Source organism: Rattus norvegicus, chromosome X, assembly GCF_021556685.1.
Source record: "Rattus norvegicus strain SHRSP/BbbUtx chromosome X, alternate assembly SHRSP_T2T, whole genome shotgun sequence".
In the NCBI taxonomy this organism is placed as follows: Eukaryota; Metazoa; Chordata; class Mammalia; order Rodentia; family Muridae; genus Rattus; species Rattus norvegicus.
Genome location: NC_141554.1, coordinates 85718441 through 86006798, shown reverse-complemented (window position 1 = coordinate 86006798; position 288358 = coordinate 85718441). Strand labels below are relative to the sequence as shown.

Here is a 288358-nt window from a genome sequence, read left to right as displayed (position 1 = left end):
TTTTGAAAGAAAAAATAGCATAACAAATTTATTTATTTTATTTATTATGTATTAATTTATTATTCTTTAATCCTTTTTTACAGTCCAGTTGTTATCCCCCCTTCCTGTCCACCCTGTGACTATTCTTCATTCCATTCCACTTTTGCCATCTCCAAGGGGATGTCCCTACTTCCCTACATCCACCCCATCAAACCTCCCCACTCTCTAGGTCCTCAAGTCTATTGGGGGTTGGGTACACTTCTTTCACTGAGGCCAGACCAGGCAGTCCTCTGCTGTGTATGTGTTGGGGGCCTCATCTCAGCTGGTGTATGCTGTCTGGTTGGTGGCTCAGTGTCTGAGAGATCTCAAGGGTCCTGGTTAGTTGAGACGGCTGGTCCTCCTATAGGGTTGCCCTCCTCCTCAGCTTCCTCCAGCTTTTCCCTAATTCACCCATAGGGGTCCATGACTTCAGTCCATTGGTTGTGTGTGAGTATCTGCCTCTGTCTCAGTCAGCTGCTTGTTGGGCCTCTCAGAGGACAGCCATACTAGGCTCCTGTCTGTAAGCACACCACAGCATCAGTAATAGTTTTAGGCTTGGAGCCTCCCCTTGAGAAGGATTCCAATTTGGGCCAGTAACTGACCCTCCTTTCCCTCAGTCTCTTCTCCATGTTTGTTCCTGCAGTTCTTTTAGACAGGAAAATTCTGGGTCAGAGTTTTTGACTGTGGGATAGCAACCCCATCCCTCACTTGATGGCCTGTCTTTCTGTTGGAGGAGGACTCTACAAGTTCCCTCTTCTCACTGTAGGGCATTTCATCTATCCTCTCTTTGAATCCTGACAGTCTCTCCCCTCCCAGGTCTCTGGTACATCCTAGACCCTCCCCGCAACACACACACACACACACACACACACACACACACACACACACACACACACCTCCCAAGGTTGCCTGTTTCCATTTATTCTGATGGCCCTCAAGGCTTCACTCCTGCTTTCCACCCTCCAATACCTGATCATGTTCCCCCTTTCCTCTCCTCCCTACCTTCTCCTACCCAGATCCCTCCCTCTCTTTGCCCCCCCCCCGTGATTACTTTCTTCTCCTCCCAAGTGGAAGTGAGGCATCCTCACTTGGTCCCTTCAGCTTGTTAACCTTCTTAAGTTCTGTGCCTTGTATCCTGGGTATCCTGCGCCTTTTTTTTTTTTCTTTGCCAATATCCATTTATTAGTGAGTACATACCATGCATATCCTTTTGGGTCTGAATTACCTCAGCCAGGATGATATTGTCTAGTTCCCACCTGAGAGCTCTAAAACAAAAGGAAGCAAACACATCCAAGAGGAGTAGAAGGCAGGAAATAGTCAAACTCAGGGCCGAAATCAACTAAGTAGAAACAAAGATAACTAGACAGATATCAACAAAACAAAAAGCTGGCTCTTTGAGAAAATCAACAAGATAGATAAACCCCTAGCCAAATTAATTAAAGTGTCCAGAAACAGTATCAAAATTAACAAAATCAGAAATGAAAAGGAAGACATAAAAGAAGCTGAAGAAATTCAAAAAATCATCAGATTCTACTGCTAAAACATATATTCCACAAAACTGAATAATCCAGATGAAATGGATGATTTTTTAGACAGATACCATGTACCAAAGTCAAATCAAGAGCAGGTAAGCTACCTAAACAGGCCTATATCACTTAAGGAAATAAAAGAAGTCATTAAAACCCTCCCAATTAAAAAAAAAGCCCAAGGTCAGATGTCTTTAGTGAGGAATTCTACCAGACCAAAGATACTAATACCAACACTCTTCAAACTATTCCATAAAATAGAAACAGAGGGAACACTACCTAACTCATTCTCTGAAGCCACAATTACTCTGATACCTAAACCACACGAGAACCCAACAAAAAAAGAGTTCAGACTATAATAAATTTATAAAATTTAAAGTAAGCAGTCATTTCTCTAAATTTGAAGTTTAATCAAACAAATCCAAATATTGTAACTCATTTTTTTGGTAAGTAATGGTTCTTACAGCCTTTTCCCATGCATTAAAAGGAATCACAATGGCATAATTTGTTAGTGCACATGTAATAATGAGAGTCTATTTATTCTGACAAAGTGAAACAAATAAAATAACTAAATAGAAACAAACTAGTGGGGAGAGGGTCTTCAGTTTTTTTTTTCTTCCTAAACATTTTTGATTAGTTGCAAGAGACTGGAAGTTAATTTGCTGAGCCCATATGGAAAGTATTGTCTGTTTTTGAGGAATTACATATTGACCCATTCAGCTCACCATCACAGAAACCACCACTACTTTTTAAAATAGGTTTGTATTATTATTTTGTGTTCCTACAACTGCTTACAAGAAACCCATAATGTTTTATCTGAAATATCTTTAAAAGACAAAACATTTACTTAGTGAAATTTGGAAAACTTTTGATTGTGTTCAAAGTAATAAGGCCTTATTTAGTTTATATTGTTATCAATTCGTTTATTCTCTAAAACTCCACACTATAAAAGTTACCTAGGTGGAATGAGATTTGATCCAATTGCTGCTATGTGGCTCTGCTTTACTTTTTGCTCTTAGGTAGTCAGAGTTATAAAAATTTCTAGACCTTGGGATTAGTTAAAATGTTAAACATAATAATGGTAATAATTTGCATTCATGATCTTGTGTATTTTAAAGCAGGAAGCACTAGCAAAATTGCGTGTCATTATTTTTAATGAATGTCACCCAAGAAGCACAGTTTTATTCAATATTGTAATTACCATATTAATGTGCAAAATTGAACGAAATAAGACAGAATGAAGAAGAAAAAAGCAGATTTTTACTTTGACTCAGTGTGATAAGCCATTTCACTTAATATAGAACACTAGACTTCTTTCATGTCGCTTCACTTATACATACAATAATGGGCTCTTGTTTAAAGGGGAAGGGAAAGAACACAGCTATTTTGGGAACCTGCTGTTTTTCAGTCTCTTGGTGGGTGAGATTATTTATGTCTAATTCTAATGTGCTTGTGTTCACACATGTGTGTAGGCTAGTGTGTATGCGTGTATATGAGTAGTAGTAGTAGTAGAAGTAATAAGAAGAAAATTATCATTTGGGAGAGTATGAGAATGTTGGTTTTTACATTATTCTTTTAATCAAGACTATCAAATAATGACATTACATAAGAAAAATGTGATGCACATAAAATGAAAGTATCAAAGGTGCTGTGTGCTGTTTAAAATAGCTATAGTTTAGTTAGAAAATGACCTCCATAGTTACTAATGTATAATACACATGTCTGCCTTGTAAGTGTAACTTTCACTTGCTTAGGTCTATGAAGATTTTAAACTTGAAACATCTTCTTAGATAACAATATTTCACAGGAGTACCTGTCTTTTAAGGAAGGAAATTTTTGCAATCACCAATGTTATAATGGTAACAATGTAGCATATAGTCCTTTTTCTGAAATCCAAAGTTGTATACATTCATAATTTATACACTACAGTTCTTTTCTTCAACTGCCATTGAGGTGGACATAGTAAATGAAGGTGAAAATTTAGTAGGAATGACATTATACTATTCTCTTTTTGTTCTAAGGAGACATTTCATAGAAGGGTTATTTGATGCATTCATAAATTAAAAGCAAAATTCAGTAAGACTAGGTAAAACATGGCAGAATAAATTTCAAAATATTTTGTTCTTTTTTAAAAATACTTGGACATAGAGTATGACAAGGTATGGCACAGTCATTTTGTGGAATCATTAGGTATAAGTTCAGTGATGAAATTATGTCTCTTTCTTTTTTAACCACGAGTCAAGTCTTTTTATTAGATTAAAGTTAACACCATCATTGCCTCTCATATTGATATTTGAGTAACCAATGGAGAATATAAGGATTGAATGAGACCAGGATAGGATAGAGGGTTTTTTTTTTTTTTTTTTTTTTTTTTTAGAAAATCCATTGAAGGAATCAGAGAAAGGACTGGAAGAGCTTGAAGGGGCTCGAGACCCCTTATGAACAACAATGCCAACCAACCAGAGCTTCCAGGGACTAAGCTACTACCCAAAGACTATACCTGGACTGACCCTGGACTCTGACCTCATAGGTAGCAATGAATATCCTAGTAAGAGCACCAGAGGAAGGGGAAGCCCTTGGTCCTGCCAAGACTGAACCCCAAGTGAACGGGATTGTTGGGGGGAGGGCGGTTATGGGGGGAGGATGGGGAGGGGAACACCCATAGAAAAGGGGAGGGGGAGGGGCTAGGGGGATGTTGGCCCGGAAACTGGGAAAGGGAATAACATTCGAAATGTAAATAAGAAATACTCAAGTTAATAAAAAAAAAGAAAGAAAAGAAAATCCAGTGCTGATCTAGAATGTGCCAGCCATACAATGGACAAAGGCATGCGTAATACAGGATACCTTTGTCAGGAAATAGTATTATGAATAAATATTTGCAAAACACTCTTATCAGGTATGAATTCTTGGCTTTAATTTCTAGTAGGATGGGTGACACAATGTTATTCTACGACATGGTAGAGTAATGGCAGGTCAGAACAACTGGCTGAGACAGGATTCATTTCATAATTCTATGGGCTGTGCATTCCTCAAGGGTAAGGAAATTCTAATTTGCTCTCTATAAAGTCCCATTTTTGCTAAACAATATGATCTGCATTAAGTGCACATGCAATAGACCTATGTTGACGATAATAATACTGTTTATGAAGTAGTAAAGATGGCCTAAACACAAAGAAAAGCAATTAGACTATAACAAAGTTTGGAAGACTGGATAATAACCCTTTTCTTGAGTCATGTGATTTAATACATATTTAAGTGTTAGGTGTTGTTCAGGGCTGCTAACTTGCAGGAATCAGCCTGCTCAAATAATGACACACAATTATAAAAATAAACAGGAAATTTCCTTTAGCCCTATAAGCACACTGTGATTAGGCAGCATCTTAGGTTTAACATATCTCAAGTGAATTCTCAGAATAAAGGAAATTCATAGAAACTTCGAGGAAGCAAAAGTATACACACTGCTCCATTCAATTCTGGAAATATGCTATACTTGTTTTGTTAAATGGTATACATCCAAGCAAAAGAATGTGTTCTAGAAACGAATCCTCATACTTCACATACACACGTAAATGCACCAAATGATAAGGCAATGGACTCCATTTGTTCGTCTCACATGCTCCAACCAGCAGTCATCTGGTCATCTCTGGCCCTTGCGCAGAACTGTAGTGGTTGATCAGAGAAGCCTCTTCAGAAAACAAAACAAAGTGCAGCCTTTCTTTCCAAAATATAACTCCTTTCAAAGTTGGCTCATTCCCATTATAAAAATGACTTGCTCTGTGGTATGAAAATTGATATGCGATTAATCCAAAGACTCTCTTAATATAATAGCACAATAGCCTTTGGAGATCAAGGGAAGCACACATAGGCAAACTCTAATGGAAGTAAAACACAAAAAATATTTTAAGTGAAAAACAGCATCAGCATTGCACACCTTTCTGGGAAAGAGAGTAGATATAATGCATTCTGCCCATAATGGTGATAACTTTGTAAGGTAAGGTGTATGCAAACTAGCTAGATCTAGCCAGACCACAATGTTCCAAAGGTACATGTGCTTCAGACACTGTATCAAACATACTAAATACAATGCATCTGTTAATTTAAAAGAATCATGTACAATCTTTTCCCAAGTTTTATTACTAAGGCAATCTCATAGGGGTTTCTGAACAAAAGAAACTTCAGGAAAGGAAATGCTTCATTTTCCTAATTATTAATTAAACCATGCCCCTTTCTTTATTCCCTATATCACAGGAAGGGCTTGTCCTTCTTTCTGGGTTTTTCTTCATGCTTTTGATGCTGGCTTTACAACGCACCTTTCCTCTATCATTTGTCTCCTTTCTGTGTGTGCTTCCTCCATTTCCACCCTTTTACTTTTTCTTTTACTTTGCCTACCTGTATGTAATATTTTCTTTTACTTCAAGACATACAATCATTCTTCCCTTCTTGTTGTCCTTCCTCAATTGAGCTCAGCCTATGTTACATAATTTAACTTCTAAATATTTTATAGTCATCATTTTATATTTTGGCTACCATTTCAATTGATTTTTGCTCATTGTCTCACAAGAATTTATACTTCTCAGGATTGACTTCAAAGAAAAGTCAATGATTTCTTACCAACTTAAGTGAGCTTTTTCATGTTCTTCTATTATAATATACAATGTGCCAAAATAGCATTAGCAGTATATGTCACTATCGACAAAAGAAATATAGTGTTTTATATCATACCACATTACTATCCTTTGATAGTATCCATTTATAGTTATCATTGCTTTAGAATTATGATGCTTATTAGATGTTATGTGATTATAAACTTCCTGTCTAGACTCTCATGACATAGACATAGAGGGCCAGCCATTGGGTAGCTGTGCATTTACTTGTCTTTCATCTATAAACAATAAAGTAATATATTCTCATCTTGATTAGATAGGAATGTGTCTTGTTTCCTGATATTTCCAAGTATATAAATATTAATTGATCAATTGATAGTAGGAAATAAATCAAGATCACTCCAGTTTAGTGTCATGATTCAATTCATTCCTTTAAACAATAATAATAGTAATACTGATGTCTTAAAAAATTAAGCCTGGTGGCTACCCCCAGTTCCCCATCCCCCATTGCTACACACCTCTGTTCAATTTCCTGATGCTCTGTACTTATTCCCCATCTCCTCCCACACCTGATCCTGCCCCCCCTCCCCTTTTTTTCTCTCCCTGCCCGTCCTCTCTTCCTCCCATGATTGTTTTGTCCACACTTTGTTCTTCCTTCATCTTGAGCTTCATATGGTCTGTGAGTTGTATCATGGGGGTATTCTGAGCTTTTGGGCTAATATCCACCTATAGGACCCACAGGAATGACATCAGCTGAAATGCCCAACAAAGAAGAGATAGAACCTGTAGAGACCATATAAAGTGGATGGGCATGGCTCCTGGTTGAAGAATGGGGCTACCCACCCATCTCAAAAATTTTATCCCAGAATTGTTCCTGTCAAAGGAAATGCAGGGACAAAGAGTGGAACAGAGACTGAAGGAAAGGCCATAGAGAGACTGCCCCACCTAGGGATCCATCCCATCTGCTGACACCAAACCCAAATACTATTGCTGATGCCAAGAAGTGCTTACTGACAGGAGTCTGATATGGCTGACCCATAAGAGGCTCCGCCAGAGCATAACCAATACAGATGCAGATGCTCATAGCCAATCATCAGATTGAGTCTGGGGACCCCAATTGAAGAGTTAGGGGAAGGATTGAAGGAGATGAAGGGGATTGCATCACCATAGGAAGAACAATTTCAATTAACTGGATACACCCACTGCCCTAGAACTCCTAGGGACTAGACCACCCACCAATGAGTACACATGGAGGGACCCATGGCTCCAACTGCAAATGAAGCAGAGGATTTCTTTATCTGGCATCAATGGGAGGGGCAGGCAGAGGCCCTTGGTCCTCTGGTGACTGGATGCCTCAGCATAAGGGGATGCTAGGGCAGTGAGGCAGGACTGGGTGGGTAGCAGGGTAGGTAAGCAACCTTGAAGAGGCAGGAGGGATGGGGATGGATGGGGGGGGGTTGGAGAGGGGAAACCGGAAAGGGGGACAACATTTGAAATGTAAATAAATGAAATAACCAATTTAAAAGTCTAAAAAAAGATTAAGCATAATTTTAAATTTACTTTGTAGTTCTGTCAAAACTATTTTAGTATGACAGAGAGATGCAGTTCTGTTTATCACATAAAACATGAGACTTTGGACTCATGTTTGGTACATGGTGGGATGAATAAGTTTAAAAAATTAAAATATGAAGTACCTCATACAATTTTTATTTTAAGATTAAAAACATAGAGGATCAGGAAAGATCAGCAAAGTGGGGACAGGAAAATTTTAAGAATCAGAGAAGCAGGAAGTTTGCCATGAAAATGTGACATCCTAGAAATGTTAGAGAAGATACACCCATAATACCTCAATAGTATGGTTGCCTAAATAAACTCTGAACAATGGCAATATCAATAAGCAGAATAACATGGAAGGAGGAAATTTTGTGAAGTTTGCTTTTTTTTATACAATTGAATCATGTTTCAAGGTATATATTTTACTAGCTTACATTCTTTCTTTTTTGGGAAATTTTTATTGGATATTTACATTTCAAATATTTTCCCCTTTCCCAGTTTCCCCTCTGGAACACCCCTCACCCATCCTTCTCCCCCTGATTCTATGAAGGTGCTCCTTGTCCCACATACCCACTCCCACCTCCCTATTCTGGCATTCCCCTATACTAGGGAAATCCAGATTTCATAGGACCAAGGTCTTCTCTCTTATTTTTTCTTCCACTTTTATTAAATTGGGTATTTCTTACATTTCAAATGTTATTCCCTTTCCCGGTTTCCAGTCCATCAGCCCCCTAACCCCTACTCCTCCCCTTCTATATGGGTATTCCCCTCCCCACCCACCCCCCATTCCCCCCCAACAATCACATACATTGGGGGTCTGTTGATGCCAGACAATACCATCCTCTGCTACATATGCAGTTGGAGCCAAGGCTCCCTTCATGTATAATCTTTGGTTGGATTTTTAATCCCTGGGAGTATGTGGTTGGTTGATATTGTTGTTCTTCCTATGGGGTTGCAATCCCCCTCAGTTACCTCAGTTCTTTCTCTACCTCTTCCACTGGAGACCCCATTCTCAATCCAATGGTTGTCTGTGAGCATCCGCCTCTGTATTTGTCAGGCTCTAGCAGAGCCTCTCAGAAGACAGCTATATCAGGTTCCTGTCAGAATGCACTTTTGGCATCTGTAATAGTAACTGGGTTTGGTGGCTGCATATGGGATGGATCTCCAGGTGGGGCAGTCACTGGATGACCTTTTCTTCAGTCTCTGCTCTGCACTTTGTCTCCTTATTTCTATTTAGACAGGAGCCATTCTGTGTTAAAGGATTGGAGAGGAGTAGGCAGACACATGCCTCAAACAGGGGCCTTGCCTAACCTCTGGATATGGTCTCTCCAGGTTCTCCTTCCCTTTTGTTGGGGATTTCAGCTAATCTAATTCATGTTGGGTCCTGGGGTCCTTTGATTTCCTGGCATCTGAGACTTGCTGGTGGCTATCCCCAGTTCACCATCCCCCATTGCTATACATGTCTGACGTAATTCCTGACCTTCTGTGTATTATCCCAGTCTCCCCCCATACCTGATCCTTCTCCTTTTTCCCCCTCCCCTAGCTCTCTCCCCTCCAGGTCACTCCTCCCTCTACCTCCCTTGATTATTTTGTTCCCCCTTTTCAAGAAGGACTGAAGCATTCACATTTTGCTTTTCCATCTTCTTGAGCTTCATGTGGTCTGTGGATTGTATCTTGGGTATTCTGAGCATTTGAGCTAATATCCACTTATCAGTGAGTGCATACCATGTGTGATGTGTGTTCTTTTGTGATTGGGTTACCTGACTCAGGATGATATTTTCTAACTCCATCCATGTGCCTAAGAATTTCATAAAGTCATTGATTTTTATAACTGAAGAGTACTCCTTGTCTAAATGTACCATATTTTCTGTATCCATTCCTCTATTGAGGGACAGCTGGGGTTTTCCAGATGCTGGCTATTATAAATAAGGCTGTTATGAACTTACGGGAGTATGTGTCCCTGTTATGTGTTGGAGCATCTTTTGGGTGTATTCCTAATAGTGGTATAACTGGGTCCTCTGGTAGCATTATTTCCAATTTTCTGAGGAACCTCCAGACTGATTTCCAGAGTGGTTGTACCAGCTTGCAATCCCACCAACAGTGGCAGAGCATTCCTCTTTTTCCATATCTTCGCCAGCATCTGTTGTCGCCTGAGTTTTTGAACTTAGCCATTCAGACTGGTGTGAGGCAGAATCTCAGGATTGTTTGGATTTGCATTTCCTTGATGACTGAAGTTGTTGACCATTTCTTTAGATACTTTGTCGCCATTCGATATTCCTCAGTTGAGAATTATTTGTTTAGCACTGTACCCCATTTTTGAATAGGAATATTTGATTCTCTGTAGTCTAACTTCTTGAATTCTTTGTACATATTTGATATTAATCCTCTATCAGATGTAGGATTGGTAAATATCTTTTCCCAATCTATTGGTTGCCATTTTGTCCTACTAGCACTGTCCTTTGCTTTACAGAAGCTTTGCCATTTTATGAGGTCTCATTTCTTGATTTTTGATCTTAAAACATAAGCCATTGGTGTTCTGTTCAGGAAAATTTCCCCAGTGCCCATGTGTTCGAGACTCTTCCCTATTTTCTCATGTGTTAGTGTCAGTGTATCTGGTCTTATGTGGAGGTCCTTGATCCACCTGGACTTGAGCTTTGCACAAGGTGATGAGAGTAGATTGATTTACATTCTTCTACATGCTGACCTCCAGTTCAACCAGCATCATTTGTTAAAAATGCTTTTTTCCATTGGAAGATTTTAGCCCATTTGTCAAAGATAAGTGAGCATAGGTGTGCGGTTTCTTTACTGGGTCTTCAATTTTATTCCACTGATCTAACTGCATGTCTTTGTACAAAAACCACACAGGTTCGTCATTTATTGCTCTTTAATACAGCTTGAGGTCAGGAAAGGTGATTGCCCCAGGATAGTGAGAATATTTTTCACTATCTTGGATTCATCATTATACCAAATGAATTGGCAAATTGATTTTTCTTATACTTCAATGTGAAGAATTGAGTGGGAATTTTGATAGGGATTGCATTGAACCTATAGATTGCTTTTGGTAAGATGGCCATTTTTACTGTATCAATTCTGTCAATCCATGAGCATAGGAGACCTTTCCATCTTCTGAGGTCCTAAATTTCTTTCTTCAGAGATTTGAGGTTCTTGTCATACAGATCTTTCGCTTGCTTGGTTAGAGTCACACCGAGGTATTTTATATTATTTGTGACTATTGTTAAGGGTGTTGTTTCCCTAATTTCATTCTCAGTCTGTTTATCTTTTGAGTAGAGGAAGGCTATTGATTTGTTTGAGTTAATTTCATATCCAACCACTTTGCTCAAGTTGTTTATCAGGTTTAGGAGTTCCCTGGTGGAGTCTTTTTGGGTCACTTAAGTATACTTTTATACCATCTAAAATAGTGGTATTTTGACTTCTTCCTTTCAAATTTATATCCCATTGACCTCCTTTTCCTGTCTAATTGCTCAGGCTAAGAGTTCAAGTACTATACTAATTAGGCAGCGAGAGAGTGGACAGCCTTGTCTAGTCTCTAATTTTAGTAGGATTGCTTCAAGTTTCTCTCTGTTTAGTTTGATGTTGGCTACTGGTTTGCTGTATATTGCTTTTACTATGTTTAGGAATGGGCCTTGAATTCCTGATCTTTCCAAGACTTCTAACATGAAGGGGTGTTGAATTTTGTCAAATGCTTTCTCAGCATTTAATGAGATGATCATGTGGTTTTTTCCTTTTAGTTTGTTCATATAGTGGATTACATTGAAAAATTTCTCTATATTGAACCATACCTGCATCCCTGGGATGAGGCTTACCTACTTGATCATGATGGTTGATCGTTTTGATGTGTTCTTGAATTTTGTTTGTGACAAATTTATTGGGTATTTTGTGTCAATATTCATAAGGGAAATTGGTCTGAAGTTCTCTTGCTTTGCTGGGACTTTGTGTGGTTTAGGTATAAGAGTAATTGTGGCTTCATCGAAGGAATTGGGTAGTGTTTCTTCTGTTTTTATTTCCTGGAATAGTTTGATGAGTATTGGTATTAGTTCTTCTTCTCAGGTCTGATAGAATTCTGAACTAAAACCATTTGCTCCTGGGCTTTTTCTGGTTGGGAGACTTTTAATGACTGCTTCTATTTCTTTAGGAGTTATGGTACTGTTTAGATGATTTATCTCATCCTGATTTAACTTTGGTACCTGTTATCTATCTAGAAAATTGTCTATTTCCTCCAGATTTCCTGTTTTGTTAAATGAAGGCTTTTGTAGTAGGATCTGATGATTTTTTGAATTTCCTCAGATTCTGTTGTTATGTCTCCTTTTCATTTCTGACTTTGTTAATTTGGACACTGTCTCTGTGCTCTCTGGATAGTCTGGCTAAGGATTTATCTATAATTTTGATTTTCTCAAAGAACCAACTCCTTGTTTGTTTGTTTGTTTGTTTTTTGATTCATTGTATAGTCCTTTTTGTTTGTACTTGGTTGATTTCAGCTCTGAGTTTGATTATTTCCTGCTTCTTTTTGTTCTAGAGCTTTCAGGTGTTCTGTCAAGCCCTTTGTTGGGCTGGGTTTGTGGAAAGATCTTGTGCAAATTTGATTTTGTCATGGAATATTTTGTTTTCTCCACCTACATTAATTGAGAGTTTTGCTGCATACAGTAACCTGGGTTGGCATTTTTGTGTTCTATTAGGGTCTGCATGACCTCTGCCCAGGATCTTCTGGCTTTCATAGTCTCTGGTGAGAAGTCTGGTGTAATTCTGATAGATATGCCTTTTTATGTTACTTTATCTTTTTCCTTTACTGCTTTTAATATTCTTTCTTTGTTTTATACATTTGGTGTTTTGACTATTATGTGTCAGGAGGAATTTCTTTTCTGGTCCAATCTATTTGGAGTTCTTAGGCTTCTTGTATGTTTTGGAGCATCTCTTTCTTTAGTCTATGGAAGTTTTCTTCTATAATTTTGTTGAAGATATTTACTGGCCCTTTTTGTGTTTTGCATTTTCTTTAACAGTTGTGCCAATGTTTTCTGTGGTATTTTCTGCACCCTAGATTCTCTCTTCTATCTCTTGTATTCAGTTGGTGATGCTTGAATTTATAATTACTGATCTATTTCATATGTTTTCTATCTCCAGTTTTGTCTCCCTTTGTGATTTCTGTATTGGTTCTATTTCCTTTTTTAGATCCTGGATGTTTTTTCTTTCTATTCTTCCACCTGTTTGGATGTGGTTTCCTGTCTTTAAGAGATTTTTGTGTTTCCTTTTTAAGGGATTCTACCTGTGTTGTCCTGTATTTCTTTAAGGGACTTATTTATTTATTTACCTCTTCAAGTCCTCTATCATCATCATGAGATGTTATTTTAAATCAGAATCTTGTTTCTCTGGTGTGTTGATTTATCAAATGGGTTCTGATGATCCCAATTAGCCTTGTTTCTGTTGCTTAGGTTCCTATGCTTGCCTCTTGCCATCTGGTTATCTCTCGTGTTTGTTGGTCTTGTTATTTCTGACTGGAGCTTGTCTTTCCTTTAGGCCTGTGAGCCTGTAATCTTAGATATGTCAGCTTTCCTGGGAGACCAGCTCTCTCAGGATAGGATTTGGGTACGAAGGACAGTGGGACAGCCTTACATTAGGGGTGTAGATGGAGCCCAGTGGTTCTTGACCCTATTTGATTTTTGGTTCCTGTGCCCCGTGTGCTCATGGCAGGCCCCTTTTTGGACATTTATTGGATCTGATGTGGTTGTCTCCTCTGTGGGCTTAGAACTGACAACAATCTTTAGAGACCAGCTTTCTCCAGGTGGGATTTGGGTACATAGGACTGTGGGACAGCCTTAGATCCAGGGTGCAGATCACTAGCTAACTTCCTGTCAATTTGACATTAGATAGAGTCATCTGGTAAAAAAAAGAAAGGGGGGGGGCTTTTCAGCATTTTCTTGATTTTAGATTGATGTGGGAGTGCATAGTAAATTTTGGGTGGTGTTACTCTTGGGAAGGTGGTCTTATGGTACATAAGAAAGCAGGCTGAACAAGCCATGGGGAGCAAGCCAATAAACAGCACTCCTCAGGGGCCATAATTCAATTCTTGTATCCAGGTTCCTGATCTGATTTCCCTTTCTGGTGGGGTATAGCTTGTGAATTGTAAGATTAAATAAACTGTTCCAGTACCCCAGATAGTTTTGGTCATGGTGATATATATATATATATATATATACATATATATATATATATATGCATGCTTATGTGTGGGTATGTATGTATATGCGTATATGTACATATAAAATTTTATCAGCCATTCATGTATTGATGGACACTGTTTTAGTTTGGATTTTACTGCTATGAAGAGACACCATTATTAAGGCAACTCATATAAAGGACAATATTTAATTGGGAATGGCTTACAGTTTCAGAGGTTCAGTCCATTATCATTATCATCATGGCAGGAAGCATTATAGCATGCAGACATGATGCTAAAGGAGCTGAACGTTCTACGTTTTGATCCTATGGCAGCTAGGAGGAGGGGCTCTTCTGCCTTGGGTTGAACTTAAGCAAAGGACCGTAAGCTGACTCACATACTTCCTCCAATAATGCCACACCTACTCTAACACAGCCATACCTCCTAATACTGCAACTTCCCAGGAGCTAAGCACAGTCAAACCAACACACTCACCAAAATTGATAGCATTGCTTAGCTTTTGTGAATAAGGCTATAGTAAGCAAAATAACACAGATATCTCTTTCCTTGGGATATATAGCCCAACATCAGTTGCTGGATAATACTTTACTTTTTTATTTAATGTTTTGAGATCCTCTATACTGTTTCCATAATAAGTACACTAATTATATTCCCAGTAAACTGGAATAGGATTTTCTTTTTTCCACAGTCTTAATAAACACTAATTACTTCCTATATATGTGATAATAGCTATTCTAACAAGTGTGACATGACGTCTCACTATAGTTTAATTTTATGCTTTCTTTTAATGATTGTTGATGCTGAACTTTTTTTATTTAGTTTTGGCTGTATTAGTTCTTTTACCCCTTTTATTCAATAAATGGTTTTCTTACATAGTAAAACAGGATTATGGTTTTCCTTCCTTCTACTTCTACTGAATACTTCCCACCTCCCCTCCCATTTTCATCCAGTCCTTTTCTATCTCTTGTTAGAAAACAAAGAGACTTTTAGGGTACAATAATAAAATATAATATGATAAGTCAAAACATAAAATAACACATTGTGATTAGACAAAATCAACCAAAGATAAAACAGCCCACGAGAAGGCCCAAGAAACACAAACTTGCTCATTCACACAGTCAGAAACCTCATAAAAAGTCTAAACTGGAAGTCATAATATATAAACTAAATATAAATAAAGTTAAATTATAGTTAAAAATAGATAAATTTTTAAAAACCGAGATGCAACATTATGAAACCTGGAACTTCCTTCTCTGATGTTTCCAGTTTGTTTCTTGTTGGCCATGTGGTGCTGGGCACTGTCGTATACTCAAGAGGAATTCCTTGCCCCAGGGAGACTCTATTGGAGAAAAAAATGAATTTATATTGGAAATTGCTTTTGGAAAATTAGAGGTAAATTTTACGTTTCTGCATCTGTCATGCTCAATTACAATTTTCTGTTTTTAATTAATCACTTTGTTAACATTTCATTCATTGCCCCTGTCCCCCTCACAAAATCCCTCCTCTAACTCCTCTCCCCTTCTCCTGTGAGAGAGTGGTGCCCCTGTGAATATCCCCACCAGACCCTGGTTTACCAAGTCACTTCAGGGTTCAGCACATCCTCTCACACAGTGGTCACTTAGGGCAACCACGTTGGTGAAAGTATTCCAGAGATAGGCAACAGTTTTAGGGAAAGCCCACTCCAGTGGTTGGGGAACCCACATGGAAACTGAGCTGCACATCTGCTACATCTGTGCATCCGCAGGGCAGGGGTGGTTGGCTTGGTCCATCCCATGTATGCTCTTTGGTTGGTGGCTCAGTCTCCGAGAACTCCCAGAGGTCTAGGTTAGTTGACTCTGTTGGTCTTCCTGTGGAGTTCCTACCCCTTCAGGGATTTCAATCCTTCCTCCAACTCTTCCATAAGAGTCCCTGACCTCAGTCCAATGTTTGTGAATGGGTATCTGCATCTGTTTTCATTGACTGCTAGGTGGAGTCTCTCAGAGTTATGCTAGGCTACCTGCAAACAAAAAAGTATCATTAATAGTGTTATGGATTGGTGCTTGCCCATGGGATGGGATGGGTCTTAAGTCGGGCTGATTATTGGTTGGCCTCAGTCTCAGCTCCATCTTTGTCCATCTTTGTCCCTGTATTTCTTTTAGACAAGTCTACTGAGGTCTTGTTTAGGCAACCACGTTGTTGGAATCATGGAATCATGATAATAGTTTCTTTGCTCCTAGGACAAAAAAAAAAATGTCATAGGAGGTTTTCTTTTCTTTCCTTTCCCTTTCTTCCTTCCTTCCTTTCTTTCTTTCTTCCTTCCTTTCTTTCTTTCTTTCTTCCTTCCTTTCTTTCTTTCTTTCTTTCTTTCTTTCTTTCTTTCTTTCTTTCTTTCTTTCTTTCTTTTAACCATCTTGGCTCTTACAAGCTTTCCCCCTCCCCTGCTCCTTTTTACACAGGGAAGTTTTATTATCTGGTTATTGAGGTCTCTCAGTATGATATATCTTTATGTTAACATCTTATAGGATATATGATTTGTAAGTATTTCCTTCGTTATGCAATTTTTCTCTCCAAATGGCTGGTTTTTGGAAGATACACCAGAGTTTTTTTTAATTCCATAGAAAATCAATACCAAGACTAATGTGATGGATTGTGTCTCTTATTTGTTCTTCTAATTTAAGTTTTTAATCAATTTTATTTGATTTTCCTTATCATGTTAGGTAGGAACAATTTTATTCCTATACCAATATCATCTAATAAAAAGACTGTCCTTTTTCATCTTTGTATCCTTAGCATTTACTTTAGAAATCAAGTAGCTATGAATATAATATTCCCAGGCTGCCTGCTATTTGTCATGATATTTTGCCTTCTAGAAACTTTTAAAAATGTCCCTAGTTTGGCCCTTTTGTTTTTTAAGTTTATTTTTAACTATTTCTTTGGATATTTATTGTAGTTTAAGACTCCACACAAAGTTTTAAATTGTTTATTTGTCTAAATTTATAAGCAATGTTAAAGTATTTTGGTAAAGATTGCATGAATATGTATGTTTGTATACTGTGGATATTTTAATTGTATTAGGTTTTCCAATCTAGGAATATAGTAAAAATATAATAAATATATAAAAATATATTAAAAATATAAAAATTTAAAAATTAAAAAATATATTATTTTCCTCAATTATTTCCTTAATGTTTTATCATTATATATAAAGAGACTTTTCAAAACTTCTTGATTAACATAATTCTAAACCATATTCAAGAACATATAAAAATATCATTCAACATGATCACTCATAGATGCATGGGTGACATAAAATCAATAAATGCAATCCTACATGTTGGCAGATTGAAACGCAAAAAATACTATGATCCTCTTATTACATGCAGAAAAAGGTCTTAGGGTCTCTATTTCTGTGAAAAAGCCACCATAACTAAGACAACTTTCATAAGGACAAAATTTATTGGGGCTGTCTTATTGTTCAGAGGTTTAGCCCCTCATGACAGCAAGTGTGGTGGCAGGCCAGCAGGCATAGTGTTGGAAAGGAGCTGAGAGTTCTACATTCAGATTCTCAGGCAGCTGGAAGAATGTGAAACACTGGGCCTGGCTTGAGCTTCTAAGACCCGAAAGCCTGCTGCCAGTGACACACTTCCTCCAACAAGGCCACACCTACTCAACATGGCCACACCTCTTAGTAGTTCCCTATGTGCCTATAGGGGTCATTTTCATTCAAACTACCACATTCCCTTCCCTGACCCCTATAGGCTTGTAGCCATATCATAGTGCAAAATGCTTTTAGTTCAACTTCAAAAGTTTCAGTAGACTATTACAGTGTCAGCACTGTTTAAAAATCCAACAGAGACAGACACATTAATCAATGGAATAGAATTGAAGACCCAGAAATAAAACCACACACTTAAGCACACTTGATCTTTGACAAAGAAGCTAAAAATATACAATAGAAAAAAGAAATCATATTCAATAAATGGTGCTGGTCTAAATGGCTGTCTGTATGTAGAAAAATGAAAATAGACCCATATTAGTCACCTCACCTTGCACAAAGCTGAAGTCCAAGTGGATCAAGGACTTCAACATAAAACCGGATCAATGAACCTAATAGAAGAGAAAAGTGGGAAAGAGTCTTGAACTCATTGGCACAGGGGGAAATTTCCTAAACAGAACTCCAATGGCCCACACTCTAAGATCAAGAATTGATAAATGGGACCTCATGAAACTGGAAAGCTTCTGTAAAGCAAAGGACATAGTCAATGAGACAAATTGGCATCTTACAGATTGAGAGAAAAATTTCACTAACCCCACATCCAATAAATGGCTAATATCCAAAATATATAAAGAACTCAAAAAGCTAACCACTAAAAAACAAAACAAAACAAAACAAACAAACAAAAAACAAAAAAAACCAAACCAAAAGCAAAAACAAATAGCCCAATCAAAAAAAAAATGGGGTATAGAACTAAACCAAGAATTCACAGCAGAGGAATCTTGAATGGCTGAGAGGAACCTAAAGAAATCTTCAAAGTCCTCAGTGGTCAGAGAAATGGAAATCAAAATGGCCCTGAGATTCCACTTTATACCAGTCAGAATGGCTAAGATCAAAACCTCAGGGGACAGCACATGTTAACGAGGTTGCAGAGAAAGAGGAACACTCCACCATTGCTGGTGGGATTGCAAACTTGAACAACTACTCTGGAAATCCATCTGGAGATTCCTCAGAAAATTGGAAATAGTGCTGCCTGATGACCCAGCAATACCACTCATGGGAATATACCAAAAAGATGCCCCACCATGCCAGGGCATGCATTCTACTATGTTCATAGCGGTGTTGTTTGTGATAGCCAGAAACTGGAAATAACCCAGTTGTCCCATGATAGAAGAATGGATACAGAAAATGTGGTTCATTTACACAATGGAGTACTATTCAGGTATCAAGAATCAGGACATCCTGAGTTTTTCAAGCTAATTGATGGAACTAGAAAATATCTTGCTGAGTGAGATAACCCAGACCCAAAAGGACATGCATGGTATGCACTGATTAATAAGTGGATATTAGCCCAAAAATGTACAGAATACCCAAAATACAGTCCACAGAACTCAAAAAAAGTCAACAAGAGGAATGACCTAGGTGAGCACGACTCAATCCCACTTGGGAGGGAGAAGAAAGAAACCACAAGTGGGGAGGGAGGCACCTGGATGGGAAAGGAAGGGGTTGGGGGGAAGAGGGGAACATGATCTGGTATTGTGTGGGGGGAAAGGACTGAAGCTCTGAGGGCCAGGAGAAAGAACAGAAACAGGCAACCACAAAAGGTAGAATGTTGGGAGGACCCTCCAGAATGTACCAGAGAATTAGGAGGTAAGAGACTCTCAAGACTCAAAGGGAGGGACCCTAGATGAAATGCCCAACAGTGGGGAGAGGGAACGTTTTGAGCCCATCTCCAACAGAAAGATAGAATATCAAGTGAGGGATGGGGTTGCCATCCCACAGTCAAAACTTTAACCCATAATTGCTCTGGTCTGAAAGAAATGCAGGGATGGAAATGGAGAGAAGCTTGAGGAAAAAGAGGCTCAATGACAGACCCAAAGTGGGATCCAGCTCAAGGGGAGGCCCCAAGGCATGGCACTATTATTGAACTATTACTGAGGCTATGGAGTGCTCACAAAAAGGGACCTATCATGACTGCCCTCCAAATGACCCAACAAGCAGCTGAAAGTGTCAGATGCAGATAGGTGCACCCAACCAATGAACAGAAGCTGCTGACCCCTGTGTTTGACTTAGGGAAAAATTGGAAGAAGCTGAAGAGGAGGGCAACCCTGTAAGAAGACTGGCATTTTCTTTTCTTTCTTTATTTTATTGGATATATTTCTTCATTTACATTTCAAGTGTTATTCCCTTTCCTGATTTCCTGTCCATAAGTCCCCTATCCCATCCCCCTCCCACATTAGGCTCCTGGACCACTGAGATCTCTCAGACTCTGGATCACCAACCAGGCAGCATACACCAACTGAGATGAGGCCTCCAACACTTACAGAGCAGAGGACTGCCAGGTCTGGGTTCAGTCAGAGAAAATGCACCTAACCCTCAAGAGACTGAAGGCCCCAGGGTGTTTAGAGGTCTGCTAAGGTGGGGTGTGGGGGTGGGGACATCTTCATGGAGACAGGAAGGTGGGGAGAAGGTACAGGATGGGGAATAGTCAGAGGGTAGACTGGGAGGGGAATAAAATCTGGAGTGTAAAAAAATAAATAAATAAATTAGAAAAAACAAAGTTCAAAGGCTTTTCTGAGACTTATGCAACCTCTTAACTCTAATCCCTTGTAAAATCAAGATTAAAAAAAGCAAATAGCATACTTCCAACAGACCATGGCACAGACTATGCATTAACATTGCAAAACGGAGGAAATGGAGCATGGTGAGAAAATAGAAACAAAGCAGGACTAACTCCAATCTCTGCATCTCCATGTCAAATATGAAAATGCTCTCCAGATCTCCAATTCTTTTCAGCTTTGTTGACAGCAATACATTGCTCTCTCTTGGTCTGGTTCCACTCCGTGTTAGGCACTCTCCCTGGCAGGTAACTCATGGCTCTAGCATCTTCAATACTTTGGGCTCTCTAAGGCAATCCAGGCTTCACCTTCATAGTTTCACACAATGGACTCTTTGGGTCTCTATGCAGGAACACCCCGGATATATGCCTGGCCTCAGTGGTTTTCCTTAGCCATGGAGGGAGATGCTATAACCCATTTCTTTAATCCTCTACACTAAAACCAAAACCACATAGCCAAAGTTTTGAAGTTCTGCTCCTTGCTGGAGCTGGAACATAGCCTCTTATTTGATTTTTATCTCCACTAGCTTTATATTTTTGATGATATTCTTCACTGCCTAAGTTTAGCTGTCCTGGAACTTGCTCCATAGAAAAACCTGGTCTTGAACTCTGAAATCTAACTACCTCTGCCTGCCCAGTATAGGGATTAAAGGTATGTGCCACCATACTAGGCACTTAGCTGTTCTTTAACTCATTTTCACAATTTTGAACCTTGGCTGGTTGGGGTCTGGCCCTCGGGTCACTACTCTCTTTATTCTATCTAGAATTAGGCTTGTCTTTACTTTTTTCCCCATCTTCTTGAGCACGGAGTTTTTCTCAATTAAACTTCTCTGTTCCCCTTTCCTCCTCAAATTGTGCATTTTGTATTTTTCCTTGCCCAACTCCATCCTTCTCATTATAGATCTGTATAATACTGACCACTAATAACCAAACCACACAGTCAATACTAAGTTGTTTTGAAATGCCTTCTGCCAAGCTGTTAATCTATAACTCTTCAATTTAGCCTCGGGCAGAGTTCTTTGGACAAGGGCAGAAAGCAGCCTCATTCTTTGCCATAACATCACAAGAAAGATCTCTAGGCCACATACTATTATTATTCCCCTCTGAAACCTTTTGTCAGCAGGCCCACAGTTTAAATAACATTCCACACCACTATCTTCCCTGCTCCTACTAGTACGGCATATTAAGCCCTGCTTAAGGTGTGCAATTGCTTTTCTAGTCCCAAGTCCCAAAGTGTTCCCTGTTTCTCCAAACAAAAATATGGTCAGGCTTATCACAGCAATGTCCCCGTTCCTGGTATCAACTTCTATCTATGATAACCACTAAGTGCTTCTATCTTGGGACAAATATCTTTTAGGTAAGGAGGTCAGAGTAGCTGAAATTACATTAGCAAAATTATGTGGCATAAATTATGATGGGTTTGTCTATCATATATTCAAAAGAAACACTATTGCACAGTAAATCACTGTTGTTTAATAAGCACCAAATACATCTATTTGAATCAACATTTTGTTTCTCAAATCTACAATTTATTTTACTGTCATATAGATAAGTATAAGAATAAATTAAAGAATGTCAAAAACTATCTTTTTCATCCCCTCTAAGGCTCAGGAACATTTTGGAAGAATGGACAGAAACAATGTGAGAGCCACAGGTTAAGGGCAAGGACTGTGAAAGGTTTTCTTCTGGTCAAGATGCAATAGTTGCAATTACGGACTCTAGGCCTCCATAAGAATGGGTAGGGCTGTGTCTATACTGAGTCTCTTCTGCTCCAAAGCAAAATGCCTACTTTTGTTGGTGGTGGTTTTGGTTTTGCTTCTTTTTTTGTTTGTGTTTTTTTTGTCACTGATTGACTGATTGGTTGATTGATTGATTGATTGATTGATTGACAGGACTTTTCTGTGTAGCCTTGGCTGTCTTGGAACTTACTCCGTAGACCACGATAGTCTCAAAGATCAGAGACCTGCCTGCCTCTGCCTCCCAAGAGCTGGAATTAAAGACGTGCTACCACCACAGTATGCCATACTCTAATTGGAAGAGAAACTGAGGAGAGGTGGATCTGCATGAGAGAAATAGTTAGGACCCGGAAAGAATGGTAGAAGGGGAACTACAGTTGGGATATATTGTGTGAGAAAAGAATTTTAAAAACGACTGGCTACTTCAACCCTCAAGCATGTATATGGAAGGGACTTACAGTATTCTAAACTTCTGGACTGAACTATATAACTACTGATTTTTTCTGAATGAAATGGAGTTATTGTCCTTAATTTTCTACCCACTGGCAGACCTAAGATCCGGTGGATAATTCCAAACCCGTGGTCACACAGATGACCATGGTAAAACTCATGGCCACAAAACAAACACATGCAATTCTTGGGTGGGACTTGTAGGAAGAAAGGATTATAGGAAAGACATGACAAGATCTACTGAGAAAGTAATCAGAATGCATTTGTATGCATGTATGCAATTGTCAAAGAACAAGTTTATTTTTTTTAAATTATCTTCTATTCATTGAGAACCTAGATTCCTAAACTTGTGTTCTAAAGAATGTATTTAAAATCTTTTAAAATTTATTCATTTTTAGTTTAATTTAATTTTTTATTTATTCATTTTATATCCTACTCACTGTCCCCCTCCCGGCCACCTCCTTCCACAATCTTTCCCTCATCCCCTCTACCCTGCTTCTCTGATAGGGTGGGGCCCCCTTGGTATCTATCCCCTCAACCCTGGAGATCTTATAAGCAGTTGCAAGGACAATTAGTAGTGATGGACTGATAAGTTCAGATAAATATTCAGATAAATAAATAAATATTCACTGAAAATTTTGTACCTTTCAATTTTTCCCTTTTATTGAAAATAGATTCTTTTCTCATACAATATATCCTCATTATAGTTTTCCTTCATGCTTCTCCTCCCAGCTACTCCTCATCTCCCTACCCTCAGAATCCATTTCCTTTCCATCTCTCATTAGAGAGGCACAGGCTTTTAAGTTATAACAACCAAATATAATGAATTAAAATATAATAGAATGAAGCAAAAACTACCATATCAACATTGGACATGGCAAACCAACAAGAAAAAGAGTCCCAAGAGCAGGCAAAAAAGTCAGAGACCACTCACTCTCACAATCAGTAGTCCCATAAAAATAAAAGACTAATAGCTATGATATATATGTAGAGGACCTGGAGCAGACCCATGGAGGCCCTGTGCTTACTGCTTCAGTTTCTGAGTTCATCTGTGCCATGTTTAGTTGATTCATGCTCTCCTGCTCTCCTCTATGCCCTCTGGTTCTTATATATCTTATATCTTTGTGCTTCCACTGCCTTCTGATTCTCTGAATTCTAAGGGGAAGGATCTGATAAAGACCTCCCATTTAGAATCTCTCCACATAATGTCTGTCTGCCAGTCTCTGCATCTGTTCCCATCTGCTGCCTAGGAAAGACTCTCTGATGATGACTGGATATATCACTGATAAATGTGTATAGCAGAATATCATCGGGAGTCATTTTATTGATTTTTTTTTTGTTTATACCAGTAGTGTTTCATTTGAACTTAGGTCTTTGGGATATCTATTCTCTGGTTCTTGGTTACTCAATCAGTGTCCAGTATGGGTTCCTTCTTGTGGAGTAGGCCTTAATCTATCAGACATTTGATAGATGCTCCCTCGAGTTTTATGCCACTATAACCCTAGCATATGTTGCAAGAAGGACAGATTTTAGGTCAAGGTTTTATGGGTGGGTTGGTAACCATGTTTCTCTTTTGGTACCCTGCAGAGGACCTTCCCTTACCAAAGAGACTAGAACATAAAAAGGAAGGCTCTTTATGCACCACTTTGATTTCTCCATGTTTGTCAGTTGTGTAGATGTTGTCCTCGACAATGGGGCCTTGATGTCGCTTTCTAGGGAATAATCTGATGTCTTGGCATCAGTCTGGATTGTATGAGGATTTCATTTTTTTTTCTTTTTTTTTTTTCTTTTTTTTTTTCCGGAGCTGGGGACCGAACCCAGGGCCTTGCGCTTGCTAGGCAAGTGCTCTACCGCTGAGCTAAATCCCCAACCCCTGTATGAGGATTTCAATGTGACCCCTTGGGTAACAATATAAATGAATGTAATTTAGTCCAGTGGAAGCATTACATGGTGACAGGAGATGTCCAGTTGGGAATGCTATATCCCGCACTATTAGGAGTCCTCATTAGGATGACCTTCATATGTTCTAGGAAGTTTCCAATGCACTAGATATGTACATCATACCCAATGTGCCAACTAATTTCAGCTTTCAGTCATTTCACCCTTTCCTTCTATACCATTTCCCTCTGTAACTGACCCTACCTTTGTAACTGACTCCAGTCTTTATGCAATATCTATTCTATTTTTCCTCCCAGGGAGATCTGTTTCCCTGTTAGACCACTCTTTTTGCCTTAACCTTTCAGGTTTTACAGATTGTAGCTTGGTTATTATTTACTTAACAGCAAACATCCACTTATAAGTTGATAAATATATATTTATCTTTCTGGGTTTGGGTTAACTCACCCAGGATACTTTTTTTCCTAGTTCTACCCATTGGCCTTCAAGTTTCATGATATCATTCTTAATAGCTGAATAATACTCTATATGTGTAAATGTACTACATATCCTTGATCCATTCTTCTGTTGAGGAACAGCTAGGATGTTGACAGTTTCTGGCTATTATGGATAAAGCTGCAATGAATGTGGGTGAATAAGTATCCTTGTGGTGGGTTGGAGGATCCTTTGGGAATATGTCCAAGAGTGTTATATCTGGATCTTTGAGTAGATCAATTCTCAGTTTTCTGAGGAACCACCATGTTGATTTCCACAATAGTTGTACAAGTTTGCATTCCTACCAGGATTGGAGGATTCCTACTTGCTCCACATCATCACCAGCCTGAGCTGTAACTTGTGTTGTTGATCTTAGGCATTCTGACGGGTATAAGATGGAGTTTCAGTGTTGTTTTTATTTGCATTTCCCAGATGACTAAAGGCTCTTAAGCATTTAAGTGTTTCTCATCCACTTGAGATTTCTTTATTGAGAATTCTCTGATTAGATTTGCATCCCACTTTTAATAGGATTATTTGGGGTTCTGATATTTAGAGTTTTAATTCTTGATATATATTGCACTGGATGTGGAGTTGGTGAAAATCTTTTCTCTTCCTTTGGGCTACCATTTTGTTTCATGGATGGTGTCCTTTGCCTTATAAAAGCTTTTCAGCTTAAAAGGTCCAGTTTATTAATTGTTGAACTTTGTGCTTGTTCTAAAAGTGTTCTGTTTGGAAAGTTATCTACTATACCAATGCATTCAAAGCTACTGCCTACTTTCTTTCCTATCAGATTCAGTGTACCTGAGGTCTTTGGTCTAGTTGGACTTGAGTTTTGTGCAGGGTTTATTGTTTTACCATATCAAGATGAGTATAGTTTTTTAAAGTCTGTATTGTGCTGAAATTTGGTTGGAGAATGGATTGAATCTGTAGGTTTCTGTTAGTAGGATGACCATTTTTACCATTTTAATCCTACCAATCCATGAACATGGGAGATATTCCATTTTCTTATTTCTTCTTCAATGACTTTCACCAGACATTTGAAGTTATTGTCCTATAGATAGGTCTTTGTGTTTGGGGCATAGATGTTAAGGACTAAAATATCATTTTGATGGATTTTTCCTCTGATGAGTATGTAGTGTCCTTCCTTGTTTCTTTTGATTAATTTTGTTTTGAAGTCTATTTTGTTATATATTAGAATGGCCTGCTCCTTAGGTTTATTTGCTTGGACTATTTTTCCCACCTTTTATGCGTGCGTTTATACACGTGCATGTGAGTGCACCCAGGAACAAACATGTGATCATGCCTACTTCCCTTCTTTTGATTTTGCTGGTATTTGATTATTTATTTCCTGTGTTTTAATGGATGTATTTAACTTCCTTGGTTGTAATCTTCCTTCTAGCAACTTCTGAAAGGTATTGTTTAAAGGTATATCTTATTTTCTCCACCTATGATGATTTAAAGTTTTTCTGGATATTGTACTCTTGTCTGGCATTTGTGGTCTCTTAAGAGTCTGCAGGATATCTTTCCAGGTCCTTCTGGCCTTTAAAGTTTCCATTGAGAAACTATGGTAATTCTTCTAGGTCTGTCTTTATTTGTTACTTACTCTCTTTTCTTTTCAGATATTAATATTCTTCTTTGTATGATTAGTGTTTTGATTATTATGTGATGAGGGGACTTTCTTTTAGGGATTTATTCATTTCCTCTTTAGGGACCTCTATCATTTTTATAAATTTGCCTTTAAGGTCTTTTTCTTGTGCTTCAGCTATCTTAGACTATTCAGGGCTTACTGTGGTAGGATATCTGAGTTTTAGGGGAGATATATTGTTCTAGATGTTATGAATTGTACTTTTATGCTGGCATCTAGGTATCTGGGTGTGGGGTGATTATAGGTCTAGGTGCTGATTTCTGGCTTTGATTTTGTTGAGTGGGTATTTTGTTCCCTGGTTTCTGTTTCTTGCCTTAAATTTCAGAAAATGTGAGGGCCGTGTGTTGCCTGGTTTACTGGCCTTCTCAGTTGATAAGCCTTGGGGGATGGATCTCTGAAGCAGTAGGAGAGGTGTGTGTCTGCCTTAGGCCTAATTGTAGTCCCCTGAGGAGCTGCCTTGGAGCTAGCAGTGTGCACTTCCTGGATTGGGGGAAGGTATAAATGTATAAGTGTGGCAAGGGGGTTCGGTGGGAGTGGACTGTGAGATCCACAGGAGATGTAAACAGAAGGGAAGGAAGGGTGCAAATGGTGTTCTAATGGAACACTGTGAATGAGACAAGGGGATTGGATTTGGAAGAACAGAAAGAGAAACGAAACTCTGTGGAAAATCTACCTGATTTTCGAAAGGTGGAACTTTCAAATGTTGCTATTAATTTTTACCTTTCTTGCCCCATTTAAAGCTATCAATTAAAAAAGATCTCCCAAATAAATGTTTAAATCAACTCTGAAAAAAAGGTTAACACAATAATATTCATTTAGCTTCTAAAAAAAGTTTTTTCCTATGTGACCTAGAAAAAATTAGAGTCCTCAAGTACTGAAAAATTTTGCCCTTAGATACACGTTGTGGTGTGAAATTTAATAGCAATTATGACCAGTCAGAAAAGGCCAACTTCATGAAATTTATGTAGAAAATACCTCAACATAGAAATAAAATTTGCTATGCTTGGATTGGAAGTTCTATGTTTTTCTCACTATACCTTTTAAATTGTAAACAATCTTCAGTTTTTATTCTGATGCCTTAGAATTATCCTTGAATAAAGCAGTACCTAATAGACGGGAGTTTGCAGTTTAATTCAGTTGGCTATTATCAACATGAGGAAGAGGGAGGTTCCATCAGTCATAACAAGCATGATGCAGCAGCAGAAATAACACTCAAGCAAAGCTTTGGTAACTACGGTCATTCTCCTGAACCTCCCTAACTGGTTAGAGTCAGTTTCGGCTAAGGTGGAGCTGCTACTACCATTACATTGTTGTCATCACTGACAATTATTTTTATTGTGGTATATAATATATGCATGCCATTTTATAGCATCACACATAAGGACCAGGGAACAGGCCCCTCTTCTATACTTTTTGAAATATTATTTGAGAACTAGGAGGGCTTTTGAAAAGTAGGACTTAAATTTCAGTGCCCTATTAAATCTCATAAATATTCTTTTGTTGGTGGTTTTCTAAACAGACTGTATGATCTCATGAATACTAGATAAATTATTATTGCTTAGTCACACAAAAAAGCCATTTGAAATATTTTCATGCTTAACATGAAAGATGTGCCAAGATTTCCCATTAATTCTTTCAGTTGTTTTGAACATACATGTTCCTGGAGGAAGCAAGTCTTTCTTAATTCTATTAATTCATCTATCTTGCTTATTCATTCTTCATAATATTTTTGTTTTTCATCTCAGAGAAGACATCACACAAGTGCTGGATTTCACAGTACTGACTTAAACTAACTAGGGGGGAAATCAGTCACTTTTGGTGCTGCTAGTATAAATAGATAATTGGTATAAATTTAAAGTATTATTGTAATTTCCCTGAAGTCAGCATGATCCATGAGGCTTTATAAATATTTATGAAGGCAGATAGATTATTAAAACCAAAGTGCTCCCTGTTATTTGAGGCCAAATCAGTAATACTCCAAGTGAAGTTGAAGAACCAGTTAACAAATACTCCCCACAAACTATAACTTCATTCTATGAACATTACCAAAGCAGCAAAAAAATTTTACATATGAAATAATTTTAGAATACCTTGTTTAAAATATTCCCATTTCTGTGGATTCACATAGACATTCTTGGCACCAAAGGATAAAAAATTCCTTAGCTTTACATTATTCATTTTAACTTTCACAAATGTTAAGGTACATTTGTTTATCAACATGTACATATCTAAAGTTTAAAATAACAATTTTTCTAATTCTCTATGTATTTATTAATTAAGCATATACAATATATGAAATATACTAGTAAGTATATTCATTATTCTCAAGTTTTCTTCCATATATTATTTTCTAGAAACATTAAACTTTAGATTATATGAAAGTTGCATGGTTCTAGAAATTATTGCATTAGTATTTTTGGTCAAGAGAACAAGCTTGTCTAATAGGATTTGTATTTTTTGGTAGAATTTAATACATCTAAATTAAATATTCCAGAATTGTAGGGTATAGCAGTATATAATATAAAATTGTTCATTTATATTCATTATACATGGGATGTTTGTGATATATAATTCATCCTATATAAATTATATCTTTGACTCATTGTCATTGAATTCAGTATTAAAACATTTTAGCTTGGTTATTTGATTTATGATATCAACCCCCCATACCTGGTATTCTGATTTAACATTGTCATCTGTAGAAAGTCATGAATTCCAATATATTTTAGTAGATCTTGTATATTGTACTTTATAACATTGAAATTTAATAGCTCCTGAGATATTCCTTAAGAAGCTAAATCTACAGATATATTTTATTCAATTTACATTTAAATGAAAGTATGCATAAAAGAAGAAGCATTTGATTTGTAATGAAGATACTTTCCCAAAACAGAATTTCCAGTACAGTTTCTATCATAAGACATTTGAGCTAAAGATCATAACTTCATTGCTCAGCATGTGAGTATAAGTAAGTTTTCATGAATGTCAGACACACCCAACTGAACCAGTTTTAAATTTGAACAAACTTGCATTGCTCAGATTGGCAAATCTCAGCATGCTATAGTCCCTAGTACATTTATGAGTCATTAAAATATTTTTAAAAGACTTCTTGAAATCTACCTTTCCAACATTAATGATAATTAGAAGGGAAATATAATTGATTCTTTCTTCGCAAGTAGGACCACTTAAAATGGTATCTCATTTCCATCATTAGTTGTGCTATTTCAAGTATGATGGCCTGTAAAAAAAATTAAATGCTTTTTCTCTCCTGCCGTGCAAAATAGTTTTATCATGAAGTGAAATAATTGATTTCAATGATAGACTTAGTTGTATCTCTATTATCTACATTTTTCCATAGTCATAAAACTTCAAATCTTTTAAACCAATGAGTTTGAGTTATTTCTGCAAGACAAGATGCGTTCCAGATAACTAGATAGAATCAAAGATGATTCATTAGCACTTCTAAAGTTTTGGCTCGCACTGGCAGTTGGTTAATGAGAATGGACTGGTACACATCGAAATGATTAGCAATTAATTTTTTCCTTGAGGAAAAAGTACTGATAATAGGATAAGTCTTCTCAGATATTAGGGAACATGCCATTCATTCATCTGTTCATTCTTTTTCACATGTGCAATCATCTTTGTGGGTTCCTGTTTTAGGTCTAGGGAATACTGTGGTGAGAAAAAACTCAGTGCCATTTCAACATAGTATGATCATTGTTTTGATGAGTTTGTTTATAGGGTAAGGAGCTACCTTTTAAAGGATGTGACCACTAAAATTAAATGGGTGATTCAGATAACTCAAGCAGGCAATGTGTACAAAGGACTGCAAGAAATTATATTAAAGACTAGAATTAATTTTGGGAGATTTTGCTCACATAATTGAATACTTAATAAAGATTATTCTATCCTTCTCAAAGCAGAGCTTAGTTAGATAATTATTTAAGTTTCAAAGGTAACATGAAGTGTAATTAGAATACAATGTATTTCTATAAAAAATAGAGACTATGGTTTCATAAAAGTGAATCAGCAATAATGGAATGTTTATTGCTTTATAATGTTCCCCAATCCAGTTCATGGTGTAGCATACACATGAGCCCAAATTCAAGAAAATGTTTTTAAATCAGTGAAGCTTGTTTGTTAGCCTAGATATTAAATGTACATTTTAACAGTCTTGACTTCATTGTCCAATTCTCCTTCAAACATATTTGAAGGTATTAGGTATGTCTTCTCACTTGTCAAAGTCACAGAAGAATTTCCACTTTTAGCAGTATCATATAGTTCTAGAATGTCTTTAGACAAAATACTAAACAGAGAAGATACAGAAAGCATTTGACACAAATACATTCAGTCACCAGATCTGAGTCATTTTATAGACTGTATCTGTTGGACATCTGCAGATGTTTTATTGGAAAATGAAATATTAGTCCATGTATTATCTCCATAACAAAAATGGTCTCTGCTTTTATATGAATGATACTCATTATGCAGGGCCCAGGCTTAGCTTGAGTAATTTCACACTTAAAGACTGAACCTCTGTGCTACATAGTCTCTGTAACTCTGAGGGCCTAGAGTAAATGCTGCATAAATGACTTTATTGTCACAAAACAATCCTTTCTCTTGCAAACATTTTCTCATGAAACACCTCCTTATTCAGCAATAAAACACCAGCCACTTCATTTACTTGCTATTACACAATCTTGTTGGGAACAGATTGAAATCACACAGGAACGAAGTAGATGCTACAAATGGAATTCTTTTTGTCATAAAGTGGAGCCATCTGGGAAAGGCCTGCAGTTACTGTGAGGACGTTTTTATGGGATACAGGGTTTTATGTGAGCTCTTTTGCATTTTGGTCCACAGTTTTGTGTTTATATAATAGGTGTAAATTTCTCAAGTAGTTTTAACACACTACAAATGCTATGGCAAATTGAGGAAAATTCAACTTGTTTCGGATGGTTAGAGTAGAATGAACTTAATTAGATCACCCTTATCTATAAATCAGACAAGAGTATTCTTTTTCTTTATGAGAACTTTGATGATGAATTTAATAACGTGAACAAGTAATCATGTGGCTGTTTCTACACAAATTACCATAATAACACCTTATATCATAGTTGTGCGGAGACATTTTCCTAGACACTCAAACTATGCCCTCATTATCTAATTTAAAGTTGAACAACTCTGTGGACACATGAACACTTAGAAGTTAATGAATATTCTGCATGTGTTTGTGAAGATAGAGGCACAAAAGAGCATTCAGAAAAAACTAGAAATATAAAAAGTTGAGAGACATTTCGAACCTCCAATTTTAAATGGCTATGAGGCAACAAATTATGGTACAATGAACACTAAGTAGGAGCCAAGAAAGTCAGTTTCAAGTCCTGCTCCTTCAGTAATCACCTGAGTGAGCTGGAGTAAATCACTTCTGTTCTCTGTCCATTTATAAAATGGTAGGGTTGAAACCCATGATATCCTCAGTCTCTTCCAGGTATGAGCAAATCTTCCCATTACATTGCTCCAATTAAGTGTTCGAGCTGTACTACTTATTCTTGAAAAGTTATATAAAGAGGCTCTTCTTTAGAAAGCTAAACCCAATATTAATTTGTACATGCATAGTTCACATAAATTGAACAGGGTCACTCAATTATCCTCTGCCTATGTGTCCATCCTCAGGTCAGAAATATGTGGATCTTCTACATATTTTTTCTTATTCAAATCTCTTGTCATACTATCTGTAGTTTACAGGATTACTGGTGAAGAAAAATATATTCTTAGATTAAGCAAATATCTCTAATATATTCCTCCAGCAACCAGTAAGAAAGATCTAGTGAATGGAAATCAGATTTTAACACACACACACACACACACACACACACACACACACACACACAATTTGACACTCAGATATGAATAATAAAGTTTTCTCTCCTCTGCTATCTTTTTCATATAAGACAGCTGTGAGTGGGCAAGGGTAAAATCTCCATCAAAGCAGTCAAATGATGAAACAAGAAGGAGCAGTGTCTTCAGATTAGTCATACAGCTATCTGATTTGAGGGTGCCATTAAACATGTTTAAAACCTGACAGTAGAAGTCTCCATAGAAACAAAACCTGCCATTTCAGGGAACAAGCAGTAAAGGATAGAAAACAAAACATATTTAGTTCTTGAAAACAGGAATACGATAGCACAACTTGAAATAATCAGTTACTCTCAAAAGAATAAAAGAGTACTTCTAAAATAGCCTAACAACTGGAAATATTTTTCTCTTTGTTTATGTATAAATATGTGTTGAATGGCTTTTGACAATGGGGATTGAACAGTTTGCTACTAACCCACAGAAAATATTTTGCTGAATATGGTAATGAAGGTTTTTTAATTGAAATTTGTTCAAGAAGCTTGATTCCCCACTGTTTTGAGCAAATGTTTTAGGAAGTATTGAGAAAACTATTCATGAAAGTCAGAAAATGGCTAGAATGCAGGCTCTCAGATATGTGTTGCTTCATAGAGTGATTAAATTTTAGAAGCTTGGATGTTGGAAAATAATCAAAGAATATAGCATAGCTCAAATTTTCTTATTCTCAAAGTGAGAAAAGTGAGGTCCAGAGACTCGTGACCTGCCAAATTCTGTGTAGCTACAAATGTATTCAAGCATTGAATATCTTTTGTAAAATATATCAAAGACATTTTCCATCAATATCTGTTCTGGAAGATTATGTAATTAATAGGGACATGTTGTAATTAGGGGATGTTATAAAGAACCTCCTACAAAAAGAACCCACTAATGCAATTATATAATTATAGGGATAAGTGCTTTCTAGTGAGAGTTTCTTAAAGAGAAAATGAATGGACTTGGGGCCAGCAACAACTAGTTGGAAAGAAAATCTTTCTCTTACAATAAAAAATGGAAACAAAAATAAGGTTACGCTGCAAAATAGGAGTTTATCTTCCTGTTAAAAGATCAATAAAGTTTGACCAAATATTGTTTGTAACCTAAGTCTTTTTTTATTTTTCAGTAAAAAAAGGTTCTGGGAAAAATAAACTGCTTGCCTGACAAACATATAGGCTGTCGTTTAATCTCCAGTACTTATGCAACATAGCAGCTGTGGTGGCTCAAGCTTCCAACCCCAGAGCTGGAGAGGTAGAAACACGCTGACCTCTGACGCTTGTTGGCAAGTCAGTGAGCCGTAAGTCAAGAAGAGACCCTGTCTCAAAAAGCAACACCCTGGGGTGACTTCTGGCATACAGACACACACACACACACACACACACACACACACACACACACACACACATGCACGCACACACGCACGCATGCACGCACGCTGACCCTCACATAGGTATACCAACACACAATTTTTCAAGTTACATTACCTCTTGATCAAAGTGTCCTCAATTTTTCTGTTGCTTAGCTAATTATAGCAAACTACACACATCATTGTACCATGCATGTAATGCAATGGCAAGAGATAAGGTTTACCAAGTATTTCCTGAGAAACAGCGATAATTCTACATCTTTTGCTTGCATTAACTTGAATAATTATCACATTAATTTTATAAAGTCACATCATGTTACTATCAGCTTGTAATTATTGACAAAGAAATTGAGGCACAGAAAAGTACAACAAATAGTTTTTACAATGTTACAGACTTCATAAGAAGCTCATCATCAAACCTATACTATCTCCAGGACTCAATCTTTACCTGTGTAAATAAAGTTGAATGATCAGTGGATGCACTTCATTTTGTGTTCATTTCCTAGCATTCCGTATTTTCAATAATAAAAATAAATGTATTTGTCTGGAAATTTTCATTAATATTACAAATTGTAAAGACAAAATATTTATGATAAAAGTATTATCCCACACACAAATGATAGTTTTATTATAGAAAGAGTGAAATTGTACATTTTCAAAAACAAGACATTTGTCTCTTATTTTGGTTTTCATAATTGCTAAGAGAGGGCATTTTCCTTTCAAAATGTATTCATGCAAATGGGAAAAGAAGAAAGAATTTTGTGCCTAATATTAGTGAACATAGCAAAAGAAATGCATCAGGCATTTGTCAAGATCAACATAAGCAATATAGAGAATGTCAAGTTCAACAAATGTAGAGCTTATGATATTTTGCATTGTATGTAATTATAATATTAGAAAAATAGGGGGCTAAGAATTAACAAAGAATATGTTCCCCTTATAATCTTAATTATCCCAATTAAGAATATAAAATATTCAAGCATGTTCAAAGTATCCATACACTCATTTACATTTCAAAATTGTTCTAATTATAAATGTTCTCTTTTACTCATTTAATTTACATAAATGAATGAATGCATTGTGTACTGTGAAAATTAAACCACATAAAATATTTACAATTAAAAACTACAACCAGGTACTAGAAAACCTCTTCCTAGAAAACCCTTGCTGAAAAATATACTTATTTTCATGCCTAAAGTTGTAAGTGCTCATAAAGATAGACATTCCTGCTACCTCCTACATTCAGAGTCCAGGAAAGAAATTGTCCTCTTTGTAACCCCTTGGCATCCTAAATGTATGCCAAGGCTTTGTCCTGTCCTCTCAAGTTATTTCTTTTCTGTATGTACAGTTTTTCAATGCAGTGTTTCCTAAAATAGAGTGTGTTCTATAGCCCACAGAATCAGCTGACTGGTGCTCAAGCAGGCTCACAGAGATCAGAGGGGTTGTACATGTCGATGAAGGTCTTCTGCATATACATTATGGTTGTGTAGCTCAGTGTTCTTGTGGAACACCTAACGGTGTCTCTGTCTCTCTGTCTTGTCATAGTCTTTTCCTCCTAGTGGGTTATCTCATCCAGTCTTGATAAGAATATGTGCCTGGTCTTATGGCAGCTTGTTATACCGAATTTGGTTGGTGTCCCTGGAAGGCCTGATCTTCTATGAGGGGAGGTGAAGTATGGATGGATCTTAGGGAAAAGGAAGGTGGGAGAGAGGAACCAGAGGGAGGGGGGAGAGGAGAAACTGCAGCAGGAAATAATACATGAGAGAAGAATAAATGAAAATGGGAAATATAAAGTAAAAAGAAATAGAGTACATTCTCTTTAAGCCATTAAAAGTGCCTATGTGGACTTAAGGGAAGTCTCAGAAATTAAGAACACATCTTGTTCTTGTAGAGGATCCAAGTTCAGTTCCCAGTACCTATATAGAGCAGTTCACAACAACTTGTATTTCCAGCCATGTAATCTGACATCCTAGTCTACCCTCAGTGGGCACTTTCATGTGCCTCCACTCAATATACATATAATGTTAGAAATAAAAAACAATTTTAAATAGACCCTGAGTCTATCTTTCGGTGGCATTTACCTGTATACTGTAGTACTAAGTGTTTTCTTTTTCTTTTTTTCTTCCTATTTACTCTTATCTCTCAAGTAGTACGCAGACCTAAAGGGAGGCTGGAAAGCACAAGAAAGGTGTCATGAAGAACTAGGCCATCCAAGTCTTACTGCAGAAGCTTTAAACTAGCTTCACATAGCTTAACCAAGCTTCCATTTCCTTAGCTATGAGATAGAGATCTCGATAGAATTATTGTGAAGAGAAAATGTGATGATTAATGTAAGAACTTTGAGCCCCATGCCTGGCATATTTGTGAGCATGCAGCAAGTTTTCACTAAAAACTCTGTGCCAAGGAGTTCACTGTTAATAGGAGGACATTTGTAAAGGTTGTGTTTATAAGGCAGTAGGTTCTGAAGGGTCGGGAAGGCATAAATGAGAATTTTAAATGTAAACAACTAAGTTCTTGAAAGTATTAAAAATAAACTTAGTGAATTTTGTCCATTCTTTTTTTCTAGGCAATCTTTTCTTAATAAATAAAACTCAGGATAGCTTCCCCATGAGCTGATATACATTTTTACTTTGAGAAATATAAATAATATATGATTTTATTAAAATATGACAGCTTAGAATTGAATAAAATATTGCTTTTTAATCAATGTATCATTTCAAGATTCTTCTTATAGAGTGGTCTGAATATAATGTTAATACATACACAAAAATATTACTAATTGAGCAATCTTTTCATTTCCTTCCTTAAATACTTCTTCAAATAATATCATATTTAAACAAAATACACCAATACTTTTTTGTCCATTTAAACATCTGTATGATATTAGTTGAAACCCAGTATTGTGTTTGGTTTGCAACAGACATTTAAATACACATTTTCACAGGCATACACACCAATTTTTTCTGTACTCAACATGCTTTTGAACTGATGGTATTGATTCAGTGAAGAGGACTAAAGCAAACACATAAATACTTTAGCCATTTTCCTTACCTTGAACTAGAATTGTTGACTTCACTGTTTCATGAAAATGTGTCTTAGACAACTGTAGCAAGTAAAGATAATAGAATCTATATTCTACTTTATAACTTAAAATATGACATAGACAGAAGGCAAATACTTCAGTAGGTATTCACTAAGCTGAGGACAGGTTTCAATATCTAGGTACTTTACAGAAAAAAGAAAAAAGAAAGCCATGAGCCTATCCACCAAATACTTTGTTCCTTTAGGACTCAAGTTGACAGAAAAACTCTTGCTTAATAAATGTTTTTTTTTCTGCAGTAACAATGATTGGCATGTGTCTTGGACCATTAATCAATAAACTGTCTAATTGTTATGCTACAGTTATATCACTACGTGTACAACAACTGGCTTTACAGGGTTCATTCGTGACTATAATGTCATCATTTAGAATATTTTAACTTCGAACTAAAACTAACAGGGCTGAAATTTCAAGTCCAATGTTTATAATTTATTTAAAACCAAAAGTAATTAACAAAATTTTATATTTAATATTATTTCTAAAAAGCCACATATTCATAGAGTATCCACTCTAATATCAGGATACTCTATCATAAGAGTAATCTAAAATGATCTTTTATCTTACTAATGGTTAATAATTATGAGTGGGAAAGAGAAAAACTTACTGATAATAAATATCACTACCCCGGTCAATTTTTATGCATTTTTATATATAAGAAAAAAGGCTTCTCATAAAATAATTCATTTCTAATGACATTCACAAGTAACCAAAACACTAATAAATAACACTTTCCTACAGAAATATCACTCACTTCAACATCTGCTCACATCACATTATAGATTCAGTAGAATGGATTATTTTAAACGTTGTTCTGTAAAACTATATTCTATAAATTTTATTGCTAAACCATTTTTATTTATGTAAAATGCATAAAATAACTTACTTGGTTACCTGCTTTTTCTAATAACTGTTGTGTAAAAAAAGGAATCTATGTGCCTCCAGGACTTTAGCCTCATTTTAGCCCAGACCACAGGATATTACAGTAAGAATTTTAAGATGTAAGAACTTCCCTATTTTGCTAGTGTTTTATTCCATGACCCTAAAAACATCCAATTTATTTTAATAGCTTAAAATGAAATACCTCAAATCATATGCAATACTGCCACAATTAAATAGAAAGTGTTACAAAGATCTTTAGGAAAATTACACTATGAAAGCATAGAGTAAGTATTATTTCCCTCTTTCTATTAACTCCATTAGGCACAGACAGTTAATTCCCAGTTGCTATTAGTTAGTAAATGGCTAAGAGATTTTTTTATAGCTACCATTTACTGAGAACATACTCTTTGCCAAGCTCTGTGCTTGGTGTTTTACATGCATTATCTCACTTATTCCCACGATAGATGTATGAGATGGGTATTTAATTACAGGCCCATGGCAGCGAGCACGGAGGAAATGATTCCAAATTGCAACATATTGCAGAGTAAATTGTGAACAAGGATCTCTAATCTTTGATGAGGTTTTGCCTTTTTTTCTTATATATTAATATCTTTCCAGGTTCTAGTATCTGAAAGGATAAAAGGATAAAAGACAATCAACAATTTAAGACACTATTTCATCATTTCAAAGGCAATAAATTATAAACTAAAGAACTAACACTTTAACAATGGCATTTTCCAAAATCACATCGTGTGTAGAGTTCTTGGTCGATACCAGAAAATATTGGCATACCAGAAACTATGGGTTATAGTAAACGTTCACTAATATTATGGGTGATTGTGATACACAAATCTCTCTCTCTCTCTCTCTCTCTCTCTCTCTCTCTCTCTCTCTCTCTCTCTCTCTCTCTCTCTCTTTCTCTCTCTTTCTCTCCCTCTCTCTCTCTCTCCCTCCCTCTCTCTCTTTTCCACCCTGTTTGTCTCTCTACATTTTTGAGTACAGAATTTCTGTGTGTGAGGTTTTTGTTTTTTTGTTTTGTTTTGTTTTGTTTTGTTTTGTGGCCGATGTAGAGATAATTTTTTAAAGATTTCTTTACTCATTTATATGTCTATGTATGTATGTATGTATGTATGTATGTATGTATGTATGTGTGTTTGTATGTATGTGTATATGCACTTGTGAGGGTGTGCATGCACCTGTGTATTTGCAGAGGCTAGTACAGAGTGTTGTTTGTCTTCTATTTCTCTCTGCCTGTTTGTTTCAGGTAGGGTAACATCTTCAACCTTGAACATTAGATATCTGGACTTAGCAGGAAATTAGCAAGGCCCAACAATTCTCCTGTCTCTATTCCCTGAAAGGTTTAGATTACATATGTGTATAAGAACACACAGCTTGTTGCATGGATACTTAGATGGAGCATTCCTTTTTATTTGTTTTTTTTTCTTGGATATTTTATTTACATTTCAAATGTTATCCCCTTTCCCAGTTTCCCCTCAAGAACCTCCCCATTCTGATCACCCACACCCTGCCAACATGAGGGTGCTCCCCACTCCCACTTCATCCCACCACCCTGACTTGGTATTTCCCTACATTGGGGGCATCAAACCGTCACAGGACCAAGGGCCTCTCCTCCCACTGATGCCAGACAAGGCCCATCCTCTAATACATATGTGCCATGTGTACTATTTGGTTGGTGGTTTAGTCTTGGGAGCTCTGGAGTGTCTGGTTGGTTGATATTGTTGTTCTTCCTATGGGGTTGCAAACCCCTTCAGCTCCTTCAGTCCTTTCACCAACGCATCCATTGCGATCCCAATGCTCAGCCCAGTGGTTGGCTGTGCGGATCTGCTTCTGTATTTGTCAGGCTCAGGCAGAGCCTCTCAGGGGACAGCTATAACAGACTCCTGTCAGCATGCACTTTTTAGTATCAGCAAGAGTGATTAGGTTTGGTGACTGCATGTGGGATGGATCCACATGTGTAGCACTCTCTGGCCTTTCCTTCAGTCTCTGCTCCATACTTTGTCTCCTTATTACCTCCTGTGAGTATTTTGTTCCCCCTTCTAAAAAGGACTGAAGCACCCAGAGTTTTGTCTTTCTTCTTTTTGAGCTTCAAGTGGTCTGTAAATTGTGTCTTGGGTATTCTGAGGTTTTGGGCTAATATCCACTTATCAGTGAGTAAATATCATGTGTATACTTTTTGTGATTGGGTGACCTCACTCAAGATATTTCCTTGTTCCATCCATTTGCCTATGAATTTCATAAAGCTGTTGTTTTTGATAGCTGAGTAATATTCCATTGTGTAGATGTACCACATTTTCTGTATCCATTCCTCTGTTGAAGGGCATCTGGGTTCTTTCCAGCTTCTGGCTATTATAAATAAGGCTGCGATGAACATAGTGGAGCACATGTCTTTGTTATATGTTGGGGCATCTTTTGGGTATATGCCCAAGAGAGGTATAGCTGGATCCTCAGGCAATTCAATGTCCAATTTTCTGAGGAACCTCCAGACTGATTTCCAGAATGGTTGTACCAGTCTGCAATCCCACCAACAATGGAGGAGTGTTCCTATTTCTCCACATTCCCGCCAGCATCTGCTGTCACCTGAATTTTTGATCTTAGTCATTCTGATTGGTGTGAGGCAGACTATCAGGATTGTTTTGATTTGCATTTCCCTGATGACTAAGGATATTGGACATTTCTATAGGTACTTCTCAGCCATTCTATATTCCTCAGCTGTGAATTCTTTGTTTAGCTCTGTACCCCATTTTTAATAGGGTTATTTGGGTCTCTGAAGTCTAACTTCTTGAGTTCCTTGTATATATTGGATATTAGCCCTCTATTGGATGTAGATTTGGCAAAGATCTTTTCCCAATCTGTTGGTTGCAATTTTGTCCAATTGACAGTGTCCTTTGCCTTAATTTTATTAATTTTATTAAGTCCCATTTGTTGATTCTTGTTATTAGAGCATAATGTTCTGGTCAGGTAATTTCCCCCTGTGCCTATATGTTGGAGGCATTTCTTCACTTTCTCTTCTACTCCAGCATCATGATCAAATATGATTTTGAAACTAGATCTTGCTTTTCTGGTGTGTTTGGATATTCCATGTTTGTTTTGATGGGAGAATTGGGCTCCGATGGTGCCATGTAGTCTTGGTTTCTGTTGCTTGGGTTCCTGTGCTTGCCTCTCGCCATCAGATTATCTCTAGTGTTACTTTGTTCTGCTATTTCTGACAGTGGCTAGACTGTTCTATAAGCCTGTGTGTCAGGAGTGCTGTAGACCTGTTTTCCTGTTTTCTTTCAGCCTGTTATGGGGACAGAGTGTTCTGCTTTCGGGCGTGTAGTTTTTCCTCTCTACAGGTCTTCAGCTGTTCCTGTGGGCCTGTGTCTTGAGTTCACCAGGCAGGTCTCCTGCAGCAGAAAAGTTGGTCTTACCTGTGGTCCCGAGGCTCAAGTTTGCTCGCGGGGTGCTGCCCACTAGCTCTCTGAGGCGGCAGCAACCAGGAAGATCTGCGCCGCCGTTTCCGGGAGCTTCAGTGCACCAGGGTTCCAGATGGCGTTTTTGTTTTCCTCTGGCGTCCGAGATGTGTGCAGACTGCAGTCTCTTCTGGTTTCCCAGGTGTGTCTGCCTCTCTGAAGGTTTAGCTCTCCCTCCCACGGGATTTGGGTGCAGAGAACTTACTAGTTTCATTGTATCTGGTTTTACGTGGAGGTCCTTGATCCACTTGGACTTGAGCTTTGTACAGGGCTATAAGAATGGGTCTATTTGCATTCTTCTACATGTTGACCCTCAGGTGAACCAACACCATTTGTTGAAAATGCTCCATTTTTTCCCCACTGGATGGTTTTAGCTCCTTTGTCAAAGATCAAGTGACCGTAAGTGCGTGGGTTCATTCTGGGTCTTCAATTCTATTCCATTGATCTATCTGCCTGTCTCTCTACCAATACCGTACAGTTTTTTATCTCGATTGCTCTGTAATACTGCTTGAGGTCAGGGACGGGTGATTCCCCCAGAAGTTCTTTTACTGTTGAGAATAGTTTTAGCTGTCCTGGGTTTTTTGTTATTCCAAATGAATTTGCAAATTGCTCTTTCTAATTCTATGAAGAATTGAGTTGGAATTTTGATGGGGATTGGGTTGAATCTGTTGACTGCTTTCAGCAAGATGATAATCTTTACTGCATTAATCTTGCAAATTCATGAGCACTGGAGGACTTTCCATCTTCTGAGATTTTCTTCAATTTTTTCTTCAGGGACTTGAGTTTCTCCCCATACAGATCTTTCAATTGCTTGTTGAGAGTCACACCAAGGGATTTTATATTATTCATGACTATTGTAAAGGGTGTCATTTTCCTAATTTCTTTAAACTTATTTATCCTTTTGAATAGAGGAAGGACTTTGAGTTAATTTTATATCCAGCCACTTTGCTAAAGTTGTTTATTAGCTGTACGAGTTCTCTGGAATTTTGGGGAATCACTTAAGGGGACTATCATATCATCTGAAAATAGTGGTATTTTGACTTCTTCCTTTCCCATTTGTATCCCTTTGACCTCCTTTTATTGTCTAATTACTCTGACTAGGGCTTTAAGTGCTATATTGTGTAGGCAAGGAGAGAGGGCAGCCTTGTCTAGTCCCTGATTTTAGTGGGATTGCTTCAAGTTTCTCTCCATTTAGTTTGATGTTGGCTATTGGTTTGTTGTATATTGCTTTTACTATGTTTAGGTATGGGACTTGAATTCCTGATCTTTCCACTAATTTTTTCATGAAGGGGTGTTGAATTTTGTCAAATGCTTTCTCAGCATCTAATGAGATGATCACATGTTTTTTTCTTTGAGTTTATTCATATAGTGGATTACGTTGATGGATTTCCGTATATTGAACCATCCCTGTATCCCTGGGAAAAAGCCAACTTGATCATAATGGATGATTGCTTTGATGTGTTCCTGGATTCAGTTTGTGAGAATTTTATTGAGTATTTTTGCATCGATATTCATAAGGGAAATTGGTCTGACATTCTCTTTCCATGTTGGGCCTTTGTGTTGTTTTGGTATTAGTGTAATTGTGGCTTCATAGAATGTACTGGCTACTTTTGCCTCTGTTTCTGTTTTGTGGAATATATTGGACAGTATTGGTATGAAGTCGTCTATAAATGTCTGATAGAATTCTACACTAAACCTATCTGGTCCTGGTCTTTTTTTGCTTGGGAGACATTTAATGACAGCTTCTATTTCTTTAGGGGTTATGGAATTATTTAGATGGTTTATCTGATCCTAATTTCACTTTGTGACCTTGGTATCTGTCTAGAGAATTTTCCATTTCCTTCAGATTTTCCAGTTGTGTTGAGTATAAGTTTTTGTAGTAGGATCCGATAATTTTTGAATTTCCTTAATTCCTGTTTTTATGTCTACCTTTTCATTTCTGATTTTGTTGATTTGGACACACTCTCTGTGACCCATGGTTAGTCTGGCTAAATGTTTATCTATCTTGTTGATTTTCTCAAAGAGCCAGCTCCTGATTTTTTTGCTTCTTTGTATAGTTCTTTTTGTTTCTGCTTGGTTGATTTCAGCCCTGAGTTTGATTATTTACTACCATCTACTCTATTTGGGTGTATTTGCTTCTTTTTGTTCTAGAGCTTTCATATAGGCTGTCAAGCTGGTAATGTATGCTTTCTCCAAGTTCTTTTTGGAGCCACTCAAAGCTATGAGTTTTACTTTTAGCACTACTTCCATTCTGTCCTATAAGTTTTGGTATGTTGTGCCTTCATTTTCATTAAATTTTAAAAATTCTTTAATTTCTTTGTTTTTTTGTTTGACCAAATTATCATTGAGTAGAGTGTTGTTCAGCTTCCATGTGTATGGGGGCTTTCTGTTGTTTTTGTTTTTTTTGTAGACCAGCCTTAGTTAGTGGTGACCAGATAGCATACAAGGGGTTAATTGAATTTTCTTGTATCTGTTGAGGCTTGTTTTGTAAACAATTATCTGGTCAATTTTGGAGATGGGACCACGAGGTGCTGAGAAGGTATATTCTTTTGTTTTAAGATGAAATGTTCTATAGATACCTGTTAAATCCATTTGTTTCATAACTTTTGTTAGTTTCAATGGACCTCTGTTTAGCTTCTGTTTCCATGATCTGTCCATTGGTGGAAGTGGGGTGTTGAAGTCTCCCACTATTATTGTTTGAGGTGCAATGTGTGCTTTGAACTTTTAAAAAAAATTTATGAATGTGGGAATTCTTGCATTTGGAGTGTAGATATTCAGAATTGAAAGTTCACCTTGGCAGATTTCTCCTTTTATGAGTATAAAGTGTCCTTCTTTATCTTTTCTGACAGGAAGCTTTCGTTTGAAAGTTGATTTTATTAGATATTAGAATAGCTACTTCAGTTTGTTTCTTGGGACCATTTGCTTGGAAAATTTTTCCAGACTTTTACCCTGAGGTAGTTTCTGTCTTTTTCACTGAGGTGTGTTTCCAGTATGGAGCAAAATGCTGGGTCCTGTTTACATATCCAGTCAGTCTATACCTTTTTTGGGGGGAGGTGGTATTGAGGCCACTGATGCAAAGAGATATCAAGGAAAAATGATTGTTGTTTTCTATTATTTTTTGTTAGAGCTTTTCTATTATTTTTGTTGTTAGAGGTAGAATTATGTTAAAATAAGATAAAATAAGACTAGAAACAAACTTTTATATCAAGGCTAGGCAAGGCAACCTAGTAAGAGGAAATGGGTCTGAAGAGCATGAAGATAGTCAAAGACAGCCCCATTCTAACTCTTAGCAGTCCCACAAGAACACCTATGACCATGACATAATGCCAAGGACCTGGCAAAGACCCATGCAGGCTTTGTGGTTACTGCTCCAGTCTCTGTGAGTCCCTATGATTCTATGGGAAATGTTCTCCTAGTGACCATCACCCTCTGACTCCTATAACCCTTCTTCTGTGGGCTTCCAGGAGTTGCAAAGGGAGAGACCTGAGGAAGATCTCCAATTTGGGCATTCTCTCTGCCTAATGTTTGGCTGTGGGCCTCTGCATCTGCTGGAGGGAGCACTCTTAATGGTTAAGTCATATCTCTAGCACTGTGTTTTTAAACAAATATTTTTATTTATTTTATGATAATTTCATATATAAAATATATTTTGGTCATATAGACATTCACTGTCCACTATTACCACTCCCACTGAATCCACCCCCGATGTTAACTAGGTCTACATATTTATTCTCTTTCCCCTCTCCTCTCTCTCTCCCCCTTCTCTGTCAACTCCCCCCCCTCACACACACACACACACACCATGGACATCTGTTTCTTAACATAGTTATTAATGATGGAAGATCAGAATGATGCCTTGACAGTTAAGAGCAGTTGTGACTTCTGAAGAGGACAAGAATTGGATTTTTCGGTACCCACATGGTGGCTCAGAAGCATTGATAAATCCATTCTCAGGAGATCTAACGAAATCTTTTGATCTAGGCTAGTAGCAAGCATACAAGTGGTGTATGACAAACATGCAGCTAGAATAGTCATATGTATAAAATAAAATAAATAAACTTTTGAAAAGTAATTAATGATGAAAAATACCTAAAGCAACATTATTGTCTCTTTAGAAATCATATTCCAACGGGTTAATTATATCACTTTCATTAATCTTAAATTTATCAAAAATGTATGGGTTAGGGTGGGATTTTGTGTCTGCTTCTTTCAGTTCTGAGATTTTTGTCTGGTTTGAATGTGTACCAGTGTTTTGCATACTGTCAAAGTCTCTGTGAGTTCATACATGTTCCGAACCTGTTGTGTCGGGAAGAAACAGTATCTTTGGAGCCACCCATCACCTCTGGCTCTTACAGTCTTTCCACTTCTTCTATATAGATCCCTGAGCCTTGAGTGGGAGGAAGTTGGTAAAGTTATTTCATTTAATGCTGAGTGCTCCAATATATCTCACTTTGCACACTGTCCAGTGGGTCTCTGTGTTAAGTACCAGATACTGATTAAAGACAAAAGCTTCTCTGATGAGGACTGAATGATGTTCTTCTGTATGGTTATAACAATATGTAGCCATGTAGTACTCATTTTATTGCTATGTCCCTTTAGCAGAATAATAGTAGTAGGTTTTCCTATAGACCTATGGCCTATCTAGTCTCAAATTCTTTGCCAGTTTTGCAGTGTTATGTATGGGTTCAATTTTATGGAACGGACCTTAAATTCAATCAATAGGTTTTTGCCTATTCCTGTACCATTTGTACCACTATTAGTACCAGTATATTTTTCAGGCAGAGCTCTATTGTAGATCACAGATTTTGTAGCTGAATGATATTGATGGTATGTAAGCAGAGTATCTCCCAGTTCAGTGAATGCTCATCATTAAGTGTGGAGATTCTTGGACACCAGTTCTCTAGATCCATGTTCGATGGCATCATTAAGGGTTGTTCTGAACAATAGGGCTTTACCATCTGATTGCAGAGAGTAACCAATAACTTTGGCAATAAGCTTTGATACTTGGGAACTCTTTTAGCTAAAGACTTTACAAGCTGTAACCCATTCCTGGCATTGGACGTTTTATTTGGTACCATAAGATATCTAGTTGCGTCACTGTCTCACTGTTATATGGTGACTCAATTAAAATTCCTTTCATATAGGTATATACTTTAGAAAGCTTCTACAGTTGTAATTATCCACAGGAACTTGAATAGTGTTCTTCTAAAAAAGGAGGTGTCAGCCAAAATTCAAGTTACAAACAGGAAATCTGTGTCCTATAACTTCCTTTGCTAATAGAAGTATGTGTTCTTTTAGGATGTGTTCCATGTGTTGTGTCAATATTTCATGAATTCTTGTCTATATTTGAGAAAAATGGATTTTAGATGTTAGACAGTATCAATTCATTTGTTACAAAGTCATGCATGTATATATGCATCATTGGCTAGAAACATATCTAAGCAATCATCTAAAGTGATCGGGCCATTAATTTCTAATCTATGTTCCTTGAAAATTCATCCCAGCAGGAAGTTATAAGATTGCATACCATGAATTTGCAATTTTTATTCGAACAGCTGAGTGCAGCAGCCTGGAAGAGTTGGTGTGCCTGTTTGAGGGCATAACTGCAGCACAGTGTCTAGATTTGATATCACAATCTTCTAATTACGCAAATGTTGATTTGAACTCATATTAAAAAATCATAAGAGTAGATCAGATGATTTCATTCCTGTACTTTAGCTATTAACAATGACAATTGAAATATGTTAAAGGGAAAATCATTTATGCCAATTTCCAGTCAGTTGATATGTCTATAAAACTCACTTTTTGAGGACTGTCCTGAATCACTATTTGTATGTATGTGTATATGTGCATATCCACATGCAGGCATATGCATACATGCTTATATGCACACATGGTTATGTGTATGTATGTGGAGGTCAGACATTGACATTAGATGTCTTGCTCAGTCTCATCTCACCTTATATTTTGAGACAGGATCTCTAAGTCTTGAGCTCACAGATTTGACTAGACTGGGTGGTAGGCAAACCCCAGGGATACTCTTTTCTCTCGGTCACTCTTACAAGGATTATAGTCAAAACAGTCATGCTCCTACTCTTAATATAAGATTTAGTGATCTAACTCAGGTCCTCCGGCTTGTATGATAACACTTAGTGACTAAGCTTTCTCTCCAGCCCATGAATCTCTATCTTTGTAATAAAATCCATATAATTTAGTGATTAGCTTATAATAGAAACTGCCAAAGATGCCTGAGAAACAGTATGATGATGTGATGAACACTATGTCTTCATGAGTTCAGAGACAAACATAGCAAGACAGACAAGAAAATAGAAAAGATGGGTGTTCACATTATGATATACTCTTCTTCCCTGTAAACAGCGATTTGAGTTATTACAATCTTATGTTAAGGAAAATGAACAAATTCTTGTTTTACTTGACTTCAGGATCAAATTCACACAAATAACATCATCAAAATATCCATCAAAAGGTTGAAAATATTTGATGCAGTTTTCAGTTAAGAGTAAGGTCCTAACAATGTTACAGAAAATTTCAATGGTGAGGGAAGTATTTGTATACATCATTATTCTCTTACTCCTTTTACATTTATATAAAGTTAGATTTATTATTTTTCCTTTGTGGATAAAGAAACAAAGGGCCAAAGAAAATGGGGGAAATCGAACTTAGTTCTCCTGACAGCAAGCCTAAGATCCTTCCTTTATCAAACAACTCTGGCTTTGTTCCTCAGTGTTAATGTTAAGTTGTTAGAACTTTGTACCTTCTTCAATCTAATATGTATCATACATAAAATTAGGTTAGAGGATGGAAAGTCAGGATTATATTTTCATGGTTCAAATTCATAAACCTAGGGTTATTTGACGTAAGAGTAAGAGAAGGAATAAAAATATTATACAAGTACATCTGTTGAAATGGTCATGGAACACAGTTTATAGAATGTATAAATAGCATATATTGCATGAATATGCATGCACATTTTTGAGATTAGTAAAATACATTTTAATGTAAAACCAGCATTAAATCAAATTGTGACCTTTGTTATTATGTATTTCTTTAATTAACAGCTACTAAACGTACCATCATTATCTTAGAAAACCACACTTTAAATTTTCAAAAGAGAGGCAAAGGTTGAGCATCAATGAACTAAATTGTTTCCAAGACACTACGAGGTTAAAATTAGATGAAATTGTCATTCACACCAGGCTTTATTCAGTCATTATGACAGAAGAGGACTGATTACTTATGATCAAAGTGACTATGTAATGGTTGACCCATAGTACAATTGATCTGATTAATCATGTAAAACCAGCCTGAGTGTATGTTTATTGAAAAAACTAATCAGAAAAGAATAGTGAGGAATTTGAGTGAATAGTAGCTTTAAAAAAAGACTGCATCACTATCATAATTCTTGTCTTTATTATTTTATGATTCTGAATTTTTGTGGGGTGTGATTAGTTGAGCATATTAATAATAGTTTCTAAGCGCTTAATATACATTCATGAAACTTATCAGATATTTTAGTTTTTCATTTAGTGTCCTAAATAAACCAAATTTTGTTATTATCCTTTTTTCTATCATGTTTCTATCTCACTTATATCCTCCATTCTAGCCCTGTCTACCTCCATTTCTAGACATTCAAACACATAGCTGTTCTTTGAGTTAAAGGAGAAACCTTGGAGGTTCTGCTGTGTGCTGTAATAATTTGAAAATGAGGGTATTTAGCAAGAGCAGCAACTCATAGATAGTCAGGTCATTAAACCTTTGGTAAGAAAGCCCTATTAACCACAGTTCTACTAGAAGTAAATTTGGCTTCCTAGGCAACAAAATAGTGTTCAAATTAACAAGAATTCACCTATTTGTTTTATTTAGTATTTCTTTGACAATCTTACTCTTCTCAATTATTTTTGTGGGTTTTTATGTTGACATTGACTGATTTATGACATGAATACCACCATTACTCTTAAAAACAAGGAAATGTGATAGTTGAAATGCATTGCATAGCTCTCAGTCTTGTGCTTAGATATTGCACACTGTTCAAACTGACGTGTGTATAATAGTTATGAGCAAGTTACAACTTGCAGTTAATTATGTGTCATGCAAACACATTACCAGGGCAGTTTCTGTAGGCACAGATCCAGCAACAGTGTGGGTTCAGGTTAAATCATTCTTACTACCACACAATGAAGTGTGAGACTCTTAAATTCCCTGACAACGATTTTTATATTAAACACTTTGCTATTGTCATATTCTTAATAATAATAATAACAATAATAATACTAACTATCTAGTGATCAAATATCAAACTGAGTATTTCAAATAAGGTATTTCACAGATCATCTTCCAAAAACCAATCAACGGGATATATAATACAACATAAAAAAAGAACGAATTGAGGGTGTGGCTGAAAAACTCAAGAGCATATGCATAGACAGAATTTTGAAGAATTTGTTTTGACAAGAGATTTGATTTCAATCATCAAAGCTCTGATGTGTTTGGGGGGATGGTGGTAGCACGATGTTGAGAAAAGGCTTTGGTAGGAAGTGAACAAGCTTCCATCGTATAACTGCATTCCTGACATTCTTTATGTCCAAAAATGAATTCACTAGCTATAGATTCCTTTAAGCTATATTTTCCAAAATTTCCTCAGTTTCTCAAGCAGCAAAGAAAGGTAAATGGAATAATGGATGAAGAGAGGAAAGAGGGATAGAAAGAACGAAGTAGAGGGAAGAAAATGTTTATTGCTAAGCAATAGGTGTTTTACATACATGTAAGTACTCATAAAAGATTCAACAGAGACCTCCCTATCTTTTTACACATACAACTTCATCTTCTTTCTCTCTTTAAAATTCCCCAAGACAAAAAAAAATCAAAATAAACAAAACACAATTGGACAAACCGTTCAAAAGACAAACAGGGGCTTGAAAGAGGCCCCCAGCACATATGTAGCAGTCAGACAGCAGTCTCCATGTGGGTCCCCAAACAACTGGAGTGGGAGATATCCCAATCCCAAAAGCTGTTGCCTGTACATGGGATATGTTCTTCTAGCTAGGCTGCTTTGACTGGCTTCAGTGATAGTGGGTGTGCCTACCCTGAAAGAGATATGATGCGTCAGGGTGGGAGTATACCCACCCCAGAGACCCCACCATCTCAGAGGAGAAGGGAATGGGTGGAGGATCCCTGTGAGGGGGACCTGGAGAGGGCAGCATTTGATGAAAATGAATTAATTAATGTAAACACACACACACACACACACACACACATATATATATATATATATATATATGATAAAACAAAAAATATACACAAAATGTGGAATTTCTTGTGTTGGTCAACTCTTCCTGGACAATTTAAATGTGGTTGACATACTCAAGAATACTCCATTGTAGAAAACTGACTGCCCTTCCAGGCAGGTTTTGACTGAAATAGCTTCTTGGTTATGAGTGGGATGTCGTGTCCACTTCTCCATCCTGGGATTTTTGTCTGATTTGTATTTTTGCAGGTCTCATGCATAATGCCACAGTCTCTGTGAGTTCATAGCCTATTGTGTTTGGAAAATGCTGTTTCCTTATCTACCACCTTTGAATCTTACAATCGCTCCACCTCATCTTCCACATGGATCTCCAAGCCTTGAGGAGAAAGTTTTGACTCTGTTTTAGGTTTCAGTACTCCAAAGTCTCTCACTCTCTTTACATTTTCAAGTTGTGTGTCTCTGTGTTAATATACTATCTACTGCAAGCAGAAACTTCTCTGATAAGGTATAGCAATATGCCATGAAGTAATTTTACGCTATATTACATTAGAATGATGATGATGATGATGATGATGATGATGATGATGATGATGATGATGATGATATTTTCCACCAAGGACTAACTCTATCTAGTCTTATATTATTGGCCGTGTTAACAGTGTCGACAATGGGTTCCATCTCATGGAGTGATTATACCCAATATAGTATCGTTGGTTAGTTCCATAAACTTTTTCCACTATTGCACCAGTATATCTTATAGGCGGGTCTCTAGTGCAGGTCACAGGGTTTCTGTTATAGATAATTACATTTCTCTTTCAGTAACATGCAACTTACCTTTCCACATCATGATTGCTAGTCCAAAAGTCTTCTATGTGGCCTACATACTATCATTAATTAAGCAAACATAAACATAGCCTCATTAGTTTCTATTGTGTACTTAGGGTTTTTTTTCATAAAAATTCAGACATAATTTCATTATCATCTCACCAAAAGCAGAGCTGACTCTAAATCTGAAGAAATTTATTTGGACTTTATGTAAAAAGTCCGGAGCTAGTGAAATACATTGTTAAATCCTTGTCTCTCAATGAAGCAAATGAACTGTAAATATTTCAGAACAGCCTCACTTAGATAGGTGTTCTATAGGGATAAGGGCAAATGAAATACTAATCTGGTCATAAAGTTTTATTTTGTATGATAGCATTGTTTTAGACAAATTGTCACAGTTTATTTATTCTTAGAGTGGTGGGTATATTCTCCTGCACCATGTTTTGTTTTTCTATTCACACTTTTAAAAAGAAAAAAGAAAAAGTTAAAAATAAAAGTCCAAAATACAGCAGGTGATCTACTTTTATCAGGCATATTACTAATATTTCAGGTATAGAATGTAACAATGTTTGAACAAATCTATAAATTTATTAAAATTTGTTATATTGTATACATATATTTAGAGTACTTGATATATGAGCCATGCCTCAATGAACCTACATCGAATATATTGGGTGTAGAAACAAAGATTCTAAATTATACCAACATTTTCAGAATGAACATATAAGATACAATCTCCATTATACACTTGAGTAAAAATGATTTCATGTAACCAAGTTTAATGAAATTATTTTTTAAAAAGATTGGTAGATGTCTGCACATCAATGAAGCAATAAAAGGAGTTAGTGTATTATTAAAAATAAAAAAGATCAAGTTGAGAAGTGTTGGTGTGGAGGAAAATCTAGAAAAAATTAAAGGGCAAAATGGGAGTTGGATATATATGGATGGATGCACATGAAAGTCTCAAGAATAAAAGAATTAGATACTTGTACTAAATGAGAGCTTCAAAAAGAACAAACAAGAATACCCAGAAATTGCTCTTTCAAAATTTATACAGTGATAACCTAAATAGTATCAACATGCTTGCTAAATAACAATAGGTAAACATTAATTTGAACAACATCAGCTAATAAGCAATATATCTCAATTTATGTTCTCTCTCAACAGTCTTATTAAGTCATCAGTATTATTACTGTCTCAACTAATAATAGGAAGTAACTAAGATATCAGTATTATGTGCCCTTCTAGGTTACAGGCTTATCACATTTTGAAACCAGGGTTGCTGATTCAGGTAATTTGATTCCAAGAACCTTGCTCTAAAGATTGTTAACAAATTATGTTCTATCTAGTTTCAAGATATAGTTTGTATACTATTAAATTTTGGAAACCATCCCTAAATCCTTTTCTTCTAACTCTTTCACATTGATATTTAGTGGCACATGGTTTGATTGTACCTCTCCACACACACACACACACACACACACACACACACACACACACATATGTTTCTCTGCCAGCTTAGCATCATGACTCAAAACAAAGAGAATGTGAACAAATTTTTCTTCCATAGACTTGATAATGATTAGAACCTGATCTAACCAAAAGCATATGCTTATTATATATCTTATTATATATCCATATTTGTTGAATTCTTTAGTTTCCTTAACCTATAACTCATCTATTAACATTAAAAATTTAAACTCAGAATCAACCTTAATAATAATAATTTTAAAAATCATCAGACAACTAGGTTTTTGTACTCTCTGAGTAGACCTCCTGAGAATATAATTCTGTATCAACGAGAAGTATGTACTGAAGTAACCTGATTTTAGATGTGATAAAAGATCTAAAAAGGCATTTTCAGAATAATCATACAGATGAGCAATGAAAATCTATTCAAATGCTCAAGACTACCTCAAGAGGGAGGTGAAAGCCAAAAACATAAGGAGATATAACATCATTCCTGCTAGGTAACTTGTTATTAAAAGGACAAATGATATCAAGTATTGGTGAAGACATGAAGAAATAAGAATATACACTGTTGGTAGAAATGTCAATTAATAGACACCCTTAGGAAAATAATATGGATAATCCTCAAAAAACTAACACTAGGTGGGGTAGTGGTAGTGCACACCTTTAAAACAAGCACTTGTGGGGCAGAGGTAGGCAGATCTCTGTGACTTTGAGGTCAGCATGGCCTACAGAGCAAGTTTCAGGATAATGAGAGATATACTAAAAGGAACCCTGTCTCAACAACAACAGTAACAACAATAAAGAAACTGAAAATAGAATAACTATGTGAGACAAAGGATCTGATATTGGTATTTCAAATGTTTATTTCAGCATTACAATAACTAAACATTGTAAGTAATTTAAGTGTAAATCAGTGGATGAATAGATGATGAAAATATATACTATCATATAAACCATATAACATATTTTATGAATAGACCATAGAATTTTAAAAGGGAAATTCTATTATTTGTGACAATATGGATGGAGCTAGAAGATATCAGTCTAATGGAAGCCAAACATAGTATATTGAATACAACATGATTTTACAAATATGTTGAATATAGGCAAGTCAGTCTCCTAATCAGTTAAATGTGATCACCAAAAGTTATGAGAAAAGTAGACAAGATAGGGGGAAAGATCAAAGGATCCAGCATTTTAGTTACCTTGGAAGAAAGGTGTTCCTGAATTATTGTGCTACTTGATGAACACAGTTAATAATAATGTAATGTATTATATATAATATATATAATTCTCTTATTATAAAATATAAATTATTAGATTATAAATATTTTAATTAGCTTTATTGACTCTTGATAATGTATATACAGAACAAACTAATACATTGTACCCCCCCAAATTCCCTAATTTAATATTAACCAATTAAATATCTTTAAATCCATCTACGTATGGAAATTTGATGTGTGTGGAAGTGATATGTTATACTAGGGGAATAATAAGGGACTAATAAGTGAATTACCTGGTAAATTATTTCTAAAGTATACTATGCCCACTGCATACAGAATTATGTATAATGAGTCCCTTACTATCTCTCTGTTCTTCCAGATACAAATGAGGTAGTTTAATAATTGAACAACCTTCTATGGAAGCGCTTTTGGTACTTCATTACCTAAACAACTAAGATAAGCTTGTCTTTTGTAACTTTTTTCAAAGTAAAACAACAAGCATTAAGATGAGGTTATAGTTCAAATTTCCGTGTAAAAATTAAACTATATATATATGTACATACACACATACATACATACATACATACTTCTTTAGATGTATATTACTAACTTTTTAAAGTGGATGAGTGGATGAGAAGGGACACTGAACTACTTGTGATGGCTACTTCTATGGAGTGTTTATGTTGAGGGCATACATGGCCAGTGAGTCTGTCACTTTCTTCTGCACATAATTTTGCATTTGATTTTTCTACAATATGAATGTTCATGTATCATTCATCACTTCAAATTTTAAACAAGTTTATAGTTTTGTGATATTCTTAAATAGATTAATTTTGGGAAAAGGAAACATCAAATTTTAAAACAGATTATTTCGAGTTATGTATCTGACATCAAAGAAAGGTAAAGGAAAGGGAGTACACAAGGTGTCAAGTTGCTGTTGTTTTTATTTGAGGCACATGTTTATTTACAATTATTTATCTTTTCTATTTGAATTTTCCTTTTGTAAAAATATTTTTTTAAATTCACTTTACATCCTGACCACAGCCCCCTCCCTCCTCTCTTTCAAGTCCTACTTTTACAAATACCTCTTCCCATTGCCCCCCTTGTTTTCCACCCCATACTGAGACATCTAGTCCTAGCAAGACTAGGCATATCCTCTCTCACTGAGGCTCAATCAGGAGGTGCATGTATGGGGAGGGGGATCCAAAAGCATGGAGCAGAGACCCAAGACAGCCCCAAGTCTGCTTGTTAGGGGACCCACATGAAGACCAAGCTGCACATTTGTTATGAATATGTAGGAAGCCTAGGTCCAACTCCTGCATGCTCCCTGGTTGGTAGTGCAGTCTCTGTGAGTCCCCATGTTTCCCATGGTTAGTTGACTCAGTAGGTCTTCTTTTGATGTCCTTGACACCTCTGACTTGTCCACTTCTGTCCCCCATTCTTCTACTAGATTCCCCTAGCTCCACCTGATGTTCGGCTAATTATATTTGAAACCCAGTATGAATTTATAATGTCTTGATTGGCAAGGGTCTTTTTATGTGGCCTTGCAAAAAGTCCTCACATTAGGGCACAAAGCCAACTTACTACTCCAAGGTGAATTTTTTCAGATATTCCTTTGAAGGAAAATCATGTGGTCTAGAGCAACAAAAAGACAGAAAATAACAAGATGATTGTAGCAAAGCTATAGGATTCAAACTTCCCTTTCCTTAAGTAAGATAACAAGCAACTTTCTATTGTTTGTCATCAAGAGAAGTGTTAACACAGACATTTTTTATTCTTTGTTTCACACTTTGCCTATGGCCTACCACCAAAATGTGTTTTATTACAGAAGTGTTCTGTGAAGCTTTGAGTGTGGTCTTTAATCATATTTAATAAAAACATCAGCATTTCCAGAGTAGAAAATTTGCTTTAAATACTAGTTGTCACAATGTCAAAGTGCAAGAAGTTCCAATCATGGAAAAGTTGTCTACAAAAAAAAATTACACAACAAAGTGTAAGTATAGGTCATAGTAACCCACAAGAATCTTTCAATAATCTTTGAGAAGAATCATCATAATGGTATTCTAGATTATATAAGTGAGGAACTTAAGATGTTTTTAAGCCCCGCCGGCAGGAAAACAAAGAGCAGGCACACTCACCAGACCAAATTTATATGATTTCCATGGAATAGCTCACATTGCATGTTTGCTTATAATATACTAAGATCTTGCAGCTAGTCTTTGACCCAGTCCTGGAGTAAAATAAGAGAACAATGGTCAATAAAACTTGGATTAGGGATGTCAACCCCTTAGGAAGACCAACAGAGTCAATTAACCTGGATTCCCCAGAGCTCCCAGAGACTAAGCCACCAACCAAAAAGCAAACACAAGGTCCCTGGCATATATGTTGTAGAGAACTGAGTGCCTTGTCTGGCTTCAGTGGGAGAGGATGTACCTAATCCTATAAAAACTGGGGACACTCTTCTATAGGTTAAGGGTGGTTAAGATTATAGGAAAGGGGAGGGGTTGACCAGGAGGATGGACAACATCTGGGCTGTTAAAAATTAAAATAATTAATAAAGAAATCTTGAATCAAAGGCCAAACCTATACATTTCTTCAACTCACTAATATGCTTCTAACAACAGCACATGCACACGGCCATCCTGAAGCCATTGCCAGTTCACCAACTTGTTTTCCAATTCCTTACTCTAAATAAATCACACATTCTAAATATTGTCTAGAATCTATGTGCGTTAAATACTTTCTTTGTCTCTGCAGCTGTAAAAAAAGCTGTAAAACCTAGATGAATTTACATAATCAGTCTTTCTTCCCCCACCTTTCTCATTTCCTTTGTTTCTTTCTTTTCTTGTTCCCTTCCTTCTCTTTCTTTCTTTCTTACCTTCCCTCTCTTCTCTTTATCTCTTTTCTTTCACTTTCTTCCTTTCTTCTTCCATTCTTTCATCTAAAATTGATTGTTTATTGCTTATTATAGGTCAAGTACTGGCTGAATATTAAGGGCATGAAATCGACTTTACTCTCAACCCTCTAGGAGTTTAAAATCTATGTAAGTTTTCAGAGTAGTAAGCATATAATTGTTATGTGGTATGTATCAAGATGTAGTGTGGGATGATCTATGAACCTAAAAATGAACTTGTCTCTTTTCATAAAATAGAAATAAATATGAAAATTTTAGTACAAATATGAGTGCCTTTGTAGATAATACACAATTAAAATGTTTATAAGATATTAACTGTATACTTGTGTTTATCTACAGTGAAAAGTACATTTTTGAGGGGATAAAACTGTAGCAAAAGTGACTTGTCGATGGGTTGTTAAAGTAGTTCATGTAAAAATAGTGGTAACCTAGTCTAAAATGTGACAATGGATAAAAATTAATACTTTAAAGAGTTACAAAGATTATACTATCCAAAGTAATTCAGTAATAATCTAGCATACAAGATGAGGGGCAAGAAGGAAGATGACATCATATTCTGCATTGGACAATTGGATAAGTGGTGACAGCATGCATGGGTGCGTGGAACACAGAGAAGATATTTGGAACTGAAGATTGATTTGAGCTGAAGTGCATAAATATTGTTTTCAAAATAAATGAGAAGAATCTAGCTGGAGATGTTCAGTGAGCCACTGAACCCTAGACTCTATAAGGCATATATAAGATAGTGGTAGGAACTTCAGAATCACCAGCAGGGATGCTTAGTTACTAGAATCACAAGATTCTAGTGAGAGTATGTCCAGCAAGAAAATAAGATCCGGTACACCAACATAGAGCAAAGCACTAGAGCATTATATCCTCAGCTGTGAATGTTACCAGGTGCCAATTACGCACTGTACTTACACAGATGTTTACTTTTACTTACTGCCACTATTGAATTTTATAAGCATTATGAAGTTCCCTGTTCTCCTTGAGCAGGATTATTTGCAAAGTACCCTAAATAATATTTTTCCCAACAAAATATTTTTATTGATTATTTGGGAATTTCACACTATGCACCCAATCACACTCTCTTCTCAGTTCTCCCAAGTCTGCCTTAGAGGCGGAGGCAGAGGCAAAAGAAGAAGGAATAGGAATAAGTGCAAATGATTTTATCATACATATAATTTATATAAAAATATTTCATCTGTGGGATGATGTCACAGGTGAGGCAGGCACAAGATAAAAGGAGATCTGTCATTGGACAAGAAGGAAGGATGGGCGGGAGAGAAGTTTGAAGGAAGAGGAGGAGACCATGGCAGGTGACATTAAGATTCCGCTCTGTGTATTTACAAGTTGTTATTAATGTTCTTAAGGGATGGATGTGTATTGGGCTTTGTATTTTAGATGGGTAATTATATCTTATCAATTGGGCCAAAAAAAAAGGAAGAGTTCTATAGCATAAATATGAGATCTTTTGCAGATAAGTTATGGATAAAATGTTCATAAGATCCACTAACTGAGTATTTGTATTTACCTACACTGAAAAGTACACTTTGGAGGGTGGAGGGAAATTGTAACAATCTAGAAATCTGCATCAATTATAAACTCCTTAAGAGTTGAGAAAAATGTCATTTTTCAGATACTTGATACCAGTACTTGATATATAATAAGCAATAACGTTAAAATATGGCTGGTTACTTTGAGGGGGGAGGCAGGAGAAAATAGGAATTGTCCCAGAGGCCTTCCATGTTCCTCTTTCTCAATCATGGCATTGATACCACTGCAGAAGTAGTTTCCAAATAATACTTTTTAAAAGCAAATCAAATGTTTTAATACTAATCTTTTATCAAAATTTCAAAGGAAACTAAAAACATGGAGAAATAAATGAAATCATCTGACCTCCAGTGAAGTGTAAAGATGATATGGCATGCTCCATCGTAAAAGACAATAATCCACCTAGATCAGAACAAGTAGAAAAATCTGAAATGTAGCTTTTTTTTTAAACTAATGGCTCCATTAATTACATCCTTCAAGTAGGCATAAAGAGTGACTTCTTCATCTGAACTGACAAAGCATGATTTAAGAAGTTTCCTGGAACAATCCTACTCATTGATTGTAATACTGATAAACTAGCCTAAAACTGATGACATGCAAACTCAAGAGTAGTCAAGTCTCAGTACCCTTTTATAACAAGCTAAGCTTGCTTGGCAAAAAATTTATAGCTTAGAATAAATGTCAGAGCCAAGACATAAAAGACTAACCAATGACAAGTAATTTCCATTCTATGGTTTACCTTTGTACATCTATTGTACTAGTTCTAACCGTTTTAGCATAGATATGATATTGTAAGTTAAGTGCTATAATGTGTAAGAAATTAAAAGGTATAAATTTTATCCATGTATTTGCATTTTCAAAGGACCAAAGGACTATTTCCTAATAATTGCTAGTGATTGTTAGAAAATCTAGGAGAGCTCAACACAAATAATTATTATTACGAATACAACCAATAGATTGGGAAAAGGTCTTTACCAATCCTATATCTGATAGAGGGCTGATATCAAACTTATACTAAGAACTCAAGAAGTTAGACTCCAAAGAATCAAATAACCCTATTTTAAAAATGGGGCACAGAGGTAAACAAAGAATTCTCAGCTGAGGAATATCGAATGGCTGAGAAGCACTTAAAGCAATGTTCAACATCCTTAGTCATAAGGGAAATGCAAATCAAAACAACCCTGAGATTCCACCTCATACAAGTCAGAATGGCTAAGATTAAAACTCAGGTGACAACAGATGTTATTGAGGATGTATAGAAAGAGGAACACTTCTCTATTGTTGGTGGAATTGCAAACTGGTCCAATCACTCTGGAAATCAGTCTGGAGGTGCCTCAGAAAATTGGAGATGTACGACCTGAGGACCCAGCTATACCACTCCTGGGCACATACCCAAAAGATGCTCCAACATAACAAAGACACGTGCTCCACTATGTTCATAGCAGCCTTATTTATAATAGCCAGAAGCTGGAAAGAACCCATATGTCCTTCAACAGAGAAATGGATACACAAAATGTGGTATATTTATACAATGGAGCTATTAAAAACAACTCAGCTATTAAAAACAACGAATTCATGAAATTCTTAGGCAAATGGATGGAACTAGAAAATATCATCTTGAGTGAGGTAACCCAAACACAAAAGAGCAAACATAGTATGCACTCACTGGTAAATGGATATTATTAGCACAAAAGCTCAGAGTACCCAAGACACCATCCACAGACCACATGAAGCTTAAGAAGAAGAAAGACAAAAGTGTGGATGCTTCAGTCCTTCTTAGAAGGGAGAACAAAATATTCACAGGAGGAAATACAGAGACAAAGTGTGGAGCACAGACTGAGATAAAGGTCATCCAGAGACAGTCCCACATAGAGATCCATCCCATATACTTTCGTCAAATCCAGACAATATTGTGGATGCCAAGAAGTACATGCTGACAGGAGCCTGATATAGCTGTCTCCTGAAAGGCACTGCCAGTGCATGACAAATACAGAGGTGAATGCTCACAGTCAACCATTGAACTGAGAATGGGGTCCCCACTGGAAGAGTTAGAGAATGGTTTGAAGGAGCTGAAAGGGTTTACAACACCCTAAGAACAACAATACCAACCAACCAGAGCTCCCAGGGACTAAACCACCATTTTATTATTTTGTCCTTAACTTTATCAGGAAAAGCAGTCTCACTGGTTTTCCAAAGAGTACTCATGGACAGACCCATGGCTCCAGCTGCATATGTAGCAGAGGATGGTATTGTTGGGTACCAATGGGAAGAGAAACCATTGGCATTGCCAAGGGTACACCCCTCAATGTAGGGGAATGTCAGGGTGGGGAGGCCTGAAGTGGTGGGTGGGTGGAGGAACACCCTCATAAAAGAAGGGTGAGAGAGAATGGGACAGGGAATTTATGGACGGGAATCCAGGAAAGTGGATAACATCTGAAATGTAAATTTAAAATTATCCAATAAAAAAGTACAAGTATAAACAGATCCTGTTTAATACTACATTGAAAAAGAAATATATGTGAAATCATAGTCTAACAATGGGTTATGCTATTGATTTAGAATTTTTATTGTAAAAATTGGGGCATTAGTTTTTCTTATTATTTTGTCCTTAACTTTATCAGGAAAAGCGGTCTCGCTGGTTTTCCAAAGTGCTCTTATACTTGTGAGCCCAAAGTAATACCTCAGCTTCCCTAGTAACTAGAAATCCAACCATGCATCACCATACAAAATGATTTTTTTCCTGGTTGAAACCCTCACTCACTTTTATTTTTTATTGGATATTTTCATTTACATTTCAAATGTTATTACCCTTCCCAGTTTTCCCAGCCATAAGCCCCCTATCCCATCCCCCTCACCCTTCTTAAAATTTTTATTTCAAAAGGGTGGATTGTATATGGAAAAGACACATTTCTGCAATGATGCTTTTATAAAATTTCAGTATGGTTATTTATAAGAGAAGCAAGAATATTTATGAATTAGGTTACAATTTTCTTACCTAGTGTTCTAAAACTATAGCTGTCATTCATAGAATCTGAATGGTCAGTCTGGGTTAAGATTTCTATTGCTCTACAATTTAACAACTTGTTGTAGCTGGAATGTGAAGATTGTATCTTTGAGATCCATTTATAGTAGTTCCATACACAGGCACTAAAATTCAATTGAAATGTTTTGTCTTATGTTATCTGCTTTTTATTTCAGTATTATTCCATGCATAAAATCAGTTTCAGTTTGAATTCAACCTCAGCCAGTTAAAAGTGTATGCCCCTTGTAAAATAAATTTAATCTTGCTTAGTCTCAATTTCCTTATCTGGAAATGCAAATGAATATAATTCTTTATTTCATATAAATGTTTTGAGATGAAATTAGATAATATTTGTCAAGGTCATATCAGAGAGCTTAGAATATAATAAACAAACAACTCAAATTAACTTCTACATAATCTTCATCTCTGTGATTTTTATCAGCTCTGATTTTAACAAAGATTTCTGATTCAGCAAAGTTTCAATCAGTCCATTTCCTGCATCTGTAAGTCAGAGACTTTATTTAAATCAAATAACACCCTACAGTATTGTAAAATCAAGCAGCTTAACACAGAAAATTAAATGGATACATTGGTTTGATGTTTTCTGATTTTGATATAAGTATCTAGACTTACATTAATAGTAAAAATATGACCCATTTTCAGTCTTTCAAATCATTGCCACTGCTCAATAAATTATGTATACTCTCAAATTTAAATATTTTGGAGAAATGGATAGGTTCATAAAATTCAATATGAAAACCTATTGGTGAGTAAGTGACCATCTAAGAGAGTCTGTACATTTCCAAGAAAGTATTCTGTAGTGTTTTGCAATTTCATTTTTGTGATTGGAGTAATAGTCCCGAGGATAGGTAATAGCTCAGATATTCTAAATTTCACAACCTAAGTTTTAATGGGCTGGCAGGAGAGTCACCTGGAATTCTCATGATCACAGAAGAGCAGTAATTAATTGTTTCATAATGCTTGATGCAAACACACCCTTATTGTCCTTGTTTTTTCTACTGCATCTCATTTCCTAATGAAGTCTAAACAGGAAATTCTGGATATGGCTTTCCATTGGCTGATAGTTGAGGGAAGTTCAGATCTGTCTGAAGAAAATTACAACACATAGCTTTTATGTGAGAATTTGTAGAAACCATATTCCTTATTGGAAACTTCCTCTCAAGTGTTTTATGTACCCGCTTACCTCTCTTACCTCATTAGGGTCCTAGTAGGAAAATTGAAATACATAATCTCTGATTACTAATGACTGATAATGAAGTGTTCTTCAAATATTAGCCACAAATCATGGGAAGCTTTGAATGTAAATAGATTCTAGGACCTCATAGCTGACCTACTGTATAAAAATCATTTAAGGAAGGGTCCAGAACCTACTAGATTAAACAACTGTCCCTAATGCTTATGATTTATTGTTCTGTCTGGAAAGATCTGTGAAAATATTTAATGAAATAATGATGTATCATATGATAATTCTACCAAAAATAATAGCATAATCCAAAGGAGCAAATCTTCTTGTTATTGAGCTGTTAGAGAAATCTAGTGAAGCTATCATTGAATCACTCATAGTTTGCATTACAGATGGTACAGCCTATTGTCATCATTAGAGTATTTCATTCTGCTCATTCCCTGGCCTTCTGAGTACCACTCAAGTGGCTTAAGTATTTATTTTCTTGAGTTACTATATCCTAATAATACAGTTTATGATGTTTGCCTTTGTCCTATGTAGCCTTAGTTCTACCAGCCACCTTACCACTAGCAACTAAAGAATCCTTTATGTTCATAGTGTAGTCCTCAACAAAATATACACTATATTAATGATATCATTTTGGTTTTTGTTTTCCCACTCACTCCTGTGACACAATTACTGTGTGGTAACATTCATTGTCATGGTAATTCTGATGACAGAAATTCAAATTAAAAAAAAAACCGTATATTCAATATGAATGTCAAGGAGAAAACACAAAAAATAGGGGTGTTTTGTGTTAATTATATATCCCATACTAAATTTTTGTTTTTAGAATCAATACAATTTCTCAGCTTGAGTCAAGGGGATGTAATTATTATACTTTTATCTTTTATATTGTTAAGTCCATTTTTTTAAAGTTGGACTATTTTTAAAATTGTACTAGTTTTAGTGGATTAATTGGAGTTTCTGACCTTGAAAGCAAACCTGACACATTTGGAGAGGAATAGAATGGTTGAGTTGGTGTTGTTTAAAACCATTCCAATTCCAGGTTTATTTAATAACTGGGAAATTTTTGTTCACAGGTAAGAGTAAACAGCACAAGTACCAGTGTGAAAGAAAATTCTCAGTGTCTTTTAAAAAGAATCTAATTGAATATAATTAAATAATTTGTTGAGTCTGTGCCTCAATTTTCAGATTTGGTCATGTTTCTGAGATTTCCATTATTGTTTAGATTATTAATGAGTTTACTTCAAGCAGTGTAAGATTTAGAATTTTTATTATCAACATAAGTGACCCAAGGAAAGGACTCTTCTGGTTGAAGAGTTTATTTTAAATAATCTTGCTATTGAGTCAGAATCTACCTATATACTGAGCCTTTTCAAAACTACATTACTTCAGTAACTGTAGTAACAAATTGATCCCAATGTGAAATAAACTCAGCACAAACTGTAAGTGTCAATTCTATGATGTTCTTTGAATACAAGTATACTAAGATTCAAGTATTTCATACTTTGTTTTTCCTAATGTGCCTCTAATAATGTAAATACAGGATTAAAATTTTATAATAATAGTAAATGTGTTAAGTTATGAGTCATCATGTGAGTGATTTTAATGACTTAAACTACTTTTGGAGAGAATGCCTCTAATAGGCATCTGCAATGAGCTTCTGTAGGTTTTATTTTGTGTGACTTGTTTTTAATAATACAGGGATTTGAAATAGATTTTATCAAATAAATTGCTTCAGTATAATATATATATATATATATATATATATATCACAGTTACAATATAGCTTCAATAATTACATCAAATAATACCAAACCTAAGTCAAACTAGTAGATCACCCAAGTTGTCAACATAATTATTGATAGATAACCAGAAATTAAGGCTTGGAAAAACCTACCTTCGCACTGTAAAATAGAAGTTTTTTTCAAGGAATTATTATGCCCAACTCTTTTCCAGACAAATACAAAATAATAGAATAAATCTCAACTAGTGTTTAAAATTAAATTCTTTAAAACAACTTTTATTTTCTGTCAGAAAAAACAAAGAGTCCTCCATATTTGCCTGCTCTCCCAATGATACCATTATGCCGCAATCAAAGCTTCAATACATGAAAAGAATATTTTCATCTCAACCTCATCCATAAAATGTCTATTCGATTTTTCACTGCCTCCTTGCAAAGTAGTCATAACACAATCCATCCTAACACAATATCAGTAACCATTATCAGTCTTTGGGGAAGCAATTAAAATGTATAAACAAGCAGGCTGAGATTTTGGCAATATTATATTTTTCAAACCTGTAAACATCTGGCTGTGGTGGTACAAGTCTTTAATCCCATCATTCAGAAGGCAGAAGCAGCTGGAGGAGCACTCTGAGTTTAAAGACAGCTTAATCTACATAAAAGAACCTGTCTCTAAAATACAAACTGTAAACAAACTAACATCAGAAATAACAACTTTGTTTCTAAATATAACACACAGAGGATGGGAGAGAGAGAGATGAGAGAGATGAGAGAGAGAGAGAGAGAGAGAGAGAGAGAGAGAGAGAGAGAGAGAGAGAGACTGTAGTCATAATATTCTTATTTTTAATTTTAATTTTCTTGGATATTTTATATATTTGCATTTCAAATGTTATCTCCTTTCTCCCCCTCTTCCATACCCCCTCCCCATCTCCCTGCTACTATGAGGATGCGCCCACTCCCACCCACCCACTCCCACCTCAATGCCCTGGCATTACCCCACACTGGGGAAAAGAGTTTTCGCAGGACCAAGGGCTTCTCCTCCTATTGATGCTGGACAATGACATCCTTTGCTACATATGTGGCTGGACCCATGGGTCCCTCCATGTGTTGTTGGTTTAGTCCCTGGAAGTCTGGTTAGTTGATTAATATTTTGTTCTTCCTATGGTGTTACAAACTCCTTCAGTTTCTTCAGTCTTTAACTGCTCCACTGGGGTCCCCTTGTTCAGTTCAATGATTAACTGCAAGCATCCTCATCTGTATCAGTAGGGCTCTGGCAGAGCCTCTCAGGGGACACCCGTTTGTGGCTCTTGTCAGCAAGCACTTCTTGGCATCAGCAGTAATGACTGTTTTTGGTGGCTGCATATGGGATGGATCTCCAGGTGGCGCAGTCTCCTCTATTCATTTTTATTTCTTTTTTGCTTTTTATACTTTCTTCTTTCTTTCTTTCTTTCTTTCTTTCTTTCTTTCTTTCTTTCTTTCTTTCTTCCTTCCTTCCTTCCTTCCTTCCTTCCTCCCTCCCCCCTCCCTCCCTCCCCACCTCTTTCTTTCTTTTTACACTCCAGATTTTATTACCCTTCTGGTCCACCCTCCAACAGTTCCACATCCCATATTTCTTCCCTACCCACCACCCCACCCCCTTGACTCTCCTACCCTGGTCTCCAGTCTCTTGAGGGTTAGGTGCATGTTCTCTGACTAATCCAGATCTGGCAATCCTCTGCTGTATATGCATTGGGGGCCTCATATCAGCTGATCCAGTGTTCCAGAGATCTCAGTGGTCCAAGTTAATTGAGACTGCTGATCCTCCCACAGGGTCTCCCTCCTCCTCAGCTTCTTCCAGCTTTTTGCTAATTAATTCAACCACAGGGGTCAGCATCTTCTGTTCATTGGTTGGGTACACACACCTGCACCAGACTCTTTTAGCTGCTTGTTTGGTCTTTCAGAGGACAGTCATGATAGGCCCTTTTTTGTGAGCACCCTATAGCGTTAGTAATGGTGTCAGGTCTTGGGCCCTCCCCTTGAACTGGATCCCATTTTGGGCCTGTCGCTGGACCTCCTTTTCCTCAGGCTCTTCTCCATTTCCATACATGCAGTTCTGTCAGACGGAAAATTATAGGTCAGCGTTTTGACTGTGGAATGGCAACCCCATCCCTCACTTGATGTCCTGTCTTTCCGCTGGATATGGGTTCAACATGTTCCCTCTCCCCACTGAAGGGCATTTCATCAAGGTTCCCCCACTTTGAGTCCTGAGAATCTCTTACCTCCCAGGTCTCTGGTACATTCTGGAGGGTCCCCCAACCTCCTTCCTCCCGAGGTTGCCTGTTTCCATTCTTTCTCCTGGCCTTTGGTGTTTCAGTGCTTTTCCCCCACCTAATACCAGATCATGTTCCCCTTTCCCCATCCCCTCATCCTTTTTCCCTCATAGGTCTCTTCCTCTTCTGCCCTTAATATTCCCCAGCTTCAGGAAACACATATCAAAATCTGAAAGTGTGATAAAAAATTACCCAACATTGATAGATTGCTTAATTTACTTTGAAAACGTATTTAATCGTGTCCTGAGTAAAATTATAAGTTTACAAGCTACTAAGCTGCCATTCTCTCCAGTCTCCAAATTAAACAAACCCAAAACAGTTGCTGACAATACACAGTATGTATGTCTTCTATCTCTGCTCCTATTTTGCCACCTTATTGTTTGTTTCACTCATTTCTTTTTATACCTGAAATGGTCCAAAATGTTCTCAATGAATAATCTGTAGTCCTTGTTATTGCTCTATTCCATTTCTTTGTGTAGAGTGGTCAGGTATGAAGAAGAATATTATATTAGATATTAAAAAGCCTGCATTAGATACCCTGTTTGATTAAAAAAGAACTTTTTTATTTTTCTATAGCCCCACTCATGTGTGTAGCTAAATGCTTTTATCCAATCACTTTTCAGTCATCTTGCAAGCGTGTGATGGTTTCACATTGCCTACTGTTATTTTACCTCTGGTTTTCACCTTTTATTCATCTCATAAACAGCTACATTAAACAACAGGATGTCACCAGTTGAATGATTAAAGTGTTGCTTAATTCTGAAGAAAGCAGGGTATCCATCATGAATAATTGAATTTGCAAAGCAGCTATTACACAGAGTTGAATATCATTGCCTCAGAAAATGTAAAAATAATGGCCTTTGATTCATAGAGGTTCTTGATTAAGTGGTTCACAAAAACAATACACTAAAACCTTCATACATATGAATCACTGAAAAATATAGTGTGAAATAACTTTTAAAAACAAAATAATAAGCATTTGAGAACTGGGATACACAAAACCTGATCTAGTGCTCCAATGAATATTTTATTTATTATTAGATAGGAAAAGTGCTTTGTGTATAGAACGTTGGGCAGCAGTTGCAAAATTCCAGGTATCCTAGTGATGATAATCATAGTGGTTATGATGGTAATCGCTAATAATACCTTACTAGAGTTTATGTGTTAGGAATATGCAAGCCTATCACCATATGGTAACATCCTAATTTTACAGATAAGAAAAACCAATGCTTAGAATACTGAATGAATTTATTCAAGGCCATAACAAGAAGGAAAATGTTCTGTTGTTATATGTTCTGGGGAACACAGAGTCATACATCTAATCCATTTTAAAGACTCAGAGTGGAGATTCCAAAGGAATACAAAACACCTTCCCTCAGAAATCTTCCTCAATGCACCGTATTTTAACTCCCTCAATTCTTTTATGTTAGGAATTTCATCGTTTTTCTTGAGAGTTTAGGCTTAATCTCCTTTTCTCTGTCATCATTCTTTCTGTCTCACTGATTCTCTATCATCTGGCACTAGATGTTTCTGAGTGTCCCCTGACATCTATGTTTACCACCAGATCTTCTTTAATGAAAGATAAAACATAAAGTTATTAACCTGAAAAGACAATTAAATAAATGTGAAATCAAGCATAGCAACAGCTTCTAAACTCATTGGGAAATATTGGTTGATATACAGTCAGCCATGTACAACTTGCTTTGCATTGTCTCTTTAAAACCTCAGGCCAAAGAACAAGTTTCATTCCTTGTATTACCAGCTTTTATATGTCGATGGGGGAATTTTTGGTGTGTGTGTGTGTGTGTGTGTGTGTGTTTGTACTTCTGTGTTGTTAGGAAGGACACTCACACTTATAATACCCATACACTCAACATTCCATTAAACGTTTTTTAAATTTTTATTTCATAATTTTTTCCACTCCAAATTTTATCCCCCTCCCAATCCATCCTCTGAATGTTCCACAACCCAACACCCAGGCACCCCTGGTCCCTACCCCCCATCCCCACCCCACCAGACATCCCCTCCAGTCTCTTGAGGGTTAGGTGCATCTTCTCTGACTGAACACAGACTTGGCAGTCCTTGGCTCTATATGTGATGGAGGCCTCATCTCAGCTGGTGTATACTGCCTGGGAGGTTATCCAGTGTCTAAGAGATCCCAGGGGTCCAGGTTAATTGAAACTGCTGGTCCTCCTACACGGTTGCCCTCCTCCTCAGCTTCTTCCAGCTTTCCACTAATTCAACCACGGGGGTCAGCAGCTTCTGTCCATTGTTTGGGTTCACATATCTGTATCTGACTCTTTCAGCTGCTTGTTGGGTCTTTTGAAGGACAGTCATGATAGACCTCTTTTTGTGGATGCCCCATAGCCTCAATAATGGTGTCAGGCCTTTGGACCTCGCCTTGAGCTGGATCCCATTTTGGGCCTGTCACTGAACTTCCTTTTCCTCAGGCTCTTCTCCATTTCCATCCCTGCAGTTCTTTTGGACAGAAACAATTATGGGTCAGTTTTTGTCTGTGGGATGGCAACCCCCTCCCTCCCCTAAACTCTTTAACATCACCTGCCAGCCTCAGAAGGTCAACTCTAATTGGCTGCTTAAGATGTTTCTGTGGTTGATGTGGGCCTAGTGAATGCCACAGATACTACTGATATTTTTCTCCTGTGGAAAATAGTGATGCACTTACCACACACATATATATTTATCATCATGACTCTTCATAGCAAAAATGTGGTTAAGTCTATGAGTTCAGAGTTTAGCAAACTGAATCTTCTAAGTTTAGGGCTCTCTTCCCCTCTGGTCCTTTTAAAACTCACAGCAGCCTGATCATTGACAGATTATTTTGAAGTGATTTTTAAATGTATATAGCATTGCAGATTTATTTTTAACTTTTGAGACTGATTCCCAAAGGGTCTGCACCAGTGTGTAATCCCCACAGCAGTGAATGGCAGGCGGTTTCTTTTTCCCTCATGTTTCCCAGCATTTGCCTTCAATTGTTTCCTTTCTGCTTTGTTTTGTTTATCTTTAGATTTAATTTTCACATATGAAAATTTTGCGTGCTTATACACATAAATGTCACCAGGCACACATATAGTTTATGTGTGCCTGGTGACAATAGATTTCAGAAAAGGGCATCAGTTGCTATGGAACTTGAGTTACAGACCGTTATGAGTCACTATGCAACGTTGGGAAACAAACTTTCTTTTTCTGTAAGAGTAACAAGTGCTCTCAACCCAGCCATCTCTCTAGCCCAATGATTTTTTTCTCTTGACCTTAGTTTAAACCAGTTTAAATTCTAACTTATCTTTTATACCTACAGATAAGTGGGGTTGTCACCCTTCACCAAGGAGCTTCTTTTCAGCAAATAGATACCATTATAGAAAGTCACAATTGGTCAAAATGCAGAGAACAATGGACCATGGGGCTGCTCAGCCCCAGTTGATGCATCTGCAACACTGCCCCTACTAGTAAAGCTCAGGAAATGTGGTGGAAAGGGTGGTGGAAAAACTGTAAGAGTCGGGGTACTAAGATGCCTGCTGCAAGAGAGTGTTTTCTTATAAACAAAACAGACACGGAGTGGAAGGGTAAGTAAGTGGGACAATGGTGAGGTAAATATGAACTATTATTAAATTATGACATAAATTTCTTTAAAAATTGACAAAGCATTACATTTTAAATGTATATCACAATGTGGAAAATGCACATTGAGCACAGGAAATATTGTAAATTAACATCACTGTTTTGAAGTTCTATCGAGTATTCTGTATTAAAAGCTTTAATCATGTGTACCATCGGTTCTTCTTATGGGACACGATTACGGGGCAGGATTCAGTACATAGCTACAGGCTATGTTTTCCCCACTTCCTATTTGGAAATAAATTTTACTGGGTCACAGCCACATTAATCAACTTATATATTGTTCGTGGTTGCTTCCAAAATGTAACAGCAAAGCTGAGTAGTAGTGATACTGCATTATCAGCATCCCAAAATGTTAAATATATTTTACATGACTCTATAGGATTGTAAATTCTTGATATAGTGAGGTTAATAAACATATGCATGGTGGTATCAATAATATTCTTTTTATTATATTTTTAACATCTTTATCCAATGATTTTATTTATTTACATTCCAAAAGTTGCCCCCCTCCCCAGTCCTCTCTGTGCAAGTTCTTTACCCCATCCCTCCACCTCTGAGATGGTTCTCCTCCTCCAACCCACCCACCTCTAGCTCACCCCCCACCAGCATCCCTTTTCTCTAAAAAGTGATTTATAATGAGAAAAATAGGTGAATGACCTAAATCTCCAATAATGCAGGACTGGTTAAAAAAAAAACTAAACTAATTTCTACAATAACACTAGAGACATATGTATTTACAAGTGAAAAATGTATGAATCATTTTAAAAACAAACCACATAGAATTCCATCATTAAAAATGACTTATAAATCCACAAACACTCACTGACTCACAGAGGGAGAAGATGGAGAGATGGAGGGAATATGTCCAGGAACTATAAAGCATGTTTTTTTTTCATTTATATTTCAACAGTTTATTATGGGAATATGCTATTTATATATAATTAAAATAAAAGGTTAAAATGTCTTTTAATAGTTTATTTGAAAATAATTAGGGAGTAACAACTAGGGGATATTTAGATATATTTCTCTCTGTGTGATTTTCAATTCAGATGTTATCTTATTAAGTAATGAATAATAGAACATTCCTAATATTGCCACACTATACAGTTTTCCATGTAGAAGTTTAATTTCTAGAATGCTAATGAAAATCTAGTGTGAATGGAGATTTAGTTGAAACAATATGGGATAATTGCAATGTCTCCCCAAGATACTGGGATGGTATATTTCTAGAAATGAAATCTCTACAAGGAAACTGCGCTGTCATTTCAAAGAGCTATCTTGCTTTGAGTTTGTTGTTTGCCTGTCCTTTTCACTGTCATTGGAGCTAAAGAAAATAATTAGCAACCAGGTAGCTCTCAGAATCTTATTGCAATTATCTAGATTCACAATAAGCTAGCACGAGATACAGGAACAATAAAGCTTGTCACTCATTCAGTGTAGCACATGAGATCATGGAGAAAAAAAAATCAGAAGAAGTAGCACAGCCCAGCTTGAGCAAGAGGATGGGAACTACACCAATTAGATAGAGCAAGCTTCACTTTAAGCACTGTTCCACAGATTTAAGAGTGACTTCATCTGAAACTTAGCTAACTACTTTCCTATGGGAAATAAATTTGCTCTTTTACTGTGGCCTCTATTCTCCCTCAGGTTATAGTGAGGACAAGGATGGGAATACACAAATACATCACTAGAACCTGTAACTAACACTTTAAAATAAAGTCCAACACAGAGGGAAACAAACAAACAAAAGCCAATGTGGTTCGTTGATAGTTTGCTATAGGATTCTGAAATACTGTCACACTGCACGCACCACTGTTAAGTCTTGGAGGCTCGGGTAGCTGGGGTACATATTAAAATTAGAGGCTTGAAAAACTCCAGTACAATACTGGTTTTCTTCCCAATCGCAATGCAGCAGCTGTGACTTGATCTCTAGTTATTATTTTCAGTGACAAGATTTTGAAGCCTTAGGCAAAACTTGGGAGATAAAGGAAAGTAAACTAAAATGGAAAACGTCTTTGGATGTCTGAAAATATGAACAATTAACTCTAGAGATTTCTTTTTTATTGCAAAGTGAGTTCAGATTAAAGGAGGGTAAGAACGTGGATATATTGCTCAGGGCAGACATTTTGTAAAGGTTAAATTGTTCTAGTGGTAGGATTAAAGAAATCCCTTAAAAGGACTATTTGATATGTTTGAAGAACATTGCTTTGTAGCTGTAACTCTTTCAGAAAATTCTATATTTAAATAAAATTGAAACCCATAGATATTTCTTTGCTACTGCTTTCCAATATTTGTAAATATTTCCCCAGTGATTTCTTACCTGTTTTGCTGGTATTATTGAGCAGCAAGAGAATTTGTCAAACTAGAGCTGAGAATTTTACACGTTTTCTAAGATCCACCAATGGTGCTTTTGAGTAATCAGGGTCCCCAATGTTGGTGTTCAGAGCAGAAGCAGAAGCAAAAGGAAGACTGAAGCAGTTAGGCTTCCACAGTCCACTTCTTAAGCATGTTATCTATCTCTGCTCTTAATTTTAGATAATGCTGTTACTCATGCAACACAGTTATCAACTTGGGCACTTTGCAACAGAGTTTAGCTTTGCACCCGGCATTTTTCAGAGGTCAAATAGAGGACAGAACATATATGTCATAACTATGTTGAGGGTACATTACAATTAACAAACCAAATAAATAATAGTATATTCTTACCTGGAGCACTGCTAGAGTCCATGAACTTGGGAAGCTGAGACTGGAGTGTTATTATAAGGACGATACCAGCTAGGACTAGATATAGTTACTACCAGCCCAACCCAGAGTATAGCTGGATGCTCTGACACAGAAAACCCCTAACAACAACAGCAGCAATAGCAGCAGCAAACATAAAATCCCTGAATCAGTTTAGAAATAATGCTTAAAAATCTAAATATTTTAGATTTCTCTTGTCCTTCCTTTTGCTGTATTAATAGTTCATCTGACAGGTATTTCTGTTTCTTTCATTTCCAGGTGGTTTTCTGTTAGGCATTTTGTCTTCCCTTCGTCCATCTCACATGCTGATTCAGTCACCATCATCAAATGCTATCCTTCCATAAGATTGTTTGTTCTGACTCTAAGCCACTTTTAAACTTCTTAGTTCTAGTGAGGTAACCTCCTACCTCCAAAGCTATCATGCTGTAATGTATGCACATATTCTATCCCTGTAAACATATTTATACATAACCATTTTCTTTTAGTCACTGTCTATCCCTACTGGAAACTTCTATGTACCTTGTGACTTCTATCTCAAGACAATTCAAATAAGACAACTAAATGAAACCTTCACAGAACCTTCTTCACTACTATGACACTTTGCACATTTTTATATATTTTATTATGTGTTTAAGCTGGAAGCAATATCCATTTGATTCATTCCTTACCTCTGTTTTCTGGGGTGATTAAGTTACATCCTTAATATACATTTGCTAAGTATTTATTTATGACTCATTTTCAAGTGCTTCATGTTTTTAAAATAATTCAACTATAAAAGTTCCCAAAATATTTCTCATTTTCTTTGATGTTTTAAATCAAAGTCTGTTTTGTAAAACCTTATCAGGCATCATTTGAAAAGTCTTCAGTTAATCTTCCAGTCTCCGTTGTGGAAGAATGCACACTGAATGATCTCATGTGAAATCTTACCACCCTTTAAAACATTGGCCTTTCAGATGAGTTGATACTTGATTATGCTCCTTTCTGTATGTATGCTTAGGGTTTCCTCAGAAAAGTAATATTAGTCATGCCACCACTAATAAAAGACAACATTATTATACTATCCCAATGTTACTCCTCAAACCAGACCATGGTTTCATTCACCCTTCACTCAGGAGATGATGTAGAACAGTATTAAGGCATTCATTTTAGGTATTAGGAAATTCTGCCCTTAAGCTCACCTAAATGGATAATTGACCCCAGGGATGATTCTTGAAAATCCTGGTGTCACAGTTACTACTAAATGGGTATGAACGTATTTCCCATTTAAAACGTATTTGGAAAATATTGTAAGTGATCCCTTAACCAGGAGAAGAGACACCGTTTGCCTAGCATGTGGAAAGAATGACCATTGCACTACGTCACTACTTGCATGTGTGCTATGTAGAATATAAATGGGGTGAAATGAGAAGGAAAGCATGAACTACTACTCATAGCTTATTTCAATGATTTATATTTATCCTATTTTTGAGAAGATATTTTTATTTCAAATATCTCATCCTTTTTAAAAACTGTTCTGCCATTTCCACTACCTCCCACTCTTTGCCTCCCTGGGAAAAAAAGTCAATTCTTGTTTTTATGGCTCCATACAATTTGCAGTTTGTCACAAGCATCTCACCTTCGTTCTCGCTTCTGGTATGAAGGCGCGCTTTAAAGCAATGTTTAAGTTGCTTGTACTGATCATCCAGTGCCTCCCATTCTCTAATGTGTTGTTTTTTTTTTCTCACTGTATTTTGTTTTGTTGGCTACGAAGTCTTAGACAAGTACATCTGTCAAGTACTTTGCTCTTCCAGAACAGCAAGTTGCTTTTGTGATGTAATTATGAATCAAGCATGCTTTTCTTGACGAGCAGAGGCTGGCGAGATGTGGCATGGGTGATTATGTTGTTTATCCACTCAAGGTCAAGGTAAAGCAGTTAGTGGATTTGGCAGGAAATGTTGCTGACAGAGGGAGGAGAGTACCTCCTCTGGAGGACAGGGTGTGAATAAAATTCGTTCCAATGCCTAGTTAACCCTTCTTTTACAGGGAAATGTTGTTTTCATTTAAACACTTTCTCCAAAAAGGATTTTACCAAGCAGCTTAGGAATTCTTCTTCTTGCACTGAATATGCTTGCACCACTTGTAAAAATGTCTACATTAAACAGAAACATTATTTCAACAGGAAACATTGTACAGAGTAGCAAGAAAGCCTCAACTCCTGACTTCTCTATCCCTGATCCTCTGCCTTCATAACTGAGTTGAGAAAAAATAGTCCCGTAATTCCAATAATAAAGTCTTTAATTCACTGTAATTTACGAAGCTGGCTATCTATGAGAGAGCATAGAATTGGATGGCAAGTATTTTTTTTACAAGTCACCAGCGTTGAGACTACAGGGAGTAGAAAAGAAAAATGAATTTTCAGAGAAGTAAATCTTCATGGAGCTTAGAATACAAATTTCTTCAAAGACATAGTTTTTGACTTAGAAACAGTCTCGGGTATTTAGTAAATTTTATCAAAATGTTAATAACCCATAGTAGGTTTTACTCAATTATTTGTCTCATGGCAATCCTGACAGAAAAATGAGTGCATAAATAACACTCCAGTTTTGAATACTTTGTACACAGAGTCCTTCCACATGATCAGCTAGCCTTAGGCCAAATACATAAGCTGGCAAGAAACCTGCCTCCTCCTGCATATTTCTCTTTTGATCTTGAAGATTTGGTTAGAAAGTTTGCCTTGTAATTATGCAACTTAAATTTGCCTTCTTGTTGTTTTCACCTATTTCTGTCACTAATTCTTGGATTCATAAGAGGTAAATTTGGTTATTCCATTTTCCTCCTCAATATTTTGAAAGAATATGATTATATGGATTTTGTCCCTGCCCCAAGTTTTTTCTATTCCTCATATTGTACTGCTCATCATATTGGTTCTGACATTTCTAACACTCAAGGATTTGTCCACACAGAGATACTCTTCAAGATGGGATTTGACACACTCAAAATAAATCATTTTTAGTATTCAGAACTAACTCACTAAATGCTTAACTGAGTGTTTAGCATTCCACATACATTCATTCACTGCACCTTTGCAACAACCCCAGGTGTAATGCTTTGTTCCACTTTTACAGAATCAAATGCTAGAATTTCACTAGTGCCATATAAGATTGCAGTACCTTTTCCCCACTTGTTTAATTTTGTCAAAATGTTGGTTTAAATGTGTTGTTTTAAATATTTTATATGGTTAGTGAAATTTCTAGATCATTTCTCTATAAATTGCTGTCAAGGTTTTCTTTTGGGTCTTTGACTTTCAAACCCAAATGTAGTACTTTATATGTATGCCTTTCAATATTTTATTGAATGCCTACTTTTATTTACCTCTAGTGTTACAAAAAAGTTCTTGTGTTTTTTAGCACTTCAACACGATTAAGTTTTATATTAAAGAAACATCCAAGCACCTTTAAATATTAAGTTAATACTCAAAATGTGAATTGCCTCCTCTAGTTTTGTTATGTTTTATGTATGATTAAATTGTCTTTTGCATCTTTATCAAAATAACACAAATGCTAAAGACAAAAGAGCTTTGTAGTGCTCAATATTCAGTAAATTATCATTTATTTCTAAAACAATAATATAAATCAACACTGATTCAGTGATTAATTCTACTTAATTTTAGTACTTTTCTTTTTTTTATTTCTATATTTTTTTATTAACTTGAGTATTTCTTATATACATTTCAAGTGTTATTCCCTTTCCCGGTATCCGGGCAAACATCCCCCTCCCCCCTCCCCTTCCTTATGGGTGTTCCCCTCCCAACCCTCCCCCCATTGCCGCCCTCCCCCCAACAGTCTAGTTCACTAGGGGTTCAGTCTTAGCAGGACCCAGGGCTTCCCCTTCCACTGGTGCTCTTACTAGGATATTCATTGCTACCTATGGGGTCAGAGTCCAGGGTCAGTCCATATATAGTCTTTAGGTAGTGGCTTAGTCCCTGGAAGCTCTGGTTGCTTGGCATTGTTGTACATATGGGGTCTCGAGCCCCTTCAAGCTCTTCCAGTTCTTTCTCTGATTCCTTCAACGGGGGTCCTATTCTCAGTTCAGTGGTTTGCTGCTGGCATTCGCCTTCATTTTGATTTCAATGAATAGGACATTGTAAGACGCTATTCAAATGAACTGTTAGAAGTTAGACAGTTGAAATCTGGGTCATTTATTTTTCTATCTGCCTATTAACTATATTTCAGTGGTCCCATTCTTGGGCATATACCCTACATCATACAGAATACAAGGACAGGAAATTAGAAAGGGGAATACTAGGGATAAAATGGTACAAATTTGTGGAAGGTGGATGGGAGAGAACACAGGAGAGGACACTCAATGTAAACAAAGTATGTATAAACATCATAATGAAACATATCTCACTGTATACCAACTATAAATTATACAAATTTGGAATTTTGAATACTACCCATATGAGGTCAGGAAATAAGGGCCATGGAAGGAAGGTTTCAAGGTAGGAAGATTTAACATAGCGGTATAAAGGTTCGAAGGGTTATAAAGATCTGGAAAAGTACAACTTTGGTTGGGGAAGAAGAGCAATGTAAGAGGAAGTACCAGGAGGGATAACTAACACTAAAGAGCTCTTGGCAAAATTTATATAGAAACTACTACAGAAGAGTCCCTATATATGGAATAATACCCCTATTAGATACAACAAGCTAACAAATAAATCATTACATCACTGATCCCTCATCATAGAAGCTTTTTTTTTTTTTTACAATAAATACAAGTTAACACAGAGACAACTGGTCAAGGTACCAAGTATAGCCAAATTCAGGAAGCACATATCAAAACATATAATGTCCTCTCCAAAACTACTTTAATAATATAGTCCCTTGGGCTGGAGAGATGGTTCAGCTGCTAAGAACATGTGTTCTTGCAAAAGATCAGGGTTCAACTCTCAGCACTCACGTGGCAGCTGGCAACCATCCATAACTCCAGTTCCAGAGGATCTAATGGCCTCTTCTGACCTCTGTACATGTATGAAGTTAAGAAAGAATACGTAAGTATTCTGCATGGTTTGTTCTCAGTGGACCCTTGCTGTTCTCCATATCTACTGCAAGAAGGAATAGATTGTGCACATTCTTATATTCTTTATGTTTTTTTTACATTTTTGAAAAGTAAATGTTTTTATTTAGTAAATAGTTTATCTTTACTAAACAATGTTTACAAACTTGAAAATATTGTAGAAAGAATAGTGCTACCTCTTGTCATTAGGTTGCTGAGTGCTTTTCCACTTCGGGGAAGTATGCCAGATATTTTACAATTTTTTTTCAAATGGAAGCAAGGTAGCATGGATTAAAATCCCAGGTGTCAGTCATTAGTAGTGTAACATTTGGTCTTCATCGTACTTTATGCACATTTCTGTCTTACAGTTTCTCATCTACCAAGGAACAGATCGTGACTATCAAGGTCATCCCTAAGGACTCCTTAAGCATAATGATAGTCACTGTCAAGATCCTAAGAACTCCTTGAGGACAGTGTTGATCTGTCCTAGGGGGTGACCAGTACATATTTGATAATTCCTGAGTAAACACTGCCTGTTAAACTGCCTATGGGATTTTATGTCCCATTCTACAGATGGGAATCAGCAGTAGAGCTGGATTACAGGGTGGGCAATTCCATCTTTTTCGATCGTAAGTATTCAATCTTAATAATTTCCATCACACAGATCTTCGAATTTCTGTCATCTTCACACATTTTGTATTTGCCCTGCAATCAAATCAGAAAATTCTTTAGTTTTAACTTGTCCAAACTGAAGACTTACATCTACACATGAGAACTTGGTAACACATTATTGTTAACTCTCTTCGTGCTTTTCATATTCACCTTGCTTTCAGTGAATGACATGAATTTGTGTTATTGATCTTTGGATTCCTGAAAGTTTTGTCTGTGTCTCACTAGGAAAGGCAAAAAAATATGCCATTGAAAGTTAAAATTTGCTTCGGTCTCCATCTGCACCCAGAGCTGGGGCTGTTCCACAGCCTTCAGACACAAAACCTGCCTGCAGAGGGTTGAGCTGCCAGGAGTGCTCTCCCTCCTCAGACAACAACACACAAGTAGGACCCCACTTTCTCCCTACTGACTGTCCAAATAGAGATCTTTCAGGAGAGCACAGTGCTCAAGAGCTGTAGGGCAGCCTGGGAAAGGACCCTTCTGGATTCCATCTGTGCCCACAGCAGGGACTGGCCCACAGCCCTCAGTCACAAAACCTGCCCTCAGAGAGCTGGTCTGTCAGAAGTGCTCTTACTCCAAAGATCACAGGCTCACTCACAGGCTGATAGGCCCACAAGAGGGACAAACTCCAGTCAAAGACAGGAAGACTAACTGAAATCAGAGATAACCAGATGGCAAGAGGCAAGCACAAGAACCTGATCAACAGAAACCAAGACTACATAGCATCATCAGAACCCAGTTCTCCCACCAAAGAAAACACTGGACATCCCAACACACCACAAAAGCAAGATTTGGATTTAAAATCACATCTCATGATGATGATAGAGGACTTTAAGAAGGACTTAAAGAAATACAGAATAAACAAGTAGAAGCCTTTGAAGAGGAAACACAAAAATTCCTTAAAGAATTACAGGAAAACACAACCAAACAGGCGAAGAAATTGAACAAAATCATCCAGGATCATAAAATGGAAATAGAAACAATAAAGAAATCAGACAAAGAGTGGAGCAGAGACTAAAATAAAGGCCATCCAGAGACTGTCTCACCTGTGGATCCATCCCACATGCAACCACCAATTACAGTCACTATTGCTGATGCCATTGAGTGTGTTTCCTTTATGCAGCAAAATGATCAGTCCTTCTTAAGTATCCTGTCTTTGTCTTTTTATTGGGGAATTGAGTCCATTGAAGTTAACAGATATTAAGAATAGTGATTGTTGTTTCCTGTTACTTTTGTTGTTAGAGGTGGAATTATGTTTGTGTGGCTATTTTCTTTTTGGTTAGTTGTAAGATTACTTCCTTGCTTTTTCTAGGGTATAGTTTCCCTCCTTGTGTTGGAGTTTTCCATCTATTATCATTTGTAGGACTGGATATGTAGAAAGATAATGTGTAAATTTGCTTTTGTCATGGAATATCTTGATTTCTCCATCTATGTTAATTGAGAGTTTTGCTGGATATAGTAGCCTGGGCTGGCCTTTGTGTATGACATCTGCCCAGGATCTTCTGGCTTTCATAGTCTCTGGTAAAAAGTCAGGTGTAATTCTTATAAGTCTGCCTTTATACGTTTACTTGACCTATTTCTCTTACTTCTTTTAACATTCTTTCTTTGTTTTTGTTTTTGATTTTTGTTGTTGTTGTTGTTCTATTATGTGACAGGAGGAATTTCTTTTCTGTTCCAATCTATTTGGAGTTCTTTAGGCTTCTTGTATGTTCGTGCTCATCTCTTTCTCTAGGTTAGGGAAGTTTTCTTCTATAATTTTGTTAAAGACATTTACTGGCCCTTTAAGTTGGGAATCTTTGCTCTCTTCTATGCCTATTATCCTTAGGTTTGGTCTTCTCATTGTGTCCTGGATTTCATGAATGTTTTTGGTTTGGAACTTTTTGCATTTTACATTATCTTTGACTGTTGTGTCAGTGTTTTCTATGGTATCTTCTGCCCCTGAGATTCCCTCTTCTATCGCTTGTATTCTGTTGGTGATGCTTGCATCTATGACTCCTGATCTCTTTCCTAGGTTTTCTATCTCCAAGGTTGTCTCCCTTTGTGATTTCTTTATTATTTTATTTCCATTTTAAGATCCTGGATGGTTTTGTTCAATTCCTTCACCTATTTGGTTGATTTTTGTGTTTCCTCTTTAAAGGTAACTATCTGTTTATCTGGGTTGTCCTGTATTTCTTTAAGGGGGTTATTTATGGCTTTCTTAACATCATCTAACATCATTATGAGTTGCGGTTTTAAATCAGTATCTTGCTTTTCCAGTATGTGGGTGACCCAAGGCTTGCTGTGGTGGGAGAGCTGGGTTCTGATGTTGCCACATGGCCTTGGTTTCTGTTGCTTAGGTTCTTGACCTTGCTATCCGCCATCTGCTTATCTCTGGTGTTAGCTGGTCTTGCTGTCTCTGACAGTGACTTGACCCTCCTGTAATCCTGTGTGTTAGCACTCTTGGAGACAGGCTTTCTCCCAGAGGGATCTTGGTACAGAGAACTGTGTCACAGAGTAAGCTCTGGACACAGGTCAATGTCTCTTATTTTTAACATTTAAAAAAATTAGTGAGTGTGTGTGCATGTGTATGCATGCACACGAGTGTGTGTGTGTGTGTGTGTGTGTGTGTGTGTGTGTGTGTGCGCGCGTGTGCACAGATAGGTGCATATATGTGAAGGTGTCCATGGAGGACAGAGGAGGGTTTTGAATTTTTTGGAGCTGGAGTTATGAGCCTGATGTTGACACTGGAAACCAAATTCTGGTCCACTGCAAGAGCAGCAAGCATTCTGAATTATTGAGCTATCTCTCAAGGCCTATGTCAAACTAACACAAAACTAATTTTATCTAATCACATACACACACTGAACAAATTACATTCTTTATGTGATTGTAAATTAAAATCATCGATTTCATAGGACCTAAAAACTTTGGAGAGAGGAAAAAACTCCAAAGTAAAAAATAAGCATGCAAAATATGTGAAGAAAGTCCAATAAAATAACACAGGGGGTATAAATGCAAGCATGAGAAAATGGGGGAGGGATATATTGAAGATGAGTATCCTCTAGTCGATGATTGAGAGTATAAATCTAGTTTTAGATTATTTATGGAATTTTGAATAAAAAGTAACTGTAATTAAAGTATTAGGTATTTTCATATGCAAATGATAGATGCAAGTACAATGGAGGAAATTTTTTAATGCAAACTGGGAAGGGGGGCATCTTCAGGTGCATTTTTCATCTCTTTTTTTATTCTCTTATTGAAATTCTGAAGTAGTATATAATATGCTGTATCAGCATAAAATCTTGTTATCTTTTATTTAACTCACTTGCAAATGATTTCCAGTAAAACATGAACATAGCCACAACACAGTGTTGGATCCTATAAGAATATACTATGGTATCAATGTACTATAAACACTATAAAAACTAATGTTGCCCACATGCAAATATATATAAGAAAATTATTCAAAGCTGCATAGCATATGGTAGTATTTTATGCCCCTAGACAATGATCACTCAAAACATAATGTCTTAATTCTTTCAACACTGCACATAGGCACATGCATACAACACCCACATATTACCTAGCTCTCCCTGAATTCAGTTCCCATTAATGTTGAATGTAGGGTTCTAAATCCAATGAACCACACTTAAACTACTCACCAGTTTCTAAGACCTGTCATATTCCAAGCTTTTCAACCATGTAGAGAAACATTGTCCTCTCTTTGTAATCTGCACAATATTTCTACCATAAGCATGGACCAGTTAAATTCAGCACAGCATTGTCTCCTCCCTTCCAGTGCTCCACTTTCACAAGGCTTCTTTGCTGAGGTCTGAGATCTGATAATATTGAAAAAGAGACTCTTGGCATGACCTTTTGTGAAACACATGATGATGTTTATATCTATGTGAGATAAATGTCTGACGTGTATCTGTTAGCAGGAACCTTGGGGGTGGGGAAACTGGCTGAGAACAAGCTTGGGTGTGGTACATCAGCATCTAATTGCTAAAGCTGTGTCTGGAAATTTTCCCTGCTCTAGTAAAACAAAGTATTAAGAAACAAATCTCTACAGAGGCGTTTGGTCATTTTAAACCTTGAAGCTCAGTGTTCCTCTTACTTGCATTCTAAAAGATCTATTTGCTAGTCTGTGTACAAGCTACGTGTGGTTAATATTTTGATTACAAAAATATGTCAAAATCTTGAAACTGGAAATTCTTTCCAATAGGAGTCATTGAGAACATTGAAGACATACTGTCTGTGTCTTCTTACAAAATTTAGGAAAATGAGATAATGCCTCAGTGGTTTTTTTTTCAATAATATCTGAGTCAAAGATAATTCTTAGCTTATGATTTTTGAGTACACTTGTCGGCAACCATTCTATTCACCCATGGCATGGCAAAAGAAGGTTATTCAAAAATAGCTTTCAGTCAGTTTCACTTCTCAAACAAAACAGAAACACTAATTAAAAAGTAAACATCTTTCACCCATCTGTGAGGTTGGACTTTATTTTCAGAATAGATTTTTTTCAAGCTCTTTCTGACTAAGCACAACATTTGATTACATTTGTACCTTTAATCTGTGTGTCAGAACAGAAATGAGTCAAATGAGCCTTTGACCTCGTGCAAAATAATTGCCTGTGCAGTGATTTCTAGAAACTAATAAAAACCATGGTAGAGATAAGGCACAAGGCAAAAAGGAAACGGTAGATAAATACTATCTTTAGAATTGAATTCCTTTGGCAGAACCTAGAAACAGCAAGTGCTGTGATGAGAAAAAATAATAGGTAGTCATTCATTCCCTTTCTCATTAAGTGAAATCCATGAAGTATTTAATTCAATGGCATGTTCGTGGTGGCTACTTAGGTAATGATGATAAAAAATAATGACTAGTATTTATGCATTATGCTTTCCCTGCTGTATCTTTCAAACTCAACTTTTATTTTAAGCCATTTTTTCTAGTCAGCTCATATAATGAGCATAAATTACTGTACATGTTTTCCTTTTCACATCAGCACAAACTCAAACCTCATTCATCTGTTTCCACTTTCTAAGTTTGTAAAAACACCTGAGAAAGATATATTTTATATGAAATGCTTCCAACAACTGGAAATTATCAGTTGTGTTTATGCTTGGCAGATTATTGTCTAAATCAATTAGCTTATTGTCAAAAATAAAATCTCTGTTTCTCTTCCTTAGTAAAATGTACAATTCTTTAAAATTTTGAGCAATAAATAAAATATTTTAAAGTAAAATTAACATCTACTCTGCTTACAGAATTTTTTCTAATAGCATAATTATTAAAATAGAGTTTTCCTTTTGGGAGGTAGTAACAAGCTCCATATTAGGTTATCTAATCCCAAGCACTCAGACCTAAACACATAGCATATAAACAACACTAAATGAACTAAGAAGATATATATATATATATATATATATATATATATATATGAAAGAAGACATGAATTTGAGAGGGACTAGGAGGGCATAGGAGGAGTTGAGGGAGAGAGGGAACAGTGAAAATGATGTAATGCAGAACCTATGCATGCATGACTTTCTAAAAATACATTTAAAAGTCATGCATGTCTACAATGTTAGAGATGTACAATTCCAAAGAACAAATAAATTATTAGGTCAAATTGGCCTTGGGCCCACTTTACTGAATTTGCTTTAAGAGCATGACATAGAATTCTTCTATATCTTTTGAGGCAGGCTGTCATTCTAACCCAGACTGGCCCATAACTGATTATGTAGCATAGGCGAGCATCAAACTCAGTAGTCCTCTTGTGTCAGTTTCAGTAGTACTGCTATTACAAACATAAACTACTACAACCAAGTTAACAAACTCCACAGCAGAAACAATGACCAAAGCTTTAATGTATAGTAGGGACCAATTCTTGAACAATAAATCTGTTTACTAAGGCATTGCTTAAGTTTTCTAAGGTTTTTTTTTAAATTTTCACTCTTGCTTCTGTGTTTAATAAAGGAGACAGGATGTTATAAACCAAATATATAAACCTATTACTAAAATTTCCCAGGATAAAACCCACATAAATGTTAGAAATGTGATGTGATGCACAATTCTGTTTTTCTTGTGATATGAAACTGCTTATGACATGCTCAGGAAAGGAATAGTGACAGTTTTAATAAGACAGAAGATGAAAACTTGACATCTATGCAATATCAAAGATAAAGCTGGACACTAGAGCAAAAGCACACAAACAGATTTTAATCAGGCATAAATATTGTAGAAGGAAAATGATTCAGTGTGACAGGAACTAAACTTTCATTCATACAGGGGTGACTGGATTCATTTTTAAATGAAAATGAGGGAATATGGGTGGGGTATGTACAGGAGTCAGTTGAGTTAGGAAAGGTAAACACTACAAAAAGAAAGTCCATGAAAGTATGCCGAGACCACATAGCTTGCTGGAAACTATCAGCTAGAATTTTTTCTTCATACTGAGACTGGGAGAGAGACCCTTATTCTCAGGACTTAGCTGGAATTAATGGTACATTTTTCTAGTAGCCTTGATTTCTTCCTGGCAGGAACTTTCAATGTAGGTAGAGTTATTTGAGGAAGGTAACTCAGAGATACTAGAAACTCTGTTAGTGTTTTCTTCAAGTTTTCATAGGCTCAAACTGAGACTTAGATAAAAGTATCTGGAGGACTCCATATGTATTTGTCCAAAGAGAAAAATTGTTGCTGGTAACCAATGAACCTGATCATTTTATTACAGGACACATTTCTCCCCCACAAAAAAGCTATCATAAAATGTACTAACCTAAAAAGAAGTTGATTATCAAAATCAGGGAATGTCTATTAATCTCTCTGATGTTTAAAACATATTATTCATCTCTTGCTCCTTTGGTAAGAGAATTTTAATCTAAAAATGTGCTCTTTCCTCATATTCTGCATTTTACTTTTTATTTTTTATGATTTTCTCTATTATTTGTTATGTGCATTGGTGTTTTGCCTGCATGTATGTCTGTATGAGGGTGTGAGATCTCTTGGAACTGGTGTTACAGACAGGTGTGAGCCGCCATGTGGGTGCTGGGAATTGAACCTCCATTCTCCGGAAGAGCAGCCAGTGCCCTTAACTACTGAGCCATCTCTCCAGCCCTACAGTCTGTATTTTCTTAGGAATTTTTAAAATTTATTTGAAAATTACATTTTCTCTTCAGTATTAATTTTATAAGCGGTCATTTATACAAAAGATACTCAGTTTCTTCACCAATTCGGAATTAGCGACTGCATCACAGGTGTATAAAGGCTTATCAATTACAGGCGTTCATCTGCATCATCTGCATTTAACCACTTCAGCCCGTTTTTTCTGTAATAATGGACTTCAGAGAGTTTTTTATTTTCTATAACCACATAATGAAGCTGATTGACAAACTGAGTAACTGAGTGTCCTGATTTATTAGATCCTTTACCACAGCTTCTAGTTTGTCAAAAGAGCCACCGTGACATGAGATAAATAGTCTATCAATGGCTGTAGCTGGTATTACTCCAGCAATGTCTGTGTTCACATCTTCTATGATTTCCTTCTCTACTTGTAAGTCCAGTAGCACTTTGAAGAAATGTTATGGCTTTCCATAAATCTGTTCTGATATTTTAACAAGATAAGCTAGTCCCTCATTGCCAATTTTGACACTTTCCTTCTCTGCAATAGCCAGTAATCACTGTTGCTGAATTTTATCTGACAGGATCTTGAAGCAAAATTTTGAACATCTAGAAGTGAGGGGTTCAATTATTCACCTGGCAAAGTTACATATGAGGCAGAATTTGGTTGTTTTGGACTCTTTTTCCCATGATATCTCTTAAAGCTGCATGAGCAGCTGATGCCATAACACAGAATCTGCTTCTCTGCTTCATCCAGAATCACAATCTTAAAGGAAGGACATGGTTCCCCATTTGAACAACTTCCTGACACAGCTAAGTGAGCAAAAATTTTCACTTTTCACGGACTACTTGTATTCCATGCTCATCAGATGCATGTTAATTTAAAGTGTTTGAGCCAGCAGAGTTCTCGAGGTACTGCCAAAATGATGGGTATTTTGCCAGTTCCAGGTGCCCATAGAACAGAAGATTAGGAAGATCAGCTCCTTTGAAAGACTTTTTCAGCACTGTGATCACTTCTTCCCGGAAAGCAACTTTGGGCTCTCAAAGGAACTGGTCTGACTTTCTTGGTTTCTCTACTGCTTCTTGCAGTGGCAGGTACCTATGGTCCTTGGTTCATTGTGGTTGAATGCTGACAGAAGTGACTGCATGGTTTCTTCTCAGTCACTGCCGTCTCTTGGGTGCCTCTTTTTTTTTTTCTTTTTCTTCTTCTTTTTTTTTCTTTTTTTCGGAGCTGAGGACCGAACCCAGGGCCTTGCGATTACTAGGCAAGTGCTCTACCACTGAGCTAAATCCCCAACCATGGGTGCCTCTTTTTAATCCTATCCTCCACCTATGACTTTTCCCAACATTTTTAGTAGTTTTCTTAGATTAAGTTTGAACACACTATTTCTGTTATTAAATTTTTGTACTAGGAAATATTGATGCTATTATTATGATTATTCTATGAACATTTGTAATGATTTTAATATCTCTATAATGAAATGTAATTATTCATCAGTTTATTAATTTTTTATTTTATTTAAAATAGATTTAAAAAATAATATATCCTGATTCCAGTTTCCCTTCACTCTACTGCTCACACCTTCTTACCACTTCCTCTCCCATCCAGATCTACTCACTTTTTTTCCTCTTATCAGAAAATGAACAGGCTTCTAAGGGATAAATACAAACTAAAAAGCAACAAGATAAAACAAAACTAACACATCGCAGTTGGACAAGATGACAGAAGGAAAAGTGTCCAAGAGAAGGCACAGGAATCAGGGACTTTGCATACTCAGGAATCCCATAAAACATTAAACTGGAATCCATAATATATATGCAGAGGACAAAGTGAACACATTTGCCAGCCCTGTTCATGCTGCCTCTGTTGCTAGAGTTCATACAATGTTTGACCATACTTACTTAGAGTTCTTTGGTTTCTAACTGTTCTCGATCCCCTCTGGCTCTGACACTTCCCATGTCCTCATCAGTAGGGTTCCTGAGGGGAGGGATTTGATGGAGATATCCCTTTAGGGCTTTCTGTTCCAAGGTCACTCACTCTTTGTACAATGGCTAGTTGTGAGTCTCTGTATTTGTTCTTATCTACTGCAGGCAAAAGCTTCTCTGATGACGGCTGAGTTAGGCACTGGCCTATGAGTATATCAGAATGTCATATATGTATGTCGCAGTCATTTTATCATTACATTTTTTAGAACAGTAGTATTTGGTATTATTCTAGGTCCCTGGTTATCTAGTCTCAGGGTATTGCTTATATATGCACTGTGGGTTTATCTCATAGAGTAAGCCCTTAAGTCGAATCCGATATTATTTGTTTATTCCCACAAGCTTTTTGTCACAATTGCTCTATCTTTCAGGCAGGACACTATTGTAGTTCAAGGGGTTTGTAACTGGCTGGGTGTTTACTTTTCTCTTTTTGGTACAATACTGAATACTTTCCTGTACCAAAACCTATAGAATGTAAGACTAAAGGTTCTATACAGGCACCAACTCAACTTCTCTTTTTTCAATGAGTTGTGTAAGTGTTGTCTGCAGCAATAGGGCCTTGATGTCAGTTGGTGGAGAACAACTTATAGTCATTCCTTTAGTTTCCTATAGTTTATCCTTTCAAGGTGTATGAAGAATTGTCTTGGAATTTTGAGGGAAATTGCATTGAGTCTGTAGATTGCTTTTTGTAAGATGGCTCTTTTTAACTATGCTAATCTTACCAGTCCATGAGCATGAAAGATATTTTGATCTCCTGATATTTTCTTAAATTTCTTTCTTCAGTGTCTTAGTGTTTTTGTCATAAAAGTCATTTGCTTTCCTGTTTAGAGTTAGCCCAGAATATTTTGTAATTTTTAAGATGATTGTGAAAGATGCTGTTTCCTTGATTTCCTTTAAAGTGTTTGTAATTTGCATATTAAAAGTCTACTGATTTTTTTAGTTAATTTTTTATTTACCTGCATTGCTGAATATATGTTTATCAGCTATAAGAGTTTCCCAGTGGGATTTTTAGGGTCACTTACATATAACATCATATCATCTGTAAGTAAAGATTCATTTACTCCTTCCTTTCCAATTTGTAACCTCTTAATGTCTTTCAGTTGTCTTATTGCTCTAGCTAAGACTTCAAGGATTATATTGAATAGGTTCTAAGTGTTCTAAGGGAATGGGCAGCCTTGTCTTGTTTCCTGATTTTTTTTCCAGAGGAAAATAAAATTTATTTTATATGCACATGTTTCTCATAAAAATAATTATTCTCTGATATTTTTTTATGTGTAGAGGATGTCCTTTGCATATGATTATGCCATAAAATTCAAATTATTACAAGGAAAGATTTTGTATTGTTAGGGAAGCATTTCTTCATCTTTGTCCAACTTTTGTTTCTTTGGTAAAGTCTTTGAGACATTTCGACAAACTGTATCCTTTTTCTGAAAGGTCATCAGTCATATAGTATAATGCGTATTTTTATTAGCACAAAGCAGAGTGTTTGTGGAGGAAAAATGTGGCTCAAACAGACCCCAAAAGCGCTGCATATTTCTTTTTTTAAAATCTTTATTAACTTGAGTATTTCTTATTTACATTTCAATTGTTAGTCCCTTTCCTGGTATCCAGGCCAACTTCCCCCTAACCCCTCCCACTCCCCCTCTCTATGGGTGTTCCCTTCCCCATCCTCCCTCCATTACCACCCTCCCCACAACAATCATGTTCACTGGGGGTTCAGTCTTGGCAGGACCAAGGGTTTCCCCTTCCACTGGTGCTCTTACTAGGATATTCATTGCTACCTATGAGGTTGGAGCCCAGGGTCAGTCCATGTATAGTCTTTGGGTAGTGGCTTACTCCCTGGAAGCTCTGGTTGCTTGGAATTGTTGTTCTATGGGGTCTCAGAGCCCCTTCAAGCTCTTCCAGTCCTTTCTAAGATTCCTTCAACGGGGATCCTGTTCTCAGTTTGTGGTCTGCTGATGGCATTCGCCTATGTATTTGCTTTATTCTGGGTGTGTCTCTCAGGAGAGATCTACATGCGGTTCCCGTCGGCCTGTACTTCTTTGCTTCATCCATCTTATCTAGTTTGGTGGCTGTATATGTATGGGCCACATGTGGGGCAGGCTCTGAATGGGCATTCCTTCTGCCTCTCTTCTAAAATTTGCCTCCCTATTCCCTCCCAAGGGTATTCTTGTTCCCCTTTTAAAGAAGGAGTGAAGCATTCATATTTTGGTCATCCTTCTTGAGTTTCATGTGTTCTGTGCATCTAGGGTAATTCAAGCATTTGGGCTAGTAGCCACTTATCAATGAGTGCATACCATGTGTGTTTTTCTGTTATTGGGTTAGCTCACTCAGGATGATATTTTCCAGTTCCATCCATTTGCCTATGAATTTCGTACAGTCATTGTTTTTGATAGTTGACTAATATTCCATTGTATAGATGTACCACACTTTCTGTATCCGTTCCTCTGTTGAAGGGCATCTGGGTTTTTTCCAGCTTCTGGCTATTATAAATAAGGTTGCTATGAACATAGTGGAGCATGTGCCTTTGTTATATGTTGGGACATCTTTTGGGTATATGCCCAAGAGAGGTATAGCTGGGTCCTCAGGTAGTTCAATGTCCAATTTTCTGAGGAACCTCCAGACTGATTTCCAGAATGGTTGTATCAGTCTGCAATCCCACCAACAATGAAGGAGTGTTCCTCTTTCTCCACATCCTTGCCAGCATCTGCTGTCACCTGAGTTTTTTATCTTAGCCATTCTGACTGGTGTGAGGTGGGATCTCGGGGTTGTTTTGATTAGCATTTCCCTTATGACTAAAGATGTTGAACATTTCTTTAGGTGTTTCTCAGCCATTCGGCATTCCTCAGCTGTGAATTCTTTGTTTAACTCTGAACCCCATTTTTTAAGAGGGTTATTTGTCTCCATGCCGTCTAACTTCTTGAGTTCTTTGTATATTTTGGATATAAGGCCTCTATCAGTTGTAGGATTGGTAAAGATCTTTTCCCAATCTGTTGGTTGCCGTTTTGTCCTAACCACAGTGTCCTTTGCCTTACAGAAGCTTTGCAGTTTTATGAGATCCCATTTGTTGATTCTTGATCTTAGAGCATAAGCCATTGGTGTTTTGTTCAGGAAATTTTCTCCAGTGCCCATGTGTTCGAGATGCTTCCCCGCTTTTCTTCTATTAGTTTGAGTGTATTTGGTTTGATGTGGAGGTCCTTGATCCACTTGGACTTAAGCTTTGTACAGAGTGATAAACATGGATCGATCTGCATTCTTCTACACGCGGACCTCCAGTTGAACCAGCACCATTTGCTAAAAATGCTATCTTTTTTCCATTGGATGGTTTTGGCTCCTTTGTCAAAAATCAAGTGAATGGAATTTCTTTACGTTCCTTTTTACTTAAATGCATCTTGGCTATGGGTTTGCTGTAAACTGCCTTTATTATGTTGAGGTATGTCTCATGTATCCCTAATTTCTGCAGTACTTTTATAATTAAGGAGTATTGGATATTGCAAAAAGTCTTTTCTCCAATTAGTGAGATGATCAGGTGGTTTTTATCTTTCAGATTGGATGAAGCCTACTTGATCACAGTAGATAATCATTTTATGTGTTCTTGAATTCAATTTGTAAATATTTTATTAAGATTTTTGCATCTATGTTCATAAGGGAAATTAGCCAATAATTCTCTTTTGTTGTTGGGTCTTTATGTAGTTTTGATAATTGGTGTTTAACTGTTGCCTTGTAAAATGAACACAACAATATTCCTTATCTTTCTAGGTTGTGGAATAACTTGAGGAGTATCAATACTAAATCTCCTTTGAAAGTCTTGTAAAATTCTGTACTAAAACCACCTGGTTTTGTGTTGTTTTGTTTTGTTTTAGTTTTGACAGGGAGACTTGTAATCAAAGTTTCTATTTCATCGGGGGTTATAGATGTGTTTAAATTGCTTACATAATCTTGATTTAACCTTGTAAGTGAAAAGTATAAAAATTACTCATTTCGGAATGCCGAATGGCTGAGAAACACCTAAAGAAATGTTCAACATCTTTAGTCATAAGGGAAATGCAAATCAAAACAACCCTGAGATTTCACCTCACACCAGTGAGAATGGCTAAGATCAAAAACTCAGGTGACAGCAGATGCTGGCTAGGATGCGGAGAAAGAGGAACACTCCTCCATTGTTGGTGGGATTGCAAACTGGTACAACCATTCTGGAAATCAGTCTGGAGGTTGCTCAGAAAATTGGACATTGAACTGCCTGAGGATCCCGCTATACCTCTCTTGGGCATATACCCAAAAGATGCCCCAACATATAAAAAAGACACGTGCTCCACTATGTTCATCGCAGCCTTATTTATAATAGCCAGAAGCTGAAAAGAACCCAGATGCCCTTCAACAGAGGAATGGATACAGAAAATGTGGTATATCTACACAATGGAATATTACTCAGCTATCAAAAACAACGGCTTTATGAAATTCGTAGGCAAATGGTTGGAACTGGAAAATATCATCCTGAGTGAGCTAACCCAATCACAGAAAGACATACATGGTATGCACTCACTGATAAGTGGCTATTAGCCCAAATGCTTGAATTACCCAAATGCCTAGAAGAAATGAAACTCAAGACGGATGATCAAAATGTGAATGCTTCACTCCTTCTCTAAAAGGGGAACAAGAATACCCTTGGCAGGGAAGGGAGAGGCAAAGATTAAAACAGAGACTGAAGGAACACCCATTCAAAGCCTGCCCCACATGTGGCCCATACATATACAGCCACCCAATTAGACAAGATGGATGAAGCAAAGAAGTGCAGGCCGACAGGAGCTGGATGTAGATCGCTCCTGAGAGACACAGCCAGAATACAGCAAATACAGAGGCGAATGCCAGCAGCAAACCACTGAACTGAGAATAGGACCCCCGTTGAAGGAATCAGAGAAAGAACTGGAAGAGCTTGAAGGGGCTCGAGACCCCATATGTACAACAATGCCAAGCAACCAGATCTTCCAGGGACTAAGCCACTACCTAAAGACTATACATGGACTGACCCTGGACTCTGACCTCATAGGTAGCAATGAATATCCTAGTAAGAGCACCAGTGGAAGGGGAAGCCCTGGGTCCTGCTAAGACTGAACCCCCAGTGAACTAGACTGTTGGGGGGAGGGCGGCAATGGGGGGAGGGTTGGGAGGGGAACACCCATAAGGAAGGGGAGGGGGGAGGGGGATGTTTGCCCGGAAACCAAAGAATTGTTATTAAGTATTAAATAAATTTAAAAAAGAGTTAAAAAAATAAAAAAAAGATTAAAACAAGAAAATGTTAAAAAAAATTACTCATTTCTCTAAAATTTTCCAATTTGTTGAAATACATATTTTTAAAATATGTCCTTATGACTCTCAGGATTTCCTCAGTATACGTTTTTTATGTTCCCCTTTTCATTTATAATTTTGTTAATTTGGATATTTTCCATCCACCTTTTCATTAATTTAGGTAATGACTTGTCAATCCTATTGATTTTCTCAAAAAGCCAATTTTTTGTTTCTTTGATTTTTTTGTGTATTTTCTTGTTTGTTTGTTTGAAGTTACTTGATTTTAGCCCTGAGTTTATTTCTTGCCGTCTAACTCTTTTGAGGTATGATTTTTTTTCTTTTTATTCTAGAGCTCTCAGGTGAGCCAAGTTAGTACTATGAAATATTCCCTTAAAGCAAATGGAGACCATCACATAAAATCACACCTGGACACAATGCAGATATTAGTGGACAATGTGGAGCTCAGCTTCAGTCAATACATCCTTATCACAGCTTTTGCATCTCAAGTTCATGGAACACTCTGGAAGAGGGGACCGAAAGCATTTAAGCAACAGAATAGCAGAAAGTCTTCTGTGAAACAGTCTTTCCTACAGATGGCTTCATAAAGAAGACTGGGATGGTAACAATATCAATGGCCATGTTAACATAGAAGGGAAATATCTCATGAGAAACCATTCCTTGACAAAGGACTACAGATAGCTATTGGGAGAAAGATGGAGTTAGCCTCTTCTGGGATGAGCCTCCCTATTAGTTGGCTAATATAGAGTAGTCAGACTTGAGACCATACCAACACAAATAAGACATCTGTGTGTATGTATATGTGTGTACACACACATGTAAATGTATGTAATAAATATAACAAAAAAAAACACTGTCAATTTGCAAATGGGACACATGGAAGAGGTTTGATGGTGGTTACCTGGGAAGTTCTTTGTGGAGTAGAAGAGTTTGAAAAGGCTCTCATTATATTTCTATTAAAATATTTTTAATAAAGTAAAAGAGTTCGTACAAAATATGACATAATTCAGCAAAAATTCAGAAATGTAATCAAAACCACACATGGACAGAAAAACAAGGAAGAAACTTTGAAGTTTTTAATTGCCAAGAAGTATTATAAAAGTAACACAAACATGGGACAATCAGCTACTGTACCACTCCACATCTACATAAGACTATGTATACCTTAAACATTCCTTAAGCCAACCTAAGTAGAATTTTAAATTAGTGGACTTGAATCAACTAGAGAAACAGTAATCCTCATCTGATATGTTATCCTTTGTATTTGAATACATTTCTGATTAAGAGGAGGGGGAGGGGTTAGGGGCCTGATGGACAGGAAAACAAGAAAGGGAATAACATTTGAAATGTAAATAAGAAATATCCAATTTAATAAAAATGGAAGGAAAAAAAAAGAGTCGAGTGATCTTCAGCCTAGAAACATATACATGCAGGCTGCACAACTCATCTTGTATTTATATGCTAATTTGTTTGTATGCATATGTAACAACAACAGTTTGAAATGACAAAGCTGTGAATTTGAGAGGGGGTTTAGGGCACTGGATGGATAAAAGGGAGGTGAGGGAGTGGGGAATGATGTGTGTTTTCTTTTAAAGTTGTGTCTTGTTTACTTCTTACATCCCTATATTAGTATCAGCCAAGAACAGTCTTAATTGTGCTCTTTTCAACTTAGCAGTGCACCTTTCTTAAGAGTGGCACAAATGCTGTCAAGATGCTAAGGCTAGAGTGTGAAAGCCAGTTTCATGCATTGTGTGAATTAAACTGAAGGATATTGGTAATATATTCTTTTAAAATGGCAAGAAAGGATACTCAAGGAATGGTTTGGAAAGGACAGTGAAAACTAGAACAAAATTTTAAACAAATCAAGAATTAACCAAAGCAGCTATCTGGAGTGGTTTACATCCCTAAAACTTACTTCAGAGGAACCAGGAAAATAAAGGCTGTAGAACATAAACAGATGTAGATTAACTTCTATCTAGGTAGGCAGATGGTCAGTCATCTCATCTTCTCCAGAGTCTAAAGCAAGACGATCTTTCAAGCTTTTGGGTTTGAAACTAGTCGGGGAAATATAGCAAGAAACTAACTCTCTCTCTCTCTCTCTCTCTCTCTCTCTCTCTCTCTCTCTCTCTCTCTCTCTCATACACACACACACACACACACACACACACACACACACAAGTCTATCTCTATATGGCTAATAGAAAAAAAATAGGGAGCAGAAGAAAAAATAGCTAAAATAGCTCTTAATAAGTGCCAAGTGAGAAAACAAGTTATTTCCTCTCCTTGGTGACTTGCAGTATGACACACTAATGATGATGACTTCAGGTGGCATCAGAGTAAGAGGAAATGTGAGTGTCTCTGTAGTGAAATAGACTTTGGTTTATTCACTAAAATTCTGGACCTGACAGTGTCTTCTTTATAATGCAAGGGAGAAAGGGGTTTTTTATATTTATTCACAAGTAATAAATGTTCCTTTCTATAGCTTCTTACTACCCACTTCTGTTTGCTTTTCCTACCTTGGCATCTTAGCCACTTGATACTTGCAAGGCACCTCAATAAAATCACCCCTTCATATGCTATGCTACTTCTAGTGCCCCATTTAGCTGAATAAACAGGATTTTGTTACCTTGGGAAATGTGGACTTGCCAAAATAACGTTTATTTATTTTTGTAAATTTATAAAGCTCTTGGCTCTTTTTACTTAAAAAATACGGAGTGTCAAATATTTACATTAGAACAAAGACTTAATTTCCAAGCATAAACCAAAACAAAAAAAAATCACTGATTAGGTGATGACATATCACCCAGAAGTTGCTTTGGTTGCTCCATGAAAACACCAGACTAGATCCAAGGACTTCCTCAAACACTCAAATGGGGCTATGCCAAGGAGCTGGGAGTGGTGTGTCAGCTCACACTCCTATATGCAGCCAGACAGGGATGCTGTCTATTGGCAGCCTAATGAATTGCCTCTTACCGAATTGTACCTCTCTTTGCCTTCTCAGGTAGCCTGGAAGAAGCCTCTGGGGCAGTTATTCTCTCTACAGTAAAACTCTCCCTTGCCTTTGTGGAGCCCCTCTTCACAGCCTCCCTTCAAAGGACCACAGTGAAAAGCTTCCTGCTTTCTCCTTTTCTATCATTTCCATCCAAAGCTGTGTTTTAATTGTGTGGTATCATTACCATTGCTCCATTTGACTGAACTCTGAAGCATCTTTAATTTCCTCTCTTGTGGTCAGACCAGCTCTTTGGTCTCACTGTCTAGTTTCCTTCTTGTCTTGTAAAAGCTAACACACACACACACACATACACACACACAAACACACACACATACACAAACACACTCACACACACACACAAACACACACACAAACACAAACACACACACATACACACACAAACACAAACACACACACATACACACACACACAAACACAAACACACACACACACACACACACACACACACACACACACACACACACATTGAATCCTGACACTGATATGAAAGAGAAAGCTATCCCTTACCAATCATCTGTTCTAATGTGGATTTACAACCGATGTTTTCCCAAATATTTCTAAAGATTAATGCTTTTCTTTTATCTCATTCAACCCTTCAGCTAGTCAATAGGCTCCTTTCCCTAAATCTCTGTCCCAGTTTTTGATGACAAGATAAGAAATCACCATCAGGTGGTCCTCACTGGCAACCACACCACTTGCCAGCTCTCTCCATTAGGCTTGTTTACCAAGTTTGAACATTTGGCTTATCATTTCTCTCAGATTAAATAATAGTGTTAACCATCAAGTCAAAGGTCAATGAAGTACACTTATTCCTTTATAAGTGGGGTGCTGCTAGTCTAAGAATGTGTTGTTGGTCTAGAAAGGCATCTATTAGCCACAGAGGATCCCACTATTGCCATGCATGAAGCTTCTTGGCATTGAGGACCAAGGTAGCTCATACAGATTTTTCTCAAGACCCTCAAATCAAGTTTTCAAACATAAAAGTAAATTTTCCTTCTGTTTGGAGAGAAGACAGATTTGTGAATTGTTAAAAGTCGTGAAAAAGTTTAGAAAATAATAAACATGCTGAGAAAAATGGGTCTCCACATGCAGAAGAATAGAACTACATCATTACTGTCTCTCACTCTGTACAAAAATCAATTCAAATGAAGAAGCAACCTAAAAATGTAGTCTCAAATTTTGAAAGTATTAGAGGAAACCATAAGGAAAAGCTTCAAAATATAGACATGGCAAGAACTTTCTTATAATGATTCCAATATCTCAGAAAATAATACCAAAATGATAAACTGGATTCCATGAACTTAAATGTTTCTATGCAGAAAAGAAACTGTCCCCATTGGCCTTTGACTCAATGGTTAAGACCATGATTTAATCTGAGGCAAATGATAAGCCAGAAACTGAAACTATGTCCTACTGGTGGGAACATAAAATGGTACATCTCTATTGAAGACAGTTTTGTAAAATTTAAAATAGATAATTATAGATCAAGGCATGTAGCTGTTAGCACAATGCTTGATTAGCATGTCTTAGGGTCTGGGTTTGATCTCCAGTACTGAAAACAAACAGAATTTCCACATAACACCGCAAGTTCATTCTAAAGACAGTACCCAAAAAAAATTAAAATCACATACATTCATACAAAAATGTTCCTACAAACATTCATATTAGCAATATTCATGAAGACCCGAAAGAGGAAATAATCTGTCTCTTATTTGTTTAATGATTAAATTAGATGTATTATTTAAACAATGGAAAATTATTCAAACATGGATGTGAATGATACACAGATACATGCTACAGTGTATGAACATCAAAATATTATGCTTAATGAAAGAAACAAAACAAAACACCTGTAAGATTCCATAGGCGTGAAATGTAATGAAGAGGCAAATTTATATCAACAGAAAGTAGATTAGTGGTTGCCACAGGTTGTGGGGACAATAAGAGATGACCACTTATAGGTGAGATATTGTGTTTTGCTGAAAATGTTCTGACCATCACCCTGAAAATACTAAAGTAAAAAAATGAGAACCATATATTACAAAATGCCATACATTGTAATTGTATGTTGTTTGAAGTAATCTACACCATAATATAATAATAAATCTATATAATTAAAGAAGAATAAAAGATATTTGGTACTGGAAATAGGATAAGCAATTGGTTGTAAATAAAAGCTTTGGGGAGGTCAATGGCATACTTATAAATTAGACTTGTGATGACAGCTGAACAGCAGCAAGTTTATTGAAGAGTACTGAATTATGCAATTCAAATATATGAGTCTTATGATGTATAAAACGTGCATTAAAACTGATTTTTGTAAGATATGGATGACTGACTTCTTCCTAGACTGATTCAGTAAGAATACCTCAGGGTTATTTATAGGCACCACTAGTTTGGGAAGGCTTAGGAACTGAACATGGTGAGGCATGGCTGTACCCTCAGTTGGTTGGAAAGCTGATGCAGAAGGATCAGTTGAGTCCAAAAGCTAATGAGAAACCTACAAGACATGGCAATGTTCAGATAGAAAATAAATATATAAATGAGTGTGCTCTGAGCATGTAAAAGTCCAATAGATAATTGGAGCATGCTACCTTTGTTGTTGGAAGGGTCGTTCTTAAGGCTGATAGGATATTGGGCATGGTCTTCGGTTTTACCTCCTCAGCTCACCTCATCTGATGTTTCTGTGGGATTCATTCATGCCTTGGATGAGGATTTATTAAGTTTACATAATGTGTTAAGTATTGTTCTTGTCATTGAATAAACAGTAAAATACTTTTTTGGAGAATAAAATAGTCAAACAAAAAATATCCATGTAATGCAATAGGGATGTAATTGTGATGTGTTCTTGATCTGTAAGTCCAGGAGAGGGATGTGACTAGCTTTATCCAGGTACTTATAAAAACTTATAGCAAATTAGAAAACATATATTAAAATAATAATTACAAACATACAGTCATAGATATGTTGTCTATCTTAATTACACACAAAAAGCAGTGAAAACACTAAACTTATTTGGCACTTGAAGGAGGACTTTGTAAAAGATATTGAAAATGATGTTAACTTTGAAAGGAATGAGGGTTTGCCAAGAGATAGTAGTGACAGAACAGGTGGAGTCCACAGCAACCAAAACAAACACAAAGTAGAAACCCCACAAACTCACGAATCAATATGTTTCACAATCTTTGAGATATAACAACTAGAACATACTACTGAATTACCTTGCAGTACGTATATTTAAATGGTTTCTGTCTTAAAAATAGTATTTAATGAGTATTCACTATGAAACAATTAGTGTTCCAAAAATTTATTTGTTAATTAAATTCTTAGTGAGTTCAAAAATTTTTGTTCAGTGTTATACAATTAGGAAGATGTAAGACCAAAGCTTTTCCTAAGTAGTGTGAATGTAGATTCAAAAATCATAACCACTACATTATTGTAAGCTGGGAGTCCAGTAGCATGCCATCACCACAGAAAGGCAGAGTATGAATAACTTAAGTACATTTCCAAATATCCATTTAGGATGTGGACACACCCAAATTTTCGGAGCTACTGATTCATAATTGAAGAGAAAATTTACTTTTACAGGATTTGATGAACTTAGTTTTCCATTAAAATTTATAATGTATAATAGAGTTACTAAGAAAGCTTCTTTTATGAGCATTTTTTAAAGTGTTTCGTTGGACCAGTGAGATGCTTCAGTATGTAGAAGCATTTCCCCTGCAAGCCTCAAGACAAGATTTTGATCTTCCAAACCCATAGTAAAGTGTGGAAACTGACTCCATACAGTTGTTCATTGGCCTTCACAAACACAGAAGTAGCAAGCATACCTACATCCATACAACATACACACACAATAAAATACTATTATTAATAAATAATTTATATTTTAATAAGAGACTACAGATATTTGAGATTACAATATAGCCTGTAAACTATAGATAAATAACTAACTTTGAGTCAAATATTGTAAGGAGTATTAAGGATAAGTCAAGAGAAAACAATGATTTGATCTCTCCCGTGAGAGGTGGGCATGAAGAGCCATTCTCTCCATAGCTGAGGAGCTGCTGTGATTTGATTTCCTCTGGGATAGGAAGAGTCGGTTCCAGTTTCCTTTAGTGGTGTGGCAACTGGAATATCATACATACTCCAGGATGCCCGCCCCCCAATCTAGGAACACAAGCAACTCGGCAGTGGTTTTCGGGGGAGACAGAGTTGAGTGGGTAGGGAGGTGGAGATGGGAGACGATAAAGGAGGAGCTGGAGGACGAGATGAATGTAATCAAATATATTGTTTGAAATTATGAAAGAATTAATAAAAGCATTATTGTTTAAAAAATGTTAAATACCTTACTTAGGCAAAAGAGTCACACATTTCAGAATTATTGATTAACCATACATAATCATGTATAAAATTAAACCTCACAAGATAAACATTCTGGGTATCATTAAGAGTTCCAAATACTAAGAACATTTTTTCAGTAAATGGCATATTGAATCATTCATGTCATAAATGAACACTAGAACTCACATGCTCACATGAACATTTAAATCAGATGTTCCCAACCTGGGGTCATAACCCCTTTGGGAAAGCTCTATCTCCAAAAATATTTACATTATGAGTCATAACAATAGCAAAATTAAAGTTATGATGTAGCAACAAAAATTTCATGGTTGGGGATCAACATGACACAAGAAACTGTATTCAAGGGCAACAGCATTAGGAAGCTTGAGAACCACTGGTTTAAAACTCACTATTTGACAATCATAAACATGGTTTGGGTCTTATTTTAAGGTCTATAATAAACCAAGTCTTCCCAGGACTACTTACTAGCATAAAAATGAGTATAGATCATTTAAAAAGAAATGTAGTTTCATGATGTGCCATTTTATACCTATTAAATTAAGCTGCAAGTTGTAAAGGACTTCAGACAGGTTTTCCTTTGGTGAATAGACCATTACAACAGAATTTGAAATTAACAGAGCAAATGTCATAAAGATAGTTGGGGCTTTCCATTTCAATTTGCTCTATGCAGTTAGTTTATTTCCCAAATGAATGTAGATACATTATTTGCATAGCAAAACACTTCCTCCAGTGATATTAAGATAAACATCATCAAAAGCTCGATACCAAATGGAAAATTTTCTAAATTGTGGTAACTTGAATAATTCATGATTTCAATAGACATTTAATAGAGACCCTAACAGGTACTATGCCATAGTTCAGGTACTTAGGATTCATCAAGAACAAAGAGACAGAAGTGTGAATTCTCTTGAAATGATATTCCAATTTAAGATTTTAACTGTGCTTGAATGGAGTGAGATGAGAAGCATACTAGCTCAAAAGCAAAAGCCATTTAAATGTTGATTTCTGAAAATCAGTTATATGTTCTAATTCTTACATCTGAAAGGATTGTGAAACACATTCATTCTTGGATTTTTGCATTTGGGACTCATCTGTGTTTGTTTCTGATGCCAGGGATTCAAACTAAGACCTAGAGTTGTGTCAAACATGCTGAGCCATGTTTCCCATGAGCCAACCCACCCAAGCCCTACCATCCCATCAGTTTTGAGTCTGCATGACTTTACTCTGGTCTTCCTGTCTCTCTACCCTTTCGCTCAGTGCTGGAGATCTAATCCAGTATGGTGCATACTACATATGCATATGTGCATTTGATCACCAAGTCACATGCTCAGAAGTTTTGTGGGTTTTTATTTTATTTTGTTTTTGGTGAACATTTGAGACAGGACTCCCCTACAGATCTCAGTCTGTCCTCCAATTGTCTGTATAGCCAGGATTGCCCTCCCACATACATGCATTACAAGTATGAGTCACCATGCCCAGCCAAACCACATCATCTTTTTTGTTGTTAATCCTTTGTGCTTCTACCTTTAAATTATCAAAATCTTCACCCCTTCTCCTGTTGTTTTGTAATTGTCTGTGTGTATTTGTGGGTGTTTTCAGACCCACAGAGATGGAGAAAGAATCTTTTACAATTACATTCTCTTGCCTTTTTTTCTTTGTATCTATTTTTATCTGCTTCTGCTTATCTGTCAGTATTTGTTTATGCTCTGCTTTTCAGTGTAGCTTCTGTTTAGTTCATTCATCTCCTTTAGTCTCCAAATATCTATTTGAGATAGTCATTTTGTTATTTCTCTTTTGTCAATGAGAAAGTAAGACAGGGAAAAATGCTACTTTATCAAAGTTGCCCATTTAAAAGTATTTTGACTCTAGATCATAGAATAATTTTATTCCTAACTTAGTTTTACATTTATTTCTTTAAAAACAGATAATAGACCCAGTTCTGAGAAAGCTGAAGTAAACACACATACCCTACTTCTCTCAGAAAATGTAACTAAAACCTGTACATAAAGTTATTCAAAATGACATGGGCTCTCTTGGTGAGATTCTGCAGAAAGATCAGAAGACAGTACTTGGATTAAATGTATCACTGAACTGGGTGTGAGCTTTTTCCTTTCCTATTGTCCTTAGCCTGATATCAATATAACCATCAAAGTGAATTGGGAATGGTTGATGTGAGGGAAAGAAAGGAAAATAACAGGGATGGAGGGATTTGGGCAGAAGCAGAATAAAAGAGGGAGGGAGAGAGGATCCAGGAGAAAATGATTTATTGTACTCCTGAAGTGCAAACAATGTAGGAAAAAATCACCCATCATAGCATCCTTGTTTGTGAAAGCCTGAAACAACCTAAATTCACAATAGAAGAATGGATACAGAAAATGTGGTTCATTTACACAATGGAATACCACTCAGTTATTAAGAACCAGGACATCGTGAGTTTTGCAGGCTAATGGATGGAACTAGATATCATCCTGAGTAAGGTAACTTAGACCCAAAAGGACCTGCATGGTATATAATAATAAGTGGATATTAGCCAAAAAAGCATACAGAATAGCCAGAATACAGTTCACCAAACTCAAAAAGTTTAGCAGGCCGATGGGCCCAAGTGAGCACACCTCTCTGGACTCAAAGGGAAGGACCTTAGATGATATGCCCTACAGCAGGGAGAGGGAACTTGTAGAGCTCACCTCCAGCAGAAACATGGGGCATTAAGTAAGAGATAGGGCTACAGTCAAAAACTTTGACACGTAATTGTTCCTGTCTGAAAGAACTGTAGGGACAAAATGGAGAAGAGTCTAAGGAAAAGGAAGTCCAGCTACAGGCCCAAAGTGGGATCCAGCTCAAGGGGAGGCCCCAAGGCCTGACACTATAACTGAGGTTATGGAGTGCTCACATAAAGGGGTCTATCATGACTGCCCTCCAAAAGATCCAACAAACAGCTGAAAGAGTCAGATGCAGATGTGTGCAACTAATCAATGAGCAGAAGATGCTAACCCCTGTGGTTGAATTGGGGGAAAGTTGGAAGAAGCTGAGGAGGAGGGCAACCCTGTAGGAAAACCAGCAGTCTCAATTAACCTGGACCCCAGCGATCTCTCAAACACTAGATCACCAACCAGGCAGCATATTGATATGAGGCCCCCAACACATATACAGCAGAGGACTGCCAGATCCGGGGTTTAGTCAGAGAAGATGCACCTAACCCTCAAGGGACTAGAGGCCCCAGGGAGTCTAGAGGTCTGGTGGGGTGGGGCGTGGAGGGGTGGGGACATCCTCGTGGATACTGGGGGTGAGGTGCAAGAGTTAGGGATGTAGGCCAGTCAGAGGGTGGACTGGGAGAAGGAATAAAATCTGGAGTGTAAAAAGCAGATTAAATAAAATGTAAAAAAAAAAATGAAAACACTAAGAGTTGGCAGATAATTTCAAAGAAACAGTGTTTTCTAGACACAACAGGCCATCTACACATATGCATTTACATTATTTTGTGATAACATGCACAAACCAGATGTAAGCTCAAGCCAGATAAAATCCCAGATTGAAGGAGGGGAAGTGGGCATGAAATCCAACCCCTAGTTGATTTGATTTCTGTTCAGAGAGGGAACATCAGTTTTCTTTGATGATGTAACACGTAGTATATCGACCACACTGCAGGGTAAGCCCCATACCTGGGAGAAACTGGCCAACACAAACTGGAACCGACAGGTTAAGAAAGAAAGGAAGGAAAGAGGGAGGAAGGGAAGAAACCATAAAGTTAGGTGATGGGAGAAAATCTACTATGAGTTAGAAGAGTGTGAATATGATAAAATGATATTATATAAAATTTGTGAAGATTTAGTAAAGACATTGTTAAAATTTTTAACAATAAACTTGTGAACTATACTCAATGTAATGAATTTCTTTTTTTATATATTTTATTGTTTTCAACAATCTTTACATTTAAGTAGATATTTGATCATATTCTTCTCTTTCCCACAATCTCATCCAGATCCCCTCCTCCTTCCTAACCACCAAAATTTGTTCTTTTTCACAAATGACAAACCAAAAATACAATATGATGAGGAACGATCCCAAACCTTGAAAACAAATTTCACCACCTCAAAAGTTAAAAAAAAAAACATGCAGAAACAACAACCCCCTCAAACTTTCCCAAGTGTAACTAAATAAAAAGACATTTCCAAAAATCCCATGAGGTCAATTATTTATTGGTCAACTACTTCTGAATATAAGGCCTGCCCTGGAGTGGTTGATATAGACAGTGTCATTTCATTAGAGTAAACTGGTTCTTCCTCACCCAGCAGGTCTAAATGACAGTTCCATTGCTAACCTTTACCAGAATGTCCAAACTATCACATCAAGTTTGGACAAAACAAATGAATAAAAGGAATAGAGCCCAAAAGAAGCAAACAAACAAAAAAAACAAAAACAAAAACAAAACAAAACAAAACAAAAAACCCCACTTACTTGTTCACACATTAAGGAATTCCATAAAATAATAGGAAATTTACACTTAAAAATTTTTAGCAGTATCATGTATTGAATGGATCAAAAAAAGACAAGAAATAAAAATATGTGGTAGGCCAAATTTTAAGCAGTCTCCTACAATTTTGGCCTCTAGTGCAGGTGCATTTATCAATCTGAGTTAATTCAACCAAACCTTAATTTAGGTAACACTGAAACAATTTTACAAATGAAGCCATCTCTCCTAAACAGCTGACCTTAAAATAGAAAAGGTATCTGGGTGATTCTGATGCAATCAGATGAGTCTGGAGAGAGGAATTTTAATCCAGCAACATGGATGCTCTGGCAAGGGATCACATCCAAAGTCTTTCTAGGTTTGTGTGATCTGGCTTCAGTATAGACACACCCTTAGTACATAACTTTAATGCCTAACAATAATATCTAATTGCTGCGCAGACAAAGTGACAAATCAGGAAAAGATTTGACTGCTTGAGTTAAGTGGAAATAGTATACACCCAACTCTCAAGAGAACAGCATAGGGGGAAAATGCTATTTAAGGGAGAGAGTCAGTCTGTCAGTTGAATTCAGTTGAGTTCATGTGGTTCCTTTCAATTCTCTTCAGTACATGCAATCAGTACAAGGAGTTGGGAGTCAATGCAGTGACAGTCAGTGTAATTCAGAGACAGTTTTTCCAAGCAGAGAAATTCAGTGAGAAGCTGAGATAAGCTAGTTTGAATCAGTCAGCTTGGAGAGGAATTTGAGCCAGAACAGCTGAGTTGAACGAGCCAGCCAGAGTTCAGAAAGAATTAGAAAGGGTGAGCTTACTCAGTCATAAGCCTCGTAGAGAACAACTATATCTAGTGAATAAAAGTTATTGTTACATGATTCGTTTAATACAAAAGGGAAGAGGAAAGTATTAAGAGTAGTTTGGTTTTTGGGTCAGTGCTGGCCTGAACATGGAAAAGCCACCAAGCAAAGAGTAAAATGTCCTCAGAACCAGCAAGAGTAAAAAGACCTCAAGAGTAAAAAGTGTCACAACCAAAAGTAATTGAATTCTACCAAAAATTAAGCTTGAAATCGAATTTTCCTCAGACATTCTAGATTAAAACCCATTACAGTGAAGACCTAGATTTCATTCCTTGTGATACTCTGAGAAGACAGTCCATTTATACCAGTCCAGAGACTCCTGACCCACAGGCCTGTGAACTAATGAACAGTTTTTGAAGTTACTACACTTACAAAAATCCATCACACAGCAGCAGCAACAGTAAGAGCAAAGAAGACAGTATAACATTTTGCTAGGGCTGTTATAACAAAGTGTCACAGAGTGTAATAAACAACAGGGATTTATTTTCTCACAATTCTGGAGGTTAGTTATCTGAGGTAGGACTTTCAGTAATGATGGTTTCTTCTAATATCCCTTTTCTCGGCTTGTAAGTGGATGCAGTCTGTCTGTTTTCATGTGATCTTCTAGGGGAGTGGTCACAGCACACAGTGTATTTAGAAGACGTTTCTTGTAGTCCAGATGAAAAATGACAGAACTGAAGCAAATAAAAAAGGAAATGAATTCAATATGCAAGTACTACCAAAATGTTGACAGACTTGCTGACAGATCTTATGTGAAGGAACAAGTGAAAATCTGAACAAATAAATAAAATTATTGAGAAAAATTTAATAAAGATAGTAGTAGTCTTGGTAAAATGAAGGATTGGAGCAGGTACTTTTCTCCCTCCAGGGAAATCATAGCTTGGTTTGGGGTATGTTCAGATGTCAAGCAGCCATAAATCCACAACTAGGAAAGACAGTTTGGAGATATAAAGTAAAGCACATCAACACTTAAATGGTACTAATCCCATAAGAATAGAAAAAAATTTTCTTGCAAATATTTAAAATGAAGCTTAGAAAGCTATTACAAAATGTGTGATATGAGGATATCATAATCCTCTTTGATCGGCATGCTATTTCTTTCAAAGACATACGGTTAATTATTATCCTGTGTTAACAGTAAGTGTTTTGATTTCCTTATAGCATTCAATAGCCATAATCCGTCACTTACAGGATGGAAAGTTCAGAGAATGTTTGTCTGGAGGGAGGAGAGGGGAACATGCATACAGAAAAGAGAAACACTGATTTCGAATGACAAGGTATTTAAAAGTAATATGGAAGTGCTGACTTTGTTATTCAGAATAGTGGTAAAATACTGAAGTTTTTGAAGAAGTAGTATAGCTAAAAACAGAGTATTAATAAAATTAATTTTGTGCTAGTAAAATAAACAAGCTGGGGAAAGTAAGATAGGGTGGAGAATAATTGCGTTTAGAATTCCAACATGGACAGATTTGATGCTACTAAATCATGTTGAAGAATCTCAGAGCAAGGCTTTATAGTGATTCAAAAATGCTAGTATATATTTCTTGGTAGAAAGAAGTTATAGTTTGACACATAATACATGCATAAAAGAATGACAATTTCTTCCCCTCACTGTAGGCTTTATTTCCAATTATTGAGCTCATGAGACACAAATTAAATACTTCACTTGCTAGTGGAGCAGTATAAGAAAATTGAATCTCCATCAGTCTCTCCTGTGTTCCAGGGTTTTATGTGAAACAAGCAATTAGCAGTTTTGAACTATGTCCTAGTAAGACATCCTGAAACAATTTCCTTGTGGCCCATGTACCTCCTTAAGTAAATGTTACTTCATAATTTCATTTTCTTTATTTGATCACCATCCTTTCTAGGAAGTTAATTAATGCTACTACAGCCTTTAGATTTGAAACATTACCAGGGCAGTTTTTTTTTCACCTGAGTTTGAATTTAAAGCATGGGTGATAAATTTAGAAAAAGAAGTTTGTGCCTGCTCTCTATATTTAAAAGGTTACAAGGATAAGTTCATGGTGGTAGCTATGCCTGCTATCATTTGACTATTCTCATTAAAAGTCAGTAAGTCAATTTCCTCATTGATGCTTTAAATGTGAGGGTCTGAAACAACAGACTTGAATGTAGTGTGGCAGCCACTGCATCTCTAGTAAAGGGTTTTATTCATACATTAATTGGTGTGAAATGACTCAATTGCTGTGGAAATTCTTAAGTCATAAGATCAATTATCATGATAGGATATTCTATATCTAACTGGAATGGTTAGAACTATAAATAACAGTTCCAGATTTGACTTTTTCTACATTCATGGGTTCTAGGGATAATCACAGGTAACTATTTATGATTGCTTGTAATTTACACTTACCTTGTGACTACATATATTCTTTAGGAGGCTTTATTCATTTCAAGCAACATTACTAGAGTTACAAATGTAATTAATTACAATTTCTGTGTTTCAGTAGTTCACTCCAGACCAAACACATCAACCTCAAATTGTTAAAATTGCTGAATTATTTTTAAAGAGCCCTTAGGAGAGAATTCATATCTGTAACATGGATGTCCCTAGTACCGTATTTTCTTTGGGACAACACATAGCACATTATGATTTAATGAATGAGCAACTTCATTGCCTTAAAAAGTCAAGATTCATGTCAAACTCCTACTTCTTCAAAATTGTACTAGCTAACCTTCGCTGCCAATTGGACTGGATTTAATATTATCCAGGAGACAAACCTCTCAATGTGACTTTGAAGGTATTTCTTGAAGGGTTTAAATAAGGAGGGAATACCTCCTTCCAGTGTTGGTAGTACAATTCCTTAGACTGAGCCTACAAGTAAATATCAGGTACAAAATGAGAAGCCAACTTTAGGACTGACATTTATTACTCTCTGCTTCCGGGTTGAGGCTACTGCTACCACAGTTAGACCAGTTGTCAGCACCATGAATGATTCTCTCATGACAGAGTGCAGTCTGTAACTATGAGACAGACTACACCCACACTTCCTTCAACTTGTTTTTATCGAGGTTTTGGTCATAGCAACAAGGACAATAATGAATATAGACCCTACACTCCTTGGCAAGACAGAGTAATTCCACATGGAAATCATCCAATAACATCTCAAGATGTGACTATAAAACTACTAACAGAAAACCAAGGGTGTGGCAGTATACTCCTATAAACCCAGCTCTGAGACAGGGCAAAGAGGCAAAGAAGTATGAAGCTACTCTGAATAATACTGAGATTCCAGTCTCAAAATAGACAAAACAAAAATGAATTCTATCAAACCTTCATAGAAGACCTCATACCAATATTATCCAAACTATTCCACAAAATTGAAACAGATGGATCACTACCAAAGACCTTCTACGAAGCCACAATTACTCTTATACCTAAACCACACAAAGACACAACAAAGAAAGAGAACTTCAGACCAATTTCCCTTATGAATATCGACGCAAAAATACTCAACAAAATTCTGGCAAACCGAATTCAAGAGCACATCAAAACAATCATCCACCATGATCAAGTAGGCTTCATCCCAGGCATGCAGGGATGGTTTAATATACGGAAAACCATCAACGTGATCCATTATATAAACAAACTGAAAGAACAGAACCACATGATCATTTCATTAGATGCTGAGAAAGCATTTGACAAAAATCAATACCCCTTCATGATAAAAGTCCTGGAAAGAATAGGAATTCAAGGCCCATACCTAAACATAGTAAAAGCCATATACAGCAAACCAGTTGCTAACATTAAACTAAATGGAGAGAAACTTGAAGCAATCCCACTAAAATCAGGGACTAGACAAGGCTGCCCACTCTCTCCCTACTTATTCAATATAGTTCTTGAAGTTCTAGCCAGAGCAATCAGACAACAAAAGGAGATCAAGGGGATACAGATCAGAAAAGAAGAGGTCAAAATATCACTATTTGCAGATGACATGATAGTATATTTAAGTGATCCCAACAGTTCCACCAGAGAACTACTAAAGCTGATAAACAACTTCAGCAAAGTGGCTGGGTATAAAATTAACTCAAATAAATCAGTTGCCTTCCTCTATACAAAAGAGAAACAAGCCGAGAAAGAAATTAGGGAAACGACACCCTTCATAATAGACCCAAATAATATAAAGTACCTCGGTGTGACTTTAACCAAGCAAGTAAAAGATCTGTACAATAAGAACTTCAAGACACTGAGGAAAGAAATTGAAGAAGACCTCAGAAGATGGAAAGATCTCCCATGCTCATGGATTGGCAGGATTAATATAGTAAAAATGGCCATTTTACCAAAAGCAATCTACAGATTCAATGCAATCCCCATCAAAATACCAATCCAATTCTTCAAAGAGTTAGACAGAACAATTTGCAAATTCATCTGGAATAACAAAAAACCCAGGATAGCTAAAGCTATCCTCAACAATAAAAGGACTTCAGGGGGAATCACTATCCCTGAACTCAAGCAGTATTACAGAGCAATAGTGATAAAAACTGCATGGTATTGGTACAGAGACAGACAGATAGACCAATGGAATAGAATTGAAGACCCAGAAATGAACCCACACACCTATGGTCACTTGATTTTTGACAAAGGAGCCAAAACCATCCAATGGAAAAAAGATAGCATTTTCAGCAAATGGTGCTGGTTCAACTGGAGGGCAACATGTAGAAGAATGCAGATCGATCCATGCTTATCACCCTGTACAAAGCTTAAGTCCAAGTGGATCAAGGACCTCCACATCAAACCAGACACACTCAAACTAATAGAAGAAAAACTAGGGAAACATCTGGAACACATGGGCACTGGAAAAAATTTCCTGAACAAAACACCAATGGCTTATGCTCTAAGATCAAGAATCGACAAATGGGATCTCATAAAACTGCAAAGCTTCTGTAAGGCAAAGGACACTGTGGTTAGGACAAAACGGCAACCAACAGATTGGGAAAAGATCTTTACCAATCCTACAACAGATAGAGGCCTTATATCCAAAATATACAAAGAACTCAAGAAGTTAGACCGCAGGGAAACAAATAACCCTATTAAAAAATGGGGTTCAGAGCTAAACAAAGAATTCACAGCTGAGGAATGCCGAATGGCTGAGAAACACCTAAAGAAATGTTCAACATCTTTAGTCATAAGGGAAATGCAAATCAAAACAACCCTGAGATTTCACCTCACACCAGTGAGAATGGCTAAGATCAAAAACTCAGGTGATAGCAGATGCTGGCGAGGATGTGGAGAAAGAGGAACACCCCTCCATTGTTGGTGGGATTGCAGACTGGTAAAACCATTCTGGAAATCAGTCTGGAGGTTCCTCAGAAAATTGGACATTGAACTGCCTGAGGATCCAGCTATACCTCTCTTGGGCATATACCCAAAAGATGCCTCAACATATAAAAGAGACACGTGCTCCACTATGTTCATCGCAGCCTTATTTATAATAGCCAGAAAATGGAAAGAACCCAGATGCCCTTCAACAGAGGAATGGATACAGAAAATGTGGTACATCTACACAATGGAATATTACTCAGCTATCAAAAACAACGACTTTATGAAATTCGTAGGCAAATGGTTGGAACTGGAAAATATCATCCTGAGTGAGCTAACCCAATCACAGAAAGACATACATGGTATGCACTCATTGATAAGTGGCTATTAGCCCAAATGCTTGAATTACCCTAGATGCCTAGAACAAACGAAACTCAAGACGGATGATCAAAATGTGAATGCTTCACTCCTTCTTTAAATGAGGAAAAAGAATACCCTTGGCAGGGAAGGGAGAGGCAAAGATTAAAACAGAGACTGAAGGAACACCCATTCAAAGCCTGCCCCACATGTGGCCCATACATATACAGCCACCCAATTAGACAAGATGGATGAAGCAAAGAAGTGCAGACCGACAGGAGCTGGATGTAGATCGCTCCTGAGAGACACAGCCAGAATATAGCAAATACAGAGGCGAATGCCAGCAGCAAACCACTGAACTGAGAATAGGTCCCCCGTTGAAGGAATCAGAGAAAGAACTGGAAGAGCTTGAAGGTGCTCGAGACCCCATATGTACAACAATGTCAAGCATCCAGAGCTTCCAGGGACTAAGCCACTACCTAAAGACTATACATGGACTGACCCTGGACTCTGACCCCATAGGTAGCAATGAATATCCTAGTAAGAGCACCAGTTGAAAGGGAAGCCCTGGGTCCTGCTAAGACTGAACCCCCAGTGAACTAGACTATGGGGGGAGGGTGGCAATGGGGGGAGGTTTGGGAGGGGAACACCCATAAGGAAGGGGAGGGGGGAGGGGGATGTTTGCCCGGAAACCGGGAAAAGGAATAACATTCGAAATGTATATAAGAAATACTCAAGTTAATAAAAAAAAAAATGAAAACCAAGACTATTATTAGGAAAAAAGTGTAAAAGTCTTATGATATGGCATCTAAAGCATAGAAACAGATACAACATGAATTTCTGTAAAATTTTTCAGTGTAACAAAGAAAATAATTCACAAACTGAAGAGGCAACCTAAGGAATTAGAGAATATTTGGGTAAATTAATTCCCTAATATGATATTAACTAACCCAATTTTGAGAAATGGACAAAGGATCTGAACAGTTATTTTTGAAAAGATACAAAAATGACCAAGTATTTGAAAAAGGAAACGCAACATCACCCATCACCAGAGATATTTTGAAACCTCAGTGAAGGTTGGGAGATGTGTGAATCAGTGAAGTTCTCACTATGTTTCCATGGAGACCTGAATTCAGCATAGCCATGCTGTGAGAGACAGCCAAGAAGATCTCTGGGGCTTGTAGGTCAGCTACTCTAAACAGTAAGTGAGCTCTAGGTTAGTAAGAGACTTTCAATAAGACATTACTTGAGGCTAACCTTTGGACTCCCACACAACTTCACACATATGCATAATGCTTTCCCCTCCCATGAGTAGATGCAAGCATACAAGCACATACACCAGAACACAAACACACATGCACACACAATTCCCAATGAAACAGCACCTCACATCTGTTAGAATATCTGTTTTAAAATGGTAAAAAGATAATGAGTATTAGTGACAATGTTAAGAAAATAGACAGCTGTCCTCTGAAAGGTTCTACCACCAGCTGACTGAGACAGATACAGATACCCACAGCCAAACCTTAGACAGAGGTCAAAAACCCCTAGGGAAGAGTTAGGGGAAGAAGCTGAAGGGGATGGAAACCAAACCAACAAGAAGACCAACAGTGTCAACTCACCTGGACCTTTAGGAACTCAGAGAGACTAAGCCACCAACCAAAGAACATATACAGGCTGGTCTGAGCCCCCTGGTATATATGTAACATAAGGTTTCTTTGTCTGGCCTCAGTGGGAGAGGATGTGCCTGATCCTTTAGAGATTTGATGTGCTAGGGAAGAAGGATGTAGGGGTGAAGGCTGGTACCTTCTCAAGGATCAGACAGAAGGGGATAGGGAAATAACTCTGTGAGGGGGGACTGGGGGACAGCATTTGTGATGTAAATAAATAAAATAATTAATAAAAGTAAAGGTTCTGCATACTGGTAGTTGAAATATAAATTAGTAATCTTATGTAAACTACAAGTTCAATATTATATTCACAAGACATTGTCTATATAATGAGTTATAATAGAGCATTATTTTCACCTCAGGAAAATGAATGCTTTATTTGTCAATTTGCTCTCTCTATATATACCTAATTATTTGACCTTCACCTAATTAATAATATTCAAATTTACAGCACAAATAAATGTTAAGTAATAAAAACTAACAATCGCATTGTCAAGTAATAAATAAATGTCAAGTAATAAATAATAACAATTATTTTATGCTATACTCATTTCCCCCTTTTAATTTATTCTCTGAGAATTTCATACTTTTTGTCAAGTTCTTTCCTGTCAGATCTTACCCTGCTCCCTATCCACTTAACCTAATTTCTTTCTCTCAACTTAAAAAGAATAAAAAAAAATGACCACTAAATACTTGGAGTCTGATTTGTATTGGCCAACTACTCTTAAACATAAAAAAAAAATTGTGGATGCCAAGAATTGCATGCTGTTGGGAGCCTGATATAGCTGTCTCCTAAGAGGCTCTGCCAGAGCCTGACCAATATAGAGGGGATGCTCATACCTAAACATTGGACTGAGAACAGGGTCCCTGATGGAGGAATTAGAGAAAGGACTAAAGGAGCTGAAGGGGTTTGCAATCCCATAGGAAGAACAACAATATCAACCAAGCAAACACCCCAGAGCTCCAGGGGCTAAAACCACCAACCAAAGAGTACACAGGGAAGGATCCATGGCTCCAGCCACATATGTAACAGAGGATGGCCTTGTTGGGCATCAATAGGAGAAGAAGCCCTTGGTCCTATCAAGGCTTTATGCCCCAGTGTAGGGGAATGTCAAGGTGAGGAAGGTAGAAAGGAGTAGGTGGGTGGGGGAGCACCCTCATAGAAGCAGGGGAAAGGGGATGGGATAGGAGGTTTCCAGAGGAGAAACTGGGAAAGGCTATAACATTTGAAATGTAAATAAAGAAAATATTCAATAGAAGAAAAGAAAAAAGAATGAGGTCTGCCCTGGAGTAAGGTTGATATATCCAAGTCACTCCACTGAACAATTTTTTTTCCTTCTTCCACAAGCTATTATTAGGAATGGCTTCTTGGCTAGGAGTGGTACTTCAGGTCTTATGAATGCTATAACAGTCTCTGTGAGTTGATATGCACTACTGTGTCTATGACTAGTGGGTCATCACATGTATAACTTTACAATCTTTGCACTTTCATAGACCTCTTACCCTTGGGAGCAGATGTGGGATCAGATCTCCATTCAGAACTGATCACTCCAAAGTCTCTCACTCTCTAAATATTATCCAGTTGTGGGTCTCTGTTTTGCTTGCTGCCTACTGGAAGAAAGTTCTCTCATTAAGGTTAAGCAATTAACTTACATATATAGCAAAATGTCAATAGTATTTGTTTTATTTCTTCATTTATTGAGAAGAATAATAGTAGTGAGTTTTCCTCAGAGCCCATGACCTATTCAATCTCAAGGTCTTGGCCTAGTTAACAATATGAGATAAGGGTTCCATCTTAAGTAGTGGGCCTTAAATACAGTAAAAATAGTGTGGTTGGTTATTCCCCTAACATCCACATCAGTGTTGTACCAGTATCTTACAAGTGAGACATTATTGTAGGTCACAGGGCTTTTCGCTGTGTGAGAGTGATGATGACTTTACTCCTCCAGTAACACATAGAGCACCTTCTAACACTAGCCAGTAAGGGTAAAACTTCCAGTGGGCAGCAGCTAGATCTCTCCATATTCTGTTCCATAAGTATGAGCTGTCTTCAACAATAGGGTCTTTCCATCACGTTATGTAAAGTACACAATCATATTGACAATTGTCTGTAGTTTTTGAAAGGTTCACAGGATTCCTTTGGCCAATGACTCAAGAAGATAGAACCCATTCCTAGTAGTGCGGGTTTTAATTGGTAGCCTCACACATTATAGACTAAATTGATTTAAATTCCATATATCTCATATAAGAGAAGATGTGAAATGTTTGCCTTCCTATGTCTCGGTTACCTCACTTCTAATGATTCTGTCTAGCTCTATCCACTTACCTGCAAATTTAAAATTTTCATTTTTATTAACAGATGAATAGTAATCTGCTGTGTAAATGTACCACATCTTCATTATCCATTCACTAATTGATAGACATCTAGGCTCTTTCTGATTTCTGGCTATTATGAACAGAGCAACAGTGAATGTGGATGGGCAATTATCTCTGTACCAAGATGCGGAGTCCTTGGCATATGTGCCCAGTAGCTGTCTAGCTGGTATCATAGTAGACTAACGTCATCTTTCTGGAGACCCTTCACAGTGGTTTCCTTATTCGCTGTACCAGTTTACATTTCCACTAGCAATAAGTGCTTCCGTTTTCTGGCACCCTTGCCAGCATGAGCTGTGATTTGTTTCATTGATCTTGGCTATTCTGACTATTGAAAGATGAAATCTCGAAGTAGTTTTAATTTGCATTTCCTTGATGGAAAAGGGGATTGAACTTTAAAAAAATATGTTTCTCAGCCCTTTGTGTTTCATCTTTTGAGAACGTTGTTTCTGTACCTCGTTTTTAATTGGATTATTTGTTTTCTTGATGGTAAGCTTTTTAAAAGTTATTTGTACATTCTCAGTACTAACTCTGTTAGATGTATAAATGGTAATGTTGTTTTTCTGCTCTGCAGGTTGCTTCTTTACTTGAGTGCTTTGAATCTGTGGTGTTCTTTACTGTACAGAAGCCTTTTAGATTCATAAGGTCATATTTATTAATTGTTGATCTTAATGCCTGAAATACCCATCTTATTAAAAAAAAGTCCTTTCCTATGCCAATGAGGTCAAGTGTATTCACTACTTTCTCTTCTATCAGGTTCAATATATTAGGCCTTTTTTTGGATTTTTTTTATTTACATTTCAAATATTATTCCCTTTCCCTGTTTCCTTTCCATAAGCCCCCATTCCCTCTCCCTCCCCTTCTTCTATAAGGGTGTTCCCCTTTCCAACTACCCCCTTTTCTGCTCACCCCGACATTCCCTTACACTGGGGCTTAAACCTTGGCAGGACCAAGGGCTTCTCCTTTCCTTGGTGCCCAAAAAGGCCATCCTCTGCTACATAAGCAACTGGAGCCATGGGTCAGTCCATGTATAGTCTTTGGGTAGTGGATTAGTCCCTGGGAGCTCTGGTTGGTTGGCATTGTTGTTCCTATGGGGTCTCGAGCCTCTTCAAGCTTTCCATCCTTTTTCTAATTCCTCCAATGGGGGTCCTGTTCTCAGTTCAGTGGTTTGCTGCTATTATTGGCCTCTGTATTTGACATGCTCTGGCTGTGTCTCTTAGGAGACATCTATATCCAGTTCCTGTCAGCATGCACTTCTTAGCGTCCTCAATCTTATCTCGTTTTGGTGACTGTACATATAGTCTTATTTTGCAGTCTTTGATCTATCTGAAGTTAAGTTTTGAACAGAATCATAGATATTTGTCTCTTTTTATTCTTCATTATATTTTCTTGATTCTATTGAAAAATAGATATCTTTAGATGGCTCAGGAATCAAGAGCATTACTGGCTGCTTTTTCAGAGGACCAGGTTTCAATTTTTAGCACCCACATGGAGGCTCATACATGTGAGTATTCACACTGTCCTATAGGCAGATAACCACTTTGAACAACACAATTTGTTGACAGTCCTTTTTTTTCCTCTGGTTTAGTTTTTTTTTCAAAAAGTCAAGTGTCATTATGTATGGAGTTATGTTCAGGTCTTCAAGATTATTCCATTGATTAATGTGCCTGTTTTTATGCCAAAGTCATGCCTTTATTTTTTTTACTGTGACTCTGTAGCACAAATTTGGAATGATAATACCTACTGAAATTCTTTTATTATTTAAGATTAATTTATCTCTCCTGTTTTTTTTGTTTTGTTTTGTTTTATGTTTTTGCAGAGGATTTCCATATTAAAAAATGTTTGGATTTTCAATTTCCATGAAGATTTGTGTTGTTATTTTGATGGGGATTGCATTGAGTCTGTAATCACTTAAAAAGGGACGTGGGTCTAAGGTGGTCAATTATTTCAAATATCAAGTATTGAAAACTCCATCTTCCCTCCGACAGATCTGATAATCTATTTTATTCTTAATTTTACAAAATTTTTGCAGTTTAAGGGTGTCTTCAGTATTCTTAGATCTTCATACTTTTATACTTTTATAAATAGCTTAATATTTTTAAAAATGCATTATTTTTTAGGTCACCAAATTTTATACAATCTTGAACTTCCCATCACTTGAGAAACTCTATTCTCTTAATACATGTATTGTTAATCACCTTTCAATACACATGGAAGTTGGACTTGCAGGAGTTTTAAATCTTGCTATATTTATTTATAGATATATATTGAATATTTTCTTTGAAAATTTTATTTTATTCCTATTTCCTACTATAAGGGAAATTATTTTTTACATTGATATTATATGTACAAACTTTTCCAATTTAAAAAATTAATTCTAATTACATATTTGAATATTCTACTGAATTTTCTATTATAGCAGTATGTCACACACTCAAAAAGTATATTTGATTATTTTTATCTCTAATATTTATGGTTTTGAGATGTAGTTTTAACATGCTGCCAAGGTTGAGCTTAAAGTTATGAAAGTTCCAATGTCATCTTTTGACAGCCTCCTGAATATGTTGTACAATAGGGATGCAGTGTAACTTTTATTCAATAATCATATTTTTAAATGTTGTTCTTATTATCCACAATTCCCAGGAAAATTAATAATGATTACAACAGACTGATATCCCTGTGTTTATTCTAATCATTGAAAATGGTTTTTAACATTTCACCTTTGTATGTTGTTTATTTTGTTGTTTACATATGCACTAAAAGTGATTTAAAAATGGTATATCTCTATTTTCATTTCTAATTTTGTTAATTTGGATACTAGCTCTAGTCTTTCAAGAAAGATACTGAAGAAGACCTCAGAAAATGGAGAGAACTCCCATGCTCATGGATTGGTAGGATTAATATAGTAAAAGTGGCCATCCTACCAAAAGCAATCTACAGATTCAACACAATCCCCACTAAAATCCCAACTCAATTCTTCATAGACTTAGAAAGAGCAATTTGCAAATTCATTTGGAATAACAAAAAACTCAGGATAGCAAAAACCATTCTCAACAATAAAAGACCTTCTGGGGGAATCACCATCCCTGACCTCCAGCTGTACTACAGAGAGCAATTGTGATAAAAACTGCATGGTATTTGTACAGAGACAGGCAGGTAGATCAGTGGAATAGAAATGAAGACCCATAAATAAAGTCACACACATATGGACACTTGATCTTTGAGAAAAACGTCAAAAAATATAAAATGGAAAAAGAAAGCATTTGCAATGAATGGTGCTGGTCTAATTGGCATTCAGTATGTTGAAAAATGAAAAGAGGGTTAGATCCATATTTGTCATCTTGAACGAAGCTCAAGTCAAAGTGGATCAAGGACCTCAACATAAAACCACATACACTGCATCAAATAGAAAGGAAAGGGGAAAAGAGCCTGGAACTCATTGACAAGGGGGTGAGGGGGATTTCCTAAACAAAACTCCAATGGCTCACACTCTAAGATCAAGAATTGATAAATGGGACCTGATGAAAGTGAAAAACCTCTGAAAGGCAAAGGACATAGTCAATAGGACAAATCATCAACCTACAGATTGTGGAAAAGATCTTCACTAACCCCACATCCAATAGAGGGATAATATCCAAAGTATATAAAAAAAACTCGAGAAACTAACCTCCAAAAAACCAAGCAGCCCAATCAAAAAATGAGGCATGTAGCTAGACAGAGAATTTTCAACAGAGAAATCTCAAATGACCAAGAAGCACTTAAAGAACCAGCTGCATATGTAGCAAAGGATGGCCTTGTTGGGCACCAATGGGAGGAGAAGTCCTTGGTCCTGCCAAGGCTTAACACCCCAGTGTAGGAGAATGTCAGGGCAGGGAGGCAGGAAGGGGTGGGTGGATGGGTGGGGGAACACCCTTATAGACAAAAGAGGAGGGGGAGGGGGTAGGAGGTTTATGGATGGGAAACTGGGAAAGGGAATAATATTTGAAATGTAAATAAAATTTTAAAAATCCAATAAACAAATAAATAATAAAAAAAGAAATGTTCAAAGTCCTTAGACATCAGGAAAGTGCAAATAAAAATAACCCTGAGATTCTACTTCACAACAATTAGAATGGATAAAATCAAAAGCTCAGGTGACAAAACATGTTGGCAAGGATGTAGTAGAAGTGGAACACTCCTCCATTGCTGAAGGGATTGCAAACTTGTACAACCACTCTGGAAATCAATCTACAGGTTCCTAAGAAAATTAGAAATAGATTTACTTGAAGTCCCAGCCACACCACTGTTGGGCATTATATACCCAAAAGATGCCCCACCCTGCCACAGCAGCACATGCTCCACTATGTTCATAGTTGCCTTACCTGTGATAGCTAGAAGCTGGAAACAACCCAGATGTCCCACAACTGAAGAGTGTATACACAAAATGTAGAATACTACACAGCTATTAAGATCAAGGACATCATGAGTTTTACACACAAATGTAGGGAACTAGCAAACATCCTTAGTGAAGTAACTCAGAAGTATAAGGACATGCATGGTAGAGACTCACTGATAAGTGGATATTAGTCAAATGATTACAGAATACCCAGGATACAGCACAGATCAGAAGAGGTTTAACAAGAAGAAAGGCCCAAATGAGGATCCTTCTATCCCACTTGGAAAGGAGATGAAAGCAATCAAGGCAGGCAGAGGAAGGAAGAGCCCTGAATGGGAGACAAGAGGGAAATGGGGAATATGATCAGGTATTGGGGGGAGAGGCAGAAAGAAACCATGAGGGCCAAGAGAATGAATTGAAGTACCCAAACGCAGGGATTGGATGTGGGGGAACCCTCTAGAATGTATCAGAGGCCTCTGTGGTAAGATACTCTCAGGACTCAAAGGGAGGGACCTTGGATGAAATGCCTTACAGTAGGGAGAGGGAACTTGTAGAGTCCATCTGCAGTAGAAAGACAGGGCATCAAGTGGAGGGGATGGAGTTGCCATCCCACAGTCTAAAATTCTAACCCAGAATTGTTCCTGTCTGAAAGAACTGCAGGACAAAATGGAGAAAAGATTGAGAAAAAGGAGATCTTGTGACAGGCCCAACTTTGGATCCATTTCATGGGAGGCTCTAAGGCCTGACACTATTACTGATGCTATGATGTGCTTATAGACAGGAGCTTAGCATGACTGTCTTCTGAGAGGCCCAACAAGCAGCTGACTGAGACAGAAGCAGATACAGACACCCAACCACAGACTGAAGTTGGGGACCCCTATGATTGAATTCGAGAAAGGCTGGAAGAAACTGAGGAGAAAGGCAACCCCACAGGAAGACTAGCAGTCTCGACTATCCTGGACCAATGAGCTTTCTCAGACACCAAGCTATCAACCAGGCAGCATGTAATAGCTGGTCGGATGCCACTGACACATATACAGCAGAGGACTGCCTGTTCTGGCCTTAGAGGGAGGAGAGGTACCTAACCCTCAAGAGACTTGAGGCCCCATGAAGTGGGGAGGTCTGGTGGGGTAGGGAGTGGGTACATCTTCTTGGAGACAGGAGGGAGGAGGACTGGGATGAGGAATAGTCACAAGCTGGACCAGGAAGGGGCAACAACTGGAAGGTAAAATTAATTAATTAATTAATTACGAATAAAATAGTACATTAATAGAAATTAAATGAGTACAACAAAAAGGGTAAAACTGTCTGAAGAGGAGTACTCATTATTCTCTTCTTAACGACTATGGATAATACATAATTAGCTCCCTCAATGTCTTGCCATCAGGACTTTCTCTTCACATGAGAAAATATACTCAAACTGTGACCAAAACCAAGGCTCTCTCCCAGAAGCTGATTCTATTGGGACATTTTTGTCACAGTAATGAAAATGTTACTAAAGATAGTGGTTTGAAGGAAAAAGGCATACATAGGCTCCTATTTGAATACTTAGTCCCAGTTAATGGAACAGTTTGGAAAGAGTTTATATCAACAGGTGTTCTCTTTGTGCAGGTATTGTTTATGCAACCAGGTTGTTAAGATTTCATGGGTACAACTCTATCACATAGACAACACTGTCTTGAAACAGACATTCTTTCTGATGTCTCTTAAAGTCTTTCTTTCTCCATTTCTGTGATGTTTCCTGATCACCTGTTCAATTTCAGGTGCTCAGTGCTCAGCTCATGTGTGTGTGTATGTATGTATGTATGTATGTATGTATGTGTGTATGTATGTATGTATGTATGAATGTATATATATATATATCAATAATAATTAAGGATTATAAATTTGAGAATTTGTATAAGACATTGGAGGAATTTGGAGGGATAGTAGGAGGTCAGGTAGAAATGATGTTAATATAGGATTTCTGTATGATACTTTCAAGAAATAAAATATAATTTTAAAATAATGTATACTGTGGTTGCATTATCACTAAAAGTCTATTACTTGTGCTTGGCTTCACTTTTGGTCTACATTATATGGGTTTGGACAAATATATGTCAACATTGTATATCATACAGAGAGTATTTGATTTTTGCTCCCAAACATCTACTTTGTCCCTTCTATTAAATGCCTTCTCCCTTCCAACCCCCAGACAATATGATGTTCTAATAACTGACAGCTTTTTCTTAGTTCTATCCTTTTATGTATATCAGAGTTGGGATCATACATAAGGCAACCTTTCATATTGGTTCTTTGTTTTGATTTTGAAATAAGGATTTACAATCCCTTTATGTCTTCCTGTGGGCCAGTAGCTTCTTTCTACTTAGTGCTGAGCAGTATTCCATTATATGAAAATCACACTTCATTTTATTCCATGGTTTATTAGTGACTTTACTTACTGAAAGACACCATGGTTGCTTCACTTTTAATAATTTTATAGAACAAAGCTTTTTGATTTTAGTGAAATCTAGTCTATCAATTCTCTCTATAGTGGATTCTACCTGATACTGTATCTAAAAACCTATCACCAAACCCAAGATCAACTACATTTTTTTACTTTGCTACATTATAGAAGTGTTATAGCTTTGTATTATGCACTTAGGTGCATAATATCTTTTAAAATATACTTCTGGTATATGTAAAACCTTGTGCACATATTTGAATATCAAGTTTCAGTACCATTTATTGAATATGTAATTTTTGCTACAAATCACTCCTTTGTTATGATTTGAGAATGGGATACACCCTGTAGGCAACTGTGCTGAAGTTTGGTCTCCAGATAGCAGTGACATTTTGAGAGTTGGTAGAAATTTTAGCTGACAGGACCTACTTAGAAGAAGTAGGTTATGTAAGGGCATGACACATCTTTGATTCTTGGTCACCATGAAGAAATAATTTTCCTTATTCATATGTTTCTTTCTCCACCACTATGCTTTCTCTCACTATATAACCACACAATGAAACATGCCAAACATCCACTTAAAGCTCTGAAACCCTGACCCAAAGTGTTTATGTCAAGATGGGGTTTTTGTTGTTTTGACTTTTTTGTTATATCATAAAAGGTAACAAAGTCACATCTACACCTGTGTCAAAATTCAGTTGGTTATATTTTATATTGTCCACTTCTGACCTCTTACTTATGTCCATTAGTCTATCTATCTGTACTCTGACCAATGGCCCATTGTCCAGATTAATGTGTGTTTATACTAGGTCTAAATGCTAGGTAGTATAGCGTTCCAGATTTGTTCAACCCTTTTAAAATTATACTAGCTAGTCTTCTGCATTTTCGTGTAAATGTTGATTAATTTTGATAGCCAAAAATAACTTTTTAGGATTTTTGACTAGGATTTTAATGATGTTATACACCAAATTGGGAGATGCTGACATCTTGAAAACATTCATCCCCCTATCCATGAGGATGAAACTTCTCTTCATTTCTTTAGTTATTGTAATTTATTTCATAATAAGTTTGTGGGTTTTTTCATAAAGTTTTAATGTATTTTAACAATACCTAATTAATTCATCTTAGTGGTAATAAAGTAAATGATAATTTTAATTTCAAATTCCACTATTAATTTCTTTTTATAGTAAAGTGTTAACACCAAGACACACATAGACACAGACAAACACACACATACATACGCGCATATTCACATGCATACTTTCCTATAATCATTTATTAATGTATAAATATTTTTTATTTCTTAAGAAGCATATCCATCGATGCCTCATATTCTTCCTGTATCTCCTTCTAGTTATCCAATTCCCAACCTCTATTAAGTCAATTTAGTATTGCCCAGCAACTACCCCTGCACTCTGCACCAGCTTTCAAATGCCAATATCTCCTCAATTAGGACTGGAGCCTGTAAATCGTCTATCTCATCTATGTTGAAACATTTTGTCTTTATCCTGTGCAGATAACAGCTGTTGTGAGTTCACTGGTACAATAACAATGTACAGAATACAGCATTTCATACCACTTCTCCCCATTCTTTGGTTCTTAAGTTATTCTGCATCCTTTCCTGCAATGTCACTGGGCCTTGTAAGTAGTGACTGGATTCAGAGATAATAAAGATGTCCTGATTCAGGTTTATCACTCAGCACTAATTCTCACCACTTTGACCAGTTATGAGTCTTTGCAAAAAGAAGCTTCTCTGACCAAGGTTGAGAACAAGGCACTCAGAAAACATAACCAGTTAGAAAAGTAACAATAGAAGGGCCAGTTATTCTGCTGCCATGGACATTTGACTATGTTTACAGTATGAGGCATGAATTCCTTCCCGTGAAGCAGGCCTCAAATATAACCATAAATCAGTTCACCCTATAACAGTTATAATGTTTTTGTACCAATACTAATCTACCAGGGAGGAACCTTATCATTTCTTCTCTTTTTTCCCCCTTTGTCCTACGTTTTCTTCTTTTTTCCTTCTTATCCTATTGGAATAAGTAGAACCTTCAGTAAACTATTGAAAAGCAAGTATGAGATGTGACATTGTGACATCCCTGTGCTGTTCCTGGTCTCTCTCTCTCTCTCTCTCTCTCTCTCTCTCTCTCTCTCTCTCTCTCACACACACACACACACACACACACACACACACACGTATGACATGTATGTATATATGATAGAGTCATATATGATATATCTGAATTCATTGCTTTTATATACATTATATTTGTTATTACACCATGGAAGTTTGTTTTTTTTTGTTTTGTTTTGTTTTTTGGTTCTTTTTTTTGGAGCTGGGGACCGAACCCAGGGCCTTGTGCTTCCTAGGTAAGCGCTCTACCACTGAGCTAAATCCCCAGCCCCGGAAGTTTTTTAAAATAGATGTTGGTCTATGATTTTCTTATAATACCCTTGTCGACTTTGGATATTAAAGTAATTTTGACCCCATAATTTTGACCTCATATAAATATAAATCAAGTATTTATAATAAGATAATTCATTAAGACTAAGTTTTCCCTCTTTCCCCTCCCTGTCTCTACTGTAAAAAAGATTAAAGGAGAGAGAGAGAGAGAGAGAGAGAGAGAGAGAGAGAGAGAGAGAGATTTCCAAAAATAGTTTAAGTTTGACTTTAACTTCAATGTCTTCAACTTTAATTTAATATTTACAGGGCAAGAATAGTAGCTCAGAAGATATCTCAACTGCATAACATGGGAACGTAAGTTCAAACCCTGCACTCACATTAAAAGTTGTGCATAGTGACAAGGGTGTGAAATCCCAGTGCTGCAGAACTAGAGATAGGCATATCCATAAGTCCATCCATATGTCCGTCTAGCCTTAAATAATTAGCCGGACACAGACCATTGAGTGTTACTTTTATAGAAAGATAGATGCTACTTGGAGAACAATACCAAAGGTTGACTTTTGGCTTCTACATGTACCTATTCACATATAGAACATACACATTCACATGTAGAATACAAATCAAGTACTATAATTCATAAACTGGTAAATTAAACCAGGATTTGGCAAACCACATTTTACCAGGAAAACCTGGACTACTACATAATTTTACAATCTTTTATGCTTGTAGTGATGGTACACAGACAATGCTAAGCATGCACTTAGCCTTCTCCATCTCTAGCTTAATTTTAATAAAATATTATTAGACCAGTACTACGGCCTGTTTCTTTTTAATGTATTACTCTGTAACAGAGTTGTAGATAAACATTGACTCTAATCTTGACTCTTCACATAACAATAAATGTTGGACAAAAATTATGTAATATTATCAAATTTCCAGGTTTAGGCCTTGCATGTAATCAGCTTGACAATTGCCATGCTAAGTAGCAAAAACCTAAAACAAAACAAAACCAAACCTAAAAATTCAGAAATTCTTCATATATTAGTGAAATGAGGTTATATGTGTAAGCACTATACCCAAAACTTGTGAGACAGATAGGTAGATGCAGAAAATGGCAACTTACAGAGCATAAATATATAAGTAGAAGAATTCATCAGAATCCTTGTCAAAGTGAAAAATACACTATAACTAACGAGGTCATATAGGCTAGTTTTATAAGTCTGAGAAATAAAACCTCCAAGAAGAATCAATTATAAATGGCACTGACAATAGTGTGAGTTTTGCTACATGCTGTGGTTAGGGTGTTACTGCTGTGAACAGACACCATGACCAAGGCAACTCTTATAACAACATTTAATTGGGGCTGGCTTACAGGTTCAGAGGTTTAGTCCATTATCATCAAGGTGGGAGCATGTTAGTGTCCAGGCAAGCATGGTGCCAGCAGAGCTGAGAGTTCTACATCTTTATCTGAAGGCTGCTAATTTAAGACTGACTTCCAGGCAGCTGGGATGAGGGTCTTAAAGTCCACACTTACAGTGACACACCTACTTCAACAAGGCCACACTTCTAATAGTGCTACTCCCTAGGCCAAGCATATTCAAATCTTGATACTACCTGAATGCTCACCAAATTCTCATACTGAATTCCAGGGAATTTGGGGGGATAGGGCATTATCAAATTGTAAAAGAATTTAACAGAGAATACAAAGTTGGGCCTTCTAGTGAAACTATTTGACTGACCACAACTTAATCTGCTGTAGTTAAAATTAAATTCTAATATTCATATGATGGGAAATAATCAAATCCAGATCACTAGACAGTATTAAAAGTATTAATAGCAGATTGTGCAGAACATAAGAAAACACTGAAGTGAAAATTTGAAAATTTTTATCTTTTTTCAATCCTTACTCTTTCTGTGTGTGTGTGTGTGCAATCGTGCACGCGTGCGCACGCGCACATGCATGTATACGCACATACATGCACTCATGTGTGCCTACATGTGTGCACACAGGTGAGAGCTCACATGTGTGCAGGTGCATGTGTTCCATGATGTGTGTAAGTCAGACTATATCGCTTATGAGATTGTTCTCTCCTGTTATCTTTTGCGGATCAAACTCCAATTGACAGATTTGCTTGCAAGCTTCCTTAGCCCCTAAGCCATTTTTGCCATCCCTACTGTGAGAATTTTTATTCAATACCTATTCTGAATCACAAAAAAAATCAAAGGAAGAATGGAGCAGCAACAACATTTGAAAGATAATAAAAACATTTCTGAAGATGAATGAAGAGCCTAGATCTACTAAATTAATGCTCCCACTGAGTTTAGTGAGGTGAAAATTTAAAAACCTCAATGAGTTCTAGTTCAGTGGTAGAATGTTGGTATAGCACGTATAAGGTCCTGTCTTTGATTCTCTGCATTGCAAAATTACAAGAATAAATTACATTTAAATTAATAAATACTGAATTGTAGTACAGTGAAAGTACAGAGAGCTGACAAAACAGAAAAAATCAAACACTTAAGAAAAAACAATTACCTAAAACAGCATAATGGAAGGAGAAACCCTTAGTCCTGCCAAGGATGGATCCCCAGTGTAGGGGACTGTCAGTGTAAGGAGGGGTGGGGAGGGGAACACCCCTGAAAAGGGGGAGGGGAGGGGTTAGGGAGCTTATGTACAGGAAACCAGGAAAGGGAATGACATTTGAAAAGTAAATAAGAAATACCCAATTAAAAGAGAGAGAGAGAGAGAGAGAGAGAGAGAGAGAGAGAGAGAGAGAGAATGGCAACTTATTATCTCTATAACCAAACGACAAAAAGAAAAAGGCAATTATATCTTCAATAAACTTTAAGAGTGAGGATGTGGAAAAAGAGGAACACTCATCCATTGCTGGTGGGATTGTAAACTGGTACAACCACTCTGGAAATCAATCTGGAGGTTACTCAAAAAAATTGGAAATAGATATACCTGAAGACCCAGAAATACCACTCTTAGGAAAATACCAAAAAGATGCCCCACCACAAAACAGGGGCACATGTTCTACTATATTCATAGAGGCCTTGTTTGTGATAGCCAGGTGCTGGAAATAATCCAGATGTTTCATGGCAGAAGAATGGATACAGAAAATGTGGTTCATGTATACAACGAAATACTACTCAGCTATTAAGAAGGAGGACATCCTGAGTTTGCAAGCAAATGGATGGAACTAGAAAATGCTGAGTGAGATAACTCAGACCCCAAAAGGCATGCATGGTATTATCCAAAGAAAAAAGTATGGAATACCCAAGATAAAATCCACAGAACTCCCCCAAAAGTACAACAATGCCAAGCAACCAGAGCTTCCAGGGACTAAGCCACTACCTAAAGACTACACATGGACTGACCCTGGACTCTGACCTCATAGGTAGCAATGAATATCCTAGTAAGAGCACCAGTGGAAGGGGAAGCCCTAGGTCCTGCTAAGACTGAACCCCCAGTGAACTAGACTATGGGGGGAGGGCAGCAATGGGGGGAGGGTTGGGAGGGGAACACCCATAAGGAAGGGGAGGGGGGAGGGGGATGTTTGCCCGGAAACCGGGAAAGGGAATAACACTCGAAATGTATATAAGAAATACTCAAGTTAATAAAAAAAAATGAAAAAAAAAATCCACAGAACTCAAAAAGTTCAATAAGCTAAAGGGCTCAAGTGAGGACACCTCAGTCACACTTGGGAGGCAGAAGAAAACAACCACAAGGAAGAAAGGAAGGGAGGGATCTGGAAGGAAAAGGAGACAGGGTATAAGGGAAAAGGGGAACATGATTTGGCATTGGGTGGGGGAAAAGGACTGAAGCCCTCAGGGTCAGCAGAAAGAATGAAAACAGGCAACCTCAAGAGGTAGGAGGTTGGGAGGGACCTCCAGAATGCCACAGAGACCTGAGAAGAGACTCTCAGGACTCAAAGGGGGGTACCCTAGATAAAATACCCTACAGTGGGGAGAGGGAACTTGCTGAGCCCATCTCCATCAGAAAGACAGGGCATCAAGTGAGGAATGGGGTTGCTATCCCACAGTCAAAACTATGACCCATAATTGTTCTTGTCTGAACAAACTGTAGGGATGGAAGTGGAGAAGAGCCTGAGGAAAAGAAGGTCCAGTGACAGGCCCAAAGTGGGATCCAGCTCACGGGAAGACTTCAAGGCCTGACGCCATTACTGAGGCTATCTATGGAGCACTCACAAAAAGGGACCTATCATGACTGCCCTCCAAAAGACCCAACAACCAGCTGAAAGAGTCAGATGCAGATATGTGCACCCAACCAGTGGACAGAAACTGCTGACTCCTGTGGTTAAACTACGGAAAAGCTGGAGGAAGCTGAGGAGGAGGGAGACCCTGTAGGAGGCAGCCTCAATTAACCTGGACCCCCAAGACCACTCAGACACTAGACTACCAACCAGGCAACATACATCAGCTGATATGATTCCCCCAACACATATACAGTAGAGGACTGCCCGGTCTGGGTTCAGTCAGAGAAGATGCACCTAACCCTCAAGAGACTGGAGGCCCCAGTAAGTTCAGAGGTCTGGTGGGGTAAGGGGATGAGGACATCCTCATAGAGACAGGGGAGCAGAGAGGAGGTATTCCAGGATGTTGAACAGTCGGGGACGGACCAGAAGGGGAACAAAATCTGGAGTGTAAACAACAAAAAAAGAAATTTACTGTCCACATGAACTTCTATTACCAGTGAAAATGCCTTTCAAAGATGTGGGAGAGTTGTTTCAATACAATTGTGTATATATATATTAAAAAAAACAAAAGTTGGAAAATAAATAATTAATATATTTTCGTATCTCTTATAGTTTCTGTGTGATATCTAATCATGGAAAGCTAGTACTGTGCTGATATTACTACTGTAGTTGTAAATCAAAAGAACAACAGGAGCTGGAGTATTAGGGGGGAAGAGCAGGGTAGAGCTATTTCGATGGAAAAAATGAAATAAGAAATAGTCATTTTGGTGGTTCGAATATGCTTGGCCCATGGGGAATTGAACTTAAAGGAGGTGTGATCCTGTTGGAGTAGGCGTGGTCTTGTTGGAGGAAGTGTGTTACTATGTAGGGAGACTTTGAGGTCCTATGCTTGAGCTCTACTCAGTGCATAGGAGAGCCTCTCCTGGCTACCTGCAGAAGAGAGTCCTCTCCTGGTTACCTTTGGATCAAGATGTAGAACTCTCAGCAATTCCTCCAGTACCATGTCTGCCTGCCTGCTGTCATACTTCCTGCCATGTTAATAATGGACTGAACCTCTGAAAGTGTAAGCCGGCTAAATCCCCAGTTAAATGTTTGCCTTCATAAGAGCTGCCTTGGTCATAGTGTCTATTCTTGGCAATGAAATATGAGACTAAAAGAAAGGTCACTTTCAGAGACTACCCCACCTGGGGATCCATCTCATATACATACAGCCACCAAACCCAGATGATATTGCTGATGCCAAGAAGTGCTTCCTGACAGGAGCCTGATATAGCTGTCTCCTGAGAGACTCTCCCAGAGCATGACAAATACAGATGCAGATGCTCACAGCCAACTATCAGACTGAGCACAGAGATCCCAATGCAGGAGTTAAGGGAAGGACTGTAGGAGCTGAAGGGGATGGCAACCCCATAGTAAGAACAATATCAACTAACTGGACCACCCAGAGCTCCCAGAGTCTAAACCACCAACCAAAGATTACACATGGATGGGTCCATGGCTCCAACTACATATGGAGCAGAGGATGGCCTTGTCGGGCACCAATGGGAGGGGAGTCCCTTTGTCCTGTGAAAGCTAGATGTCCTAAAGTACGGGAATGCCAGGGCAGTGAGGTTGGTGAGTCAGTGGGTTGGTAGAAGAGCAGCCTCATAGAAGTAGGGGTGAGGGGTGTATGGTAGGAGGTTTGCAGAGGGAAATCAGGAAGGGGGAATAACACTTGAAATGTGAATAAATAAAATAACCAACTGGCAAAGGAAAAAAAAGGAAAAAGAAACTATGAACTATTTGAAAATTGTGAAAAGAATTGGTACAATTAAACACAAACTATGGCAATAAGTAAATGCACATATACTAAAATTCCAGTTACAAAGTCAGATTGCCTGAACTATTTAATAATCTAAGGAAATGTTGTTTATATAAGTACAAGCTAAGTATGAGGAACAAGCATTTGAAGGAAAATTTTCAGTACACAGCTTAATAGAATAAAAGCTAAAAGTGTTAGGTAGAGTGACCTTAGTGTTAATAGAGTCCTGATTTCAATCTGCAGCATGACAAAATGAGATAGGTGAAACAAATGAAGTTTTATGAATGAAATTATACATGTTAGTATAGGACAGAATAATTTGAACATAGAAAGTATTATTGGAGAGGCTGGTCATTCAGTTATCCCTCAGAATCCAGGTTTGAACAGAAGCTAGGCATACTGGGGAGGTGAACATAAGAGGACACTTGCCCACTGGACAGATAGTCCAGCTTATTTGGCAAGTTTCAGCTTAATGCCAGGCTCTACCTTAATCAAATTAAATGCAATTAAAGTAAATGATAGATCTCACACTCAAAGAATGACTTCAAAACCGTTCTATGGAGTATCTTTGCTCTTATAGGTCATTGCAGACACCAGCCAACCTTCTGGGTTTCACCACGCAGCCTGGTGGGTGAAATCATCAAGTACTTCCTGTGGAAGGTAGGTGTTCCTCCTGGTGGCCATTGAAGTTCCTTCAGGATTCTGAAGAACACCTGAAGCAGCACTACATAGACCTGAAAGACTGTCCTTTCTTCCCCGGGCTGGTGAAGTACATGAAGTCAGGGCCCACGGAGGCCATGGTCTGGGAGGGGCTCAACCAGGTGAAAACAGGTCAAGTAATGTTGGGAGAGACCAGTCCAGCTGATTCCAAACCAAGCACCATTCATGGGGATTTCTGTGTATAAGTGGCTGGAACATCATTCATGACAGCAATTCAGTAGAGAGTGCTGAGAAAGGGATCATTCTATGGCTTAAGTCTGAAGAACTGATTGATTGACTACAAGTCTTGTGCCCATGCCTGGGTATATGAGCTGCCATGGATAAACCAGTCATTTTCTGCAGTACTGATGGGTTCTTGGTCACAGCTCTTCATCCCATTGAGTGGATCGACCATCTTTTCTAAAACAAAGACTGTGGAACTGGGAGGGGGTATGGGTTAATGTTCTCTGGTTTCTACATGACAGCACACATATATGGAAGAACATCCTCTGCCAAATGTACCTTGTCTTAGTTAAGGTTTTCCATTGTTGCAATGAAGCACCGTGACAAAAAGGCAAGTTGAATAAGTGTTTATTTATTTTATACTTCCATACCACTGTTTATCATTGAAAGAAGAAATCAGAACAGGAACTCGAGCAGAGCAGAACGTATTGGCAGGAGCTGATGCAGAGGCCATGGGGAGGTGCTGCATACTGGCTTGCTCCTCATGACTTGCTCAATGTGGAATCTTATAGAATTCATGACCACCAGCCTAGGAATGGACCCACCCCAATGAGCTGGGTCCTCCCCCATCAATCACTAATAAAGAAAATGCCCTAGAGCCTGATCTTATTGGAAGCAGCTTTTTTTTTTCAACTGAGGTTTCCTAATTTCAGATAATTGCAGCTTGCATCAAGTTTACATAAGTTTAGCCAGTATATACCTCTACTGACAGACAGACAGACAGACACACACACACACACGCGCGCGCGCGCGCGCACACACACACACACACACACACACACACACACACACACACACACATTAGTGGAGACCTAGAAGTAACACTACCAAAACTTTAAATTCATAGGGAAAGTAATATAAAATTTGGATGTACTTAAGGTGCTGGATAGATTTCATAGTGCTGGAAACTGCTATGTAGGCTGTGCTAAGAGAAAAGACACCAGCAGTCTTACCCAAAATTCCATTAAATAATGACCTGATTGGCAATATGTGCTCAGTAGTATAATAATTGCAGGATTATTTTGGGGGTGGTGATCATTTGATTGGATTTAAGACTTGGATTTGAAGCTTGCTCCACAGGAGGGAATTCATGTTTGGTACTGAAAGCATAGCCAAATCCATGGCTAAGGAATCCATAGGCTACAGGGGAGAATCTAGTGATATTGTTTTGCTAAATGATTGTGTTTCCAAACCACCTTCTAAATATTTGTGTTTATATCTATATTATTTCTGCTTAGTATCAACCTTAGTTAGGGAAACTTCTTATTGCAGAATGCAGTGGCTAGTGAAAAATCCTAAGTGTTCTAAGTGATGAGAGTAAGAGACTCTGTGCTCAGCTATGAATGGAGAACCTATATTAACCTCATCCCATGGTTTAGGAGACACTGAACAAGACAGGACAGAAGGACTGCAAGAGCAGGGACACAAGGAGGAGGAATGCTACAAAATGCTGTTTTCTGGGCATAACATAGCTGTTACACAAATGAACTCCACAATACTTCTTTCCAATCAAGAGAGTTAAAAACCAGCATGGAGTGATTCCTAATACCCCACACATAACTGAAGAACTAATGGAAGTTGATGGCTGCTGACAGAGGGGTAGCCATTTTTCTTTATTGAGGGTAGGCATTGGTATGCTGCTTGTACCTCAGTGGATGACCTCACATATGTGAGCACATGTGTGTTATAATTCTTTTTTAAAAATTTATAAATATAGGAGGTAGCTAGGAGATATTTGGGTGGGGTGGAGGGAGATGGAAGGAAAAAGTGGAGGACAGATGCGACCAAAATGAAGTGTGTGTGTGTGTGTGTGTGTGTGTGTAAATATATTAAACTATAAAGTATACTGCAAAAAATAAATAAAATACATGAATCAAAAACTTCTTAAGTACTAAGTAAAACTGGAACAATTTTAATATCCCTCACTCTCCTAATTTTTAAATAATTGGTTATTTTATTTACATTTCAAATGTTGCCTCCCTTCCTGGTCTCCCCTCCACAAATCCCCCATCCCATCCTCCTCCCCATTTGCACCTAAGAGTGTGCTTCCCCCACCAACCCAAGCACCCACTCCTGCCTCACCCCTCACCTGTGCTGGGACAAAAAGCCTGCACAGGACCAATGGCCTCCTTTCCCATTGATGACAGATAGAGCAAACCTCTGCTACATATGTAGCTGGATGTATACTCATGTATACTCTTTTGTTTGTAGTTTAGTCCCTGGGAGCTCTGGAATAACCTTCTCTTTATAACAGATGTGTGAGGAAGAAAAGAGCCCAGATACATACTATTTGAATAATGCAAATAACAAAATGGCTAATACACACATAAAATAGCATATTCCTCAAGAGTCACATATGCATTTCCCTAGTACACATATAATTCTAAAGATTGGCTTTATATTAGGTTGTAAAGAAAGTTTCAAGTTTTTAAAAATTAAAATCATTTACATCATGTTCTGTAACCACAATACTTTTAAGCTAGAAATCAATAGTAAAAGTTAAACAAAACTCCATATATTCTTGGAAATCAATAATCGCATCTATAAATAACATGATATCAGAGAAAAGAGCATTTAAGAAGCAGACAATTTGGGATGTGTATGTAATTTAATGGTAGAGTACCTGGAATGTCCAAGGTCCTGAGTGATATCCATCTTCCCCAAAATGGAAATGAGATCTTAAATAAATATTAAAAATATAGTTCTCTATATATCACATCTTGGTTTACACCTCATGTATTACTTTAAGGGAATTTCATGAGTCTTTAAGTATTAAAACATAGTTCTCAGTAGAGGAAAACTCATCATTTACAGTGTGCAGTTCCACAGGTTTTGACAAAATTTTTATATCTACTATCAAAGTTGATACTGAAAATTTTTCATACTGACATTTTATAATTGCCATTCCTCTCAAATGTAACCCTTACAAACATTAATCTTGTCTCTAACTTTCTGATTTTTTTTATTTTCAAAATGTCATATAAATAAAATCACATATTACATTGCTTTTTGAGTCTGACTTCTTTTATTTAGTGAAGCAAATTTAAGGTTCCATTTATGCATTTAGTATACAAATAATCATTCCTCTTCTTTTAACTGCTAAATAGAATTGTATTTAACAAATGTCCCAAAGTAGAAGGTCATCTGGACTATTTAAAGAGTTTAGTAAATATGAGTACAGCTCCAGTGAATATTTAATCACAGGCATTTGAGTGAACATAGTCTAATACACCTAAGTATGGTTGGTGGATCAAGTATTAAATATGTTCTATTCTGAGACTGCCTGTCTTCAGAAGTGGATATATATCCCAGTTTGCATTTCTGCCAGCAAATGGTACTGAGTTCCAGGTGCTCTTTATCCTTGCCTATACTTGGTAAAGATTTTGCAATTATTTATTTCCATCTTAATAGCTATTAGTGGTACAGATTTGTAGCTTTAATTGTAATTTCCCTAATGACTCAAGATGCACAGCATCTTTCATCTTGCCACGCCCCCATATTTTGTGAATGGTCTATTGAAATACTTTATTGTTAAGATTTGAGTGTTCTTAAGGTTTATTTTATTTTGATTTATGTGTATTTGTGCTGTGTCAGTCGTTCATGTGAGGCCATGAAATCCAAAAAGGGCATTGAATCCTGTGGAGTTACAGCCAGCTGTGATCCACCAGGTCTGTGTCCTGGGAACACCGTTCTGATGCTTTGGAAGAGCAACTCATTGCTCTTAGCAGCTGAGCCACCTTTCCAGCCCCTCGTGAGTTTTAAATACTGTGTTTTCAATACAAAAACTGCAATCTGATAATCAGATATGCGGTCTGAAAACAATTCCCAGTCTTTGGCTTATATTTTTATTTTCTTCACTGTGTCTTTCAAAGATTTTTGATATTGAAAAAAATCCACCTGACTGTTTAAACTAACTTTGTTTTGGGGTCTTATACAACAAAGTCTTTGCTTAACTCAATATTATAAAAGTTTGTTCCTATGTATCAAACCCTGAGTTATATACTTTAGGTAATTAAATTTATACTGATAATTCATTTTGAAGTAATCTTTGTATAAGGTAAGATGTTTGGGTTTAAATTTATCATTTATTGTCCAGGAAAATGAAGTTATTATTGCTTACATGTGGAAAGGACTTGCCTTTCCCCATTGAATTATATTTGCAACTATTTGTTTATTATATATATATATATATATATATATATATATATATATATATATGAGCATTTCCTCTTCCAATTCCAGTGATCTGTATGTTTAACATGACTATTTAACTTTACAGTTAATATCATTATTAAATTTCAGGTTACTAGAACTTTTGAGGGAGGGCTCTGGGTGTTTAACCAAGGACTTTGAGCTTGCTAACCATTCACTATTGACTCTGAGGTACATCCTCAACTCCCTTGTCCTCCACTCTTGTGATTTTTAACTTTTTTTTTTTCAAATTGGTATGGCTACTCTTAATCCATTATTGTTCACACAATATTTCAGAGTGAACTTTCAAATAATCTTGTTTTGAATTACACCAGAATTGATTTAAATTTCTTATAATATAAATATTAAACAAAGACCAATTTGAAGAAATTGTCATTTTAATTAATCCGAATCTTCTAATTTACACTAGGACCTCTTTCCATCTAACTGTATCATTTTTATTTCTCTTATTAGAATTTTATAGATTTTAGTATACATATTTTACACATATTTTGTTGGCATACATATTAATATTTTACTGACACAGTATTATAAATGTTATTGTTGAATGATTTATATATCCAGTTGTTCAGTTATGATTATTTCTTGTTTTCCATCTACTCTCACATTACAATCAGCACAGGCAAATTTTGTGAGATCAAAGGTGTAAAGATTTCATCCAACTAGCAATCAGGCAATCAATTTTGTAGTGGACACCAGCTGGGTGTTCTCTAATCCAATTTAATTCTCACACTGACTGGAGATGGTGTCAAATCTCATTGGTTGAGGACTCAATTGTTAAGACTTTTCTTCCCATGTTTGATGTCAGTTACAAGCCCCAGGCTATTTTTACCTGTGCCTATGACAGACTTGATATACAATTGGGATTTCCACAACACAAACTTTGTGCTCAATTAATTTTCTAAAGTAGCTCACATAACAGAGAAACACGTGTCTATTATAAAGAATATTCTAAAATATACTGACAGAGATATGAAATAGGGCTAGGACTGGAACAAAGATCATGGTGTGCCATCCCCCAGAAATCTCCCCATGTTCCACTTGAAGGAAACTCACAAAAAATTGCACTTTGGGGTTTTGTGGACAGTACAGAGATGTGATTGCTAAGAGACTGGTTAAGTGAATACATGAAAATGTGTCTACTCCTACTTGTCTTGGTTTCTCTGTGTAGTATTAATCTGTTCAGTTTAGGTCAGCTAAATTATTTCCGGTCAGCTCAAAGAGTAAAAAAAAATGGAGAAAATATTGCAGCTTCTATGATCTACTTAGGGAAGATGCTACAGGCCAATAAGTTTGTTCAAAATATGTCTTATGTCACAATGATATATAGACTAACTACTGACATCTGCAACTTCATTTTCTATCCTGAAGTCCTTCAAATCAATTTATTATTTATTAGAAGGCTTAGTTGCATCCCTGGGATTTGTGCCTGGACAATAATTTTATGTGTAAATAAGTGTAGTTGAAATCATGTCATTTTCATTTACTTTGTCAATCTATAGATTTTCAAGTATGATATTAAATAGTAGTCAGAATAGATATCTTGTTCATTCTTTAATGTAAAATAAAGCATTCAACCTTTCATCATTAGGTAAGTAGGATGTCCACTCTAGGGTGTGTGTGTGTGTGTGTGTGTGTGTGTGTGTGTGTGTGTGTGTGTGTGTGTGTGTGGTATGTGTGTGTGTGTGGTATGTGTGTGTTTGTGTGTGTGTGTGTGTGTGTGTGTCTATGTGAGAGAGAGACGATAATTTATCAGAATGAGGAGGCTCATTTGTTTTCTTAGTTTAAAGAATGTTTTATTAGACAAGGACATACAATTTGGACAAATATGCTAGTTTTCACTTAATAAGAAGACTACAGATTTATTTATTTTCGATGACTGATTTATATTAAATTTTGAATGTTCATTTCACTGTTTCTTTTTTCCTTTTATTCCCCATCTTTATTAAATTGGGTATTTCTTATTTACATTTCAAATGTTATTCCCTTTCCCAGTTTCCATGCCAACATTTCCCTAACCCTTCTCCCTTCCCATTCTATATGGGCATTCCCCTCCCAATCTTCACCCCATTACCACCCTTCCCCGAAGAATCCCGTTCACTGGGGGTTCAGTCTTGGCAGGACCAAGGGCTTCCCCTTCCACTGGTGCCCTTACTAGGCTATTTATTGCTACCTATGCAATTGGAGCCCAGGGTCAGTCCATTTCTTAGTGAATTAGTTACTTATCTAATGCTTTGAACAGACATCATGTAAAGGCAACTTATTCAAAAACACAATTATTTTCATTGCCTATGTTATTTATTTACTATTCAAATATCCCACTACCTGGTCTCCACACCACAACCCTCCCATACCATCCCCCTCCCCTTTGATTCTAAGAGGGTGCTCCTCACTCACCTACCCATTCTAGCCTCACCCCTCTAGCATCCTCTTACTCTGGGACATCAAGACTTCATAGGATCAAGGGCCTCTCCTCCTACTGATGCCAGTTAAGGCTACCTTCTGCTACATGTGCAGCTAGGGTCATGGGCCCCACCATCTGTATTCTTTGGTTGGTGGTTTAGTCCTTGGGAGCTCTGGTTTGTTGGTGTTGTTGTTGTTCTGGGGTGGCAAACCCCTTCAGCTCCTTCAATCCTTTCTCAAACTCCTCCAATAGTGACCCCATTCTCAGTTCAATGGTTTACTAGCTTTCACCTATGTATTTATCATGCACTGGAAGAACGATATCAGGCTTCTGTCAACATTCACTTCTTGGCTTCATCAATATTGTGTGGGTTTGGTGGCTGTATGTATATGGGCTGGATCCCCAGGTAGGGCAGGCTCTCAATGGCCATTCCTTCAGTCTCTACTTCAAACTTTGTCTCCATATCTCCTCCTATGAATAGTTGTGTTCCCCCTTCTAAGAAGGACTGAAGGATCCACAATTTGGTCTTCCTTCTTCTTGAGCTTCATGTGGTCTGTGGATTGTATCATGGGTAATCCAAACTTTTGGTCTAATATACACTTATCAGTGAGTGCATACCATGTGTGTATTTTGTGATTGGGTTATCTCACTCAGGAATGATATTTTCTAGTTCCATCCACTTAGCTATGAATTTCATGAAGTCAATGTTTTTAATAGCTGTGTAGTACTCCATTGTGTAGATGTACCACATTTTCTGTATCCATTCCTCTGTTCAAGGGCATCTGGGTTCTTTCCAGCTTCTGGCTATTATAAATAAGGCAGATATGAACATAGTGGAGCATGTGTTCTTGGTCTATGTTGGAGCACCATTGGGTATATGCCCAGGAGTGGTATAGCTGGGTCCTTAGGTAGTATTATATCTAATTTCTGAGGAATCTACAGAGTGATTTCTAGAGTGGTTGTACCAGCTTGCAATCTCACCAAGAATGGAGGAGTGTTTCTCTGTACATCCTTGCCAGCATCTTTTATCACCTGAGTTTTTTTTTAATCTTTATTAACTTGAGTATTTCTTATTTACATTTCGATTGTTATTCCGTTTCCCGGTTTCCGGGCCAACATCCCCCTAACCCCTCCCCTTCTCTATCGGTGTTCCCCTCCCCATCCTCCCCCCATTACCGCCCTCCCCACAACAATCACGTTCACTGGGGGTTCAGTCTTGGCAGGACCAAGGGCTTCCCCTTCCACTGGTGCTCTTACTAGGCTATTCATTGCTACCTATGAGGTTGGAGCCCAGGGTCAGTCCATGTATACTTTGGATAGTGGCTTAGTCCCTGGAAGCTCTGGTTGCTTGGCATTATTGTTCATATGGGGTCTCAAGCCCCTTCAAGCTCTTCCAGTCCTTTCTCTGATTCCTTCAATGGGGATCCTGTTCTCAGTTCAGTGGTTTGCTGCTGGCATTCGCCTATGTATTTGCTGTATTCTGGCTGTGTCTGTCAGGAGAGATCTACATCCGGTTCCTGTCAGCCTGCACTTCTTTGCTTCATCCATCTTATCTAGTTTGGTGGCTGTATATGTATATCACCTGAGTTTTTGATCTTAGACATTCTGACTGTTGTGAGGTGGAATCTCATGGTTGTTTTGATTTGCATTTCTTTGATAACTAAGGGTGTTTAACATTTCTTTAGGTACTTCTAGTCCATTTGATATTCCTCAGCTGAGAAATCTTTGTTTATCTCTGTACCCCATTTTTAATAGGGCTATTTGGCTCTCTGAAGTTTAACTTCTTGAGTTTTTTTGTATATATTGGATATTAGACCTCTACCAGATGTAGGATTGGTAAAGTTCTTTTTCCAATCTGTTTGTTGCTGTTTTGTCCTAATGACAGTGTCCTTTGCCTTACAGAAGCTTTACAGTTTTATGAGCATAAGCCATTGGTGTTTTGTTCAGGAAGTTTCCCCAGTGCCCATGTGTTTGAGGCTGTTTCCCACTTATTCTTCTATTAATTTGAGTGTATATGGTTTTACATAGAGGTCCTTGATCCACTTGGTCTTAAGTTTTGTACAGGGTGATAAGAATGGATTGATCTGCATTCTTCTACATGCTGACCTCCAGTTGAACCAGCACCATTCCTTGAAAATGCTATCCTTTTTTTCACTGGATGGTTTTAGCTCCTTTGTCAAAGATCAAGTGACCATAGGTGTGTGGGTTCATTTCTGGGTCTTCAATTCTATCCCACTGATCTACCTACCTGCCTGTCTCTGTATAAATACCATGAAGATTTTAACACTTGTTGCTTTTTAATATAGCTTGAGGTCAGGAAGGGTGATTGCTTCAGAAGTTCTTACATTGTTGAGAATAGTTTTCACTATCATGGGTTTTTTGTTATACCAAATGAATTTGCAAATTGCTTTTCCTAACTCTGTGAAGAATTGAGTGGGGATTTTGATAGAGATTGCATTGAATCTGTAGATTGCTTTAAGCAAGATAGTCATTTTTACTATACTATTCCTGCCAATTCACGAGCATGGTAGGTCTTTCTATCTTCTGAGATCTTCAGTTTTTTCTTCAGACACTTGAAGTTCTTGTCATACAGATTTTTCACTTGCTTGGTTAGAGTCACACTGAGGTATTTTATGTTATTTGTGACTATTTTGAATGGTGTAATTTCTCTAATTTCTTTCTCAGCCTGTTTATCCTTTGAGTAGAGGAAGGACACTGATTTGTTTTAGTTAATTTTATACCCGGACACTTTGGTGAAGTGGTTTATCAGGTTAAGTAGTTCTATGGTGGAACTTTTAGGATCACTTAAGTATACTATCATATCATCTGCAAATAGTGATATTTTGACTTCTTCCTTTCTTTGTATCCCCTTGACCTTCTTTTGTTGTCTGGTTTCTCTGGCTACAACTTCGAGTACTATATTGAATAGGTAGGGAGAGAGTGGACAGCCTTGTGTACTCCCTGATTTTTGTGTGATTGCTTCAAGTCTCTCTCCATTTAGTTTGATGTTGGCTACTGGTTTGCTGTATATGGCTTTTACTATGTTTAGGTATGGGCCTTCAATTCCTAATTTTTCCAAGACTTTTAACATGAAGTGGTGTTGAATTTTGTCAAATCCTTTCTCAGCATCTAAAGAAATGATCATATGGGTTTTTTTCCTTTGAGTTTGTTTATATAGTGGATTACTTTGATGGGTTTCCATATATTGAACCATCCCTGCATCCCTGGGAAGAAGCCCACTTGATCATGATGGATGATAGTTTTGATGTGTTCTTGGATTCAGTTTGCGAGAGTTTTATTGAGTATTTTTGCATCAATTTTCATAAGGGAAATTGGTCTGAAGTTCTCTTTCTTTGTTGGGTCTTTGTGCGATTTAGGTATAAGCATAATTGTGGCTTCATAGAAGGAATTGTGTAGTGTTCCTTCTCTTTGTACTTTGTGATATAAATTGGACAGTATTGGTATTGGTTCTTCTATTAATGTCTAATAGAGTTTTGCACTAAATCCATCTTGTCCTGGGCTTTTATTTTATTTCATTTTATTCTGTTTGGAAGACTTTTAACAACTGCTTCTATTTCTTTAAGAGTTATGGAGCTGTTTAGATGGTTTATCTGATCCTGATTCAACTTTGGTACATGGTATATGTCTAGAAAATTGTCAATTTCATCCACACTTCCCAGTTTTGTTGAATATAGGCTTTTGTAGAAGTGTCTGATGAATTTTTGAATTTCCTCAGATTCTTTTGTTATACCTCCCTTTTCATTTCTGAGTTTGTTAATTTGGATATGCTCTCTGTGCCCTCTGGTTACTCTGGCTAAAGGTTTATCTATCTTGTTAATTTTCTCAAAGAACCAGCTCCTGGTTTTGTTGATTCTTTGTATAGTTCTTTTTTATTTCTACTTGGTTGATTTCAGTCCTGAGTTTGATTATTTCCTGCCATCTACTCCTCCTGGGTAAATTTCCTTCTTTTTATTTCAGAGCTTTTAGGTGTGCTGTCAAGCTGCTAATGTTTGCTCTCTCCAGTTTCTTTTAGGTGGCACTCACGGTTATGAGTTTTCCTCCTAGCACAGCTTTCATTGTGTCCCATAAGGTTGGGTATGTTGTGTTTTCATGGTCATTAAATTCTAAGAAGTCTTTAATTTCTGTCTTTCTTTCTTCCTTGTCCAAGTTATTATTGAGTAGAGGACTATTCAGCTTCCATGTGTACGTGGGCTTTCTGTCGTTTTTGTTGTTACTGAAGACCAGCCTTAGTCTCTGGTGATCGGATAGGATGCATGAGATTATTTCAGTCTTCTTGTGTTTGTTGAGGCCTGTTTTGTGACCAATTATATGGTCAGTTTTGGAGAAGGTACCATGAGGTGCTGAGAAAAAGTTACATCCTTTTGTTTTAGGATGAAATGTTCTATAGATATCTGTTAAATCCATTTGGTTCTTAACTTCTGTTAGTTTCGCTGTGTCTCTGTTTAATTTCTGTTTCCATGATCTGTCCATTGGTCAAAGTGGGGTGTTGAAATATCCCACTATTATTTTGTGAGGTGCAATGTGTGTTTTGAGCTTTAGTAAGATTTCTTTTACGTATGTAGGTGCCTTTGCATTTGGAGCATAGATATTCAGAATTGAGATTTCATCTTGGTGGATTTTTCCTTTGATGAATATGAAGTCTCCTTCTTTATCTCTTTTGATTAGTTTTGGTTGAAATTTGATTTTATTCAGAATAATGTATTTAAAAGGAAATATAAAGTTCTGTGTTCAACTGAGGGAAAAAAGAAAGAGAAGAAAAAAGAAAGGGAGGAGAAAAGAGGGGAAAGAAGAAAGAGACACAGAGAGACAGAGTCAGAAATAGATTTTTCTTGAATCTTTAATATTCTCAGGTGTTTTCGCTGTGCAAAGGTAATAGCTGTGATTTCAAACTGTTTTCCTATATTTCATTTTGTCTAATTTGTGCTACTAGGTGATTTCCAAAGAATTGTTCCTTTCCTGAATTACACAATGTATATGAATAGAGTTGTTCATAGAATACCTAATTATCCTTTTAATTTCTGTAAGGTCAGTAGTTATATGCCTAATTTCAGTGTGTGTGTGTGTGTGTGTGTGTGTGTGTGTGTGTGTGTCATCTGTGTGTTTGTGTGTGTGTGTGTGAATCTCACCAGAAGTGTTTAATTATTAAAAAGGCTTATTAAAACCAATGTTTATACCATAGCTCTGGAGTCCAGAGAAACTGGCTTGAGGATAAAGCATTAAAAGTTCTCCAGTGAGATTGATGTTTTTGGCCCCAAAAGATCTCTCTTTAAGTATGACAGATATGCTTATATAGATGATCAAATATTCTTTGATATGCTTTCATGATATGGTTAGAATTAAAAATCAAATATAGATTCTCATTTACTTTCTGAATCCATTAAAATATATCCAGAATAAAAAGTCATACAGAAATGAACACATACTATCCCATAAATAATATATTAGAGATATATTATACATAAAACATGTTTCATTATCAACAAAAGTTTGATAAACACCATACACTGTGGATCCATTTGAAGATACTATAGCAATAAACCTATTCTACAAATTATATTTAACCAGATACATATTAAACTTAGTAGGTTATGAAGCACTTCTTTGTACAGCTGGTATTGTTTTTGACACACACTGAGAAATGTGCATCAATAAAAATGTTCCAGAATCATAAAGCCTATACCACTGCATTTGCACACACAAAAAGTTGGATAATCTGTCCAGAACCCAGGTCTTATTTTCTTTAACAAGGCAATTAATTTTAGATAGAAATGTATCACTAGTACAATGTATTTTAGGAAGAGAAATTGATACTCTGATGCAGTGATTCTACAAGTTTTATAAGGGAGTATCTATTTTCTTTTTGTTTATAAGTATTTGTTAGACAACTGGGACTTTGATATAGAATTTAACTTGAACACACTTCAGATTAAACTTGTTTTAACAGATTTAATCCATGTCTAAATGCTGCCTTTAATTTTTGTTCAAATTAAAACAAATATCTTTTTCATACCTCATATCCTGAAACATTGCCCAGGCAAAAATTTCCCAACAGCAGTTAAACAAGATCCGTGTTAAGTCCTGTCAGAAGGCTGGAATGGAGTTCTGCCAGATCAAATGAATTGGGCTTAGTTCATAACACACACCTGCTTTCATAGAATCATACAATGGTCTCACCTACTTTGGGATTTACCTCCTTCAGACTCATTCTTGTTGACCCTTTATAGCATGAACATTCTTCTCTTGGTCATAGAGAAGACAGAAGCAACATGGCTTAAGTAACTTTGTGTTAAACCTGTCTGTTGTTCTTGTATCATTAGCCCGAAGCTATGAGCCTGGGCTAGAGATAGATCTAAGCATCATTCTCATAAAACAGAAGGTGGAGTAAAGGATTAGTAATACATATAAAAACTGCTGATGCCGATGAAATGTATTTGGTGACAAATTTATAATTACTTTTGCTATTTAATTGTTTAATATAGCTCTATATGTCAATTTTGATAAATTAATTGTTGCTTTGTTTCATCTTAATGATTTCAGGTAGCTAAAGTCTCCAAAAATTAAGACCATACCTCACTGGAACATCTAATTTTATTTCCAAATTGACTAATTTACAAAAACTACACAAGGGGTTGGGGATTTAGCTCAGTGGTAGAGCGCTTGCCTAGCAAGCGCAAGGCCCTGGGTTCGGTCCCCAGCTCCGAAAAAAAGAAAAAAAGAAGAAGAAGAAGAAGAAAAAAAAAACTACACTAAACTCTATGAACAATGTGTTTTAAAATTCTATGCCTGGGCAGTATATTGCAAACATTTATAGTATATATAGCAAGCATTTTCATATTTGAGCCTAACAAGTTTATGAGATAAATAAGATAATGTCTAGCACACATATATCCACATTTCTTCCTCTTTTCCTAGCAATAATTCCTAAAACAATCTTTGTTTTTGAAATGCTGAAATGCTAATTCATTGATAAATCACTGGCATCCCTTAGGCACCTACATGAAGATTGTTGGCTTCAGGAAACAATGAAATATAGAGAATAAAGGCTTTCAGACAATCTTGTAGGATTGAGCTTCCAATGTCAAAATTGATTAAATTAGAGGGCTCCCAGGTGATATCCATGGAAGAAACTGCTTGCTTAACATGCAGGAGAAATCCCTACCCACCAACACACACACACACACACACACACACACACACACATATACACACACACACACCGGTGGTGACATGAGTGTTCTGCATTGTGACTGTAAAAGACTGAGTTTTCTGAATTTGTTTATCTCATATCCTCTATAGAGCAATATATTTAGCTGATGTTTCAATCCTTATGTTTGCCATTAATATTGGAGTTTCAGTTTCTACTTTGTACATGTACTCTCTTGAATTTTTAACTTTTTTCTCTTTTATAAGTTTTAAACCATTTTATTTAGTATGTCTGAGTCTTTTCCCTGAATGTATATATGTGTACAATGTACATAGTTGGTGTCCTCAGAGGTTAGAAGAGGGCATCAATAACCCTGTACTTGTAGTTATAGATGGTTGTGAGCCACAGTGTGGGTGCTGGGAATTGAACCCAGTCTTACTGCAAGGACAGTAAGTGCTGTTAACTGCTGACCCATCAGCCCAACTCCTTCAGTTGCATGCTTAACGAATGAAATGTTTTTATAGCTAGGAACAGTGAATAAAAATTTTAGCTCTATTGTAATTAAATTATCTTCTAAGGGAATATCTGTTCTATTCCCCCAAATCAAACATTCTAAATTAGTTTTTTGGTGCCAAATATAAAATATCGATATTACAGAGAAAAGAAAAAAAACTGCTGGAAATATAATCAAGAATTCTCTGAACAAGTCTAGTGATAAAAATAAGTAATGAACTCTTACTACCCCATATACCATAGGAAAAAGAAGTACAATCATGAAGCTTGTAGAATACATTGTCAAAATCCATTGGATTTTCAATTGTGACATGGTGCACGTACTATTGTTACATAGATAAGTGCATATATATTTATTTATCAATACAAATATTTGGCTGTGCAGATCATGACTTCACAAGAGAGTTCTCAGAGAAGAAATTGAATCTTTCTTGAGAATGATTGATTAAATTCTTGGACTTGAACAAGGATGCTCAGTGTCTGCTTTGTAGTCAGTTGTGATCTGTCTGTCAGGTAGTGCTTAAGTTTATTTTGTTCTTCTCTTCTGCTTCAAGCTGTATTCCTTATACCCAGGGATGGGAAGCAGTGATGTACGACAAAGATTGAAAGAACATATCTATTTCACACATTAATTGGAGCCCAACTACACCAAAGTTGATAGCCTGCATTCCTAAGAAATGGAAAGGGCAGATACAGTCAGCATTTTGTTGGAACAATACTTTTCACTTTCCCCTCAACTTTACACAAGTTACATATTGACTGGCAGCAGACACTAACAACAGTCTCTCTCTCTCTCTCTCTCTCTCTCTCTCTCTCTCTCTTTCTGTGCGGGTGTGTGTGAGTGTGTGTGTGTGTGTGTGTGTGTGTGTGTGTGTGTGTGTGTGTGTTAAATTCAGATTTCAATCAGTGTTAACTAGATAACACTATTTATACCCAGTCCTCATTCAAACAAAGCTTTGGCTAGCAATGAGTTATGGATCTAATATCATACTTGGTTACTTGGTAGGCTATGTATTTCTAATTTATCATTAATTGTTTTTTTTTTATTTTTGGCTTTTTGAGACAAGGTTTTAAGCTGTAGCCCAGATTGGACTAGAATTCATTGTTTAGCTGGTACTGACTTCAAACTCATGGCAACCCTTCTGTCTCAGCCTCACAAGTACTGGAATTACATACTACTAGGTCAATCTAATTACATTGATTTTTGTACAACAACGTCTAAATGGACAAGCAATGTGCATGATGAATACAAGATGTGTAATAAGAACAAGTTATTTTAAAGTGTTTTTAAAGGTTAATTTTCAGGTGTTTTGCATATACCTTCCATCCATAACAATTCAGCCTACTTTTAAAGTCAGTTGTAACTTTTCATTTCTAGTATGTTTTTTTCTTGTCACCTAAGAGACTTCTTAGATGGATATGTGCTCAAACACTAAAACTTTATTTATCAGTATTACATAGTTCATAAAAGCTTACATTCTGATGTGAATCTCCCTATATTCAGATCCCAGATCCATGCCCCAACATATAACAAAGACACGTGCTCCACTATGTTCATAGCCACCTTATTTATAATAGCCAGAAGCTGGAAAGAACCCAGATGCCCTTCAACAGAGGAATGGATGCAGAAAATGTGGTACATCTACACAATGGAATATTACTCAGCTATCAAAAACAATGACTTTATGAAATTCATAGGTAAATGGATGGAACTGGAAAATATCATCCTGAGTGAGGTAATGCAATCACAAAAAAAAAACCACACATGGTATGCACTCATTGATTAGTGGATATTAGCCCAAATGCTTAAATTACCCTAGATGCACAGAACACATGAAACTCAAGAAGGATGACCAAAATGCGAATGCTTCACTCCTTCTTTAAAAGGAGAACAAGAATACCCTTGGCAGGGAATAGGGATGCAAAGTTTAGAACAGACACAGAAGGAACACCCATTCAGAGCCTGCCTCACATGTGGCCCATGCATATACAGCCATCCAATTAGACAAGATGGATGAAGCAAAGAAGTGCAGGCCGACAGGAGCGGGATGTAGATGTCTCCTGAGAGACACAGCCAGAATACAGCAAATACAGAGGCGAATGCCAGTAGCAAACCACTGAACTGAGAACGGGACCCCCATTGAAGGAATCAGAGAAAGGACTGAAAGAGCTGAAGGGGCTGGAGACCCCATATGAACAACAATGCCAAGCAACCAGAGCTTCCAGGGACTAAGCCACTACCCAAAGACTATACATGGACTGACCCTGGGCTCCAACCTCATAGGTAGCAATGAATAGCCTAGTAAGAGCACCAGTGCAAGGGGAAGCCCTTGGTCCTGCCAAGACTGAACTCCCAGTGAATGTGATTGTTGGGGGAAGGGCGGTAATGGGGGGAGGATGGGGAGGGGAACACCTATAAGGAGGGGGAGGGGGAGGGATTAGGGGAATGTTGACCCAGAAACCAGGAAAGGGAATAACAATTGAAATGTAAATAAATACCCAAGTTAATAAAGATTAAAAAAAAAGACTTATCTAATTGTGGGAAGATTTTCAACTTCTTTATACCTGTGCCTCACTCAGCTTTTCACCCAGGAAACCCTTACAAAGTTGTGAACAGTGTAAAGCTTCCTCCAAAGTTTCTTGAATGTGCCCTGGCACATAGTAAGTGACTAGTAAATTATTACCCTTTGTTTACTTACCACAAAAAGATGGCTACCCAGATGAAAGGCATCACATTCTTTCTGAAGTAGTGGGTCCTAAAATCCATACACAGATAAGGAAGACACCCCTCCCCCTTAATTTTAAAGAAGCATCAGGTAGGATTTTGTAGTTCAGTTTCTTGCTTGAGTTTCTTGCCAGGCATTACCTTGTGGGTAAATACCATTTTGATTGGATTTTCAAGTAGTTGTAAATAAGTGCTGAACACATTTAGATCTCATTTTGTCTCAAAAGGCACCATAAAGGTTTACAGTGCCTTTAACAACTGGAGATTAAAGAAGAAATGGAACTTCAAGTTTCCTGAGGCAGAAAAAAGTCAGGGCAAATTCCTTTCTAAAACTGCAAGCTATTAAAAGCAAAAACCAACCAAAGGACTTGTGGAATGGTACCATTTTCCTCAGCCGTTCTTCTGGATACATCTCTGTCAATGTCTTTCAAAACACATACTATGACTGGAGCCAGATAAACAGGTTCACAAATTAGAGAAAATTTCTTGGAGTCCCCGTGGCAATCTGCTTTGTCTGCATTATCACCAGGGGTTTGTGAAGAATGCAAATTTATCTTTGAAACTGAGTTTGTCCCTAGGCTTTAATTTGGTCTGAGATTCTGGAATGAGTACTTAGGCTTGAAACCACCTTTGCTAAATTTACAAGCCATGGGAAAGTTGTTTGCTCTAACAGGTTTTGAACACTGGTATCTTTGTCTTGAAATTTCCAGTCCTAGGAGCTGGCTCCTGCCCTGAACTTCTGTCTCTGCTTTTTCTTGACTGCTTTACCTACTGGGAAGTCCTGTTGCTATCTCTGTGGCAAGGCAGGGCCTCTCCTGGCACGCAAACCTGCCAGGTGAATCCGCCCCTGAGGGGCGTGTCGGTACCATTTCCTGGAGCAATCTCCCAGGGTGGCTCCTCTTTTCCTTTGAGCTCAAATACTTTGCTGTGTACTCGCAGCTGCCAGACCTGCTCCTGCTGCTGCTCCGGTAACTCATCTTTAAGCACCACCAGGGATAAAAGGTGGTTGATAAAGGCCTTCTTTGCATGTCCCTGCGTGCCTGCCTTCGCTGTTATCACCTTTTCAACGATTTTTTTTTCCTTAGGGAGAGCACCTGGGGAAACTCTGGGGAAACTGTTTCTGACCACCGAGAAGATGATGAGCTCAAGTTATTGGAGTGAGACCAGCAGCAGCAGTTGTGGGACCCAGCAGCCCACGGAGGTCCTGCAGTGCCAGCCTCAGCATTACCACTGCTACCATCAGTCAAGTCAAGCCCAGCAGCCTCCAGAAAAAAATGTAGTGTATGAGCGAGTGAGGACCTACAGTGGGCCTATGAACAAGGTGGTGCAGGCCTTGGACCCCCTCGGCTCACGGGAAGTGCTCTCCCCTCTCAAACCAGCCTCCTCCTACCAAAATTTGGTTTGGAGCGACCATTCTCAGGTAACAAAAGACAGCTATTTCAGATTATCATGAAAAAGGAAAGCAAATCTTAAATCTCACTTCTCTTCTTTTCTGCTTCTTTTGCTGTAATCTACAAGGATAGCTGTTGGTTGGTTTTGGTTATGTATGTGTTAGACAGTCTTCAAATTCTGTCTCTCAGCTCTTTTATTTTTTGTTTACTACGGCCTGTGGTTGGTTGGTTGCCATCCCGATGATTTACATAACCTGACCAGAGTATAGGAAGGCACATTTTAAAAATTGAAATTGATTGAAAGATGTGTTCTAAATGGCAAGCCATTTTTGCCTTTAACGACAAAAGTAGTCATCAAGTTGAATGCAATAGGTTTATTTTTAGAACAGTTCCCCACTAATTCACATCATATCACTAGCAAACAGGTGTTTCGTGGCAAATAGAGTGATACAGAGACAATAGCACATATGGAGTGATGTGTAGTTATTTGCGCTCAGCTAATAGTATGCTGATCCCAGATAAGTGACAGGTGCACATGTCTTAGAATTATTTTACGTGTCAAAATGACACATTGATTCTTATACATACTAGCTGAATAATTTATGAAATGTTTGGGAGAAGAAAGGTTGAAAAGCAAGAAAGGCAAGCAGGCAAATGAAAGTTACAAAGGAAGAATCTTTAAGAAACACTTAGAAATGAGATAAATTGTTTTTTTTTTCTTACCACCAATATCTGTGCTAATAGTCTTTCAAGAACATGAAAAGTAATGTGGAGAGATAGTATAAAATGACAGCTTAATGTCTGTTTTGATTCTCTAACTCCCTTTATATTAAGTGTACATACCGTTAAGCTTTCTGTGAGCTTCTATCCAAACTGAAATTGTATTTTCATGATATTTGTACTGTGCAAACCTCATAAAGGAATGACTGGGTCTTATCCTATCTTATATTATTATACCAACTGGAAACAGGACATGGCTTTCATTCTAAAACCCACAATTCGAGTAGAATATAAAGCAGCATCCTTAAAATGTGCAGTGAAACTTTACAAATATTTCCTCAAAGATAGAAGTGGTTTCCAAACTATAAGCACAATTATTTTACTATTGTCTTATTTAACAGTTTAAAAGCAGGGTAAATACAAAACATTTAATACCAGTAATTTTCTGATTTTTCCTTTAACCCCTCCCCCCACCCCCAACTCCTCCCAACCAAATCCAGACCTTCTGTAGGTAGGAAAAACCTTCACCTGTATTGTGTTCAAAGGGTAGAAAACTATAAAGGTTAAAAAAAAATCCCAGGTTTTATAAGTTATCATTCCAGACGAGATCGGGCGCGTTCAGGGTGGTATGGCCGTAGACATAAGTTATCATTCCAATATTCCAATTTACATTCCAATATTGCACATTAGCATGTCAACGAACAACAAACCAGAGACCATCTTAGATCCTTGATACCTCCAAAACAATGGTTAAAAACGGCAATTACAATCATCATAGCAATGCTGAAGCCATCCTACTTTTCAGTTATTTCAACCCACAGCCTTCTTGTTTCATGTGAACATGCTAGTAAAAGAATGATAGGTACACACTTAAGAGCAAACTTCTTTTTAAAAAGTAATACAAAATATAGGACAATTTTGAGAATTGTGTTTTATTTCTTTTCCCTTGGTTCAACTTTCATTCTTAATAATAATGTAAGGCTCAAACTAAGATGGTTACGCTTTTTAAAAAAAACTTTCCTTCTTTTATACAGAATTTGCCAAATTGATCTCTTTAAGACTCTTTCCATCCTGAAACTTAGTTCCTTGTAGCAAAGCCACATATACCCTTATGGCCTAAAAGTGTGACTTTAAAAGTAGTTGAGATAAGAGACTAGAATGGAGTTCATTCTGAGGAATGGGGTTATTTATGACTAGAGAGAAATAAAAGTAATGAATGAATGGACATGAGAGAGGTGAAATTCAAGTTATATTATAGAGGGGAAGAATGAACTTTATTTCCTTGGTAGCAAACATAAAAAGAAACTTTGACTATAAAATTTCAAATGGATTTGGAGATGAATTACACTAAAAGGGACCACAACCAAACAGCTTTTAAAGACAGTGACCACAATGACGATGAATAGCAAGCTCATCTATTTTGTTTTCTACCTTCCTCTTATTGTTAGGTTGATATTACGGTAGTCACATAAACTAGTCCTAGATGTGATTAAAATGATATCCCTGCTTACAAAGTGACTCCATTGGGATGGTACCTTTCCTACATACCCAGGCACAAGGCAATAGAGATTACTCAAAACTCCTTTTACAGTTTCAATAAATTTTTTCTTAATATGTTGTGTTTTAGATGAGTTGATATGTGGCAATTATGCTAATTTCAGCATTTACTACAGGAGAAGGCAAGACGATGAGGATTAGCATTCAATTTCTGGCCACAATGGATTCAATGAAACCTTTTACTTTGTTTGGGTGAATGTATGATACTTAGAGAACTCAGATTTTAAAATAAATCTTGCCAGTTATAAAATATATTTCCTTTGGAAAACAATTCATGCTACTCTACTTTGTTTCCCAAATCTTATGATTATTTAGTATTTTCTATCTCTGGTGTTTTACAATATGTTTTCTACTACTCTTCTCTTGTGTACTAAGATTCTGTTGATAGATGTAAACATATTTATATATCTATATGATATATAATGTTTTCATTTTCACTTATAATTGATGAAACATACTTATGGTTTTCTTGGTTATTATTTTTGCCTGATTAATAGGGTATTTCTCAAATAAAATTAAATGTAGATACCAGTTTTACCCACCTTATCTGGATTAATAGTAGAATTTAAATTATTAGGTTTACCCACAAGAAGAAGTATAGTCATACAAAGCCAGAAACACTTTTAAGCCCAGTGTGGTTTTACAAATAAATGAATAATGTTCTCAAAGCTACTTAAAGCCAAAGAAAAACAATAACAACAAAACCCTTTAGAATTCAATCCTTAACGCTTAAATATTAAACCACCATAATTAACTCAAAATGGCATACTGCCTTAAATGAACAACACGGGTGTGAATTATTCATTGGACTTATATTTTTTCCTTTGGCTAATTTAAGTATTCATGAAGGTCAAGATATTTTCCATGAACACTGAGTTTTGAGAAAGGAAAATAGATCAAAATTAAATATGTTAAATTCCAGTCATTCAGTGAACAGATGCTTCTTAAGTGCCGGTTTTACAGGAAATGCTATGATCTGGATAAATACCATTTGCTTATCCAAGGAAAGTCCACTTGGAGGATAAACACACAGAGCCTGGATGTCAATGCCTATCTTTATAAAAATATTAGTTTATATATTGTCACAAGGAATTTCTTAAATAAAATATTGGGTTTTAATGTATGACTTTTAAGGTTTGCCATTATTTTTAATTTGAAAACTTGCAACAAAAAAGTCTAACCTCAGAGAGTAGCCTAGAGTTAAATGTGAATTTGTAAATGAACTTCATGACTGATAATTATTCACTCAGTGTATAGTTTTGTTTACATTTTATTTTCCATTGTCTTTGGTTGCAAAGACTGAGAATGACTTCCCTACTGTGGTAAAGTTTCTATTTACTAGTAGAAAATTTTCCTGTTCTGTGTAAAGAGGTGTGTTGCTTTGAGAAATTGTTGTTCAAGGGTGTGGTCAGTAAAGGAATGCTTGTTCAGGGAAGTAGGTTGCCTGAATAAAGAATGAGGTCATGGGATAAAGGGGCTGGTGTTTTCAGAGTTGGTCATCCCCTTTGTGCTTACAATTAAACGAAGCTTTAGAAATTGTTAGTGCACCTAATTGCTGGGTGAAAATGTTCATGGCACTTGTCTCTTGTTAAGGCAGGTCTGATAAATATCTGGGCCAGTTTCAGGCTGCTGTGACACTCACAAGTTGTCTTTGTGATGTGGTATTGGGCAGGGAATATAGCCAGTGGAAGGAGAGAAGACATTGTGTCAACTGTTCTTTCTTCACAATTCCTGGTGAAACTACTGAGATATTTGTCATGCTTTGAAGCTTCATTTAAGAGTTGAAGCCTTATAAATATATATATATATATATATATATATATATATATATATATATATATATATATATATATTTAAACTGACTTTTCACATCATCAGCTATTCCAGCAGAAGCTCTTTTTTTGCTTTTCTGGAGCATATATCCTAGTAAAAACTAAAGACAGAAAAGATAGAGAGCATACACTGAAAGAGAACTGTATATTTTGTTCCCTCTCCATTTTATAGCTTTCTTTAAAAAGAAAATGAGTGAGCAATGGAGAGAGAGACAAAGAAGAGACTGAGAGACAGAGAGACACAGAAAGAGACAGAGAGAATGACAATCAGAAATAAGAATCTTAAGTGAGAGATTTGGGTTTGAGAGAAGAAAGGAATGGAACCACTTTTTGTTTTCCTTTTATGAAAACACAATAATAGTCTTCTATTTTAATTGAATGAAGTGTTTGTCTCCTCTTTTAAAAAGATGCTGTTAATTTACATGTTTCTTATTTTATAAAGTATTGAAAAATATCTCAACAACAACTTAAGGCAGGTGTTTGATGATGTTACTGAGTTTGAAATGTTCTAACAAGTGTTCTCCACACTATTCAGGGACTTTATTCAAATAATAGTTTACCTTGTGAAATTCCATCAGAATAAATGTCAGGTAGTTTTACATATATTATGTTTTCAGACTTTGTGTTTTTGTGCTGTGTGTGTGTTCCTAATCTTCTTATTTTGTTTTTGTACTTTAGTTTGTTGTTTTTAAATTATTTTTTGGCTGTTTTTCCAAAGGGAGAAAAAGAAAACCTGGAATTGGGTAGATTGGGAGTTGGGGAGGATCTGGGAGTGGATGGTGGAAGGGAAACTGTGATCCAAATATATTGTGCAAAAGAAATTATTTTCTATAAAAAAAGAACTATAAACATAAAAAATACCTCCTTTGAAACTATTGTTCCTATACCTATTCTAACTCAATATTATTACTTTCAGTGATTCTTGTAAGTATTGGGACTAGCAAGAGGACCCATAACACTCTCTTAATCTTGGATGGGAAATATCATATATTAGTCTTTAAGAAAAAAATTAAAATTAAAATTATGAAGCAGTTCCATGTTCATTACAGTATACTTCCAAACATATAAAGAAAAAAATCCATCCACTGTGCATATAATATTCTCTACTACCCAATTCACTTATTTCTTCTCTGTTGATTGAATATTTTGAGCTCTACAAATGGAGTCACCAAGAGATAAGTGAAAACCAGATATAGATCCTTGGAAAGGTTCATATTTGACAGTCTAAGCAGCTGTTACAGAGAAAATCCTATAAAATTGCTCTCTGTGGGGTGTCTTAGACAGAGCCATACGTACTGAATGTTCAGGTGGACTGTGGTAGAATGGAACTCTGAAACAGTGTAGCTTAGATTTTAAGCTTGAGTTTAATACCTGGTATAGGAACTCATCAGCTGTATATGTCATTCTTCTCGTCTATAAAGTGGGACAACAATAAAAAGGAACTTACAGGTTTTTGCTACAGTTATAGGATTACATATAGTGGGAAACACATAGTTCAATGCCTGACATATAAATGTTAAGTACTGTATTACATTGAATAAGTCACTGGACTTGTTAGAACTATTAAGTACTGTATTACATTGAATAAGTCACTGGACTTGTTAGAACTATTAAGTACTGTATTACATTGAATAAGTCACTGGACTTGTTAGAACCACTGATCATTTATTTAGAAAGAAAAACTAAATGGCTTTCAGATTTTAGTGATTACTAAATGAGGTAAATGTAAAGGTATCCAGTAAATGAAGTTCTATGTCATTTCCATTTTTTACAGCTCAGGTCCATGAAGTGCAGAAATGTAATATAACCTTTGGAATACAGCTAGTGTATACTAAAATTGGGATTTAAACCTAGCAGTTAGTTGCAAGTCTACATGTGTATGCAATATGCAATATTCTTGGTGTGTACACTTGACTCATTAACATTACAAAGTTTGTGCTAACTGATTAATGAATCACCATTATTATTATCACAATTATTTCATCACCATTTTCTGTATGTACCCATTTTAAACCACCTAAGATAATGCACATGAACATTAAAAAATATGGACTTGGTATAGTGTCCTCATTCAGGAGGCTGAGGTAGGAGGATCACAATGAATTTGTGTTCAGTCTTACCTACATAGTGACTTTGAGGCCATCATAGGCTTTGTAAGAAAATATATTCTAAGAAAATATAGCATGAATGTCATTTCAGTTTGAAATATGTTATTTCTCGGAAACAAAAATTTTGTTGTTATTAGGAATTAATTTTTAAAATATTCTTCATTAATTTTGCTGATTTTTATCAAAATATATGATGATGCAAGAAATTAATTTTTATTTATTTCAAAGGTCCAATTGCCCTGGGATAACTTTGATGGAAATACTGAACCTTTACCTTCATGTGAAATTTATCCAAATGACAGAAAATGTCTTTAATAATGTCAAAGGACCATCTAGGTACCTCCCATTCTGCTCTTTAGTCTATCTCCCATTTGCTCCACCTTTGCATTCAGTTGCAGATACCCATATGACTGTTTTCTAAGCAAACTCACTTTGCTGTCCTTCCAACTTCCACCAATGTTTCTACTCCAGGTTCTGAAAATAATTCATCATGATTCAGATCTTACTTATCCCAGAAACTGCACCCCCAAAGTCATTGTTAGGGTTTTTTTCTTACCCTGCCTCCTTTCACCGACAGCCACTCCAGCTATAGACTACTTTTACACCTGATATTAATTTGCATTAGCTAGAGGGTGATACATGTGTTTTGCGTACTGTATCACTTCTTTACTCTCTTATTCCACCCAGGTTTTACACTTCTTAAAGGTTTACCCATTATTTCGAAAATCAAGACTCAATGACAAATGGAAATGGATGTTCTGAAAAATAGAATGTGTACACTTTTTTCTCTTTATCCTGCTTTATTGCTCCCTCCTTTCCTACCTTTCTCTTCCATCCCTCTGGTTTTTCTTCCTTTAATATGATTATGGCTTCCCTAAATTCCTGAATATGTTTTTTTTTTTTTTGTAAAGACACAGTTCTTAACTGGAACTGTTTCAGACTGTCACTCTTGCGCAGGCTCTCTTTGGAATTAAACTAGAAAAATCACATATTTTCTTTAAAAAAAGATAAACTAAACATAATAAACATTCGAAGTTATTCGATGAGTCAATTAGTTTTGTTTTCCAAGTCTTAGGTCTTATGAAGCATCTGAAATCAACTTGCTTATATTTGGCTTATGGTTTTGATGGATAAATACTTGTCACAATTGTAATGGCCTGTGATGTTAAACGACAGGTACTTCGACTGGTCATCACATCAGTTCCCTGAGACATTGTTGCTTGAAGACATTAATTAGGTTGCTTTTAGATATATTCCATGTACTTGTTCTGATAATGAAATTCTATCGAGGTGAAATGGTTTCATTTATTAAATTTTATTCCATAATCCTCTAATGGTTTGACATATTAGTTATGTGCCCAAAGTTTCTCTTATAAAAACTATTATAACTATTCATCCACACACACTCCAAACTATATTTGTAATTTTCTAATGAAAGCTTTCTGCTTCAAATGGAGCACTTAATTACCCATTTATCTTCTTCCACAAACTTTAGCTTGGATATTATTGTGGCTTGATTCTGAAATAGCAGCCACAAGTTCATGTTGGAAACATCTATTCCTGCATTGGTAGCACTGTTTTTGAAGATTCTAGAAACTTTAAAGGAAACGTGGCCTGCCTAAAGAATAAGGTCCTTTTGGATAGGTTCTTCAGTGTATATTATTCCTAGTCAGTTTCTGAATCAATCTCTCTCTCCCTTCCCACTCCCCCTCCATCCCTCCATCCCTCCCTCAATTCTCACTCCTCCCTGCCCCCCTCTTTCCATCTACCATAGTGTGATCAACTTTCCTCCACCACAGGTTTTTCCACCTCATTCTTCTTAATTACACACAACCAAGCATTTGTTAGTTTTCTGAAACTGCGAGCCAAAATAAACAATTTTTACTTTAGCCTATGTTTGTACTTGACCAAAATTATACAAAAGTGGCTATATCAAGTGTAAAACTTACAGCCTAAAGTTGTTTCAAATTCATCATAAATCAAATTATACCAAAAAATGTCTTTTCTAGAAAATTTCCTCAGGTTTTCTACAAATACCTCATCTCAAGCTTCTCTCTATTAAACTCTTGGTGATATTCAGTCTGTAAATTTCTTTGTTTGAGTTTCAGATCTGCTCCTTATGGACCCATTTTGTTGAAATCCTATTCTACTGCCCTGTGCTACAGACCATTCTCTAAATAAGGCCTCAGTTACCATACTTCTCACCAATACATGACAAAGCTCTAGAGACATTTGTTATGTTCCTCATATGTTTCTGTGTGAGCCAACCTTTAATTATCCAAGGTTTACTTTACCTCTTAACTCTTGAAGCTCCTGTAGTAACTCCTTATACTTCTTACTTCACTGTAATTTGCAAATTTTTATCAGCTACCCAATTATAAGTTTGACAAGAATAGAGAATAGACTCTGTTAATTCTTATACCTCTCTGTTACTTAACAGGGACTGTACTTTGCATGTATATAAAGGGGACTGGAGATATCGCTCAGGTGGTATAGAGTGCTTGCCTAGCATGCATGAGTCCCTGTGTGTGATACCCAAATAAACTGTGTGTGGTCCATGTGTACATTGGGGATTAGAAGTTCTAAGTTATTCTTGGCTCAGTAGGAAGTTCAAGACCAGCTGGGGTAACAAGATACACTGCTTCCTGAAAAAAATTCAAATTAAAAAATCCAGTATTCCAACAGTCCAAGACAATTTTGTCCAAGTTAGCACAGATCTTTTAAGAAATCATGAATCATTGAATTTAGAAACTTACTTTTGGGATTTTCATTATATCAATTGTCTATTTTAGTTCATTTTAATTATATAATAAAATGTTTCACTTTAAACATGTTTCTATTTTTATTATAAGTCATTCGTTGACTATTCTATCTTTATCAACCTAGAACAGTACAAAAAGATATTAGAGGTCAAAAACCTATCTATTCTGATTTTTTATTTCATTTCTCAACTAATCCTTAAGTTGAGAATAGAGCCTATGTTTGTAGGTTTCCTATGTGTCTAGAGGGAAATAACAGCTCGCTAGCTTCTGATTTTCTTCCTTTTTCCATTGCACTCTGATGCTGAAAAGCACTGTGATTAGAGTAAATAACTGAGAAGCTTGGACCATTTATACTTCAACTATGTAACTCTGAAAACCACATATCTATTTTAACAGTTGAAAATGGATACATTTTTGTGAATAGTGAATTCTCTACTGGAAACCAAAGCTCTTGGCTCTGATATAGCATGTACTAAGATGCAGAAAATTGTCTTGAGTGATGTGGTGAAATTCTCTCAGAAAGCCAACTGATTTTAACCCATTTTGATTTTAAAATTGCCAATGCCATGCCTCCTTCATAAAAAGTAAATGAGGAAGAGAAGGAGGAACACGGGTACAACTTCGTAAACAGCAAAAAAGCATTACTTGAGGCAGCACAGGACAAACAGACCCGGGTTTCATACCAGATCTAGCCTGCGTAATGATGAACATTGATTTTTACCAGACTTCTGTGTAAGTTAAGTTGAAAGCAAAGTAATGCTTATCATTTCTGAGGCAGAAGACTAGATGACTCAATAATATAGTGTATATTTTATATGAAAGAGTACAACCATCCTGAAATATTAAGGGAATTAACTGACATAAGTGCTAAAGAGAACCGGAGTGTGTTACTTGATTTAGGGCCCTGTGGCTATACTCTGCAAATACATCATGGAGCCTACAGATGTCCTTTGTTGAATTTAGAGCAGTTTAAATCATTTAATCAGGGTTGTCTCCTCATGTGATCACGTTTAAATAGATGAGATGTTTTCAAAAGTTGCTTTCGAACCAGACACCTATCCAGCATGCTGTAATTAAAGCAGGGGGATCATGAGGCCAGCCTGGCATGCATACTAAACTTCTACCACAGAACACAACAGCCAGGATATAGCTTAGTGGTAGAGCACTTTTTCCAGCATGGACAAAGACTCCTACTTATTCTCCAGTAGCCCAAATTCTAAGTGTTACTTTTCACAAGGACTAATTTGAAAGAGAGAAATAAAAATATATTTAGGCTCCTCATATAAGACCTAATCACAATTTATCTTATAAGTAGATCCTACAATTTGTCAACTGAAAATATAATCAAGCAAGTTATAAATGTGGCAAAATATAGAGTGATTACAAGCATGATTTCTGGAGTAATTGCTATTTTTGTTGAATTCTAGCATGTAATAATACCTCTATAATTATCATCTATTAAATTAGGCTGTTTTGTGTAAAATTACTTATAATGTCTGGTAGAGTTATACTGGTACCTTCTTTATGAGGTTGTTTTAGGTATTGAATTTCAAGGCTCTATTAAAGATGTTTGCTGTAGGAAAGTCTTAATATTTGTTTGTACCGTCATCGGCATTAGTAACATTCTCATCATCAAAGGAAAACAAGGTTGACAAGCCTAAAGAATTTAAAATTATTTTCTCAATATAGAACCAAAATGCAAAAATAAGTTAAAAATTATCTCCTTTGTTTGTATAATACCAGAAATAGAACAGAGAATAAGGGCTGTCTAAACCACACTTACACACAACCATATGTAATTTCCTGCACGAAGAAACTGAAGCTCGTGGAAGAGACATGAGATAACCAATATTACAAACTGAGCGGTACTATAACTAGGTTCCAATCCAAGGAACCTGACTCCTAGCCCAGGCATTAGTTCTACCGTGATAACCAAGCACCTCACCTGTGCCTTACACTACTTATCAGGAATGAAAGGCTATTGAATTTAATGATTCTAATATGAATGCTCTATGTGATGTGTGTGTGTGTGTGTGTGTGTGTGTGTGTGTGTGTGTGTGTGTGTGTGTTGGAGAAACAGAGAGAGAGAGAGAGAGAGAGAGAGAGAGAGAGAGAGAGAGAGAGATGAAAAGCTAAACACTTAGAAAGTCTACTAAAAAGAAATCCTTATTCTTGGTATGACCTTAAAATTATGACATGTTCTTCTTTGATTCTTTCATAAACATTTTCACTTTTTATGGAACAGGAAATGACTGCTTCCAGGATTAATAAAGGGGATAAATATATCTAAGTGCACTCTAGGCATGTGACTATCATGATGACATCACTTACTTTGTATAGTTAATATGCTAGTAAACATCTCAGTAATCTTAAAAAGACAAAATTATATTCATGTAGAACAAAGCAAAAAACCAAAAACCTCACGTTCTCTTCATGATCTGTGGGCCTGATCCATTAGCACATGGTTGTATTTGGAATCATTTTTTCTGAAGTGAAGGATATGTGCCTGTTTGCCTTACAGTCTGTAATTGTCTGTAATTATCTGAAGAGTTTTTAGCTTCTAGCAGGAAATCCAGGAACCTATTTAGAGGCATCCAGAAAATACCAGATCTATACTATTCGAAGTTAAAAAAGGGGAAGATGACAAAAATAGTGCCCAAGTGTCCAGAACATTCTACAGTTTGAGCAACTATCTTGGTTTCTTATAAACCTGCCAGTGTTAACCTTGTATACCTGTGATTCTGATTTTAAGTATCCCTTTCTTAAAAAATTTTTTTCAGTTTGTGGGAAAATATCCTGGAGGCGTGTCAATCCTTTATAAATTATAGGAATGTGTGAAGAGCTTGAGTAATACTATCAACTCTATGCAGTCTAGAGTTGGGGAAGTTGCTCAATGGTAAGCACCTGAGTAACATATGACATCTTGGATTTGATCCCCAGTACCATAAAAAAAAAATCTCTGTACACACTAATGAGGCAGTACATCTTTCCTAACTTGGGAAGAAATATAAACAATGATAGCATTGTAATCATTTTGTCTAATTGTCGTGAATATCACCTTTATTCACTTTTGTGAATGATTTTTAAAACAGTCCTGCTGGCTCCAGAATTAAGCTGGTAGCAGGGAATGTAAAGTATAAAGGAGTCAGCTTTAAGGAAACTAAGAGTAATCGTCAACTTTGCAAAGGTAGCTTCATCTGTTAGTTTCATAATATTTTCTTTGCTTTTGCTCTACAAAATTTTCATTTGCTTCACAACAGACATATAATACTATTGTGGTATATATTAGCACACTTGTCAAAGAAGAAAAAAAAAGAAAACTTCATAATACAAGATGGTGTGGCTATACAAATGCCCTAGAAGTTATTTTATTATTAGGTTACTTTAAAAGTTGTCCAAGTAATTCAGTAAATGTGTCCTTTGGATAGACATCAAAGAAAGCCTATGAACAATGTTCTTATTTGTGACTAATAAGATTATTATAAAAATAAAGGGCACCTCATCCATTCAACTGAATGGGCTAGTAATCCCAGTAACTGAAGACTTTCAAAGTGCAGTGGTCAGAAACAGTTTCTGAATGTTTTGTTTTTCTCAACAGGAGCTCCATTCTCCAACTCTGAAAATATCTACTTGTGCACCAAGCACTCTCCATATAACACAAAATGCTGAACAGGTAAACAAAGATGTGTGTTACATTAGACTTAGTTTTCTTCTTTTTACATTAGTCTTGTTCATATGTATGGACAATCTTTAAGTCTTTATCGAACTACACTGCTATGAAATGTCAGTGCTCACAAACAAAGAGGGCATTCTCATCTGTGAATATAAATCCTGCCTATCGAAAGGTTGTACAGCAGTGCCATGAATTACATTCTGATATCCATTATTCTCTCACTTATAATGATTTTAGTTTAAGTGGAGTTTAATTTTAGCTGACAATCTTCTAGTGAATGCAGATATTTTAAGGGTCCTTGCTTTTAATACCAATAAAATACGTGAAATTGGATTGACAGAGGAACTGACTTTGTGAGTGATAGTACTTTAAAATTTATACTTAGGGGGCAAGTAGTCTTATTGTGAGTTTATGGTTTCAATGACACACAGACACTTATTTCCTTTCAACTTTATGGCTTAATAATCCTAGTTATTTTATTAGGTTTCAATGTAAGTATTGTATATACAAATGTGAGTTGTAATAATAATTACTACTTTAATAAAATATGTTTAGTTAATTGGCATGTGTAAAAAATTAAATTCCAAGGGAACAAAATATAAAGCATATTAAATTTGTAGTTACATGGGAGAGGAGCATACAATTTAGGGTATTGACAACAGTGAAGTTTATGGAAAACACAAAGTATTTTGTAGTTGTTAAACTCTAATTCCTACTTTGCTTGAATAATTCGAGATTTATTAACCATTTCCTTTAGCCTCTTTTTTTTTCTTTTTTTTCTTTTTTTATTAACTTGAGTGTTTCTTATTTACATTTCGAGTGTTATTCCCTTTCCCGGTTTCCAGGCAAACATCCCCCTAATCCCTCCCCCTCCCCTTCTTTATGGGTGTTCCCCTCCCCATCCTCCCCCCATTGCCGCCCTCCCCCCAACAATCACGTTCACTGGGGGTTCAGTCTTAGCAGGACCAAGGGCTTCCCCTTCTACTGGTGATCTTACTAGAATATTCATTGCTACCTATGAAGTCAGACTCCAGGGTCAGTCCATGTATAGTCCTTAGGTAGTGGCTTAATCCCTGGAAGCTCTGGTTGCTTGGCATTGTTGTTCATAAGGGGTCTCAAGCTCCTTCAAGCTCTTCGAGTTCTTTCTCTGATTCCTTCAAAGGGGGTCCCGTTCTCAGTTCAGTGGTTTGCTGCTGGCATTCGCCTATGTATTTGCTGTATTCTGGCTGTGTCTCTCAGGAGCGAGCTACATCCGGCTCCTGTCGGCCTGCACTTCTTTGCTTCATCCATCTTGTCTAATTGGATGACTGTATATGTATGGGCCACATGTGGGGCAGGCTCTGAATGGGTGTTCCTTCCGTGTCTGTTTTAATCTTTGCCTCTCTCTTCCCTGCCAAGGGTATTCTTGTTCCCCTTTTATAGAAGGAGTGAAGCATTCACATTTTGATCATCCGTCTTGAGTTTCATTTGTTCTAGGCATCTAGGGTAATTCAAGCATTTGGGCTAATAGCCACTTATCAATGAGTGCATACCATGTATGTTTTTCTGTGATTGGGTTAGCTCACTCAGGATGATATTTTCCAGTTCCAACCATTTGCCTACGAATTTCATAAACTCGTTGTTTTTGATAGCTGAGTAATATTCCATTGTGTAGATGTACCACATTTTCTGTATCCATTCCTCTGTTGAAGGGCATCTGGGTTCTTTCCAGCTTCTGGCTATTATAAATAAGGCTGCAATGAACATAGTGGAGCACGTGTCTTTTTTATATGTTGGGGCATCTTTTGGGTATATGCCCAAGAGAGGTATAGCTGGATCCTCAGGCAGTTCAATGTCCAATTGTCTGAGGAACCTCCAGACTGATTTCCAGAATGGTTGTACCAGTCTGCAATCCCACCAACAATGGAGGAGTGTTCCTCTTTCTCCGAATCCTCGCCAGCATTTGCTGTCACCTGAGTTTTTGATCTTAGCCATTCTCACTGGGGTGAGGTGAATCTCAGGGTTGTTTTGATTTGCATTTCCCTATGACTAAAGGTGTTGAACATTTCTTTAGGTGTTTCTCAGCCATTTGGCATTCAAGAATTCCATACTGCGTATAATGTGTTTTGACTGAATCAGCTACCTATTCCTTCCCCTTTCCTCGAAACACCCCTTCCTCCCACCTTCATATACTTTTATTATTCTTTTACACGGAGACCTCTAGGTGTTTTCTGTATAAGCATGGGTATTGGGCCCTCTGCTAGAGGGCCTCATCCATGACAAAAACAGTCTGCATCCCTAAGCATTATTCAGTTCCCGGTAGATCCTTAGATACGGGAGGGACATCATGATTCCAACCATGTTGGTGTTTTGGCCAGTTTGATTTTGGACAGATCTTATACATGCAGTCAAAGCCACTTTGAATTCATGTGTCCAATGATTTTGTCATGTCCAGCAAATAATGTTCTGCGGCAGGTACCCATGATTTTTGGTTCTTATGATCTAACCACACTCCTACCCCTTCTTTCAAAATCTATGGCCCTTACTTTATTAAATTATGCATATATCTGATCATCCTCCTAGGAATTTATAGATCTTTTCTCATTGATGTATAACAACACATATTAACAATGTTGACTTTTTTCATTAAAAGTTCACAAATGACATTGGTCTAATGTTTTCTCTTTCTCTTTTCTTTTCTTTTCTTTCTCACTTTCTTTCCTTCTTGATAGGACAAAGTCTTGTTTTATTCATATATATATATATGTATATATATATGTATATATATGTATATATATATATATATATATATATATATATATATATATATATATATATATCAAGCTAACCTGGAAAACTACATCCTCTTGCTTCAGTCTCCTAAGTACTATAATTACAGGCCTGCCTCACCACATACAGATTTTCTGTTTCTTTTAATGTCTATGGCTCTCCACCCTCCAACCCAAGGAATATTTAAAGGTGTATGCTACTATGCCCAGATACAGTTTAAAAAGTATGGAGAGGCACCTAGTCACCAAACTGTTGCTGTTGCTTTTGGAGTTACTCTTGATCACACTGTGTGACCTCCAATGTGCCTGATGTTGCCACATCGGATATCTTTAGCTGAAGAATATCCTTATTCTGAAAGTGACTCCACATCAGAAAAGGCTTTCACCCTCCCCAAAGAAGCGCCAGAGGACCATGTGACCACTGGGCAGTCACCATCATCCCTTCTCTAGAAAGCAAATCAGACAAGAGACTGGGCACTCTCCTTGATTTATGAAACTTTCTAGATTTTTGAAAAGCTGCTATCAGTGGGAAGAGTACAACTATGCAAGTCATTGTAAAGATTTCAAAGTCCTTCCTTGAAAACCTTTAAATATCCCTATCTGGGACCTAAGATAGCCAGTCTCATTCTTTGAGTGGCTGTGGGAGTCTCTACAAACACCAGAGCCAGCAGGATGTCCCTGTGAGAAATTCTGGTTAAACATGACTCAGTAGCTCATTAAGGTTCAAGCTTTTAGAATCTGACAATGGACAGTTTATTTTAGACATATTTAAGCACAGCACAGTTTGAAAAATATTTCCTGGTGATAATTAAACCCAAGCCCATGTGTCCAGCAAAGCTTAAAACATGATTACATTGAAACTCTTGTAAACTACAAGTGACATCTGCCATAAAGATGGATTCTATAAATTAGCTAAGGAAGAGGGCTCAAGGTAAACAATGCTCGTGATAAGGGTCTCTGGGAAGATAGCATCATAGATGGACTGAGATAAACATAAGTCTGTGGGAGCCAGTGTTGCCTGGCCATACAGATAAAGCAGATATCGTCAGGCTATTAACCACATCCGTTCCCAGCCTTCTGGCCTAAAAAAAAAAAAAAGGTTATACATCTCTCCTTTTGAAAAAAACAACTCTGCATTTTTAACTGACATTCCTGGTTCCTCTAGTGCTTATCTGTGAGCACAAGTACCTAGTGCTTCCTACAACTTGCAAGTCTGCTGGCAGAAGCCCTTTTCCTTGGTGAGGGAAAACAGTGGGGGCTGGGACTGTAAGGAGGAATGATAATTGTTTACATACCATATATTAGTGTTATTTATCTGTAACTATGAAAAAACAGGCTAACCAAAAGTGATTTAGAAAAGTGTCTTAATCAATATTACTATTGCTATGATCAAATACCATGACCAAAAGTAATTTGGGGAGCAAAGAGTTTATTTGGCTTATGCTTCCTCATCACTGTTCAACATCAAAGGAAGTCAGGGTGGGAAACCAAACAGGGCAGGAAGCTGGAAGCAGGAGCTGATGCAGAAACCAAACTGTGGAGGAGTGCTGTTTACCCTCTTGCTGCACTGGCCTGGTGAGCCTGTTTTCTTATATAACCCAGGACCACCAGCCCGAGGGTGGTCCCACATGAGTCAGTAGTTAAGAACATGTCCTACAGCCTTATTTACAGCCCAATGTTATGGATGAATTTTCTCAATTGAGTCTCCTTTCTCTCTAATGAATCTAACTTATACCAAATTGGCATTAAACTAGCCAGCACAATGGACCTCTTGTCAACTTGAAACATAAATAACTGTTAAGCCACAACCTTCCTTTTCTTGTCCATCCCCAAGACCACACATTAATTTGATATTATAGTATTAAACATTTTACATACTTAAAAATTCCTACAGTCTTTAAAAATTCAAACCCTTAAACAGTCAATTTAAAATACCCAATCTCTTTTAAAAATCAAAAGTCTTTTAACAGCAAATGTCTCTCAATTGCAGGCTCCTAAAAAATAATAAAACAATATGTTAAGTACTTCCTTACCTCAAATGAGTATAACCAAGGCATATAATGACTATCTAAACCATACAAAAACAGCCTCCAAATATAAATAACTTGGTCTTCGATGTCTGGGGTCCACACATCATCTTCAGGGCTTCTCCAAAGGGCTTAGGTCTCTTCTCTGGCTCCCCTGTCTGCACCACACATAGCTGGAACATAGGTTCCAGCTGGCTCAACTCCACTGCTGCCTCTGTTCTTGGTGGTTATCCTACAGCACTGGCAACTCTAAAATGCTGGGGTCTCTTGCTGCAACTAGGTAGTATTTTCACCAATAGCCTTTTTGAGGCTCCTTTCACAGTGCCAAGCCTCAGCGTCTTTTTATGGCCACTGAAACTCTGTGGCTCCAACTGTTACTAAGGCTGCACCTTCACCAATGGACACTCCTGGATTCTCACAGTGACAAGCCTCAGCTGTTTTCTGTGACCCCCCCTCCATGCCTTGAAAACCAGTGCTACCCTGGAAAGTCTTGTACCATACTGTCAACCTAGGCCACATCTAAAGCACAGCTTCTCTGTGCTGCCTGTTAGGGAAACACTTCCTAGAAGACTTCATATCAAAGGTGCTGGTCTGTTCTTGATCACAGCTGATTCTTCAGATCCAGCTGACCAGCATCCATTGTCACAACAAGGTAAAGGTTTTACCATAGTATTTCTGGTCTCTTGTTTAGTCACAGTTGATTAGTAAGCTCCATCTGACCAGATACCCCAGATCCATCTCACATATGACCTGATAGAAGCTTTGCTTTTCTCTGAAGCCAGGCTTTCATCATATGCACTGCTCTCAACATTCTTATCATTTAAGTTCTAGCAGAAGAGCTCACTGAGCTCTCAACATCCAATGACATTTCTAGCCCAAATTTCCAAAGTCCTTCCACAATCCTCCTCAAAACAATACAGTTAGTTCTTTTGCAGTAATAATCCACTATCCTGGTACCAACTGCTGTTTGATTTTTAGGGTTACAATAACTGTGATAAAACACCATGACCAAAAGGAATGGATTTATTTGGTTTACATTTTCACATCACTGTTGATTATTGAAGTATGTCCAGGCAAGGACTCACACGGGACAGGAAACTGGAGGCAGGAGCTGACACAGAGGCCATAGAGTAGTGTTGATTATGGGCTTGCTTCCCATGGATTGCTCAGTTTGCTTTTTTTTTCTTGTTGTTTTTTCTTTTCTTTAAAGACCTATTTATTTAGTATCCTGTGTTCTGCATGTATATATGCTTACATACCACAAGAGGGCACCAGATTTCATTATAGATGGTTATGAGCCACCATGTGGTTGCTGGGAATTGAACTCAAGACCTCTGTAAGAGCAGCCAATGCTCTTAACTCCTGAGCCATCTCACTAGCCCCTTAGTTTGCTTTCTTATATAGAACCCAGGACCACCAACCCAGGGGTGATTGTCTTAGTTAGGGTTTTATTGCTGTGAACAGACACCATGATCAATGCAAGTTTTATAAAGGACATCATTTAATTGGGGCTGGCTTACAGGTTCAGAGATTCAATCCATTATATCAAGGTGGGAGCATGGCAGCACTCAGGCAGCCATGGTGCAGGAGGAGCTGAGTTCTACATCTTTACCTGAAAAAAAGCCAGGAACAACAGAGTGAGCATCCTAGGAGGAGATAGGAGGAGGGTTTCCAAGCCCACCCCACAGTGACTCACTTCCTCCAACAAAGTCACACCTTCTAATAGTACCATTCCCTGGGCCAAGCATATGCAAACCATCACAATGATGGTCTCTCCTGTAATATACTGGGTCCTTGCACATCGATCACTAAGAAAATATCCTAAAGGCTTACCTACAGCCTGATCTTAAGGAGGCATTTTCTCAGTTGAGGCTCTAATGACTCTAACTTGTGTCAAGTTACAGAAAGAGTTCATTTGGCTTATAGTTTCAGAGGGAGAGTTTATAATTTTAAGAGAGCCATGACAGCAAGTTGCTGAAGGAGGAAGCTGAAAGATCACATCTAACCACAAACATGTAACATACAATTTCCTAGAAGTACAGTGAGGCTATAAACATTCAAAGCCCATCTCCTATGAAGTACTTCCTGCAGTATGATTCTTCTATCTAAAGATCGTGTAACCTATCCAAACTGTACCATCAATTAGGCACAAAGAATTCAAACACCTGACTCCATAGGGGAAATTTCTCATTTAAATCACCAACAACTCCCCAAGATTGAGTCATCTACAATCAGGCCAACAGATCTTTGAAAGCAAAGAGCATCCAGAATATGATCCCACAGGCAACCAACAAGTGTGAATGCAGTTTTTGGTCTGTCTGTAGTATCACCTACAATAGTTGCAACCAAAGACATCTCACGTCTGATGTGCAATGAAGACATTGCAATGAAATCTAGAATTTTGCTGATCTAGCTTGTTCATGAAATGAAGGCATTTTGAAAAGAAATGGATCCCCAAAGTGTTAGATTTGGGAATTCACTAACATTTTGACAAAGAACACAGCTGTAAGTGATAGGTGACTTGAAAAATTCAGTTCTTTTTTTTTTTTCTTTTTTTTTCGGAGCTGGGGACCAAACCCAGGGCCTTGAGCTTGCTAGGCAAGCGCTCTACCACTGAGCCAAATCCCCAACCCCGAAGAATTCAGTTCTTAAAGAAGTATGAATATATAAGTCTAAGCATATAAAGTAATCAATGAGCTCCCAGTTGCCCCTGATCCTTTCCAAGCAAGTGGCCAGCATGGGTCTATTGGTATCTTTGACCATATCAAGCCTGAAGACCTCCTCTGAAGGATGCTGTGAGGGACAGTAAACACAATGGAGATATTCATGTCCATGGGCCAAGACTGCATCTGCTTCACTTTGTTCAGAGAGAGTGTCAGAGTGGCTGCCTAGTGCTGTTTCTGTGGTGGCAACATGCAACTCACAATCACAAAGCAAGTAGGTGAGAATTCCTAACCTCTTCAGCACCGAGTTCTCCACTGAACTCTCATACACAGTAAAGATTCAGGTATGAATTATCTGGAAGTAAACCAAAGCATGTATGTACAAGCAGGTTTGATTTCTAACATTAGACAGAAACATAAAGAGACTTCTTTAGATGATGACTACATTGAACAGTTCCAAGAAGCCAGCAAGTAATAAGGAGTCTGACTTTTGGACATAAGCACACTGTGCTATTCTGATGATTAGCCCCACTTACATTTTTGTGTATATTTGCATATAGTGCATACGTTAACTTTTATGATTACATTATGGGTATGTACTAGGCCATAGGGTTTGCCACATGGTGCTATCCTTGTGATGTATGAAGACTGTCTATATCCTTGGAAATACTCATAGTAGCCAGATGGGCGGTGCATGGAAACAACAATAAAACAAAACAAAGTAAAACAAAGCAAACAACAACAGCAAAACAACCTTCTGAAGATCCTGAAGCCATAGCTGTTTGATTCATACTGAGATCCCACATCTCCAAGAGAAAAGCAATTGAAGTCATAAGAATTGAGTAGTTTTTATATAGAACTTATTAATTCTTATTAGGCAATTTATTTAAGCTTAACTTTTTATGTAAACATGTCAATGTAACACTAATCACTCTGAGAAAGTATAGAAAGAAAGGGGTTACTAAAATAAAGGAAAGGAAATTACATAACAAATTCCTTAAAAATAAGTATGCCCAGGGAGAAAACCATGTGAAACAAAATATCATGTAGATTCAAGGCATCTTGGTGGATTTTTTAATTTTCCAAATTCTCTTACCCCAGCGTGGGTAGGAGGGAAGGATGCAATTGAGGCCATTTTAGGGCAATTCTGATGGTCTTCTGTATAAACAGGCTTTGAAAGAAAACAGAAATAATCTAGTGCTATGATTCTATTCAATTTTCATGACCAGGAGTATTTTTGCTTGTGTATCAGATGGTTCAGAAGACTTTGGAAAACTCCAAACTTATACATAAAAACAAAGGGCAACAGTGTTCCCGAATGGGGAGCGAGAAGCACAATACAAGGGAAACTGCTGTATTTCATTTAATCTGCTTTAGCACAATTTAAGCAATTTTTCTCTACTCCAATATATTCTCAGTATGAAAATATAAAAATGAGTTAAGAACTTGAATCTTGGATATATTAACTTTTGATTATTTATGAAAGAAAAATAGTTACATAATTTTTGTATTTACTGAGTAAATGAATCTAGAGAACTAATCAGACTCAAGAGGTAGAATAGAACTTGAAAACAAATAAACTCTGTCCTTATAGAGTTTTTACTTACCAAACTTTGTTAGGCACGAATAGATAATAAAACCATAATAAAATGTGGAAAAGTGGTGAAAGTAGAAATTAGTATAATACAATTACTTACAATAGAGCTGAGCAAATTCTGCTTTGCAAAAGTACTTTCAATACTAACATTAAATGAATTATAAAGTCATATATCATTGTTCACAAAAATGACTTTATAATATTAATGATGAAAAATGTTCCTTATTTTTATTTTTGATAACTCCAAGCTACCAAGTAATGATAGTTTTATGTAGTTATATGGATTTAATTTTTCTTCACAGGAACTCCATTCTCCAACAGTGAAAGTTACTACATACCCACAAACCACCATTAGAAGATACATAGTACAAAATCCTGACCAGGTAAGGTATCACATGATCTTTTTTTCCAGTAGATAAAGTAAGTTAGTTATCAGATCCTTAAATGCAGATCACTGGCCTATCTTCCAGTTGGAAAGTGCATCTCTAACCATTAATATAAAACTCTATTTTTAATTTCAAGGAGCCATATACCCATACAGTCTGACAAAGAGACCGAAAGTTCCAAGCGGCTTGGCTGTTATAAAACTTTCATTTCTATAGCCCCACCCTGTGCACTGTAAGGGACTTTTGTGCACTTTGAAGCAGAGCAAAAAGGGACAAAGGTTTCACCGGCTTCCCATAAAATCTACCAGCCATCGCATCAGGAGTCGGAAGATTTAGATTATTTGGATTTGCCTTTCAGATGTGGACTAGGAAGAAGAAAATTAAAAGTTAAAAGTTCAAAAGAGTTTCATTTGCTTGTAGCTAGTGAGGTATGAATTACATACCTAGAAATAAGCTTTTAAAAATTTTACATTGTTATATTTTCACAAAGATAAATAACTATATGTTTTTTATAAAGTATGTATTCTTGTCTATCTAATTTGAGAAGATTATTAAGAAAACATTTTCTATAATAATAAACCTTCTTGAATGTACACACATACATGTGCATGCACACATATATCTATAGTGGCAACAGAACGGGTTTGTTTTGTTGTTGTTTGTTTTGAGGAATCAATCTCACACAAAAAAGCACTGTGGTGTGGATAAAGATGTGACATTTTTTCCCTTTACCCTTTATTGCTCCATTACAACAGGAAACAATCTTTCTGCTGAAAGATTCTGTACTCCAGCTGCAGAAAGAAAACAATTAATCCGAAGCCTTTCTCATTTGCCACTAATCTAGGTGGTGTGGGGGATCTACTTCTACTACTACCTTTTCCACCACTTATTTTTTAATTTACTTATTAAAATCATGTTCCCAGGTCCCCTTAGCTGGGGAAGCTGCTAGTTGCGAATGCATGTCTGTGTGAATCTGTGTACACAGAGGATCTGAGTAAGGGGATGATTGCTTTGGATATTTGCTTGAGTTTTCATAAATTTGTGTAAACATTGAAAGAGGATGTGATTATAGCTAAAGCAGTTGCCTGCTCCTTCTTTTACATAATCAAATATTTAAGCAGTAAGGCTGAAAACAGTGGCAAGGTGGCTGGACCAGGAGCAGTGAGGAGAACCGTAGTAGGGAACATATATTTCCCTACCTTTGTCCTCTACCACTCCCTGTCTCAATATCACATGTGATGGGACTTGGATGCCTTCTATCTGAATCCTGTAATATTGACTTCTTACAAAGGCAGCATTTCTTGTATGTTTTTTTACTTACACACATTTTATCTTCTGTTTTTTTTAATCCACATAGTTCTCCTTATATTTATATAAGTACATATCCTTGTACAGGTGTGTTTATGGGTATGCATGTATGCAAGTACATGGGGAGGTCAGAAGTTAACATCAGGTGTCTTCTTTAACCACCATTTGCCTGTCTTTTTGAGACAGTCTCTTACTGAACTTGGAGCGCATATTCAAGACTAGTCGGCCTGGTCAGTGAGCTGTGGAGCCTGCCTGCTTAGTGAGCTCTGGGAATCTGTTTGTCTTTACTTCCTCAGGGTTAAGATAAAGGATAAGATAACAGAGCCAGAGCCGCAGTGAATGTTGGGCGTCCATACTCTGGTTTTTATGTTTACACAACAAGTGCTTTATCAACTGAGCCATCTCCCCCAGTCTGGAACGCACATTCTTTAAAACATATTTTCTTAAGTCTTGAGAAAACTTAAATTCTTAAGTGCTGTAGGAACACAGAGCTACAAAGTGACAGTGTTGGAAATGGATTTGAATAATGCAGTATAAGAAATAGCAAATTAAGGGCAATGCACAATGGACCTTAAATGATTACCAGATTAAATTATGCAGCTACATATTGACTTATACACTGTGTTGTGTACCAAGGCAGCAAAATTAGAAGTGTGTGTATAAGTAAGTACATGTTAATAACACCAGGCCTGCTCCTCTAAGAACTCATTATCTCAGGCTATTTTGAACTTCAAACATTTTCTCAGGAAGTTCTAACAGAAGAATGAAGAAAAATAGTCATTTAAGGATTTGAACTCTGTCCTTTATTGAGCAAGTTTCAAGCCACACACTTTGTAAACAAAAATAACCTAACTGGTTTTGCAAACTATCTTCATATAAATATATTCATATAATATATGTGTGTGTGTGTGTGTACATATATATATATATGTATATATATATATATATATATATATATATATATTCCTGTTTTCTTTTTAAGTGTATTTCTTTTGTATTTTGTACTTTTAAATCTCTCAGGGAGAACTCTCAGTTTAATTGCAATGTTTACAATAAGTTGAACCTCTTAAATTGTAACCTTGCCCTCTTTTACTTCCTAGCTAGCTTTTCTAAGCTTTACTTCTAGGAATTAAACTGAACTCAAGCCACATCTCTAATTATGATTTCTTCTATCAGTATTCAGTCTTTTTATTTGAAGTTGCTGCTAATTTTCTTTATTCTCAATCTGTCGTTGTAGTCATAGGTTTTATGAATGCTGATTTACTTTTTTATCCAAAATGAAGAAAATACACTCATTTCATTAGTGGATGAAATCCAGCTGATATTTATCACTATCATTAAGTTTCTCATTGTAATATTTCTGATGTGGAGAAGATACTCAGTAGCAGTGGTTCTTAACCGTCTTACTTCTATAACCTTTAACATAGTTCTGGGTACCAGTATGTGAGTGTATTTGCATGCGGGCAGTCCCACCTGGAGATTGATGGAGGAGCAGTGTCTCAGTTCCCAATACATTGGAAATACATGTTTTCTGTTGTTCTCAGGTGACCCCTGTACAGGCCTACAGTAGTAATTTTATGGGGGGGTTGCTACACCCCTTTTTGGTCATATATCTTCCAAATTAAAAAAAATGACATAGAAACCTGCTATTTTTATTAACACACTACAAAACTAAACTGGGTAGATCTGAGCTATTCTAACCTACATCCCAGCCATAGACCCCATGAAACTTGCCAACTGAGTTTTGCTCTGTTCCATGTGTGTCCTCAGGGAGAGCTTCTCTCATGTCAAAATTATTCTCCTCCTTTGCCCTTTCTTCTCCTGGTCCCTACCTGAGACCCCTTCTATTGGATCTAAAGTTCTAACTTCCTCTCTCCCCTGCCCAATCACAGGCTCTAACTTTTTATTTGCCAGCCAGAGATTATTGGGGAACATTTTTACAGCAATTAGTCAATACAATGTTCATATTTAGACTGTAACCTGATGTTGGGTTATAGAACTAAGCATCTGAATACACAGCACACAAGACCAGCAGGGGTCATAACCCGCAGGTTGTGTCAAACCACTGCTTTATAGCCTTAAAATAGGAATAGGGAAATAAGGCATTTTTTCTAAAGCAAAGGTGCTTTCATTTTTCTTTTGAGAGTGTGAGTGAAGTAAGATATGATCATAATTAGCTGTGTAAAATATATTGCAAAATACATGGTTGGGTGGGTGATAGATACTAGTTGAGAAATATGAATTGTCTTAGTTTACTATTGTGACAAAATACCTTAACCAAGGGAACTTATAAAAGAAAACATTTAATTGGTGGCTTTAATATAGTTTCAGAATTTGATTCCATGACCATCTTGGTAGGAAGCATGGCAAACAGCAGGCAGGCATGGTGTTGGAAAGCTTATAACTTGCTGGGGTCTTACCCTGAGGGTATCTACCTACTTTTATTGAATTTCTCCATATCTCCCTGACATCAACTCCTGTTTTTGTTACTTTTCCATTGTAATGATAAGACATTATTACCAAAGCAATGGTAAGACAAAGAGATTAGTTTGGTGGCTTATAGTTCCAGAGGGTGAGTCCATACCCATCAAGTCAGGAAGTTGGCAATAGATAAGAAGTTATGGCAGTGGAATAATAGCCGAGAACTTACAACTTATCCACAAGCACTAGGCAGAGGGAGGGAGAGAGGAGAAGAGTAGAGAGGAGAGGAGAGGAGAGGAGAGGAGAGGAGAGGAGAGGAGAGGAGAGGAGAGGAGACAGAGAGGAAAGGGAGAAAGAGAGGAGGGAAGGAGGGAGGGAGAGGGAAAAGAAAGGAAAGGGAGAAGAAGAGGGGAGCAGAGGAACAGGGGCCAGGAGACAAGGAGAGACAGAGACAGAGAGACAAAGAGACAGGGAGAGATAGACAGAGAGAGGCAGGGAGACAGAGACACTAACAGGGAATGGTGTAGCCTTTTGAAAGCTCAAGGCTCATCCCCAGTGACATACCTCCTCTAACAAGGTCACATCTCCTAATCATTCTCAAATAGTGCCACTGACTGGGTACCAAGTATTAAAACATATGAACCTAGGGAACCATTCACATTAAAACCACCACACTACAGTTTGACTATAGATAACACATTTGCTGTGTGTGGAAAATCAAGGAAAGATTTGTTTTGACATATAATGTATTCGTACAATTAACATGTTAAAATCATTATACTTATAAGGAAATTAAAATTCAAATAAGCGTGCTTTGTTCAAATCTTCACAAATTATTTTCTTTTCTGACAACTAACCTGGGAATAGTTTTAACAAGATTTAAAAACTTACTGGCTAAGGAGGCTGGCAGAAGAAAAGTTAAATGGGGGCCTAAAGGCTTGATAGGCAGGGTTATGGTGGCTTGAAGGAAAAGATTAAGAAGAGATGTGGACTAGTTGGTTTATTAAAGAGAAATAGTGTGAAATTGGCTTGAGCTAGTGGGATCTGAGATACATAATGGAGTACTAGTAGATATTTAAAGTGACACCACCAAAGGACACATTTGAGTTAGAAGTAAGAGGGTTGATATCTAAATTTTATCACCAAGGATAAAGGCAGGAGTAGGATTGCTGTGGGGTAATGGAGAGAGTTAAGGTCAGAACCTTGAGAAATGTGTTTCAAGTGAACAGAAAGATGGACCCACTGCAAGAAAATGTCTTCTCAGAGAAGGTTCTAAAAACAGAATAACTGAAGCAAATAGATGGAAGTATGACTAACCATATGAAATTAACATAAAACCAAGGAGAACAGGTATAAGAGAGCTTTGACAGTTAAGAAAGTGACAGTGGTATTTAAAACAACAGATTTTTTAAATTTTTTCTTGATTATTTTATTTATTTACATTTCAAATGTTATTTCCCTTCCAAGTTTTCCCATCCCCCTGCTCTATGAGAGTGCTCCCTCCCACCCACTTCTGCCTCATCACCCTAGCATTTCCATATGCTGGGGCATCCAGCCTCTACAAGATAAAGACCCTCCCCTCCCATTGATGCCAGATAAGCTGGAGCCATGGGTCCCCTCATGTGTATTCTTTGTTTGGTGGTTTAGTCCCTAGAAGCTCTGGGCAGGGATGGAGGTAGTCTGGTTGGTTGATATTGTTTTTCTTATGGGGTTGCAAACTCCTTCAGCTCCTTCAGTATTTCCCCTATCTCCTTCACTGAGGTCCCCTTGCTCAATCTGGTGTTTGATGGTTGTCTGTGAGCATCTGCCTCTGTATTTGTTAGGCTCTGGCAGAGCCTCTCAGAAGACAGCTATATCAGGCTCCTGTCAGCAAGTGCTTCTTGGCATCGTAATATTGTGTAGCTTTGCTGACTGCATATGGATGGATCCCTAGGTGGGGCAGGCTATGGATGGCCTTTCCTTCAGTCTCTGCTCCACTCTGTCTCTACATTTCCTTTAAACAGGAGCAATTCTGGGTTAAAAATTTGAAGATGGGTGGTTGGTCCCATCCCTCAACTGAGGGCTCTGCCTAACCTCCGGATATGGTCTCTACAGGTTCTCTCTCCTCTTTGTTATTTCAGCTAGTGTGATCCCTGTTGATTCCTGGGAGCCTCTTGCTTTCCTTGTATCTGGGACTTTCTGGTTTGAATATGCTTGTGGGAGCAAAATCCAGCTGCAGGAATTTTATTGGTAGACTTCTTAAAAGGAAGTAGAGGAAATAAGTAAGGGATGCTTTTCTGGAAAGCATAGTGGTCAAAGGCAAGAAGGAAGATATCACTAGAGGAGAAAGCTGGATCTTAAAGACCCTGGATGATTTGTAGATAGAATGAATCAGTATTGGGGAGGGAAAGAGACAAATGAGATAACATTCTAAAAGAGAAAAGAGGGGATAAAATTCAGGTACATATAGAAACACAACTTTAGGAACTTAAGGTATGAATTCCTCTTTGAGGAGCTAGAAGGAACAGAAACTAAGGAGTAGATTTTGCAGTGTAGTGAGATCACATAACTAGGTTTTCTTGATTTCCTCTGGAAGGAGAGGAGAGGAGGGAGCAAGCATGAGGACAGGGATTGTGGAAAATAAAAGGCTTCAGAACCACAGTTATGGAACTTGAGTAATCCAGGTATGATCACAAAGTATGGAGGTGATGCTTGAAACTGAATAATTTGAGCTCGTAATCAACAAATTTTTATTTTGGTTTCAAAAAAAGTTTCTCTATTATAGCTTTGTGGCCTGGGAACATTGCAATAGATGTTGTGAATTACATACTTTGTTAAATGTGAGAACTACTGCCAGGGGTTTTGAAAGTAACAATTAAAGTTATAACATCAACCGTTTGGAAAACACCTGCTAATTTTTAGGGTGGATTTGGCAGCAAATCAAATGTAGAGACTGAAGAAAAGATACCAAAGCAGGAACACTGTTGAGCTCCTCAGATGCTAAGAACTCTAAAATGCTTGATCAAAGTTATTTAGCTGTTTTTTTCAACAGTAATTATTCATGTGAATATTTTTACCTTATAAATTTGGTAATGTAATAATCCAAATTTAGTTGAGTTCTTATTGTCGTTTTAAGTCTTGAAAACACTTATAATAGACAGATTTAAAATGAATTGCATTTCACAGAGAAAAAATCTTATATTTTCATAAACTCATTTTTATGTTTTAGAAAATTCTAAATCACCAAGATCAGAGTAACTACCAGACCTTTTCACTCAATAATCTGTTCGTCTACTATGAAATATTTAGGATTAATAATTTCTTTGCCTTTAAAACAGTCTATATTGTATAATTTAAATTGATATCCTAGAAATATTACAATGAGTTTTCCAGAAAGCATTTTAATGTATTAAAATATTGTGATACTACATATTAAAAAATCAATGTACAAAAATTGTTGGTACCTTAAAATTATTTCACTTGATCCAGGATACTGTGTATATTATCCTTGTACACTTAGCTTCAGAGACTGTTAATGCCTTACATGAATCCACTGCATCTAGATGGAGAAAGAACTGTAACTTTTGTTTTATGACATCATACCTTCCTTTTCTAATTGGCCTGCTTCCACTGATCTTTTTTGATGGCAGAGTCAACGGATTCATAGCAACTAAAATCAAATCTGCTTTGTAGTTCTTATCCACTGATGTTTGAAGTATTTTATGTTCAATCTCTTACTAACTTGCTGAAAATTTCTCTCTCTGATTTTTATGGCATTTTTTCTGTCTTGATTCTAAAACTTCAAAAGATTTCCCTAGTTATTGGTATTTTTTCTTTTTTTATTCCCTCATATTCCGAGCAGTTGTAGTTCTTGGTATTTTTTCTTTTTTTATTCCCTCATATTCCGAGCAGTTGTATGATTACTAACCAGAACTTCTAATCTGTTCATTGAGAAATCTGGGTCTGCAGACTTGAGCTGCAGAATTTCTTCCCTTCATAACAGACTTTTAGGTCAGTTACTTTAAGAACTGAGAGTAATTGCAATATTTTCCAACAAACAATATTTGTCATATATTAGCAGTTTTATCTACTATAGATACATTAAAAATAAATTCATACATTTTGTTTTGTATCAAATCAATGAACAAAACAACCTCGTGACTCAAATGAAAATCAGAAGAAAGGAAAAAAATGGGAATGGTCACACCTTAAATTCCCTGGTACTTGGAAGCAGAGATAGGCAGACAATCTGAATGGGAGGCCAGGAAGATCTAATGAGTTCTGGGGCAACCAGGGAGGGCTATAGTGAAACCCTTTATCAAAATGAAAAAAAAGAAGGAGGAAAAAAAGAACGTGATGTACATTACATTTATGTTAGACTCCTTGTCTGATTTTTCATTAGTCTTTCAATCTAAGACACATCACAGGCCTTTATTTCATTGACTGACATCTTCTAAGCACTTGCTTAATACTATAGCAATTTAGTTGATTATATGGAGATACGGTGGCTCTTAAAGCTTCTGCCCTGTTCTCAGTACTCAAAACATATGTTGTACTGAGAATCTTAGTCTTGATTAACATCACAAATAGGGATTGTACACTTCAATGACATGCAAATTGAGTCCTAGAAAAAGTAGTTTAATGTAGTTCTACCCACTTTATGGTTTAGTAAATTCTATGGTTTAGACTGAAATCTATTTATTCTAAATTTCTCCAATTTCTTTACATAGAAAGATACCTCCTGCCTGTGACCCCAGTTTAAATGTTGTCAACTTCATGCTAGACTACCTTAGAAAATAGATATTTTTCTCGTGTCCTGCTTTAGAGACAATAGGGTTACAGCACCTCAAGCCCAATCTAATTTCTACTTCTCACCTGTTTCCTACCCAGAAAAATGAAAGTTATCTTTCCTACTTCCTTCAGATCTCCTCTGGAGAATCAATAAAAATAGGAGGAATTCAAATTGTTCTCACAGATGGACTATTTTTAAAATTCTTTCTTTCTCCTTGAAGAAACTTATTGATGAATCCTTCCATTATGTTCCTAAAATATGTTACTACCTCAGAGTCTAGTAGATACCATGTTTTTGTTGGAGTGCCTATGGAAACCACACCTTTCAAATTAAAACATATTATTTAATCTCTTTTTAGGAACCATTGTCCCCTTTCCTAAGAGGAGGTCAATTCTTCCCAGGAAACAATGTCATTTATGAAAAAACAATAAGAAAAGTGGAGAAACTAAACACAGATCAGGTGAGTAATATTTATTTTAAAACTTTAATTTATAAAATTTGAATTATGAATATTTTAATAGAATTGAAATGATACTTAATTATCAAGTATCAGGCAAAACTACTATGAGTTATAGTATGTCATCTTGTCTATGGTCCTTCATTCTATCCTTAATAAGTTTATGTTTTATTATGAAGCTCATTGTACTGAAAGGGAATCTGAAGTCTCATAAAAAGTTAATAGTAGAAACTGAACCTAATATATAGTATATATTTTCTAATATATATGATATACATGACATATGTCATATACATAATAAAACTTTAAAACTAGTTTACAAAAAAGGCTATAATGGGGGCTGGAGAGATGGCACACTGACTGCTCTTCCAGAGGTCCTGAGTTCAAATCCCAGCAACCAACCATCTGTAATGGAATCTGATGCCCTCTTCTGGTGTAGCTAAAGACAGTGAGAGTGTGCTCACCTAGATACATATAATAAATAAATAAATAAATAAATAAATAACATATTTTTTTAAAGGCTATAACATTCTCTACATTATTTTAATATGTTCAGATTTAAATTAATAGTATATATTACCAGGTATGTAAAATATTCTGAAACATGTAGAAACCTGAAGCTCTAAGTCGTATTTGGATTAGTTGGTTTAAGGTTAATGAATTGTGTTGTCTTGCAATTCTAAAAAGCAGAAATCAAAAACTACTGTGTGGGGCAGGACCATCATCATCCTTCTGGAACTGTCAGAAAAGAAACCCTTTATTTCTTGGTTTATTTAGCTTGTGGCACCCTCAGGCATTCTTTTGACTGCATACTAACATTCCAAACCCCTTCTTATCACATAGTGCTCTACACGAGCATCTTCACTTCAGCATCTCTCTCTGTATGGCTGTTTCTGTGTAAAATCTCCCATTTTTAAGGGACATTGCTCATATTGAATTGGATCTCATCCTAGTAGCCTTACTCTAAATGGATTCTATCTGAAAAGACCATATTTTAAAGAAAAGTAAATGCTATATTTCTGGGACTTAGAATACCATAAATTTGGAGTATGGGTAAAAATTTAGGGTATAATGAGTAGTGAAATATTATAAAATCAGTCTGGAAAACAAAATTATCTTTCTCATATGTAAATAAAACACACTGAAGATATGTTGGATTTTGCTTTAAAACTTCTTGGCATGAAAACATGCTCTATTTTTATAAGCACTTATTGGCAATTGTTAGTAGACTTGTAGGAAATAACTTGTTATATATCGAGTATTCCACATTTGATGCCTAGTAAAGATGAAATGACATAAATTTTCAGAATGATAACACCAAAATATTTTCCTTTTGTTTTGTCTGTTATGCTGAATAGTGTCTAAAGACCTGATAAATTAAACAAAAGTGTTTTTGAAGAACAACCCAACATTACTCTATCAAATAGAAAAAAATCACTGGTTGCTTTTGATCTTCCAAATAATAGTTTCTAAAGCTATTCATTTACATTTACATTTATTTAACCAGGCTATCAAAAATGATGTTTTGTACTTTTAAGTAGTATGGGAAATTTTGAGGTATATGCTGCTTTCAAGTTTCTGTTTTAATGATAATGAATAGTTTTTCTACTTTATAGCCTCTAGAATATAATATTCACTACAATATAGATTGTGTTACTATCCACACACTATAATATAGATTGTCTTACTACCCACACAGCTTAAAAAATTAAGGAAGAGATCTTATTAAGAACACTGCTTTTGCTTACTGTTGACACTAGTATTTATTTGTGCTAATGTTTTTTCACTAATGATTTTAATCACTTGGGAGTTTTCTAACTACCATGTATGTTGTGGAACAAAGCACACATTTTGTTTTGTTATTTCCTCAGTGATAGGGGCTATACCAAGCATGCTAGATGAAGCCAAGGTCCATACAAACCAATGTACTGACACTTGTCCAAGAATAAAGAGGCCTCTGTAGTAAAGTTAGTAAGGTAGTTCTAGTAACAAGTTAATTATCCTTTCAAACTATTTATATTTTATATTTTTCTTTTTCTTCATTTATCTAAAGGAATAACACATGAGACATCATAACTGTTTGATATTCTGTACTTTTAAATTTAAATTATGATATGCTTCAAAATATGATCACAATATGAATATTTTCCTTTAAAACAACGACTTCAACACTTGAGTATAAGCTCAAAAGTGGGCACTTGCGTGGATGAAGCTCTGGGTTCTACCTTAACATCAATACTAACAGTAAATACAATTCTTTTTTAATGTCCCAACACTACATAATGACATTTTATAACATAAAAGAAGAGATAATATATTTATCTGTTAATTTGTAGTAAAGTTGATTAAGGCATATGGTTAGTTTTCTGAATTTTAAAGATCTCAGTGCTATCACACTGGTAAAATGAGTCATACTTAGTCTAGAGAAAGGAATGCCAAGAACTGATTCTATGGCCTTTATATATCTACAGAGGGAGTTTCTAGTCATGCTATATGCCTCTTCATATATTTTTCTTTATTCCAAAATACTTCATGCACATAAGATGCAATTCATATAGGGTAAGAAGTTTCAGACTACAAAAAGAATATTTAAAACAATACAAATAATATTAATGGTAATTGGCTTCTTGATTTGGGCCTTCATGTCTCTAGTTTCTTTTTGCAGATAACCACTCTTAGAAGGTTATCTCTCTATTTATATAAAAGGATATATATATATATATATATACATACATATATGTGTGTGTGTGTATTATACTTGTTATATATACATGTAGATTATTTTACATGTTAAACCAAAGGGGGGATACTGTATTCATTGTTCTGCAGTTTGGTATTGTTTTCATCTGACATAGTTTGAAAAATGTTGCATCTAAGAGACTAAACTGTTGAATTACATTACTTTTCAATAAGAGTCACTTTTTTACAGTCAAAAAAGAAAATTTACACTCAATTTATACTTTCAAACTTGACTATATGTAAGCGAATGTAACATTATGACTAAAACTTAAGTGTTTTCTCTTTGAGAGCAGGCTTTTATTAGCTGTCTCTTTTCAAAGCAGAATAATAACAACATACTATAGAAACATTCAAGCATGCCTGAAGCCCTCCTAATGGATATATGCAAATGTTAGTTCCTCCCTGACATAAACAGGCAGGTAAAATAGATTGGGTTTAAAGGAAAGTTCCAGTTTTTCCTGCAGTTAATATAAATGACCCCTATACCCTTAGATTCCAAGGAACAAATTATGAATTCCAGTCACAATTTTGTCATTATTAATTTTTTCATTACAAGTACATAATCTGACTTTTGTCATCTTTGAGAGAGTACTAGTTTTATGTTCAAATTTAGTGAGATAAATGACAATAAAATTAAAGTTTATTGTGACAGCAATGTTATAATAATACTAATACACATTTCTTACAGACAGTTCATTTACTCCACATAAAAACTCTATAAAAGCAGTATTTGAATAAAAGTATCTGGTAGAATTAGAGTAAGGGTTTACATTTCCTGGATCAAAAGCACCAGTCAATGATTCCCAACGTTTTTTAAAAAGCCTTTTCTCAAGTTTCATAGGCATGAGTTCTTTGCCTCCCCAACAGGAATACAAACCTGTTTCCTGATATTGAAAATCACTGTATTATATTTTTCCTAATGTTGAATTCTTTTTCACCTTCAGCATCATAGAATTTTTAGGTAATTAGGTAGTACCTATTGAGCTATAAAAGAAAGCTTAAAATATTCATAATAATTTTAGATTAATTACAACTAAAATATCAATTTAATTAGAACATGACATTTTATGGCTTATTTGGGTAAGTATTTTGATGGCTTAGCTACTGATCAAATAAAAACAAATTCTAATAAAGTTTTCTTAATGTATAGATTAAAAATATCACTAGTTAAAATTACAAATTATACACCTAATTATTTGTTGTGGTTTTCAAATCTGTTTCCAATCTTGTCTTGATTTGTAGTAGTTCTGATTTTAGATGGCTTTTTTTGACAAGTATATTTGTTTTAGGAATGCTGTCCTCAAATTCAGTGCCATCATCATGTCATCCAGCAACCCCAGATCATCCACTCACCACATTGTCAGCAGTCCCATTCTAGCCATCAGATCCAATGTATAACAGAAAATGATTCAAATGTTGGGCATGAACTCTGTCATGGTGGGCCAAGCCAAATACATGAACAGGTAAGGTCAATCAGTTCAATACGTACTGAATTAAGTTCTTAAACATGTCTTACTCCACTAATCTAACATTCACATTCAATTTTAATCCGAACATTGGAGAATTATACCAGTGATATTTGTGTTTTTACAACATTTGGAAAACAACTATCCAGACTCCTTTCAAAAGATAAAAATCGTGCAGGTTCATTAATTAAATGGATGAAGTTATGAGTCAATTCATGAATATTTAATTGTGACTGATAACTGATCCTTATAAATGAGTCCAAAGGTTGTTCAGCGTTACACATTTTCATGAGATATAATATTCAAATGAACAACAAATTAGAAATGCTGTCATCTGAGATGATTGTTAATGATAGCATTTCACCAGCTTGTAATTAGTTGCTGTATATATTCTTTGAGAATATATTATACTAATTCAAGTCAGACTATACTTATACTTTATTGTGCATTATAGCAAAATAGAAAGCAAAACATAGTTGCTAAGGAGAAACCTCCCTGGATACAATCTTGAGTGATTAATTTATGTTGTGAAGACATAGGAGTCTTGTAAACATCTGCTACACAAGTGGTAATAGGAAAAACACGATTTTCTTCAATCTGGTAAAAGCTAACAATAATGACTGAAATAATGGAGAGTCAAACATCATTTGTACTTACTCCAATTTCAAATTGACCTCTCTCGTAGACTTTTGTTAAAAGATAAAAGAATAAGGAAAAAGAAAGTAACTTCTAATACAGGAATTTGTATTGTTTTATATTAAATATCCATGGTATTATTTCTCAGGACTGATGCTTAGAAATACATATGTTGGTCATATTATTTTCTTTTGGTTCCCATGAGGAAACTAAAATTTAAAGAGGTTACGTTACTTAGAGTCTTATATAGCTAGAATGTTTTAGATCTAAAGTTCATACAAAAAGTAAGAACATTCTGACGCATGAGATATATTGGTGATATAATTGACTGGATTCCTTCTCCAGCACTTTATCTCCTAAGTTATTTATCTTCCTAAAATCAAATATTCTGCAGCATTCTCTTTAATTAAATTTTATTAGTTATATATACCTCACAGAATTGACAGAAAGACTAAAAGAAATATATGAGGAAACATTTTCATAGAGATGAAGACATATGGGGAGGGGAACACCCATATAGAAGGGGAGGGGGATGGGTTAGGGGGATGTCCGCCCGGAAGCCAGGAAGGGGAATAACAATCAAAATGTAAATAAGAAATACTCAAGTTAATAAAGATAGGGAAAAAAGAAAATGAAAATAAAACTCTTACTAACTCTAAAAAAATGAAGACATATAAAAAGATCATAAAGGAAATTTTTGAAAAGATAAAACCTACATTAGATTATTGATGATACAACTACTGGAAGAGACAATTTTCAAAGATAGAAGCAGCATTATAAGATTCAGGATTTTGGCTATGAACAACAGTATTGCATTGATATTCATTCACTCACCATTTAACAAATAATATATATGACCAGCTGCTATTATTATCTACTTAGAAAATAGTCATCATATTTAGGTAACTAATATATCTCCTTCAGCTTCATTAATTACACCATAGTTTACAATTTCAGTATACCCTTGTGAAGATATCGAGTACATTTTATAAATAGCTTTTCTGTCTGATCACAACTTTATGAGGATAACCATGAGATAAAGGAAAAAGGAAGGTCTTGATACTCACATGTCCTCTGTAGGTGTGATATATATTTGGAAAGATCTCCTGAGAGCTTGTGTTTGGAATCCCAGCTCTCGGGAGGCAAAGATAAGAAGATATATAGGGCTTTCTGACTAGTATTCTAGCCAAATTAGTGGGCTATGGACTCATTGAGAAACTCTGTTTCCAAAATTGAGGTGCAGAGTAATTAAGGAAAACATCTAATATTGATTTCTGGCCTCCATATACACATGCTCACCCCCACATACCTATATGCCTGAACATACACATGCACACAAGCATAAATAGAAAATTTCCTACAAATGGGAAATTGGAATCATGAGGAATTGAACTCTTTTCTGTTTACCTTGAGCCTTCTGAAAAACATTTTTGGAGTCATGGCAGGTTGTAAAAGGAACAGGCCCATTCACTTGGACAGAACTTTTATTAAAGGAAAGTTACTCTATCTAGGAATGCATTGCCTTTAAAACTTCAACTTTGCTTAACATCAATTATAGCATGTCTTAGTGTTATATCCTTTGTCTGAAATGTCTTGAGGAAGCTTTTATATTTTTATATAGAGTATTATCTACATAGATCCAGGTATATAATTTGTATATTCTATGACATATAAGCATACTGTGCTATATTAACATTACCTATTAACTTATGCCCATTATGACTTAATATAAAAACTTTACACTGTTAAACAACTTTTACTTCTCTAGGGAAGCAACTCAATAATGTATATTATAATCAAAATAACTAACAAAATAACTAATATTGTGGATTATTCATCCAGACTTTTTTGAGCATGTATTCATTTATTTACTTATATGTAGAGGAGGGCATACACATGTCCCTGGAACATATCTAGAGGTCAGAGTGCAATGTATAGAAGCCCACTCTTCTTCTACCATGTGGCTCCTGGGGATTGAACTCAGACCATTGGGCTTATAGGCAAGTGCCTTTAACATTGAATCTTCTCAGTGGCTCTGATTTCTTTCTTTTATAAGAGTCTTGCTGATTTCGAACTTGAGACACCTGAGTCACTTGCCAACCCCCCACAAGCGGACTTTTCAAAATAGGAATGTATATTCCTTTTAAGGAAATCCTGTTAAGGAAAAACGAGAGGTCATATGAGTAGGAGAAACTCCAAAGAAGAGCTATGGATCATTAGTATATATTATTTATAAAAGTATATAAAAATATACTATGATTGATATCCAGAATTTAATTTTTGCTGATCGATGTACCATAAACAGATTTTCACTGTATAGGTGTAGTTCTGTATACCCATTCTTACTTGCTTTCTAGTCCTTGCACTCATTTCATAAGCGTAGACCTTTAGTGTATTCTGCAGAGGTTGAGAAGAAAGTATCAGTCAAATCTGATCCATTTATCGCTTTAATCCATGTTCAATATTAAAACAGTATAGAGTATGACCTAAGCTATTGCTCTCTCGGCAGTGAGTCTTTGGATAATAGACAAGATAGTCAACAGTATTAGAAAGATAAATGTCAAAGAAATGAAGACAATGAAGTATGTTTGAGTTAGGACAGTAGTCATAATAAATTGTGTCAAAGAGTTTAAATGTCTTTTAGGTGTATAATTTTTTTCAGTTGGCCCTGAGCTACTTTTTTCAATGTCTGGTTGACTAGATATTCAATCCAAACAAAAAGCAAAGAATTGGACCAAAAATACATAAATGACATTATATTGAATAGTTTTCTTCATCCAACCTTAGTATACACTAACAAATCAAGTGGGCATTCATCAAAGTGATAGTGATTTTTCTATAGTCAGCATAATTAAAGTAATTCACATTATATTTACCCACAGCAGGCGTATAGCAAAGAAATGTTGTGCTGTTCTTGTAGAAGGCCTGAGTTTGATTCCCATTACCCATATTAGGTATACCACAACTGCCTGAAATTCCAGCTCAAGAGATGTGACAACGTCTTCTGCCTCCAAAGGCCATGCACCACCTTTCCCCAACACACACACAGATAAATTATAAAATTAAGAAAAAGAAATTGAGTAATAATTGGAAACTCAGGTTTGTTTGTTTGTTTTCCTGTATCATGTAAGCAACTATATTCAAGACTTTACTCCAGAGGGGTTGGATTGCACTAAGGAAACAAGTCCTTCTAAATACAGTAGTACTGGCATACACATGAGCAGAGAATGTAGCAGCATGCACATGGCCTGCATAGGTCTACACCAGATGGGATGCCGGTGCTGAGAGAAGACATGGATACAAACCCCCATCCTTAGCCCAGAAGCTATGTCCAATTGATAATAACTCACAAATGAAAATAAATCAGTTTTCTCCAAGGGAGTCTCAACAGTGATACAAAACACTCTTAGGGCCAGGATCCATGCCTAGCAGTAGATGGCCAACACAAAATGAACTCAGTAGCATTTTTGAAGGTTCTTTGTAACATAAGATATATATATATATATATATATATATATATATATATATCTTATGTGCATTCATATATATATATATACACAATGTATACATATATGTAATCACATATATTATAGTTTTAGGGGATTCCTATGTGTCCACACAAATGTTTCTCTGGATGTACATATACTCATGTTTTCCTTTGACTGTTTTTATTCTGTTTTGTCCTACTCCAGTTGGTTAGTTTTTAAAAATTATTATTTATTTTATTAAATTATTATTCTTAAGATAGATGTTTGTTTTCTAAGGAGAGACAGAAAACATGTAGATTCTAATGGGAGGGAAGGTGGAAGGAATTTCAGAGGAGTTGGGAAAGGGATAGCCATGGTCAGAATATATTGTATGAAAAATACCTATTTGCAGTAAAAGAAAGAAAAATGTTTTCGAAGTTTTGCATTCATTATATCATTTAAACTTGAGTGAAATTAAATTGAAAATATTTCAATGTTGATGTTTCCCTTAAATTCCTCACTTGTTGAAAATATGCACATCTAATGCATAAAAAATTTGGTGACTTGATTCAAGGGATGATTTCAATAGTTTTTTATTCTTTAAAATTTCAAGCTTCAGTGAGAGAAGATACACCCAACTCTCGAGAGACATGAGGCTCGAGGGAGTGGGGACATCCTCTTGGAAATGGGGGGGAGCAGATGTGGGAAGGGGAGCAGTTGGGGGGGCAGACCGGGAGAGGTATGAAGTCTGGACTATAAAAAAGGATTAGAGAATAAAAATAAATTAAAAATTGTTTCATATAAATATATCTATGAACTTAGAAAATCAATATTGCTTATAATTGTATTTCATATTTGCTTCAGTTGATAATTCAGGATGATGGCCCTGAAAAATTGGATCCCAAATATTTTGGAGAGTTGCTTGCTGACCTGAGCCGCAAGAATACAGACCTATATCACTGCTTGTTAGAACATTTGGAGAGAATTGGAGGAAGGTACTACAAATGGATTTTTTTGTGTTGATGTTGCAGTTCTCAAATATTTGAGTTCAATTTTGTAATTTTACGAATAGACATTTAAAGATTTATGTGCATATGTATGTGCCTCCATGAGTTTATGTGCACCACGTGTGTTTGGGTGCCCACACAGGCTAGAGGAAGTTAAAACCTAGAACCATGGAACTTGAATTACACATAGTGGTGGGCTTCCCAGTATCATTTTGAGAATAAAACTTGGGTCCTCTCAAAGAGCAGGATGTGGTCCTAACCACTGCCACTGGGAAATCTCTCTAGCTCTTAAGAATGTCATTTTGAAAGAGTACATTCAGGTACACAGCAGAACACCAGTACTCTTAATGAGCAAATAATGTGATTATATGAGAAAACTGAGCAAATGTTTCTATAAATATTATATTTTATACATCATTCTCAGTATACTAATTTATATAGTATATTATATATAACATACATTCTGGAGGATTATGTAGTTGAAAATAGGAAACTGGGGTTGGGGATTTAGCTCAGTGGTAGAGCGCTTGCCTAGGAAGCGCAAGGCCCTGGGTTCGGTCCCCAGCTCTGAAAAAAAGAACCAAAAAAAAAAAAAGAAAAGAAGAAAATAGGAAACTTTGCATATGTATATATTTATATATATATTTACCTTTTTATTTGTACATGTGTATATGTACTGCATGACTACAGGTGTCTACACAGACCAGTAGCATACTGATTCCCTGGAAATCGAGGCTATTGTTTATTTGTAGATGACAGCACATCCTATTAAATTAGTTACTTGACGCTATATAGTCAAAGCATGGACATGACAACAAATTCAAAGTAATCTAGAAGCTAAAGGAATGTCAATAGAGTTTCTTTTAATTCAAAATTCTCACTGACTACATTCTTTGGCTTCTAGATAAATATTTTTATTATAGAGCTTATATAGTATATAAATATGGAGTGTATGACACAATATATACATTTTTGTATTTTTTTAAGTTAAAGAAGTCATATGTTTTCCAAATCAATATTTATGTTTAGTGCCTTTAATATATTCTTTTCATCTCATAGCTATCTCTTTTCTTTAAATTTTATTATCTTCTTACAACCATTCTCTTACCATTTTCCTCAACTATTTTCTGTTCTTATCTAATTGTCCATCCTACTTGGCAAAATGCTAACTTGAGAAGTAGAGTCCTCTCACTTGGCTCTCCATTCCCGATCTCTACTGCCATCTCTGCTATCCACCTTCCACTGTGTACTAGCCATAGAATTTACAGTTACACAAGGGCCATTTTATGTACTTCGGAATTCATGTTACTTAAAACAGGACTCAATATCTGTTGACTAAATGTATGCCTTCCATACTGTTAATTCACTCAAGATACATCAGAGTAAAATACAGCTAATTACTTAAGTCTATTCCATTATAAATATGTGTGTTTTCTCTTTTGCTATGTTTTGATCATTATAACTAATCAACATCTTCTTGCATTACTTGAAAAACTCTTCTCTCCTATGACCCCAAAAAATACTTCATGCATTCAATTATTTTTACACAAGTCTGCTATCTTAATATATTTCTCTTCCCCTCAATAGCCTATTGAGTGACCATAATGTGCCAGAAACTGTATGCTTATCTGTATTATAAACTTTGAAAACTAACCTCAGAAAATTTCAGATAAAGTAATTAATTAAGAACACATAACTACCAAAGACTAGAGAGGTATTCAAACAGTTTTGGGTATTCTTTTACATATACATAAACTATCATTCGGCTTTTCTACAATAACATTCTTCTTTTGTTTTAGTTATACTTTGTGGATATTTCATTTCCTCCCTAGGTCTGTCCCAAGATATCTATTTGGCACAACACAACAAATACCACATACATACATTCAAACTCTTTTACATGTATTAATCATGCCTTAGGAATGGGACCTGGAGTTCTTTTTCCATAGTAGCATGCACATTTCTATAAATGTATGTAAGTGGCTTTTCACAATGACCCATTTATCTCTATAAGCAAAATTTTGCTCATAAGCAATTACATAATGGTTAAACGTAGGGACTAATGTACTAAAACTAATAACTTAAAATACTATTTCTGCCTTCCTGTCAAAACATGTACATTTCTATTTGTTTGACATGTCCACCATACATGTTCATATCTCATTCTTCTACTGTGTGGAGAGTAAGTAATTAGACAAAAATAAAGGTTGGTCTGTTGCCCTTGACAACACAGTAACTGTATTTTCTCAGTGTGCACAATTCTTACAGCAGCATATTTCAGACTTGTATCACCACTGACAATCCCATAAGATTTGCCTTCTTAATTTGGCTCTACAAATACTCACTCAACCTCTCTGTCCAAATACTCATCTTGCTGCTAAAAAGTCTATTATGAAACTAAAATTTTGACTGTATTGCTTTGTTCGGTGTAGATTCAAACCCATTCTCCTAGCTTACATAGATTAAGTGAGTTGACCTCTTTTTAAAAGCTTTTCTTTTGATAAAATGAAATAAATACCATGAAAATAGTAATAGAGAGAAACTAGCTCCAAACTGAAAGTGAGACCCAGAGAGGGAATACGGAGGAAGAAGGAGAGAAAACCTGTAATTGTGGTTTGGTTCACCAAACACCGCTTGCTGTCAATCATTTTTACATCTACCCTCAGATGGACTGGTGAAAATGGATGATGTACTATTTCTGCATATATTATTAATTTTTATCTAGATATTACTCATTTTACTATATCAACTAATTCCAGAAAAATTATTTTAGTCAAACTAAGTGAAATTTCCATTTTTGATATTTAAATTACTTTATTTGTGATTCCAATTTTCATCAGCACTATTATGATATGCAAAGTCTAAAATAAGTAGAACAAGAATGTTTGTATGTGGTTACTGAGTACATTTTTTCTAAAACTGTTTTGTTGTCATTTTTGCAGCAAACAAGATTTTGAGACTGCAGATACAGTAAGTCCAAAAGTCATTCAATTAGAGAACAATGTACAGTTTGATTGTGGTACTAATACTATCCCTTTATTTCGTTTATTTATCAGACTGGAAGCAGAAATTAGTGAAAAAGCTAATGTTTATATCATTGTAATGACCCTAAAAGTAATAATCACAAAGAACATTTTATGACTATAGCTAGGATTTACATTGTAGTTGTTTAAAATACATTTAAAATTTACCTGATAACAAACTGTCTTAAAAGACAGAAATTTATACAATAAAAATAAATGTTATCTAATGTTTCAAAACCATGTGCAACCCTAACTTGGAGTTAAAAAATCTTTAAGTATCAATTCCATTACATTTGTAATTTTGAAAAACAATTTTAATTCAATAAGCAATCATAATTTTAGCACATAAAAGGAATCAAATCTTGTTTATTAATTCTACCATTATTTCCTGTGTATTGCTATTATATATTCACTAAAGTAGTTTGTAAGTTCTAAATTGCCTACGAAAAGCACTTATTTTGGCTTCTCTCTTACATTTAGTTGCTGTGGTAACATATAATCTCTCAAAAGTCACAATAGCCTCAAGAAAAATTTATTTAAGTCCATAATACCTATAATTTTATTTCACAGCTTTCACTATTTAAAAATTAAGCTTCTCAAACATATCTACCATCCAATGAAATTTAATTTTGAAGGATACAATGATGCTATTTCAAGTAAAATTTGAATCCCATATTATTTTTTCTCCATCATCATTATTACTTGTTCTTATGAGGCAGGAGGTGGCTATATATCATGTCCTAGTCTTGAACTTATGTGGCACATGCTAGCTTTAATCCCCTTACTGTAGACACTTAGGTACTGCGAATATAGGCATGTATTACTACATCCAGGTAAGTAATCACTTTGTTTAAAATTGCTATTGCACCCACCGCCTTGATTCTGGAGTTCAGACAGGATGTAGAATGCTATGTAAGCATTGTGCCTCTCAGCCTTAGCCCTAAACTGTTCTTCTAAAACAAGTGGAATGTTTGACTGGTTGCCCAACTCTTTTCTCTAACAATCTCTGGAATTTAGTATTATTTCCAAGTCTATGTATTGTAAGTGAGTATTTAAAGGTGGAAACTATTCTTTGAAAGGTGATTTAATCTGATGTCCTCCCAAAATACGTTATCTGTGCACAAACGTCTATGAAGTGCAGCCCATAAGATTAAAGTGCTGATGTTATAAATTCCATTTGCTTACAGTCAGAAGACATTGAGTCATTGATTCCCAAAGGACTGTCAGAGTTTACAAAACAGCAAATTCGTTATATTCTGCAGGTAAGATGGGATCAGTGTCCAATTTCGATATAATAGTTTTTGTTTCATCGTATTATATTTCATTTTGTCATGTTTGGTCGTTATCTCTTAGAAGCCTGCTGTTTTATAATGAGAGAATGGAAGGAAGCAAATGGAGAGAGAAGGGAAGGGAAGGAGGAGCTAGGAGGAGTAGAGGGAGAGGAAACTAGAAACAGGATGCATTGTATGACAAAAGAATCTATTTTCAATTAAAAAAATTTAAAAGTAGTAACACTACATTTCAGATAATGTTGTTACATGTATTGATTTTAAATATTTCATAATAATCGTAAAATGTGTTTTTTAAAAGTAATCAATCCTAGGAAACTGCTACTTAGCATGATTCTCGAAGAATGGATAGCTTCAAATAAAAGCCATGGTCCACAGGAGTTGATTATATTTTAATTAGATAGGATCACATTTTAGCTCAGTCAGACCACCAAGACTTGAGTGTCTAGCATTCAGAAAATCGACCTTGAAGTGTTGCCTGCTGTGAATTGTTCTTATCGACTCTTCCGCACTTTAGTAGAACCTGATTCTAAATCAGTCTTTCTCTTCTCTTCCTCATGCACATTTCATACTCTACTTCTCCCTGTTCCAAGTTCAGGTGTTGCCTTCTCTTTCCAGCGTTGTGCAAGGATAGAATCCAGAGGAATAGGAAATTTTCCTGTAATAAGGAAGCCAAGGAAATATGACCGAAAGTAGTATGTATATATCTAGAAAAAAAAACAAAACAAATGCTAGCCAGGATGCAGAGGAAAAGGAACCCTTATATATGGTCTATGGAAATGCAAAGTATCCAGACACTATGGAAATCACTAGGAAGGTTCCTCAAAAACTAAAATAAAACTACTCGCAGTTTATTTTGCTGTGATGAGGCTGAATTACACTTTGCACTTCCAAGTAACAATCCATCTTTGTAGGAAGTCAGGGCAGGAACTCAAGCAGAAGACATGAACAAATACAGCTACTGGCTTACTGCCCCTGGCTTACTCAATCTGCTTCTATTTCTTATTTATTTACATCTCAAATGTTATCCCCTTTCCCAGTTTCCACTCCACAAACCCCCTATTCTATCCCCCTGCCCCTGCTTCTATGAGGGTGCTCCCCCACCCACCCACTCCCTCCCACCTCACTGCCCTAGCATTCCCCTGTACTGGGGCACAGAGCCTTAAATCTGCTTTCTTTTTTTAAAATTTAATTTAATCTTTTTTTGTACAATCCAGATATTATCCCCTCCCAGGCCACATCCCATGCCTCCTCCCCCACCCCATCTCGAGGAGGATGCCCCCATCCCTCCATTCCCTACTCTACCAGACCAGCCCTCTCCCTGGGGCTTCCAGCCCCTTGAGGGTTGTTAGATGCATCATCTGTGACTTTTGCAGTCTTCTGCTGTCTATGTGTTGGGGGCCTCATCTCAGCTCCTGTATGCTGCATGGTTGGTGACTCAGTGTCTGAGAGATCTTGGAAGTCCAGGTTAGTTGAGACTTCTGGTCTTCCCTACAGGGTCAGCCTCTTTCTCATTCTCTTCCAACTTTTCCCTAATCAACCAGAGGGGTCAGCAGCTTCTGTCCATTGGTTGGGTTTAAATATCTGCATCGGATTCTTTCAGCTGCTTGTTGGGTTTTTTGGACGGCAGTCATGATAGGCCTGTTTTTCTGAACACTCCATGGCCTCAGTAAGTGTCAGGCCTGGGGCCGTCCCTTGAACTGCATCCCAATTTGGCCTGTGGCTGGACCTCCTTTTCCTCAAACTCCTCTCCAATTTTGTCCCTGCAGTTCTTTCAGACAGGAACAATTCTGCGTCTGAGTTTTTGATTCTGGGATGGCAACCCCATCCCTGTACCTGATGCTCTATCTTTCTACTGGAGGTTCCCCACTGTAGGGCATTTCATCTAAGGTTCCTCCCTTTGAGTTCTGAGACTCTTTCACCTCCCAGGCCTCTGGTATATTCTAGAGGGTCCCACAACCTTCTACCTCCCAAGGTTGCCTGTTTCTATTCTTTCTGCTGGCCCTCAGGGCTTCAGTCCTGTTCTCCCACCCAATACCTGATTATGTTCCCCTCCCTGTCCCCTTTCGCATCCAGGTTCCTCCCTCTCTCTCTCCCCATCCGGTGAGTGATTGATTTCTCCTCCCTCCCAAGTAGGATTGAGGTGTCCTCACTTGGGCCCTTTAGCTTGTTAACCTTCTTGAGTTCTATGGATTGTATCCTGGGTAATCTGTAATTTTTAGCATCAATATCCACTTATTAGTGACTACATACCATGCATGTCCTTTTGGGTCTGGGTTATCTCAATCTTCTTTCTTACATAACTCAATATCACCATCTCAAGGGTGGCACTTTCCACAGAGATCTAGGCCCTCCTAACTCAACCATTAATTAATATACCACAGACTTCTCTTCTTTTTATTCTTTGTTCTGCTTATTTATGAAATACATGGCATTACAGAATTCCATTTAGATTTGTTATTATTATTTTCAGGTACATCGTTTTAGTAGTTTCTTTAGCTATCAGATTATATATCTATTATTTAATTCCATGTGTAGATCTGAGCACATTTTACCAGTTTCAGAAGCTGTAGAAAGCTTTGAGGGTTTTATGTCTCTTTACCATTATATTTATATTATTCTGAAACATTTCTTCTCTGATCATAAACAACATATTTGTACCATAAATTTTATTTCATCTATCAAATATAAATAAAAAGTTCAACAAAATTATAGCCTGTTGTATTTACCCATATAACTTTTTTCCTTCTTAATACCCAATTGCTTTAGAATTTTATTCTATTTAGAGAAATTCCTTTAGCTAGTCTAAAAGTAGGTCTAATAGTTATTTGTTATTTACATTTCCAAGGCCTGAAAAATACCATGGTTTGTTCTCTTCATTTGAAAAGGAACTCTATTTCTTTTTTTTATAAAATTCATAGTTGACATTTCTGTTCTTTGAGCATTTTATGAGTTTTTTCCCTCTTTTTAAGTTTTATTTTTAAAATTGTTTTATATATTTACATTCCAAATGTTGCCTCCCCATCCCTGTCCACCCTCCAAGAGTTCTTCGGCACACCCACCCCCCTTTTTCTCTGAGAGGGTGCTTCCCCACCTGCACCCCAACATCCCTATTCCCTTGGGCATCAAGCCTTTACAGGATAGGAATATTCTCTCCCACTGAGGCCAGAGAAGGCAGCCCTCTCATACGTATGTGAGGGGTGGTGGGTGGGGGAAGAAGGGACTACAGACCAGTCCATGTGTGTTCTTTGGTTGGTGGTTTAGTCCCTTGGAGCTTTGAGGTGTCTGGTTGGTTGATGTTGTTCTTCCTATGGGGTTGCAAACCTCTTCAGCTCCTTTGACCTTCCCCTAACTCCTCCAGAGGTGTCCCGGAATTCAGTATCTGCATCTCATTGCCATTATTTCTAGGAGAACTTGCTATTGTTTTATGGTTTTCCAATAACTAAGGCTTTTCTTACACTTTTCGGGTTTTGATTTAAGTAGTTTTTATTTTGATTTCTCAAGGATTAGATTTCTTTGAATATATCCTGTTTGGTATTCATACTTTTTCTCCATCCCCCTCCATCCAACTCTCTCTGTATGTACAGATATATTAATGAAAATTGCTAATACAGAGAACTTATTAGCCACTGCTTCTCTGAATATTCTTTTATTTTCTGCCTTTAATTCCAGGGTTCTCATTATGTGACCATTAGATATGCATAAAGGCATAGAGGATTCTTGGATCAATTTCATTATAGTAATTTTTTTTACTGTTGCTTATATTATGAACTTTCCTTTGTACGTTACTTTTCTCTGTCCTTTCTCTTCATTTTTATAACCCATTCATTACGATTTTTCTTGTTGCTATTTTCTTGTTTATAGGGATTATTCTAAAATTTTTATTCAGTTATTCTTTTTATTACCCATTTCTTTGCCAAGACTCAATGGTCTGTTGTAGAATAATCTGTTTTAAGCCTATTTCTTAATTTCTTTTTTGTTTTTTTTATTGTTTTAATTTTCCAAGCATTTAATTAATGAAGAAAATAATTTCATTAGGAGATTTTCTTTTCTTTTCTTTCCTTTCTTTCTTTCTAGCAGTACTGCAATTTATTTGACGTTCAGCAGGTTCACTTTCATCCACATTGACCATCTGTAGAGTGTTGAATGTGGTAACAGGCACATAAGTTTCCAATGTGAGCTTGTTTGGTGAATCCTCATCCTCATTATGTTTTCTGGACAAACCTACTCAGATGCGATATAGAACATTCCTTATTTCCTTGGCCCAGACAGCTTTATCGAGCCTGATGTCCATGCACTCACTTGGATTCCCCATTTTCTTCAAGGGGAATTTCCGAATTTCTTAGAGTTCCCAAGGAACATGCTTCTTGAAGCCCCCAATGGATGCACTTGTGAATGTTGACGGTGTTTTCTCAGGTCACCATCTCATTGATGGCAGAACGGTCCTTCTTCTTCTAGCCACCCTTCTTTATGGGAGCCATTCTACTGGGCTCAAGTTGGAAAGGAAGGGTGCAAGGGATTGTGGGATGGAAAGTTGTGCAGGCCATACAACTCTCATTAGGAAATTTTTCCGTTTATCCGCCATTGTACATATTTATCTACCCATTCCTCACTTTTTCCTTGATCCTCCTACAGGTAAACCTTCCTACAACGACCCCCCCAAAAAACCCTACTTCTCCTTCGATATGATTCCCTTTTTTCCATGTTAGAGAACGCACACACACACACACACACACACACACACACACACATGTGTATGTACATATATTTTTTCCATGCATAAAAGAAAAAATATGAAGTCTGCCTTGTTTTGCTTAAAGAATCTGCCATTCTAGCCACTGCTCAAAATAGCAGTGTTAGTCTTTATGACTAAATAAAACTCATATATACATAGTATATACCTAAGAGTATTGTGGCTGGATTATATGGTAGTTTCTTTTATAATGTTTTGTGAAATCCTCCACATTGATTTCCCTAGTGGCTACACAAGCTTACACTCCTATCAGAAATATATTTACATCCCATCCCCCTGCATCCTGGTCAGAGTCAGTTGTTTGTTTGTATGAAAGTTTAAAAAAGAAACTGTGATAGGAGTAATTACTGGATGCAGTAATTAAATTTTATAATTTGAAATTTATTGGTTCATGATTTTCTATAGTTTATGTTATTTTTGTTTAAAGAGACAATATTTTTGAATAGCTTTGCTTCTGAAAATTAAATGTCAATATTCTCTTATGGCTTTTAATATCATGAGAACTACAGCTTTTGTATGTGTGTATGTCTGTCATTCTGTCTGTCTATCTAGAACTGATATTCAATCACATATTTTGTCAGGCATTCCTGGTTTAATTGATGGAAAAAAATCTGTGGCTTTCTCTTTCTCAATTTTTGTAATTTCTTGCTAAAGGATTTTATGGTTGCTTGAAAGCTTTTGTTGGGAAATTCTAAAAATTCCTTGTATCTTGATATTGATATCTATCATTTGATTTTCCTTATCAACTTGAGACTTCTTTTTAGTCTTTCAGTGAGTATTGAATCTAGCTGAAAACCTGAGCACTTGGTTACTCTGTTATGAAACTTTTAACACATGAAAGTCTTATTCTGATATCTTGTTTTGGAAGGTTACCTCCTGTGGTAAACATTCTGAGGAAGTGGGACAGTTTCTATTAACTGCCAAGTTGAAGTGAATGTTCTTCTAATTGGCCTGATTACATATGATACAACGGAAGGCTTTATGATGTCAGTTGATATGACAGAGCTTGGGGTATCATTTTTGTGGTGTTAGAATGAAAGTTTCATCTCTAGACTCTGCTTTTCCTGACATGAACCTAATAAATAGTGTTGGTGTATCTCTTTAAATCCAGATAATGGCAGAAGTCTGAGCTCATTTCTCATCCTTTTATCCTTACATGAGATAAGAGTCAGAATTTCCCTAAACCAACCTCTCGTGGAGTTTGGTTTGAGTCAAATATTGTCTAAAGGTTTTCTGCAGTATTTCTTTTATCATCTTGAGCTTTCAGTATGTTTTATGTATACATGTTTGTGATTTTTCAGTCATACAAAGAAACCATTAAACTATGAGAGCCAAAGAAGTCTAAAGGGCTGAGCGCTTATACAAACACAATGAGAGCCATTTGAGGTAGTTAGGGAAGACATTAAGAAAGTCTGTCCTGAAGGAGTTTTGCATGACAAAATCTCTCCAAATTCTACATGGTTAAATGGGTATTCATGTCCTCCTATACTCCATATGAGGCCATCCCAACTAATATCAATGACATTCAAGCATGCCAGGAAGATAGGACTATTATGAGCAGTAGTTCTCAGGTCAGATCTGAAAGTTTATCATTTGTTGATGACATGATGCATATACCACATGATCTGATGATATGTCAATAAGCCTGCACCCATTAGTGTGAGGTTTACTACCTTTTACATGTGTGCGTTGCATCATTATTTAACCTGGTGTGTATGATAGCCATTTAGACATGGGTTTTGATATGTCTATATTCCCACGTATTCTGAATTTAATTTTAGTTGTAGAAGTTCATAGGTGGTAATATTTGACTCATCTAAATAAGTAATTCTGAACCTTCCTAAAGTTACTTTGTTGCTACTTCATAACTGTAATTTTGCTACTATTATGACTTGTAATATAAATGTCTAATATGCAGGATATCTGATATTCTACTCCCAAAGGGATCACAACCCTAAGGTTAAGAACCTTGGCAGATGATCTTGTCCCTTCATAGTTCTTTTTTTTTCTTTTATTGGATATTTTGTTTACATTTCAAATGTTATCCCCTTTCCTTGTTTCTGGTCCATAAATACCTATCCCATCACCCTCTCCCCGACTTCTATGAGGGTGCTCCCCAACCCACCCATCCACCCACTCCCGCCGCCCCGCCCTGTCATTCCCCTACACTGGAGCATCTAACCTTAATAGGATCAAGGGCCTCTAGTCCCACTGATGTGAGATAAGGCCATCCTCTGCTACATATGCAGCAAGAGCCTTGGGTGGCTCCATGTGTACTCTTTGGTTGGTGGTTTAGTCCCTGGGAGCTCTGGAGGTTCTGGTTGGTTGATATTGTTTTTCTTCCTCCTTCAGTCCTTTCTCTAACTCTTGTATTGGGGACCCTGTTCTCAGTCCAATGGCTGGCTGTGAGCATCTGCCTCTGTATTTGTCAGGCTCCGGGAGAGCCTCTCAGGAGACAGCTATATCAGGTTCCTGTCAGCATGAACGTCTTGGCACCCGCAATAGTGTCTGGGTTTGGTGTCTGTATACGGAATGGATCCCCAGGTGGGACAGCCTCCAAATGGACTTTCTTTCGGTCTCTGCTCCACACTTTGTCTCTGTATTTCCTCCCATTAGTATTTTGTTTCCCCTTTTAAGGAGGAGTGAAGCATCCACATTTAGGTCTTTTTCCTTCTTGAGCTTCATGTGGTTCTGTGGATTGTATCTTGCGTGTTCCGAACTTTTAGACTAATATGCACATATCAGTGAGTACATACCATGTGTGTTCTACTGTGATTGGGTTACCTCCTCCTAGCTCTTGCTGGGTAGGCAGGTAGTTATGTGCTTGCAACAAACAAAATGGTGTAGTTGCCATCAGGGTTTGCATTCAAAATGCAGCCATCTCGTTCTGTTCACTACTCTGCCTCAATAGCCTGTGTGATTTTGAGGGGCAGCACAGATGAACCACTTTTTCCTATAGTAGAAAACCAAGGTTGAGTTCCAAACACCAACATAGAAGTTAAAAACATTCAGTAACTATACTTCCAGGAGATTTGATGTCCTTTGACTGCCTCCAAGAGCACCAAGCACTCATGTGATGCATATCTAAATGTGCAGGCAAACACTCATACACATGTAAAATGAGCACATCATTTTAAGAATTGTGTTTGGGGATAGCCTACATTTCAAACGTCTCAACGAATTGGGGGATGGGGTGGTGGTAGTGTCACTCAAGACAAATTACTGCCAGAAAACTCCAATTGGAATAGCTTGGGGCAAAGTGCCCTGTACTTGACATACAACTTAATTCTTCACACCTCAGGCAGAATCCATGGCCATCACAGCACACTTCAGTACGTTCTTTATACGACTTGAAGATTAAGTGTCTATTATTTTCCATAATCATTTAAGTAAAGAGTAAAATCAAAAGTGAAAATTAGATGATACAATTCTGCTGTGTGAAGGAAATAGTACTGTTTTCACACAAATGAAAAAAAAATGTTTTCCAAAGGCTTAGTTAAAACCTTTGCAGGAATGTTGCTTGACTTGCTTAAGAGCATAGTCAGAGGGGTTCTAATGTGAGTACAGTGGAGGGTCTAGAGGGAAGGAAAGGGGAAAGTGATAGAATTCTTTTAATTGGAAACATGTATAAAATGCTGGGTGTGGTGGTGCACAGGCCTTTAATCCCAGCATTTGGGAGGCAGAAGCTGGTGAATCTCTGGTGTGTTCAAGGCCAGCATGCTTTAGCTACAGAACAAGTTCCAAACCAGTCAAGGTTACACAGTGAGCGACTATCTCAAAGAATTGTATTAAAAATAAAAAAAAATCTAAAGTATTTTTTGTAACAACAGAATAAAAATACAAACAAGCTACACTTGCTAGTGTTGCCTATTTTGAAGCATTAGTAAAAACAAACCCTCGATCTTTTCCTTCCTTCAGATGAGGGGTATGTCTGACAAGTCCCTGCGACTAGTGCTCTCCACATTCAGCAACATACGGGAGGAACTTGGACATCTTCAAAATGATTTGACAGTAAGATTTAAATATTTTAAATATTTTGATATTTCTTTCTCCTGTATTTCTGATAATTAGCTTCTTAACACAGAAATGAAAACGTTCAGTATACTTTTAAAAATATGTTGTAAAATAACAATATTAGCCATCCATACACATGAATTATTTTGTGAAACAGCTAATTAGCATCAGAAGATGAGAAAGGAACTGTCCCATGAGTGCATGGAAATGTTGATATGCACAAATCATTTAATATCCCACTAAGGTAATTTAATGCTTAAAGCCAGAGTTGTCTACAAAATTAGAAGAACTGTAGTCATTTAATAAGAACTTCCTTCTTTATTGTAATAATAAAAGATATTTTGAATTTCTCTTTAAATAAAACAACTTGAAGACCCCTTTCTCTGATAAAATTTCACTCTACCAAAAAGTACTTTGAGGGCTTTGGAGTGTTTTCCCCTACTTTTCTAGTTAGTTTCTGTAGTCTCATAAAGGTAGCTGGATTTTAATTTGAAGATTCTCCACCTGCTGAGATTAAGAAGTCTTTGTAGATTGAAATAAAACGTAAAAAATTATTCAGAGCATTCTGCTTCATGGCAATCCATAAAATAGTCCTTTCAATATAGGTTTTCAAAGTCCATGTGTTTGTATTTTATATTTCTCTTGATTTTGAAGAATTCCACTTTGTTAAGCAGTTACAGATGAAACAAGTTTTTATTTAAATTTTACAACATAATCAAGACATTATCTGTTAACAATTTTATATAACTCTGAATTATTGCTAGTTATTACTAATAAGTAATTTATGCCTTTAGTCACTGGAAAATGACAAGATAAGACTTGAAAAGGACTTGGCATTCAAGGAAAATCAAATAAAAGAGTATGAAGAACTCTTGGCATCAGTGAGAGCAAATAATCGCCAACAGCAAGTAAGTTGATTGTGTTTTGTAGGTGATACTCTAGAATGATGGCTTTCCACATGCACAATTACTAACACGATGAAGTCCTGAGAAGCAATTCAGACGGTATTACAGTGTGACGGAAGAATCTGGCCATCTGAGAATTGGACAGCTTTGCATATTTTCAACAACTGAATATCCTCCCAAAAAATAGGCAACCTTATGTATTATAAAGCATACAAAGTACACAGTTCTCTATATTTTGGGACAACAAACTTGTCACTGAAAATCTAAGTTGACTCAGTCATTTAATCTAATGATGTATTAAATGGGAAAAATTGTACATCTTATGTTTGTGCACAGAATAGACAAGGGAATGAACTTTATAGGCATTCTGTGTTGTTTGAGCAGATATGGTTCTAACCAAACTATGATGAGCCTTCAGAGTTCATTCTCTCAATTTGGTCTCATGACTTTCCCAAAGTTTTTACAAAGTTAATCATCTTACCACAGTGAAAGGCAAGCTCATTTTAGGGACTGCTAGGATAGTATGATATACTCAGACTAACAAGGATCTAATAACTAAATTGGGACTGAAACTTTTACATAAATGTTATTCCTTTTTACTCAAGTTAGACACATAAGATTAGGGAAAAGATCAAAACATAGAATGATGTTTAAAATATCATCTAAAGGCAAGAATCTAAAGGATTTAGTTTGAAAATTTTTTTCTCCATATTTCTCTATGAATCTCTAGTGTAAAAGGGCACTTACTTTGTAAATTCAAAATGCATTCTTCTTATGGACTTGTACTTTCTTTACAGCAAGGACTTCAAGACTCAAGCTCAAAATGTCAGACATTGGAAGAAAATAACCTTTCTCTTCGACATACACTGTCGGACATGGAATACAGACTAAAAGAACTTGAATATTGTAAACGTAATTTAGAACAAGAGAATAAAAACCTTAGAATACAGGTATTATTTTTTATCGTATTGTCCTCGTTATATAGCCATAAAGCTACCATTTTTAGTAGAATATATAAACTTCACCTTGGGACATATTTGGACCCCTTTGGTTGGCCTTCAATGAAAGTTGTGTTATGCTGATACTTGAGCTTTATCAAACAGCCTGTCAAGATCATTTTTATTATTTCAATATCTTATTTAATCACATGGTATTCATGTCTTAATAAATCCTGAAACCTAATATGTATTTCCTTCATAACAATCTAATTACAGAAAGTTATTTTGGTTTTGTGTAGGTGTCTGAGACTTGCACGGGCTCGATGCTACAGGGTAAAATGGATGAGATTGGCAACCATTATATGGAGATGGTCAAAAACTTGAGACTTGAGAAAGATAGAGAAATCAGCAAGCTAAGGGTATGTTGCTCCTGCATTGCATAAAATTGTCTACAGAAACTTTTTTAAAAACATATTGATTGTTGGGCCTTGAGAGGTAACTCAGAGGTTAAAGAGAGTTTGGGTACCATCAGCCATGTAAGAAGCCATGCATGTCCTCCTTCAAATGCTTGTAACTACAGCTCTCTTAGATCTATTACCTCTTTCTGGCCTCTGCATACACATACAAGCTTGCACATTTATCATGAATGTATGGACAAGTTAATAAGGTAATTTTTTATTAAAATATCATCACCATCACCACCACTCCTCTACTCGGCCACTATTAAAAAGAAAAATAAATTACTGTTACAATTTTAAAGTACTAAAGGAAAAATAAATTGAAGACTTTAATATTTTCTAAAACCTTTTCTTAAATAAACTTTTGTATCTTAAAAAAACAGTGAAACTTCTAACTGGTACTTCAAGTTAAAGGATTTTATACTTTAAGCTATTTTTTTCTAAATTGGCATAAAAGATATTAAGTTCAGTGCCTTGATTTTTATTAATTTTTAACAGCTTATGTTTGGGAGATGGGTGAAGGATCTTTCATAATATTGCTTAATGCATGTTTATTCACAGAAGAATAATATATAACATTGTATAACTAAGCCATAGTTTATCTGGGTGATATTTTGGTTACTTTTTTAATTAAAAATTAATTATACCATTTCCCCCTTTTCTTTCCTCTCTCCAATCTCGCCTGTACATCCATTCATTGCTCCTTCTCCAGATTCTTGCCTTTTTTCTTTAAATATTATTATATATTTTTATAAATGACTAAATACATAAATACAACATGCTCAGCCTATTTAGTGTTACTGTATAATTTTGAGGCTAACCATTCAGTATAGAATAACAAATTAGGGGATGTATACATACAGCAAGCTGTTTCCCCCATTCTCTGCATTCCTTAGTTGCCTGTAGTTGTTTGTTTACAGTAGGGCCTGGTGAGATGGTTTTCTTTCTGTGTTACCATGCTGATTGATAGTATCTTTCTGCAGGTCTTGTTTAGGCAGCAGTATTGAGGTATCGTGGGTGAAATTTCCCAGTCATTGATAGAAAGGTCAATCTCACAGCACATTTACTTGTCTTGTGGCTTGCTTGCTTACAGTCTTACTGTCCCCTCTTCCTTGATATTCCCTGAGCCATAGGTTCAAGAATTGGGTTTTACGTGTATTAATTGTGGCTAAACATGTCATGATCATTTGTTCTCTGCATTTTAACAATTACACATATTAAGAATTTTGTCACTTCTGATAAATTATTACGGACTATGCTTATCTATAATGGACATCAAAATTAGGATATTTGTTAGAGTAAATATATAGTATCTTGCCTTATAATTCTATGTTGAATTGATTTAACTGACCCTTAATTTACTGTGTCCTAAAGGTAGAAAAATATATTTAAATAGCTTATGATTTATTTATTTTTAATTTTTGCGGATTGTTGTTTTGTCTCCATGAGGATATTGAATCCCCTGAAACTGGAGTTTAAAGACCATTGTGAGCTGCCATGTGGGTGCTAGGAATTGAACCTGGGTCATCTGGAAGAGCAGGCAGTGTTCTTACCAGCTGAGCCATTTCTCCAGCCCTGACATTTAAATATCTTGATGGATGAAATGGACAATTATTTTTCTTTCCTAATATTAGTGATTTTTTTCTAAAATAAATTAAAACAAAGTTTGTGAATGGCCTCCTGATCATTCTACAAAATTCCTTTCACTGGTTTCCTCTTTTCCAACCTAATGTTATTAATAGCACTTTAACCTGGCAGCTTCTATGTCCACATATGTGGAAGTGAGGAAGACGTTTGCCTCCAGATCTTCCCTTCGAGTTGCAGCTGTTACTATATTATTCTGGATCATTTCTGAGATGCTTATCTCCCTGGAATGCTCTGAATATTCAGTAAAGACATGGATCAAAAGTCATTTTTGTGAACCGAAGGCCACTGTCTATAACATTAAGATTGAAGGGGCCTTAATTTGTTTCTGATTAAATCTGAAGTGCCTCTTTTCTTAGCTTTATTTTATTGCTATGGCTTAAAGCAGTTGAATAGACAGTACTTAATCACAAATCACAAGCACAGATTTTTAAGATGAGAAACTTGAAACTGGCATTTCAAATTATGCTTTATATCAATAAAATTCTATAGACATTTATAGAAATTGATATATTACTTTTCATTTAATAACTAGCTATGTGGCTTGACTTAACTATGCTATATTAGCATTAAGTTGTATTTTTAAAATCATGATAATTATTATTATTTCTAAATCCTTAGTCTCAATTAAACCAGTACCAAAAAGATGTTTCAAAAAGAGAAGGAAGTTGTAGTGATTTCCAATTCAAACTTCATGAATTGACAAGTTTGCTGGAAGAGAAGGATTCTCTTATAAAGCGTCAATCAGAGGTAAGAAAAGGGAGAGAAAATGCAAGGTGAAGAATGGTACACTTAAGTTCTATATAATAAATAATTCCCATGGATTAGGAAAGGACACATTGAGAGGGAGCGATGGTTAAAGGCTCCTAATGAAAACACCAAGGAAAGGACACATCTCCAAGATATAATTTACTATATATCAATGTATGTATATGAATTTACCCATAATGGAATGAAAGAAGGAATTGAAGTTATAAAAAAAAAGACAGGTGCTGTACATTTACTATTTCTAAGACACTGGATTTTTATTTTATTACAGTGAAATTCTCTAAAGCCTGTGAGCTCATTCTTAGATCATGAACTCCTCCTTCACAGTAGTCCTTTAGAACTTAGCATACTAGATTCATTGTGTTGTATTGGTACCATGTAGCCCAGAATCTAGTATATACAAAGTTCTAAAGGAACTACTATTATTTTAAAAATGGCACTCACAGTAACATTCATAATAAATTTGTTAGGTCTCTGAATTTACTTCCTTATGGAAATTTCACTATCATTATTATTATTATTAATTTGCCTTCATTTTCAACTGCTCAGAACAAAAAATAAATCACATCTTCATACTGACAGCCATGTCCATCCAATTGTCAGCATCCTACCTCAGTTAGTGGGGTTCTTAAAAGGCATGTATAAGATTTTGGCTACTGTGGATAAACATTAGTAGAATTACAAAACAGGAGGCATGCTGGGGTTTCTTGTAAACATCTTACCTAATGCTTATATTTCTATTTAAATTATTACTGTGCTTTATTTGCAAGGAACTCTCAAAGTTGAGACAAGAAATATATTCATCCCATAACCAACCCTCTGGGGGTGGAAGGACTACAATCACCACAAAAAAGTAATGTACTTTAAAATGACGTTCTAATGGGCCAAGTTATTATAAAATTTAAGTTATTATTCTCCTAGTGGATGTGTGTATTACTAAAAAGGGTTTGTATCTTTTATTTGTCAGCAATTCTACTAGAGAATGAATGTTCAAAAAAGGCATTGATATCATGGTCAGGATAATTGTGTATCATATTTACAGTATGTTAAATACTATAAAATAATAACAAATCAGTTTTTATGTAATTAGGGCTATCAGTTGATAGCTATTTAGTTGTACTAAGTTGTGGAAAGCAATCTTTACCTTGCCCTGATTATTCAAATTGAGATTAGTAACCCTTTATGTAAAAAGCATGTTTCACTAATTAAAGTTTATGCCTGAAACCTTGGATAATATAAACTCATATAAAACTTTGATTTTTTATTTGATTTTAAAGCATATATTATCAAGGTCAGCACATAATTTTTCCATTATTAAGTACAGTTGTTTTAAGTATGTTGACTTAAAGAATATATACATCTGAACTTTCAGCATCAGTAATTTTGTGCTTTAGGAAATAAAATGTGTGCTATCACCAGTTGAACTGATAGTGAAGAAGGCTGAGTCAGTGACTGAGTAGCATGTAAAGTACGGATACATTAAGGAATAGTTTGCATGCCGATTGTAGGACAACAGCACAAGGTTTTATTAGCCTACTCAGTGTATAACATTTGTAACTTAAGAGTTATTTATTCGGGAAAATTTTAATTAGTGTTTTAGGAATTTAGTGAATTTAGGAAAGAATATCAGGAAGTGTTGGTAATTAAGGCAGAGGCAGGATACTGCTTTTTTCTATGTATAAAAAGTCACTATAGAGTTCTACCACACAAGATACGACTGTGACATACATTACTGTGTCACTTTAATAAACTTTCTAGAATCCAGTTGATTTTCCTTTCCCTATCCTGTAACCATGAAAACCTCCAAGTGGTGAGCTCAGCAATTATGGTACTTACTTTGTTTTTATCTTTTCTGTGTATTATAATCCTGTGCTACCAGTGAGCCATCAAAATCAGAAGCATATGTTCCTCCCTTTATTTAACATAAAATATGTACTTTCATATTTGGGAAGGCATTTCATTTGAAGTCATTCAGTGATAAATTTATTTCTGCAGGGGAATAGGAATGGGAATGACTACAAATGAAAGTTATTTCATACTACTAGTAACTCTGTTTTTGGTGTATAGGTACAGAACACAGTATCCAATCCTAGGTCTCCTGTACGATGACTATGAATATATACCACCAGGTAGTGATACACAAACTATTGTGATCGAGAAAACAGAAGACAAATGGACTTGTGTAAGTTTATTTGGGTATTTTTAGCCTATTTTAATTACATATTTATAGCTTTTAAAAATGAGGTAAAATATCAGATGTCATAGACAATTTGAAGTGGGACAGAACATGAATGTGAATGGATCAATAGAATTTATCTTGTAAGCTTCAATGAGGATACTTGTTACCTTTTATTCCTTTAAAAAATGGAAAACAGATTTGTGTCTATTTTCTGACTAAACTATAATATCTTCCAGTTTTAAATTCTGGGGTTTAATCTGAAGCCAAGTAACCATGCGAATAACATCTACTCAAAAATTTTCTTTCGTCAACTTCCTTCTCTAACATAACCAGATAACATAGATATCAACGCCATTCTAAATAATTCAACTCATTACTACAGGGCTGATTGTTTTACAATCTCTTCTTGTACATGGATGCCAGCTACTTTCTTCAGATGTTTACTGCTTTCTTTGTCAACATTTAGAATAGTGATCATCAAAGAGGAAGTATTTATTCCCCAGCACAATAGTTCTCTCCAGTGGCATCTACTTTCCTACTCCAGAATGTTTACTGTATTTGGACATTTTCAGTTTTCAGTAGAGATCAGCAATATTGACATCAACTGGGTATAGACCAAAGTGCTGCCATACATCCTATGGTATGCAGGGTACTCTTTACAAAAGATCATATGATCCCAAACTTTAATAATGTTGACCTTGAGAAAACTTGCTAATATTAAGAAATGCTCTTGAGTTTTTCTTAATTATATACCTCTACAATCTTGTAAGATATTTTAATAGTAATTCACTGATCATGAGTGCGGGAATGTGAAACATTCTTCCTGCACAATCGACAGAGAAATTTCAGAATCTCCGCTCTTGATCCATACATAATTTTATTCAAAACAGCAACTTTAGTGTTGTTATTGTCTACCTGTCATATGGCTTATATAGTAAGATGAAGAAAATCCATGGTTAGTAAACCCAAGAAAGTGCTTAGTCTGAAAAAGTAGAGGTGGATTGAAAGAGAGCATGAGGAAAGCATGAGGAGAGCATTCAGTTTACTAATAATGCTTTGTTTTCTGAGATTTGTGATTTTAAACGGATGTGTGGAACTTGGAAACAAAGGTTTAGAGTATATATGTTTTGCATTTTTATTGTACTTTGATACATATATGTTGAAAAAGAATATTATACCATAAAATTACAGGGCTACACAGTGTAACCTTCTCTTAGGGAAAAAACGGTGTATGTGTGGGGGGGTGGGAGGACAAAAAGACAAAAATAAAAGAAAATATATATCTTTTGGCCAAACAAACTAAAGTACTTCAGTAGTGATAAAAGTCATGATGATTTCAGTTCTAATGTTCCTTCACAGAAGTAGGCATCCATCTTTTAAGTAATCAGTGAATGTAAGCAGTATGAAGTAAATCTCCAACAAAAATACAAATACATGAATAGTTTAACCCTTTTAAAATCATTTTCAGACCATCAACTTGTTGAGAAATATTACTAATTATCAAATGAAAAAAGTACTAATAACTTAAGTATCAGATTCATAGCAAAATTATGTCTGCACAGGATACAAATTTTCCCTAAAGGATAATTTGATCCTAAAAGTTAAGAGTCAAAAAAATTGCTTGATGGGGTTGGAGAGATGGCTCAGTGGTTAAGAGCCCTTAACTACTCTTCCAGAAGTCCTGAATTCAATTCCCAGGAACCACAAGGTGGCTCACAACCATCTGTAATAGGATCTGATGTCCTCTTCTGGTCTGTCTGAAGATAGCAACAGTGTACTCATCTATATAAAAACAAATAAATCTTTTATTTAAAGGGTCTAGTGTTGTAGCCATTTCGTCTGTCTCTAATGAAATATATAGTTAAGGTAGGAAAGGAGTATAGAGGAAGAAGTTCCAAATATATTCAAGTAAATTCATAAATGATAGGACTGTATTTATTGGCTGACATATTTTACCATATATTTAACCTCTAAATATGACAATAACAACAAAATGTACCCAATGTCCCCACTCTTGCCTTACAGTCATTTAAAACACATTCCTTGAGCCAGAGATTATCATTTTATTGAGTACTCTATAAAATAGTATATAAAAGTGTGATACATTTCTGTTAACAGTATACATACCCAGCTAAATATTTTTAGTAACTATGTACCTGTAATAATGGTAGGATTTTAAAAAATAATTGTGAACCAATTTTAAAATACATATTTTTTCTTTTGTAGCCATAAATGGATTCGTTCTACAACACTACAACCCAAAGGAAATTTTCTTTGTCTGCATGAGTATTTTAATTGTCATTCTTCTATTGCTAAAGTGCAATCAAATTGTGAATCACGGTACTACTCCATGGATCTAATGGAATGATTTAATTCTGGAGATGAGTTTTCCCAGTCATTCAGGAGACCTGAGTCCTTCTTTTACACACTGATGTATTTGATATGACACCATGCAAATGGGAGAAAAAACCTTTGTGTTTAAACTCCGATTGCAGACAGTGTAGACCCTAACTTGCTATTTTTATATAGGACGCTTCCTGTATGTTGAACTTATTCATACAGTAGAGTCTTTACAACTGTTAAATGTGCAACTCAACTACAGGATTCAGTCCTGTTTTTCAGCAAAACGGAAGCACAGAACAATTAAATGTAAAAAATGGGTTAACTAGAACATGAAATAGACAACCTAAATGTACTTTTTTCACATTAAGCTTGTGACTAAAAGGAATACTGCAGTGCTAACATATCTTGGAAACAGCTAAGTCAAAGGTGGAGGTTAATTTTGTTAATCATGGAAATGAGCTAATATCTTTTAAATAAATGCATTAATTAAATTATACATTTTGCAACTTGGTTCTAAGTACATGTCAGTACCTGGGAAAATCTGTTCTTTTAAAAACTATTTTCTGCAAGTGACCCCATTCACTTTGCATAAACCATATAATACTGTGCTGTAGTAGTGGGGCAATATGAATGTAGAATTTTTCATAGTGATATACAAACATATTGCATAGTCATCTTAAATAATGCAATTAGCAGTAAAAGATACTTGATAGCTGTTTCTTACTTGGAGAATATTTCATAATAGAGTCTTTGATATATTTAGAAATTTGTTAGTTGAATAACAATGACTTTACAAAATGATACAAATATTTGTTTATTGTATTACAAAAATGAAATTTTATAATATAACCCAATTAAAAGGTATAAAAATTTGTCCATCAAATTAGGATTAATGTAACAAATTTATTCAGGTTACATGTTTAGTTCATAGTTTTGTAGTAAAATGTCTACAGAAACCTTTATAAAATTCTTCAATGGTTTGTAAGCATATTCTAATTTTTCTAAGAAGCAGTTAATACAAGCATGGCTGTGGCAATGTATGAGCTAAAACTATGAGTTAGAAATATTTAAAAGTCTTGATATGAAATTAAGAGTCTTATTTATATTCGTATAACACTTAAGATAATCATTAAGTTCTCTGACATGAATGTCTAGTTTATCAACATTTTATGATATAAAATGTTAATGATTCATATTCTTACAATTCCCCTTTACTTTATGATCAGATAAGTTTCTCCCTCTGCTACCTACTCTTATAAGCAATTATGGCAAAAGTATATTGTTTTCCATCTATTACAAAAGTTACAATGGAATGCTTTAATTACCTTAACAGAAAAATGCCATAATTACAGTTTGAAAATGAGAATTAAGTCTTTTTCAAAATGACTGAAAGCTAATGATATCTAGAATTAAACAGCAATTAAGAAGACTGTTTGATCTAAGATAGTGAATTAGAGTCATATAAAAGTTTCTCATTATTTTTACTAACATTTTAAGATCAATAGAAATAAGAGGGGGAAGTGATACTAATTAAATTATACATTCAAATCTGGAGATGTTTTCGCCGAGTCATTCAGGAGACCTGAGTCTGTTTTTTATACATTGATATATTTGCTATAATGTCATGCAAATGAGATGGGGAAAACAACCTTTGTGTTTAAACTCTGATTGCAGAGTAGACCCTAACTTGCTATTTTTATATAGGATGCTTCCTGTATTCACCAATTCCATGTAGTTACTCAATGCAAATTCTGGTGGCCTCAGGTGAAGATGTCTGTTTATCTCATTTCTATTTCCATATGTTTTCACTTTAGATTTGTCAAATAAAATGGAGACTGGAGAGTGTCATGCAAAATATTCTTATGTCTAAATAAAATATGTTAAGCAACTGTATTGTCTCTGTGGAAGTTCAAATAGGAAAGGCTTTTTTAGCTTAACTTCCCATTTTACTGGGAACTTTTTTATCCTTTGATAATTTGCTTACAAATTTAGTTTTCAAAGTCCAAACATGGTTTGATATTTTCTTCCCATCGTGGTATTGGTGCTTTAGCCATATTACTTTTTTTGAACTTGAACTGTATGAAAAGAGCAAATTTTTAAAAATTATTTAACTCTCAAATTTTCATCAATTTAACAAAAGTCTCTCTTTGCATTTCTTTCTCATTATTGTAGTTTATAAAGATTGCATTTCTTTGGAAAATAATGGAATTTTGAAAGTAAATGTTTTCAAATTATTTCCTCAAATGACACATCTTTACCATGATACACTACTACAAAATTTACTTGATTTGGTAGTAATTTTTGTTCAACTGGAAAATGCATTTTTTTCATGCTTACTCTAGGATTAATAGTAAATATAGTATTTCAGGGAAGAGTAAAATAAGCATACCTTTCATTGATAAAAGTACCTAATATTTACTCCAGAACAAGAGACATAACTCTTTTTATTCTACAAAGGAATAATGGGAATGTTATGTGACACAATTACATGATACCCAGTATCAACTGACATTCTCAGTAATTTTCTTGAATTCATCTTATTAAGAATGTGTTTATTATTCCTGCTTAAAATATTCTGTAGTCTCTTGGTAGGTTAAACGGGGCTTTGTTTCTTTTTAATTAAAATGGCAAAGCTTTCCACATTCTTATTGAATTTAATTCCCAGAATAACATGTTAAATAGGTGGCTTCCAATTCTGCAAATGCGAAGAAGCAGGTACAGTGAGGTAGACAGTAGAAGACCAAGTCAAAGAGATAGTGATTAAGGGGCCAGGTTTGCATCCTATGATACTGACATCAGGGACCAATCTCAGATCCTCACCTCCTGCATCAAAATATATTAGACTTAATTTTATAGCAGTGAAATAGAGTTTGTTTCATTGGTGGATCTATACCATATTCAACATTACAATGGCAAATTGGTGTGTATCATATGTACCAGATACAGCATTTAACTTAGATTACTATACCATATATTTTTAATAACAAATGTTAACCTCAATAAAAAATGTTAAACCACAAAAAGAATGTGTTTATAAAAGGCAGGTTTGGTGGCATATGCCTTTAATCCCACACTTGGGAGGTAGAAACAAGCAGATCTCAGAGTTTAAAGACAGCCTAGTCTACAAAATGAGTTCTAAGATAGCCAGGGCTACACAAAGGAGCCATGTCTCAAAAAAAATTTTTAAAAGGTGCTTATAAACCTTGTTTTCCCATACCAACATATTAATGTTTTGAAATTCATGCTCCAGAGTTCCTTTAAGAGGAAGACTTTACAAAATAATAATGCCTTATTTCTATACTGTGTTTGCTAATACAATCTGTTGAATACTCTGTATGGGTCAAGGACTAACAAAGCAAATACAATGTGTTTAAATGAAAGAATATATAGGTATTTTAATGTACCTTTCTAAAAGAGTCAAATGAGATAAATCATACTGTGGAAAATATATGTTCCTAGAATGGCAGTTTGTAAATCAGATGGGAGGTGAAAAGACTTACGTGATACATGAGGCAGTATCAATACTGCCAACTGGCTCAATTTTTTAGAGAAAAAAATCCCTATGAAATAGTTACTTGAAAATTTATAAAGGAATAATTGTAAAGTTTATACACCAGATATAATATTCATCTTATAGGTTCACTGCTACATAAACTCAACCTTTCTATTTCTCTCTGAATTCTGGCTGGCTGGTTCAACTCAGTTGTAGCTGTTCTGGCTCAAAACTCTCCAAGCTGATTCAAACTGGCTTCTCTCGGATTCTGACTGAGTTTTTCTGTTTTCCCTCAAACTAACTCTGAACTGTACAAAGTGAACTCAACTGAACTCCACTGTATTGCCTGAACTCAACTGAACTGCACTCACTGAATTTCCCCCACTCCTTACTCACTTTGCACTTTTATGTAGCCTCTCTTACCTTCCCTCTTGAAGCTGGACATATCCTATCTCCCACTCATTCTGTGAAGTCTTTCTCAGTTTAATCACTTTGCCTGCCCCTCCATTACATTTCACTTTCAAACAAGGCTGCTTCCTTCTACAAATTAACTTTACCTTCATTGTTAGGGGAATAATATGAATGAAACAAGCTTTGTCAAGTAATGTTAATCATTGAATATGTGGAAGTGGGTAAATAAAATTTATTCTTGTGTGTGTGTGTGTGTGTATGTGTGTGTGTGTGTGTGTGTGTGTGGTACAAAGTTGATATTGAGAGTTTTCCTACTTGAGACCTGAGTAGAATTTAAGGGCTATTTCTGCGAAAATAATTCCTAAAATATTGTTCATGTCATGGATCACTTAAAAGTGAGAGTTGAACAAATATATCTGCACACAATGGCTATAAACTAGTCTGTTAAAGGGACTGATCAATAAGTCCCCTACAGGTATTTAGGGCATCCATGTGCCGGGAAAACCATTTCCTTTAAGGACAATCTTTAATTTATAATGTGATTTCTATCTTGTGTGGACTAAATCTTTTTAGGGACAATTTCTAAGTAAAGAAATAGAATTTATTTTGTTAATTCCACTATAACCATGAACAACCTCTTATGTGGTACCTTGCTTCCCTCAGCAACTGTGATGATAGTATTTACACTCTCCAAAATGATCATTGAATCTAAACAAAACAATATGTTCCCTTCTTTTAAACCCATGATGGCTTCCTAGTTGAAGTGTCTCAGACTCCATCTCTTATCAGTCCTACTCACTCATCATTGTCTCACAACAGGTTATTTTATCTTAGATTGTTTGTATCTACACGTTTTCTTTTCTTGTTCTTAATGGCATGTCCTTAATATGGAGATTCTTTATCTACTTATTCAATTATTTAATCAAGGGCACCAAAGTTTTCTATAATTAAACTAGATGCTTTTTTTTATCTAACACTTATTACCCAAAAGCACGACAACATGGAACTTGCTAGAAATGTAAAATTGTACTCACTACACTGAATTCAAATTAGTAAGATCTCTAGGTGAACCTTATAATTTGTGGACCATTGGTCTAACACATGAAGGTAAGAGATTTCTTCTGCTGCTAATGGGCTTTAAAGAGTAATCATTCAATTGGCAAAATTTTAACTACTGGTGATATTGGAAAAAGCAACTGATTTTATGTTTATTTTCAGAAACAACTACCAAATAATTAAGTCAATATTTTACTTTTGAAATGTATATTGGGAATATAACTAAATAGTCCATTTCCCTGAACTCATGTAAATAGTTTAAAAATTGTTAGTTTCCTTTCTAGTAGTAAATGAGTACCTTTATTTATAGCATTTCATCATGGTTTTATCAAATGATGACTATTTTTGAGGAATAAACATGACATAATCATAAATTCATAACTCATATTAACACAAAAATTCAACAAGATATTTTTTAATGATCGAACTGCCTAAGAGAAACTTTAAATGAAAAGTCTTTAATACAGAATGAAAATTATAACAGAACTTTAAATAAACGTATAAAACTTTGAAGTGCAATAAATGCTTTTTATTGTATGCTCATTTCAATGAGTAACATTTAGAAATAATAAGTCCACATAACAGTAACAATCTTATTTTACAGCGTGTACATCATTTACAGCCACATAACACACAAGTTTAGTAGATTTTCCAAATTTAATATTCTGAAGTTAAGAAAGATAAAAAATTTATTTTCAAGTAACTGATTCTTATCTGGTGCAAAAACAGAAAGGTGAATATTACTTAAAACACAAAGTCACAATATAGCATGAAGTAAAATTACACATTAATTATGCTGAACAGCTGAATATAAACTAAATTAGGGCAACTAAAACTTCAAAGTACACATCATATGCATTACATTTATGAACAGGATTTTCATTAAAATTCCCTACACCAGGTTTTAATATTAAGCGCCATTTTGATTTGCAGCATGCTAACACAAAGCGTTGTTAAGGGATGCATATTTTAAATTTATACACTGTAAACTGAACACCCACCTCCAAACTCTATTAGCAGCATATTGATCTGTTAAATACTGCATAAATACCACCTCACTGAAAATTTATGTTAAGAATATGGTATATAGATTTTAAAAATCAAATTTTTCAATAATGGCATAAAATTGCACCTTTAAACATTATAGCAAGTAAGACTTGAACAGTCATACTTACTAAAACTGCCCTAAAAATTCTAAATATTTTAATATTTAAGAAAACTGTTCTCTCAATTTAACATTTAGATTATAAGAAACATAGTATTGACTTTTGAACATACTTGCATCCATTTCAGAAAGCCACATTTGACTCAAATACACTTTTATCATATATACCATACTGAATCTACTTGAACATCAAAACTGGAACTTTTTATTTCTTATATTTCACTTCAGCACAGAATGCTATGTCTTAAGCTTCATATCCTGTGATAAAATATCAACAACTCTGAAGGTTTTTTTTTACTTTTTTAACTAGGACTGAATCAATGTAACTTGTTTTTTCAGATTAAGATTCCTTGTAACAAATACACAAAACATTTGCCATTTCTGGAATCCAATGTCCAGGTACAATATAAAAGGCTTAATGATTAAGTGACTGATGGATGACTGCATTTTCTTTCCCCACCCTATTTCTGAAATTGCATAAAAGTGAGGCTGCTTGCTATAGCAATGCATTTCTAAATCATTTATGTATCCTCCTTTCAGAAACACTTTATCTCTAGTGTGACCAATCAAATAAGGTGTTTTAACTTTCTCCCTCTGTAGTAGAGTTATGCATATAATACTGTTAAATACAGTTAAGTCCTCTGTAACCATCCTATGGTACGTCTTAAAATCTTTAGGTAATTTTCAAAGGGCTCTGAGATTGCCTTTTAGTCCAAGTATTTTAGGATCTTTAGTACAAAGAGTGTAAATTTATGATTTAATATCAAGCTTTGAAACCAGATAAAACAGAGATTTTACTCCCAAATAGTATATATTATTCTGTAAATAATTTCTTTCTTTATATCAATCTTACTATATAAGAGTCTCCTTGTGGTGCCTCATTATATGCTGATTTTTTTCTGATGGCCTTCGGAAGCCCTTCTTGCAGAACTCACACCTATGTGGATAGTCTTTCGTATGTATTGAAATCACATGTCGTTTGAAGCCAGATGCGTCTGTGGTGCTGTATTCACAATATTCACATTGGTAAATCTTCCTTCCAGTATGAGTCTTCATGTGCTTTTTCAGCTCATTTTGTTGCCTGAATCCTCTCTTGCACCTTTTACACTTCAATGACTGATCCTTAGTATGAACCGAAAGGATATGACCACTAAGAATAAATGGATCTGATGTTTTAAAGTCACAGTGCCTACACTGATGAATCTTCCTACCTTTATGAATATCACTATGTTTTTTAAGCTCTGAAGGACGATGAAAACCTTTATCACAGACTTCACATTTGTGAGGAAAGTCCTTGGTATGGACAGATATGATGTGCCGCTTAAGGTCACTTGAGTTGGTGCTCTTATGATCACAATGAGGACATTGGTGGGTTTTATGTCCTTGAAACAAATCCAGATGGCGTTGAAGCTCTCTCTCATCACCAAATGATTGAGGACAATGCTCACATTTATATGGCAAGTTGTTACCATGCTTAGATTTAATGTGAGTTTTCAGGTTTGATTGATCGGCACACCTGAACACACAATACTGACACTGATATGGCTTCTCACCGGTATGGGTTCTCATATGTTTCTTGAGTTCAGAAGGATGACGAAAACCCTTTCCACACTCAACACAAACATGAGGAAAACTCTTGCTATGAACAGCCAGCAAATGTCTATTTAACAGTCCTTGTTCAGCAGTTTCATAATCACAGTACTTGCACTTGTGCATCTTCGGTTCCTTGTCTCTTAAAATGAGTTTATTTGAACTCAGAGGACTAGCTTCTCTGTATCTTCGAGTGTATTCTGTAAATTCATGGGTTTTATCAACTTTGTTTATGAGCTTATGGCTTTCTAAGTGGTTATGGAAACTCACTTTCTTGTTAGTTGTAAAGTCACAATCTGTACACTGATACTTCTTTCTCATCAAATGATCGGGATGATTTTTCATGTGTCTTTTTAAGAATCCCCTGGATTTAAACTTTTTTGTGCAAATATGGCAAGGGTATACTGTCAAGGGCTGTCCATCAGGACCTATTATAACAGCTGGAAGAAGGAAAAAAGGAAATTGTGACATTTTATCACACTTCTTTAAAAAAATGTGTAAAACAGTTTCTTGAAACTAGCTAAAATTCACTATGTGAAAATACTAGTTGAATAAAAGCCTATATAATAAAAATGCATACTATAAAATATTTCTAGTAAAGTTGTTTACCAAGGAGTAAGTGGCTCTCTACTTTAGACTACTCATCTATGGCATGAAATATAAAAAGAATCAAGAATATTTATGATTTAAACCATCTGAAAATTGTCTTTAAAATACCTTTTGAATTAGGAAAAATATGCTTTTAAAAGTCGCAATCATATACTGTTAAATATAATTATCAGATCTGGAGAATAACTTGGTGATTAGAAATACTTGATGCTCTAGCAAAGTATCTGTTTGGTTCTCAGCACCAATGTCAAGCAGCTCACAACACACACACGCACGCACACACGCACGCACGCACGCACATGCACACACACACACACAATGTGACTTAAAATAAATCGTAATATATATGTAATTATATATATATATATAGTATACAGGGTTACATGGGTGTGTAACTGCAATGAAAACATTGATTTTTTTCCTCCTTGTATTAGATAAAATTGCATATAAATTTATTGTAATATTTATAAAACAGAACTATCTTACCTGTTTGCCACTGCCTTGTTTCTCCCCTCCGCCTCTTCTTGATTTTTTGTTTCAGTACTTTATTTGTGTTCATGCTATCACAAATTTGAAGGTACTGCGCTGCTGTCGTGCTTCGGTTTTCTAATGCAGAGTCAAAAGTGTTTCCTGATAACAAAAAGAAAGAAATACTGTTCAACTGCACATATGTGTATTTGGGGGTGGGGGTTGGTAAGCAAATTACTTGAGGTGACACTGTGCTAAATTATGGGGTTAAATTTCTAAAAGTATACACATTTTCTCACTAATTCTCATTAATTTAATTTATATGCTCTTGTGTACATGCAATCACATTGGTACAATAGTAATACAAATTAAGTTATTTCAACATGACCATCCTAAAGGAATAAACTGGTAAATTTAACACAAGAAACATTATTTTAAGAACCTATACAAAATAATGGCATCAAATCAACTTTTTATGAATAGAACCTGATAAAAATAAAAGAATTTGGCAAGGAACATATATAACTAAGTTAGCCAATATATATATATATATATATATATATATATATATATATATATATATATATATATATATAAAATGAATTTTAAACCACCAATATTGGCTACTGTGGCAAGGGATCACATCCAAAGGCCGTCTAGGTCTCTGTGATCCAGCTGGAATGACACGCCTTTAGTTCTTATGTCTGGAATATAGACACATCCTTAGTATACACCTTTTCTCCTGAACAAGGAAAGTAAGGTTAACTGAAGAAGGACGCAACCACATTTAAAAGTGAGGGACAGACAAAGCAATGAATCAGAGAAAGTTCTGAGACAGTAAGAGAGAGAGTATGCCCAACTCTCAGGACAATAGCAAAGAAATGAGAGGCTACTTAAGAGAACAGCACGTGTGAGGGAGGCCATTTAAGAGAACAGAGCATAGAGGTAGGGAGAGGTAGCAGTTTGACTAGGACACTGTTACAGAGACAGGTGGCAGGTGAAGAAAGAAGAAGCCAAAGAATAGGGAGCCAGAAGATTAGAACAGATTGCCAGAATCAGGTTGAAAGTTTAGAAAGAACTAGAAATGATGACTTTACTCAGTAGTAAACCTCCTAGAGACAATTACAGCTGTCAAATAAAAATTACTTTTACAAACGCAGTCATGGTAGTTATATGTAAAACAGATGATACATGTATATTTTAGAATAATGTATATGATATGAAATTTATTCTTTAGAGTGACTTCTCAGATTATAACAAATATGACAAGAAATTTGCTGCCATTTCCATGTGATTTGTGCATACAAAATAAAATGCATAGTAAGACCAGTTCTTGAAAGTCATTCTATCATGTAATTACATTGTGGTGGTTTGAACAAGCATGGCCTTCATAGGCTATGCTCATAGTTATTTGTGAATATTTGGTTCTCAATTAGTAGAATTAGAAGGAAGCAGTGTGGCCTTATAGGAGAATGTAGAAGTGGGCTTTGAGGTTTCAAATCCCCACACTATGGGCAGTTTCTCTCTGCTCACCTGCCTGCTTGTAGATCAGGATATAAGTTGTCATTTCCAAGCTTGCTTGCCTATTTGCCTGCTGTCATGTTTCCTGCCTTGATGATAATGGACTAAGCCTCTGAAACCATAAACAATTCTTTAATAACAATTGCCTTATCAAGGCTGGAGAGATGGCTCAGCAGTTAAGAACACTGACTGCTCTTCCAGAGGGCCTGAGTTCAATTCCCAGCAACCACATGGTGGCTCACAACCATCTGTAATAAGATCTGATGTCCTCTTCTGGTGTGTCTGAAGACAACTACAGTGTACTCATATACATAAAATAAATAAATCTTTAGAAAAGAAGAATTACCTTGATCATCACTCTTCACAGCAATAGAACAGGAACTAAGACACATTAATATTTTAAATCTACAAAACTGTCAGCCTAGCATATATGCTCTGATGTACATCTTTTTATTTATATTAAACCTACATTTAAGTTTAGAGTCAAACTACCCAATGGAAGAAACAATAATTACAGACTTTGTCATGAGAAAAGTCTCCTTTAAGGAAAATAAATCAATCTATATTGGAACAACACTAAAGTGTATTAAACTTAAAGTGTTACTAAGCTGGGACATGAATTTGTGATATATACATATTATGTTTGTCATGGAAATTAAGAAGACACTTTTCTCCAAGAATGACATTAGTAAATGGTTGATATGAACACTTGTTCTTTTCCTCTTCAAGTAATTTGTATATTTTTTAATAACAACCTTTTATTGCCACCCATGTGGTAAATTGTCTAATTAATACATATGTATGTTGGTTATTAAAGAGAGGCAAACTCCTATATAAGTTGTATAATAGGTGAAGTCAATAAATTTGTGTAGAGTCACAATCTAACTAGTGTTACTCGTCAGGCAGTACATTTATGTCTCCTACACATGCTCTCTCACCTGTGGCTTGACAATCTTCATATCTTCGGGAAACTCGTCTTTCATCTATAAAAAAGGACTAGTTATAAATTGATATACTGCCCACAGAACTACTACCGGATTATATTTTAATCTATAAAATTTTACTTTTGTTACAAATTTCTCAATAAAATATATTTATTATTGAAAACTTCAAAAAATAAATAATCCCCTCCACTGAAAATAGGGACTGTTATCTGCCTCCTTAGAATTGGTAATATCGAGAACAGTTTCTGCAGTGTAGCCTTAGCAATGAAGATGCTCAAAACATGCATGACTGCTGAATGAAATAAACTTCAAGAGAACTTTAGATAAAATAATGCATTGTACACTAGAAGCAGAAAAAATGGAAGTTATATAAAAATAATGAAATTAACAAAAGACATAATGGGATAAAAAAAGGAATGAATTAACATACATTTGATTTTTTCAGAACTTCCATTTTATTATTTGTATGTCAACAATTGAAATATATTTTTGTAAAGGAGGAAGGATTAATTTTTAAAGGTCGCTCCTATTTTAGGAAACTAAAGTATTTTATGTTGCTCACTTACACGGGTAGGATTTAGAATATATTCTAACAAAAATGCATTAAGCACGGTTTAATAGTATAAGATGTGTGAAAAAGTCATGTAAAGTAACTGGTGATGAATCAATTCACTGCAACGTATTTTATTCAATTAGCCAACATCGTGGCATCATAAAACATAATATTTAATTGCTCAAAGGCATATCAATACATACTTTCCATACTTAGGTAAAAATACTAGTGTCCTACCATATGATGCAGGATAGACAACAGGGGAAACTGTTTTATTAACATCAGAGTCCTCAAGCTGAATCTCAAGGAGATTTCCTTCCTCTTCCCCTATAATGACTTCCATGTACAGTTCATCTGATATTTCAGCATAACCTACATTTTGGAAATAATTACTTGTTTATAATCTTAAGTATCAAACAACTTAAATCTTTAGGTTTTAAGATTTCATCTTAGTTGATTTGTGTGGTGATTAATAATCAATATACTAGTCATTGAATAAACTTTTTAAATAATTATAATCATATGTGATTATAAATATATATGTACATACAAATATAATATAAAATGCTGTTGTTCAAGAATCAGTAGACTCTCTTCAAGAAGCAATACTTTTAAGTATAGTACTAAGAGAAAAAAGAACATATTTAAAGGTAATAGTATTGAGGTTTAAAATATTTAAACATAAAAGGAAAATTTATATACTCTTGTGAAAAAATATTTCTATTTACTCATAAATATAACATCAAATGTAATTTATGCTTTTCCCATATTTCAAAAACTTGTATCTTCTATGTACTATAAAAGAAATGTATAAAAACAAGTGAGGAAAGGTATCTTCTTGTTTCTCCTCTCTAATAAGCACAGATGCTGGTCTAAGTTTTCCATGTTCCTATCAAATTATGGCATTAGATAAACCTATACCTCAGTTTCCCATATACTATCATGCCTCTTATTTAATTAGTGAGTTAAAATTTTTAAGATTTATGATGAAACAAACTTAACCATTACTTAAATAAACGTTTGTGTTCCCTACTCAAGTACTATACAGCAAGTGTTTTGATAGTTTCAGCTGTGATAGGGAGGCAGCAGTCAGCTCTCTGTGGTTGCTAGAGAAAGACATGAGGAATAGCTGTTAGAGTGTAGCATAAATAGAATATAGCACTATCGAGATAATTGTGTGAAAATGAGCCTCTTGCCCTTGTGTGATAAAATAGTGTTTTGTCAGGATGGCAAGGAAACAAATACAACCTCAGACAAGACTAAATAATGAGATGACAACAATGTAGGAAAAGAATAAAATGTTTTGAAGAAAAATAAACAAAAAGCATGGAAAATGACAAAAGAAAGCAAATCTGAGTAGGATATTTTACCCTGTGGTCTACCCATGAACAGCATAATAAATTACCATCCTAGCAGAACGGCTTGTATAAAATATTTACCCACCCAACTTTTTCAGTGATAGATCAACCAGTTAGCCCTTTCACTGCTAAATGTAGATAGGACAGAAGTGCTTACTGCCATGTAGAGAAAACGCTGGCAGTAGAGTTAGACAAGTGCTCACGTCTAGTGTTGTAAAGGTCTTGAGCAATTGATTTTCCCTGAGGATTTACTTGTCTTATAAAAAATGAATAATACTTTCTACCTCCGAGGTTAATTATTAAAATGAAACAAAATTTAACAGATCCAAACATTTTTAAATTTATGCCTGTCTGTCTGTATGCCTGTGTGAATTTATGTGCACTATACATGTATATAATATATTTAATATATAAGTTGCATTCTATGTATTTTGAATTTCATTACATCAAACCTATAAACTCTTCATCTCTTTGTAACACATTATTTGAAATGTATGGTTATGTATTCTTATCTCAGTAATATATTGGTTCAAGAACGTCTAAAAGGACCCATACTTCTAAATATTTGCAAGAATAAGCTTATTGTTTTTAACTTAGCTGTTATTCAGTACATATATGGCTGCTATCAATTGTTTTTAAAGTTGTGTTATTGCTTCTTCTAAGTCATTACAGTGCCCTTTTATCTTACTGATATCATCTTCTTCTTGGGAAGAATCTTTCACTGCCATGTAAACCATTTTCTCTCGCTGCATTCGGCTCTGGTCAAGCACTCCAGCTACAGAATGTCCACTGGTGTATTCACTCTCAGTGACAATTTCTGTCCCACCTTAAAAATTAAAACACGTATAAACTAGATTATATCATGGAATAAATCCCTCAATTGATAAGGATACACAGGGCATATAAATATTCTAACAAACTTCAAAGTGTCATTAAAATGCTCATGTAAATTATACCTTAAACATTTATCACTAATTTCATTTAATAATTATATCACATTTATAACAAGCACTATAAAAGATATATATATATATATATGGATATACATTATATATATCCAATCATTCCTCATAAAAACCTTATTATGTCATTGTCATTATGGTCATCATACAGATTTGAGAAAACAAGGTAGTAGAACATACAAACTATTGAAGGTTTTTCTCACTTAAGTGCTAGAAGTAGGTTTAAAATCCCAAATACATTCCTGTCATCAATGCTCTTACACACTCATCATAATTCATAATTCTTATTCTAATACAAATTATTTTCATTTGTTTTAAAATTTTCTGCCATAAGTTTCACATTTGAAAAATTCTGAGTGACATTTTCCCAATTCCCATTTTATATGTAGATATTCATATACAGTTTTAAAAATACACTAAGAAGCCTATGAACATTTTTGTCTTTTGAGAATTTTAGATAATCCTCATGAAAGATGAGAATTCTAATGTCTCTTATATCATGGAATTAAAATAGTTTTGTACCTATTTCAACATCATCTTCAGCCTCTGCTTTAAATATATATACTTTAATCACTTCTGAACCAAATCCATCTTCTTTAACATCTTCTTGTGAACCATCACTACCAATTTTTAATGGTGTGTTCCCCATATGCTCTAACTTCTCTCCCACATCATCCACTGCAAAATATAAAGGAAATAATTTCAGTAAAAGCAACACTGATAATTAATGAGTGTTAAGCATAATGGCAAAATGATGTTTTAAACACCTACCCATTATATTCCCTTAGTAACCTATTAAAAAATGGTATGTTTCATGGAAAAATAATACTCAAGATCAGCTATAACAGGATCAAAATTACATTATTTTTAAAAAAAACGAATATTAACCAAACCCTGTTTCTGTATAAGAGGCACTGAAATTTAATATAGCAAATATGTATTTATGTAGGTCATATTTCTTGAATATGACTTGTAATTTTGGCAGTTTATGAATATCTATTCACTACAATTCATAAACATTGCCCCCAGGATATTAATGTAATTCTTAAAATTGCCAAAAATACAATTTTAATATAAATATAAGTGGTGAATTCAAATACTATGTCTTTGCTCTTTTGTATATGATGTTTTTATATTCACTGAATCATCAAGCTATCTAGTGAGGCATTTGCTTCACATGCAATTAAAATATAAAGCATAGCCTGCATTTTAAATAAAATCTTATCTCTAAGATCAATAACAGAAAAAATACATGTCATAAAGTAAGTTCACATGAACAAATCCCAAATTAAAAGGCAGTTATTTCTAAAGCCAATTAATGAATCAAACCTATTATTTTAAATGATAAAAATATGTCCTAATGATTTTATTAAAAAACACTTCAGAAACCATCAAGAAAATATTATCTAAGAGTTCAAATTTCTTTTGAAGCATTTGAAGAAAAACACAAAATCTTGTGTATAAATTTGTATGTGCTTTGCTTTAAAAGTATAAATAAAGATACTTAGCTGCATGGTATTTTTTTCCTTATGGAAAACCTGGTGCTTCAGAGCATATTAGAAAAGTAATACAAAAAGATAAAGCAACGATGTTCGAGACTAAAGATTTTCATATACATATGCAATCTTATTCTGTTCTACAGTCTCTGTGGATGATTTGATATATCACCTGAATACTATATATGAACTATGAAATATATATTCTATTAAACAATCTTATAATAACCATAAGTCATATTCAAGCAACATACCTGTAAATATTCTCAAGCATTTTAATTTCAATATTGTTCCTGTAAAAACTAAAGCATAATCTAAAGCAAAATCGTGCTATTACATATTTCAGAATACCATACTTGAACCATAAAATACTAAAGCTCTTGAATATATCTAACATTTTTAAAACTATGAAAAATAAAATTCATTAAAGAACTATAACCTTGGTATTTAAAATTTTATGCAGATCTAAATGAGTTGAAATATACATTTTCCCTGGTTAACTTTCACCTTTGATATGTCATCAAAAATGTTGTTTTCCCAAAATGAAATGGAAAACAAGACATTTCACAAATGACTTTAACTCTGAAAGGCTTTTTTACCTTGTCTAAATATAAATTATTCCATTCTATTTAAAAGTTTGAAAATTCTATTGCCAATGAAAGCTAGCACTTAAATGACACAAGAATGATATAAATATTTCCATCCCACTATAGCTCCTAACCATATAACTACACCCTTAGCAATTCTGGGATGACAATGTCATGAATTAAGATGATGAACTAACATATGTCAAATGATATAATGAGATCATAGAAATACAAAAACAAATAAAATATTAAGGAAAAGGAAGTTGCTCATTCATCGATTTTAAAACAGTACTTATTTAAAAAAAAAAAAACTCTCAAAAGGTCCAAAATAGAAATTGTGGAGGTTGGAGTCACTGAAAGTTGACAATACTCACTTAATAAATATTTCATTATTAAATGTAAATAGATTGAGTGAACATATTTCCTTCTATGTAACACTAATTTTAAATTATAATTGAAATGTAAGGTTCGTGAAATAAAATAGATTTGAGGGGTAGTTCTAAACTATGCACCAAAATTTTAGCTTTAAACATTGAAATTATAGTTGATATGCCCTCACTGCTTTTTCTGTTGGCATATTTTCTGAGTTTCCTTCTACTTTTAAAAAAAGCTTCATACATTAAGTTTAATGTATTCACTGTTTTCTGCTTAGATAAAGCATCTCAGAATGAGCAATTTTTAAATGTATGGAGCAATTGAATTTCTTCTGTATTTTCATCTAATAAATAATAGATATTTTTCAAACTTGTGTGTACTTTGAAGAGTTTAGCTTTACCAATATTTATTTTGTATTATTAGTTAGAGAAACTAACATTAACAAAGTTTTACTAGGAGACCAAATGACTTAATAAATTCACAAATACTTTTCTTCCTATTTTGGGACATAGAGCTATTTCTATGTAGCCCAAGCAGGATTAGAGCTTGCAAACTTCCTACCTTGCCTGTCTAGTACTGAGATTGTCAGACTGTGCTAGGAATAGCACTAGACTTTTCAATGACTGTTCTTAAAATGTAAATACTTAATATTCGAGCTTAAATTTTTGCTTATCTTAAGGCATATCCCAAAGTATTGATTATTGACCCATCTTTAAGTGAGCAATATCACATCCCTAAAAAATTCTATTAGCATCAAAGTCAACATAAGTAAAGAACACTGCTTGGCAGCACTGAAAAGGCTGAGAGTTTTCTATTTTTTTGTTTTAAGATCACTGGCACAATTTGACTAAAATTTTATCAGAATATACAGCATAATACTAATTTTGAAATTTTAATTTAAATGTAATTGCATTGTTTCCTTCATGCCTCTTCTTCCTCCCATGTCAACCCCCACATCCTCCTAAATTAATGACCTCCTTTTTAAAGTCATATTTTATAGACTTTTGAATTTGGCCCTGTTCATGCTATATCAATAAAATAATGCTGTGGGTAGTATATAACTATTCAGTATACTAATATGCTATTGTGATTAAACAATAAGCAAAATCTTTTTATAATGCAGAAAAATGAGAAAAACAAAAATCACATTTAAATTTCAATGGTACAGAATGATCAGGTACACAGCCAAAAGAAGTCAAAATATTTACCCCCAGAAAAACTTGTACACATTTTTCCTATCATCCTTATTCACGCTAGTTAAGAAGTAGAAGCCATAATAGTATATACGTCAACTGATAAATGGGTGAACAAAATTAGTATACATGTATAAGAGAATTCATTTAGTAATAACATCAGTGTCACACATTACCAATACTATAGGATCTTTGAGAAACACTAAGAAGACAGAAAGGAATGGTCACATATTACACGATTCCATTCACGTGAAATATATAAATAAAATAGGCAAAATTCATATACCAGATTTACTGTTGCCTGAGAATAAATAGAGTAGGGAGTAACTTTAAAAGCTCATCAGATTTAATTTTGGCATAATTAAAACCTTTTAAATTGTTTGAAGTGGTGACAATTCAATTGTTGATATATGAACAAACAATTTAAATCTTTAGATGAGTGAATTTTTCAGTATATAAGTTCTATCTTGGTGAACTAGTTATATTTTTAATGATGCAAAGATGTCAACATTTTTTATTATTAAAATGTGTGAGGTTTAAATGGTATTTTCCCATATGAATTCACTTTCAAAATTAAAAAGTCTTAGTTACATTATAGTGGATCATTATAAAGAAGATTCCTCATTCCAGTGTGTAGGATGATGTCATACAACTGAAGGCAGGTACAAGATAGAATGAGGCCTGTCATTGGACGAGAAGGAAGGATGGGCGGGAAAAAATTTTGAGGGAAGAGGAGGATTCTGGAATGGAAGGAGACTAGAGAGGAAGCTGCAGAGAGAACCTGGAGGCTGATGTCAAGGTTCCACTCTGTATTTAAGGGTTGGTATGAATATTCTTAAAGGATGGAAGTGTACAGGGCTTTGTGTGTTTAGGTGGGAAATTATATCTTATCAATTGGATTAGAGGCTATTATGTTGTGTGTTCTTTCATGTGGCAATTTAAGTGTAAGAGAGTTTGTGGTGGTGGAGACACTGGGCTGCCCGGAATTGAGATGTTTATTTCTGGCATGGTGGCAGCCTGCCTTGGAAAATGGATGGGTAGAGTGATTGTTGCCAGGCTCAAAGAGAGGCCATCAGCTGTGTGATATGGGATGGAGCAAAGTGGGTGAGAGGCTTTGCTGACTAAGATTAGGATGTCTACCAGATATCTTGGGAACTGAGGTGCCAGACCTAGTGGGGGTAAAAGACACATTTTTTATAATTTTACAGCAACACCAGTGAAGCTTTTCACAAATAAAACAATCACCCAGACATGTCTTAAATATATTAGATTTTTAAAAAGAATTCAACTGAAACGTTAGACAAAGATAGTTACTGTATATTAATTTCAAAGATACATAGCACAAGTGAACAATGCTAGCCATGTGGTAGGATAAAGAAGGTATAAGCTTTAGCTTTTAAATGGATTGAATTCAGATGCAGAGAAAAAAATTCTCTAACTCTAAAGCCTAAAATACAAGATCTAAAAGTACCCTAACAAGAAGTTAAAATCTATTAAAAGTCTTCAACTTCAGCCCTTAAATATTTTGGAAAGTCTATACTTTGAGGCCAAAAACTAAAGGACATCTTGGTTTAAAATGGAGTTTTTCATGGCAATTTGTTCTATAATTCTTGAAAGACTTGATGGCCACTGGACACCAAAAGGTAATATAATGAAGATTTAAAAGGAGAGAAAAAATATTAAGAGTAACTAGTTTGGTTCAAATGTAAGTATAACTATTAAAAACAGTCAAAATTTGGGGAAAGTCTGAGTAGTCAGATCTTAGATGTTTTCTATGATTTTATCAGCAATTTTTTTCTGAAAAAAAGTTTTCTCAACTGGATTTAGAAGCACATACCTAGAATCCCTACACTTGAGGGTATAAGTATGAAAATCAAATGTTCATGAATAATATAAGTACTTAGTTTTTGTTTATTTGTATATACAACTTATATAATTTTATTGCTACATATTAATTTTAAAAAGTAATATATTTCAAAACATTTCTATATACATATATAATATACTTTGAGCATATTTATACTCTCTCTAACACATTAAGTAGTATACCACATTTTCTTAAAGAAAATGTAAATATTTACTGGCAAAGTATTTCCAGGCTGGGCTTGATAGCATATACCTACAATCTTAATGCTCCAGACACACAAGCAAGAGTTCCACATGTGGGGCAGGCTCTGAATGGCTGTTCCTTCAGCCTCTGTTCCAAACTTTGCCTCCCTATTCCCTCCCAAGGGTATTCTTGTTCCCCTTTTAAAGAAGGAGTGAAGCATCCACATTTTGGTCATCCTTTTTGACTTTCATGTGTTGTTCTGTGCATCTAGGGTAATTCGAGCATTTGGGCTAATAATCCACTTATCAGTGAGTACATACCATGTATGTTTTTCTGTGATTGGGTTACCTGACTCAGGATGGTATTTTCCAGTTCCATCCATTTGCCTATGAATTTCATAAAGTCATTGTTTTTGATAGCTGAGTAGTATTCCATTGTGTAGATGTATCACATTTTCTGTATCCATTCCTCTGCCCCCAAAACTAGATAAGATGGATGAAGCAAAGAAGTGCAGGCTGACAGGAACCGGATGTACATCTCTCCTGAGAGACACAGCCAGAATATTGCAAATACATAGGCGAATGCCAGCAGCAAATCACTGAACTGAGAACGGGACCCCCGTTGAAGGAATCAGAGAAAGGACTGGAAGAGCTTGAAGGGGCTCGAGACCCCATATGAACAACAATGCCAACCAACCAGAGCTTCCAGGGACTGAGCCACTACCCAAAGGCTATACATGGACTGACCCTGGGCTCCAACTGCATAGGTAGCAATGAATAGCCTAGTAAGGTCACCAGTGGAAGAGGAAGCCCTTGGTCCTGCCAGGGCTGGACCCCCAGTGAACAGGATTCTTAGGGGAGGGCAGTAATGGGGGGAGGATGGGGAGGGGAACACCCATATAGAAAGGGAGGGGGAGGGACTAGGGGATGTTGGCCTGGAAACTCGGAAAGGGAATAACATTTGAAATATAAATAAGAAATACCCAATTTAATAAAAATGGGAAAAAAAGTTCAAGGGTAATCTTGGATACCTGACAACTTTAAGGCCAGCTTGCACTATGTGGAACTCTGCCTCAAAAAATATTAATGGAATAGAATTGAAGACCCAGAAATACTTATGGATATTTGACTTTTGACAAAGAAGCCAAAAATATACAATGGAGAAAAGAAAGCATCCTCAATAAATGGTGCTGGTATACCTGGTAGTCAGTATATACAAAAATGAAAATAGATCCGTATTTGTCACCTTGCACAATGCTCAATACCAAGTGGATCAAGGACCTCAACATAAAACCAAATACACTGGATCTACTAGAAGAGAAAGTTGGAAAGAGCCTTGAATTCTTTGGCAATGTGGAGGTAGGGGCATTTCCTGAACAGATCACTAATGGCCCAGGCTCTAAGATCAAGATTTGATAACAGAATCTCACAAAACTGAAAAGCTTCTGTAAAACAAAGGACATAGCCAATAGGACAAATCTAGTTTGTGCTTTTAGTTTTCAAATCACTAACACGAATAAATCATAGTCATTTTACAAGTACACAGGCATACATAGAGACTTTCTACATGGTGATTCCCTTCCCGGTATTTTATTTTTATTTTTAAAAGGAAAAAGGCTATCTTTTGGAATGTTAAAATCCTTCATCTAATGTTTTCTATTTGTAGCATGATTCCTTCAAAATTTATGAAGAACATATCCACTCTTTTTGCACAAGCCTATGTGCATTCACGTGTGTGTAGACAGTGGCATTCAAGGCAAGTGCTCTACCAGGACTCCCTCCTTTTACAAACATCAAAGCATGAGGTTTTGATTATCTTTGATAGTTTGTCTGGCAAATCTATCACCCAAAATGATAGTAAAATATTTCTACTTCATTCTTTCAAATGGAATGCTGTAAGACCTCAGAGCAGTCTGCAGTAAATGCATCAAATAGTTTTGCATATACTACACATAATCAATCAAAGTAGAACATAAATCTGGAAAGAATGATAGAACACTAAATTTATGGTTTAACTGAAACATTTTAAACATTCATATGACCTTTATCTACACACATGCTTAAGTTCTTATGTAAATGCTTATTGACAATATCAAAACCCATTATGTTTTTAAAAAGCAAGATAACATAATTTTCTATTCATTCTAAAATATACATAATTAATCATTAAAATTTTGTATCAGTTAATGTTTCTGTTGAGCCTGTCAAATACAAACTTCGATTCTAAGACACTGACGTCCACTTTACTCTGGTGTGCAATTTCTGAGTATATTAAAAATATAGATAAAAAAGCATCTCAACACCACAACTTTGAAATTATTTTCAAAAAGATTTTTTCTATCATTTCTATTAAATCTATCTTTGATTCTGAAACACCTTTCCATATTATTGAAATTAATATCTCAAGCAATTGATTTTGTGTTTCACTTACAAGATATCATTAAGTAGTCTTCAGAAGTGCTCTTGACATCATCATCATCATCATCTTCAGTTTTTATGGTAACAGTAGAACCAGGAACACCACCAGTTGCTTGAATCACAGTTTCTGTATCTGAATTAGTTACAAGAACTTCTTCTGATACCATTGTGGGAGAGTCAACACCTGAAACACAATCTTGGACCACATGTTCCAAATGTCCATCAGGACCAGAAACAATATCAGCCACAAAAACCTGTTCAGGTACCCTAACGGTTTCTGTAATAAGCTCAGAAGTCAAGATATGATCTCCATCATCTTCCTCCAAATCTTCTTCAATGGCAACATCAGCTTCAAGTACAGCTTCAGGAACAATCACCCCTTCTGTTACTACATCAGTCTCTGTAATAATATCAGGCCCATGGACAACTTCAGCTGCCAGGCCATGATCGAGAGTTATCCCATCATCTGTGACAACATCAGAAACTAATACAGCTTCAGGAACTGAAACTACAATATGGTCTCCATCGATATGTGCAGTACCAGCCATTCCAGCCACTACAATACAAACAATTATTCAAAAAAAGGTAAAGTTATTTTATTAATAAAATAGTACATTTAATTAATATCTACTTGCATAAAATAGTTTAAATACATACTAGATACCTTGATTAAGAATTTAAAAGCACTGTTGATAACTGTACTAAAAACTATCATCACTAATTTGGAATTGGGCTAGAGGTCAGTCTAAAAAGGCCAAAAAAAATCTAAAAAGATATTAAAAGAAATTTTTCCTTTAAAAGAAAAAATGTCAAAATGAGAAATCACTACACTCTAATTAAAATAACTAAAATAAAACCCAAGCTTGTAAAGATAGAGAAAATATGTCTCGTATATGTTTGGGTAAATGCAAAATGTTAACAGCCATTCAGAAAAATAGTGTTTGACAGTTTCTGACAAAACTAAACATTCATTTTCTATATAAACCAACTATTGCAAATAGGGCATTTCTTCCCAGCAAATGTAAAATATGTTTACACAAAAACTACACTTAAATATTCACAATAGTTCATAATAGCTGTTATTCATAAAAGTAGAAAATAAACATTATCCAACTATCAGTCCATCAGCAGATACAAGTTTGGTTAAATCGACAATGCCACATATTTTCCACAGAATTTATTACTTGGTAATGAATGTAAGTAAGATGCTGATACAACCAACAACCAGAAAAAAAATTCTCTGGAAACTTATCCTGAGTTGGTCCTGCTACTTAAAATGAAGAAAATAAATGACAGGTGATGGTCTACCTATCCCTAAAAAATTTACTCAAATCACCACTTCAAATGCCAGGGAAACATTAAAAAAGAGGTGGCTGGAGATTTAGTTGTATGTAAGATCCAAAGCTAAGGTGAACTGTTACAAAAACATTAATTAGACTACTGTAATCCTTAACTCTCATAACCTGTATTGGAACACACAAGACCAGCTATGTCAACAATCAAAGAAGGGAAAACAGCACTTGGGGATCTATCCTCTCCTTTGAACTATCGGCTAGGTATAGAATATGGGAGAAGGAAGTCACAATTTTAGTTATTTAACCTTTCCTCAGCTTACCAGACTCTAAAGGATAGCTCTAAACCCCATCACACAGATGGCTCTGGATAATCTTGGTGGGTCATATTGTGCAATAAAAAGACATGGATGTAAGAAATTTGTTTCGAGGAAGAGTGAACAGGGGTGGTAGGAAGTAAGAGGTAATAATAGTTAGAATGAAAGTAATACATACGTGAAATGATATAAAAGAGTAAGATACAAACAAAAAATTAAAATTGAGACACAAATAAATGGCCATCTTACCAAAAGCAATTTACAGATTCAATGCAATCCCCATCACAATTCCAACACAATTCTTCACAGACATGGAAAATTTTATATGGAAAAACAAAAAGTCCAGGATAGCCAAACTGATTGTCAACCATAAAAGATCTTCTAGGGGAATTGCAATCCCTGACCTCAAGCTGTACTACAGAGCAATGGTGATAAAGACCACATGATGTAAGTACAGAGGCAGACAGCTGGATCAATGAAATAGAATAAAGACCCAAACATAAACCCACGTACCTATGGACACTTGATTTTTGATGAAGACAACAAAAACACAGAGTGGAAAAAAGAAAGCATCTTCAACAAAAATCATGCTGGTCTAATTATCAGTCTATGTAAAAGAATGAAAATAGTTCCATATTTATTATCTTGCACAAAGCTCAAGTCCAAGTGGATCAAGGACCTCAACATAAAACCAGATACAGTGTGAATCTAATAGAAGAGAAAGTTGGAAAGAATCTCCACCTCACTGGCACAGGGGGACATTTCCTGAACAAAGCAGGAATGGCTCAGGTTCTAAGATCAACAATTGATAAATGGGACCTCATGAAACTGAAAAGCTTCTGCAAGGCAAAAAAAAAAAAAACAAAAAAAAAAAACAAAAAACAAAAAACAAACAGGCAATAGGACAACCTATGGATTGGGAAAAAATCTTCACTAACCCTACATCCAATAGAGGACTATTATCTCCACTATCAAAAACAATGACTTTATGAAATTCATAGGCAAATGGATGGAACTGGAAAATATCATCCTGAGTGAGGTAGCCCAATCACAGAAAAACATACATGGTATGCATTCATTGATAAGCGGATACTAGCCAAAATGCTTGAATTACCCTAGATGCACAGAACACATGAAACTCAAGAAGGATGACCAAAATGCAAATGCTTCACTCCTTTAAAAGGGGAACAAGAATACCCTTGGGAGGGAATATGGAGGCAAAGTTTAAAACAAAGGCTGAAGGAACGGCCATTCAGAGCCTGCCCCACATGTGGCCCATACATATACAGCCACCAAACTAGATGAGATGAATGAAGCAAAGAAATGCAGGCCGACAGAAACCAGATGTAGATCTCTCCTGAGAGACACAGGCAGAATACAGCAAATACAGAGGCGAATGCCAGCAGCAAACCACTGAACTGAGAACGGGACCCCCATTGAAGGAATCAGAGAAAGGCCTGGAAGAGCTTGAAGGGGCTCGAGACCCCATATGAACAACAATGCCAACCAACCAGAGCTTCCAGGGACTAAGCCACTACCCAAAGACTATACATGTACTGACCCTGGGCTTTAACTACATAGGTAGCAATGAATAGCCTAGTAAGAGCACCAGTGGAAGGGGAAGCCCTTGGTCCTGCCAAGACTGAACCCCCAGTGAACGTGATTATTGGGGGGAGGGTGGGAATGGGGGGAGGGTGGGGAGGGGAAGCCCATATAGAAGGGGAGTAGGAGGGATTAGGGGGATGTTGGCCAGGAAACAGGGAAAGGAAATAACAATTGAAATGTAAATAAGAAATACCCAAGTTAATAAAGATGGAGAAAAAAAACTCAAAAAATTAACCTCCAAAACCCAAATAACCCAATTTAAAAAGTGGAGTACAGAGCTAATCAGAAAATTCACAATAGAAAAATCTCCAATGGCTGAGAAATACTTAAGTGTTCAAAGTCCTTAGTCATTAGATATGCAAATCAAAACAACCCTGTGATTCTACCTTATACCCATCAGAATGGCTAAGATCAAAAACTCCAGTGACAGTACACATGCTAGTGAGGATGTGGAGAAAGAGGAACACTCTTCCATTGTTGGTGGGATTGCAAACTGGTACAACCACTCCGGAAATCAATCTGGAGTTTCCTCAGATAATTGGAAGTAGATCTACCTGAACACCCAGCTATATCATTCCTGGGCATATACTCAAAAGATGCTCTACCACACCACAAGGACACATGTTCTGCTGTGTCCATAGAAGCCTTATTTGTAATAGGCAGAAGCTGAAAACAACCCACAGGTCGCTCAAAGGAAGAATGGCTACAGAAAAGGTGGTTCCATTGCACAATGGAATAGTATTCGGTTATTAAAAACAAGGACATGATGAATTTTGCAGGTAAATGGATGGAACCAGAAAATATAATACTGAAGGAGATAACCCAGACCCAAACGGACATGCATGGTATTCACTCACTGATAATTGAATTTTAGCCAAAATGTACAGAATATCTAAGATTACAACCCACAGACCATAAGAAGTTTAACAAGCAGGAAGCCTCAGGTGAGCCTACTTCAATCCTACTTAGAAGGGGGAACAAAATAATTAAAGGAGGTAGAGGGAGGTAGGGACCTGAGTGGGAGGGGTAGAAGGGAAAAGGAAAGATCAGGTAGGGGGAGGCATGAGAGAAGCTCAGAGAAGCAGGAGGATAAATGGAAATATGCAGCCCCAGGGTGAGAAGTGGGGAAATCCTCTACAAAGTACCAGAGACTTGGGAGGTGAGAGACTCTCAGGACTCAGTAGAGGTGACCTTAGCCAAAATCCCCAGCAGTGGGATGAGGGAACTCCAAGAGTCCACCTCCAGTACAGAGACAGGGCCTCAAGTGGAAGGATAGGGTTATTAACCCACAGTCAAAATTTCTGACCCAGAATTGTTCCTGTCTAAAAGAACTACACAGACAAAAATGGAGAAGAGACTTAAGGAAAGGCGGTCCAGTGACTAGCTCCATTTCATGGAGTGGGGAGGGGGTGCACCAAGGCCTGACACTATTACTATGCTGTGTTGTGTTTACAGACAGAAGCATAGCAAGACTGTCCTCTGAGAGGCCCTACCAGTTCTGACTGAGACACAAGTAGACTTACACCCAACAATTGAATTGAAGTCAGTGACCCCTGTGGTTGAATTAGGGGAAGGATTGAAGAAGCTAAAGGAGTGAGTAACCCCATAGGAAGACCAGCAGTCTCTACCAACCCAGACCCCAGGGAGCTCCCAGAGGCTCAGCCACCAACCAAGAGCATACATGGGCCAGTCTGAGGCCCCTGGCACATATGTAGCAGAGGACTGCCTGGTCTGGCCTCAGTGGAAGATGTACCTAGTCCTAGAGAGACTTGAGGCCCCAGGAAAAGGGGAAATATGGTGGGGAGTGGAGAGGGAGAAACTACCTGTTGCAGGTAAGAGGGAGGAGGAATGGGATGAGGAACTGTGTGTGAGGGAGAACTGGGAGGGGAGACAATGGCTGGAATGTAAATAAATAATTTTAAAAACAAGATATAAAAAAATTAAAATTCACACACAAATATATGTCCAAATGATAGAAAATGAATGAGGTATATAGTTTTAAAGAACAGGAATTATCTAAACTTTAATATTCTGTGTTTAGTATTGTACTAATAATGTTAAATAGAGGATACTAGCATTGGGGAAATGAATACTAATTTTTCCCACTTTCTATGACTATAATTTTTGAAAAAAATAGAAGCAACAGGATATTGTTGTAAGTTAATACATTATATGACAAATTAGAAGATTATATAACTACAGAAGTCCCATAAGTTCTTTAACTTAAAAGAATTGCTATATCACTTAACTTTAGAACCTTTCAACCAACACCTGATTTACTTGCATTATACAATTTAGCTTGATAACATTAGTAAGTTTGAAAGAGGCATGAAAGGTTAATTATTCTCTTAAGAAGCATAGTAAGCACCAAGTCCCACGTGCTTTGTAAATACTGTAAGCGTATAAATTCCCTTACTGAAGAATTTTAAATTCTGCCACCCTGAGGTGGTACAGTAAATGAATTGAGTTTGTAGATCTACTTAAAATGAATTATCTACATGAAATGACCCAGTACATAGTCTTTTTGACCTAATGATCACTTTCAGATAAAGTACTATCTGAAAGAATGTAAAGATAGTGCTATCAAGATTTGCAATGCTATTTATAACCAGTTCATCAGGAAGTTAAAAGCAGCTTATAGTGTCAATGATAAAAGGCTAAGGATGAAAAAGGCCGATTTTTCAACCGAGATCCTGGGATCATCATTATCATTGTACTGACTTTTGAGACAGGGCTTCATGCAGTTCAGGCTGGCTTTAAACTGGCTATGTAGTCAAGGTTGACCTTGAATTCATGATTGACCTGACTTTGCCTCAGGGGTTCTGAAATTACAGGCACATGCCAACACACCCAACCTCCCTTACAGCTATTCTAAATCTTTTTCAACATTCTTAAATTTTTACTGAAATCCTAAATTACATCAAAAGAACATAACAAGAGACATGGCAAAATAGACACAAGGCCTTACCCCTATACAAGGGGCTATAGGCAAACTAAGGAATATTCACAGACTGGGAGAGAAATAGTCTTTCTCTCAAAGAAGAGCACATCAATTGCTTACCCAGTACCAAACAGTCAGCCCTGAAAATATATATACAAGTAATATTACAGAGACTTAGCAAGCTATATTTAGAAATATACATACATGAAAAATATTAGGAATATATATCAATAAAAAAGGTATGAATTTGAAAGAGAGCAAGGAATGATGTAGGAAAGGGTTTGGAGGGAGGAAAGGGAAGTCAGAAATAATAAAAGTAAAGACTTAAATATAACCCTACAAAACTGATAAAGAAAATATGCATGGGGGACAGAGGGAGGGAGGGGTCTTGGTGGGAGAGGAGAGAGTGAGGGGGAAAAGGGGAAACATGATCAGGTATTGGGCATAGGACATGAGTGAAACTCTAACCCTAAGAGCCAGCAGAAAGAATGGGAACAGGCAACCTCAGGAGGTAGAAGTGGTGGTGGGGGTACCCTCTAGAATATACCAGAAACCTGGGAGGTAAAAAACTCTTAGAACTCAAAGGGAGGGACCTTAGATGAAATGCCCAACAACAGGGAAAGAGAACTTGTAGAGTCTACCTCTAGAAGAAAGACAGGGCATGAAGCGTTGCCATCCCACAGTCAAAACCTCTGACCCAGAATTGTTCCTGAATAAAAGAACTTTTCCCTGAGGAAAAGGAGGCCCAGTGACAACCCCAAATCTGGATACAGATCAAGGGGAGGCCCCAAGGCCTGACACTATTACTGAGGCTATGGTGTGCTCAGAAAAAGGGGCCTATCACGACTGCCCTCCGAAGACCCAACAAGCAGCTGAAAGAGTCAAATGCAGATATGTGCACCCAAACAATGAACAGAAGCTGCTGACCCCTGTGGATGAATTAGGGAAAGGCTGGAAGAAGTTATGGAGGAGGAGGATCCCCATTGGAAGACCAGCAGTCTCAACTAACCTGGACGCCAAAGATCTCTCAGACACTGAGTACCAACTAGGCAGCATACAGGAGCTATTCCAAGGTCTGGACACATATAGAGCAGAGGACTGCTGGGTCTGGACTCAGAAAGAGAAGTGGTACCTAACCCTCAAGAGACTTAAAGCCCCAGGGAGTGGGAAGGCCTGGAAGGGTGGGATGGGGCAGGGTGGGTGGGGTGTCCTTTTGGAGACAAGGGAGGAGGAATGGGATGAGGAATTATCAGAGGGCATAACAGGAGGAGGATAATGACTGTGAAAAATGATTAAACATATTTTTTTTATTTTTCACCATCTTTTTTTTTTCTGGAGCTGAGGACCGAACCCAGGGCCTTGCTCTACCACTGAGCTAGATCCCCAAACCCTTAAACATAATTTTTAAAAAAGTTCTCTGTCATTTAGTACTCCAGAAACTTTAGAGATAAGCACAGAGTAGGGTTTCAAATCTTGCATTTATCCAGACTGGAAATATGATGGCTTTAACAAAGAAAATTAAATATTAAGCATATTAAATTCCTAATAATGGTATTCTCTGTATGCATTTGCAAAGATTATTACTTCATAAAATATTTTCCCAAATCAATGGTTTGATATTCAGGAAATCGCAGTTATTTCAGGATATTGTTGGGGATTGGTCTGATTTCTGATTAAGTGGTGGGGAAAGAAGGAAGAAAAGAATAATGCTAGTGTTGCCTTATGCTCAGATTTAACCTGGTTCAGCTGATTCTAAGAAAATAAAAGAAATTATTCCATGTTCACCTATCCTAGAGTAGGTCAAAATCAATCAAACCTAAGCCAAAATGAGCCATAAATATTCCTTTTTACCCTAAATATATTTCTTAAATCTGAACCAAATCATCTTAAAGAACCTACACCAAGAACTAATGAGTACAGCAGAGTATTGTCAGTTAGCCCCCCAAAAAGTCAATATCACTTAATCTGTTACACTTTATTAGATTCCAAAACAAATTCAGCTATATATGAGCGATAATTCCTTTAAAATGTTATTTATTCAGATACATGAGTAATATTTATTATGCACTAATAATGATCAAGCAACCTTAGCTTATGTGTGTGAGGGAGCACATATATACATATCCATATAATCTCATTTAATACTTAAAATAAATGAGCGTTATCTCCATTTTATATATGAAGAAGACATATTTTCCTTTAAAAACGTATCCATTATTGTTGTGTATATAAAATTGGAGGAGAACCCCAAGGAGAACTTTTTTGGAGTTTGTCTCCTTTAACCTTTATGTGAATTATAGGAATTGAATTAGGCAAGTACTTCACCTGCTAAACCATCTCACTAGCCCCCAGAAACTGTATTTTAGAGAAGTTAGCTGTATTCATTCTTTGACTCAGAGTTGTATGGTTTTTCTCCTTCTTCTTCTACTCACCTAGAAGCATAAACTTTCATTTCTTACCCTAGATAAGTTTTAAAAGAGAGACTTATAAAGTTAAGCAAATAGAGCATTATTATAGTAATATTTTGAGAAGAATTTTTAAATCCTAGCATATAAAACTAATTTAAATATTATTTTAAAATTTATTAAGCAGCACCCAATGGCCTAAAGCATTTATCTTATTAGTTTAAAACATTACAAATAATTATCATCTTTCAAATGTGAACCAATGAGATAAACATAGTAATTAATAGTAAATCCTGACTGCAAGTATTTTCCATTTTATGAAAATTATTTGTTCAAAGGTTATCTGGCACTCCACTAGAGTGATAGCAAAAAAATTTCTTTCTTAACACTGTTTTCTTGGACCACTGTCTAAGGCCATTTTCCAATTTAAGTTTCAAAGCAACATTGACCTTTGCGACACTAAAATCTCAAACAAGTATAAAACTCAATGCCACTGACTGTAAGTACAATACACTATACTCAAATATCAGCAACAATATTATGTAAGACATAGTATTATTTTAAATCCCAACCATCCTTCAAAAGAAATTAATCTAATAACCTCTAAATTAGGTCTTTTAATTTTCTATATAATATTAATCCCATAGTATCAATTGAAAACCTTACAGAATTTGGAGACCTTATGACACACTCTATATGCATGGCTGTATATACAAATTTCTATATTATATAACTTCAAAGATTTAAAAATCTATTTCCTAGGGACAGATGGAAACATAGCATATTTTAGAAAAGCAGCATCACAAACCAAATCCGTGAGCAAACTTTGCTCATATTAACAATTCGTGATTTCACTATAATTAAGGAAAACAACCTTACCACAGTATAAAACTTCAATCTGCACTGATTTACATACCTCAATTTAAGAAATCACAAAATGGATCCTAAAAGAGTTTATCATTTCAAAAACATAACTAAGTTCAATCATGAGTAGGCATATAACAACAACAACAAAACAGTACCTCTAGACTATTTGCTGGCATAAATAAATTTATTTACTCTATTAATTCACTTTAAAAGAAGACTTCAAAAAACTATGATAATGCTAAATAAAATTAGAAGTAGTTCTCAACATTTCCCATCTTCTTAACTCCTTCCTTAAACAACATGGAATATACAAAATGAATTTTTCATAATATATTATATATTTATAGAAATTACATAGCTACATAATACACTATATAGCCACATACATATAAATATATGAAAATGACCCCGAAGCTCTGATGTTTATCTTATGGTTTCAAGTATGCTTTGGCATACTGACACATGCCTAAAATAGAAAGCTTCAAGTCAAATACAAAAATTGATCTAAAGCACTGAAGTATTTCAACAACCCAAATATCTACCAACGGGGCAGGAAACAAAACTATGATTATCTATAAGCACAGAAAAATGTGTTAAAGTAAAAGAATCTATGCATGAAAGGCCATATATTACATGATTGTATTTATAGGAAGTTTTTGGAATAGGTGAATCTATAAGTTGAATTACTGGTTGTTAAGGATTGGTTGAAAAAGAATGGGTGGGTAATAACTACTAATATATATGAGACTTTATTTCATATATATTATTTTTTGAAATTATAAGTTCTAGGATAAGAAATGTTCTTCTAAAATTAGACTGCATAATTCTTTAATTGTACCAAAATATGTAATTATAAACTTTAAAATAGAATCTGGAGAGATGGCTCAGTGGTTAAGAATGCCTGCTGCTTTTTCACAGGACCTGAGTTCAGTTACAGCATCTACTTTAGGTGGCTTTTTTCTGCCTGTAACTTCAGCTCCAAGGGATCTGACACCCCCTTTTCTGGCTTTCACATGTATCAGCATAAATGTGGCATGCACACACAAACACACACACACACATACACACACACACACACACATGCACACACGCACGCACGCATGCACGCACGCACACAAAGTCAATTAAAATAACTACCTCAAAATAATCTTAAATAAAATAAACTTTAAGGAGAACAACTGAATTACATATCTCAATTAAAAGAAATATATGTGTGTATGTATACATACATACATACAAACATACATATTTCAATATATAGTTCCTATTTCCTAAGCAACTAAAAGGAAATAAAATATTACATAAAGGAAAATCTTAATACATTAAGGTCATAAATTTGACATTTAAAATAAAAACATTTACTATATTAAAATTCAAGTATCTGTCTATTCTATAACCTAAGTTGAAACTTAACTGGTTCCAGCATTCTAAACCCTATCAACTCTCCAGCCCACAATTTTAAGAACAAAAAAATAATGTCTCAATCCTGTAATTCTTTCTGCCACCCTTTTTCATTAAAGTGACTTAAACATGATAGAAGAATTTCAAGGACTCATTTTAGCTCATAGTTTCCAAGATTTCAGCCTGTTTCCATTGCTATGTGCCTAAAGTGAGCGGCTGAATGCCATGGCAGGGAGCATTTAGTAGGGCAAAGCAGTTAACTTCATGGAGAAAAGGAAGCAGAAGGAAACTATGCCTGTGGTATCAGGGATTCCCTATTCTTCCTATTTTATCACATGTCCTAAGGTCCCTTGTTGTTGGATGGTGATGCTCATATGTAAGCTGGGTCTTTCGTCCCACTCAATCCTCTGTAAAAACACACCAACAGATATATGCAAGCATGTGCTTTGATAACCTCTAAAAATCCTCTCAGACCTGTCATGTCTCCAACAAAGATTAATTATCACAATCCTGTACTTCTTTTACCCACCCAAATCATTTCTTAATCATTCATAAACAACAAAACCCACTCATCTTTTAGGAGAATAAACCCATAACTCCTTCATATATCACCTTAAAAATCATCTCAATCTTTACTAAATTCAACCTTAGAGGTACCCAACTGTATTATTGTGACAAATGTCAAATAATCATAGAAGAGGACCTTACTAGCTTAGCCTCCTCATTATAAAAGTTGATTAGTAATTCAGCCAATAACATCACTGTCAAGACTAGAATACAATTCTTCTAATTCTTGTTACTGTGAACCTTAATAGTGCAGCAAATGGCACATTACAGGATGCTGAGAGTAGTAGCAGCATTTTCTTACTTGAGCAAAGTAATACTAGTTCTAGTCCCTCATCAATGATTTCAGTGTCATCAACTCCACATCAAGCTATGTGTCGTTCTTACACCAATTTATTATTTCTATTTTCATTTATTCCTGTCTCATCTTCAATTCTTAATATCCCATCCCTGCCTCTGTTAATTTGGATACTTCTATCTCCTCTAAAACTCAGACTAAGCTTCCCAAAATTTAGGGTTTTTTTTAAACTATTAATGTAGTCTTAGTATATTCATCAAAATGATTACTCTCTTAAGGCTACTAAAAATGGACATAAAGGTAAGGAATCTTTATTTAGGGGAAAAGGTGGGCTAGAGAAATTGCTCAATCCTTAAGAGCACTTGCTTTTAGAGGACCTGAGTTCAGTTCTAAGCACCCATGCAGATATCTCACAGCAATCCACATGTCTAGCACCAGTAGATTCAATGCCTGCTTATTGACTATCTGGGTACCTACTCACATGTAACACAGACAGACAGACAGACAGACACAGACACAGACACACACACACACACACACACACACACACAAATAAGTCTTTTTAAAAAGAAGTGTATTCTATTGCTAATAACCTTGAAATGATATCTAAACATGACTGCCAAGTATATGATTTACTTTTATCTCTATAATCATCTCAATTTTTTGTATTGACAGAAGCATTTCCCTTTAGAGCACTGTGAACAATGTAACTTAACATGTTTTAACATTTTCCACATCTGTAAACTAATGTATACTAATCACATGATACAATTTAGCACGTATGCATAGTTTTTCATTTCTACTAAAACACCACTTTTATAATCAAAGTCTTTATTTCAACCTTCTCACAAAGTATTTAACCTTAAATAGGTTGTTTATCTATACCTTTAAAAAATGCTGTACAATTTTATTTTCCAAGTTAAAAAATTAATTGTAATCATAATTCCTTAGTTTACTTTTAATATGTTCTTACTTTACAATAATTAAGTACGACAAAGAAAATGCTTTACCAAAATCCTGCATAATCATAGTATGAGCCATTCTAGCATCTGAAGTGTGCAATCCAAGACTTCCACCACCTGAATCCATCCTTAGCAAAGCTCATTCACAGGGACCTGTAAAATAAATGGGTTGAAAAGGAGTTTAAATGCATTTATTTCAAGTTAGTTGTTTTGAGAAAAAATACAATAGAAAATATGCCTTTCAACCAGGTATGCAAAGCTCATTACAAAAGAAAAGAAAAAATTCAAAACTGCTCAGATGCTTTACGTGAGAACCGTATGTAAAAGGGGCAGGTGGATGTAAAGCCAAGGTAACAGAAAATGAGGCACAGTTATGGTAAAGAGCCATAGGAATATGACTTAAAAAACAAGCAAAAGAACAAAACTGCAAGACTGAGGTCCAGTTAAATTATACTTAATAAATAAAAAGATGACAACAGATTAATAGTTGTGATATTTATACATTACTAGAGGACTCAGGTGTTTAGTATTAGTGAATTTCATCCAGTAGCTCTCATCCATTTCTTCCAGAACCAGATCAGCCCTGCAGCGGAGCTCTGCAGATATTGCATTCACCTCTGGTTCCTGGGGTTCTACTTATAATGCAAAATGTTCTATCACAAGTTTCCCCGGAGTTCTTTGAACCAGTAAGGACTTCTGGCCTCACTCTACTACATTCTCTTGTCTCAGAGTTTTGAGGACGCATGAAACATGACTGCTTCCTAAATATGGTAAAGATAAGATCAACCATATACAAATATTTAGAATTGTACACTGATATTTCAGTAATGTTAATAAAATAATGCTATTCTTATGGAAATTTTTAAATAGCTGAACCTGTTTCATTCTTATAATATGGCAACCAAGCGATATGCAAGAGAAAGCCAGAGGTTGTCACTCAATATATTACTTATAATTGCATATCTGATGTGCATTACCCTAGCAACAAAAGATTCTAATCAAACAATAAAAAAGTGTGTATTTGTAGATGTATTTATCTTACTGTTACTCAGAGGTGTTTGTTATATTGACCCATACCACACAAAGGTATGTCCTTAATGAAAATTTTAGACCAAGGACACACAAAATAAGTTCTTAAATACTAGGGCATGCTAAGCTTTTCCTCCTGCTGCTGTAAAGCAACAGCCACGGAACAGGCAGAAGAATTTGGAGTTCTCTTTATTAAATATTTGAGCTGTATACTTTGGACACAGAGAATATGCTATTATCAGTGGATAATTATGTCTAAGTATCAAGATAATTAGGCAAACTGTGTGAGAGCAAAATTATTGGAAGAGACTTCTTAGCTGTATTTTGCCTTTCTTTCAAATTAGTATGCTTTCTGACTTGCAGTCATCCAAGATGAGGACAAAAGGCCAATGAAGTTCACATTAATTAAATTGTATATCCTTATATTTAAATAAAAATACCACAATTATTTATTTTTGAGACTTAAGACTATACTATGTGGACTAAAATTGTATCATTTGCATTCTTTATCAGATAACTAATGCAACAATTATAAATGCCATTCTGTGGTTTAACTTTTTATGTAATTACTGAAGGAAAGAATAATTTGTTAATCACCTTTTACAAGTGAGCTGAAGAAACTGTAGGTTTTCTTATGGATTCTAAAGTAAACTTTGCAAAATTTCTTATTTTTTTCCTTCAAAACTATGCATTTTCCTTGGGAAAACGGTCTTTACCTATTATGGAAATGGAAATTAGATACTTCAAGACATTTTTAACCAAATCTCTTATACAGCTTAAGAATGTTTTTCTTTACTCTTCAACTTGTAAGGTGAGATTTCAAAAAGCTGACATGCTCAAATCTGTGTTTATCTAAAAAGCAACCAAGGAGGTGCCACCAGACATCCCCCAAAATAAGTACTACTATATAAAAAAATTATTACATTTAGCCTTCAATTGCTTGGCTAAGCTAAAATCTTCTTTAAATTGGGTTTTTATAAAACAACTTATTTTGGAAAGTAAAGAACAACTAAGAGCAAGGTTTATCTTGGCCAAATCCACACAGAAAAATCTGCCCTAGCACTCAATGAAGTGTAAAGATTACAACATACAAGGCAAGACAAGTATTATGGGAAGTACCACACTGTTCAAATAGCAAAGAAATAAAGTGGAATACTTTTTCACATACAGCAAGTTTCAATAAGATCAATAATAACGTAAGGGAACAGCAGTATGGTATTTAATAACCAATAGATAGCTAAGCTTCTCAGCCTTCTCAAGAGTACCACAGACTCTTATCGAACCGAGATAAACCAAGCAAGTACACTTCAAGTAAACACCCTTCTATCAATGCACGGGAAGCAGAAAACACAAAAATCAAATTTTACTCTCCTGTGTCTCCTCTACACAGCTTGTTGGGGAGCGAGCTTCTCCGTGCTGTCAACAGGGCGAGGGATAGAAGAGAAATGATGGTAAGGCGGCTGGGCAAGAGAATGGGAAAGTAGTATTTGCGGAGATAGACAAAGGAGCCCTGGCAAGTAGCAATATTGCAGCTTTGGACGCTGCACTCTTCCCGCAGAAGTCTCCCTTTCCCACGACCGTGCCAAGTTTCAATCATTTCCAGCAGAACGCACACACGTGCCCTCTCCGCTGTCGCCCAGCGGACTGATGTTCCAGCGAACAAGAACAAGAGAGCCAGCGAGCGAGCCGGCGAGCGTTCGCAGCGGAGCGCTGAGACCCAGCCTAGGAGGCGTCCCCCGCGGCGCCCTCCCGCTCCCCAGCGGCGCAGCGGTCACCGGCACTGCCCCCGCCCCGCGCCGCCCAGCCGGCTCACCGCCCCTCTCTCCGGCAGCCCCGCTGTACATGGGAGCCGGCCACCAAGCAAAATGGTGGTGATAAGACTGAAGCGACTGTTGCCGCACACGGCACCCCCCACACAACCCGGCTCTGACGGCTCCAGAGCCCCGCTCCCTCCTACGCCCGGCCCCGGGCCACTTGAGCGGCGGAGCCTGCTAGCCCTCGGGCGTGCCGAAGGCTCCCGTCAACCGCCGCCCCGCCGCGAGCGGCTGCAACGACGTGGGGCGCGGACGAGTGGAACATGGAGAGGGTGGGGGGTGGGGGGTGGGGGGTCGCCGAGAGAAAATGCCAAGGGGACGCCGCACTCTCCACCGTTTTGTTTTCCGCCATTTTCCTGTCACCCTAAACCACCGACGGCCACAACGACGGCTCTAGCTTCCCCCTGGGGCTCCAAGCTAGGGGAGGAGAGGGCTGACTGAGGAGGAGACCCTCACTTCCCAACCTTTCCCTGGCCTCTGGTGGCGGAGGAGAAGGAAGCCGGGGCTCCGGAGGCAGAGGTGAAGCTCGGGGACTAGACGCCACTTCCATTGTTCCCTTCGCCCTCCCCGAGACGCTGGGTGGGAGCCTCTCCCCTCACCGAGACACGCTGAGCGTGGCAGAGCCGCCGCTCCCGAGTTTCTCCTCAGGAGTCTCCTTACCTGTCACCGCCGCCCCGGGGCTGCAGCCAACACCGCCTTCCCCGCCTCCAGTCAGTCGGAGGCCGCGCTCTCAACTGCCGCGGGGGGCGGCAGCCGTGGACCTGGAAGGTCCTGGCGTTCGGGATTCCGAGGTTCCGCAGCTCGAGCCAATCACGAGCTACTCTGCGTCTGAGAGGCGCGCCGCCTCGTCCCGCTTTATAGCGCTCCTACATGCTGAGGTTGCATTACGTCACGCTACCCTTGCTGCAGGGTAGGGGGCCAAAGGGGGACCGCGCGCACGCGCGCGCCACGCCGACCGTGGAGCCCGCGCTGGGTTCGTGCAAGGAGACCCCGCGGACTCGCAGTGAAGGCTGCACCGCCGGTGGAGTCCGAGTGCGCAAGCTCCGATCTTGGGACGTCCCTGAGGAGTTTCCGTGGGAAGATTTTGTTTTCCAGGTTTCCCAAATGGGATGAAAAGAGGGAAAAGCGAAATGACCACTCGCTGAACCTCTAGTAGCTATTAGATGTCATTTAAAACTCTCTCTCTCTCTCTCTCTCTCTCTCTCTCTCTCTCTCTCTCTCTCTCTCTCTCTCTCTCTCTCTCTCTCTCTCTCTCTCTCTCTCTCTCTCCTCTAATACATATTAGTTGTCATTTAAAACTCTACCTCTACCGCTCTGTGTGTCGTGTACACATCCCACCCTGTAGACCACAGAGTCATTGCCAGTCCACCGATTACACCGATATGATTTGCGGGTTGCCTCCATTCACCCTCCATTACTTTTATAATGGAGCTAATTTGACACACAAAGTTTTTAAAAACGCAAAATAAAACGGTAGGCAGGGGAACTAAATGAAGTGACCACTGAATAATTCCAGAATAAGACACGTTTAGCTTCTGTCTGCATAAAGTAGAAAGATGGAATATTTGGCGATGTGCAAAAAAGAAAATGATGAAACGTGACAGAAAAGGAAGTATGAAGTAGGTTGTAATTTTAACTTGTCTTATATTCTGAGAATTAAGCCTTATTACGTGATCACTCACTCTAGAACACTCTATAGCACAAACAGGGATGAGGAAGGGTAACTTGTAATCGTTGAGTAAATAATTTAAAAACAAAAGTTTTTTGTTCTAGATAATGTTGATCATTTATCCAGTTATCTAGAACTATATACCTATAGAGAGTTTTTAGAAGATGTTTAGAAAGATATGACACTCTTAAGTACTATCTGACTAGGAGGGAGGAGGATGAGGAGGGAAAGGAGGAAGAGATGGAGGAAGAAAATGGTACTTGTCCAGGTCCAGATTTGATTTATGGGCCATGGATTGCTCATCCATTTAGCTGTCTTTACACTTCTATTTTCTTTCCTAGATGAAGAAAGGTATTTTTATGAGTGTATACAATGGCACTTTTCTGTATTTCATACTTTGCCAAATACGGCTTAATGGTCTTTTCCTGTGAAAATTCCAGCTGAATACTTGGAAGAAACTTGGAAAGAAAGTGTGGTTTTGTGGTGTGTGTGTGTGTGTGTGTGTGTGTGTGTGTGTGTGTGTGTGTGTGTGTGTATCACCTTGTGAATGGCAGCACTCTGATAAATAATTTTGAAAAACTTCAAATCTGTCTTTACTCTTCTTTCCTTAAGCATCTGGCCAATCGAACCGTTACGAGAATTCTACCTTCTTAACATCTGTAGAACTCATCAGACTTTCCCCATTGTTTTTCCTTTTTTTAAAAAAATTTATTTAATACGTAATAATAATTCTTTGGTTTCCGGGCAAACATCCCCCTCCCCACTCCCCTTCCTTATGGGTGTTCCCCTCCCCATCCTCCCCCCATTGCCGCCCTCCCCCCAACAGTCTAGTTCACTGGGGGTTCAGTCTTAGCAGGACCCAGGGCTTCCCCTTCCACTGGTGCTCTTACTAGGATATTCATTGCTACCTATGAGGTCAGAGTCCAGGGTCAGTCCATGCATAGTCTTTAGGTAGTGGCTTAGTCCCTGGAAGCTCTGGTTGGTTGGCATTGTTGTACATATGGGGTCTCTAGCCCCTTCAAGCTCTTCCAGTTCTTTCTCTGATTCCTTCAACGGGGGTCCTGTTCTCAGTTCAGTGGTTTGCTGCTGGCATTTGCCTCTGTATTTGCTGTATTCTGGCTGTGTCTCTCAGGATTTCCCCATTTCTAAAATCATCCTTTGTTCCAATTCCTGTCCCATCTCCTTTGCATTACTATAACACTATGCTAAGCAATCCTTTTGTGTCTGTTTAGTTATGACATCCCAAAATTTCAAGCCAGAAGAAACATACAGAACTGAGTCTCCACACTCTATTCTTAACTTGATGCTCTCACCAAGTGAGAGCATTGTAATGATCTTCTGATTTGTTACTCTTTCATATTTTAATAAAATAAAAATCTAATCAAATCAAAACATAAAAGATACTCATTTAAAGGAGGAAAGTGACTACTCTATGGGAGAAACAAGAATGAAGCAGAGTTTTTTTGTGTATGTGATGTTTTCAAAATTGTTAAATGTTGCTTATATGTTAATAGTTTAGTGCCTCTACAGTTTCATACTAGCTCCAATAATATAATTAGAACTCATAATAAAATCAGGTTCTATAAATTCTATAATTTATAGTGTGCTTTGCTTTGTAGATTGTCCAATTCACTCCCACTGATTTCTTCAATAACCTCAGCCAACTAATAGTGAATTGCTACGGTACATTTAGAAATCAAATATTTCTGTCTCTTTTCTTCTTAAATGATTCTGCAGTCACAGTTTGTCATCAGTTATAGTCCCTTTAAACTGAATCTCATGTATGAACTGTATTCCTCTTCTTTCTTTCACTGTAACCTAGGCAACTCCCACAGAATAATACAAAATGAATGAACATAAGCAAATTCTGGGTCACCTAGAACACTTTACAAATAAATACTGTCATGCACTGTCAACATTCCCACTTATATTTCTATTTACAAACATGTTGACACTAGATAATACTGTTTTAATTGTTCTGGGATGATTTGAAACAAGAGTCAGAATTCATCTGTAAATTATATGGTACTACCCAGTGTGATGTGCATAATAAAATATCTTGGTACTTAGAGTGATGGGTGGAGTGAGTCATCTCATACACACAATAGGGCAAGCCACATCCAATATGCCACTGCAGTCATGTTCATGTATGAGCTACAATTTAGTCTCACAAAAATATAATGTGATATTAAATTGATGCTGTTCAATAGATTTTTTCTGTTTGTTTTCTGAATTGCATATACACAAAAAACCAAAGAATGCATTTCTATATTGCTCCAGTTTTGCTCATGTTTAACTGACATTAGAATAAACCTAAATCAATACTAAATAATACCACTTTTCTGCAAAATAATTTAGAATGAAAGCTATAAATTATACATAAAAGTTAAAACCTATCCTCCACAAATGGTACCAGGAAACCTTGGGGAAATAGCTAACTCCAGGTTTCAGATAGGAAATGAATAAGAAGAGGCTTTTGTCACTGTGTTATAATAAAGAAGAAACTTTCAAAGACTAATATGTTCATGCCAAAAGTACACAAAAGCTCCCAAACATAATAGGTGTGAATGATGGAAACATATTAAATACAAAATTTTCTAAGTTGAGTCAAGATCTAAAAAGTGATCTCCCACTCCTAAACATAAACTTCAGTGGGAGCTATTTTTCTTGTATCCATAGAAAACCAATTTACATACTCTGGAAATAAACAATCAAGAGAAAATAAATCAACAATTTATTTTACTTTTACCACAAAAAAGTATTTCAACACCACAAAATATCCCTAATATGATCAGAGAAGTTTTTTTTTCTTGCAAGAAAACATTAAATGGAGAAAAATCAACATTTTTAAATTTTCAAATGTAACAACTGACAAAAGCAACATCACCAATGGATGAACCAGACAAAACTTTAACAGAATGAGTCAGAGATAGGATATGCCCAACTCTGAAGAGAACATCACATAAAAGAAAGGAGACTTCAGAGAGCAGTGCTGAGAGAAAGGGGGGGGGAGAGAGAGAGAGAGAGAGAGAGAGAGAGAGAGAGAGAGAGAGAGAGAAGGAGGGATGGAGAGAAGGAGGAAGGAAGGGAGGGAGGGAGGGAGGGGGGGAGGAGGGAGGGACGGAGAGAGACTGGAGGCAGTTTTGCTGGTACAGTTTTACAGGGACAGGTTGCAAGTGAAGACAGAATGAACAAGAGAATGAGCCGAGATTAAAACAAACTCTCAGGGTTGGTTGGAGGCCAAGCAGAGCAATCAGTCTGAAGCCAAGAGAAGCCAGTTTGGATCAGACAGCTTGAGGAAGAATTTTGAGCCCAAACACCCAGTTTTCTTTTAACTCAATCTTCCTGCTCTATCTCCACTTGATCTTCCTGTTCCAACACTCCTCATTCATCCAGGTAAAAACAACTTTTACTCACCAGATGTAATTGTCATTTAGGAGGCTTACTAATAAATAGGCTCACCCTTTCTAGTTCTTTCTGAAAACTTGGGGGGAAACAGCTATAATTAAGAGGCATTTGAAGGATAGTATGGCAATCTAATAGAGTAGGAACTTTATAAAATATATACATGCAGAATGGTGATTCACATGAAATCACCCTATAACTGGGAGTCAGAGGCCAAATGAAGATTTCAGTATCAGGATTGTGTTACAACTCATTGAGTTGTTAACCAGAGGGTCATATGGGAACCCCTAAACAACTCAGACTGCTGTGGATTTCTTGCCACAAATTGACAGCAAGGCCCCATTATTTAAAACAACACCTATACAACTCATTGAACTTGGAGAACTTGACCTGGTACCTACATTGAGCTTTCACTCCTATGTACTAACAACTTTGGTATAGGAAGAAAAGTAAACTTTAAACCAGTAACAAACAATGTTGTCCTGCCTGCAAGATATGCTAGGGAATACTGGCACCAAATTATAAGAGTAACTTAGCAATATCTGATTTGACTTAAGGTCCACTCCATGAGATGAAACCTATACCTGACACTGCTTAGGTGACCCAGGAACCAGAGACTAGGTAGCTCAGGGACCTAGGGTAATACCAAATACAAAAACAAACAATCAACAATAAATAACAGTACCTTACTCAGCCATCCTCAGAGAAGTTTCCTCTTGCTTCAGAAGGAATATATACAGAAACCCACAGCCAGACATTATCTATAGACTCGCAGACCTTGAAATACCTAGCCATAAATTGGATGTCTCCACAAAACACTGCCCTCGGGGCTCAAGGAAGCCAGCCGAAGAGGAAACAGAAAGAATGTAAGAGTCTGAGGGCATGGAGGACATCAAGAAAACAAAACTCTCTAATATGACAAAGGGTAAAGGGTCCTTGTCAACTCAAAGAGACTAAAGCATCATGCACATGGTCTGTACCTGTCTGCACCGAGTTCTGGATATTTTGGCTTCAAATTTAGTTTTGTTTGGTTTGTTGTTTGGGGAATTTTTTGTTTTGTTTGTTGTTTGTTGGTTTTGTAATTGGATTCTTGACTGTGCAAACAAGTCTGTCTCTGATTCTTTGCCATTCCTTGGGCTTTTTTTCTTTCTTTTGGTTTGTCTTATTCAACTCTGATGTGATACTTTTGGCTTTATTTTACTGTGTTTTGTTTTGTTGTATTTTATTATTATCTCTTAGGAGCCTGTTATTTTCTAGTGAAAGACAGAAGGGAAATGTATCCAGATGGGAGAGGAGTTGGGGAAGAACTTGGTGGAGTAGAGGGAGGAGAAAACATAATCAGGATATATTATGTGAGAAAAAGAAACAATTTTGAATAAAAGGAGAAAAGTAACAAAAAGTAGACTTCGTTTTTATTTTGGTTGTCAAAGCAATTGTTGATATACACCCAACTATGACTTGTGCTGGCTTATACTGAACCGTTACTTACAGAGTTATAAGAGGTACACAATGGCTTCGCCATTTCTATATTTAAGAATATATTTTCCCTCTAGATCTGAGTACATATTTTCCAATATTTATGGGAAAAGTATAATGTTAATGTAGTGACAAATCTAATTATATTTGTTAATCTAATACTTTGGGCATTGAAATACTAGCTAGCTATAGGTAGCAAGGGAATTCTTCAATATCAATAATGAGTTCATCAGTGAGTAGTAATGTTCCTACAAGGAGCCCTGGGACACAGTAGTAATTTAATATGTACTAAAATACATTGTAAAAAATGCAGTTTTACAATGGTAATGTGCATGAGTTAAAGCTTATTATATACACAGAGAGAGTCACACACACACACACACACACACACACACACACACACACACACTGAGTTGCTAAAGTGTGGAATTCCAGTGAGAAATCTTAATGCATATACCAGCTCTCTGTTTGAAAAGTTAGTACGTTATTGTCAACTGTGACCTTTCTGAAATAGAAAACAATTTTGTAGAATGTGGGCTTTTGGCAAAGAGGTTCTGTCTTTCATTTGGGAGACAAATGAACCCTTTTCTGTTTAGCCTAGTAAAATTATCAGGACTACAGATTTTCACGAACTTTTTGAAAGGATCAAACAGTCTGATTTCATTACAAATGCTAAAAGTTCTACATCATCTCATCTGCAAATTCTCATTGAATTTGGAGCCTGCTTGCTCCATGGGGGAATACATGCCTGTTACTATAAATCTATTCAAATGCCAGTAGCTGGGGGGTCACAGACCCATGGGAAGCTAAGCATCTACTACTCTTGCTTAAATGAATGGATATGTGGTCAAACTGCCTTCTAATATGTATGTTTATGTATGGAAATTTGTACTGATCTGAGCATTGGTCAGAGGGGGCTGTGATTAATGTAGAGACCTATAAATGATCAATCTGCTGGCCATAAGGGACTGTTGTTGAGTGTCTACCCCTAACTAATACATCTATATAATACCTTAGAAGACTAGGGAATTCCCCAAAGAGGGAGCAGAAGGAATATAAGAGACCAAGAATGCAGAGTACTTGCTATAAAATGCTGTCTTTTTGAGACAGGACCATTGCAATAGTGAACACAAAGTAGCTGTAAATGTCTGAAGAAGTCTTACCCAAAACTGAGCCCCTCAACACCCCTTATGCACAGATGGGCTCATGTGGCCTCATCTTACCTGAATATGATTGTAGTTAATGGTGGCTGGGGAGGGGGAATCATTTTTTTCAGTGTGTAGCCTAGTAAGTTACTCAAGATCCAGTAACCGACCTATCACCAATTCTCAGGAAAGCAATTCTAATTAAACTCAGTGAGTCACACACAAAAAAGAAGACAAGAAAACAGGATGGGAATTAATTGGAGAGAACAAAGGAACAGGAGTAGGAAGGGGATAAAAGAGTAATCAAGATTGAACATGATCAAAAATATGTACACAGATATGAATTTGTCAGAAATTAAAATTAAATATGAGGGAAATTCTAAATGACTGAAATAGCAGTCATTTCTTGGGAAATGTGGAAACCTAGAGCAGTGGAAACTTTCTAGAGCCTTTTGAAGGTGACCCTAGTAAGGACTCTTATAAGAAGGATAAGGAGTCTGAACTGGCCATATTCTGTAACCAGGCAAGGCTACCAGAGGTGGTACTGACTAACCCAACCATAAAACTTGGACCCACACCTGTCCTGCCTACAAGATGTGTGGCAGGCCATGTGTCTCAGAGCCTCTTAGAGTTTGACTTATCTAACTTGAGGCCAAAGCTACAAGAGGAAGCCCAGACAGGATACTGCCTGAATGACCAAAAACCAGAAGCTGGATGGTTCAGAGACCTGGGGTAGAACCAAACACTACTGACCAAAAAAGAAAAAAAGAAAAAGAAAAAGAAAGGAAGGAAGGAAGGAAGGAAGGAAGGAAGGAAGGGAAAGGAAAAGAAAGGAAAGGAAAGGAAAGAAAAAAGAAAAGAAAAGAAAAGAAAAGAAAAGAAAAGAAAAGAAAAGAAAAGGAAGTCATAGAATGGTTCCTATGCTCAATCATCATCAGAGAGGCTTCCTCTGGAAGCTGATGGGAGCAGATACAGACACCAACACCCAAACATTAGGGGATATGCAGGAAACTGTGTAGAGGATGAGGGAGGACACCAGGAGAACACAGCCCACAAAATCAACTAAGCAGGGCTTACATGGGCTCACAGAGACTGAAGCAACAATCACAGAGCCTGCATGTGTCTGAACTATATCATCTGCATATATGATGTTGTTTTGCAATTTGGTGTTCATGCGTGACTCCTAACAATGAGAAAGGGTGTCTCTGAAACTTTTGCCTGCTCTTAGAACCTTTTTCTCTTACTGGGTTACCTCATACAGCACTGATATATGGATTTGGTCTTAGTTATAATTGGTTATGACATATTCAGTTGATATCACTAGAGCCCTGAAAGGAAATGGAGGAGCAGTGGATCCAGGAAAGAGGTAGATAGGAGGAAGACTGGAAGGAGTATAAGGAAGAGAGGCTGTGTTTGGAATGTGTTATATGAGAGAAAAATAAATAAAAAGAAAAAGTCATTGATAAGAAATGTATGAAATTTATTGTACAAAATAGATATATGTATTTTGTTGTATGTACATAGGATGTATTTTGATTATATTCACCATTGATCCAACTCCTCCAAGATACACTCTCACTTCATAATCACCCAATGTGTGTCCCTTGAATTTTCACCCTTCAAGTGCAGCCCATATATGCTTGAATGTGTGACCTTCCACTGGAGAATTGTAGACTTATTACAGATAGTAGGTCTTAAACAAAACTGACCATCCCTTTATCAGCAGTAATTGTCAATAGCACCTTGATGATGGACTGGGTTTATGTCCACCTCTTGTCTCCTTTCTGAGATTTGGTATGGCTTTGTAACGATGTGTAACGATGTCTGTCAATTCATATATACAGGTGCTGTGTTTTGATTCCCTCCTCTGGCTCTTATAGCCTTTCTATTTCACCTCTAAATGATCTCTGAGCCATGGAAGGGAAGATATATGAGATATGTTCCTTTTAGGGATGGACATTCCGAACTTTTTGTTAATTAATCATTTTATTCATGTTATTTGTTTACATTTCAAATGATATCTCCTCTTCCTGTTACCACTCCAAAAACCCACCATGCTATCCCCAATCTTCTCCCTCCACTTTGCCACTATGATGGTGCTCCTCCACCCACTCACCCAATCCTGCCTCACCAAAATAGCATCCACCTACTCTGGGGCATCAAGTCTCCACAGGACCAAGGGCCTCCTATTGATGCCAGATGAGACAATCCTCTGCTATATATGTATCTGGAGCCGTGGGATCCCTCCATGTATATTCTTTAGTTGGTGGTTTAGTCCCTGTAAGCTCTGTGAGTCCAGTTAGTTGATATTGTTCTTGCTATGGGGATACAATTCCCTTCAGCTCCTTCAGTACTTCCCCTAGCTCTTCCATTGGATCCCTGGGCTTAGTCCAATGGTTGGCTATAAGTATCTGCATCTATATTGGTCAGATGCTGGCAGAGCCTCTGAGCGGACATCTATACCAGACTCCAGTCAGCATGTGCTTCTTGGCATCAACAATACTGTCTGAATTTGGTGTCTGTAGATGGGATGGATCTACAGGTGGGACAGTCTCTATATGGCCTTTCTGTTGCTTTCTGTTCCACTTTTCCTGTCTTTCCTTTAGACAGGAATATTTCAGGGTTAACAATTTTGAGGTGGGTAGGTGGTCCCATCCCTCATCTGAGGTCTGTGCCTACCTACTGGAGGTGGTCTTTACATGTTCTCTCTTCCCTTTGTTTGGCATTTTGGCTAAAGTCATCACAGTTGGGTCCTGGGAGCCACTTGCTTCCCAGGGACTTTTTAGTGGCTACCCCCAGGTCCCCATCCCCCACTGTTACATATTTCTATTTGATTTTCTGATTCTTTTACTTCTCTCCTGTACCTTCCAATACCTGATCCTGCCCCCTTTTCCTTCCCCATCTCTCTTCCTCTCAGGTCCCTCCCTCCTTCTATCTTTCCTAGTTATTTTGTCCCCCTTCTAAGGAGGATTGAAGCATCCACACTTTGGGCTCCCTGCTTCTTATGCTCCATATGGTTTGTGAGTTGTATCATGGGTTTTATGAGCTTTGGGGTTAAAATTCACTTAACAGTGAGTGGATACCATTTGTGTTATTTTGTGTCTGGGTTACATCACTCTGTATGATATTTTCTAGTTCCATTTATTTGTATGAGAATTTCATGATTTTAATAGCTGAGTATTACTCCATTGTGTAAATGCATCACATTTTCTATATCCATTCTTCTGTTGAGTGATATACCTTGACAAGTCTCTGTATCAGTCACCATTTACTTCAAAAAAACCAAACTGTTCTGATGAGTAAAGAGGAATGGAGTAATCTATAGTTATAATGATAAGTGATTGCTGTTTTCATTTAGCTGTTTTTTCTAGGGTCCACAGCCTATCTAATCTCAGGTTCTTAGCCTCATTAAGAATGTCAGATATGGCTTCCTGTTTGCATCAGCACCCAGGAGCATACCTGTGATACAGCCCTCCCAACCCCAATCACACCCAGCATGACAGGTGACCCCCAGGAGTCCTAAATAACCAGGCTCACAGGTGAGTCCACCACTACCACTCAATAACTGGCCTAACTGGGATGTGCCTGGAGCCCTGGGGACACAGGAACCTCCACCCATCAAGGGACAAGATCCATCAAGTTCATATCTGCCCTGGAGCTAGCCTCATGCTGAAACACTCCCCAAACATACCCAGAGACAGCTTGACCTCCAGGAGTTCTGACATACACAAGCTCACAGGCTCACAGGATCACAGGCTCACAGGATGGACAGGCTCCAGTCAGACACAGCAAAACCAGGGAACACCAGAGATAACCAGGTGGTGAGAGACAAGCACAAAAACATAAGCAACAGAAACTAATGCTACTTAGCATCATCAGAATCCAGTTCTCCAACCACAGCAAGTCCTAGATATCCAACACACTGGAAAAGCAAGATTTTGATCTCATGATGATGAAAGAGGCCCTTAAGGACATAAATAACTCCCTTAAAAAGTACAGGAGAGCACAGATAAACAGATGAAGAACTTAAAGACACAAATGTCTTTTAAAAAATTTCAGAAAACAAAACAAAACAGGTGAAGGAATTGAACAAAACCATCCAGGATCTAAAAATGGAAATAGAAACAATAAAGAAATCACAAAGAAAGACAAACCTGGAGATAGAAAACCTAGGAAAAGATCAGGAGTCATAAATGCAAGCATCACCAACAGAATACAAAAGGTAGAAGAGAGAATCTCGGAGGCAGAAGATACCATAGAAATCATCAACACAACAGTCAAAGATAATGTAAAATGCAAAACGTTCCTAACCCAAAACATCCAGGAAATTCAGGACACAATGAGAAGATCAAATCTAAGGATAATGGGATAGAAGAGAGCAAAGACTACCAACTTAAAGGGCCAGTAAATATCTTCAACAAAATTATAGAAGAAAACTTTTGTAGCCTAAAGAAAGAGATGCCCATAAACATACAAAAAGCCTACAGAACTCCAGATAGATTGGACCAGAAAAGAAATTCCTCCTGTAACATAATAGTCAAAACACCAAATGCACAAAATAAAGAAAGAATATTAAAAGCAGTAAGGGGAAAAGGTCAAGTAACATATAAAGGCAGACCTAACAGAATTACACTAGATTTCTCAACAAGACTCTAAAAGCCAGACAATCCTGGGCACATGCCATACAGTCCCTAAGAGAACAAAAATAAAAGCCCAGGCTACTATACCCAACAAAACTCTCAATTACCCTATGTGGAGAAACTAAGATATTCCACTACAAAATCAAGTTTTAAACAGATCTTTCCACAAATCCAACTCCACAAAAGATAATAGATGGAAAACTCTAGCACAAACAGGGAAAATACATCCAAGAAAAAGGAGGAAATTAATCTTCTTAAAACAAAACCAGCCAAAAAGAGTCACAACAAACTAATTGCACCTCTAACAACAAAAACAACAGGAAGCTACAATCATTGGAAATTACTATCTTTTAACATTAATTCCCCGATAAAAAGACATAGACTCACAGACTGGATAGGTAAGCAGGACCCAGCATTTTTCTGCATGCAGGAAACACACCTCAGTGACAAAGACAGGCACTACCTTAGAGTAAAAGGCTGGAAAAAATTGCCAACCAAATGATCTAATGAAACAAGCTGGAGTATCCATTCTAATGTCAAATAAAATTGACTTTCAACCAAAAGTTATCTAAAAAGGTGAAGAAAGACACTTCATACACATCAAATGGAAAATTTATCAAGATGAACTCTCAATTCTGAACATCTCTGTCACAAATGCAATGGTATCCACATTTGTAAAAAAAAAAAAAACTTTACTAAAGCTCAAAACACACATTGAATCTCATGTAATAATAGTGAGAGAGTTCAACCCCACTTTGAGCAATGGACAGATTATTGAAACAGAAACTAATCAGAGACATAGTGAAACTAAGAGAAGTTATGAACCAAATGTATTTAAAGATAGCCATAGAGCATCTTAGCCTAAAATAAAAGAATTTACTTCATTCTCAGCACCTCCTGGTATCTTCTCCAAATCTGATCATATAATTGGACACAACACAAGAAGATTGAAACAATCCCATTCATCTATCAGATCACCACAGACTAAAGCTGCTCTTTAATAACAACAAAACAAAACAAAACAAAACAAAACAAAAAAACAAACCAGAAAACCCACATGCATGTGGAACCTGAACAACTCTCTACTCAATGATGAATTCATAAGGGAAGATAAAGAAAAAAATTAAAGACTTTTAGAATTTAAAGAAAATGAAGACACAACATACTCAAACTTATGAGACACAATGAAAGCAGAAGTAAGAGGAAAACTCATAGTTCTTAGTGCCTCCATAAAGAAACAGGAAAGAATATACACTAGCAGCTTAATAGCACATCTGAAAGCTCTAGCTCTAGAACAAAAAAGAAGTAAATACACCCAAAAGGAGTAGATGACAGGAAATAATCAAACACAGTCCTAAAATCAATCATGTAGAAATAAAGAGAACTATACAAAGAATTGGTAAAACCAGGAGCTGGTTCTTTGAGAAAATCAACAAGATAGATTTACCATTAGCAAGGCTAACCAGAGGACACAGAGAGAGTACCCATATTAACAAAACCAGGAATGAAATGGGAGACATAACAACAGAAACTGAAGAAATTCAAAAGATCATCAGATCCTACTACAAAAGTCTTTACCCAACAAAACTGGAAAATGTTGGTGAAAACTATCCTAAACTAAAAAAGCCCAGGACTAGATGGATTTAGTGCAGAATTCTATCAGACCTTCAAAAAAGACCTAATACCAATACTCTTCAAACTACTCTACAAAATACAAACAGAAGGAGCACTACCCCATTCATTCTATAAAACCACATTTACTCTGATACCTGAACCACACAAAGAACCAACAAAGAAAGAGAACTTCAGGCCAATTTTCCTTATGAATATTGATGCAAAAAATAGTCAATAAAATTTGCTTAAACTGAATCCAAGAACATTTAAAAATAATCATCCAACATGATCAAGTAGGCTTTATCCCAGGGATATAAGGCATGTTCAATATGTGAAAATCCAACGATGTAATCCACTATATAAGCAAACTCAAAGAAAAAAACAACATGATGATCTCAGTTGATGCTGAAAAAACCTCTGTCAAAAATATACCACTGCTTCATGTTAAAAGTCTTGGAAAGGTCATGAATATAAGGGCCCTCACTAAGCATAATAAAAGCAACATACAACAAATCAATAACCAAGGTTAAACTAAATGAAGAGAAACTTGAAGCAATCCCATTAAATTCAGGGATAAGACAAGGCTGCTCACTCTCTCCCTATCCAATATAGTACTCAAAGTCCTAGCCAAAGCAATTAGACAACAAACAGAGGTCAAAGAGATACAAATTTTAAAGGAAGATATCAGGGCATCACTATTTTCAGATGGTATGATCTTATACTTATGTGATCCCAAAAATTCTACAAGAGAACTCCTATAGCTAACAAAAAACTTCAGCAAAGTGGCTGGATATAAAATTAATTCAAATAAATCAGTAGCTTTCCTCTATTCAAAGGATAAACAAGCTGATAAAAAATTAGGGAATGACACCATTTACAATAATCATAAATATTATAAAATATCATGGTGTAACTCTAAGCAAGTGAAAGATCTACATGACAAAAATGTCAAGTCTCTGAAGAAAGAGATTGAAGGAAATCTCAGAAGATGTAAAGATCTCCCATGCTCATGATGGGCAGGATTAACATATTAAAAATGACCATCTTGCCAAAAGAAATCTACAGACTCAATGCAATCCCCATCAAAATTCTAACTCAATTCTACACAGAGATAGAAAGACCAATCCTCAAATTAATCTGGAAAAACAAAATCCCAGGACAGTACAAACCATTCTCATTAACAAAATAATTTCTTGGAGAATCACCATTCCCCACCTCAAGTTGCACTACAGAGCAATAGTGATAAAAACCACATGGTATTAGTACATAGACACACAGGTAGATCATTTGAATAGAATTAAAGATCTTGAAATAAAACCAAATAGCTATGGTCACTTGATCTTTGACAAAGAAGCCAAAACCATCCAATGGAACGGAGGTGGCATTTTCAAGAAATGGTGTTGGCTCAAATGGAGGTCAGCATGTAGAAGAATGCAAATTGATCCATTCTTCTCTCCTTATACAAAGCTCAAGTCCAAGTGGATCAAGGACCTCCACATAAAACCAGATTCACTAAATCTAATAGAAAAGCAATTGGGAAATGTTGTTGTAAAAATATAAAAATAAAGATGTATAGTCTTTTACCCCGCTAGGTCTGCGCCACGGTGCCCCAGATATCTGCTAGATATCTTAGCGAAAACATATCCCAGCTGTACACTTTCCTACACTCAAACCCTCAATAAAAGAACACACAACACTATACTCTTAGATCCAATTGGTAAGATGTAATTGTCCACTTAAACATATAAAGCCCAGTACCATCCATCCCTTGAGAACATTAATAACAACCTGTAAATACACAGAGCAGAATCTTAACATCACCTGTCATGGCTTCTCCCCTCTCTCCGTCTCTCTTCTCTTCCTCTCTCCCTTAGTTTCTTCCTCTTCCTTCAAACTTCTCTCCAGCCCATCCTTCCTTCTCCTCCAATGACAGGCCTCCTTCTATCCTGTACCTGCCCCTCACCTGTACTTTACAAATTCAAATGTGTAAGAAAGTGTGCAGCTGGGCTGTGTTTCCGCCAAGATATCTAGCAGATATCTTGGGGCACCGCGGAGAGGACCTAGCGGGGTAAAAGACAACCATACTTTAATATTTATATATTTTTACAACAGGGAAAGTGCCTCAAACTCATGGGCACAGGGGAAATTTTCCTGAAGGGAACACCAATGGCTCAGGCTCTAAGATCAACTATTGACAAGTGGGATCTCATAAAAATTAAAAACATCTGTAAGGCAAAGGACACTGTCAATAGAACAAAACAGCAACATACAGATTAGGAAAAGATCTTTATCAACCCTATATCTGATAGATGGCTAATATCCAATGCATACAAAGAGCTCAAGAAGTTAGACTCCAGAGAGCCAAATACTCCTATTTAAAACTAGGGTACAGAGCTAAACAAAAAATTCTCAACTGGGAAATCTCAAATGGGTAGGAAGCACCTGAAGAAATGTTCAACATTCTTAGTCATTATAGATATATAAATCAAAATGACCCTGAGTTCCCATCTCACACCAGCAAAAATGGCTAAGATCAAAAACTCAGGTGACAGCAGATGCTGGCAAGGATGTGGAGAAAGAGGAACACTCCTCCATTGCTATTGGGATTGCAAGCTGGTAGAACCACTCTTGAAATCAATCTGGCCGCTCCTCAGAAAATTTGAGATAGATCTACCTGAAGACCCAGCTATACCACTCCTGTGCCTACACCCAAAAGTTGCTCCAACATATAACAAGGACACATGTTCCACTATGCTCATAGAAGCCTTATTTATAATGCCAGAAGATGGAAACAACACAGATGTCCTTCAACAGAGGAATGGATACAGAACGTGTGGTACATCTACACAATGGAGTACTATTCAGCTATTAAAAATGAGTTCTTGAAATTTTCAGGCAAATGGAGGGAACTAGAAAATATCATGTTTAGTGAGGTAACCCAGATCTAAAAGAACACACATGGTATGTACTCACTGAAAAGTGGATCTTAGTCCAAAAGCTTGGAATACCTGCAACACATCTCATAGGTTATATGGAACTCAATAAAAAGGAAGATCAAACTGTGGATGCTTCAATTCTACTTAGAAGAGGGAACCCAATTATTGGGGGTAGTAGAGGGAGAGAGTGATCTGGGAGGGAGAGAGGTGAGGAAAAGAAGGGAGCATGATCAGGTATGTAAAGAGAAAGGAAAGAAGTATAGAGGGTCAGGAAATTGAACAGAAATATGTAGCAGTAAGGAATGGTGAACTGGTAGCCATTAAAAGTCTCAGGTGCCAAGGAAGCAAGAGGTTCCCAGGGCAGATGACATTATCTGAAATATCCATCAAAGGGGGTATAGAACCTGTAGAGACCATATCCATTAGAGAGGCTTGGGCCCTAGTTGAGGGATGAACCACACACTCACCTCAATAATTTTAACCCTGAATTGGTCCTATCTAAAAGAAATGCAGGGACAAAAATGGAATAGAGTGGAGAGTGAAGAAAATGGCATCCAGAGACTGCCACACCTAGGGATCCACCCCATCTGCAGCCATGAAAACACTATTGTTGATGCCAAGAAGCACTTGCTGACTGGATCCTGGTATAGCTGTCCCCTGAGAGGCTCTTCTAGCATCTGACCAAAACAGATGCAGATTCTCACAGCCAACCATCAGAGTGAGCACAGGAACTCCAGTGGAAGAGTTAGAGGAAAGAGTGAAGGAGCTAAAGGGGATTGCAACGTCATAGGAAGAACAAACATATCAACTAACTGGACCACCTAGAGCTCCCAGGGTATAACATGGAGGGACCTATGGCTCTAGATACATGTATAGCAGAGGATTGCCTTATCTGGCCTCAGTAGGAGAACAGGCCATTAGTCCTGTAGAGGCTCAATACCCCAGCATAAAGGGATGCTTGAGTGGTGAAGTGGAAATGGGTAGGTGGGTTGGGGAACATGCTCATAAAGCCAAAGGGGAGGAGGAATGTGATGGGGGTTTTTGAAAGGGAGACCAGGAATGAGGACCATATTTGAAATGTAAATAAACAAAAAAAACAATAAAAATAAAGGATGTCAAATATGGTCTCCAACTCAGTAAGCAACCTTAAGTCCAATTAAGAAACTGATATTTAATTCCATTAACATTTGTACCATTATTATACAAGCAGTTATATCTTGCAGCTAAGTCAATATTTTAATTAGAAGAGTTCTAGCTGTGCGAAATTAATGATTAAATTTCTGCCTTTATATGTGTAGAGTACAAAATCCAGCTATACCACTCTTTGGCATATACCCAAAGGATTCTACTTATTACTACAGAGATACTAGCTGGTCCATGTTGATTGCTGCTTATTCATAATTACCAGAATCAGACTACATATTTACCATTTAACGAACAAGTAATAAAACTATGGCACATTTACATAATATAGTATTAGTTGGCTATTAAGAGAAATTGAAGTTATGAACATTTCAGGTAAATGAATGGAACAGTAAAGGATATCATGGATAAAGCAACACAGAAACAATAAGAAAAACATCTCATTTTTCTCTCATATGTTGATGTTGGCTTTAAGCTTTAGATATGTGTATTTCATTTGAAATATTCACAGAGGTTTGATTATGAGTAAGAGGCTGTGGAAATGAGCAAGTCTTCTGAAGATGGGGAAGCAGAGCATAGTGTTATAAATGGATAAAGGGGCAATGAGAATAGAAGGATTAATGGTGATAGGAATGTAAAAGCAATAGAAGCTTCATATATACTTGTGGAAAATGTGTGAAATGTAAATGGAATTACCATTTAGTGGGGAAGACCACACCCTATGCTATGAAATTGATACTCTCGGTACCAAGAATGGGTTATATCTTTTTCATTTGTTGACCAAACCATTACAGGCTACTGCCAATACAACTGTTTACCCTCTACAACCTAATAATATCTTATTGCTAACGACATCACATATTTGTGCCAGTATACATGGAGAAATCAAGCTGTCATTTAACTAGAACCTTCTCCCCTACTGACTGCCCCTACACCAGTAAATTTCCATATAACTTTTTCAAAAAGCCTTTAGAATTACTTATCCCTCGCCATAGTCCCTCATCTATTAGTTTTCATTCTACCTGTACCTATTTGCACTCCCACTAGCAATGAATAAGTGTTCTTCTCTCAGGTCCATGCCAGCATTTGTCATCATTTTGTTTTAATCTTAACCTTTCTAAATGGGGTGAAATAAAAAAAAAACCTCAAAGTAGTTTAATTTTCGTTCCCTTTATGGCTAATAATTTTGAACAATTTCCCAATGTTTTGCAGGCATTTGTATTACATCTTTTAAGAACAAACTGTTTTAGTTAAATGCCTAATTTTTGATAGGATTGCTTGTTTTCTTGATGTTTAGGGATTATTTTTTAGTTCTTTGTGATGTGTTTATAAAAAGATAAAGAGAGGAATGATATGTTGTATGGAGGTGTGGTGAGGTGTGGGGAAGGAGCTGCCTCGGCAGGCCCATGCTGAGACATCCCCCCCCCCCGAGAGATCAACCACAGGACTGTATAGTATAGAATAGAGTTTATTTAGGGCATGGGGAAGGGACCTGAGAGGGTAGTAAAGACAGAGAAAGGCAGGGAAAGAGAAAGCAGAGAAGTAGAGAAGTAGAAGCTGCCCATGAGCACATGGAAAGAGGGAGGAAAGGAGCAAGAGGACAGAGCAGGATCAGGAAGGCAAGAGGAAGAGAAGGAGAAGGGGCCAAGCAGCCCCTCTTATAGTGAGTTAGGCATACCTGGCTGTTGCCAGGTAACTGTGGGGCATTGCTTAAACAGAATGCTAACATTCTCCCGTTTTGGTTTAATTTAAAAGGAAAAAAGTAGAAAGAAGTGACAGTGAAGCAGGAATAGGGTTGACGTGATCTTTAACTATTTCCTGCTGAGTTTGGGGCAACATGTCTCTAGAGAACCTAAGAAAGTGGGTATGGAAATGTTGGTCCAGTCTTAGGAGAGTTGGCTGTTTCCTTGTTCTCCAGGATCTATGGAACTGTCTGTAGATAGAACAGAAAGTCTAATAGAAGCATCTGTGTCTCTGGGAGGAGTTTGAAGCATCTGGAGGTCGCTTCTCCAAAGCTGTCCTGGATATAGTAAGCACCTGGACTTGACAAGATGCTGAAACACACACACACACACACACACACACACACACACACACACACACACACACACACGTATATAATAAGTAGAGAATAAAATCAAGTATATTGCTAAGTGGGAACTTTAGGGTATTGATCATTAGATGTACTTATCTGGACAGTCTATTTGGTCCATGAGAAGTAGATCTGAGTGAGTTTCCTGTAGCTTATAAGTTTACAAAAGAGATAACAGCATGAGTTAACACATGAACATTATTTAAGATGAATCTTTCGTGGAGATTATACAGTTGGATAGTATATTGGAATGTTTCATTAGAGTTGGGCAAATTTATAGGAACTCAAATATTGTTAGGACAGTGGTATAGCAAGAAGAGGAAATATGAAGCATTTAATCAATGGAAACTGTGTTTAGGTAAAGAATTACATCTGTGAAAGCTTACATCTGAACTTGGGTATCATTTATCATGAGATCTGTAAGAAAGTTGGCAGTCTTAGCTAGTTAAGGAATTAATGAGTAGATGTAGTGGTGGATTACCTTAGTGTAAGCAGCTAGGTCTTTTTCTATCTGTCAAGCTACAGTTACCTTAGCTGTCAATGTAGTCAGAAATCTGGGGAAGAATAGTTTAGAATCTAAGGTCATATATTAATTTAAAAAATGACAGAGTTCATCTATAGTCCAAACAGTTCCCAGGTACCTGTGGTCTCCATGGTGACTTGGGTGGAGTCAGTCTCGCTTTCAGGATCAGAGGCAAAGAGCCTTTTTCTCTGTGGAATGAATATGTGTGACATGAGAAATGACTTACCTTGATTTAGACAAGGTAAGTCATTTGACTCTCAGGGTATCCAGTTTTGTCCACTGTGTTTCTCAGTGATTATCATACCACAGTCCAGACAGTCTCTTGTAGCTGTGTCCAAATCTTCTGAGACCTTGCAGGGTAAACTGTTAGGCTTTGGGAGATCCTGTCTTTCATAAACTTAAGTATATTAATAATTAGCAGAAGTCTGGCAAGGTTTATGGCTAATCAATTGGTTATATCTGAGTTATATAACTTGTGTTTGTTAAATTACATATTTGAGAATGTATATAGTAAATATAGGACACTAAAATTTAGTGGCAATAGTAAAAATCATTTAGCAAGGCAGGATAGGAACAAACATCTTAAGTAACTTTAACAGGTTGCACAGTATAGAAAAACACATTTTGCATTAGTAGAGGAACATTTGGCTTTGTATCAGTAGACAAACACTTGGCTTAGAGTTGGTGCGTAGGAACAGAATAAAAGAATAAGAAAACTGGCAGCGGTGGCATAAGATCATGGTGACAGAAAGTGAGTTTGTCTAGGTGGGTTCAGGCCTATGACACAAACTGAACTGGCAGACAAGCCACGGGAATGACTAGTCTGAGGAGAGAGAGACAGGCATACACGCTTAAGCACACACATGCAGTTGAGGCACCAGATATGTGCTTGGGCACGGGTGGGGGTGGAATGAGTGTGCAGCCTGAACAGCACAGATAGCGAGGAGCAGCAATAATGGTGTGAGCCCCCAAGGGAGCATGGGGCCATGGTGTGGCTGAACAGCAGCAGTGCCTGCACCAAAGGTGTCGATGTCGGGGCAGTTCTGTGGTGTGCCCAGCTTGGACACAGGTAGGCAGGGTAGGGTTTCCTTCTGGCAGCTTGAAGCCCTGGCCCAGTGCTTCCCGCTATGGACTGGTACTGCCTCGCCCCACAATGGGCAGGTGTGGGCAAATGAGGAAAGGGGGAGGGGGAAGCCTATGCTAAGGATCACTAGCAAGAGAGTTGTTTAAAAGTGGCAGTTTAGTGGCCATGTAGAGGTATTGCTTTCAGCTTACTGTGAATTAGACCAAGACATCTCAGTTAGTAGGGACAAGGTGGCGAAGACAGACCAATGCGTGAGAGAATAGTGTTATTAACTGCCCCTACCAGCATCCAGGCCAGACCACCAGGTCATCACGTGGTGGCTAGGGAGTAAGCTCTGAGCCATGGGGTTGGGGATTTAGCTCAGTGGTAGAGCTCTTGCCTAGGAAGCGCAAGGCCCTGGGTTCGGTCCCCAGCTCCGGGGGAAAAAAACACACACACACACACAAAAAAGCTCTGAAAAAAAAACTCTGAGCCAGTGCACTTGAGCTACAGAAAACAGTTGACCCAGGCCCAGGGATTTCTCAGCAGCGAACAACTGTCTCAAAGGAGAGAGGAAAATCTCACCCAAGGGAAAAAGTCCTAGAACGAGCATCAGTGAAAAGACTGAATATCTTCATCCTCAAGAGCAGCACTGGGGACAATGAGCTCAAGAACTCTCCTCTGGGACCATGGGGACATTTACTCGGACCAGTTGGGGGAGGGAAATTACCAGTTCTCTAAAGTTTGGGCTCCTGAACATTGAATCTCCAGGTGGTAGTGGGGAGAATGTAAGCCTGCGGAGTTTCTAGATCCAAGTCATGGAACGATATAATGTGTTTATAAAAAGATAGAGTGGGGATGTGTTGTATGGAGGTGTGATGATGTATGGGGAAGGGGGTGCCTCCAAGGCAGTTTGGGTTTTTGAAGGCAGAGAAACAGATCTGCCATGGGAAGGATTTATTAGCTGGATCGAGGGTTGTAGCATCATCTGATGGAGATTTCATGGTTAGGAGAAGTTGGCTTGGGGAACAAGAGGAACACAGAAAGGAGTTGGAGCGAAATAAGTAAACGCTTGGGCTTAGGGGGCTTCTTTCCATTTACCAGACTACTGGCAGTATGTATGAAGATCCCATAAAATAATTTGATCTCATGTGCCACTAAGTGGACATTTAGAGTTGTTTTCTAATGGGTACTGAATCCAGACCTTATTGCAAAGGCATACTAGCTTTGATACCCTCAAGTCGGATGTTAACTTTAGAGATTTAAGAGTGTCTACCTAAGCTTAAGTTTTCTGAATGGCTGCAAGAGTTCAAGGGGGTGGGGCTAAAAACTGCTCCTTGAGGGAAGTCATCGTAGGGTCGAAGTACTACTATCTTGTACACAAGCTAGAAGGTTGGTCATAAGGACCTTGGTTGTGAAAGGCCAACCCCTTAGTCCATAGATTCTGGACAGGACTTTTCTGGGAAATCAGGTCCCTTCCCACTGACTGGAGGAAAAACCTTACCAATCTTCCAATGTTTATGCAAGAATTTTAGCAGTCTGGTAGCAGGAAAAGTGAAAATGTACTCTGGTGAGCCTGTCAAAATGAGGTTCGGCCCGTGGGACTTAACCCATGTGGCAGAAGTTATCCCACATATTGGACTGAGGTGGCAGCAGCTCAGTTGGTAGAAATCTGCATGCAGGTGTGGTGGCAGAAAGCTACATGGTGGTATTGGCTGTGTCAGCAGCTGGGGGTGGTACCAGCAGGCAGATCAGCTGAGTCTGAGGTCAAAACCCCACACCGTGTGCGGCGGTGGCAGCAGCTGCAGTAGAAATGCATGCAGTGTTATGATGGCAGCTTTAGTGGCAGCAGTTGCAGTGGTCAGTCAGTCACAGTCAGTGGAGGTCACCTGGTCTCTGCAGTACTCTTGTATCTAGAGAATGCTGTGTTAGAATCACGGCTCATTCTGACATACCACACCAGGCCAGAACAGTTACACGTAAGAGAAGTTTACTGTGGGGAAAGGGCAAAATGGAGTGACAAAGATGAAAAGGGAAAAGGGACAAAGGTCAGGAAGGGTCTGCCTTTTATTTGGACTGTGACATAATTGCTTGCAAGTAAAGGTGGGAGGTGGACCAGGTGGATGCTGGGAATGTATGGCAATTGCTATGGCAACAAATGCACAGGTCCTTGTCACTTATGTGTGACATCACTGCCATAACTGGATTCAGAAGTGACTTGTAATCATAAAGCCAGTTTCTGATTATAAAGACAGTTCCTGATGCCAACACTTTGTAGATACTAGACCTCTTTCAGGTATATAGCCAACAAAAATCATTTTTCCAATCCTCTAGATTGCTTATTCATTTGAATGATGGTGTTCTCAGCTGTACAGAAACATTTTAGTTTTGTGAGGTACCATTTATTAATTGTTGGTCTTTATGCCTGAATTACCAGAGTCCTGTTCAGAAACATGTTTCCCATGACAATGACTTTAAGTTTATTTCCAATTTTATTCTCCATCAGACTGAGAGTGTCAAGTCTTATGCTAAGGTCCTTCATCAATCTGGAGTTGATTTGTTTATTTATTCATTTAGCAAAATGAAAGATAAAGAATGGCAAATAGGATAGTAAGCAGCAAAACTATCCTTATTTATAGATGATATGGTTCTATATGTAAAATACCTCAAAGATGCCACCAGAAAACTACAGCTGACAAACATATTAAACAAGGTAGTAGATACATAATTAACAAAAAGTCAATAGTTTTCCTATATTCATATGACTTATATAGAAGAAATCAGAGAAATAATACCATTCATGATAGCCTCAAAAGTATCTAGAAATATATCTAACAAAAGAAATGAAAGATCTATGAAAATATAAAGAGAAACTGAAGGAGACACCAAAAGATGTAAAGATTTCCTATATAAATTGGTTGGATTAATATTGTGAAATTGGCCATCATACCGAAAGCATGTACAAATTCAGTGTAATTGTCATGAAAATTCCAGTATGAGTCTTCACTGAAATTGAAAATAACAACCTTAAATTCCATATGGAAACATAAATGCCCCAGGATAGCCAATCTTGAAAAATAAAACATACATACATACATACATACATACATACATACATACATACATACACACACACACACACACACACAGAGAGAGAGAGAGAGAGAGAGAGAGAGAGAGAGAGAGAGAGAGAGAGAGAGAGAGACTATTAGAGGTATCACCATCCCAGATTTCAAATTATACTACAGAAATAAATAACAAAAACGACTATGACATAAAGACCTATCTGATGGAACTAAACAATGGGTTTCAACAAAATCACATCATGCAAAGGGTCTCATGTGGGAGGTTTATTAAAAGGGAGGGGGACAGAGGATGCTTCTGGAGTGAGGAGGGAAGAAAGGGAAGAAAAGATGGGGGGAGGAGAAACAATCTTTTATAGGGGCAGTGGTACATGTGCATGAGAACATGCAACGGGGTGACAATATGTCACCTCTGGGCAGCTAGCAGTGATATGTCTTGTCAATGAGTCCCCTGGGAGCTGGTTAGGTAGATGCCCAATTGTTGACATTCCTCTCTTTTTCTTATCATAAAGAGGAGAATTAAAATGGGAGTGATGGTGAGGCTGGGATGGGGCATCAGATTTCTTAAACTGCTCCTGCTCCCTAGGTGTGCTGTCAAATGTGGGATGCAGTTGAATCTCACTGTCAGCACACATTTGACAGTTGTTGGCATCAGGATCCTCTGTGACCAGTGATTAGTTCTTGTAAGAGAAATTGATTAAACCTTTGTTTGGAAATTTTTTTGATTTGTTATTGGACAAATGTGGAGAAGAGGTTGATGAAGCAGGGTGCAAATATTTTACAGGAAAATGAGAAGAATGGGGGGGGGGGTAGGAAAGGCAGTGTCCATTTCCATATGGGGTTTTCAAAGGCCCAGGGAATCAGAAGCATTGAGTTATTCCTTAAATTTTTGGAGGTCTCTTCGGAGTTGCTGGATTTTGGTTTTCACTATACTCAACTAGTTGACATAGAAACAGCATTGTTAGAATAAAAGGCAAAGGCCACCCTCTTCAACTGTAAGAAGGTCTAGTCCCCAATGAGTTTGAAGTACCACTATTGCCAGGAAATTAATCCATACTGGAAGACTGAGCATGGTTTGGGCCATCTGCTGAAGATCTTGAATAAACTTTGAAGAGAACTGATGGTATAAGTTTAGGGAAGTGGCCAGTCCTGCTGTTCCTGTGGCAACACCCATGGTTATTCCTGCAATAGCCAAGAGGGGCAGGATTTCTTATGCTAGGAGGCTATTGAGTCCACAACCAGGATTGGTAGGGGCTCCTCTCTGTGTATCACCCCTAATTTGGGGGAAAGAAACACCAGTGTACAAAATCCTGAGCAGCTGGGAGGTAGAAGATTTTATATATATATATATATATATATATATATATATATATATATATATATATATATATATATATATATATATGAATGAATACCACAAAGAATCGATGTGAACTGTAGGGCATTGTGGTAGATATGAGGCATCAATAACTTAATGTTCATACAGAATGTGTCCTTGATGATTTAATGAAGCCTGCCATGCCAAAGATGATGATATAGAAAAGGTAGGGAACCATGGCAACACCAGCGTCAAGGCAGTTGGTGAAGGCGAAGCAAGGCTATTTGACAATGTCACTGGAGAACATGTAAGTGGCCATTATGAGCCTCTTTCAAGGGGCTACACACAGTCTGCAATCTCCAAAGCAGCCAGGTTGGGTGACATTAAGAAGATGATAGGCCAAAGTCAGAATCTGGAGCACAAGTGAAAATGACAGGTTAGTATTATTTAGGAGAGGGAATGCCAAAGAAATAATGACCTTGGAGGAGTGTTCAATTACTACTCCTATTTCTCCCATCTTTAGAGTTTGGATAATTGAAAAATATTTTCTCTGGATATGAATCATGCTTATTGTGAACCCAGATTTATTGGTGCTTTAAAGTTTACCAACAACTCCCATTTCCCACCTGGGTTTACATGGGTCCTGGATATATAAGAAGAGGGTCTCATAACATAGGAAGAAGAGGCAATTGTTCTGTGATGTCAACATATGTAATTGACAAGACTGATATAGGCAGCCCCCATATCTGTCCAGCCATTCCTTACAATAGTCCTTTGACTAGTCAAAAATGAAGCAAAAAAAGGTCATAATACTTAGAAGGAATGGTAAATATAGGGGTGATGAGACTTCTGATCGACTTCTGGCATCTGGTTATAAAGCAATTCTCTGACCTTATTTGGAAAGACTGCCATAAGTGAGGGTTTTTCGAACTTTGAATCTCCATATGTAAGGGTTACCCTGGGTAGAAATGAATAGGACAGGGAAGAGGAGAGACCCACGTCTCATCCAGTAGGTTAGAGTGTGGCTGCCAAAGTGGATCCTTATTCTTTTGGAATTGGGGACAAGTTGGTTGGTCCCAATACCCCTCTGAAGTTTAAAGGATCAGGGTCTTGTTGAGGTCACTGTGTAAGAAGAGTTATTTTGAGCTAAGATAGATGAATCTAATGAGAGAGTCCCTCAAGCTTAGCACTGTGGGAGTCACAATTACCTTGAAAGATCCATGTCATTTAGAAGAAAGGGGTGAGGGATGATGGTTCAGAGGGAAGAGAAGGACTTGACCTCCAATGTTGCTAGGGGGTGGACAGGAGATAGTGTATGGCTATTGTAGAAAGTGGTCAATAATGTTCCATAGAAGAGAGAAGAGATGACAGAGTAAGGGAGTGAGTAGGTGATCAGAGGAGAGGGTTTGAGTGAAAGACGAGGAGTCAGAACCAGATGTCCATATATGAGCTCAAAGGGTGAAATGAAAAGAGGTCACTTGGGGAAAAGCCTGTAGCCTGAAAAGAGCCAGTGGTAGAAATTTTACCCAATCAAGAGGAAGTTCCTGTGACTGTTTGACAAGGGTAGTTTTTAAGGAGCAATTAGTCTATTCTATCTTTCCTGAGTTCTAGGGATGGTATGGAATATGAAAATACCAAGAGATGTTGAGAGTTTTAGATAGGGTTTGAGAAACTTGGGAGGTTAATTTGGGACCATTATCTGACTGGAGGGAGGCTGGGATTACAAACCAAGGGATGATCTCACAGAGGAGATCAGAGATTGAGCCCTTTTGTTAGTGGTGGGGAATGCCTCCACCCACCCTGAGAAGGTGTCCACCAAGACCAGGAGATACTTGGCATGTTTGATAGTGGGCATGTGGGTAAAGTCAAGTTGCCTGTTGGTCCCAAGGAGGTACCCCTAGCCTGGTGAGTAAGGAAAGGGGCACTATGATACCTGCAGTTGGGTTCTGACATCCAACAGATACTGTAATAGGCAGTGATATGTTTTAAAAAATCTCAAGTCCTCAGTGCCTGCAGGCTGTAGGTGGGTTTTAATAAAGTAAGATAAGGCTTGACTGTTAGAATGAAAGAACTGGTGTAGACAGGACAGAGTTTGATGAGGGGAAGTGGGTTGTAGTGGGAGAACGTCCTGGAGTGGGGTGAAATGAGTCTAGGCCCCTAAGGGCCACAGCTCTAGCTGCCTTACCAGCCCAGTTCTTACCCTTAGAGATGAAAGAGTTATCCCTCTGGTGGGACCTGTAGTGGACAACTCCAATGGCTTTGGGGAGATGGGAGGGTTTTGCATGGACATAATTTGGTCTGCGTTAGTTATGGATTCTTTTGTTGTAAGTAACCCACACTTTTTCCTGATATCAGTATGGGACAAAAGCATATGGAAAGGCATATTTAGAGTCTGTGTAGATGCTTAGGAATATCCCAAGCTTATTGAAAGCTACCTGTAAGGGCTGTTAGTTTAGACTGTTGGTTAGTGGTATGGGCAAAGAGGGCCCATGCCTCAACCACCTCCACATTAGACACTATAGCATAGCCAGCTCTTTGAGTTACTTTACGTATAAAGAAGATGACCCCTGTATACCTGGTATAGATGGCCTGAGGCAATGTGTCTTCCTCTATGCATGAGGAATAGGTCAATAGTTTTTCTAAGGTTTCAGTGAAGGAATGAGGTAGGGAGTGGCCAACTTTTGGTTGAGAATGAATATCTGAGATTTTGAGAGGTGGGCACAATTGAAAAGTAAGTATAGAATCTTCTGTTAGAGCTACCTAATAGGGAAGGTCCCTAGAAGGAGGTCAAGTTTGTAAGTCTTTGAAAATTAAGGGATGGGGGCAGGTTATGAGAGAAGAAGATGGTGATAAGGGACCCAAAGGTTAGTTTTCTTAATTCTTGAATAAGGAGCTCAGCTGCTGCTAAAGCATGTATACAAGGTGTCCATCCATAGATAGTCAGTTCTATGGTTTTTTACAAGTGTGCTACAGGAGCAAAGGAGGGTCCCAGTTGGTGACCTAGGACCTTAGGGCATATTCCTCTTTTTCTGTTACATAGAGGGAGAAGGGACATGTTAGGTCCTGGAGATGTGAAGCAGGACCTGAAGAAGGACCTGTTGAAGCCTTTGAAAGGGCTTAGTAACAGGTTTGAGAAGAGATTCTTGTATGGAGGCTAAGGCTACTTCATAAAAGGGGTGGAAAAGGAGAGAAAAGTAAGGCATCCAGGAACAATAAAAAGCCAGTTATTCATAGGAATGATAGAATCTCCTCTTTAGTAGAGGGGACTACTAAAGACTGGATTAGGTATTTTCTGTCTATGGTTTTCTTGATTGGAGTAATTTTAGTCCCAAGTAGGTGATCTGGGAGATGGACAATTGGACCTTAGAAGGTGAGAGTCTATAGCCTTGGCTGGACAGGAAATTTAGAACAACAGAGGTAATAGTTTGGCTAATCTCTGATTCATCAGTTTTTTCCAAGGTCCACAGTTTTGGCCAAGAGGTAAAATGGGACTTAAGGACAATAAGTTTTATTGCTAAAATTCTGGCCTTTTGACTTAGCAATCTCAGCCTGTAAGGTGGGGCAACAAATGCTGTATTTTTCTTTTGTAACTGCTTCTGGCTGACATACAGACATTGTCTTCTGGGAGGTCCTGGAAGGCTGAAATGCTAGTCAAAGGCAGTGGGGCATTTATCTGAAGCATCTGATTAGTTGATCCAGCTGGAATACAGGGAGCAACCATCTCCATTAGACTGGTTAATATCAGCCTTCAGCAACTCTGAGTTCATCAGCTCCATAGGTGATCCTTGAATGGAGTCTGTAAGCCAGGTGAAAATCTGCTGAGACAAATAAAGACTAGGGACAGAAGTTAAAATTGTCTAGTAATTGGGGAAGGTAAGGGATTCCAAAAACAAGAGGGAACAGAATCTCATTTTCAAGAACAGGCAAATGTACTTTTCTGGAGTACAGTCGATCTGTGGCAGGTGGATCCAAGTCTTATGACTTTTTGATTTCTTGAAGTTTTTGTGAACTTTAATTAACAAAAGGATGTACATTAGAGTTTACCGTTATATTGAAACTCATATTTTAGAAAAAGCATTTAACATGTGTCTATAAGACAACAGGAGTAGACTTGTGCTGTTGAGACTTAGTAAAACTACACGTTTGTGTTAAAAGGCACAGATGACTCTTTCTTCACTCCAGAGGTTAGATATACAGATTAAACAGAGATGTTTTTAGCATGATGAGAAACACCTTTAAAGACAACCAAAGGGGATTTAAAACCTTGAGCTTGTGAATGAGTTGTAAGTAGCCAGTGCTCCGTTAGCTTATCAGAATTTCATTGATCAATGTTAAAACTATGAACTTTGAAATAACAATAGCATTTTTGGGGAAAATGAGGTACACACCCATACACATGTATGTATATATGTTAAATTATGTTTTATATTTGTACAACATGTGTTTACATATCTTAAAATAACTTCTTAAACCTCGTTTTTATAAATTGCAATTATTAAACTTTAAATATCATTTAGATATTTTAACATAACTTTGATTTATCAACTTTAAAATATTTTTCATTTGAAATTATTACTTTTTAAGCCACAATAAATAAAACAGAATGTTTTTAAAACAAAATATATACTGTGATAATTTCAGCACTTACTAACTTGAAAACAATTTCAACTCTGAACTTTTGTTAAAAGACAAGGAATATTCATATGACTCAGTTTTTCCCACGTAACGCATAACCTAGAAAGCATAGTTGTATTAGAAGGACAAGGGGAATGCTTCTTTGACATGGGTCTTTGAAATGAAGGTGGTGTAATGACATCATTTCTGGGCATTCTACAGACAAAATTATCAATTTCATGGGATATATTAAACTGATCTCGGGAAATCAAATCTTTTAAACCTAGAGATCTCCAGTAAACAGCTCTTTGAAGAATTAACTCAGTACAAAAAAGAGAAAAAATAATTACGGGTTCTTGGACAGTTAAGGCCATCCTCCACAAATGGATAATTATTTTTATTTTGGCAACTTTGGCATGTGGTATATATCCAACTTTAGTTGGGTTTACCTAAACTTAAATTCTTCATTCATGAAAGCTAAGTTCACTGGGTTATACATTTGTATATAGTCTGTTACTTCCTTGGTATCATGTGTTGATTGATATAGACCGCAAAATATAACCTAGGCAAATCTTTCATTTATGCAGTTTATAAGAATTGAGCCCTCACATGTCGGTCTAATTCCCTGGAAGGAGTATTTAATTTTTAAAGGTTCCTTTTAAAACACAAATTATTTTTTCATAGCTTTTGTTTGGCAAACCCAAGAGAAACCTTTTTTTAATACTATTTTCTTTGATATTTTATGTATTTACATTTCAAATATTATCCCTTTCCCCCCTCTATCATATCTGCTCCCCCTGCTTCTATGAGGATGCTCCCATTTCCACTCACCCACTCCAATCTCAACGACCTGGCATTACACTACACTGGGGATACAAGCCTTCACAGGACTAAGGGCTTCTCCTCCTATTGATGCTGGACAATGCCATGCTCTGTTACATATGTGGCTGGAGTCATGGGTCCCTCCATGTGTATTCATTGGTTGGTGGTTTAGTCCCTGGGAACTCTGGTTAATTGATGTTGTTGTTCTTCCTATGAGGTTGCAAACCCCTTCAGCTCCTTCAGTCTTTGCTCTAACATCTCCATTGGGTTCCCTTTGTTCAGTCCAATGGTGACCTGCAACCATCCTCATCTGTATCAGTACGGCTCTGGCCAAGCAAGCACTTCTTGGCATCAGCTATAGTGACTGGGTTTGGTGGATGCAAATGGATGGATCCTCAGGTGGGGCAGTCTCTGGATGACCTTTTCTTCAGTCTCTGCTCCACTTTTTGTCCCTATATTTCCTCCTGTGAGTATTTTGTTCTCCCTTCCAAGAAGGAATGAAGCATCCATATGTTGGTCTTCCTTCTTCTTGGGCTTCATATGATCTGTGAATTTTTATTTTTTAGGTATTCCAAGCATTTGGACTAATATCCACTTATCGGTGAGTGCATACCATGTGTGTTCTTTTGTGAATGGGTTATCTCACTCAGAATGATATTTTCTAGTTCCATCCATTTACCAAGAATTTCATGAAGTCATTGTTTTTAATAGATGAGTAGTACTCCATTGTGTAAATGTACCACATTTTCTGTATCCATTCCTCTGTTGAGGGACAGCTGGGGTCTTTCCAGCTTCTGGCTATTATAAATAAGGCTGCTATGAACATAGTGGAGCATGTGTCTTTGTTATATGTTGGGACATCTTTTGGGTACATGCCCAAGAGAAGTATAGCTGGGTCCTCAGGTAGTTCAATGTCCAATTTTCTGAGGAACCTCCGGACTGATTTCCAGAATGGTTGTACCAGTCTGCAATCCCACCAACAATGGAGGAGTGTTCCTCTTTCTCCACATCTTTGCCTGCATCTGCTCTCACCTGAGTTTTTGATCTTAGCCATTCTGACTGGTGTGAGATGAAATCTCAGGGTTTTTTTTTATTTGCATTTCTCTGATGACTAAGGATGTTGAACATTTCTTTGGGTGCTTCTCAGCCATTCGATATTCCTCAGCTGTGAATTCTTTGTTTAGCTCTGTACCCCATTTTTAATAGGGTTATTTGATCCTCTGGAGTCTAATTTTTTAAGTTCTTTGTATATTTTAGATATTATCCCTCTATTAGATATAGGATTGGTAAAGATCTTTTCCCAATCTACTGGTTGCCATTTTGTCCTATTGACAGTGTCCTTTGCCTTACAGAAGTTTCATAATTTTATGAGGTCCCATTTGTCAATTGTCGATCTTAGAGCATAAGCCATTGGTGTTCTGTTTAGAACATTTCCCCCTGTGCTCATGTGTTTGAGGCTCTTCCCCACTTTCTCTTCTATTAGACAAATCAAATTTTTAGCAGTTTAAACAATCCAGTGTCTATATATAAAATTAATACAAAGTTTATTACCTTCATACCACAAAGTTTGCTTATCAGTAAAAAAAAGTTCCCTCATATGAACACATGAAGGTGCAGCTTCAATACCTCATCAAAGAGGCTTTTAAAAACACATTTATGATGTGATTTATTGCATCTCATTCATTACAAATTTAACCTGTGTATTTTTTGTTTGTTTTTATTAATTGCTTATTTTATCCCACCTTCCCAGGGGTATCCCATCTGCAAATACCCCAACCCATTCCCCCTCCCCTTTGCCTCTAAGAGGGTCCTCCCCAATCTACTCACCCACTACTGCCTCAGCCCTCTAGCATCCCACTATGCTGGGCCAGTAAGCTTCCACAGGACCAAGGGCCTCCCCTCCCACTGATGTCATATAAAGCAATCATCTGCTACACATGTAGCTGGAGTTGTGGACACATCCTTGTGTACACTTTGGTTGCTGGTTTAGTCCTTTAGAACTCTGGGGGGTCCAGATAGTTGATATTACTCTTCTTCCTATGGGGTTTAATCCCATTCAGATCCTTCTTCAATTTATTCAGTTCTTCTCCTAAATCTTCCATTGGGGACCCCAGGATCAGTCCTGTTTGTCTGTGAGTGTCTGCATCTCTCTTAGTTAGATGTTGGCGGAGCCTTTCAGAAGACAGTCATACCAGGCTCCTGTCTGCAAGCATGTCTTAGAATCAGCAATCGTGTCAGGATTTGGTGTCTGTAGATGGGATAGATTCCAAGGTAGGGCAGGTTCTGGATGGTCTTTCCTTCAGACTTTGCTCCGTTTTATGTCCCTGCATATCCTTTAGACAGAATCAATTCTAGGTTAAAATATTTGAGATTTGTGCTTGGCCAAATCCCTCAATTGGGTGCCATGCATATCTACTGGAGATGTCTTTACAGGTTCTATCTCCCCTCTGTTGGATAGTTCAGTTCATGTAATCCCCATTGAATCCTGGGACCTCTCACTTCCCTGGAGCCTGGGACTTTCTATTGGTCACCTCCCCCATTTCACACACCCCACTGCTACAAATTTCTATTCATTCTCCTAACCCTCTGAACTTTTCTCCTCTCTCTTCTCATATCTGATCTTGCCTGCCATGTACCCTCTTCTCCTCTCTTTCTTCCAGATCCCTCCCTCACTCTACCTCCTGCGATTATTTTGTTCCCCCTTCTCAGTAGGAATGAAGCATCCACATTTTGGTCTTCCCTTTTCTTGAGCTTCATATGGTCTGTGAATTGTATTGTGGGTATTCTGAGCTTTGGGGCTAATATTCCCTTATCAGAGAGTATATACCATGTGTGTTCTTTTGAGTCTGGATTACCTCACTCAGGGTGATATTTTCCATACACTTCCTGTAAAATTCAAGAAGTCATTATTTTTAATGGAGTAGTATTCCATTGTGCAAGTGTACCACATTTTCTTTATCCATTCTTCTGTTGAGGGACATCTGGGTTGAATCTAGCTTCTGGATATTATAAATAATGATGCTATGAGCATAGTGCAGCATGTGGCCTTGTTATATATTGGAGTTTATTTTGGGTATATGCCCAGTAGTGGTATAGTTGTGTCCTCGGGTAATACTATGTCCAATTTTCTGAGGAACAACCAGGTTTTCTCCAAAGTGGATGTCACAGCTTGCAATTCCACCAGCAGTGGAGAAGTGTTCCCCTTTCTCTACATCCATGCCCATATCTACTGTCACATTAATTTTTGTTCTTACCTGTTCTGACTGGTATAAGGCGGAATCTCAGGGTCATTTTGATTTGCATTTTCCTGATGATAAAGGATATTGAATATTTCTTTAGGTGCTTCTCAGCCATGCAAGATTCTTCTGTTGAGAATTCTTTGTTTAGCTCTGTACCCCTTTTTAAATAGGGTTATTTCATTCTCTGGAGTCTAACTTTTTGAGTTCTTTGTATATCTTGGATATTAGCCCTGTATTAGATGTAGGGTTATTTAAGATCTTTTCACAATCTGTTGGTTGCTGTTTTGTCCTATTGATAGTGTCCTTTGCCTTAGAGAAGATTTTCAATTTTATGAGTCCCATTTGTCAACTATTGGTCTTACAGCATGAACCATTGGCATTCTTTCTGTTCAGGAAACTTTCCCTGTGCCCATGTATTCAATGTTTGTTCCCTTTTTCACTTTTGTTACATTTAGCATATCTGTTTTTATGTAGAGGTCCGTGATCCATTTGGACTTGTGCTTTGTATAAAGAGATACAAATATATCAATTTTCATTCTTCTACATGCAGACCTCTAGTTGAACTAGCATGATTTGTTGAAAATGTTCCCTTTTTCCACTGGATGGTTTTAGCTTCTTTGTCAAAGATTAAGTGGCCATAGATGTGTGAGTTTATTTCTGGGATTTCAATTATAATGTATTGATCTACCTGTCTCTCTCTGTACAAACACCATGCGTTGTTTTTTTTTTTTTAATCATGATTGCTTGGAGTAGAGCTTAAGTTCAGGGATGGTGATTTCACCAGAAGTTCTTTTATTGTTGAGAATTGTTTTTGCTGTCCTAGGTTTTTTTGTTATGCCAGAGTAAGCTGAGAATTGCTCTTTCTATCTCTGTGAAGAACTGAGTTAGAATTTTGAGGAGAATTTCATTGAATCTGTAGATTGCCTTCAGCAAGATGTCTTTTACTATGTTAATCCTGCCCATCTTTCCATCTACTGAGGTCTTCTTCAATTTCTTTCTTCATAGGCTTGAAGTACTTCTCATACAGATCCCTCACTTGCTTGGTTAGAGTTAAAACAAGATATTGTATATTATTTGTGACTATTGCGAAGGGTGTTGCTTCCTGAATTTCTTTCTCAACTAGTTCATACTTTGTGTAGAGGAAAGCTACTGCTTTGTTTGAGTTAATTTTATATCCACCTACTTTGCAGAAGTTTTTATCAACTGTCAGAGATCTCTTGTATATTTTTGGGGGTCGCTTATGTATGCTATCATATCATCCACAAATAATGATATATTGACTTCTTCCTTTCTAATTTGTATCACTAGAATCTCTTTTTCTTATCCATGTTCTTACTAGAAATTGGAGTGTTGTGCCTCATCTTTCATGATCAGCGTTTTTTGAAAGTCTATTATATTAGAATGTCTACTGAAACATGTTTTCTGGGACCATTTGCTTGGAAATTTTTTCCAGCCTTTTACCCTGAGGTAGTTTCTGTTTTTGTTGCTGAGGTGTATTTCCTGTATGCAGCAAAATACTAGGTCTTGTTTATATATTCAGCCTGTTAGCCTATGTCTTTTATTGGGGAATTGAGTCCATTGATGTCAAGAGATATTAAAGACCAATGATTGTTGCTTCCTGTTATTTTTGTTGTTAGAGCTGGAATTATGTTTGTGTAGTTCTCTTTTCTTGGGTTTGTTGTGAGAAGATTAATTTCTTGTTTTTTCTTGGTTGCAGTCTCCCTCTTTGTGTTCCTTCTATTATCCTCTATAGTCCTGGTTTAGTGGAAAGACATTGTTTAAATTTGGTTTTGTCATGAAATATCTAGGTTTCTCCATCTATGGTATAGTAGCCTGGGCTGGCAATTGTGTTCTCTTTGGGTCTGTATAAAATCTGCCCAAGTCTTCTGGCTTTTAGAGTCTCTGTTGAGAGGTCTGGACTAATTGTGACAGGTTTGCCTTCATATATTCTTGATCATTTTCCCTTACAGCTTTAATATTCTTTCTTTATTATGCGCATTTGGTGGTTTGATTATCCTGTGATGGGAAAAATTTCTTTCCTGGTCCAATTTATTTGGCATTCTGCAGGCTTCTTATACATTTATGGGCATCTCTTTCTTTAGGTTAGACAAGTTTTCTTCCATGATTTTGTTGAAGATATTTACTGGCCCTTTGAATTGGAGATCTTCATTCTCTTCACCCATTATTCTTAGGGTTTTTTTCTTTTCATTGTGTCCTGAATTTCCTGGATGGTTGTAGTAGCTTTTTGCAATTTGTATTTTCTTTGACCGTTCTGTCAATGTCTCCTATGATATCTTCTATGCCTGAGATTATTCCTTCTATCTCTTGTATTCTGTTGGTGATGCTTGCTTCTTTGACTCCTAATCTCTTTCCTCAGTTTTCCATCTCCACGGTTGTCTCTCTTTGTTATTTCTTCATTCTTTCTATTTCCATGTTTAGATCCTGGACTGCTTTGTTCAATTTCTTTACCCATGTAGTTGTGTTTTCCTGTATTTCTTTAAGCAACTTGTGTGTTTTCTCTTTAAAGACATCTACCTGTTTACCTGTGTTCTCCTATATTTCTTTAAGGAAGTCATTTATGACCTCCTTAAGGTCCTCTATCATCTTCATGATATAGGATTTTAGATAACAATTTTGCTTTCTGGGTATGTTAGGGTATCCAAAGCTTGCTGTCATTGGAGAACTAGGTTCTGATGTTGTCAAGTGGCATTGGTTCCTGTTGCTTATATTCTTGTGCTTGCCTATCATCATCTGATTATTTCTATTGTTAACTCTGGCCTTGCTGTCTCTGAGTGGAACCTATTCCTTCTGTGAGCCTGATTATTTTGGGCCTCCTTGGGTAATTCTGTCTCTGAGTGGATGAGGGGTTCTCAAGTGCAGGGCATGAGGCTCTATATCTTCTGGAGTGGGTGAGGGGAGGTTCTAGTTAGGTCAGGTAATCAGCCAGGGAAGGGGACTCATCTGTGAGCCTGGTAGTGTCAGAAATCCTGGGGGTGTGTCAAGCTGTCTCTGGGTGTGGGCCAGGGGGTGACTGGAGCCCATGATCTGCTCCCAGGCCCAGTTTCAAA

At 36.7% G+C, this 288358-nt stretch overlaps 2 protein-coding genes and 1 pseudogene across 9 annotated transcripts; 1 reads left to right on the top strand and 2 right to left on the bottom strand.

Annotated features, from left to right (window-relative positions):
• Positions 1–85985: 85985 nt before the first annotated feature.
• On the bottom strand, positions 85986–149672 carry Rfc4-ps1 (replication factor C subunit 4, pseudogene 1; annotated as a pseudogene).
• Positions 149560–214654, top strand: Pof1b (POF1B, actin binding protein). 4 transcript variants are annotated; one of them, XM_087599362.1, is made up of 17 exons: positions 149566–149663; positions 149781–150115; positions 162664–162738; positions 172096–172176; positions 181038–181139; positions 185165–185338; positions 190309–190439; positions 193394–193421; positions 194662–194736; positions 203435–203527; positions 204325–204438; positions 205233–205385; positions 205673–205792; positions 208097–208225; positions 209014–209096; positions 210311–210425; positions 212649–214654. In XM_087599362.1, exons 2-17 carry the CDS (start codon positions 149831–149833, stop codon positions 212652–212654), a joined length of 1764 nt encoding a protein of 587 aa, XP_087455488.1. In that variant the 5' UTR covers positions 149566–149663; positions 149781–149830; the 3' UTR covers positions 212655–214654.
• Positions 214655–218232: 3578 nt separating this feature from the next.
• On the bottom strand, positions 218233–251340 carry Zfp711 (zinc finger protein 711). 5 transcript variants are annotated; one of them, XM_087599359.1, is made up of 10 exons: positions 251169–251338; positions 249292–249410; positions 248173–248426; positions 247714–247818; positions 235027–235569; positions 227418–227573; positions 226622–226759; positions 224017–224061; positions 221576–221719; positions 218233–220920 (listed from the first exon to the last, which is right to left on the bottom strand). In XM_087599359.1, exons 4-10 carry the CDS (start codon positions 247790–247792, stop codon positions 219743–219745), a joined length of 2283 nt encoding a protein of 760 aa, XP_087455485.1. In that variant the 5' UTR covers positions 247793–247818; positions 248173–248426; positions 249292–249410; positions 251169–251338; the 3' UTR covers positions 218233–219742. The 5 variants fall into 5 exon arrangements, with proteins under 5 accessions (XP_087455485.1, XP_087455484.1, XP_087455486.1 ...); XM_087599358.1 differs by lacking the exon at positions 248173–248426 and adding an exon at positions 224813–224947; XM_087599360.1 differs by lacking the exon at positions 248173–248426.
• Between the last annotated feature and the right edge of the window lie 37018 nt (positions 251341–288358).

Bases quoted from the DNA above. Each gene is read 5' to 3' on its own strand.
- Pof1b (XM_087599361.1), top strand. From the start codon at position 149,831: ATGATGAGCTCAAGTTATTGGAGTGAGACCAGCAGCAGCAGTTGTGGG. The intron at 208,226-209,013 runs GTAAGAAAAGGG...TTTATTTGCAAG, and splicing joins TTATAAAGCGTCAATCAGAG to GAACTCTCAAAGTTGAGACA. The intron at 209,097-210,310 runs GTAATGTACTTT...TTTGGTGTATAG, and splicing joins ACTACAATCACCACAAAAAA to GTACAGAACACAGTATCCAA.
- Zfp711 (XM_087599358.1), bottom strand. From the start codon at position 247,792: ATGGATTCAGGTGGTGGAAGTCTTGGATTGCACACTTCAGATGCTAGA. The intron at 235,570-247,713 runs GTAAAGCATTTT...TTTGTATTGTAG, and splicing joins TATGATTATGCAGGATTTTG to TGGCTGGAATGGCTGGTACT. The intron at 220,921-221,575 runs GTAAGATAGTTC...TCCTTCTTCCAG, and splicing joins AACAAGGCAGTGGCAAACAG to CTGTTATAATAGGTCCTGAT.